We start from the raw sequence: 203,031 nt of genomic DNA on the forward strand, positions 1-203,031 counted from the left end.
ATGTAAACAAAGGATTTTCTTTGGAGATAATTACTTGGAACTTTTATAGCTTACTTTACTATGTGCCCAGTTTAACTGTATAAAATAAATACTGTGTTGTTTCTGTCAATTGACTTTTTTCTTAAACATATCTACATTAAGCATGGGGTCCAATAATGTTAAAACAATGTCACTTTTATGTCATTTAAAGATCGATCTCTGGTTTATGGTTACAGTTAGAAGCTGTATATTTCCTGAGTTCAAATCCCGATTGCCTCATCAGTGAAATAGGGATAATTAATATAAGCTCATTATTTCTTACCTTTAAACCTCCTGAATTTTAGGAAGAGTACATGCTATATATTGTAGGCCAAAATTAAACAGTGTCTCCACTTAAGACAGAAGATACATGTATCATAAGCTTTCCCTCAAAAACAGGTAACTTAAAGAGGAGGCTACTATAATCCTGGATTCCAGAATGAACACAGGCATTAAAAAAAATTATATAATTTTGGTAAAGAGAATTTTTCCCCCCAGCAAGCAATACCATAGTAATAGCAATGAGGAAGACAAAGTTGTTCTGTTTTTTACCCCAACTGTAATAAACTCAATGAGTTAGATAGGGATTTGTGCTATGAGTGAAGAAATAAAAAACCTGATAAAGGAGACAGAGTGCAGTAGGGTATAAAGGGCAATCTTCTACACAGGGTATCATAGGAGGCCTCTCCAGTAAGGTGACATTTAAATGAGGGAGGGAGAGACCATGCAGATATCCAGGAGAAGAAAGAGATGGAAAGTCACCAGAGGTTTTAGGCAGAGTAATGGCCTGATTTGACTGACTTGTGTCGCTGTGGCACTCAGCTGGAGGGGATGTCACATAATGGTGGCATGGACTGTAGAAGCAGCTGGATTTGCTAAAAGGTTAGAATGGGGAAAGGATGAGAAAATGAGTCAAGGAGAATCCCAAGGTTTCTGAATGGTGACCTGGACAAGAGCAGTTAAGAGAATGAGAAGTGGCACTGTATTGTAAAAGGAAGGGGAGAGAAGTAGGCGGTTTTTAACTTAACATGTTTATATGCTAATGGGAATGAGCCGTTAAAATATTAGAGGAGAACACGATCTCAGTCAATTGAAAATATACCATTCAACATTAATTTATGATAAAAACGAGTATACTAGGCAGTATAATAGATTGGGAAATCCTGCCCTATTGCAAAGGAGATACTTAATGGTGAAGTACTAGAAGCATAACCTTGAAAGTCAAGACGGTGGCTATCCTTAGCATTGGGCTGAAAGAGGGACCATTGATTACTTGCCAAGTGAAGCAGTGTGACCAGAGCTGGGCTTTGAAAGGAGTGTCGTGTAGGCACTGCATGGTAGATGGGAGGCTGTTAAAATGCTGAATGTGTCTGAAGCATTTGAGAATATGCACATAAGAATTTCTAAAAGTGCTTAGGTTATAAAACCTTAATGATCACGGTAATTTCTTGAAGAAATTATGAATATAAATACCCTTAAACCCATGATCCTGAGAATTCAGTGTAATCTGTTAGACATATAGTCATTGTGAACATACTGTTGTCCTTGTGTCCATTTAAAAGTTAGCGGGCCCTGGGTGTTGTGGCTCAGTGGACTGAGCACCCGGCCTGTGAACCAAAGGGTCACTGTTTCGATTCCCAGTCAGGGCACATTCCTGGGTTGCGGGCCAGGTCCCCAGTTGGGGGTGTGTGAGAGGCGACCGCACACTGATGTTTCTCTCCCTTTCTTCTCCCTTCTGCTCTTTCTAAAAATAAAATCTTTAAAAAAATAAATTAACAGAAGTCTGTTTTTAGCAAATTGACACACTGCAGTTCATGCTAGAGGGAAAATAAGTAGGATTGAAATGTTGGTTTCTTGAAATGATTTTCCCTGAACTCCCCTGTAGAAGCACTTGGACTGAAGTGATCATAGAGCAACTATGGCTTTTCAATCAAGGCTTGGACTTACTCCTGGTGTAGAGGAGAGGGCAGTCTCCAAACACTTCTCCTTTCTTGCATAAAATGTACTTGGTTTTATTTTCCTATTACCACTTTAACCCAACTGTGTAAAATTAGTAGGTAATGATGACAGGTGTAAGAGATGCTAAAAGAAACCAGAAATGCTATCCATTCCCATTGCAAGATGGGGCTACTAGAAACTAGACTGCTGCTAAGTCAAGTACAGTGACTTAACCTTATGATGAAGTAAAGAATACAATTTTGAAGAGTAGGAGTCCTTTTTTTCTTCTTTTTCTGAGAAGTAATACATGCTCATTGAAAAAGAAATTCAAGCAGCTGTCCTTCAACATACTTCTGGGTAGCTTCCATAATTTTCTGGTTTTAGTCATGACGGCCACAGAATACAAATATCAAATGATATTTATTTGCTAAATGACACAGAGCTAAACCAATTCATTGTTTTTAGTTCCTTTTCAATATTGAATTTTTAAAAAAAATGAAAGTTGGAAACTTAATCTTGTCACTTTTATAAAGCCATATCACTTGTAATAGACTATCCTAGTATGAAATGGAGTCACTGGAATGAACTATCTTTTGTAATTACTTTACAAAGCAGTAATACCAATTTCTCTTAGAGAATTTGATTGTGTACCAATTTTGTTTATTCAATAAGATAAATATTTGAAAGCCATATCAAATTATAGTAATCTTTTCCTACATTAGAAATAATAGCTTTTGGTTAATTTTAAATTTACCAACAGACTTTTAGGAATGGAAATACTATCTAAAAACCTTTTCTTGTTATTATCTACACCTAACCCAAATGACTAAAAGGATACCTATCTCATTTGCTCACTGAGCACATACACTGCAATACATGATTTTATTTTTTAATATTTAAAAAAATTGTTCTATTACATTTCCATGTTTCCTCCATTGCTCTCCCGAGCCCCGCCCACCCCTTCCCCTCTCCCACAGTCAATCCCCACCCTGTTATCTATGTCCATGGATCATTTATACTAGTTTCTTGACTAGATCTTTCCCCTTCTTTCCCATCTTCTCCTCTTCCCTCATCCCCTCTGGTCACTGTCAGTCTGTTCCTTGTTTTTATGCCTTTGGTTCTATTTTGCTCATTTGTTTTGTTAATTAGGTTCCCATATTAGGTAAGATCATATGGTATTTGTCTTTGCTGCCTGGCTTATTTCACTAAGCATAATGCTATGTAGTTCCATCCATGCTGTTGCAAAAGTTTCCTTCTTTTTGCTGCGTTGTATTCCATTGTGTGTATGTACTAGTTTTTGATCCACTCATCCACTGATGGGCACTCAGGCTGTTTCTAGCATTTGGCTATTATAAATAGCACTACTATGAACATAAGTGTGCATAGGTTCTTTTGGTGTTTGTGGACTCTTCGGGTATAATCCCAGCAATGGAATCACTGAATCAAAAGTTCCATCTTTAGTTTTATGAGGAAATTCTATACTGTTTTCCTCAGTGGCTACACCAGTCTGCATCTCCACCCACATTGCACTAGGGTTCCTTTTTCTCCACACCCTTGCTCACACTTGTTTATTGATGGCCATTCTGACTGGTGTTAGGTGGTATCTCATTGTGGTTTTAATTTGCATCTCTGATGGCTAGTGATGTTGAGCATTCTTTCATATGCCTATGGGCCTTCTGTACGTCCTCCTTGGAGAAGTGTCTGTCCAGGTCCTTTGCCCATTTTTTAATTGGATTATCTGTCTTCCTGGTGTTGAGTCGAGTAAGTTCTTTATTAATATTTTGGAGATCAAACCCTTGTCCAAGGCATCATTGGCAAATATATTTTCCCATACAGTTGGTTCCCTTTTCATTTTGCTGTTTTCTTCAGCTGAGCAGAAACTTTTTAGTTTGATGTAGTCCTGTTACAGAGTGGGGGTCCCCCAAAATCCCGAGCCTATGGGTTGGGGGTTGGGGAGAAGGGAACAGCTTTTAAGGTGCCTTTGCTTAACTATTGCTGGTAGCTAGTGTCTTAGTTATGCAAAAGAATTTGGTTCTTCCAAGGCCCCAGGGAGATGGGAGGGGTTTTGACCAAAGAATAGTAAGAGCATACAGAGCCTGCACAAGGTTCTATGAATGGTCAGAACCAGTTACCATGCCCACTGCATCACAGGACACAGTCAGGGATTTCAAAATAGGCGGCAGGAATTTTGGCTAGGACAGGGGATGAACACCATGCTGCTTTGAAAGGGAAAGGAACGCCATGTGTCTTTGAAAGGGCAAAGAACCATGCGTGATCCAGTGCAACATGGTATGTGTTTTCCTGGACTGTTATATGGAGGCGGATGACATCATACCCCAGATCCTGAAGGAAACAGCTGACAAATAAGGGATGGGGAGCTTCTGGGAATGTTTTTGGCTTCTAGCCTTTTGGGAAGCAAGGTAAGTGCTGGCTCCCGCGGGAGAACAGGGCTCTGAGCTGAAGTGCTCCCTGCTCTCTCCAGATTGGAATATTGTAAATAAAGACCTGTTATCAACACTAGTTGGGTTTTACACCAAGGCACCATGTGAAAGAACCCTTTTTCTTCCTGTAACAGTCCCATTTGTTTATTCTTTCCTTTATTTCCCTTGCCATAGGAAATATATTGGTGAAAATACTGTGTGGGATACCTAAAATTTTACTGCCTGTTTTTCTCTAGGACTTTTATGGTGTTACAGCTTACATTTAAGTCTTTTATCCATCCTGCGTTTATTCTGGTATATGGTGTTAAGTTGGTCTATTTTCATCTTTTTGCATGTTCCTGTCCAGTTCTTCCAATACTATCTGTTGAAGAGGCTATTTTTACTCCATTTTATGCTCCTTCCCCCTTTGTTTTTTGTTTTTTCTTTCCAATTTTTTTCCCCTTTGCTCCCCTCCGCCCAGCACCCTCCCTCCCCCAGCAATCCACCCCCCAAGTCCATGCCCATGGGTCGTACATACAAGCTCTCCCACTTCACCCTTTCATATACTCTTCTTTAAAAAAAAAAAAATTATTTAACAATAAAAAATAACAATACCTCCCTCTCAGACTTAAGACCCTATATAATCTTATAAAGGACAATGGGTGAAGGTCTCGAGCTCCTCTAGCTGCTTCAAGCTGGACATGGTCGTCATCTTACCTACCCTTGGGTCCAGAAATCCCTAATAAGGGTGTGGAGGGGAGGGTGGCCTTCCCACATGGGGAAGGATTGTGCAGACTCCAGGTCAGTTGGCTGTCCCTGGACAAAGGCATGCTTGGTTTAACAGGCTGGCATCCTTGCTGTATTCTGGGGGCAACAGATTTGGCAACAGGGTTAAAAGACATCATTCAATCCATAACCACTAGATGACAAAAGGCAGGCATTAATTTTTCAATGTCCCACATTAGGGAAAAGAAGGGCTTCTTTGGAGGAAGGTGTGCCAGGAACATCTCACCTGTCCAAAACCCTTTTGCCCATTATATTTAGTTTGGACTGAGGGAAATACTTTAGGTTTCCCCCGTCTCAGACCTCTGGGCTCTTTCTGTCCAAGCCATTAGGATAGAAAAGAGAAACCAGTTTTAAAGTGAAGCCCACAGACCACCCCATACTTCACCAACCCAGACACTTAGTTCAGCCAATCCATTGAGTCTCAGGAGGCAGCAATGCAGACTAATTAAGTGAGGCCTATACATACAGACAATCACTCAGGTAATGAGATCATAGGCTCATGCCCTTTGAAAACAAAAAACACATGTTAATTTCTGTAACATAACCCAAAAACAAGTCTCTAAATCTGTATGACTGCCTTATTGGAAAGACACCCAGTTGCAAGGCATTTGACATTCTTCTTGCCTGTAAGATGATACCACAGACAGTTTAACTTTCAAATGAAAACCAACTTTGAATGAAAAGAAACTTTAAAGACAGTTAGCTGCACTACTTTACAGTCTACCACTGAGCATTGTGATTTTCCTTGAATCACAATTTTTCTCCCTAAGATTACCCTCCTTGTCTTAAAGGGACTGCATTAAGTCCATTTTTAATTTATCCTGTTCATTTGCATAAACACAACAAGAGCAGAAAATGATCACTTATGATCTTTAGTTCTGCTTTGCTCCTTCCCTCTTTGTTAAATATTAATTGTCCATAGAGTCCTGGGCTTATTTCTGGTCTCTACTCTGTTTCATTGATCTATGTGTCTATTCTTTATGCCAGTACCAGACTATTTTGATTACAGTGGCCTTGCAATATAGTTTGATACCAGGTATTGTGATTCTTCCTGCTTTGTTCTTCTTTCTCAATATTGCTGAGGCTATTCGGGGTCATTTTTGTTCCACATAAATTTTTGAAATATTTGTTCTATATCTGTGAAATATGTCATTGGTATTTTAATAGGGACTGTGTTGAATCTATCAATTGCTTTGGGTAGTATGGACATTTTAATGATGTTAATTCTTCCAGTCCATGAACATGGTATATGCTTCCTTTTATTTGTATCTTCCTTAATTTCTTTCTTCAGTGTTCTCTAGTTTTCCAATTACAGGTCTTTTACTGCCTTGGTTAATTTTATCCTAAGTACTTTATTTTTCTTGTTGCTATAGTAAATGGGATTTCTTTTCTCTAGCTTCTCCGATATTTCATTGTTGGTTATATGACTATAGACAATTAGTCCTTAGTAACCTAACCAAGCATTAATAGTAATTGATTTGATAGATTATTGATCATTAGCAAATCTATTGCATAATTCTGAATTAAATCTTGATACAATTTTTAACCTATTTTAAAAGAGTAATAACTGATACTTGAAATATTATCTGTTCCCATGATTGTGGGAGAAGGGAGAAGGCGGGGGCTGTGATAACCCCTCACTTAACACCATCATACTCACAGTTGTAACAAACCTCATGGCTCCATGATGTCAGTGGAGGAGTGAAGTTGAATCCCTATCTGGAAAATATGAAAAGCTCTAATAATCATGATTTGGGTTTCAAAATCATAGAGCTGCGGATTTGTATTATTCTTGTTTCTGAAGACCTATCAAAGATATCAAAAATTTGTAGCAGTTTGTTCAGGCTACTGTAACCTTGAAGTACATTGTCAAAGGGGCGGAATTTACTCCTTATCATCAGAAATCTTTCATAATGGCTCGTACACATTGGATGTAAAAAATAAAAGGGACAAATTGCCCATGAATGATCAGCCTTCAATTCAGCTATCACGTATCACAAATCTGAGATTGCCTTGGAGAAGTGACCACTTAGCCAAGACTATCAGTAGGTGGTGTCCTGACAACCTTACCAATCCTCTTAGAGGTTACCAGAGACCTTTTCCCAAGGGTCTGCAATTACTGGAATATCAATGCTAATAAAACTGGATACTTAGTTTCTGAGGACTCTGCTTTTGTCAAAACCCTCTGGGTTAGAGGCTCTTCTCTCACAAACAACTCCGGAACTTGGGGCCAAGAGGAAGTGCATATCCTAGTACCTTGCTTTCTCTCCAGGTCATTGTGTTTCCACTTTCATTCAAAATGCCTTCTCTTTGAAGCTGCTGACCACCTAGCAATATCACTAACTCACTGTGCTCACTACCTTCACGTTACCCCAATCTATTCACTCTGGACCTGAGTCCTGATTTAAAATGGATAACCTATACACTAAGACCCTAGCATCACAGTTCTTTAGCTTTAACTCCAGTGCTCTCTTCTTTTTTTTTTTTTTCAGATTTAATGTGTTTTATTGATTAAATTATTACATTTGTGCCAATTTCCCTTCCCTCTGCTCCCCTCCACCCGGTGGCCCCCCTCCCTCCAGTTGTCCCCCCCTTTTAGATTATGTCCATTAGTTGTGCATACAGTTCCTCCCAACCTCTCTCCGTCTATTCCATTCCCTCCTACCTTGATCCCCAATTCCTATATCATCTCCCTCCCTTTCCCCATTCCCCCTCCCTGTTGACCTCCCCCCAATATGCTTCCCGTACCCACAGTTCCTCTTCCCCTCTCGTTGCCTATTTAGTTTGCCTTTGTTTCATCTCCCTAGCTTCTGTTTTTTTTTAAACCAGTCCCTTTAACATCTCATATAACAGTGGTTTGGATCTAATGAACTCTTTCAGTTTTATTTTGTCCTGGAAACACTTTCTCTGTCCTTCTATTCTGAATGACAATTTCGCTGGATAGAGTATTCGTGGTTGTAGGTTTTGGATTTTCATTACTTTGAATATTTCTTGCCAGTCTCTTCTTGCCTGTAGGGTTTCCCTTGAGAAGTCAGCTGATAGTCTAATTGGGACCCCTTTGTACATAATTCTTTTCTTCTCTCTTGCTGCTTTTAAGATTCTCTCTTTATCTTTAATTTTTGACATTTTGATTATAATGTGTCTTGGAGTGGTTCTCCCTGGGTCCAGTTTCTTGGGAACTCTCCTTGCTTCCTGGACCTGCAGGTCTATTCCCTTTCCCAAGTCTGGGAAGTTCTCCTTTATTATATTTTCACTCAATTTTTCAAGTTCTAGTTCATCTTCCTCATTCTCTGGCAAACCAATGATTCTTATGTTGGGCCTTTTATAACTGTCCCAGAGGTTTCTGATCCTTTCGTTGTTGCTTCCCATTACCTCTCGCTGCATTGGTTGACTGCTTGTTCCTTCTCCATATTCCAGTTTGTTGAAATGAACTCTGGATTTTATTTCCTTTCCTTCTGTCTCGTATACTGTTTTGTTCCTTTCGTTATGAAAGTTTTTCGCTTCTTTCATATCTTTTTCCTGCTCTTTTGTGAATTCTGTAAGCCACCTGATAACAATGGCCCAGAACTGAGCCTCTGACAGGTTTGTTATCTGTTCATCTGTCAGGTTCTCTATCTGCTGCCTGGTGAGTTGTGTTACCGGTATTTCTAAAGTTGCCTGCCTCATTTTGACAGATGCTTTTTGTTTTCTTGGGCTGGCTGTCGGGGGCAGTGCCTGTGTACGCGTCACAAATTAGCGACCGGCGCCTGCTTGTCCGCGACCTATTTCGCAGCCCTGTGGTGCTTTCTTTGGGGGCGGGGGTCCAAGATGGATTCACACAGTTATTCAGCTAGGAGACCGGGATCGTCCTCCCGCCCCCCTGGGCCTCACTGTTCAAGGCGATGCGGCGGCCGCTCTCCCCAGCTCCGGAGTCGCGCACCGCCAGGGGCTTGGCCACCGGGACTCCTCGCCGGGGTCGCGCACCGCCAGGGGCTTGCGTAGCCGCTCTCCCCAGCTCCGGAGTCGCGCACCGCCAGGGGCTTGGCCACCGGGACTCCTCGCCGGGGTCGCGCACCGCCAGGGGCTTGCGTAGCCGTTCTCCCCAGCTCCGGAGTCGCGCACCGCCAGGGGCTTGGCCAACAGGACTCCTCGCCGCCGCTCCGGGTGCCACCGCAAACAGCACTGCCCACTTTAACTCTTACCTGCCCAAATGGCACCGCTGGTTTATAACTTCATATGTTGGACTTCCGTGTAGTTTTATTTTCTGGAATTTCTAGTTATCCTTTGTTTTGAAGTAGTTGTATTTCTCTATAGTTGTAGAGGGAGACCTAGCGTGTCCGTCTAAGCCTCCATCTTGGCCGGAAGTCAGTGCTCTCTTCCTTTCATGCTGCTTCACCTACTGATGGTCTTGCCCATGGCCCAGGAATCACAAGCTTTACTTTTGAAAATGGAACATGGAATTTCACTTTGACTCTACACCCTATAGCTCTCTATTCCTTGACCTGTTCCTAAAAGTGCTATGCTACTGTCATAATGCTGATGCCTGGGTCTGCCTCATACGTTAGTCCCTCTTCACTACTGGCCATATTGACTTGAACATGGACTTTGTTCCATGATCTTGAACAACTCACTTGTCTAATCACACACAAGTTACCTAGAAGAAGGATCATTAGATTTGTCTTGAGAGAGCCTGCCTAGATTCTACACGGCAGCTGCCAGTCTGCTCCTTGAATATTAGGCTATTACCCATCACTTAGCCACACCCTCACACATACTCTTTAATTTTTTGGCAATCTTCCTACATAAGTTCTTGCCACTTTTCTACTCTACCAACACCTGCTGTTTCAATTATCCTAGGGAAAGAACCAGGACAAAAAATAAAACCTATTACCTAAGTGGGTTGATAATTACAATGGTGTCAACTGTCTAAACTCTAGGTAAACAATCTCACATCCATCCCTGATGTGATTTTCGCTCATTATACTGGTTATCTGTCTTCACACAAATACTTTTTTTTTTTTTTCCCGGGTTTCATTTTGGGCTTTCTTCTCTCTGGGCCATGGAGGATGGGCATCAAGTTTGTGAAACCCTGGAAATGGAATATAAAATGTGGTGTGTGTGCCTGTGCCTGTGAATGACAATGTGCTAGGGAAGGGAAAAAGCCAGCAAGCCAAGAAGATGGAGGACTAGGGTCCTAAAGGATCATGTTTAAGAAAACACAGAATTCAGGTTTCTTTTATGTCAATGGAAGGGATAAAGGGGAGGGGCCAGAGGTGACTGATGACCACAGACATTGGGATGCCAGCAGGGGTTCTGAGCAAGATTGTGAAATTTTGTTCTTAGTCTGTTGACTCTAGTTGATGTGAGTCCTATTACAAGGTTCCTGCAAATCTTTGATAAATAATCATTATTTTTTAACATACTTTCCTTATCTCCTTCAGAGAGGCACTTTCTGGTAAAGGACTGTTTCTGTAAAACTCAAGCCACAAGCAGAATGATTAGCATGTCTGTATGCAAGACTAAACAGGAGCTATCAATCTGAAGACCATGGGAAAAAAGCATGCTTGAACAAGATGAGGTCAGAGGCAGAGCAGTTCTCTCTGCAGTTTGCCTTTGTCAGAGAGAATCCATAAATGTCTTTCATGCGATTCCTGGAATCTGTGACAGAAAAAAAAGTTTTCTTGTGAGTGACTGACACAGATGAGACTGTACAGTTGACTTCCACTCATTAAGCAGCAATTCAATGGTGCAGGAGGAGGAATATTACAACTTAGGGGAAAGACATAAGCCTGAGCAGCTCCTCAGTTTGGACCACACATTATCCTTTTCCAGGGAAGGAAATGGAAGCAAAGCCGACAGGACAGGAATTTTATAAGTGGAACTCAGTTGCTATAATCAGAACATGCTTTCTCTGACCATGTTTGGAACTCAAAAGAACGGGCTTTTCAATAATAATTCTTTACTAGTTATGAAAGCCAACAGTTGCTTTGTATAGAGACTTGCCTTAAAAATTGTACATTTGGAACATTTTAGTCAATCTACAACAGGTTTGGAAAACCTATGGTGGTGGGGCAAATATAGAGCTTCCTTTTCTTTATCTGTTCCCTCTGACCTTCAAACTGCAGATTTAAAAAAAAATCCTCACCCTAGGATATGTTTACTGATTTTAGAGAGGGAGAGAGAGAAAACATTAATTGGTTTCCTCCCTTATGCGCTCCGATGTGGATTGTACCTGCAACCTTTTGCTTACAGGACAATGCTCCTCCAATCAACTGTGCCACCCGACCAGGGCATTTGCAGATTTTTTTTCGAAGTGGGACTATGTCCCTACTTGATTAAAGATTGAGTGGAATTCTAAAAAGGTTAAGAACCAATGAATGATATGACAGACCAGAATTCACAGCCTGGTAATGCTACTTACTAGCATTATATAAAATGCTTGGTACAATATATGGCATATTAAGGACTCAATTAGATAAGCATTATTTTAACATAACGATACGCCAAATCTAATAGCTACCTTTGTGAACTCATTCATTCCCATCTAAAAGTGAAAGACAAACCTCTAACTCTTTTACAGCCTGAAACCTGCTTCTAAAGCTCCACCCAGATACTGGTTATTAAATTTCAATTTTCTACCAGTAACTCAATTTCATTGTGTTTTTTCCTTCTGTCACCATATCATATATTTCACTTAAAGCTCATCAACCAGACTGGCTAAGCTAGAAATCTGTACATTACCTTTGAGACTCACTCTTCCCTTTAATGTTCAACATGATTAGACCTTAAGGCCTATTGGTTCTACCCTTAAATGATCTCTGCAATCAGTCTCCTCTCTATCACCATGGTCACCACCTTAGTTTGGAAACTTAACAACTCTTACCCGGATTATTGCAACAGATTTATAACTTACTTTTGTCCCAAGTGTTCTCACTTGTCAATTCTGTCCTCCACAGTTATTGAAGGGTCCTATGTGATGGGGATTTTTTAAAAATATTAAATTATAAGTATTTGATTCTCGCCTTCCCCTTGAAATCTTTTTCTCTGGCTGATGGGTCTCACCCTCCCCTTTAAGGGATACTCTGCTAGTGCCAGTTTTGGTCCCTGGGTTGTGAAAAATAATAACAGATACCAAAAATCACAGACTTACAAGGTGAAAGACTAATTAAACTCCCATTAGTAACAAGAGCAAGAGTTTATCAGAAAGAGGTAACTGCAAGAATAGAAAGTAAGGATAGAAGTGGGAGGACCTTAGGCTTGGTTTAGGGGGAGTTTTTTGATTAGGACTTGAGAGACAAGGGTAAAGACAAATTTAAGACCAATGATAATCAAAATGAAAGAATGGGAGACTGAAGTGCTTCTTTGATGTTTCAATTTTGGCAGCTTCACCACACAGAGCCTGTACAATGAGGCTCTGATAGTTACATTTGGTTAAACTGTATGTTCCCAAGATGAAGGCCCCATGACATTTAAGGTTCTTCACTACCTGGTGCCCACTTCTCCAACCCTATCAGCCCCTCCCAGCAAGCTTCACTCAGAATTATTCTCTATTTTGCACTTCTGGGTTTGCTTCCTCTGCCTAGAGTGACCTCACCTACATTTCCACTGTGAATTCCCAATATACCAAAAGACCCAAAACTACAAACCCCCTTCCTTGAATTGGGATAGTTGCTTGCTTTCCATGGTCAGGTCACCTGTAAGGAAGGGAATAAAAGAAAAAAAGGGTAAGAGATTGAGTAGTTGAATCTTTTCCCAGGAAGTTTAAGGGGGGCACTCAAGGTGAAAGAAGCTATCCACAGGGAGCTTCTTCAGAATGGGTCTGAATAGTTGATTGGTCTAAGAGGGAATGGGAAGTCCATGGGGTAGTGAGCTTAAAGCCAGTCTGACTCCTTCCTGTAAGGGATAGACATTTTTTCTAATATATATATTTTTATTTTAAGCAACAAAAATAATTTGTAATTCATTAGAATGATTTATTTGCAAATGATAAAACTGGCCAGATTTCTAGAAATAACAGATTATGTTCTTCTCTGAAAAATTCTAAAATGCATTTGTATTGTCAATAAAAAATGTAAAAACAAAGAAAAGACTAGACCAACACTGGATGAAACTCACCTCTAAACCAAAACTGACCATGTGTCATCAAATTTACATGTAAACAAGTAGAATGTGTTTCTCAATCTATCAACTCCCCCGTGTTGACAAACCTGCAGGGCAAGAAGTAGTAGTGGTTCACTGTTTAGTTATTAATTTACCCAAGGCAAATATCTGTGCCCAAGAATGGAAACATCCTAGGCCCTTAGAAATACCTGGCTTGTAGAGGAGGGGAACTAAAGGAAGGTGCTTCACAAGGGCGTCTGATGACAAAAATGAGAGTCAGATTAGATCGAAAGGGACAATATCACAACGAGGCAGAAACATGTAAAATAGTTCATGTAGTCAATCTTATTTATTGAGAAGTCCTAATTTTATTGCCCGTTTAGTAACATGTTTGTTCCAAAGACTAATTTCTCATAAAGCAAAGCACAACTTTTTCTTATAAATAGTATAAATTATTTTATTTACAGAAACTTGTTACAAAACAAATAGACTATATATTTCTTCTCTTTTAAATATCCAAAGTAATTTTCTATCCCTTGACATTTGTTCATGTTTTATACAGCAGCCAACACAAAGTCCAGCTGAGATGCTCTTGATTATGTGTTCAAATTATCAAACTATTCACACACTTTAACACAGGAGATAGCTTTTATAACCAAGCTCAAAACAAACAAACAGCAAAATGCTTTCAAGCCCCTACATTCACACTGATAGTATGTAGTGCTCATTTAATGATCTGAAAATGTAAAATGTTTTGCACAAAATGTAAAAATGATTATTTTCTTTTAAACAACGAAACTTTAACAATCATTTTCCAAAGTTCAACATTTCCCCCCAAGACAGAATGCGAGATATTAAGAAATTCCTTGGCAACAGAACTCTTGCAGGAAGACAGCTGCCTTTGTAAATTACATTTTTCAAATTATACATTTTTTTCAATGTTCTCAGAGGTACTTTGTATTATATTTTTGGAATACAAAATTTTTAAATATTCTATTTTAAACTTAATATTTTATGCGTGAATAACAAAATGGACATGTCATGTAAGTTGCTGGCTGACAAAAAGATTTGTGACCCTTGGTACCACTGGGCGATCCATCAGTAGTTGAATTACTATGAACCAAAAAGCCTTAATTTTAAAATACCTTATAAAAGTACTAGCATTGGTGGTTTTCAACTCCTTCCCTAAATTTTTAGAAACAGTATTTATGTGGAAAAAGCAAACTCAAAAGTTTAACCGAACATTCAAGTCTTTTTAAAGAGAGTCTGTCTATGCTTAAAACTAGGTTCAGGCACTTTCAGTTTTTTCCCATTAGTTTTAAACCACATCACATACCAACACACACATGCTCAGAGGATACACATACAAACACAGGCACGCACACATACACTCTCTCATGTAAAACAAAGGAAAAGCAGTGTGTCACTTAGTTACATGTTGTCTACTGGGAAACCAGGCAACTAGGGAGAAGCAATGCCCACTTCATCTGTATGAATCCACTCCCAAGACACTGAAGGGACAAAAAAGACTTTCACAGAACAGAGGCATCCTTTAAACTCTAAAGGAGGCAGGTTCTAGAACTATTGGCTTGGCAGTGAACCACTTCAAATTATAAAAAGTTATTTACTTTTATTAATTAATAAATAAATACTAGATGATCTCAATTGTACCAAAACAGGATATCAGAAAAAAAGACCTGTGCAAAAATACATATTTAAATATGTACAATTCATTTTTAACAAAATATGTCTTCTGAGATAGGGATACTTCCATATTTATAATAGAACAAGAAATTCCAAAATAAAGGTACAAAAGTAGGTTTTGTTTAATTCTTTGTTCATCATTGCAGCACTTTTTTTTTTAAGGTTAAGAAAACTGCAGGAGTTGTCATGAAATTCTATTGGAAAGACTATAAAAATTATCTTGGTTTTAAATTGATACCAAAGTCTGTCTAGAAACAACTCAACCACTGCAAATTTGGTTTTTGCAAGTTAATTTAATTCAAAAATAAAAATAAAAATAACTTGTATTCCCATATTTTAAGTGGTCTTAATTGTTCATAATAAAAAGTAGTTGTAGGAGAAAATAAGACATTTGAACAACAGTCTAAAATTTAATAGCACTGTTTAGAATATGTCTGTTTGTGGCAGGCAGAATCCAAAATGGCTAATTTCCTAATCCCGATACTCTTTGTACTACCGGGAGACATAATAAAATCCAATTAAAATCTCAGTCTAAGAAATTAAATGATCAACACCACTAATCTAGATATAGCTACATTATTCTAAACCAACTTGCTGTTGTGGATCCTATTCACATCTTTCAGAACGGCATGATCTGTCTATAAATTCCATCGCTAAAAGCAACTTTATTTATAACCATCAAGTCCCCTTAGCTCTGAAAATACATTCTACCCATACCCCATTGCACTTGTCACCAAGGAATCTACTAAGTACGTTCTGATTCCCTCTTACCTCCTTTTAGTCCTTCACTGGGATGAAACAACCAGACTGATTTAACTACACCAAACTGGCCCACCCAGGCTCTCCCTTACTGAGCACTCCTAGAGTATCATTTTAAAAACATTAACTGATTGTTGCATAATAAATGAACAAGATATTGTTCTCACCTTTAAAAAAATCAATATTTTACATCAATTTATAGCTAACGTATCTGTATAAAGTTTTTATTTTTTTACATAATAAGATTAATTCTGTAGCAATTCACATTATTAGGCTGTGTAACCAAGTACTTATTCATTCTACCTGTTGCTGACTTGAAATTCCCTGAAACTGAAGTAACCCAAGAATTGCAGGGAAGAAAGGATGCACTGACAGGCCCTGCCTAGGCCCTGCCCAGGGCAGTGACCAGAGCCCTGGGAAATTTACTGTGTTCAGCAACTCTGTGTGTTCTTCTATGCATATGAGCCTGGTTTTTGTTTCAGGAGCTGTGGTTGGTGGTATCACCTATTAAAAGCTCCAATTTATCCCCCAAACTCCTTCTCAAGCAATGATGTTTTAACATATTAAGCTCTTTCTTTTGGGGTGGATTACTAGAAAAAATATCCTGGAGGGTCTCCAAAACTCTCTCAGAAAGTGTGTGTTGGAAAAATACTAGACATGCATCCATCATCTCTGCACGGGTACCTGTACAAATTTGCTACCCTCCCTCCCTGGGTGCCTGCTCACTACCCCAGTGGCAACCAAATAAAACATCTGTAATGGCAGGAGGGTGAGTGCACACACATGAGAGAGTGCTCAAAGCGGAAATTTACCCTTAGTCTAGGACAGTACTCAGAGGAGAGGTGGAGAGTAGTACAGAGAGTGTCTGGGAAACATTTAAGTACATTAATGACTTTGTGAATGACAGGTTCTGCTGCATCTTGATAATGTCACTTTACAAAGGCAATTTTTTGAAAATAGGAGACTGGGCAGGACAACCAACCCAATCTGTCATACTGTTTAACATGAAGATTTAAAGGATAGAAAAATTCCACCTCTTTGGAAATCTTGGAAAAAAATTTCCCCATATAGTGATTTTATCTGCCCCCTCTAAATTTTGGCTTTTCATTATCAAAACTAGTTTGCATTTTCTTCTTTTTTGTATCACACAGAATTGCTTTTGTACCGAAAAGTAAGCCTTTAAAATGGTGTATACTTGCTCTCTGGGCATCAGTAGCTTTAAACCAGTCTGTAAGTTAGAAACTGCTGACAGCTTCTTATCCTCAATTACTTGCAAAATGCTGGGCAAAACGCAAGCTATTCTGTCTTGTTGTCTTGTGCTAACACCCATATTCCATTTCTGGAACATTGCTATAAAAACCTAATGACAGATCCCCTTTTCAAGAGGGCGGCTCAGGGTAGAGCCCAGTCTCCCCTCTGGAAAGTGTCTCCAGTTAAGTTGCCTCCCTCCTAGAGTGACCTGCAGAAGACAGTGTAAAAAAAACTGGGGCAGGGAGAGGAGGAAGGGAGAAAATTCTACAGTAATGTTCTTGCCAAAACACTCTTTCACCCAGCCAATCTACTTGGAGAATGGCTCCGTGATATACTGCAAGTTAAAAAACAAAACAAAAATGTCTCACAGATTGGTAACAAGCAGTCCAGACCACTTTAACACTGATAGAAGCAATTCGGTGGCTGAACTTGATCCAGTGTCCTTTATGAATACTCACTGCTACAGACATAGCTTCAGGAAAATCCTTGTTAAAACAGCAGCCCGGCAGATTTCTATCCTTGAGGCCCACAGGAGGTTGGGAAAACAGACTCAAAGGCATCTTGGAGTCCAGAGTGCTGAGTGGAGGTGTAACTTGTTGTCAAAAGTGTCCAGATTATTCCTCCCCGTGCTATTTTCATTTGTCAGGGACGTGTCTTTGGCTTTCAAAAAAGAGGGGGTGGGGAAACAATGAAAAGTAAGTGAGCAGTTGTATACTGCGCTATCCTGATGCTAGACAAGAACATTCCAAGGCCACAGGTCTCTAAAGTCCCTGACTGGGTGATGCCAGGAGCATTCGGCTCAAGAATTTGGCCTTAGCTTTCAAAAGCCTTCACTGTTTTGGGCACAATCATTCTGCAAGACTGAGCTTTAGAAAACTGTCTAGAAGAGATGCAGGCTGGGTTTCTAGCTTAGAGAAAAAGTTCCATGTTTGCCTTTTGGTTTTATTTACTGACTTTTTTTTTTCCTTGAAGGTACTCCAGGTTGTCAATTGAAACTGAACAAGGTCAATGGGTTAGCCAACACAGGTGTGAAAACTCACACACAAAGCAGTGACCATGCTGGAGGAGAGGGAACTCTGGCCATGAATAGATGGGGGTGGGGTGTGTGTGTGTACCCAGCCTCATCTCCTAGGCTCCCCAGCATGTCCCACTGCATTCATCCCCTTATTTAGGGGTTTTCAACCACGTCAGTTATCCCTATTTTAAAGTTGGCTCCATGAGGAACAGCGAGTTGAGGTCACTACTTTTTAAGAGCATCATTCTTTAAAGCATTTTGGAGTCATGGATCCCTTTGAGATTTGGATAAAAGCTATGGGATCCCACTTGCAATAAACGACAGACATAAAACATACAATACTTTTTGGGGGTTGCACATATCCTCTGATTTCTAGCTATGGGTCCCCCTAGGATCTGTGCAGCATAAGTATTCCACTCCACAGTGGAAATCATTCTCAAATACAAACTTGTTAAAACTAATTTTAAAGAATGGAAACTTAGGCTGTTTGTCCTAGTGGGACATAGAACCCCCCCCCCCCCATGATGGTGGAAATCAGAGGTGGCAAACTGTGAGCTCACAAGCCAAACCTAGCCTGTATGGGCTATAATATTAGCTTAAAAAAACACAACAACAACAAAAATATACATAGCTTTAAAAAGTGGCCAAATTCCTCAAACAAGTCTGGATCTGCAGTTTTCTCCTTGAAAATGGTAACAAGTCTGTGGGAGCAGCAGATGGGGCTTCCACTCACTAGTTTTCCACAGGAACTGTTATTCTCTGATGTGCCTGCCCTCTCCTTTCTGCTACTTGTGGGCCATGAGGTCTGCAGCTACATCTACATGAAGGTAGACTGTACTCAATAATGCAAAGGAGGCATCACTACACAGTGGAACAGCCCTCCTGTGGGGTTCATGTAGAATCAGGAAAGTATACTCAGAAAGGAGTTGTAAGGGATAGATAGTCCATTTCCTGTGGTGTCTGCACTGCATTTTAATGCGTATCATACACTACATATAATCAGTAACTACAAACCAAGAAATAAAAGCACATTTTCACCTGTCCAGGAACCCCCTGCTCAAAGAGCCAAACAATATACAAAGAGCCCATATGCATTTGAGACTCAAATAAAAGAATTTAAGCAGCCACTATTTAAATTCATGGATAATTATTTCCCCCAACCTTTGGCACTGGGTATTAATTCACTCAGATATTGGAGGGAAATTATATCACAATAAGAAACTCCTTGGTATTTTCTGAAAAAGTCCTAACCTCGCATTTGAGTTAGGTTCTGAAGTTGAGGAAGGACAAAAACAAACAAATAAAAAGAGCCTCACATTTTAAATCAGGGCTCAGGGGTGATGCTGCTGAAATTCCTGTTCGTAAGGAAGGTGAGGAGATATCCTGATGAATGAAATAACAAGAGAGATGAGCTGGAAGTTAGAGCAAAGAGAGCTGGAAGAAATGACTAAAGGAGAGAAGGTCAGGAGAAAACAGTAACAGGTGGAGGAGTGGGGGAAAGACAAGACAGCATAAGTGAGAAAGACATGGTTAATTAAGAATCTGACACCCACTTGGCGACTTCTGTACAAATGCACTGCAGATTTCTTTTTAATCTATTGACCTGGGAGATTTTAGTCTACTGCTATGCCCATATTTAAGCTGTTTTTCCTGCCTCTCTGGAAAACAGGGACGGAAAGTATACACAGAGAGTTAACCAGAAAATATAAAATTCTCTGATTGAAAAATATTAAAAGTTCTTTATTAAAATTTAGATCATCCCTTTCTAGATCAGTTGGATTTTAGCCCAGCTTTCTTCTTGCTCTCCAGGAAGCAGCCTGCCTCCTTCCTGAACAGAATCACAGACACACACTGTCTCCCCAGGACTACATATGCTGGCTGTGGGGAGGTATTCTGCTGTCATGTCGGATGGTTTCCATAGCCGTCTGCTAAAATGCACTGCTGTGGCTTCCTGACCCAGGGGCATCCTCCAGGTCATGGTACATTTTGGCAAAGAAGAGACTGTTTTACCTTCTGGTGGCCACAAACTCTTCCTTTTCTTAAAAGATACCAAAGAGCTAGACACTTGTTTATAGGCAAACCACCCAACCCAAACACAGATATCCAAGCTGGTGTAAGATGTCAAGGGAGAGGAGATGGCATCCCATAGGGCTTACAGTCATTTCCTACCTGATGAAGGAAGGAACTGTTCATCAGTCCTTGTGCCCCTGGGCTGGCACCCGTGTGTTTCACATGGACGTTGTTCATGGTTGGCAATTTGGCAACCTTTGTGGGTTTGCTGCTGCTGTTGTTGATGCCACTTGAACCGGGCGAGCACTTTCTTTTCTTTCCTATAAGTTTGTCTAGAGGAGTGTGTGAGTGTGAGTAACTGCCATGGGAGTTGACGGGCAGTTCGCTGGACTGGTGGATGAACGGGCCAAGGGAAAGTGTAGAGTCACCGCTGTTCACCATCACACTCATCCTCTTGATGGACTCAGCAGGGCTCCCTCCAGGGGCACCCCTCCCTGACTGCTCATGCCGGACACTTACTGAGTTCGCTTTATTTGCCATGCAGTTGAGGCCAATGCCATGGGAAGATGTTAGCGTGGAGGGGTAAGGAGGCCCAGAGTGAGTTACACAGTTTTTCCTAAAAGATTCCATGGAATGAGAAGAAGAGGAGGAAGAGGAGGAGGAGGAGGAGGAGGAAGAAGAGTGAACTAAGAGTGGAGAATTGGTTTTGCGTTTCTTTCCTGAGGTGCCGCTGGTACTGCTACTGGTGTTGTGACAGTTAGTGCTATTACCAGAAGACTCCTTGGGCCTTAAAGACTTGCTGGATTTCAACTTCTGAGGTTTCCTGGACATAGGGGAGGAGGGCACTGAGGAGAGGCCAGAGGGTGTGGAAGGGGATGAGGATGAGGACACTTGTCTGGATTGCATACTGCACATGGGATCCATCACCCCAGATGCGGCAGGCTGTGCATTTAGTGTGGTTCCATGAGCTGGTACCGATTTGCTGTTTGGGGAGGTGCAGGTGGATGAGAACAAGACTGGGGATGTAGACACAGTGGCTGCTGCCAGGCAGCTGACCCCACATTGTGACGTCGGCACTGAGTTTGTCCGGTGAGGAACACGTGTGGAGATGGGGGAAGTGATACTGGGCACTGGTGGGATTTTCCTGCAGAGAGGAGAGGGCAGTGAGTCACATTCAGCACAGCAAGTCATGGACACTTTCACATACCCACCCCTCCCTCTGGTGCTGAGACACACACCGCTATCAGAGGGATCACTGAAATGCAGAGCCAATTCGGTCACTCCTCTCCTGAATGCTCTCTACTGCTTCTCTGGGCTCTCAGAATAATGGTCTGTCAAGCCCCATGAGTCTTCCAGCTGCTACCACCCAGCTTTATCCCACCAGTTGCCCTGCTTCCAGATGTTGATTGTTCTGAGAACAGACCACAACATAAGACCCCATATATCTCCTGCCCAGAACACTGTTACCCCAACTTCTGCTTACCCTTTAGTTTTAGTCTATCATCACTTTCTTAGGAAATCCGTCTTCACCATCCACAGACTCACACTACCCTGTCCCCAGACTCTGCAGGACTCAGAGTGGTTTTACTATATGACTGTTGATCACTGTCTAACTTCTTTGCAGACAGAGCAATCACAGCTTACTCAACACAGTAACAGAAGAACCCAGCACAGCACTGGGAACACCAAAGGCATTTGAACGTTGAGAGAATTCGTGAGTGAGGAAGAAGGGCACAGCTAATTAATAACAATTGTGGGCTCCTCACTATCAACCTGAATGACTGGACAAGGGGATAAAGCCCTAAATCTCAGGGGACTTCCAGTCATAGTGTTAAAACAGTATATTCTGTTAATGATGTTTGGGCAAGGTATTTATTTTGGGATGGGAGCCATTTAAATAGTCAAAAAGGGAGGCCCCCTTTCATTTTTGCTCTGATTTTAAAATGTGACAGCACCAAAATTCCAAAAAACCCTATGGCAAAGTTAACTCAGAGGTGGCCAAACTGAAAGTGGCCTGAATGGAAGGGCACCACCGAGACTGCTGTGCTCCTGACTTCACAGGGCAGCCCTGGCCGAACCAATCACACACCAGCCAGGGCTCCAGTTCCTCATCTTTTCGGTGAGAAAGCTGGCCCAGACCACTGCCAAAGTGCTTTCCACATGCTTTTAAAGAAGAACTATAGTAACTAACAAAAGGAATTAATTACTAAAAGTGTTTGCAGCAGCTTTAAAACTCCCATTCAAGAGTGTGGCTCTGGCCCTAAATCACTGTTTCTCAACCTTGGCTGTGTCAGACACCAGAGTCCCTAGGGGTGGGACCCAGACATCAGTAATTTCTAAATATCTCCAGGAGATTCCTGTGTGAGTGAGGATTGAGAAGCTGGCTCCTATCGATCCCTGTACTCTCAGGGAGGACAGCCACTGACACCACCTGAGAGCTTAGGAGGAATGACGAGTCCCTAGGCCCCACTCCAGACCTACTGCATCAGGATCTGAGTCTCAACAAGACTCCAGCTCAGTTGTGGGCACTGGCACCTTTAGGAAGCCCTGTTCTCAATGAAGTACTGGAGCTCCTGCTCATGGGGTGCAGTGGCTTCTCATATCCACCAGGTGGCTGAGAAAGCGAGAGCCTAAAGACCAGGTTACCGGACCAAGTCCTGTGGAACAAAAAAAGCCTGGGGGGTTTGGGGGGAGGGAGTGATGTGGATCTCTCCGGACTATATTACAAGTTTCTCTTTAAAAAACTCTTTTTAAGTCATTCATTACATTTGGTATAAAGAATAAACAGAAAGAATATGTCATCATATTGGCTGTGTTTGCATAAATGAACTCTGTGAAGAAACAGAAGCAACTAGTAAAAACGTTTCTGTCTGTGGCAGGTGGGAGGAAAACTGGAAGATGCGGAAGGAGAGAGAAAGAATGAACTCCAAGTCATGATCCTGCTTCTTCACAATTTTGCAACACAAAGAGGAAAACCTCTTCATACAAGCCACTAGGAACTAAAACCTCCACCTAAACTGCTGGTCATAAACCATTTATCAATATAACGAGGATAAAACATTCTGAGGACCCCTCTAAACTCATAGGAGTACAAGAACCCATCATTTAGTGAGCCCCATAAGCTCTCCAAGCCCCACTGGGTAGTGTGAAGAAATAAGCTGAGTTTTCAGGTATCTTAGGGTTTTCTGATATGGAGAGACCCCCATAATCCATATAAACCACTGCCCTAAGTCTGTCTCTGGACAACGACAACAGTCCTTCATAAAGAAGGAAGAGGAGTCTCTTATCTCATAAGAGCCAGGAAGAAATATGAAAGAGAAAAGCAAGAGTAACATTGCTCTGGCCCTGGTTTTTCAAGTGAACAAATACAGCGTGCCAACATCCAAACCATAAGGGTGCCAGAAGGAGAAGAGGAAGAGCAAGAAATTGAAAACGTATGTGAGAAAATGAAGGAAAACTCCCCAAATTTGGTGAAGGAAATAGACATACAAGTCTAGGAAGCACAGAGAGTCCCAAACAAGCTAGACTCAAGGAGGACCACACCAAGACATCATCAAAATGCCAAAGGTTAAAGATAAAGAGAGAATCTTAAAAGCAGCAAGAGAAAAGCAGAGTTACCTACAAAGGGGTGCCTATAAGACTATCAGCTGATTTCTCAAAAAAAACTTTGCAGGAAAGAAGGGACTGGCAAGAAGTATTCAAGGTGATGAAAAGCAAGGACCTACAACCAAGATTATTCTATCCAGCTAAGCTGTCATTTAGAATGAAAGGGCAGGTAAAGTGCTTCCCAGACAAGGTAAAGCTAAAGGAGTTCATCATCACCAAGCCATTATTATAAGAAATGTTAAAGGGATTTATTTAAGAAAAAGAGGATCAACATTACGAACATTAAAATGACAACAAACTCACAACTATCAACAACTGAATCTAAAAAATAAAAACAAAAACAAACTAAGCAAACAACCAGAACAGGAACAGAATCATAGGTGTGGGGATCATTTGCATGGTTATCAGCTGGGAGGGGGGAGGGGGAAAACTAGGGAAATGGTGCAGGGACTAAGAAGCTTATTTGGTTGGTACAAAATAGACAAGGGGAAGTTAATAATAATATAAAGAAAGGGTGAAGCCAAAGAACTTATATGCACGACCCATGAACATGAACTAAGGGGGGTGGGGTTGCTGGAGGGAAGGGGGGGTACTGGGCAGAGGGGAGCAAAGGGAAAACCATCGGTACTACTGTAATAACATAATCAATAAAATATACTTAAAAAAAAAAGAAAAAGCCACATGATTGTGTTACCCTAAACTGTACATCAGAGCATGTGACTGCTCTATCTAAAAACCCTCAAGAGTCACTAGCACCCTCTCAGTCCAGGGTAGTGTCACGTGGTCCTTGCTGGCCTCTTGGATCTGGTCTTATACCACACTCACTTTTGTGCTCTTTCTCAAATAAACCACATTCTATTATGACTCAAGACTTTTCACACATGGTTCTCTCTGCCTAGACCCACTCTTCCCCACCATCCTCTGGCTGCTCTTTCTCATCCATCTACCTCCGTTCAAGATTCAGGAATCCCTCTGCAGGGAGGCTTTTCCTGATTTCCTCTGGCCTGCTGTCTTCCATGTCAGCTCTCTGAAACCAAACTGCCTTTGGGTCCAAATCCTGGCCCTACACTAACTTGCTGTGTGATTTGTTCTCAGTTTCATTATCTGTAAAATGGAGGTAATCAAGGTCACCTGACAAAGTGATTTGTGAAAATGAAATATATTTAATAAGTTGCCTAGCATACAGTAAACTTTCAGCAAGTGTTAGTAATTATCAGTGTTTCCATTATCTACCTTATGATAAGCTATCAGCTTTCTCTAGTTTCTGTTTATTTGTTTTTGTTTCTCCAACAACTAGAATGTGAGCCCATACCTGCTCCTGGAACCCCAACACCCAGAACAAGACATATTTGCTAAAAGAGTGAACGAATGTATGATGAGGGGCCTTTTTCTCAGGGCTAGTCAAAAGCAATAGTTTCATTTAGCTAAACATATCTTCATTAAATTAGTCCCATAAGAAACAAAGAGGATGCAGCACTAAGTCATCAGTCCCCCTCCCAACTCAGAGATGGTGAGACAAGCACTCACTTCCACAGCTGCGCGTTCAGATGCTTCTCCACCATGAGGTTGAGGGCGCAGCGAAGCCTGTTCCACCTGGAGTCAAACACATAATAGCCTCTTCCAATCAGCCGGCTCCCGAATGTGCAAAACTGAAAGAGAGAGCACAAGCGCCCACGCTTGCTAACTAGGACAGCAGCACATCCAGCAAGGGTCCTCTCTCCTTCAGGCATGGAGCTACCATGAAAGACAGCTTACTCTGAGTGCCACAGGTGGTGAAGCATGAGAGTGACAATGCCTGGCCCTGAGTTTCATGGAGAGAAAAGGGAAAAGCATGAGAGGTCCCCAGACACAGTGCATGCCGCCTCTGGGACACCCTGTGCTGAGCTGCTCTCATACTTTGACCGCATCCCACGTGTATGGCCATGCCAAGGCCCCTGGCGCACCCCCCCCTGCAGTGTCTCGTCCCTGCTGCATGGGAAAGATTGACGCAGGGTGGGTGTGGAACTTACAGATGCTGGCTGAGGATGATGACCTGAATAATGACAGTCCAGTTTTTCAACAGACTCTTCTTTGTCATCGCCTTCTCCCTCCTCACTGGATAACCGAGAAGCTGGCTCAGTGGCAGGCAGGGGAGGGTGTGGAGATTCATGGACTGGAGGAGGGTCAATGGGGGCACTCCCACCTTGCTGAGCAGGGCAGCCTGGAGGCCTTGGTGAGCAGAAAGTGCAGCACTCATCAGATCACATGTCTGGGAATCAGCCGCCTTAACTTAGATACAACGTATCCAAAACCACCTAGGGATCTGGGGCCATCACTAGCATTGGGCAAACCTAAGCTAGGTGGCCCAGGAGTTAAGGATCCTTTCCCCTGAACTGCAGGATGTCAAATGCAGCTGTCTGCCAGGTGTGGCCCAAGTGAATTATAACTAACTCTCCTTTCTAGAGCCATCTGGGGGCTCAGGTCCTCCTCCTAGCGTCCCCAAAGGAGGGAATATATACATGGAATGTGAGAGAATCCTTTCTTTGATTCCTCTTCAAATTAAGCCTACTTTTGGCTTACTAAGGCAATTAATGAGATAACTGACAAAATGCTTTACAATAACCTAAGAAGGACAGGAGGTGTAGCATTACTACTTTATGTGAAAAAGTGATACAAGACAGCATGTATTTTTTCTCCATATACAAAGGCCTAGTGGTTCTAGAATTAAGCTTATTTTTTTATAGATGGAAAAAATTCAATGAGAAGATGACCAAAGAAAGGACTTGCTAAGAGATTATGGTGGAACCTGACCACACTCTCGGGAGCCTCTTCAACTGCTCTTCCACTGTGTTGCTCAGTAACCAGAGGGTTCGTGTCGGGATAGGCTCAAGCTCAAACTTGGGTTTCCATGAGGGAGGCACTTCCACCCCTCATGCGACAATTTCAAGGATCAGACATGTGAGTGTGAAATGTGAGGTGATGGCAACAAGGGTTGGCACATTTCTAAGCAGAAGCCCTTGCTGCCCACAGCCAACACTAGAGGTCTCAGTCTCTATGCTTTCTCTTTTCCTTCCCTCCGGAATTGGGTACAAAGTCCTTTACATCGATATGGTTAAGTACACAAGCACAGACATACATATATGCAGCCTACCAGCACTGTCTCTGAGGCACGTGTATGGAAAGTTTGCAATAAAACACTCTGATCCATGGCTTAGTGCATGGCTAATATGCCTAATACATGTCTAGGCCAAAGTCCCACATGAATGAATGAAAAAAATATGTTGATACATGGATGCTGAAAAAACTCAGGCTGAATGTCTGTCCCCAGCAAGGGATGCCCACTGCTGCACTTTGCAAGAAGCAAGACAAATGAATGGGAAATTGCTGCCAAAGCCGTGGGAAACGTTCCAGTCACTAACCTGCAGGCAGGACCCAAGAGTCAGTGCTGCTCAGTGGGCTTAAGAGACACTGAACACTGAGCAGGAGTGGGGCAGATAATTCTAGCTTTATTCTGCTGCTTGCATTGGGCCAAGAAAAGCCCAATAACGAACTCAACAATTTTTTTTCCTTAAGAGTAAAACCCAATTTAAAAAGATCTCATCTTCTCACAGTGAGCCTGATGTATATTCCTCGACATCATGATTACACTGTGGTTTTAGTGTCTCCAATCTGTTCCCTGAATGGGGAAAAAAAGTTGGAAAACTCAGCTTACCTTGGAAGACTGGGGGTATGAGGTTTAGGTTTACTAGCTACGAAAGGCTTTGATTCAGAAGGAATCACTCCATGAGAGTTTGGGTGTGGCTCCTGTGAAGTTCTTGGAGGGGCAGGATGCGGGTCCCTGAGAGGCTGTGTTGGTTGCTGGGAGTCCAGATGGCGAATCGATTCCTTTTCCCTGGTTTTGTTTTTGTGCTCGGCTAATAATACATCAAATCGTTTTCTTCTACCCTGGACAGCCCTCCGCTGGGTTAAGGAATGTGTCTGAAGACCGAAAAAATATAGAAACTGAGGTATCTCAGTAATAATTTTTTTGTGTCATATAACCAAAAACACCACTCGCAACAAAAAAGCAGTCTTTACAATTAGCATAGTCAAAGGCTGTTCAGCATTTGATAAACTAAAAAACATGTGTATGATCTTTTTTCTTCAGCTAGAAGAGAGGAATGTATTCCAGGTTCCACACGTATAAGAGTTTGGTGATATTATTTCTGCCAGAAGAGAGAAGAAATGCTCGCTGTGCTACTGGGATGTCATCGAGTAACAAACTGTAGAAACATGCAGGTGCAACAGGGACAATTTCCTTTATTGGGCTCTTACTAACTCCATTAGAAAAGTCCTCTTTGTGCCATACAGAGTTTTAGATGTTAAAGGGAAGAAACAATTATTCTACAAAATATGTATCAGAAAGTCTTCTTTCAGTGACTCTCAGAGTATAAAACTAAACACAACTGTTTCTACTGCAATGAAAATGCCATTTAAAGAGAGAAAGTGACTCAAAGCAGTCTGGAAAAGGGGACTGCTAAGGCCCTGAGTAAAATCTTATAAGGCTAACAGGAGAAGAGATATAAAGCAGAGTGAACCCTGCATATAAGTGAATTCATCCACCTATTTCCTTCTCTCTTTTATGTTAAAACTACTGCAAATGATACTTCATGTGCATTCATGGCTCTACGCCTTACACAAATGTACTGTTCTACAGGTTTATGTGTTTGCCAAAATTCAAGGGGTTTGAGAGAAATTAGGTCTCTATTGTCTTTGAAATTCAGTAATATAACCTACCTCCTCCTTAGACACAATGCAAACTATGTATTTCCAGAATCTAACCTGGCAAAGATAGATACATATGCTTAGCTTCTTCTTAAATTCTGACTTAATTTTCTTTAATAGGTAGTATATCTACAAGACAGTAACCAAAATGAAGACAAGGAACTGTTTTGTTCAGTGTTAAGATAGCACCTGGCATTCAATAAATGCTTTAAACAAAAAGTATATAAAAATAATGGCCCTCCAACATGTGCCAAATGAACAAATGAATACATAACATCACTGGTACACCTGTCTGTCTCTCCAGCCAGTTGAAGAAGCCTCTCATCATCTTTGAATGTTCCCTTGTGCTTAGCACAGAAAAGCCAGGTGAAAAATGTAGGCAGAGATGATCATCCTGGTTTAAAGAATAAACAGGATTTCCACTGAGTGCTAAAGAAACTTTCAAACACACATCTGATGCCCCCAACACTTGTCAGAACTCTGGGGCTGCCTAAGGCTTACAGGATAAAGACTATGTAACTAGGCTTCTGAGCCACGCTCCCACGCCCTCTGATCTTTCAGTATCAAATGCCTTCTCCTTTTGCCTCCCCGTCTTTTAGACCCTAAGGTCTGCCCATCACAAAGCCGTTAACACAGGTTGTTTCTCCAGTCTTTCCCACTGCTCTTTCCCCAGATAAATCATGTGGATTTCAGCCCCATGTTCCTGTGGCAAAAGAGGCTTCCCAGGCCCAGTCTCCCCACTGAAGGCTGTTATAACACAGTCCTCCTTCCATTTTTCACTCATCATTGGTAACTTGACACTTATTTGAGTGATCAGAAGATTAATCTCCATCTCTCTCATTAGACCACAAGCCCCACACAGGTTAAGGAACATGCCCTGGTTTTGTTAAACCCTGGTTTCTTGAAATCTATTTGCCTGGAAGGCACAGGACCCTGGGCAGATGAGAAAGAAAGTAGGGGAGATTGAGAGTGGCAGCCAGACAACAGGGAACGAGCAATAGGAGTCGAAGCAGCAGATCCCCTGACAGCAAAGAGAATGGACAATGTTCTAAGTCCAATACAGGAGAGACCTGGGCAGTAAGGTAGGGGACATTCAGCGACATACTCGAGCATGTTTAGCCTACCACAGCTGAATAGATTCAGGCCACAGGTCCAGAAAAGGGTGAAGCACCAACACAGCACAGGAAGAAAAGAAGGGTATTCTATGAAAGGGCTGGCCTGCCAAGATATTGCATTTTCTGTCAGTTCTATGCTGAACTCATGACATGCCAGGGCTGAAGATATCTATTAATCAATGACAGGATCAACATGCCACAGACAGCACTGATATCTTTAACACACGGAGAGCACACATGATTTAGAAAGGAAGATGAGAAAAAAATGGAGGATCCACATCATGTCAGTTCACCCACCAATAAAGGTTCAGGAAGAAGGCTGGTCAAACCCCTTGCAGATTCTGAGCTGATAAAGCTTTTAGTTCACCAGCATGCCTCACAAAGGATTAAAAAAGAGCATGTTGGATAAAGAAAGCATCCTTCATTGACCAAAGGTGTCATAACACTGAGAAATCTGTGTTACTGAGAGTCAGGTAGGCAAGAAGAAAGCAGAGAGCATGGCAAACTGTGATGATGACGTGGAGCAGAGCTGAGGCATGCCTTCACAAGTTCCTAGGGGGCAGCTAACATGCATAAAATCCTACAGAGCTCAAAGGGCTGTCTTCAAAGTACAACTACGCACCACTGTGCGTGTCCAATCAATATATAAAACAAAAGCAATTTGTTCTGAGCTAGGCATTTTTAACCTAGAGATTCAGGGGTGGACCTGCAGTGGGAATGTCCAACAAATCCTTAAATAGAATGCAAAATCCTGAAATCAAAAGTTCAGTTTGGGATATGTAAACTTCGGAGACATCTCAATGGAGGTGTCAAAAAGTCAGGTTTAAAAAAGAAAGCAAAATTCAGCATATACATGTGTTTATATACCTTTTTCCCTCAGGGATGATGATTTGTGATTTTTTAACAATCAGATATATTTAAAGGTGTTCATGACCAATCCCTTTCCCCAAAGGATCAGAACCATTGTTGTAACCACTTAGAAATAACATTTCCCATTTCTGGGAAATCATAATATTCCTCACTGTTTAGGGGTGGATCAGGGCCTGAAGTCCTTTACTCAAACACAATCTTTGGTTAAAATTCAAAATAATACCCCAACAATTTTATTAACTTTTAGAAGACAGGACTAATTTTTATAATCTTTAACCCGTCCTCCAAACAAGGGATTTTAAATTAAATACAGTAGTCCCTCTCTATATCGTGGTTCACTTATCGTGGCCTCACTGTATTGTGGGATTTTAAAAAATATTATATTTAATTATTTATTGCAGATTTTTCGCTATATTGTGGGATTTTGCGGTACTGTATATTTATGTTGCTAAAGTTACGTAGGTTTAAGAGTGTAGAATATGTTAAGAACATAAGTAGTATTTAAGGTGTGGAAAAGGTTAATAAGGGAGTGGGAAAGGTTAATAAGGGACTGGGAATAGTTTATAAGTGTACGGAAAGGGTTTATAAAGTCTTAAAATATATATAAATACTAAAATAAATGTAAGGTTCCTACTTCGTGGATTTTCACCTATCGTGGGGGTGGGGGGGTGTCTAGAATGTAATACCCGCAATAAGTGAGGAAGTATTGTACTTCAACACAGTGATTCTTAATATGTCTTGAATTTTTTGGAAGGGTAGTTGGGGACACTCCCCAGAGAAATGCAAATGAACACACATGTTCATTTATGTACCACATGCACTGATGCGTGGAAGCCACCCCTACATCAACAACCCTTATTTTATAATAAATGTACTATCTTCTCATTAGCAGAATGTTATTTAAAAAATAAACCTCAGGACAGAAAGAAGGATCATTACATTTTCTTAGCTTACATATAAATTAGATTGTATGGTACCTAATATTTTTTAAAATCTTTTTTTTTAAATAATGTATTTATTTGTTTATTTATTTTCAGAGAGAGGGGAAAGGAGAAAGAAAGGGAGGGAAACATCACTGTGTGGTTGCCTCTTACTCGCGACCCCCAACTGGGGACCTGACGTGCAACCTAATAATGTGCCCTGACTGGGAATCGAACCAGCAACACTTGGTTCACAGGCCGATGCTCAATCCACTGAGCCACAGCAGCCAGGGCTTAAAATCTTTTAAAAATTATTTTTTTTTAGAGAGTGGGGAAGGGAGGCAGAAAGAAAGGGAGAGAAACATCAATATGAGAGAGAAACATCGATTGGTTGTCTTCTGAAAATGCCCCAACCGGGGATAGAGCACAGAGCTCAAAACCCAGGCATGTGAGCTGGCCTGGAATCGAACTAGTGACCATTTGGTTTTCAGGACAACACCCAACCAACTGAGCCATGCTGGCCAACGCACCTAATATTAAAAACAAAACAAAATAAACAAAAAAAAGTAGAAAAATAAGGCAATCTAAAAGTCACAAATTATTAAAGTGGCTCTTTAAAATTTAAGAACCATAGATTGTGAAAACATTTTAAGACTGTTTATATATATTCAAAGGAAATTTCTGAACTTACTCTAAGTCAGTATAATTTGAATATTAAAGGGTAGCCTCTCATATTAATTTCTCTGAAGAAATGTTAAAAATCTTTGAAAACAACAGATTGATTAGGAAAGAACACTGTTCCCCTGGATACAACACTGCTCACTGGAAACAAAACCTTTCTGAAGACTGCAGTTTTTAACAACAGACTTCACATTTTCTGAACCAGAGGCTTTCTCATCAAAACCAAGTTATTCCTTCATTTATAAAATTCAGAACACTCCACAGATTAGATCCCCTCTGGGTTATAGACTTGGGAGCAATGCCATCTACCCCAGGTCCCTGAGCTTGCCAGAGTATTAAGTTCTGTCCAGGAGGCCACCTACCTTGCATGTCAAAGATCGTGTGCAGGGCTTCTTGGTGTCGAGATCGATAACCCCACAGTGTATGTCAGGATCAAATTCTCTTTCTGTCAAAAGCACACAGGCATTACGATGGGCTCACCAAACACTCCCTTTTCTTATTTTGTCAATAAGAGAAGAGGAGAAATCTTAAAACAAATTATAACTTGAATAAAATCTACCATTAATAAATATAAAATACACAATGTGACTACTGCAAAGAGGCAATGACATCACCAAGAGAGTGGGAATTACTGCCACTAGGTGACAGGAAAGTGACTGTTAGTCAGCATTGCTGCTACTCCACTCAGAAATACACCACTTGAAAACTATTTTTACATTACCCATGCTCCCATGTACTTTAAAACCAACAATGAAGATGTCAAGCATACTACTTAAGGGATTTCCTCCGAGAGCTGGAGTTGACTATTTTAAAAAGAAGACTTAATAACGCAGTACATTCGCTTTCCTAAGAATGGCCAGTTAAGAAGACACAGAGAAGCATTAAGAGAAAATGTGAAGTTACCTGATAATCTCTTATTTAAAAATTTTCTGTTATTAGAATTATCTTCAGACTTCTTTTCCAGAGTGGGTGGTGTGGGAAGCCCTTTGCCATTCAGAATCTGTCCAGGTGAAGGCAAGGTTGGCTTTGGTATTGAGGGGCAGTTAAGGCCAGGCTTGACTGAGGAACTCACAGTAGCAGGACAGATTGGCCCCATAGCAGATTTCAGTAGTGTGCCATCCATCTTCGGATGAATCTTTTCCACTTTCACAGAGGGCGTCATGCTGTGGTAGGGGAAGTGAGAACACCAGTACCTAAGTACCCAGAGGCCCCAGTGAGCCATAGGGAGGGGGGAGAGCCTGCATCTCCCATGCACTTGCACATAGTGAGGCCCCCAAACGCACCTTATGAAAATTTGTTAGGACTACCCGGAAAACTCAGGAAGCTACATACTTATTCAGTCCATAAGCCCTTCTGGTGAGGGAAAAAGCTCCAGTAACCACCAAGTTCACCTGCTCTTTCATCATTCCAGAAGAATCTTACACAGGAGCCAATGGTAGATCTAGACCTGATACCTAATGCAATTCCTATAAGAAGCAAAATATGAAAAGATCTAAAAGGAGGAAAGAATATTTGCAGAACCTATAGAGAATGTCTCTGAGAATTGTCATTTTTAAAAAAGGACCCATCAAAACAAAGGAAACCGAGTGAGCAGAGAAAAGAACATGGAATTAAAAGAGTATTTCCAAGAAATGTTACTAAGGACTTTCAAGAACTCAAATAAGCCTAACTATGTATCTCCAAGCAGAGGCTCTCTGCTTGTGTTAATGAGTAAGAACAATATCTAATTAGTAAATGATGTGTCACTGAAGTGATAATTCTGCAGTCCCTGAAAAAGGTTTCTAATAAAGAAGCATGAAAGATCAGTGCCTGGTACACAGCTGGGGAGCACTGAATACCTGTGCACTACCAAGGAAATGATTTCTCTTGGCATCTTACTGACATGATTATTTGGGTGGCAAATGTTGGTATGAAGCTAGCAGTTGGCCTTAGTCTCCCTCTAGAGTCCAGCTTTAAGTAAGAAGATTTGGATTGATGAGGTTTTATAAACTCTGATCAGTAGAGGCAGTGCTCTAACAGCTATTAAGCTGGCAAGTGACATACACTGTGCTGGCATTTTCTTTGGCTTTCAGACAGCTCTAGGAATGAAAGCCAAGCTTGCTGTCCTTGCACTTCTGACAGATGAGCAGAGGCTAGGGGCTTAGCAACCAGGATACACAGCCCCAAACAGCTGTACCTGGGACAGCCTGACAGAGCAGAGACACTAAAAGATGCCAGGGCCGCTCCCGGCTGGCATGTTCCTGAGCAGCAGCAGGTGGGGGATACTGCCCTGAGATTAGCCAGATTCTCAGACCTGAAACTGAGATGGGGCATACTCTGCAAAGGGAGGCAGGCCAGGGAAAAGCTGCCACCATGAAAGCTGAGGGATGCTGAGACAAGGCAAGATATGTTTCTCTGGGAGTGCACGGTGGCTCCCTCGTGGCACAAGGAGCCTGCCAATTGGCAGGTCCACTGTGGAAACTTGCCAAAGCCTCACCTGGCTGGCCACTGTGAACTTCCTCAGTTTTCCCTCATTGCCATAGTCCTGTGATGTGAACTCAGGACTAGGGGAGTAAGCACTGCTTCCCTATTTGGTCTGCAAGCCCCAGGAAATCCTAGAACAGCATCTGAGAATCTCTTCCCCTTTTATTCCTACTATCACCTACAACAACAGCAGAAGCACATTCATTTATTTGTTCTCTCCAGTGGGCCAGACACTATGTCAGGTGCTTGGCTCTAATGTATTAATTCTACTGCTCCCAATAACCTTGTATGATGGTTGTTAATTATGTCCAAGGCCCCACAGCCAGCAGTGACAGAGTTGGAATCTGAACCCAGGATTTTTTTTTTTTAATTTAATTACTTATTTATTTATTTAAAGAAAGGGGAAGGGAGGGAGGAAGAGAGGGAGAGAAACATCACTGCGTGGTTGCCTCTTGAGCGCTCCCAACTGGGGACCTGGCCCGCAACCAAGTCCTGTGCTCTGACTGGGAATCGAACTGGCGACCCTTTGGTTTGCAGTCTGGTGCTCAATCCATTGAGCCACACCAGCCAGGGCTCTGAACCCAGGATTTGAACGAGGGCTACTTAGCTAAAGCTCCTCAACATTACTACACTGCCTCCTCCTTGTCTGGAAAAGGGGGGACAACAATACCTACTTCATAGGGTTAGTGGTAATTAAATGGAAATACACATGTAGAACTAAGTTTCAGGTAGCACACAATCAAGGAGCAATATAAATGTATTATTCATCTTACAATTAATGCTACTATTATACTGGAAAGTTGTCCAAGATATGACAGGGAAACAAAAAGAAACAACATATATTTGAATTTTCCCCAAACTAGGGTCTCTTTCTCAGGATGCTCAGATACTCTCAAGATGACTGGTGTGCTCAGTTCTACTTGCATCAAGTAAGCATTAAGGACCCTCTTTGTCATACTCACATTCTAGCATGAGGGACTCTATTCTGCTGAATGGGATGCATTGGCCTGGTGTTCCCCCTGTGCTGCAGTTTCTCTTTGGGCGATTTCAACAGCTTGGAACTTAATGAGGATGTGCTAAGAACACCTCCACTGTTACAGCGGTTGCTCCCACCAGCACTGCTGCCTTTGCTTTTGGACAGAGAAGGGAAGAAGGAGAATACTGACGTGGGAGGAACAGCCAAAGAAGGCTTGCTGGATGAGCTATGTCTTCTTTCTGGAAAGGAAAACAAAGAAAAAGAAAAAAAGACACTGTGTTTCAGGGAAGTCTCCAGTGGAACCCTGGAAAAGTCCCCTAAAATACAACACATTTAGGTTCAAAGATGCCTCACTAAGTAAACACATATTAAATTCTGCAGCTTTCAGAAATGGCTTATCTAAGCCCCACAGACTTATTTAGGATTCCAGGAACTGATCCTTCTGCTGAGGAAACATCTCAGCATAAAGACCTTTATCATTCATAGATAGCCATTAGGAAATTAAACAGCCACTCTAAACCCCGAGAATACTGGGTTTTGCACATGAACCTCACTGACTCCAACTTGTAGTCAGAAAGAAGAAAATTATTCATTCATCTGCAGAACTATGCTAATTACCACCTTATTGAACTCATTCTTCCTTTCTAGCATAACACCTCTCCAATTTTCAAAAGAGCAAAATGTTAAGAAACAAGTTGTACCTTCGTTTTTTTTTCTGTCACTACCCACTAACATATGATACCAAGTAAGAATGTTTCTAGGGTTATTTTATCATTCTTTAAGAATCTGTGCTGAAATTTTCCAGTGAATCATTTTACTCCCCCCCTCCCCTTTTTAATCATCTCACTCAACTACAGATGGCATAGCTCCTCCTGTCCACACCACAAAGATGCCAAAGGCACAAGACAAAAACACCACAAATAGCTGTGGCTGGTGTTTACACCAGGAAGTAATGCACGCTTAAGTAGAGACCAGACAAGTATAACTGAAAATAAGTCTTTCCCATGGAGAATCGGGTTTTCTCAGAGTAAGGCAATCCATATTAAATAAACCGAGAGCAGCTGAAGAATGTTAGCATTGGAAACAGGTGAATTATTTAGTAATGTTATCTACTTAAGTACCTCATGATGGTAGCTTAGTGCCTGCCTTCAATTAAACTTATAATTTAAAATGACACATTTGCTTAACTCTAAGTTTTAAAATGTACGTGATCCAACATTTACTTTTCACAATATGGAAACTCTGTACTTGAAAAATTAAGTATATTAGAATCAATGACTAGAAGCATCACTTAAATGGTTTATTTCCAAAGGTCTTTTTATGTCAGTCTTGAGCCTCTCTATGCAGCTGTGATGACCTGTTCCCAGAAGGACAATAACTTAATGATGTTTTATGAGGTCCCTAAGAACCCGGTCTATTGCAGGACAAAATTATCATGCTATCTACAGACAAAATTCAAATTCTCCAACTGGACCACACAAAGGGCACAACCAGGTTAGAAAGGCTAAATTGAGAGTGATTTTTAAGTGTCAGTTGCCCCCCCCTTTTCTTGATAAGCAAGTTGTGCATAAGGAAGTTTAATAAAATTATTAAACTTAAAATAACTTGAGATATTTTAAGTTTAATAATTTTCCAAATTTGACATCTGAGATTTTTAAATTTAATTTCTCTCTTGTCCGTCATCCCAAGCACTCTGAATACCCTTCCAGGCATCAGGACTTGCCAGCCAGGACTGTAAAACTGTCTCCATTTTGCTGCCTGCCTCAGATGGTAAAGCTTACCTAAGCCACAACTCAGTCCTCCTCCCCTGTAAGGCATGGCACAGCGCAGACATTCGAGTAACATCTGCATGATCCACACAGCTTTTCTCATGAATAAAAATAATTTTCAAATGGTCCTAGACAGTGGTTCTCAACCTTGGCTACATATTGGCATAACTAAATGAGCTTCAAAAATACTGATGCCTGAGTCCCACTCTCAGAGATTGTGATTGAACTGGTTTGGGGTGTGGACTGGGCATCCAGATGCTTACAAGCTCCCCAGGGCAGCCAAAATTGAGAGCCTGCCTTAGACCAGGCTAATGCCTCAAACACTATTAACCGTGACTAAGTTAACATCTACATAGCACTGAGAACACTGCTTAGCACATGGCACTATATTTCAGGGTTTTTAAAGCTCACTGCTGCTACTGGCCCTCAACTAGTATTTTCAAGCGTCTATCAACTGCAAACTATTTTCATTGTTCTTACCGAAGTCACAGAAAATACTACCTTGTGTTCAACATTTCAATTTAAATGATCAACTCTACTGTTCCCTAATCCTCCTTAGTCTAATATTAACCAGTCTCTCATGGGGGCATTATTGGTATTTTGGATAGGACAATTCTTGTACAGGTAATTCCTGGTCACCCAACCCTTCATCTAGTAGTGCCTGCCTCTCTGCCACAGACAAGCCGTTTTTAGATGACCCAGCATACAGCAGAGTACCTTGCTTGAGAGACAGTTTTCCAAAACTGCAGTATCTATGAAACAACAGGTCTGGTAATCTTGCTATATATGTATTTTTTCTGATATATTAAAATAATTAAATATTAAAATTATGTATTCATCCATGTTTATCCATAAAAATCATCTTGTGTATCCCAATGGCAGTGTACTAACAGGACAATACTATGTCTGTGGTATGAAGAGGTGGAAAATCTCAACTAGAACTTAGATTTTAAAGAAATATATTCCTTTTACTATCCTCTGGGTATCAGAATTCTCAAGCCAAGTGTCTCAAGTAAATGTGATACATTTTCTCTTGATATCAAATGAGGTAAATAAAATTCGTAATCTAATTAAGTCAGTCAGTTCTGCTACAATGCTTGTTTTGAGAATGTAAATTTATTCCAAGCCCCTGATAAACTAAAAAAACAATTTGAACATAACAAAAATTTGCATTTGTTTTTGCAAGGTTTCATCTGCAAGAAAGCACTAGATGAATGCAGAAAACGACACATGGCTGAACTGAACCCCACGGGAAACACAAAATGTTCCCCATACACACAATCCTCCTCAGATCACCACGGATCTGAAGGAGTCATACTCATCCACGCCTGGTACTACAATCTTCCATTTTTTTCAGAGCACCTTCCTCCCACTACAACACGATAGCCCACAGCTGCAATCCTCCCAACACCTACTTCTAGAAGCAAATGTCAGGTCATTTTCAATGTAAACTGTCGTATTTATTCTAGTATTTATGTACTTTTTAGCCATTTAATCTATGTAAAACTGTGCTACCATTTTTTGTTAGGTTCCTATTTCTTTCTGTGTCACTGAAGGTTTTGTTTCTCTTTAATCCTCAAGGGAGGATATGCTTATTGATTTCAGAGAGTAAGGAAGTGGGGAGGGGCTAGGAGGGGGGGGAGAGAGAGTGAGAGAGGGAGAGAGGGAGAGAGGGAGAGAGAGAGAGAGGGAGAGAGGGGGGGGAGAGAGAGAGACAGAGAGAGAGAGAGACAGAGAGAGGGAGAGAGAGAGAGAGAGACAGAGACAGAGAGAGAGGGAGAGAGAGAGAGACAGAGAGAGAGAGACAGAGAGAGAGAGAGGGAGAGGGAGAGGGAGAGGGAGAGAGAGAGAGAGAGAGAGAGAGAGAGAGAGAGAGAGAGAGAGAGAGAGAGAGACATCAATGTGAGTGAGAAACGTGGATTGGTTGGTTGCCCCATACCCACACCCTGTATGTGCCCTGACCAGGTATGGAATCTGCAACCTTTTAGTGTACGGGATGATGCTCTAACCAATTCACCAGACCAAGGTTCACTGAGAAATTTTTCAGTGTTGTGCCCATAACCCAATTTTCTCAATGAGTCTGACATTTGTTTTTAGTGCAGAATTCTGCATAATGCAGTAATTTTTTAGGAATGTGTTATAGCAGAATTCAACAATAAAAGCTATTTAAAAACTGAAAATGGCAATCTATCATGAGAAATTCTTTCATTCACTAAAACCTGAAACAGGCTGTGAGTGAGTGAGCAAGTGTGTGTGTGTGTGTGTGTGTGTGTGTGTGATTCAGGCTGTGAGTGAGCGAGTGTGTGTGTGAGAGATTCAGGCTGTGAGTGAGTGAGCGAGTGTGTGTGTGTGTCTGAGATTCTGGCTGAAAAGTACCAGTTCAAATCCTTGTCATTTTGCTGAAGTGAGGTGTTCCTTTACATCATGGTCTGGTAACTTATTCTCTGGAAAGGGCAGTATTTGGCTTTCCCTTCACAAGAAAGCAAAGAGGAAAAATGAAATTCAATCATAGTTGAGTTGGATTCTTCTCATTGTTTTCACTGTGGACCCTTATTTTTCATAAGATTTTAAACTAGACTTACAGCTTAAAACAGTGCATGTTCCTAGATCAAAAGTGAAATGGGTAAGTTATGAGTAGGGTTAGGGACCTTGTATTTAGCGGACAAACTGGTGGTCAGATGCTAAGCATAACTGCAATGTGGTTTGGTGAGGAGTCCAAGTTGAATTTTCAAAGCACTCCTTTCTCCAGGGTCTGGCACAGGCCCAGAGAAAGCACACTGTTGTCCTTGAATGAGGAGGGCACTTTGAATGACTTCAGCAAGAGGGAGACCAACAGACAAGACAAATACAGATACAGGGAAAGACAGAGAAGAGGCAGAGAAAAACACATACATGAGTGTCTGTCGGGGGTAGGGGAGACTTGGGAGACAAAGAGATGTGACAATAAAGGGAGAGAGAGAAAGAGAGCAAGATATGAGTGCATCAGGCTTCTTTCCCCCTGTGGCTTGAACATGCACAACCCTGAAGGCAAGGGCAGTATACTGGGAAGGGAAGGGGACAGCATGGCTTCCTTTTATTTATTTATTTTTAAATTTTATTTTTTAAAAATATGTTTTATTGGTTATGTTGTTACAGTTGTCCCAATTTCTTTTCCTTTGTTCCCTTCCACCCAGTGACCCCACCCCCCCCTCCAGTTGTCCCCTCCCTTAGTCCATGCCCATTGGTTGTGCACAGAGTTCTTCTCAACATCTTCCTGTCTACTCCACTCCCTCCTACTATGCTTGATTTCGGTACCATCTCCCGCCCTTCCCCCCTTCCCCCACCCCACTGACCTGCCCCCCAAATGTTCCCCATACCTATAATTCTTTTCCCACTCTCATTGCCTACTTAGTCTGCCTTTGTTTCAATTCCCTAGCTTCTGTTGTTGGTTGTTGTGATATGGTTTTCATTTTAACGTTCATAGTTTTGGTCCTTTCTCCTAAACAAGTCCCTTTAACATTTCATATAACAGTGGTTTGTATCTGACGAACTCCTTGAGTTTTACTTTTCCTGGAAGCATTTTCTCTGCCCTTCTATTCTGAATGACAGCTTCGCTGGATAGAGTAATCGTGGTTATAGGTTTTTGCTCTTTTCATTACTTTGAATATTTCTTGCCAGTCCCTTCTTGCCTGCAGAGTTCTTTTGAGGAATCAGCTGAAAGTCTTATTGGGACCCCTTTATACATAGTTCTCTTCTTCTCTCTTGCTGCTTTTAAAATTCTCTATCCTTAATTTTTGACATTTTGATTATAATGTGTCTTGGTGTGGTTTTCCCTGGGTCCAGTTTTTTTGGAACTCTCTGTGCTTCCTGGACCCATAAATCTATTTCCTTCCCCAAGTTACAGAAGTTCTGCTTCATTACATTTTCACATAATTTTTCAATTTCTAGTTCTTCTTCACCTTCTGGCAACCCTATGATTCGGATGTTGGCCCAATTATAACTGTCCCAGAGGTTTCTGAGCCTCTCCTCATTTTCCTCACTTTTCGTTTCCTCTTTCTGCACTGGTTGACTGTTTGTTCCTTCCCTATGTTCCAATCTGTTGATTTGATCCTTGCTTTTCTTTCCCTCACCACTAGTTTTGTATGTATTTTCGTTCATTTCAGCAGGACTAGACTTCATTCCTTCTCCGTCTTGTTTAAGATCTGCTGTTAGATCTGTAAACTTTCTTATAACCAGAGTTCTGAACTGAACCTCAGAAAGATTTCCTATCTGCTGGTCCGATAGATCATATATTTGCTGTGTCTGGTCAGCTGCATCACCAGGATCTCTAACATGATCCCTGCCATCCTGACAGTTTGTGTTTACCTTTGTTTCCTGGGCGTGGCTGTCACATCTCCCACGCTATAGGGGGTGGAGTCCAGTGCACTGGTCACAACCAGGCGACCCTTCTCACTACACTGTGGCGCTTTGTGTGGGGGCAGGGATCCAAGATGGATTCCTGCTGTTCACTCTCTGTTGAGAGACCGGGAGCCTCCTCCTCCATCCTCACATACTCCAGCCCTCACAGTCCAAGGCAATGGGGTTCTGTATTCCTTGGCATTGGAATCGTGAGCTGACAGGTTTGTTCTGCAGCCAGGGGTGTTCCCCAGGCGCCTTTCGCCTCCCCTTAAATACAGGTTGTCTGTGCTTACCGCAGTCCCGCTGCCTTCGCTGCAGCTGCTGCTGCTGCCAGCACAGCTTGACCTCTCTGCCCTGGCTTCACCCCTCCTACCCGTCTGGACAAGTACCACTTCTTTATAACTTCATATATTGGACTTCCATGTAGCTTTATTTTCTGGAACTTCTGGTTATTTCTGGTTTTGCAATAGTTGTATTCCTTCTTAGTTGTAGAGGGAGACAGAGCCTGTCATTCTAGGCCTCCATCCTGGCCTGAAGTCCAGCATAGCTTTCTTTAAGTCTTCCAAAGCAGAAAGCAAGCAAAACTACTGAGCCTGTAAATTTAGGAATCATGCTGAGATTAAAAAACAAACAAACATATATATATATATATATATATATATATATATATATATATATATATATATATATGTAAATATATGTATATTTACACCCAAGTACAAAACAAAAAGGAACTCAAAGCAAATACTTAGATTTTTTTAAGTCAAAAATAAATATTGCTTTGCAAATAATTAAAAATAATTTATAATGCACAAGTGTCAAAGTTGGGCACATACATAAAGAGCAGTCTAAGCAAACTATAACTTCAAATCATTCACGCCTAAAAATAATCTAGAAGGATATATGTCCAACCTTTTTAAAGAGGCAGAGTTGTGATGCAATCCCAGGCAGGCTGACTCTAGAACTTCGGCTAAACCATACTACAATCCACCTGCCCTTCGGTGGCATAATAGCAAGCCTTTATACATGGTCCAAGGCAGAATGGAAGGGTGAAGGTGAGGGTCAGGGCATATATCAGTGAGAAGCCTATCTTCCCAATTGCTCAGCAAAAGCAGGCTATTAGCACAAAAGATTACACAGGCTGAACATACAAGAAGGTCAAGGCCAAACATACAACAAGGTCAAGATGGAATTTTGGTAAATTTGGGGTAAAGATCCTGAATGTGTTTAAGGAAAACCCAGAATTTCACCTTTCCATTTTGAAAGTTCTATCCTAAAGATTAGCTACGGTTATTAGCCACTGTAGGGTGTTTGTTTGTTTTGCACAGGGGGTCTTAAAACATCAAAGATAGTTTGAAGAGTGAATTTTGGTAGAAAGTGCCAGTAGAGCTGTCTTTCTGACTTGCCTAAAAAGACTCACCTTACAAAATTCTGAGATAACTATGTTCTATAAAGAACCACCAACAGGAGCAGCAAATCTCTCTTCTATAGCACTAGTCTGGGCCCCATCAACCAACACAATTACACATGCTTCTCTAGCCCTGACTGCCTTTCCAAGAGAGGATCAGGGCTATTATGCATAGTCTTGATGTGGAATGACTAACTAATCAGCCTGAATATAATACAAAGTAAAATAAAAATACATTTTAGCCCTGGCTGCTGTAGCTCAGTGGATTGAGCATTGGCCTGCAAACCAAGTGTCGCTGGTTCGATTCCCAGTCAGGGCACATGACTAGGTTGCACGCCAGGTCCCAAGTTGTGGGTGTGTGAGAGGCAACTGCACATTGATGTTTCTCTCCCTCTCTTTATCCTTTCCCCTCTCTCTAAAAACAGATAAATAAAAAATAAATAAAAATAAAGTAACCTTGTTAAAAAATAAATTAAAAATAAATACTTTTTTATAGGTCACCTAACAGGGCAAGAACTTTGGAGTCAGAGAGACATGTGAGTTCAAATTCTTATTTTGCCAACTTACTAACTGGGTGACCCTAGGCAATGACCCTATTCCATCCACCTTGGCAGCATCTTCATCTGTCAAGCCTACCTTGCAGGGCTGACTGGGAACTCAATAGGGAGTAAGATAGATGTTCCCTATTAGTTCAGCTGATGCCAGTTAAGAAACTTAAGTGAGAAAGACCTACTGATTATCAGAGCAGGCAGAAATCACCTAAAAACAAACCAAATCCACTTTATCTTCTCCAATGTGGTACAGATTTAGTTTATGTCAGTGCAGGAAGATACTAAGTTCTTCTCAGATAAGAGCTTAGTGGAAGAACTTCTAGAATTCATTTTTTATAAATTCACCCCAACCAAAAAGGATGCTCACTCAAGCTAAAATTATTTTATAATTAAAAGGTGACTCACTTTCTTGACAGAACCGTAGGTGAAATGAAAAAAGTGAAGATCGAGTTTATGAATCTCTAAGAGTAGAAATTTTAGGCAGATTATCAAAGTAATGATTACTAAAGCTCACAAACGTTTTTCTAAATGAAAGTCAGGCTCTTGGATGGGTTCAGTCTGGAAAGGTTAAATAGTGCACACTCTGTAAGGAAAGGTCTAATGAGAAATACAAGGAATGTATGATTTTAAGGGGTCTCTGACAGCCTCATTCCAGTAAGACTCTATGACTGCTCCTATTTAAAGCAAGGCTTTTTAACAGTCAAGCTTACACTGGGCCATAAGATGAAAACACAGGTAAACATGTACAGGTCCTTTGTCCAGGCATAGTAAGTAATAATTACATATACCAAAAAGCTTAGTTTAGAAACCCTGGGTCATTCACTAAGCAACCCCTTCAAAGAATTAGTTATAGAGTGTTTATTTTGATATCTAGGTTAAAAATAACTGCAATGTGCCATTAAAGAGTTCCCAGTTAACCCAAACTAACTGTCATACTTCACTCTCAGGATGCCAAACACAATTCAGAGGTGTCAACTGGCATCATTTGTCTTTCATTTGGATTGTTAGCCCCTAAGACACATCCCAGATCAGGACCTGAGGCAGATTATAAATGAGGACTGAATATATATATTTTTAAATTCCAGAACTTCTTCCTTACAGATCTGCATCAGTGTTTTCCCTAAACTTTGGAGATTCAAAATGGAATTACATTCTGGATCTTTCATTATATCTGCATATTACCTAGACTTTTATTTACTTAATATATTTTTCAAAATTCAGCGGCTGACTAGGCAGACCTAATTTAGCATTTATAAGCAGTACCTGTGAAACAAGGACTTTGGGTTTGACATAGTAACCTATTTTTTCCCCCTGATAACTGTTAAAGAGTACTTAGCATATCATTTAAAATCACACCATGGACTATACATGGACATAAAGCATTTAATAATGTTTCCTCAGTACTTACACTGTCAAGTTTTTCCCTATATATCAGGGGTCCCCAACCCACTACCGTGGCCTGTTAGGAATAGGGCTGCGCAGAAGGAGGTGAGCAGCGGGTGAGTGAGCGAAGTGTCATCTGTAGGTACAGCTGCGCTGCGCTGCCACTCCCTAGCGCTGGCATTACTGCCTGAGCTCCACCTCCTGTCAGATCAGTGGCAGCATTAGCTTCTGCACACAGTAGGTGTGCAAACCCTACTGTGAACTGTGCATGCAAGGGATCTACACTGCATGCTTCTTATGAGGAACTAATGCCTAATGATATGAGTTGGAGCTGCAAATACAGATTATCATTAGCAGAGGTTTGACTGCACAGAGCCCAAAATAAATCAATTGCTTACAGTTGCATATTAAAACCCTATCAGTGAGTGGCAAGTGACAATTAAGCCGCATCTGGTGGTAGGCTATTAAGCCAACCCCATGCCCTCGCCTCTGTCCGTGGAAAAATTGTCTTCCGTGAAAGTGGTCACTGGTGCCAAAAAGGTTGGGGACTGCTGATATATGTGTTCTTACTCTTTTCTAAAAGCACCCTCAGGTCATGATCAGCAAATGTGGTCCTACTCCACTCCTGTTGTTTTCACACTTTTAAAATCCTAAGTCTGCTTTTTCTTCCATTCAATTTCTTTAGGATCCCCTGGTACTCAATTAGTAGTCTCATGCTAAAAAGTAAGTAAATTGGTGGGACTGTCCCTGGAACATTCCAATTTCGAGTTGGGGAATCCAGAGCTGTTCTTTGAAATGCAGCGCCTCAGAGGACAATTAGCCAAAATCAGAGCTGGAGGTAGCCATGGAGTATGCTTAGGTGGGTCACCAATAGCACTGGAAAATAGTGAGGAAGAAAAAGTCTTGACTGCAAAGCACTTGGCATCATTTGCACTACAGAGATTTAACTGAAAAGAATGATTTCAACACTGGCTGCTCTAACAAATTAGCCTCCAACTGTGACGTCTGCCAACTGCACTTCTCCTCCCCCTAATGCAGAGGTGTTTTTAAATTAAAGCATAAAGGAAAAGTGAAGAAGAGAGTCATTTACAGCACTCAGGCCACTTGAAACAACTTTTGGCCAAAGGTCTATTACCAAATTATCAAGCTCTTCAAGTCAGTGCTTTATGATGGAAATAAAGCCCCACTAAAGTACTCCAGGTCTCTGGACATTTCCACATCTCTGGGTAGGGTGCACTGTAGCACCCCATTCACAGGGCCGGCAGCATTAAAGAGAACAGATCACAAAGGGCAGATTACAGGGGGGAAGGAGTCCTGTGGGGGAAGGGATGGGCCTGAATGGATTGTAAATAATGTTGCTAAGAAAGGAGCAGAAATATGGCAACTTCAAATAATCCTCTTGCCAGGAATTCTTCCCATGGGGACTGTTCTTTCTGGACTTTGCTTTCAAGTACGTGAGAAATATGAAAAACTTGTTATCTGGGGGTACCCCTCCCTGGCCATCTTAACTTGTAGCTCTTTACAAACATTTTAAAAATGGCTTTTTAAAAATTCAAATACTTTATTAAAGAAGATGAAATGAGGGGTTCTCAATGGTGTAACAGCTGATCACCTCAGATGCAAGTATAACATCATTTTTTCATAATCATGGTCATAAGACAGCTTGTTTTAGGGAAAACTGAATGGTCTGAGTAAGCAATTCATTTCCTTAAGGGGTACTTCCTACGCTCCTGCAGCCTCTGAACTGAGGGTTATCAGTAGGATCTCAGACACACACAAATGTTTTTAGAGAAAGTACCTTTTGGGAAAAGGCTGCTGCTGCCTTGAGCAAACACAGCCATCTCTAAGTGGTTCTGTGATCCACAGAATCTTCCCACCCCAGGATCTTAACTGTCACCACTTCTGGCTACAGGATACCATGAAATGCTGACTGACACCTCTACTTTCCTAATACTGTAGTTATAACGACCTCTCTGTGCTGTCTTCAGGAAGCACAGTTATACCCAAGTGATCCTGAGAAAGTATAGTTATATTTTGGGTCTGTGTCAGTTTTTTCCAAATGAAAGGTACAAGGGTAGCATCAAAATACAAGAGAATTAAGAAAAACAGTATGTCTCTACCACTGCAATCCAATTTTTACAAAGGTAGGGGGAGAGAAAGTTAAAAGAACCTGGTAAAACTCAAATTAGTGTTATTTTTTAATTTATTTTGTATTTTTTAATGAAAACTTCTGTGAAGGAACCCCCTCATGGAGCACTGTCTTCCCAGGCCCCAAATTTGCAGCAAGTCTAAGGCGCAAAGGAATGACAGCCCCATCTGTGGTCAACTGCTGCGCTGAGGCTGTCAGTCACATCCTTATTCCTATGTCCCACCAGTTTCTATCCTTTTTATTTCACTTTATTCTGGATAGGAGGAGGGGTGGTGGAGAGAAGACTGTGAATATGGGAATGATGACAAAACCCTCAAACTCAGAATAGTCCAAAATGCCTCCTTCATTAAGCATTCTGTTAATAAGGAATGGATGGCTCATTACTTAACAATGTAGTTGTCTTTAATGAGTTTGTAGTACGTGTTTATTTTTTCTGAGGAGAAACAGTATCTGCCCCACCTATAGGCTGTGGCTGTCAACTAATAAAGACCAAAAGCAATATTCAAAAGTGAAACCAGAAATGGCAAAACTAAAACTGCCTGACAAAAGATAAGAGCTTTTAGAAAACTCAATTTTAGGGAATTAACAGCAATTTGATTAAAAGTTTAAGTTCTGTTTAAAGTCCTTCAAAATGGTAGCTAAATTTCAACCTCGATTAAAACCATCCGGTCAAACTCATTATTGCAGAAGGCATGAAATGTGAACCGAGTGAAAAGTAAAGAACTCAACTGTCACCTCACTTCCTGCTTGCAGACTGAGACATGAAATAGTTAAGGTAACTTTGTGAATAACCTTCCAATCCCCCCAAGAACAATCAGCTTAGCTGTACTGTCTACCTTAATAACTGGAGAAAAAAAAAAACATCTTTTCTGGCAGTCAGTCAGTAATTATATTTTTATACACTCAATTTACGTTACTGAATGACTTCCCAGGGTTAGTTTGTATTTTGCAGTTGTTTTTCCTCTCAACAGAGTGTTCTGTTTGAAACTTTGCTGTGGATTTGAAGTATCAAGACAAAACAGCTTTCAAACACATTCTTACAGGAAACAGTGTGAACTGCCTGTCATGAAACCTCACCACAAGTGAGATAAAAAACAAACAGTTAAAGAATATTACAATGTTCCTCCATTTTTAGAGAGCAATGTAACCGGTGCTCTCTCCCTGTTTTGTGATACAGGAACTGGTGGTGCAAACCTCAGCATTTTGTTGGAGTTAATAGCAAACTCAACTCCCATCTGCATTTGAACTTTGGCCAGATCACTCAAATGACATTTCAGAATGGCTCCTGTGGACGGCAGCAGCAGCTAATCCCTTCTGTGGCAATTCCCCACTATGCAGAGCTCACCCTCTCCACCACTTCAGCAACACAGCGCTTTGAGCCTGTGGGCAGGACAAGACAAACGCCAGGAGGGAAGAGGCCTGTACAAACTCTTCCCGCTCACTCGGCTTGGTTCTGTGTAATGTTAGCGAAGACCTAACTCACTGTCTGCAGGCTCATCCAGAACTGGGCCCCGAGCCAAGCCCAGCCTCTGAAAACTGCCTTGGAAAACTTACCCAGTGGAGCTTTCAACCCTGGTGCGGAGGAAGGGCTGTTCTGTAGAAGCTTCTTATTACCTTCCATTCACATAATTTGGTTGTGCTTAATTGCACACTTGCTACTGAAGGCTTCCATCATGATTTGGGTCTGCCCACCAACTTCAAATATGCTCCATGTTTGGTCTTATGTAACATTTGCTACTACTGTAAAAAGCACTTGAATTACAAAGGTCCTGGCAGATCAATAGAAAACAAGGGGTGGAGTCTAATTTCATCTAATACGGTCATACAAAGAAGGCGTCCTGGCTGGTGTAAATTGATCCTTTTATTTGAAAGGCAACTTGCCAAAACGGGGGAAGATGAAATTTATAAATTTAACCTGCTAAAATGTGAATTATTCACACTCTGATTTTCTGAATACCTTTAAACAAACACTGCTAGGACCAGATATATTAAAAAATCCACACGATTCATTCTACATTCTACATTTTAAGCCTCAACAGACCTAGGAGTTATAAAGTTATACATTTTTATAAATATCAGCAAACCTTCCTCCACATTTTATTTCCTTATGATCTACACTTTAAAAAACAGAAGTCTGTCATATCACACCTTTCTTTCTAAATCTAGTCACAAAAATCTGAACCCATTTTCTGTGCATATTTGTAAAATATGTCTAATTTCAGAAGAATATACACCTGATTGTCTAGAGTTTCAATTGTTGAATGACTGACAAAGCTGACTACCTTTTATATTCATAACGCAAAAACGTCTCTAAGTGACTCTTTGTAAACAGTGTCTTCCTGGTTTAGCTGTTTTCCTATGTCAGCCCTAATATACCCCCACCCCCATCAATACTTCTCCCCTTGTCAATTACCAAATCTTACTGTCGAAGAGCCATGGGGGAAAAAAAGCCAACAGATCTGAGTTTTATGATAATAAAGACTGCACACAAAACAGACTCAGATATCTGATAGTTCAGAATGAAAACTTTTAAATGCCAAAAGGGTGTTTGGGGGTGGGGGGTGGGGGGATATTCCTTTACAGAATCCCATTGCCCAATGCAGAATATGTGGCATCAAGTCACAAATTACATATGTGGAAAAGATTCAACCTGGAACGGGTGGTGGGAAAGAGTTGTGAGATATAGGAAATTCCAAATTGAGTATAAAACAAAAGAATAGCAGCCACATTGCTTTATTTTCCCAGAAAGCACTCAGATTCTAATCATTATTGCAATATTAAGATCCAGAGGGTTTTCTAAAACATACTTTTTTTTCAGATTTCTTATAGTCATATTCAAACAAACAAAACTATGGTGGTCCTTAAAAGACAGGAGACAAACACAAAGAAAGAGTCATCAACAGGCCTTAGAAGGACAGGATGAGCAAATCTTTCCAAAGTTAATTAACGAAAATAAGAATTTTAGTTTAATTCACTGAAGGTTTTCTTACGCTAGTAGAAAAACATTCATTGCTGTACTACCTGATTGCACCAGGTCTTAGCACTGTCCACTGCACCCACCCACCTCCCCAGCAGGCAGCTGAGTAGTCTCCTGGACGACATCAAGTGCAGAATAGAAATGAAATGAGAGGACACTTCTCAAACTACGCCTCAGTTCCACACCACCGTTCCCATCAGGCCTGATGCTGGCCTCCTTGATGGCTTCCCAGCACTGATGCTTTGCCTTTCTAATTTCCCCTTTTGTAGATGGTGACAGTGCAGTGGGGAAAGCAATAATCATGAGAACCAGCCAATCCGTGACAGTTCTGGTAATGAAGTCTCTGTAACCCTGACAAAGCCAGGTGTATTTCAGCAAATGGTTTTAAATGCTACAAACACAGGTCTACATTTAATTTCATATATAACCAAGAGAGAAATTTATTTCTAAGACCTACATCAAAAAAATAATGAATGATAGTGTACTCCAAGAAATTATAATTTTGTAAATATACAGAAATACACAAACACTAGGCATAAAGCTCAAATTAATCTTTTAAACACACACATACACCTCTCTCAATGCCCTGAATAAAATATTTAAGCAAATACAGCTCTGTTCTGCTTGAAAAGCAATATTATTATTTTCTTCAACTATTTCCAATATTCTACCCAAAGAAAGTCTCTATTGATATTAAATCAGTAGTGTTTCATATAAAGTGTCTCATATTAAGTGTCTAGTTCTGGGGACATGGTCACATTTCTTATTTCTTATGAAAGAATAAACAGACTATAGACTAAAGAAAGACTATAGACTAAAATATTTAAACAGAGTAACATCCAAGCCTTACAGATCAAAAATTATAGGTAATGAATGGCTGTGGTGTGGCTGGTGTGCACTCATCAGTTTTATTCTGATTGCACAAAGGGAGTCCTGAACTGACACCAATTCTTCTGTGAATTAATCCACTTGCAGCAAATGGCAGACCTGCCCTGCAGCCAGGAGGGCCCCCAGCTCAAGCTCAGGGGCAGCCAGCCCACAGTCTCAGTATTTTCAGCTGTACAGCCTTGGGCAGGAGACTTCTGTTCCTTGGGACCCATGTACTCTACTGAAAGCAATAAGACTGCCTCCCCCTACAGGGCTGTGTGAGGAGTAAGGGAAGTAAACACATGAAAGGCAGTGCTCAGAACATGCTAAATGCTTAGAAACAAGGAAATTGGATGGTGGACATCACCTAAAGAATGGAAGAGTAAGAGAAAGACAATGGTTTTGATCAGAGAAATTAGTGAAGTCCTCAAGAAATCTTGGGATTTCCTAAATCAAATCCCTGACTGCCAGCAGAGATGTCACTTGGTGTTCCACAGGGCAACAAGCAGTTGGGAAATACTGTGTTGCTGTCACTGGCAGTAGCCAATTCTCCAGTTTACAGGAGCACAACACATCTCCACTAACTCCACTTCACTGTCTCAGCAGGCTGGGCAACTTATAATTGGCCTTAATTGGCACTTACAGGAGCTTTAACATTCCTTACCTGCTGCCAAGAAGCACTTGAAAGAGGGAGAAAGTATTTTCAAACTTAGAAATACCAAACAATTCATTCAGCTCTGGGCCTGGAAGCCTGCTATCCAGGATCAGATTAGCTTCACCAAGAAAAGTTGCTATATTATTATCCACTGCTCATTAGGTCCTCACTCTGGGTTAGGAGAGGTGGGACATGAAGTTGAAATGGGCATAATTCACCTTAGGGGCTAACAGGATGGAGCAGCCTTCCTCTGGCTGTTGTCATCTAACCTTTGGGTGGATGGCTCCTTCAGGGTGCAGCCACACTTCACGTATGTGTCCCCTTTCAACTGTTCCAATTGTTCAAAGGCAGGCAAATAAAGTATAACCTCATGGACTGATTTGTATAGGCCAATGGTTCTCAATCTGTGGGTCGCGACCCCTTTGGGGGTCGAACGACCCTTTCACAAGGGTCACCTAAGACCATCAGAAAACAGATATATAATTACATATTGTTTTTGTGATTAATCACTATGCTTTAGTTATGGTTAGGGGTCACCAAAACATGAGGAACTGTATTAAAGGGTCGCAGCATTAGGAAGGTTGAGAACCACTGGCATAGGCCATAATATATAATAATGATAATAATGACCTCAGCCCCGTCATTATTTGATATACAAAGTGAACCCTGTTAAAAGGTGACTAATCACATCAATTGCAAGGAGCACAATGAAATCCAAAATAAAACCAACAATAGTTTTTCACTGGTCCTTCAATTAACCTCACCAAAAATTATCCTTTAGGAAACTATACATATTGCAGAGAGAAATACCAGCCTAACCGAAAGTAAATTCCATACAGAATGACAGAAATTTTCTATTGATGCCAGGAAATGTGCCTGTAGTAGTATAAATAAGTATTTTTAAAAAGTCATCACTCATTTTGAAAGATCTTTTTGCCTCATATCATTACTATTACTCACACTGAGAAGACACATGCTACTCTGGTAGTAAAAAAGCTTGCACTTGTACCCTGGCTGGTGTAGCCCAGTGGCTTGAGCGCCAGAACCGAAAGGTCACTGGTTTGATACCTAGTGAGGGCACATGTCTGGGTTGTGGGCAACCAACTGATGTTTCTCTCCCTCTCTTTCCCCCTCCCTTCCCCTCTCTCTGAAAATAAATTTAAAAAACATTTAAAAAGAAATTTGCACTTGTTAGAGAAATTTACTTCAAAGTCAGATTATAATTAATCACATGTGTGTGCATGTACCCATTTGTAAAATAATGTAAGAGGCTTTAGAAAAAGAAATATAGAAAAACATAATAAAGCACCTAATCCTGGTGGTGATATTCTCATACATGGCTAGTAGAGATATAAATTATTACAGACTTTAGGGAAACAATCAAGTAGCAGCTATTAACAATGCAAATAAACATCCTTTCTGATCTAGGAATCCCTTCTTGAGATTATCCCACTACCAGTGGTTAAGGACACACAGCAGGGTAGTTACTGCTACTTTGTTCAAAAGGGTAAAAACCAGGAGACACAGTTAACCTCCACAGAGAGCCTGGCTGAGGAAGCTCCTGCACAGCCATACTTTAGAACAGTAAGTTAGCATTAAAAAGAGGGGATTAGTGTTATCCTGGGATGTGAATGAGTTTCCATGTGGTATTGCTGAGTAGAAAAGCAGAAGTGAGCATAACAGGATCCATTTTCTGGTAAAACTATGATCGATGGCCCCTGCTAATGAAACATGGGATTATATGTAGCTATATAGTTATAAGCATGAGAAAAAATATAGAAGGATGTCTACTAAGTTATGTATAAGAATGTACCATATTACATAGATGGCTTAGAGTAAAGGGACTACTACTACTACAGTTTGAGAAGGTGGGGAGGCAGAAAGAATCAATGAAGTAAAAAATAAGGAGGCTAAACTGAAAATAGTATGGTTGAAATTATTTCATTTGTGTATCTATGTAAAAATATTTGCTGGGTATATATATTTCATAAATTCATGTGCCAATCAAAAAACCCACAGAGGAATTGATTTAATAAGGCTTTGTTATAAGAAATGCACTGCGGCCCTGGCTGTGTAGTGTCGTCCTGATACGCCAAGGTTGTGGGTTCGATTCCTAGTCAGGGCACATACAAGAAGCAACCAATGACTGCATAAGCAAATGGAACAGCAAATCAATGTCTCTTTCTCTAAAATTAACAAATTAAAAGAAATGCACTGTGAAGGGAGCTGAAAAAAATTTAAAAGTATGAAATGCTGATGTTACATTAAACAAGTTATCCTGCTTAAAACACCCATTTCATTTGTTTGGCTAAACAAACAGTTCAATTGGCACAACTGAGTACAGTAAGAATCACACAGAAAAAGGCCTAATAATCATGCTGGTAAAACCTCTTAACTTTCAAAAGCTCACTACAAATCTAATATTAAGATTTCTAACTTTTAAGAATATCAAACACAAGAAATAATGAAACAAATTTCATTCTAAAGTTTATTTTTCATCCTAGGGAACTACAAATCATGTGTGTGTGGGGGGGTTTACTGTTTGTATTGGGTTAGCCAAAAGTCTGTTTAGTTTTTTCCCATAAAATAAAAGATACGTTTTTCATTTTCACCGATTAACTATTGATTTGGATATTCTGAGTACATCGGCTATCTCCCGCTATTGGCATCTAGAGGGCAGAGGTCAGGGGTGCTGCTAAATATCTCCCAATGCGTAAGACAGCTCACAGCAAAGTATTATTTGGCCAAAATGTCAACAGTATCAAGAAACTTCACAAACCACTTTTGAAATGTTCCATCAGTCATGGCACCTTCTCTCTACACTGTACAAATCTTTTTGTGCATTTCAGCTACATTTTTATCTTTCTTGAACTAATAAAGCATAATACTCTGAAAATGTTGCATTTTTTCTTCCATCTTCAATATTAAAATGGCCACACAAAAATTCACCAATTTTGATAAGTTTTTTAAAAGATGCATGCTGATATGACAGCTGTCACAATACAATCTAACAAATTTGTTCTGAATGAAGCTAAAGACAACTAAGCACTACTAGTGCCATCCTATAGAAAAACAAAATAAACTTTTTGGCCAATCCAATATTTTAATCTATTTTAAAGTAAGACAATTACCGTCCCTGATCTCTCTCTCTCTCTCACAACTTTCAAACACACAAGAGGAACTGGTATACAATTTCCTTGACACTCAATTTGAGAACTACCGTCTTAAAAACAAAATGTATAAGTACAGTATTCCCTCACTTATCGCAGGTATTACGTTCTAGACCCTGCCGTGAGAGGTGAAAATCCACGAAGTAGGAACCTTACATTTATTTTAGTATTTATATATATTTTAAGGCTTTATAAACCCTTCCCACACACTTATAAACCATTCCCAGTCCCTTATTAAACCTTTCCCATTCCCTTATTAACCTTTTCCACACTTTTATAAACAGTAGTTACGTTCTTAAAGATATTCTACACTCTTAAACCTACGTATCTTTAACAATATATGTATACAGTACCACAAAATCCCGTGATATAGCAAAAAATCCACGATATAGTATTTTTTAAAATCCCGCAATACAGTGAGGCCGTGATCAGCGAATCGCAATATAGAGACAGGTTTATACCTAAAACTGGGATTTTTATACACACAATCTGGAATGAGAAAGGAAATAGCTAAATTTAGCAACTGCTCCTGTACCTCTAGAACATGCATAAAAGGAATTATCCCAGCCAGGTAGCAGGTACTGCAGCATAAGGAAGAGATAAAAACTCCCTCTTCTGGTTCTATGTAAGACCACATCTTAACAGGGTTGAAATAGGTGTGTATGTATCTTAACCGGTCAACATACAAATTAGTCTTGTGAAATGACTGTCAGGGAAAACATCTTTTAGCAAATATAACCAAATATGAGTTTATATTATAAAATGTTCCCTTTCAAATCCAAGGTACAGCCATCGTAATGATTTCTATATGTAGCAGGTAAGTCAAAAGCAGCAGTGGTGAATATTAACAATTTCTTTATTGATGGTGCTAAAAACCCACATTTTCACTGCTTCATCCTGGTGACACAAATCCCAAGTTACAGTAGTTCATTAATTCATAGTCATCCTAACCTGGAGAGTATCTATGACTGGCCTCCATGTGGAGAATCAATACGCTGAAGTACTGATAGATATTCCCAAAGGAGAATGGTCTTTAAAACACTGCGTGCAATGATGCAACACTGAAAATTTAAATGCCCATCAACAGAGGACTGGTTAAATTAATTAAAATACATTAATAAACTGGAATATAGACAGTCTTCAAAATGAAGGGAGTTGTAGAGCAATATTCATTAATATGGAAAAAGAAGGTAGATTATGAAGTTTAAAAAGTTTATAACATATCTAATTTTGCATGTGTGAGGGAACAAAAAATATGCAGCCAAATACTGCTATACCCACGTTTAGAAAGCTTCCAAGAGTACATGCCAAACTGTATCCCTGAAAAGAAAGGTACAACTTTATTCATTCTGATTGCCTATTTATCCTCTTGTTATTGGTTAATTTTTTAAAAAGATTTTATTTATTTACTTATTTTGAGAAAGAGGGGAAGGGAGAAAGAAAAAGAGGAAGAGAAACATCAATATGTGGTTGCCTCTTGTGCACCCCCAACTGGGGACCTGGCCCACAACCAACACATGTATCCTGACTGAGAATCGAACCAGCGACCCTTTGGTTTGCGGGCTGGCGCTCAATCCACTGAGCCACACCAGCCAGGGCTGTTGTTGGTTAAATTTTTACAATGTACATTACTATTGTTAATAATAAAATTTTAAAAAATACGTGTTTTTGGTTTTTAAATCAATAAGTTTTTGTTACCCAAATGAGAGCATGAGAAGTCCTAGAAAAGTGTCTACATTCTCTTCTGTTTTCTAGCTTATACTGTTTCCCTACCAAAAAAATAAATAAATAAATAACAACAAAAAAAAAAACCTGAAAAGAATAAATAACCCCACAGTTTGGCATCTCATCATAATTATTTTCTATCCCCTATAATCTTGAGAAAATGTCTATAGACTACATATAATACATCAAGGCTTCAGTAAACCTCACTAAAAAAAAAAAGGAAAAAAAAAAAAAGCAGGCCATACACAAGTTGAAAGAAAAAATCCATGATACACAAGCTAAGTAAATTCATCCACTTGCTTGAGCCCAAACCCCATGAATCATTCCCCATCCTTTCTTTTCCCATATTGTGCACCCCCAGTCCAGTAGCAGTCTCTGGCTTTCTATTTCCCATCAGATTCCTATTCCATCCATACCTCTCAGCCTCTGCTGACACATACAATCTTAATCAAGCTTTCCCTCCTGATCCAGCTGTCTTCCGGACTAGTGCAATACAACCCTCCAACTGGTTTCCCTGTTCCATAGACCAACCTGAATCAGATCAAGATGATTCCCTGCTCAAAGCCCTCCAGTGATTTTTGCCTTGCCTGCATGGTCCAATCCTGATTCCTCTACTGGCTGCAGGCCTCAAAATCCTATGGCCCCAGGCCCTCTTTCTCCAACCTCAACCTGTACCCCTCTCCTCCTTGCACACTGCTTTTCCACCTCCTCATTGGTCTTTCTGCCAAATGCATTTCCACCTCAGGATCTTTGCACTCTTCTCTATGTGGAACACTGGTCCTCCAGATGTTCAAATGGCTGGCTCTTTTTCATCACTGGGCTTAAATATCAACTTCTCAGAGACGCTTTCTTTGACTAGCCTTATCTAAAACGTCCTGCCCCAGACATTCTTTCTCACATTATTCCTAGCATTTATTACTACTTGAAATAATTTTATTTTACTTGATTTTGTCTTTCTCGCTCCACCCTCCCTAAACAGAATATAAATTCCATAAAAGACACTGCTTTTCTAGTTCAGTCGAGTCAATAAATACTTGTTAAACACATGAATAGTATCATTGCCAGTTTATTTTTCAAAAAACCTTTAAGACTCGAACATTGATAAAGGCACAGATTTCAGTATGAGGAAAAATCAATACATTTTATAACTAGAAATGAAAACGTTGCTCTTACAAATGGCAAAAATAACACCATTTAAAGATGTCTGCTTATTATATAAAAGAAAAAAGATAAAATTATATTAGCACTATCTGGCTTATGGCAAAAAAAAACTGAATTCATTGCATTTATTTTACATCATGCTATCCAGTGATAAAAGGCTTAGGTGAAATGGTCGACTGGGAATTTCTTTCGAGAGTTAAACTAATGGCCACCTTGAGATGGTTCACGTTTTGATGTGCCTGCTCTGGTTAGCTCCCTTACCCGGCTCAGCGCTGGACTGCTAGAGAAAGACTTGGCATATGTCTCTGAAGCAAAAAAAACAAGTATTTTTTTTGGCTCTGCAACAAGTTTCAATTTTTATACTGACTTCAGAAATAAATATGCCAACCAATTCTTTAAAGAAGCGACAAAATGTTATGAGGCTAGAACAAACAGAAAAGAAGTTTGGCTTTGGCTAGCTACTATGATTTAGGGTTAAATAAAGTAGAAGAATAGTCTGAAGAGAAATCCAAGGACTGTATTAAATCAAATTATCTACCTACTATCATTACGTCTTTGAATTACTAAATGTTCTCTCTGAGGTAATGGGTTTACAGTGCTGACCCAGCTAATCTAAGCAAAATTAAAATTCTACCTGAGCTAGAACATGTCACTAACGATAGTTTTGTGACAGGGGAAATTCATTACATCTCCTCTGGATTTTCTTTTAACTCTATACATCCTTATTATGTGCAAGAGAAATAGAAATAGTCAGAAAACCTGGCCTTGTATATTTTATCTGTATGAATAAAATTTAATTTAGAAATTTGATCTGTAAACTGGAAATAAAACTATCCATTTATTGAGTCTCTCAGAGCAGAAAACAAGCATTAGTCTGTGGACTTTTAAGTGAATGCCAATCCTAAAATGGTTTACTATCACTGCTGTTTCAAAGTAAAAAAAATACCTAGATTTATAAAAATTTAGTGGCCAAATTTAGTTAGCACACTGGAGAGAAAAAAAAACCAACAATACACTTTTCTTTATCCTCAAAGTTACTTAATAGCCAAATAAAATAACTCATTCAAAATACCTGAAACTGTTACTCCATGTCTAAGATAAAAATGGGAGGGAGTAATTTTTAAACAGCAAAACTTCTGCTTTGTGATGTGCATTAATTATAGGATAGCAGTTACTGGTCACAAATATGTGAAGTGTTAACAATGGCCACAGGCATTTTTGCCAAAACCAGCCCACTGGATCTCACAGAGTAAGATTCATTTTGCTCTTATACTAATCTTAAAAAAGTATGAGTAATTTTTATTTACTCATCCTCTGATAAAAAGGATATTAAAAAAAACAATTTATGCAAGTAAAGAGAGCACTAAGATTGCAGCAGTGTTTCAACAATTTAAGGAAAAGCCACATTTATGACATCCCTCTCTATGAACAAAGGCCTAAGAAAGGGAAAGACGTTTCACACTGAGGCCAGATTCACATGTCACTGTGAGCAAATTGTAGGGGCTCAATACATAAAATCAATTGATAAATGGCAAAGGGTGTTTATGTGTATTCCTTTGGCAGATCAACATGAGATTCAAGAATTCTGCTTTCTAGGTATGGCATTTGCTAGGGCTAGGGCTGGCCTCAGTAGGTACCTCCCTAAATATAACAGGAAACCAAATCCAATAGCTTGAGCTGGTGTTTCCCAAAACATGGAGTAGCTATCACTTCCCAACATTAACTACATTAAATTGCAAGTGAAAACTCACTCCCTTTCCAAATCTCTTTCAATTCTTCTGATAACATCATATTACCATGTGGATAACACTTGCCTATACCCCGCTATCTCCTTTTCAACAAAGGCAGCAAGCCTAGGGCTCAGAGCTAGCACTACCAAGAGCATCAAAGAATTTAATCATGTTTTCATTGTATTTATTTTTACACTTAACATCTAGGGCAAACATTAATTTTCCCATTGATGATTCTAGTAAGGTGTTTTTTCCTTTTGTAAAAGATTTATTTAAATAGAAGTGATTTGACTTAAAGAAAAAAATAGTAAGTGGAATTAAATAAGCAAATTATAAAGACGAAAGCCAATCAATTAAAACTGGAAAAAGGTGGCAGAGGCACATGTGACTATGGAGGCGTTGCTCTGAGACTCAGGACTGCACCAAAAGGTGAATGAGTGGGTCAGCCTAACTAATCTGAGGCAAAATGCCTCAACAGCTGATATTCAAGTTGCATTTCAATTAATTACAGATTCTAAATATGGCACCTGTCTGAGCTGAATTAACATCATTCATTTATTTCACCTAAGTAAAGATCACCCCATGTCTGCATAAGATAGGTTGAGAGAGATTAAGGTGCTTTGAGCAAACTCAAAGATTGGCAGCAGAGCACAGAGCAATCAGAGGTTATCAGAATAACCTAGGAAGCTCTTTCAACCCCAGAGGCATCCATAAGTCATCTGCTAGTCCTACCTATTCAGAGTCATAGTAAATGTATGTAAATAGACTACAAATTTTATGCTATGCAGTATTCAGTTTAGGACCAATGCATTTATTACTAACTGACCAATTGAACTTCTCAACTTAGGAAGCAACTTCCAAAAAAAAAAGTGTTTCTGGCCCTAGGAAATTCACCATCTCAGCCCTCCTCCACACTAAAAGCTTTACAGAAAATTATTGTGACATTTCTAGCACATAATACAAACAGTTAAAAATCAATTTAATAAAATAGCACCTCCTTTTGTGCCATCCTTGCTAGATTAAACAAATCTCTGAATGCCAACCTGTGTCAGTCACTATGCCAGGCACCAGGAATACAATGCAATGGAGGGTCTGCTGTGAGCACAGTGCACCCCGGCAAGCCTGTGGTTCGCAATCAGCCTCCGGAGCAGTTCAAAACGCAGATTCCTGAGTTCCTTGGACAGGCCCAGCCAGCTAGTAAACTTGGAAGGGCCTTAGGAAATGGCTCTCTTAAAAAGCTCCCTTTTGGTTCAGAAGCACAGCAGGTTTGAGAACCATCAATTTAGATTACTGAATTTTTAAATCTGCAATTAGCCAGATGAATGAACCCTGCACTTGGCCATCATCTTTCGTAGGGAACTGCTCCTTGTGGTTTAGGGAATTGTAGCCCTGGCCGAGCACGACCTGCCGCCGGCACCCCAGCTGTGCTTGTCTTTAAGTCTCAACATAAGGCTGCGTGTGGAACATAACAGTAAATCACTCAGAGAGTTTCTGTGGGAATTAAATTTAAAGAATGCTTATTATGCTTTGGAACTTGCTCTGCTTATTTTTTAATATAACATAAGCAATCTCTAGCAAGAAATGTATGAAACCTTGCACCTAATGCCAGTGTGGCGTCAAGATGTTTGATAGATCCTGACACAGACTGGTCACTGTGCCCTCTGTACTGGTACATGTAATCTGTTATTGTCAACTGCAATCCTAACGCCTAAAAGCTACTGATGACTCATGAATTTTGACCTTGTATCTCCTATGTGTATCCTCAATAAAAGGCATGAGGGTCGGAGGTCTGATTGCTGTTCTCCACTAGAGAGGCAGCCACCTTCCTTCCCCCAGACATAAGGAAATGTCCTGGGTAAAGTTTGGTCCGTCGCAGTCACGAAGCCTCTGCTGGACAGACCAGCTTCCAACCGAGCCTAGGGTGTGTGAGGCACCTCCGCCTCAATCTTTCTGCCAAGGACTCTCCTCTCTTCTACAACATTAATACTTCCCTTGACACTAGAGGGACCAAAGTGCCCCATCCAGTGGCTTTATCAATCACATCTCCTGTGTAGCCACTGAAGGCATTTCAGTGTGTGAAATCTCGAATTCACACCTTCTCATCCACACATATGAAGTTACAACAATTTCTTTGTCATTCGACAAGTACCTTATTAGAAGAGATTGTGTGTACTAGTTACAGGTAGAGAAAAAGAATAGAAATATGGTTTTAAGATGCTCCCCCCACCCCTGCTATACAATGATGTTCTAAGAGAGACAGAGTAAGATAAAGAAAATCATCTCTATAAAATGTGCTGTAATAACTGTGTGAATATGAGACAAAGAAGTCCCCTTTTCTGCCTAAGGAAGTCCTGGAAAAGGCTACAATGTTAAGCTGCAGTTTTCACCCCTTCTTTCCCCCTCACTCCCAGTACACTCTGTCCATCAATCCCTAAGGACCACTAAGTCACATCACTCTGGCACTAAAAAACCTGTAACAGGTCCCCACTGGCACATCAAGGCCTGAGATGTGTCTGATGAGCACTGTGGCTCTCTGAGCTAGTCCCAGCCTGCCTTTGCACACAGTTCTTGCACATGGGGGTACATCAGCTCTGGCTAATGAAAACTTGTTCAATACATTCCAGACAGCCTGGAATTTTCTGTGTCTGCACTTGTTCATGTCACATCAGTTGCCAACCAGTGGCCACCGAATATGGCTGTTCTGTGCACAAACCATGTGGCTGTATGTTGCAGCTGTGTCTATCCCCATCAAAATACTTGCAATTTTTAGGGCATTATAGGTGATTTTTCACAATGAACAGGTGTTATAATATCTAAAACTTGAGGGAAAAAATGCACATGGAAAAAATAATTCATTCTACTCTTCAGACTAGGCTACTATGAAGACTCTTAAGAAACCCCTGAGTTACTCAACAAGAACCAATCTGTGCTCTTCCTAAGACCTTGGACTGTTTTATGACTTTAGGCACATACTTTCCTGTATCCACATACAACTGTACCTTTATCTCTCTCTTATACCTATTATGTGTCAGATACCGTATAAGGAGCTTTACCCATGTTGTTTCATTTAATCCTCACAGGGAACTTATAAGGTTGCTATTACCATTCCCACATTGTGAAAAAGGAAGCTGAGGTTGGAAAACTTGCTCAAAGCAAAGAACTAACCTATGGTTCTTGCATGTTTAAATTTAAGTCCAGTCCAGCATCTGGCTTCAAAATCCTAATGCCAAAATACTCGACAATTGACTGTCTTTCCAATACTAGCCTCTGAGTGTCTTAAGCAGGAAGACAATACCTTATTTATCTTTGTACTCTCTCTGTTTACCCTAGGGCCTCATCCAGAAGCAGAAACTCAAAGAACCTTATGATTACATAAAAGATTTATTCCTTGGGAAAAAATGGTGGGATATTATGATATGACTCTTCTTAAAACAACTGCTGTCCTGACAGTAAGCTCTGTAGGTTCTAGCTTTACAATGTTATCTCGAAGCTATGCTGTCTCCCCAGCTCTACTGCCCCACCTAAGCCTTAGTCTATTATCATCTCCTGCTTCTGACTATTCTCCCTGCTTCTACTCTTCTCTCACAATGTATAAGTGAGGTGGGCCTGTGTTACTCTCTTACATAAACCCTTCAATAGCCCACAGGCTTCCTCTTACTCTGGCCTAGAAGGCTGTGCACGATCAGGGTCCCTGCCTATAAGGCCAGACTTCTCTAGTCTCTACTTTCTTTCACTAAGTACCCTCCAGCAATACTGGCCTTCTTCAGGTCTGTGCACCAGCTCTTGCCTCTATATCGAATGCTCTTATTCCAGATAGTCATATGGATGGCTCCTTTCTCATCATTTAGGGCTCAGGTCACCAGGGTCACCTCCTCAGAGGCTTTGCTTAAGCATTATCTAGAGAAGGACTCCACCGGTATTCCCTGTCTCAAGCTTGCATTGTGGTAGTGAGAAAAATGAGGAAACAACTTATGGTTATTTTAAAAATGTTTCTAGTTAGTTTTGCCTATTTCTCCAGCTGGATTTTAAATTCCATGAAGGTAGGAATAATATTACAAGGTGGGTATTCAAATACTTGTGAGTTTTTACTGAACCGAACTGAGCATAAAATTAAGCTTTATAATCAGAATTTTATTTTAAACATGTTAGATGGCATTATGGTAATGCAAAAGAACTGCATTTGGTACTTCCATGACTAAACACCCAGATAATAGGCTTGGAGACTGAAGCCCAGGGATGGCTTGGATTCATGAAACCCCCTGAAGTCACAATGGGTCACTCTAAGTCGTCGGCAGCCGTCCGTCTCGAGAGACGATGGTGTAGCTTCTTAAGAGTCTATCTGCACCGCCGAGAATGGCTGTGCAGTCCGACTCGGGAGTGACACGGTATCTGTCTCCTCCCGTGTTGAATCGACATCTTGTGATGACGCTGAAGCTACAGAGCCTGGGCAGGGTAATATGGAGGGTCTGCTATTGCCCATGCAGCAGACCCCCCCTCTCTTCGCAGCTGAAGGGTCCAAGGGAAAGACGGAGTCGATACAGCTTGGCTTCAGGTGCGCCGCAGGAGTTGCCGGTGTTGACTACAACGTCAAACCGCCTTAGGGACTCCGGCTCCGGATTTTCTGTCGGGGTTTACTCCCTTAGCCTTTCCCCTGAAGAGGTATGCCGCAAGGCAGCGGAGGTTTTTTGGAGTCAGAGTTTTCCTTCTCTAAGTACATGTGCAATTTTGATAGAGAAGGTGTCATAGCTTTAACACACTCATAAATTAGAACATGACATCAAGATAGAGTTAGAATGACTAAACTTGGAAGTTTCAAAATTAAATTTCTTTAAAAAATAAAATAAAAAAAGGCCATATCTCCACATTGTGTGTGTATTTATAATTTTACCTGCCACTAAATTCCCAACCTCAGGATCTACGAGGAAACAAACCTTTTACTAAACTGATGCAATATTTCAAGAGATTTTATAAAATGCATTTCCCCTACTTTCCATAAAAATTGAAAAATGCACATCACTTTCAATAAAATCCAGAAAATACCCAACACCAGATAGGCATTAACCCATTCAGTGAATTAGCCTACTTCCTGACGGGAGGGCGGGCGGGGAACACATTATATCCTACCTGGGCTGTCGCTGGCCTTCAGTTTAATCCTGCTTTACCTTTTACCCTCTGTTAATGACTTTTAAATGATTAAGCACTTACCATAATGTGATTGAAATGCCTGTGGTTTGACAACCTGATTACAATCATTACACACCACCAAGTAGAAATCATCGTGGGCTGGACAGAGACCAAATATTGGCATGTCTGCAACAAAGAAAGAGAGCATCACTCACTCATCTGGTTCTGATCAATATGAAACCACTTGGGGTGGCCATACTTTCTAAAGGAGCTGCCTTAAGATAAAGTGCACCAGGACACATGTTACTCCAGTTTAAAAGTCAGTGATGCTGCATACCATGACTTTTAAAAGAGAAATCAAATCAGGCTTACAAAAACACCGTTATGAAGGATTAAAATAAAATGCACCCAAAATCATCAGTATGAGGTCAAACTGACAAATAAATTAAAATGCAAATAATGAATACATTGTACAATAAAGCAACTTTAGATGAACTCTACCAATGATTATGGGGAAGAATTTGCAACCGTATGAAATGCTTAGCAATTCACAAAGCTGTACCATCTAGTAGGTTTATATGCTTAACTATGCATTCTATTTCAGCCATCTGGTCTCTGAGTTCTATGAACAGTTAAGAAAGGAAGCAGAGGTTTCACTAAAGAGTAAAATTGTTGGTTTCATCAGCATGCAATACAAAGAAAATTACTTTTATACTTTTTTAAATTTTAGGTTGCAACAAACTCTAGTTCTTTTGCTTACATACTTGAATCCTCTAGACAGAACTTCAGTACTAACAGCATTTCATATAACACATTAATCTCCGTTCAGTTACTAGAATAGGGTAAGATACGAATCGGGTTTTTTTTTACAGTAAGAAGTAATTAAGACATGTAAAACTCAATTATCTTCATATACATGAAAAGTGAAAGTAATTAACAACAACCTAGGGAACAGAGCCAGAATCTAAATCTTTTAAATATTTCAAAATTGATGATTTTAAACAAGTATTTTACACTACATGCACTGTTCAGAATATCTGCAATTAATGGTTAGCACACTTCAATTAGGCAACTATTTCAGCAGACCAAGTTTATGGGGGAGGGAGGCGGTCTACAAAGTTGATCATCATCTGCTTTCTTTCAGTTAAGGTTTAGTTTCACACTTTCTCCAGCTTGGGTGATCTTGGTGTTAAAAAAGCAAATGTCCTGAGGAGATGTAACGTGATGATAATCTCTAAAATAAAATTACTGATCTAATATCTACACGTGGCTATAATTCAGATTTTCTTAAACACTTTCTATCACCCTGAATTCCATAGATTGCTAGCTATCAATCTGAAAAAATACCAGGAACCAACATGATTTTGGGATGCAGTGGCAGCATTCAGCCATTTATCTGTGCTACTATCTCATTCTATCCTCACAACTGCCTAGGCAGATACCATTTTAAGCCCATTCTAAAGAGAAGGAAACAGATTCACAGAGAAGTACTTTGTTTATGTCAAGAGCTGGGATTCAATTCTGACTCATTGTAAAAGAGCAGAGGAATATGATTTCTAGAAATTCCTTTCAGATTCCAGTCCCAATAATTTGAAATTCCAGAGCTGACACCTTTGACTGCATAAACTGATTAGATAATGTAACTCTAGTAGACTGCTGTTTCTGTGACTAAGACTAATAATTTAATAAAAAATAAGAGCCAGCCTGGCTGCTGTGGCTCAGTGGATTGAGCGTCAGCCTGTGAACCAAGTGTCGCTGGTTCAATTCCCAGTCAGGGCACATGACTAGGTTGCAAGTCAGGTCCCCAATTGGGGTCACGAGTGAGAGGCAACCGCACAGTGATGTTTCTCTCCCTCTCTTTCTCCTTTCCCCTCTCTCTAAAAACAAACAAACAAACAAACAATTAAAAAAAAAAAAAGAGCAAAACAATGTGCTTTTTTCCTAGAAAGCATGCCCATGCAATAGTCAACATTTTCCATGGCTATAGTTTCTTGACATGACATTTCACTTTAAAAAATAAAAATTTAAAATAGTTTACCTTAAGTTCCATATAACCCTGTGCTAAATGCCTCTGATACAGGACAAATAAGAAGGAAAATGTGACTTACAGAAATGGCACAACTGAAATGTCTATAAATATCAAACCATCACTTACATTAATAATATTAACTTAGTTTTATTAATTAAATAGTAGTTAAAACAGTATTGAATTATGTAGTCTCAGTGTAGATCTAGGCCTCTGTAATGTGCTGATTTGTGTGGTTTTCCACAGCACTCAATATCAAATACATGGTATTTAAAATATATCACTTTGCCAAATATCACCACTCCATTATAAATAAAGCAATTTTTATAAAAATAAAAAACTGCACCAATCCTTTCAAGTCATAGGAATTCAATTGGCCACAATGATGATTATGTAGAAAATTGTTATTTTTTGCTCTGATCCCTTTGATCCTTTTGTTAGATTCAGAAACACTAATAAAACTAAGAGTGTATTCTGTATGGAACCAGAAACCTATACTTCTATAAAAAGTTCAATTTCCTCATAACAGGATAACTTGCAATTGATGACAGTAATAATTATAACCACAATGGCAAAACAGTAAAACAGTGGCAGTTACTGAGAGACTACTTAGCCAGACCCTGTGCTAAGCATTTTTTATGTTTTAGCCTCAAATATAATCCTAATTTTACTGATGGACATGTAAACCTGTCTAATATCATCCAGCAAGAAAGTACAAATAGGATACAAACTCAGGTTTGTACTACCTGTGAGCTCAGTTCTTAATCTCTGACTAGCACACCCCATCTCTCTAAAAAGTCTGTGTGTGCATACGTTCACGCACACACAGCGTCCCTGCGGAAAGAAACATGGTGTACTTATATCTTGCCTATGCTACCTATGAAATTGAGTATAAAAATCTAATGCAAATTTAGTTTTAGCTTTCTAAGTTCTTTACTTTCAGATATCCATATTTGGAAGTAAGCTAGAAGATACAAAATAATTTTAAAAAAATGTCTTCAGAAAAAAAAAAAGAGTTCTATATCTTTTTTCTGCACTAGGACATTCCAGAGGCCTTAGAAACAGAAACAGAGTGTGGACTGTTGTGGCAACAGAGAAAATGAAATAATTTTTGTGAGAGACAGTATACAAGTTTCTGAACATTTTTAAAGTATAAATTCACAATCAGCCCACCTACAAATTAAATATGGACCTTGCACAAATGTAAGAAGGGAAAAGCTTGATTTACTACTGAAAACAAAATAGTTGATAAAAACAAGTTTCTACTAAGTTTAAAAAAAAACTTACAAAATACACTTTAAATATACAACTTAAACCATTATATACTTCAAAATAATAAAAAGTTTTAGAATTGTACTTGACCCCATGGACTCTGAATTAATTTAAAAGAATAGTTTTATTGTCTTAAGCCCTAAATCTTTCTCAGGATTCAGGTCATCCCAATCTTCCAATCAGTGAGTGGCTCAGCATCCACATCTAGGCCATCGTGTACTTTGTAAACTCCAGGCTAGCATAGTAGGGAGAACTGGATTTAAGCACATGGACACATGTGTACAGAACCTCCACAACCACATGCAGAATGAAGGCCTGCTTCCTGAAATTAGACTTTGAATAGGAGCAAATATATTCAGTATTTGGTGCTGCTATGCCTATTTTGAGGATTGTGTCCATCAACAAAATTTGAGTGTTGTAGTAAAGCATCTCACATTTTCAATACCCTGGATTGTCTCCATTCTCCCATGCTCCCAAACTTCTATTGTACATGCCAATGACTCCCACATTTGTCGCTATCCCAGATGGCTCTCCACGCTCTGTCTAGACTCACATATCCAACTGCCTACTAAACATTGCCATCTGTATGTCTCCTATACATCTCAAATGGAACTTTGCTTTCTAACCTGCCTTGTGCCCTAACCTCCAAAAAGCCTTCCCCCTTTGGGTAAATGATACTATTCACCACTCCAACTGCTCAACCTAAAAACCCATATGTCATGTATACTTCTCTTTCCTTCATCACATCTAGGTCACTAGAAGATTTGGTTATCTTTACTCTAAAACTTCAGCTCACTTCTCTCCATTTTCTAGGTTACCGCTGAACAGCCTATCACCAGCAATCTTTCCAATGGACTATGGAAGAAGTTGCCCAGGTAGCCTACAATCCCTTCCTCAAAGGTGCTAGAGTGATTCTTTGAAGCCCTCCAACAAATTATGTCTCTTAAAATTTCTCCAGCAGCTTCCTGCTCCTCTTGGAGTAAAATCCCAGCCCTTCCCACACACCCAATACCCTGCCAGATGTTTGTCTACCTCCCTCTACCTCTCTGTTCCCTTATTCCCTGCTCCCTGCTCCTCTCTCCTTAGCTCACTCACTCTGCATCAGGCACACTGACCTCTCCATTATCTCCATAGACCCAGAAAGCTCTTTTGGAGCCAGGCTCTGCCCTTGCACTCTTCATAAGATGTCTGGTGCATTCTCACACATCAGGTCTCTGACTTCACTGCCATCTCTTCAAAGGGCTGCCCCATTCCCCTCCCTAGTTACTCTGTGTCACAGGTATTTTAAGCAGAGTGGCCAACAGTATGGGCCACACCACACCCTATTATTCTGAATACAATGTGACCTTGGGCAAGTTCTGTAATCTCTTTGAAATGTTTAGTCTCTTCATTTGTCAAATGGTGATTACAGTACCTAATTCACCGGGTACTTCACAGGGCAGAAAGATTGAGAATTAATTCATACAAAGCCATAGAAGCCCCTAGGAACAGCTCACTCAATTTCCTCACCATAGCCTGTGAAATAGGAGTTATGCACCCGCACTGTATTGATTAGGAAACTAAGGCACAGAGACACTGAGATCTCACAAACTAGTAAGTGGCAGAGTCAATATTTGAACCCAGAACTGCTGGGCTCATAAGCATAGGTAATTCCCAACATTCTCCCCAAGACACTGCCAAAATCTGTCTTCTTCATGTCACTCTCACTGCCAGTGCCCTGAGGACAGGGACTGATGGCCTCCACATAAACTCCATACCTAGGACAGATATCTTCACCGGGCCAGAGTGTCTTCTGTACTCAGCATCCTCCACTCTATTGCCAAAGCCACCAACCTACAAAGCAATAATGCCATTTCTCTTCTTGAAGACCTCTGCTGGCTCCAAAGTGGGGTTTGGACCCCTGACCCACCACTCTACAAGCAAGGTCCCTAACACTGTGGCTCCTCCCATCATTACAATCTGAGCCAACCTACTCCAGTTTCAAGATGGTCTCTGCCTGCTCAGAGCCTACCCTTTCCCCCGACAATCCCACCTACTGGCCAAAAGCATTCTATAGTATGAAAAGCTTTTCTTTCTTCTTTCTGTAATTCCCACCATTCAACAAGAACCAGCTCCAAGGCCCTCTCTGCTGTGCCCTTCCTCATACCATTCACAACTGTATTACAGTCCTTCACTCACTGATTCATGATTTATCAATAATGATTTATAAGTGGACAACCCTGCAGCCTTGACAACAGCCTCCTTGCCTTACCTAGCACAAATCCTGACAAGCGAGCTTTTGTTGAGTGTTTATAAAATAATGACTAGAAATAATCTGGAACTCTTCCATAACTTCCAGGTGCTCTTAGGATAAAAACTTGGATTTGTGATCTGGCCCAGGAGGCCCTGAACAGCCTGAACCTGCCTCTCTCCTCACTGGCTCTCTGCACCTGGCCCTTTTGTCCATCGTTTTGTTTCTGGAACAGAACACGCTCTTTCCTATCACAGCACCTACTGCTTACTGCTCCCTCTCCCTGGAACTCACTTCCTCCAGATCTTTGCCTGGCTTGTTGCTTTATTTCACTCTGCCTCAGCCTCAATGCCACCTCCTTGGACACTTGGCTAGGCAGGGTCCAATTACATGCTCTCAGAGCACTGACTTAACCTGTCCATATGGCAACATCCCCCTTTTATAAGTATACATGTAGCTGTGTGAGCCTTAATCTGCTCCCACTAGCCTAAATTCCACATCTGTCTTATTTTCTGTTCTAGTAACAGTGCCTAGCAAAGCCTACCTAGACTGATACAAAGAAGCAGTGTAAAGTATTTTTTGATGGACAATAATAACTGAAGTATTCAATTTAAAGTCCCTGCAGGGCCATCATCAGTGAAGGTTATAATTGTGCCTTTATGTCATTTAATGACATACAGTCAGTCATCCACTAGAATTGGGTATACTATTCAGTGAAACAAAAGTTCAAGAATGAGAATGTTTCCGTGAACACATGATCGCATTCTAGGAGGCAGTATCTGGTAAAATTTCATGTTTCAGGGTCTTATTCTCAAGTATGTACATTGGCCAATTCTCTTTTGCTTAATGTGATCAGTGCAGTAACGAAGGGCAATTCTGGAGTCAGGCTACTTGAATTCAAGTCCCTATCCTTCCTCTTACTACTTATGTGAACATGGTTAAATTACTTAACCTGTATGACCTTCATTATCCTCATCTATAAAATACAGTTAGCAGAATATATATTTCATAGCATTATTGCGAGGATTAAACTAATCCACGAAGAACACTCAGTGAACACTCACTAAACGTTAGCAAGAAACAAAAACATAAAAATATACACACACTAATATGTCTGCTGCAATTAAACTCACAGGAGATTGATACAAGAGGTCTGTCAGGAAAAAGTACAGCCATTGTTAATGTAATGAGAACAGTTTGAGCGACATCGATATAACCTGGCAGGCAAGGAGAGTGGACTAGAATGTGCATGCATGAACAATGACGACTTCACTGAACTAGTCAGTGGGGGTGGTAAATGCTACTGAGTGAGCATGTGTACTATGTGGCTGTTGCATTCAAAATGACTGAGCAAACAGAGGAAGGAATCTGCATTAAGCTTGAACATTCCTCAAAAATCTATTTGGATCATTCAGAAGGCTGCAGCTATAGGCAACTGGTGATTGGGAGCCTCATCACGACAATGCACCTGCTCATGCATCACGTCTCATACAACTTTTTTGGTGAAACATTCAATCACCAAGGTGACTCTGCCCCAGATTTGGCACCCTATGACTTCTGACTTTTCCCAAACTAAAATGACCTTCGAAAGGGAAGAGATTTCATTTCAGACCATTGATGAGATTCAGGAAAATATGACAGGGCAGCTGATGGTGACTGGGAGAACTATGTGAGGTCCCAAGGTGCCTACTTTGAAGGGGACTGAGGTGTCACTGTCCTATGTACAATGTTTCTTGAATCTTGTATCTTCTTCAATAAATGTCTCTATTTTTCATATTACATGGTTGGATATCTTTTGGACACACCCCATTGTACACCAAATAGCATCTATTTTACAATGTGAGTTTAACTCTCAAGGAGTCTGGTTCTCCTATTGTTGATCACATATATACTCCTCCCTGTAAGCAATAAAAGGGAGAGGAGCAGCAGAGGAAGATTGCTAGTGTTCTCCCTACAGACGGTCAGGCCCATGTTTCAGAGTTTAAGCTCTATCCTGCCAGCCAGGGAGAACCCAACATTTTAAGCAAGGAAGCTGTGTGATACAAAAAGTCACTCTGGCATGAGTATGGCTCCACTTAGGTAAAAGGGGGACAGTGATCCCCAAGAGCTAATGCAAAGGTGGGAATGGGACTTAAGTGTGATGAAGATGGGGGAAGTCAGAGTGAAGATAAGCTCTGGAGGACCCTGCAAAGAGCTCAGAAGACTGTGAAAGGGGGATGTGGGGAGGGTAAGTCAGAGTGAGAAAGCCAAAGGTGGGTCTGCAGTTTATTCCTTCTTCACTGTAGCTAATGTGGACACATGGATGGTGGGGGGTACAGATGGAAGAACTTAGTTTGCTAAGTCAACAGAGCCTCCTAGTTCAGGACAAGGCCTCTAGAGCTAGCCTGGTTGTGTTCAAATCCCAGCCCTGCCACATATTAGTCTTCACCTCACTTTCCTCATCTATAAATGGGTAAAGTAAAAGTACTTCCCTCACACATTGCTGGGGAGACTTAATGAATATATGTGAAGTGCTTAGAACAGTAGAAAGTCCTCTCTGGTCCTTCATCGAAACAAGTGGCTGTGCTCCCCTCCACCTAGTCCAATACCCCCAGCCCCCGCACCATGATGTTTTTAAATCATAAATGTCACCTGGTGTGATTAAACCCCTTCTGGGTTCTCCAATGTAGTCAGAATGAAAACCAATACTCAGAAGGCCCTGATGACCTCTGCAACCTCAAGACACAGCTCTCTCTGCATACTTTCCACTCCAGAATTCCAGTCCCTTTGACAATTGTGCCAATTGCTTTCCCGCCTCTGGGCTTCTGCTAATTCTGTTCCTTTTGTACAGAACGCTTTGCCTGGATGGCTCCAAGTCTCAGCTTACTTTCCATCAGAAAGCCTCTTAGGAGAGAGCTAATTTTGGTGCTTTGGACTATGTAGATATTATGCCTTTAGATGTAACTTTAGAAAACGTAAATTTAAAAGAGTAATAAAGGAAATAAGTCTCCACCACCTCCTCTTTGATGGATCCCAATTTGCAATCTCCTTTGTGCTGTATTTGCCTATGAAAAGTGGATAACAACTGTCTTAGGTTTGGTGATTGTAACTTCAGGTCTGTAACTCTTGTTACATTGTGTACATTCAAAAGGAAGAGATAAAATGTATGTGATAATCATTTCCACATAACTAATTTTTATTTCTAGCAGGTAAATGTAGATAGCAGTGCAGGGGTGATCTCCGATTCCTATACCTTGACATGCAAAAGGCTGAAATCTGTAGTGAAGCTGTTGTGTATTTATGAATATTAATGAATAAAAACTGCTTGGATGGTTTAAAAAAAAAAAAAAGACCCTCCCCTGACAACCCAATTTACAGCAGGACCCTCTCTCTTCAGACAATACTGTCTCTCACTCATGAGTTACTTATTATTTGTGTTTTGGCTATCTCCTTCACTGAGATAAAAGCTCCATGAGGGCAGGGGCCATGTCTGCATAATAGTACAGTGCCTGGCACACAGTAAGTTCTCAATAAAAGAATTTGACAAAGGCCTCTGGATCAGACTTCCTGAAGTCAAATCCCAATACCATCACTTAACAGCAGTGTGACCTTGGGCAAGTTCTTTTGTGTCAATATTCTCATTTATAAAATGGGAATGATAATAGTAGCTTCCTTTATAGGAAGTTATAAGAATGAAGTGCATTACTATACATAAAGCTCTTAGAACTATGTTGAGCACAGAACCTGTGTTAGGTCTATCTTTCCTATTATGATTATAATTACGTCTACTTTTACTGTCAGTGGGCCACAATGGCCACTGTTTCTTATTTCTACTGGTCTATAGCCACCACAGCCTAAAACGCTATGTATTAAGTACTTGCTGTGTGTCAGGTATCATGGCAAATACTCTCTCTATATATCATTAATTCATGTATTAAATGTCTACTATGCCTAGACACTATTTGAGGTACAGATATATTATCAGTGAGCAAAAATCGTAACAAAAACCCTGAGAAGCATTAATACATATAACAAAAACAATAAAAGTTTGCAATTACTGAATACTTCCTATGTTCCAGGTAAAGGGCTAAGTATCTCTCAGGGCCACTTTCCCCACTTTGTAGATAAAGCAATTGAGACACAAGATTACCTGCTTTAAATTACAGAGCCAGGATGTCTAGGAGCTGAGATTTGATGGTAGGTTACTTCTTTAAAGAACATGCTCTTCACACCTCACATGAACCTCTCCACTGCTCAGTGCCACTACTTCTCCCAAGAAATCTCTACTCTTCTACCTTACTTAATCAAAGTCAACAAACACATCCTGTTGAACAAGTCTTCTGAATCTACCTCTGGGCTGTCTGCTCTTACTACTACTCAAAGGTTTCCTTAGATACTAGGACTCTCAGCCCCACTGGTGTCTGAAACACTTCAAAGTAACCTGATGAGCCTGTAAGGTTGGTCTGCATGTAACTGGGCTTTATTTCGAATGGTAACTTTCAATTCTGGATAATCAAAGCAATATCAATGATGTTTTTAAAAAGTTTAAAGTTGCTGTTAAATGAGCTATAACATCTCAACTCAGAAAAGGTAAAATAGAATTTTATTTCTACCCTCCACATACTCTTCAACCAAGTTCATATTCTCTGTTCCAATAATTAAAGGGAACTGGGTTGTCCTTTCACTATAAGATGTTAAATGATGAAACAAACCAGGGAAAAAAGGCTTATCAACAACCTGCTAAAATATATGTGTTTGGGGACCCTATGTGAACTAAAGTAGTCAATAAAAATAGGATAAAAAAAAAAAAAAGAAGAAAAATGAGATGTTTCAAGTAAAAAAACAACCAACCTAACACCAATGGACTAAAAAGTAAGAAGAAAACAGTCCTAATATTTATTAATCACTTACTACAAGTGGCCGACCTCATAGTAACTTTCCATAGGTAAAAGTCACAAGTGCTATTATTGTCACTACTTGTACTAAAATTGAGATATATAGCCTGGGATAGAACAGAGGAGGCAAATATCAAAATCTTATGAAACCTGGGTTAGGGAAGGCAGGTAGAGCTACAAAGGTGACCAACATGGCAGTATACGTAACAGGCTGTCTCACGTGTACTCAATATACTGTCAGCAAATTCTGACCTTTCAAGTCAGAAACCAAGTCTGACGCCATGTATCTTAAATCTCGAAGTGCCTGCCAAAATCCTTACTGAGTTTCATCTGCATCACTACAATTCAGCTAAGCTTGGAGCCTATGGTAAAATGTGGACTATAAAACAGTTTACCACTTCACTAGTATGCTAATCTCAAGTAAGATACTTAACTTCTAGACATCCAATATCTGCATTTAAAAAATGGTGAAAACGATGGTACTTATCTCAGTCGGTCGGCAGCCGTCTGTCTCGAGAGACGATGGTGTAGCTTCTTAAGAGTCTATCTGCACCGCCGAGAATGGCTGTGCAGTCCGACTCGGGAGTGACACGGTATCTGTCTCCTCCCCTGTTGAATCGACATCTTGCGATGACGCTGGAGTGTTCTCTCCAGTGAAGCTGAAGCTACAGAGCCTGGGCAGGGTGATATGGAGGGTCTGCTGTTGCCCATGCAGCAGACCCCCCCTCTCTTCGCACCTGAAGGGTCCAAGGGAAAGACGGAGTCAATACAGCTTGGCTTCAGGTGCACCGCAGGAGTTGCCGGTGTTGACTACAACGTCAAACCGCCTTAGGGACTCCGGCTCCGGATTTTCTGTCGGGGTTTACTCCCTTAGCCTTTCCCCTGAAGAGGTATGCCGCAAGGCAGCGGAGGTTTTTTGGAATCAGAGTTTTCCTTCTCTGATGTGCCCTGACTGGAAGATCGAACCAGCGACACTTAGCTCGCAGGCCGACGCTCAATCCACTGAGCCAAACCAGCCAGGGTCACTTATCTCAGTAGATTGTTGAATTCAATGTAAAATGCTTAGCTCTGTCTAAACACAGTATGCAGAATGTACATAAGGGATCAAAAAAGAGTAGTGTCAATTTTATCATTATTTTATTATTGTTATGATTATAATCTCATGACAGTTAAGAATACCATTCCCTTTTTTGTTCAAAAGGCAGTCAATACGGCAACACTACTTCTGTCGGAAAATCCACAGCTCTCACACAACTAAGAACAGCATTAACTGTGGAATGGCACTGCCTACTGACCTATCTTTATGTTTTAAAGACCATATCCTGGGCCATAAAACAAACCTCAAGAAACTTAAAAGAACTGAAACCATACGAAGTATGTTCTCTGACCGCAACAGAATCAAATAAGTCAGAAACAGAAAGATAACAATAAAATTTCCAAACACTTGGAAACTGAACAAGACACTTCAAATAATCCATAACCAAACAATGCAATCATGACATTAACAGGTTAAAAGAAGAAAAATCATACTACCATAATAATTAATGCAGAAAAAGTATTCATGATTAAAAATAAGCAAACACCAGATAACTAGAAATAAACAAGACTCCCTTCAATTGATAAAGAACATTAACAAAAAGCCTACACTAACAACATACTAATGGAGAAAGAATGCATGTTTTCCTCCTAAGATCAGGAATGAGGCAAAAATATCCACTCTCACCACTGCTGTTCAGCATAATACTGATTTTCTAGACAGCGAAATAAGGCAAGAAAAGGAAATAAAAGGCATACAGATTATAAAGAGAGAAGTAAAACTGTTCCTATATTCGGGTGGCCCAATGGTTTATACAGAAAGTTACAAGGAGTCTATAAAAAACCTTCTAGAATTTATCAGTTTAGCAAGATCACAGGGTACAAAATTACCTTAGTCTATTTGGGCTGCTAAAATAAAATACCGCAGTCTGGGTGGCTTAGAAAGCTCTCTGGAGCCTTTTTTATAACGGCACTAATCCCATCTATTAAGGGCTCCACCCTCCTGACCTATCCACTTCCCAAAGGCCTCATCTCCAAAAATCATCACATTCTGGAGTTCATTTCAACCTATGAATCTGGGGGAGGAGGGAGGACACAAATATTCAGTCTATACACGAGGTCAAAAATCAACTGTCTTTTTATCTGAACACATAAAAACCGAAAATAAATGGCTAGCCTTCAGTTGGCACATGTTAAGCATGTTATTTGTTTTATGTTATAGTTGAGTATTATGCAACAGTCATATGGCTATGGTGAATGTAGCAAACTAGAGATCTGCATCTTTTAAAATACAGGATTCCCTCACTTATCGCAAGTATTATGTTCTAGACAACCCCCCACCCCGCGATAGGTAAAAATCTGCGAAGTAGGAACCTTACATTTATTTTAGTATTTATATATATTTTAAGGCTTTATAAACCCTTCCCACACACTTATAAATCGTTCCCAGTCCCTTATTAACCTTTTCCACACTTTTATAAACACTACTTATGTTCTTAAACATATTCTACACTCTTAAACCTACGTAACTTTAACAGCATATGTACATGGTACTGCAAAACCCCGCAATACAGTGAAAAATCTGCGATAATTAAATATAATATTTTAAAAAATCCCGTGATGCAGTGAGGCCGCAATAAGTGAACCACGATATAAAGGGACTACTGTACTTTAAGGGGATGTTATAATATAATTAGCTCATATTTGTAAAGTCTCTAAATATCTTACTGAAAACATGGCCCACAAGATTCAGTACTTTTGATAATGAAAGTAAGAGTCTTGAGTGATTCAGATTCCACAAGTCAGAGAGAAAATTCTCTTTTGCTCTTTTATCTTAATGGTCACAATGAAAAAGGTACACCTAACTCTATGTTCCTCCTCAATATAAAGCCCTGCTGCCTGAAGTATGGTCATGGACTAACAGCCTCTGTATCACTAAGAACCTGGTTAGAATTATTGAATTTCAGGCCCCAAACTGGACCTACGCATATAAGAATCTGCTTTTTAACAAGATTCCAAGATGACTCCTATGTCTGAGAAGTGCAGAAAATAGTACATAATACAATCTAGACTAAAACTTAAATGTTACCAATATTGGAGAAATTATCTATATCATAGTAATCCAGACTTTTCCAAACCTATCCATCTACCAAGTGAATACTGAGTGTATTTGCTCAAGTGTATATTTCTCAAATGTATATTTATTATATTATATATTGTAGAACATAGTAAGTGTATATTGTATAATACATATTGACTGTATGAGTCTATTTTCAGTTCTTTGATGTCCTTGGTTTTAGCGTCAGGGTGCTGGTCTCATAGAATAAGTTGAGAAGTATTCCTCCCTTTTCTGTGCTTTAGAAAAGTTTGTGTGAGATGGGTGCTAATTCTTTATATATTTAGAAAAATTCACCCAGTGAAGCCATCTTGGTGTGGGCTTTTCTTAATGGGAAGTTTAAAAGTTACAAATTCAAATTCTTCTACTAGGTCTAGTCAGATTTTCTAATTTTCTAGTTAGTTTGCTAGTTTGGCAGTGTCTTTCTAGGAATTTGTCCACTTCATCTAGGTTACCCAATGTCTTGGCATACAATTGTGCACAGTATTTCTATTATAACCATTTCTACTGGTATTTCTGTAAGGCTGGTAGTAGTGTCACCTATTTAATTCCTGACTTTTGGTAATACAATATGGTAAAATCCAGCTAAAGGTTTGCCAATTTTATCAAAATCAAAGTACTCCTATCTTGTCAAAGTACTAACTTTTGGTTTCATTGATTTTCTCTATTGTTTTTCTATTCTCTAGTTCATCTATTTCTATTCTAATATTTATTTTTTCGTTCTGCTTGCTTTGTATTTAATCTTCTTTTTTAGTTTCTTAAGGTGGAATGTTAAGTTACTGAATTAAGATCATTCTTACTTTAATATAGTTGTTAACAGCACAAAGTTTTCCTTTAAGTACTGCTTTAGTGTATAAGTTTTAATATGTTATATTTCATTTTCATTAATTTCAAAGTATTCTCTAATTTCTCTTGTGACTCCTTTTTTGACCCAATGCTTATTTAGGAGTGTGCTGTTCAATTTCCACATGCTTGTGAACGTCCCAAATATCCTGTTGTTAATTTCTATTTTTACTCCATTGTGGTTAAAGAATGTACATTTGTACTTGTATAATTTCTGTCCTTTTACATTTATTGAGTACCCTGGCTGGTTTGGCTCAGTGGATTGAGCGTCGGCCTGCGAGCTAAGTGTCGCTGGTTCGATCTTCCAGTCAGGGCACATCAGAGAAGGAAAACTCTGACTCCAAAAAACCTCCGCTGCCTTGAGGCATACCTCTTCAGGGGAAAGGCTAAGGGAGTAAACCCCGACAGAAAATCCGGAGCCGGAGTCCCTAAGGCGGTTTGACGTTGTAGTCAACACCGGCAACTCCTGCGGCGCACCTGAAGCCAAGCTGTATTGACTCCGTCTTTCCCTTGGACCCTTCAGCTGGGAAGAGAGGGGGGGGTCTGCTGCATGGGCAACAGCAGACCCTCCATATCACCCTGCCCAGGCTCTGTAGCTTCAGCTTCACTGGAGAGGACACTCCAGCGACATCGCAAGATGTCGATTCAACACGGGAGGAGACAGATACCGTGTCACTCCCGAGTCGGACTGCACAGCCATTCTCGGCGGTGCAGATAGACTCTTAAGAAGCTACACCATCGTCTCTCGAGACAGACGGCTGCCGACGACGACATTTATTGAGGCTTATTTTATTATGGTCTAACATACAATCCTGGAGAATATTCCATGTTTGCTTCAGAGGAATGTATATTCTGCTGTTGTTGATTAGGTCTAGTTGATTTATGATGTTCAATTAGTCTACATTTTCCTTCATCTTCTGCCTGGCTTTTGTACCTTTTATTGAAGTCTCCTACTACTGTTATTGAATTGTTCACTTCTCCTTTCAGTGTCAGTTTTTTTCTTAATGTATTTCAAAGTTCTGTCATTAGGTTAGATGCATATATCTTTATAATAGTTACTTCTTCTTGTTAAACTCATTAATGATTTTAAAATGTCCTCCTTTGTCTCTAATGACAATTTTTTCAAAAAGTCTATTTTGTCTGATACTTGTATAGCCAGTCTAGCTTTCTTTTGACAATTGTTTGCATAGTATATCTTTTCCATGAACTTTTAACATGCTTCTGACTTTGAGTCTGAAGTATGTCTCTTGTTGATAGCAAACTGTTGGATCATAATCTTTCTTAATTCATTTTAATTTTTGCCTGATTAGTATTTAGTCTACTTACATTTAATATTAATTACTGATACAGACTTATGTCTGCGACTTTCCTCTTTTTCTATTTTTATCTATTACTGTTTCATTTTGTGTTAAACTGATATATTCTAGTATACCTTTTAATTCACTTCTTTTTTAAAGAATATTATTTTCTCCTAAGTTATCTTATAGGTTGTCCTGAGGCTTACAATCAACATATTGACTTCAAACAGTACAGTCTGAAAAAGCCAATTTAATTTCAACAGTATATAAAAGATTTGCTTGGACATGGCTCCAACTCATGCTCCCCCCTGCCCCCGCATATGGGCCATATTTGCTATTTCTTTGCCTACAATTTTTTTTTTTGTTGAAAACTAAACAATACAAATAATATAAAGTACCAACAGTGGAAATCAGATCCACATACCATTTTTGTTTGATTAGTTATTTACTTGGCAATTGTGTAAAGTCTGTGGTTCTTTGTCATGTTTGCTTAAGTCAGGTCTCTGCTTGGTTAGCTAATTACTGCACAGGGATTTTCTTAAATATCATGAGCCAGTAATTCTCCCAGCCTTTGCTGAGGTGCTCTGTGTTTATGTTGAAGTATGCTTCCAATGCTCTAGCAAGCATTTTGAAACTCTTCTTTAGCCTTCACATCCTTCATGCATAGAGCCTCAAGGTCAGCCAGAGGTGAGCGATCAAGGGCTTTTTCAGGTCATTGCTGAGCATGTGCACAGCCCTATATATGCATGTGGTTTTCTAGACTTTCAGGAACATGTTGAAACTCTTTAAAACCTCCACTTAACACCTCATTCTCCAGCGTTTCCTACTTAGTTTTTGGTTAGCCTCTTGTTACCCCCAACTGGCATCACCACCTCAGACAACTTCGATATTCAGTAATTGCCGCTAATTTTTTTTGACAAACACCCGAGGGATAGAGAACAGAATGAGCTACAAGCCAGATCAAATAAAGACAAGTTCTGAGAATAGAGCTTTTTAGGGAGCTACCAGACAATTAAAACAGTGACAGCTCTCTAGGAATAGGGCTTTGAGGAAAGCTCCAAATCCATTCTGTTCCTCTGGTGGCTTCTAGGCTGCTGTTTTTTGTTGTTGTTGTTTGTTTGTTTGCTTGTTTGTTTTTTCCAGCTACCACAGTTGTGAGGCTGTTGGTTTTGAACAGTTACTGTGGAACTGGGAGGGTAGAGGCAGTTGAAATGGGGGAGAATTAAAACAGTACAGAGTTTGCTGTATTTATAGATTCAGCCATTGTTCTTGTATAAATGCTAAACAGATCCTGCAAAGCCTTTCATTTTCAGAATTCTGAAAAAGTTAACTTTGACAATTCATGCCAGTGTCCTCAATGCTTTTATAGAGAAGATTTTTGGAGGTCCTTACTCTGCCATTTGGAAATGCCTACTGGAAGTATTTTAGTGGAGAATAATATCAGATTGATGATGATGATGATTTTCAGCATTGCTCAGACCACAGTATGGAAAGGGGAGGAGATTCATGGTTCAAAAGCAGAAGTCAGAAGGCCATTCAGTTGCTGTTTGCAACAGTACCAGTGAGAGACATGAGGCAGCTTGAACTAGGAGATGGTCATGAGATGGCAGAGATAAAATTCAGTGATATTCAGAAGGAATTGTTGACATAACTTGGTAATGGCCTGGATACAAGGGTGGTGCAGAGAATGATGCCAAGCTTCGCTTCCTGCAGAGCAGTGTAAATGGGTGGTACCAGTCTCTGAGAAGGAATCCTGGAAGAATGCCAGGTTTGAAAATGAGGAACATATACAAGGACATTTGAAATCTAAGTGCCTCTGAGATTTCCAAGAAGATACCAAGAAAGCCATCACCTTGAAGACTCTCCTCTACTTTTAGAGAAATGCTTCATAAATTAAGTCCTAAAATATTATTTCCTCCATATGAAAAAACAACACAAAAAAGAAAAAATAGGCAGGGCTTATACACTGTGTCAATAATTCAAAATCACCCAGAAATTTAAAATATGATTCCTAGAATAATGAAAACCATGCATAAATGTCTGAAACTACTCACTGCTTACACTCAAGTGAATTAAAGCTTTTCCCAAAGGCAGCTTTATTTAAAGAGGATTTACAATAAAAATGATAAATCTTTCCTATGTCTACAAAGATTCTGTTTCACTTACACACATATGTCAACTTAATGTTCTCACTGAGGCCTGTGAAAACAACTCAAATCAATCAGATTTGTTCATGCCTCCACTTATTCCATAAATACTCAAGTGCCTCCTGGTTGACAGCACTTGGTCAAACCTAGGAAACAACTGCGAATAATAGGCCAGAGAAGGTCCCTGAAGTATGAATTGTATTTCTGGTCTTAATACTGACTTCTCTGCATTCATCCTTTTTTAGTTCTGTAATCATTTCTGTTCAGCTCTGCTTCATACACAAAGCTCATATATACAGCTGCTTTTTCTGGTTGGGTTTGGGGAAGGATAGATTTGTAAGGTAACACTAATGGCGGGAAGAGGACTGTTGACTGCTAGTTAATTAATTCTACTCCTAATCTCTTTTAAAGTTACAAAGCCCTTTTCTATTTAAACAGATTAGGTACAGTTTATTACCACTGGGAAACATTAAAGTATTTCAAGTTTGTTTTGACTGCTGGCTCATTTCTATTTCAATAACTGGAAGACCTAATGGGCAACACTTTCACAAGAAAGTTTCATGCATTCTCTTATCTCAGTTTTACTTCTTCAGACTTTGCAGTTTCACTCCTTGTCCTTCCAGGGGAAACAGGTCAATATACCTGCACAAGGTACTCAAAGTTCACTTACCACAACCATAATATGCAAACAGATGTGGATGGCAGACAGCACCCTGTGTAACATAGTTCAGAGTGATGCCTCAAGTTAAACACCCATTTCTCCCTAGGTGTTTATTTTTTGAATGCTTGTAAAGTAAAACGTCAGGCAAATGTTTAAAATATAATTTAATAACAACAGCCACCTTATGAAACATTTATAGAGATCTTACTGGACCAATGCTAAGTACTTTACATGCTTTACATTATGTCATCCTTACAGCAACCCTGTGGTATAGGTACTATTATTAGTATAAGTTTACAAATGAGGAAATGAAGGGTAGAAAAATTAAGTAACTAGCCCAAGATGACAGGTGACAGAGCTGGCAAGAGGTGGGGCTGGGGTTAAAGGTTGACTCTAGCTGACTCCAGATCCTAGTCCCTAACCAGCATGCAATGACATGTCACTGGTCAGAGCTTCATTCCTTTCTCTAACGAGTACTTACTAAGGGTCCTAGTAGTCACCTCTGGGGTAGAATAAACAAGAAATAGCAAAGATTCCTCATAGAATTGAAACAGCTTCTTACATTATGAAAATTATTCACTTTAAGACTTGTCTGGGCAGAACTATTCACATACTTTTAAAAATATATATTATACTACTTAAAATTCCACACTGGCCTAATAATTTCCAGTTACCCTAAATTATGGTTTATAAAGTTTTATATTGGAAATTATTTTAGCGGGTGAGGTAGGATCTATATGCTCCATTGAGGTACAAAGTATTCAACTATATTTTTAAAAGACTAACATGACAATCCATACTATCTCCCTCCCCATTCAACATACCAGGAATCACTTAAGACAATAGGGAAAAAGAACGTTATGTGCTAATAAAAGAAAACTAACAGAAACTATATCTTTCCCCCAACTAAGCCTTTGGTATATTTTAGTTAACATCTTTCTGCCTGCCCTTGTTACAGAAAAGTAGACGATACACTGCCTTATTTACATCTGTATTTATCAATAATGACATGGCCATATCTCTGCAAGCAGTTGGTTAATTAATTTGTATCCCTATCTTCTGGCAGCCTGCCTATGCAACCAAACAGCAAAAATAATTACGCTACATTTAAGTGGGAACATTTCCACTCTTCTTGAGATTTCTTATCCTGGGGCCTGTTGCCTTTCTTTAAATAGGTTTACGTTGTAAGAACACTTGCAGATCAGATTATGGTCATTAGAAGATGATAGTTTCCATTCTTTATTGTAGCATGAATATTCAATCAGGAAGCTAAGGGGCAGACAGGAAAAGTGACCAACCAGTCAAAGGCACAAAGAGCTGAGCAGAATAATGAAGAAAAAGCCAGCTCTATTCCAGCATAGATCTTCATCTCTTTTATTATATTAGATCTGAGGTTAATCTAGCAACAAATATTTACCTAAAACCTATCACAGGCAGTCTCTTACCTTCCTACAAAAAAAAAACAAACAAAAAAACCAAAAAACATATATGAGAAAGTCAAATAGGAGATTAGTGGGAACCTGTACTCTGCATCACAAATCACAAAACTTCTAATTAGACATCACCTTTGAAACTCAGTCTCCAGGGGTATATTTTTAGCACTTCAAAGGTAAACACAATAGTCTCTTGATTGGTTTAAGTCCACCTAATATACAACTGATGTCATAGCTTTTTGCAAGCCTGATGATTTTCATCTGTCTAGATTCTGACAGCGGAATTCTAGTTTAAAAGAGGATTTGGTTGCTTAGTTTCTAAAGTCAGTTGAAATCATTGACAGTTTCTCACACACTACAAGAAGCCCAACCAGTGAGTCCTACACACCCAGTTGTGTAAATGATGTTAGAACGGATGGCGGTTTCTACCAGATGAAATAGGAGGCTTGTGTTTAAGACCCTTACTGTAGGGAAAAAAACCCATGGACTTAAAACACCAGAATCATAGGACAATGAGATGCTTTTACACTGAGATACTTTAGGGAACTCAGACCAAATAAAGAAAAAGCAATCAATATTCCATAATTACTTGTGTGCTTTCTATGTTCAAACTATTCTTTCAGGATAGACATAGCAGTGAGCAACATTCTGTCCTCATGGAACTTAAATGTTAAGATGATTCACACCTCCAACTACAAGCATATGTAAGGGCAATATTATATATTAAATAACTGGTGAAATTATCCACACTATTTTTTTCTCTTTTGTGCCACCATACAGTATAATTTGCTTAAGTTAACAAACACTTATGATGCAACCCTCCTTTAAAAGTTTTAGACATATGTTTCTTGGGACCAGTGTCAGAAAACTAGTTTGTACTGTATACTCATCTTTACGGTGAGAAAAATTCAGTAAAACAGTCAAATAACAACTGGAGCACTGCAAGAAGAGCAAAACAGGGAATACTGAAGGAAAACAAAACAAAAAACCAACACTGTTGGTACTGACATTATGTGAGACTGTACTGTTTTTCATCCTGAGCTGTATGAAGGTCCAAAACAAGGCAAAAGGCGGTTGAAGAGCATCATAATAGATCATTTGGAAAGTGCAGGCTGTTCAAATGTTTGAGATGGTACATTTGAGGCACCAAGCTTCTGATCCATTTGCAAAGCCCGAACAGAGGAATACTACAGTCCTTAATTTCAAAGCTGCCATCAAGCGTGTGTCAATATCAGCCTCTGAGGAAGAATAAAATAATGTACCCTTCAACTTTACAATCCATTCTGATTTAAGAAGTACTAAAACAAGAGAAAAATAGGCATCTTGGAATCAAACATAGTAATAACTGCTCTGGCACATCACAGCAGAGGTGCTGCTGTACAACATCAGTGACTTTGCATGGAGCAGGGGTGCTCCTCTTGGTAAACACCCTAAAGAATTTAGTTACTGCAGTGCACTAAGAACCTCCATGAGGGAAGGAGCTAGCACTCTTTCAACAGGATTAACACCAGCAACACCTACATTCAAATATTTATTGAGCACCTCCTATAAACACACTGAAGAACATTCCTATATGCCAAGCAATGAGTGAGGGGCTTTACCTACATTGAAGGGGTGGTTCTTAACTGGGGGCAATTTTGTGCCACACCCGCTACATTCACAATGTTAAGAGATGGCTTTGGTTGTAACAACTGGAGGGAGCAGTACTAATTAGCATCCAGTGAGAGAGGCCAGAGATCTTGCTCAACACCCTACAATGAACAGGAGATTCCCCCACAGTAAGGAGTTATCTGGCCCTAAATGTCAGTAACACAGGTTGAAAAGCCCTGCCTTAATTAAAAAGCACCCTCAAAATGGCTCTACGGGGGAAACATTATTCTAATACATGCCCATTTGTGAGAAAACTGAGGATAGGAGGTGTTAAATAACTTGCCCAAGGTCAGCAGGGAGGTGATGGAGCAGGGGTTATAACCCAGGTAACTTGATGTTGCTCTGCTCCTGTAAAATTTGGGTGTGATTCCACGGACTCAGACAGGAAGTACTTAAAAAGCGAGTCACCACCACATACTACCCTTCACTTCAACCCTCTTCTCTCAGTTCCCAGCCCAAAGGATTCCCTTTCTGCCTCTCACACAGGCCATCTCTTTCACAGCACCACCCATCCCATCTTGATCTCTGGAGAGAGGTGTAAAGTAGGATGACTGTCTGATTTCTGATTTCTCTATCCATTGTTAAAAGAGGGGTGTCCATAAGCATGAACAAAAAACATCCCCTGCCCCCAAGAACCCAGAGAACCAGGCAATTCTTTCTGAGAATTCTCTTCCCAGAAGTGGCGAAACTTAGGCGCACAGTATGCCAAAGAGGCTGGACTCAATTATTGCCTCCAAGTAGGCAGGAATGAAGAGGCTGTGAGAGGTGGGAGAAGCTGTCAGCTGGCAGGCAGCTATGACAGGACAGGACACAAGGTGTGGTTTTCAGACTTCCCCAGAACCTAGAAAAATTAGTTTTTGGCCTCTCAGTACCAATGTAATGTTGGCCACTAGCTGCAATGGCAATTGATAACTCTGAAAGTAAGAACAGACATCAGTAGCTTTTCAAGTGCAAAATTAGTGAATGAATCAACCACCCAACTTCCAATTACCTTAAAAAAAAAACAAAACTGCGGGTTTTATCTTAAAAAAACAAAAAAACAAAACAAAACAAAACAAAAAAACCAACCAGCCACTCCCTCCTATAAGTACCTGTGAGGAATCAAGTTTATTATCTCTTCATCAGGAACCATTACTCCTCCCCAGAAAGGGTAGCTAACAAGCTACATTGCACAGGTTTATTTCAATATCCAATAAAGAATATAATTTTATCAAGAGGGAGGTCAAGAGAGATTACCACAGCCATAGGGAAATTATATTTTGTCCTTTTTGTAAAAGAAAAGCAGCTAAGACTACAGTCACTTTTTTCCAGGGAAGTAGAAAACAGCTTTTGCCTTCGTTTAAGACTGTGAAGAGTAAGGTTTGCAGAGTAGTTAAGAAAAGTCAACCATAAAGTGGCAAAAAATTGTACCCCAGATTTTGTGTAAGATTAAAGAATGAATATCCTAGGTATTTTGTGATTCCCAGATGAAGAATATCATTGTAACCAGGAAGCCCATTAACCAATTCTTCCTTTAATAATAGTACTTTGAGGGTCAGCATGCATTTTCAAATCACAGGACTTTAAGTTTCTACAGAACAAAAGATTGCAATTTCAATAGTCCCAAACTTAGGGAGAAAAGCTGGATCCTGCCAGTTCCTTAAGGAGAAAGAGACTCCAAGAGAAAGGAACCGTGCCCCAAGCAATCAACATACTTTGTCACCTAAATGAACCTCCAACACTGGAAAAGCCTTTCTAGAGGTCACTTGGGCATTACCTACTTAAATACACCTTCCATTTGTCTGGTTATTTACAAAACAAGCAAGCAGACAAAATTTTCATTAGTGGTAAGAAGCCTGTAAAAGTACTTTAACTGAAGCACTCTTGGTAAAAGCAGAAAGTGCTAACAGCCTAAGCATGCACCCACAGAGGCCAAGTTTAAACACCCATAGTAATATTCGTAATACAAAATACTATGCACTAGTTTAAGGAAACAGGCTGAGCTATACATAATGACATGTGAGGATCTTATGGCTGAACACAAAAAGCAGACATAAAGCTAGACTAGAGGCCCAAGAAAGCTACCTGGAAGAACTAACGTTTAAGTTTGTACTTAAGAGATGAGGGTTAATTTTCTGTTGAGGAAGGAAGTTAGGGGGAAAAAGGGAACAGGGAAGAAGGGTGCCTGGAGAAAGGGGGGTCATAGTCCCTGCATGGGAAAAGCACATAACCTGAAGGGAAGACCTAAGGAGTTGTGGTGGCCTTGAGCAAACAGAACCCTGTCAGTCAGTCACATTAAGTAGTTTTAGCTTTACCCTAAGGGCAATGGAAACCAGTGAAGTCAGTTAAGCAGAGCAAGTCATTTAAGCAATAATAAATACTTTGGGGCGTGAGTATCAAAAAATCAACCAGTCTCTCCCTCATGTGTCCTTGATTTAAGAATAGCTTCAGTCACAAAACTTCAGGTAAAATTGAACTTTTTATCTGAAAGGATGCAGGTCTGCAAAGTATCACTATGACAAAAATGGTTGTCATATCAGGCTGGACCACTTATGACCTTAACCTGTAATGCTTTATGTTAGCAATAAGAATTATAGAAAATATTGCTCTGAAAGCATTAATTAAACAAAACAAAAAATTTAGAAATCAAATAGAAAATTTTTAAAAATTATCTTCAATATGGGAAGTTCAACAAAAAACCTGCTTTAACTACAAATAAAAGGAGTGCTGAACACTACTATATTGCTGAAAAGTATATTCTCTCCCCTTAGAAAACTATACTTACTCAAATAAGATAATGTTTTGCATGTATCTATTAAGGGGTTAAAGGACCTCAAATAAACCCAGTTTGAGAACCCCTGATTTCAAAGCCTATGCATTAATTCTTCATGTGTCTACTTCCACTCCTGTACTTAAGGCTTTTCTGTCCTTTGACACAGGTTTATCAGTCACAATTTATATCACCCATTTCAAGATATGAGATGGAGGGCATTAGAAGCAGGATTTGATGTGAACTCTTCCTGAAAGAGTTAAGAGTAGGAACAGTATAAAGAGGGCATGAGTGTCGAAAGGAGACCACCTAAACCAGAAGTACAGCCAAGAGCATTGAAAACAAAGCCAAAAAAAAAAAAACAGAGATGGCAATCATGTACCTTTTTTCTGAAGAGCAGGCAAAAGGGCCTTGAGGAAAAGGGAACACTGGGTCAGTCCCTTCCATCCTCACAGGCCAGGGATTTGGCTTGTTTTCTGCAGCAAGACAAAGTCTGAGAGCGCCCTCTCTGGTCTTCAGGGGCTCTTCCTTCCTGACATGCAGTCAAGGCCAGACACTCTGTATGCACAGATTCCACACAGCTATTCCTCACAAAACCTTCATCAGGGTTAGGTTACAATTTTGAGCAATTAAGCTTCATGCTTTCCCCTCTACTTTTTTGGGGGGGTGGGGGAGATGCTTACAAATAATAGTAAGATCATCAGTAGAAACAAGAAGTTAGAACTTTCAATGTACATGTCATTGACATGTATATTCTCTCTTCAACAGCCAATCTCTTTTAGACCTCTCTGTGCTGAACTTTAATTCCTTAACAGTTCTCCAAAACAGCCCTGCTCTACTCTCCCATGCCCCATAGGATACTCAATAGTCCTATTTAACAAAATCAATGTACAAGCAGACTCTCATTAGGTCTCCATAGAAGCAGCCACCTATCCAGTGTCTTAAAACTTGGTGCAAAAATCCTTAGCAATAGGGGTATGTTAGAACCCACACCAAACTGTAAACTGTGGGATTTGAAAAAGATCAGATGGCTTTTCTTCCACTCACTTGGCAGTGCCCAGATACAGACAAAGATTATGGACAAGGCCTTCCAGGGAAATCTGTGGAGAGGCTGCATACAAAGGGATCTTATTACAAGATTATTTTAATCAGGCAAATAGGACCTTGAGTGACGATGCCAAACCAACTACTTGTTAAGACATATTCCCTACTCCATAATTACCTTTTCATAAAACTGACAGCACTTAAAATTTCCTTGGGATTTGGAAATAAAAATAAAAACTTGTTATCTTGTAAAATAGAAGGAAAAGCTGTCTCTGAACAGGGACTGCTAAATTTCACCAAAATCAAGCATTAAAATCTAACCTCGAAGTAATCGGCACTGTTTCATAGAGCATTAAAATATACATTAAGATCTATTTTTCCTGTTAAAAAGGAACAAATTATGTCCAATTTAGTCATAACCATTTTAAAACCCTAGATTCCTGCCAAAGGCTATTGAACTGGTAATTTCCATTTCTTTTGGATGGATGGAGAGCTTCTCAATCATCTCTCTAATACTTGTCAGTTGCTTCACTAACAGGCAGTGTGAACCTACTGTGTGCAGAGCAAACACAAGATACTGGGAGGGGCTTTTGAGGCCAGGAAGAGCAGGCTGGCCTGGCCTTCAAGTAAACTCCCATTTGCCACAGTCCCATCACATGGGACCACAGTAATGGAACACAATCAAAGCAAAGAAAAATATCTAATGGCAAGTTTTGTTGTTGTAACCTATTTCCGTTTTGGGAAGCACCACCAACGAGACAAGCAAAGATGGGAAAAAAAGAATGAAAAGTCAGATCAATCAATTTAACTACTTAATATCAACCAAAACATGGTTTGGTGAGAAAGACTCCTAGTTAATCTTGGCTTACAAGAATCTCTGACCATTATTATAAAAGGCTGCCTTAGCTATGTTTTAGCTGTGTTTATCTTCTCAGCTGAAGACACTGTCCTGAAAGGTTAACTAACATACATGTCACTTCTCTGTTATGTTTAAGAAATTTCTAAATTATCTTTATCTGTTTCAGCTAACAACCTATTAGGACTTTTTGAGGGTTAAGCACTTCTCCATCATGCAGTCCACAAATCATGTTCACTATGGATTTTAAAAGCATCCTTGCATGGCCTTATACACATATACACATACACACTCACATCTCCCCAGCCCCAGGATTTTAAGTCCAAAGTTCTGAGACAATAACCCCTCTCTCCCGCCAGAATTTCACTGCTATTGCTATGCATTCCCTAAAACAACCACCAAGCAATTTCCTTGAGTTTAAACTGCCCTCCACCATGTGCACGAATACATCACTGGTTTATCAATATAGTAAAGCCTATTCCAAGTGTCCCCTCATAAATGGTAGCTCAACAAACATAAATTAGCTGCTGCTAATTGAACAAATTAAGGAACCATCTGGCTTTGGGATCAGCCAGACCAGAAATTCTGGCTTTGCCACTTATAAACGGTGTGATTTGATACAAGTTAACTTGCTTTGGCTTTAGCTTTTTCATCTTTAAAATGGGGATACTACAAGTACATGCTTCACAGTATTATAAGTAAGGATTAAGTGAGGCAACCCACGTAATGCTCTCAGTGCAGTGCCTGACACATAGGAAGTACTCAAATAATGAGCGCTATTATTCACTACCAGGTACTGGCTATGATGCTTAATTGTTCAAGTTCTCAAATACTCTTTAAAAGCATTTTCCACTCAAATAAAATGGGTATGCAAACCATATAGCTATCAGGATTAACAGGTTTTCATAATTCTTAAATGCCATCTATCAAAATCCTATATTTAAGAAGCTGTTTTATTCCAGAATTACTAGTGAGGAAAAAGAAAGATCTTTGTAAAATTTCTACAAAGATTTACCTGGCACCTGATGAATATTCATACTTACCAACTTTATTAATCTATCAGGATTGCTTGGTCTTTACAGTATAAAAAATTCGTTGTTTTATTTGTTACCCTGGCATAACTACCTCTTCAGTGAGAAGACTGTAATTCATGGATAGATTATAACCTCACACAACACAGATTATTTTCAGCAAGTCACCAGCTTTTAAGAAAACATCTACTAAACACAAGATCTTTTAAAGAAACAGCCATTGCAGCTGACAGTCAACAATGAAAAGCTCACCAGACATGGGGCCAAGTAAGAGGAATAGAAAGTGATGCACACAAAATCTACAGTAAACTCTGAATCCATCTCCAATACAGTAGTTCACCAAAGCAGGCAGAAAAGGGGCTAGAAATAGAAATAAAGGGAAGGAAAAAAAATAAATTTCCTATTCAGAGACCAAATATAGTACCAAGTTTATCCTGGGAAAGAAAACCTCAGTGACATAACAGATGGATTTAGGCACATTGTCTTTTATTTGTATGTAACCAGTTAATCCAAAACCAAAACCACTTATTTCTTCAGAGCATATTGTTACTCAACCCCAAAGAGGGTGCTAGAACACTGGAAACAAGGATAAACAATGTTCTATCAAACTTTATATCCAACAAGGAAAAGAAATTATATTGCAGTGAACACTACCACCCACCCCCCAACAAAAAGCTGAAGAATATCATTAGTGGATAGTCTATATTATTTTCCCATTCCAAGTCAATTTTGCAAATTTAGGCAAGAGATATGTAAAAACTTGTCCTAATTCCTCTTGCCCAGCATTAACACCCCGAATCTAATAGCAATGTCACCTTCTAGCAAGTGATAGCTTCTTTATATTGACACAAAGTATCAATAAACAATTTTTGACAGGAGCTATAAAATGAAAGGTGATACCTATCCTAAGGAAGGAATGGGGCATAAGGCGAAGCAGCAGCCCTACAAGAGTTCAGAGGTGAGAAAGAGCCCTATGTGTGAGAGAAACTGGAAGAAGGCCAGGGTGCCTGAGGGGCACTCAGCATAGAGGAAAATGGACAGTGATGAGGTTGGGCAACCTGAGGGAGGTCAGACTGAGCACAGCCTGTGGACCACTGTTAAGGAATTGGGATCTTCAATGGACTACAAGGCCCCATGCAATCTGCCTCCCCAACATACTTCCAAATCCTTAGCACCTGACTTCTACCACTACCCTCCCCTAATACTTCTCCAGCCACCTTGGGTCCCCTGCTGTTCTTAGGACACTCCTAAATCCTCTCCCACCAGAGCTTTTGGATTCGCTGCCCCTTCTGCATAAAGGCTCCTTGAGGATATCCACCTGACTCATGCCTTCACATCCTACAAGTCTTGGTTTAGAAAACTCCTCACCCAAACAGGAGTGACAGCTCTACTTAAGACACAGAGGTAAACATACACAGGAGACTTCCAGCCAAGATGGAGACCTAGACTGACACACTCTGTCTCCCTCCACAACTAAGAAAGAATACAACTACTGCAAAACCAGAAATAACCAGAAGTTCCAAGAAATAAATGGAAGTCCAACATATGAAGTTAAAAAGAAGTGGTGCTCATCTGGATAGGTAGGAGGGGCAAAGCCGGGGTGGAGAGGTCAGGCTGTGCTGGTGGCAGCAGCAGCAGTGGGACAGCAGTAAGCACAGACACCCGTATTTAAGGGGAGGTGAGAAGTGCCTGGGGAGCACCCCAGGCTGCATACCCGACCCGTCAACTTGAGATTCCAATGCTGGGGAAGGCAGACCCCCACTGCCTTGGACTGTGAGGCCCAGAGGGGGTGGAGGTGGAGGAGGAAGCTCCCGGTCTCTCAGCAGAAAGTGAAGAACAGGAATCCATCTCGGATCCCCGCCCCCACACAAGACGCCACAGTGTAGTGAGAAGGGTTGCCTGGTTGTGACAAGTGCACAGGGCTTCGCCCCCTATAGAGTAGGAGGTGTGACAGCCCCACCCAGGAAGCAAAGGTAAACACAAACTTTCAGGATGGCACAGATCATGATAGAGATCCCAGTGATGTAGCTGACCAGACAGCAAATTTCTAATCTAATGAAGCAGTAGATAGGAAATCTTTCTGAGGACAGTTCAGATCTTTGCTTATAAAAATGCTTACAGACCTAACAGCAGATCTTAAACAAGACGGGGAAGGAATGAAGTCTAGTCCTGCTGAAATAAACAAAAACACATACGAAACTGGTGATGAGGGAAAGAAAACCAGGGGTCAAACCAACAAATTGGAACATAGGGAAGGAACAAATAGTCAACCAGTGCAGAAAGAGGAAACGAAAAGTGAGGAAAATGAGAGGCTCAGAAACCTCTGGGACAGCTATAAGCGGGCCAACATCCGAATCATAGGGTTGCCAGAAGGTGAAGAAGAACTAGAAATTGAAAAATTATGTGAAAAATAATGAAGCAGAACTTCTCTAACCTGGAGAAGAAATAGACTTACAGGTCCAGGAAGCACAGAGAGTTCCAAAAAAACTAGACCCAAGGAGGACCACACCAAGACACATTATGATCAAAATGTCAAATATTAAGGATAAAGAGAGAATCTTAAAAGCAGCAAGAGAGAAGAAAATTATGTACAAAGTGGTCCCAATAAGACTTTCGGCTGATTCCTCAAAAGAAACTCTGTAGGCAAGAAGGGACTGGCAAGAAATATTCAAAGTAATGAAAAGCAAAAACCTACAACCATGATTACTCTATCCAGCAAAGCTGTCATTCAGAATAGAAGGGCAGAGAAAGTGCTTCCAGGACAAAGTAAAACTGAAGGAGTTCATCAGATCCAAGCCACTGTCATATGAAATGTTAAAGGGATTTGTTTAGGAGAAGGAGGATCAAAACTATGAACATTAAAATGAAAACTGTATCACAACAACCAACAACAGAAGGGATGGAATCAAAACAATGGCAAACTAAGTAGGCAATGAGAGTGGTAAAAGAATTATAGGTATGGGGAACATTATGGGGGGAAGGTCAGCAGGGAGGGGAAAGGGGGAAAGGGAGGGAGATGGTGCAGGAATTAAGAAACAAAGTAGGAGGGAGTGGAGTAGACAGGAAGATGTTGAGAATAACTATGTGCACAACCATGGGCATGGACTAACAGGGTGGGGACAACTGGAGTGGTGGGGGTCACTGGGTGGAGGGGAACAAAGGGAAAAGAAATTAGGACAACTGTAACAGCATAATCAATAAAGCATATTAAAAGAAAAAAAGGAAACTCCTCACCCTATTTGAAATTGTATTTTACCCTTTATCTTTCTCCAAAACACCCATCACCACCTAACATACATATATTTCCCCTTTCTTTTCAAATTATTACCTGTCTTCCCTACTAAAATAGAAGCTCTATGAGAGCAATTTGAGAATGTTCGATGTTTTTCTGAAAATCAGAACAATACCTGGCACTAAGTAGGCACTCAATAAATACATGCTGAAAAGTGAACGCAGAACAAGATGGCGGAAGAGTAAGTGGAAGCTACACTTCCCAGAACTAGTCTGGATTTACAACTTAATTTTGGAGAAATCATCTGGAATAACCAACCGAACACTAGCTGGAGAGAACTCTTATAACCACGGAGAGACAGAAAAGGCCATTACATCACAACGTGACCGGTAGGGAGTGCGGAGACGCGGAAGCGCTGGCTGGGCTCACACGGGTGGCAGCTGAAGGGACTGAGAAACAGCTCAGCAGCCGGGGTTCCCCCTGAGAAGGGCAGGGTCTAAACCCCCAGCTGAGCTTCCCAGCCTACAGCAACAGAGTGGAAAATAAAATAGTATCCAGCTGTGAAAAGTGAAAAGCCACAGGGTTTCTTGCTAGCTGGAGAGAAACAGCGGGAGGAAAAGAGCTCTTAAGCAGATCACATACAAAAATATTATGGCCCCCACCTACCCTGGGCTCGAGCGGAGGGAAGGAAGAGAGGACTAGAGACGCTTGGGGAGAGTTTGGTGTGGTGGCTTTGAGGGTAGAAGCTGACTGGGTCCCAGTGCTGACTCATCCCCAGCACTGCAGGCCGACCACCCCCCCCCCCTCCCCTCCAAGTGGCGTCAGCCTGAGGGGAAGCAAAAGCCCTGCCTACAGGAATTAAGCTGCCACAGCCTCAGTCCTTCAGCCTGACAGCTAATCACAGATTGAATAGATCAACAACTAAAGAAGCCAGACAAAGGCAGTAGATCCCTGGAAGTCTCCAACAGGCTGCCTAGGCCCAGACTGGTACAGGATCTCACAAAAACTCCCAGAGAGTGCAATAAAATGTAAAAAGACTGAACAAGACTGAAGAGGCTCTAAGACAGCTGCAGGACAACATGAAATGTAATAATATCCGTATCATAGGAATTCCAGAAGGAGAAGAAGAGCCAAGGATAGAAAACCTCTGAAAAACTAATGACAGAAAACTTCCCTAACATGATGAAAGAGTCACACAAGTCCAGGAAGCACAAACGGTCCCAAGAAGATGAACCCCAACAGGCCCACTTCAAGACACATCATAATTAAAATAGCAACATTCAAAGACAAAGAGAGAATCCTAAAAGCAGCAAGAGAGAAACAACTAATAACATACAAGGGAGCTCCAATAAGGCTATCATCAGATTTCTCAGCAGAAACACTACAAGCCAGAGGGAATGGCAAAAAATATTCCAAGCAATAAAAAACAAAGGCCTGCAACCAAGAATACTCTACCCAGCAAGGCTCTCATTCAAAATGGAAGTTGAAATAAGGAGTTTCCAAGACAAAAGAAGGCTAAAAGAATACATCTCCACTAAACCAGCACTGCAAGAGATGCTAAAGGGTCTGCTTTAAGAAGATGAAGAAACAGAGAGAGACAGAGAGGAACACAAGTACAAAGGGGAAAAATGACAATGAATAAGTACTGAAAGAAAGAAGGAACTTCTACCATTTGCAACAACATGGATGAAACTAGAGAGAATTATGGTTAGCAAAATAAGCCAGGCAACTAAAGAAAAATACCTTATGCTATCACCTATTACAGGAAACTAATGAATAACGCAAACAAATGAGCAAAATTGAACCAGAGGTATGTAAACAAGGAGTAGACTAACAGTAACAAGGGGGGAGGCGGCAGGGAGAGAAGAGGGTAAGAAGGGGAAGGGTCTAGTCAAAAAACATGTATAAATGACCCATGGACATGGACAACTGGGTGGGGACTGAATGTGGGAGAAGGGAGGCAGGGTGCATGGAAGCAAGAGGGGGAAAAAAGTGGGACAACTGTAATGGAAAAAAAAATTTTAGTGGGGTAAAAAATGAAAATATAAAGAATGAAAATACAAGTTCAGTGAATATTAGAAGGACAAGGGTTTTCCTTCACACTGTATATTTTTCTCCCTATCTGATCCTTCCAGAGTTTGGCATTCTAAAGAAGTAAGTAATGACATAAGTTTCTTTGCATAAAACTAGTAAGACCAGTTGTTAATAGAGGTTTTTTTCGACTAAGACTTTGACTGGAATGTAATGCCTAAAGGAGACATGCTTGGGCTCCGGTTGTTACCAAAAAGCACTGAGGAACTGGGACTGACTTTCATAGGTAATAAAAGCCCATGAGATAAAAGGCCTGGTACCTTGGTTGGATGTGCGGTCCATGGCAATCTTTCCAGGGAAGGAATGAAGGTTGTTTTCCTGAAAGATGGCTAGAAAGGACCTTAAGGCACATTGGAAAACCAGAAGGACTTGGAAAAGACAGGTGTTTACAGGCAAGGCTGAATGCCAGGTATGTGGTTCTGCTTCTGTGCCCTGAAGGGCAGACTAAAGGTCACCCTAAATGTTCCTTGCGTAAGTTGCAGCAAAACAGAACTAAAGATCATAAGTGATCATTTTCTGTTCTTGTTGTGTTTATGTAAATGAACAGGATAAATTAAAAATGGACTTAATGCAGTCCCTTTAATGACAAGGAGGGTAATCTTAGGGAGAAAAATCGCAATTCAAGGAAAATCTCAATACTCAGTGGTAGACTATAAAGTAGTGCAGCTAACTGTCTTTAAAGTTTCTTTTCATTTAAAATTTGTTTTCATTTGAAAGTTAAACTATGTCTGTGGAATTCTCAAAGATGTTTAATTTACAGGCAAGAAGAATGTCAAATATCTTGCAACTGGATGTCTTTCCGATAAGACAGGCCTACAGATTTAGAGACTTGTATGTGGGTTATGTTACATAAATTAACATGTGTTTTCTGTTTTCAAAGGGCATAAGCCTATGATCTCATTACCTGAGTGATTGTCTGTACTATAGGCCTCACTTAATCCTGTCTGCATCTCTGCCTCCTGAGACTCAATGTTTTGGCTGAACTAAGTGGCTGGGTTGGTGAAGTATGGGGTGGTCTGTGGGCTTGGACAGAAAGAGCCTAGAGGTCTGAGAGGGGGGAAACCTAAAGTATTTCCCTCAGCCCAAACTAAATATAATGGGCAAAAGGGTTTTGGACAGGTGAGATGTACCTGGCACACATTCCTCCAAAGAAGCCCCTTTTCCCTAATGTGGGACATTGAAAAATTAATACCTGTCTTTTGTCATCTAGTGGTTATGGACTGAATGATGTCTTTTAACCCTGTTGCCAAATCTGTTGCCTCCAGAATACAACAAGGATGCCAGCCTGTTAAATCAAGCATGCCACTGTCCGGAGACAGCCAACCGACCTGGAGTCTGCACAATCCTTCCCCATGTGGGAAGGCCACCCTCCCCTCCACACCCCCACTCTTATTTGGGATTTCTGGACCCAAGGGTAGGTAGGACGATGACCATGTCCAGCTTGAAGCAGCTAGAAGAGCTTGAGACCTTCGCCCATTGTCCTTTATAAGATTATAAAGGGTCTTAAGCCTGAGAGGGAGGGACTGTTCTTTTTTATTGTTAAATTAATCAATTAATTATTTTTAAAAAGAATAATAATAATATATGAAAGGGTGAGGCAGGAGAGCTTGTATGTACAACCCATGAGCATGGACTTGGGGGGTGTATTGTTGGGGGAGGGGGGTGTTGGGCGGAGGGGAGCAAAGGGGAAACAATTGGAACTATTTTAACAATATAATCAATAAATTATACTTAAAGAAAAAAAGGTGAACACAAACAAACAGAGCCATTAAGGCTCTTATCAAGAAGAAACAATCCTCACTTCCTCAGTTTATCAAAGACCCTTGAGGATTCCATATCAAGTAGGCAGGCTACATGCCTCACTGGCCTCCAACTTCTACTTTGACCAGGGCCAATTCAAGTTTTACACTGTTACCATAGTGATCTACTAAAGCCCATCTTCAGGACAAAGCACAAACTTCTTTCTGGTATGACCTGCTTCCTGCTTCATTCAGCACTGCCTTCCACTACTCACCCCTGAGGTCTACTGCCAAGTTTCAGACTCCCCAGAGATGTCCCCACCTTGGAAGTTGTTCCCATACCACAATGGCTGACTCACTCACCCATCAAGGCTTAACAAAAGCTCCAAATTTTCCCTTTAACTCCTCCATAGGCTTCCTTACCTGCCCTCTGCTTCCCCTTCCCATGCTCTGACAGCACTCTATTTCAAGTTGTTGAGATTCCCAATTTTCTGGGCTCACACTACTACCTACCAGCCAAGGCCTCACAGGTGTTACTAGGAAATTTGGATTTTCTTCTAATTGCACTAGGAAGCCTCTAAAGGATATAGGACAGCCTGTTTATTGGGATATCCTCTGTCTGTTTAGAGAAAAAGACAGTCAAAATTCTTTCTCCTGCCCTTTCTCAACTGATAACCTCCTAACTTCTCTTATTTCACAGAAATGACAGAAGAGAACTACCTACCTTATCTTCCCACAATTTCCTGTCTCTACCTGCAACTGATCTGCATGTTTTGCCTCTCATTACAACAGAAGGAAGTCTCTGATTCTATCCAAAACTGACACATTCACTTCGGCTCTGAGTCCCATCCCCTGTTCCTAAATCAAGGTATTATCCTTGTGATTATCCATTTTTTCAAAGGTGCTCAGTTTTTCCTCACTACTGGATCATTTCCAAAGCAGACAAACATGCCCTGATACTATCCAAAATAAATAAAATTAAGCAAAACAAAACAAAATAAACCTTCCCTTTATTCCCTTTATTCATGCCCACATCCTATTGCCTCATTTCTCCATTCTTTCAAAGCCAAACCATTTAAAGACCTTCCTACACTTATCTTCTCCACTTGCTCAGCACCAGTTCTTACAGCCTTCTCTAATTGACTATCTAACTCCCTGACTCTTCTGATTGAGACCATTAATGACCTCTACACTGCCAAAGATCAAGTCCCTGACCTGGCTTTACTTATCAGCAGCATCTGACATAGGTAATCACTTCTTACTTAAAAAAGTTTTTTCTGTCAAATTCTACACCACCACGTTCACCTGGTTTCCCTTCCCACCTCACTGGAGATTCCTCACCCCTCCAACTGATTTCCTCCTTACTACAACTTCCTCAATGAGGGCTCAGCCCTTGGCCCTCTTCTGTTCTTTACTGACACTTGTACCTTAGAAAAACTCACCCCACCGCACCCCACCCCACAGCTTTCCAGGCCCTCTGTACAGTGATGATGCAGACTCACCCAGGCTGTTCCACCAGCTCCAGACTGTATATTCTATTGCCCATTCCACAGCTGCACATGAATGCCAAGTATACCAAACACAGTGTGGCCAAAACAGAGCTCCTGACCCTGAGTTACCACATTCCCTGCCATTCCTCAGCTCATTAATTGATACCAACTAAGCTCTTCGCCTCAGATCCCAATCCTTAAGCTTTCTCCCTCATCCACATCCAATTCTTCATTAAATCATGTCAACTCCACCTCCAAAACATATCCTTAACAGGACAATCTCTCTGCATTGGCACTGCCATCACCTCTCACCTAGTCTTTGGGTACCCCCAATCCATTTACCATACAACAGGTAGCAGCCTTCACACATGGCAAATTAGATCAAGCTATTCCCCTGCTGAAGCAACCTTCCCCTTCCTCCAGGCTCCCATTACACTTAGGATAGAGCCAAATTCCTGACCTTTGATCACAAAGATCTTGATCTGACCTTCATGAGCCTCACTTCTCACCATTCTTCTCCGTTCCCATCTCAGAGGCCATGTATTTGCTTTTTCCTTCTGCTTGGAACACTTTTTCTCCTCCTTCCACATGATCCAGTGGCCACTTTCCTCTCATTATTCAGATCTCAGCTCAAACATTTAGTTATCAAAAAAGCCTTCCTGAGTTAGCTAGAATCCTGCCTCCCCATCCCCAACTCATTAGCCTACTTCATTGAATTTACTCAAAGTACTTGAAAATGTTTTTATATTTACTGTGTCTCACTTCACTAGAGGGCAGGGGCTCTTTCCAACTTGTATCACTTTATCCCCAACACCCATCAGAGAACCTGGCACTTAGTGAGTGACTCCATAAATATTTGCTAACCAACTGCCTGACTTGGGGGTTAGGGCTGTGCCTTCTTACCTTGTTTGCAGTTGCGCCCTCAGACTCTAGCCTGGCAAGTGGCACAGAGAAGTTACCTGTCAAATGTTTGTGGGATAAAATCTAAACAAATGAAGGTGACACAGCCAGAGAATTCTTAAGGCAGGAATCACACTGGGCAAAGTATCTTGAGGCTTGCTCCGGATCTTGTTAAGAAGTGAAATGACCAGGCTGGCAAGTCTGAGTCCTGCCTGTCAATAGTGCTCAAAGTATTTACATGGGTGTCCTTGATTAAGTATGCAATGCCCTACGTCTGAATTCTGCAACCGAAGATTTAAAATTGGCCCAGAGTAAGAATGATGGCTTTCATCTTTGTTACTTCCACTAATAGTAAAATCTTTATGAGTATGTATTAACTTCAATAATAATAATGTTTTTTTCCCATTAAAACATATCTGTCTACATAGTTTCCAAAGAGAACAAGGTAACTTCAATGACGAACTGCTTCAAGTTAAAATGGAAATTTCCAAGAATTGAAAAGAAAATTTTCTAAATTCCCTCATCAGGCAGGGACTGCCTGTGAAAACTCCCTATGACTACCATGACATACATAAAATCATATAAGTAGCCTCAATTATCTCTGATTCATTTCCTAGCTTAGTGAGAATGCCTTTATTCTGTTAGCTATAATTTACATTTCTTGCCCAGAAAAAGAGGTCTGTAAAACATTACAAGAAGCTATCTAAAGAAACACAAACTATAGGCTGCAAGAGGAGGAGAAGCACAACTCTACAAGCAGGGAAGGTAAATAACCACATTGGGTTTCTCTCTGCACGTCCAAAGAGATGACAAAAGAGGAAATAAGAAATGTTGATTCCCACTTCTCATTTTTACTAGAGTCCAAGAAAGCTTGAAACTGGGGTTCATTTGCTACTCTCTATTATCCTGAGCATGCTACAGTTTCCTCTCACTGTCTACATATTGTCTGCTAAAAGAAAACTGAAATTTCGCTTCCTGCTATTCCCCTGAGCATCCTGGCTGACCACTTGATTAGAGGCATGCTCATGACACTGTATCCTCATTACTGATAAAAATAATAAAATAAGTGCCCTGGCCAGTGTGGCTCAGTTGGTTGGGGTATTACCCCGTAACCAAAAGGTTGCAGGTTTGGTCCCAGATCTGGGTGTGTATAGGAGGCAACCAATCGATGCTTCTCTTTCCTCCTCTCTAAAAAGCAATGGAAAAATGTCCTTGAGTGAAGATAAAAATAAATAAATAAAATAAATAATAAAATGAGCAACTAACATATATTGAATAGTTACTCTGTAAGACACTGTACAAAGTGCTGAACCTGCGTTATACCATTTAATCCTCCCAAAGACTATGAGGTACCACCACTATCCCCATTTTACAAGTAACTTAACTGAGGCTTAGCAAAGCTATGGAATTTTCTTAAGTTATTCACCTATTAGAGATGAGATTTACACCAAGTCTGTTTAACTCTGGAACTGGAGTTCTAGTACTGCTTCTCTCTTAAAGTTGTCTTTTGCAAACTCACCACATGGAATCGCTTTTTTGCACAACACCCTCTAATAGCACACAGAAATGGAGTTACATGGAAGGTGCTTTGGGAAGCTTATTTAAAGCAGTGATTCTCAAACCTACTGATCTGCAGAAAGTCTACAAAGAGAAAGAGAGAAAAAGAGAAAGACAATGGAATGAGTCTTTCAGAAACCTAAACTTTCTTCAAATTTAAATGACTATCTTTTATTCCAAAACAATGGCCCTCATACTTTCATGGTGGTAAGAATCATATATGTGTCCAATTATATTAAATGTTAGCAATCTTATTTGGTCCTCAGTTTGTTGCAGAACTTTATGGCTTAAATTATAAAACCTGAAGGACCATTCCTTAAAAGCATTCTTCTTCTTTTTTTTTCCTACTGCAATGTTTGGAGTTCAGAATTGTGGAAAACATTTGTATAATCTAGGAGGGGAATATTTTCCGTTTTAAGATTGTGAATCTAACTGATAATAAACTATTACTTTTCCCTTGCCATAAACTTAACATATAAGAGAAAAAGTATTTCATATTAGCAGGATCTTTATTACAGAGAAACAAGAACATTTAATCTAGTTTTGTTATGAGTGCCTGAAATGCAAAATCCATTCTTCTCTTTGTCATTTATAATAATCCCTGTTGTCCAAGATGAATGTAAATGCAATTCTCTATCTTTCTCTCAAAAGTACAGTAACTCCAACTGTTAATGCTAAGTCTACTAACAGGTTTCCTTTTCTTCTTAGAGGTTCAATCAAAAAATACTTTAATAATCAAAGGGAAGATTTATTAGACATGCTGCCATAAACTTTGAATATCAATGTGATTAAAAGCAATCCTGTACTAAAATGCCATTCAAATAGTGAAATTTCAATTCTTTTTTTTTAAAGGATTTTTTTTTAATGGCACAAATCCCAGGTGATTGTTTGCTATCTGCTGCAACCTTAGCTTTCATTTAATCTTTTTTTTAGGCCAATTACTTCTCATGCAAACGGCATTCTTCCCCGCCCCCTCAAAGAAAAGACTTTCTAAAAGAACTACTAGATACAACATATCGACTGTTGTAAGGGGACAGACAGCAAGGAAAAAGCTCTGGTATTTTTACTTAAAAACTTTTTCTTGGGGGGGGGGTAAAGGTCAGTATTTCCAGCCAAGGATAAGGCAAACAAAGGTCACAGCAACCTGCTCTCAAGCTCATGAGAAGCAAGTACACATTCTGGGATGGGTCAGCACAGCAGAGAATTAAGCATGTGGACTGTGGAGTTAAGCAGATCTGGGTTAAAGGGCCTCTTACATGCTTTGTGATCTTAGTGAGGTACTTCACTTTTCTGAGCCTCAGTTTCCTCCTCTGTAAAATGGGGATAATGGTAACATTTAGAGCAAAGGACTGCTGTGAAGATTACATAAGGTCAAACCTGTGCTGGCACAGAAAAGTTCTCACCAAATTTGAGCTGTCCACACACACACACACACACACACACACACACACACACACACATGATCATTGTGAGAGGTGAACACAAGGAAGCAGGGTATCTTTATAAGAAATGAGACCACATAAGATGTAGGTCATGCTCAATGATGCATCAATTCCTTTCACTTTCCTCGTGAGATCAGAGTTTACAAGAATCAATCAAAACTAAATGGAGTATAGTTGGGAGCCCCATCTTACTACAGGTGACATGCATGGTTTCCATTAACTGTGAAGCCTTGAGGGTTGAGGAATTTAGCATCGATTGTGCCAGGTACTGCACTTTTCAGTAAGTACAAAATGGTACGATGTGGAATCTAAAGACACTGTATGCCCACTTCATCAATCAAAATACGGATTTGTTTCCTGGTGAATCCTCCTTATAATTCCCAAACCTCCAACAGGGCTTCAGCTTCTCTCATCCAGCAAAAAGGCAGAAATGCTGAAGAATTTGCCTCAGGTAACCCTTTGAATAGCTCATAAGAGTTTTACATTCTTTCACTAGAATATTTACCTACCATTCAGGGGCTTAATAGAAGCTAAGCAGCCCAAGGCTCTCAGAAGCTGGGACAGTAACAGCTCCATTGATGCACTTATTTCATTGCCCTGAAACAGGTTTATGCTCTACAAAAGTCGGAGTGAATGACAAAAGCAAACAGGATAGGTACCTTCTTACACAAGACTGCTTCTCTCTCCATATAGTTCTAATAGTATATTTTACTATTTTGAAGATTTACCCTCTCAAAATAAAAGTTCAAAGAGTACTAGAATCACATTTTGTAGAATGAGTTTCCCTTTGTTAACCAAGGAACCCATCAGAACAAATATAGCAAACTTCTACAGAGCCAGACAGTCCATTTTGGACTCGGTGGGCTCTCCAGTCTCTGTCGCACCTATTCAACTCTACTATTCATTCTATGGAGAGAACAGCCAAGACAATAAGCAAATGAATAGATGTGGCTATGTTCCAATGAAACCTTCCTTATGGACATTGACATCTGAATTTCATATTTTTCACGTCATAATTGTCTTTGACTTTTTTATTTAAAACATTCAGCAATGTAAAAACCGTTCTTAGCTAGTCTGCAGGCAGGATTTGATCCACAGGCTGTAGTTTACATTAAAATAGCTAAGATGCCACAATCAGGAGAAAGACTTCCTGCTATAGGGGTGTCTCTCCTGGTCTCTAGGGAGTTACCTAAAGGAACTGTCAGCAGGGATGCTGACCCCTGTCACTGCAGCCCTAAAGCTCATAGAGGTGAGCACCAAGGGTGGGCAATCTGCAACAGAATCACCTGAGTACTCCTTAAATGTGTATTAATGTGACTCTGATGCAGCAAACTAGGATTTCGCAGATTTCTGTTCTCTGGCTTAGATTCAAACTCCACTTGAGATGTAGGCAGACTGTAAATATTGTCACCTGCTGAACCCTTACACACCCACAGGGACATCAGAAACAGAAGCCTGGCTTGTTCCAAAGAAGGTGCAGAGCACTTTAAGGCTCAGTTTTGTTGGAGACTAGCTGAAGTCCATGGAAGCATAAAAAAGAAAACCAAGAAAAATGGTATGATGTCTGGGACATGCTTCAAATTAATTCAGTGTGGGGAGCTGGGTAGAGATAAAACAAGACTGGGCCATGACTCAGTTGTTCAAGCTGTACAATGGATACAAGGAGCCTGGGTCATTAAAATATTTTCTCTACTTTTATATATTTCAAATTGTCCACACATAAGAAAAAAAAAATGGAGTGGGGGGCACATAAGAGAAATGCTAGAGAAAAATAAAAAAGCTCTTAACCTCAGGGAGAGGGTTTTATACCTATTATGTAGTTACTTTAACAGTACTTCACACAAACACCTATTTGTTTTCAGTTAACGATGAACTTTTTTCTTTAACCTAGGAAAGAAAAAGGTGGTATTGTTATGTTGACTCAGTTTGCCTTGATTGAGGCTACCTAACTCCCTAGTCTCTCTCTCTTTAAACCTACCTGCCTGTTGCTGAGAACCAGCCTCTTTTCCATCTTGCCCTAGGCTCAATTGTGTCCTTGTTATGACGAAAAACCACCTGTCATCAAGTGTGGACATCATCCTGGGTTGCAATCTTATGGCCTTGGTTAAATACCAGAGATAAGAGAGGTGATGTCCTGTCCTGTCTGCACTCTTTCTGGAAAGTTGTAAATGGAGTGCTAAACTCAGGACAGAGAGAGGAACAAGCAGGAAGCGCTGAAAGACAGCGTCTGGCCTCCCTTGGGGCCAAAAAGCACACTTCTCCACTGAATATGTACATTTTTTTTTTTAAGCATCACAACACAATGGAATATTGGTCACTTGAACCCTAGGGCATCTTTGAGTGACTCAGTTCAATTTTCCTGATAGCCCAATTAATTCATTTTGGGGGCAAATATTTACTGAGAACAGCGTGCAGGAGCTAAATACAGTGTAGGGCAAAAGTAGATTTATAGTTGTTAGTACACTGAAGTTTATTTTTGCATTATTTGTATTATTTTCCATGCAAACAACTGTAAACCTACTTTTGCTCCACCTTGTATATGTCAATCAGTCATACCCCTGTCCTCTGGGAGCTTACGCTCTAATGAAAGGCAATCATGCTTTCACATGGTGATAGGTAGAACGTCTGGAGAAAGTAAAAGGACAGACTACTTTGATATTGTACAACAGGCTTACGAGAAGTTAGAAATGGCATCCTGAAGAAAATGTTATTTCCAATTACACTACTGACTCCCACAAGGAAACCATATAATTTGTTTCAATTGCCATGAAATTAAGGCATTTAATATTTTCATTTTTAAAGGCTCCCTATATGTTTAGGCACTAATATGGAAACCTTAATCTCATACCAATCAATTTCATCGCAACATAATTTTGCAAACTCTTAAATTTTAAAAACCACCTGGAAAGAAAGGTAATTCATCTTCTGAGTTTAGTCATTTGAAAGAAGTCAAATGTATTATCAATTTTTTCCACCAAAATTAACTGTGCAATCAACTCACGTTACAAATTACATAAGAAAACAAACAAGGCAATAAAAGCATGAGGATGCAGATTAAAAACAGGCTGACCTCTGAAAGATAAGTGAAATTTTATTCTAACATTTGCCTACCTGTGCTAATAGGAAGAGGGAATGATATATACCAGCTAAACCACAAATAATCTCACTTCCATGTAAATCAATAATTCCAACCTCTCCCACAGCATTAACCATTTGGCAGTCTTGCCATGTGGACACTGGCCAAAATTTGGCAGTCTTGCCATGTGGACACTGGCCAAAATAAGGGGCAAGAGGAAAAAGGGAAAGAAGAAGAAGAAGAAAAAAAAAAAAGAGATCCTAGGTTAGCAGATTTGAATTTAGGGGGTATAGAATGTGAAGCATCCTTAAGAATCCAAGAGAAGCTGTGGACACTTTCCCTAGAAAGTGGACATACATACTATTTTGCATAAAATTTCAGGGGAACTATGACTTTCTGAAGCCCAATCAAGTCCCAAGTTAAAAATCCCTGACCCTGGATAGATAGTAAATGAGAAAATCAGGTCTCTGATTATCAGCAGCTGAAAGGGTTGAAAGAGCTATGTAGTCATTTTCAATACATTACCTAATTTAATTTCAACCCCTACAACAACCTTGGGAAGTAGGTATTACCATCTTCTTTTACAAAGAGGGAAAGCTAGAGTCTGAGAGGTGAAATAACTAATTCAAGGTTAAATATCCTCCTTTCACACCCAAGTTTCTAACCCTTAAGCCCTCAATCTTGAACTACAGGAGAATTCAAGAAGTTTAGCTCATATTCCTAGACATCCTCCAAGAAGGAGATGCTGACTTTTAGTACTTCATTCACGTGATAAAGTTTTCTACATATTTCTTTTCAATTTAACCTTATTGACAGGAGGAATTTAGTATGGATGTAATTACAAAACACTTTTTCTTGGTAGGAAATAATTGTAACCAAAAACAAAGGATAACTGTCTAATAATTTTTGATAATTTTAAAATATATTTTCTTCTTAAGCAGCCTGGCACAAGCTCTTTCTTACAAAAACAAAGGCCCACTGCATGACTGCTGAACTTCTCATGATTAGATTTTTAAAACTGTCCCAGAAAACTCAGTCACAAGTGAATCAAGAACTGACTGAATTAAAAACTTCAGTCTCCACTCCGAACGGGCAGGCAGAGTTTCAGATGAGCTGGCCACTTCAGCATCCCTTAAATGCGTAGAGCAGTTTTTTAAAATGACACCCCTAACAATCACTAATAATTTGATAGGTCAGAAGCACAGACAACCAAATTTATTACCATTTTGTGAATCAAGAAGGTAATTAAGAGGTCTTAGATCTTCATGGTAAAATGTTAATGAATATGACCCAGCAGAAAATAACAAATACAACAGAAACCGGGTCCAGGCCACTAAATTAATTGGGTCTCAGTCTAGACCAGTTGCTAGTGAAACACTAATACACTTACTCATCCTCTGTAGGGAAATTGCCAATAATTAGTACATTGTTTTCACACATTTAGAAACCTTTTATGGGAAATGTATCCACACCCAGAGAATGAAAACTAAGAACAACAGTGGGTCACGTCCTCTAAAGCTCTACCCCAACTGCTTCCTATGAGAGTTGGCACCTAGTGATTTTAATTTTTTAAGCCCAGGCAAGCTGCCAATTCAACACTAAAACCGGACTAACAACTGACTTTTCATATTGCAACATCACCATCAAGTCCTGTGCTTTCCTTCTTTTTCCTTTGCTTGCAAATAAATATGCTCATTTTCAAAATCAACTAATTTGCTAATCTGTTCCAACTGGAAGCTCTCAAAAAGCTGCCAATGGAATTACTTTTCTTTCTAGTGCCAAAAGGCCAACAAGTGACCAATTCAAAAAACCAAATCAGTGAATGTGAAGACAGTAACAAAGGGCCAACTCTGGACTTTTAATATTTTCCATTTGCCAAAGCTCAACCTATTTTTGGACCCTGGACAATATGCCAAAATATATGGCTGCACATGAGAAATAAAATTGCATAGAGGAATATAAACTCAATATTTTGTATACTAAATTTCACTCAATGCCTTGTCCATAGTACCACTGAAAAAGATAACTTGAGCTGAACCTTAAGTCTACTGGCCTCCAGAAGTCTTTTCAGACCAGTGTGCCCAGGCTGACCACAGGCATTAATTAGACAGCAAGGGTGACTATTGAAGGAAAAAGAAAATCTGAAGGGAAGTCTGACAGTTTAGATAGCTGACCTGACTTTCATTGGGAGGCACATCTTTATCTATGAATATTTCCCTAGAGTATCCTTATACCAAACAGTTTTATTAAAAACTGACCAATAATCAGACTCTAATTTCACCTTTAGGGCGCTATAGGCTTATTTCACCATATGGCCACCCCCCCACCCCCCATCTTGGCAGCTCACAAAAAAAAATCCGACCAACCGCTCCTCAGGCGTGATGATCCTGTTGAACCTTTGTAACTTAAATTCCATAAATATAAGGCTGCAGAAGTAAAGCGTCATCTTTTCTAAAGTTCGAAATTCATTTTGACTTCCAGTAGAAAATTTTAGGTGGCAAGGATTCCTTCCCAGAGCCCTTTAAAGCATTTGCGGAAATGCTTTCAGACGCGGAGAATTCCTTCCTCCACTGGTGTTTCTCCATAAGGGCTCAGACCTGAACTCACTGCAGGTGGCCAGCACTCATCACTGAGCACACTGCACAGGGCCAGGCCTTCACTGGAGGTTGCTCCTCATCACAAGAAGCCCCCAGAAACCAGATTTTCCAAATGCTCCATCCGTCCTCCCGCTTCTTCCTCCTCCAGCAGCATCCTCGCGTGGCAGGGAGGAGTGGGTAAGGTGGGCCAGAGTTCCCTGCCCAGGTGAAGCCGGCAAGGAAACTTCCCTGGAGCTTGCACAAACTCCTTCAGTGGGCTGGACTCACCTTCGCGACAGAGCCCCATGACTTCGCGGTTTTTCCCAAACTCCTTTAAACTTTCGTCCAATTCCGTCCCTAGGAGATACACACACACAGGAGGAGAGGAGAGGCAGGTCAGTGGCCAGGAGCGTGACGCAGGTTCAAGCACGCACTGAGTAGGTGCGGATACCTCTGCTTAACCCAACGAAGTGATAGCATCTTGGACCCCCGAGGGGGCTGGTCACAGGATGGGGGAGGGGAGGAGACGGTCCAGAGGACTGGGAAACCCGGGGCGTAGGGAAAAGGAGGGCATGGACACTCACCATCCTTCCCAGGAAGTTTGGAAGCCTCGACCCACAGATTCCACGGCTGTCCCAGCATCGCTTCGGGACTGGGCAACGGCCTGCGTTCTCCGACGGTCGCCATTGCTGCGGCGGCCGAGGAGGAGGCGGCGCTGGGGCCGCCGTCCTCCGGCCGCGGACGCCGCGGCGGCGGCGGCTGCTGCCGCTGGGTCTGCGGAGGCGGCGGCGGCGGCTGCTGCTGCTGCGGCTGCTGCTGCTGCTGCTGCCGGGCGGCCACGGCCGCTGCTCCACCCGCCGCCGCAGCCGACACTCGGCGCGGCTCCCCCCTGACGTCATCCACGGCCCGTTCCGACATTCTTTCCGCTCCTACAATGTAACAAAAAAAAGGGGGAAAAGAGTCACGCGGGGGGCCGCTTTTAAGGAGGCGCCCGGGAGTTCCGGCGGCGTGCACGGCCGTGGGCCGGGTGAGGATGTTCTGACAGCGCCCCTAGACTGCTCAGCCCGCCTCCTCCCCGGCCACCCCCAGCCCTGGGAGCAAAGTCCGAGGCGCGGGCTCGCTTTCGCTTTCGACTCCCGCGGCCCCTCGGGGGAGGGAACGAGACGCCGGCGGCCTCTGCCGCGAGCCATGGCACGGAGGCCGGAGCCCGCCCCACGCCCCACCATCGCTGCCCTTGGCGGGGAGGCCCGAAACGCACCCCCGGCCCTCGGCTGCCCACCCTGAGGCCGCTCGCATCCCCGGCCCGGGCCCGGCGGCCCCGCTCCTTCCTTTCGTCCGCGAGTCCGTCCAAGCGGCGGTACCCGGCCGGCTCCCTTAAGCGGAGGCGCCTCCCGCCGCCTCCTCCCCCTTGCCGGTCCCTCCCTCTCAGCTTGCTCGCCGAAGTTTGCACGTCAAGCCCTCGGAGTGGAGCCAGGGCGAAGTCGGAAACACAGCCACCTATGGAGGAGCCGGCGTCGACTCAGGGGCAGTCGAGCCTTCCAGCCCGGGGCCGCAGGGACTGGTGCTGGAAGCACTAAACTCGGCTCTCACGGGTGGCCGCACAGCTGTCAAAAAAAAAAAGGCATGAATGGGAAGCCGCCGCAGAGCGGAGGCCTGGAATGCAGGAGACCACTGGCAGGCAAGGAAACAGCAGCCCAGGTGACGTTCCAGGTGCGTCTGCCAGAGGTCCACCACTGGAGGTCACAGCGTGCACCTGGGTTGCAATCTTATGCTGGGGGGCTTGAACTTCTCCTCCAGCAAGGAGGAGACCATGAAATCAGTGTAGGATAAATTGTAAGAGAGAGACAGAGGCGAATCCGTTGAGATATTTTGGAGACACTATCTCAAATTCCCCTATTTCCCCTTCTATTTTTCCTGGAAGTGATTTATTCACCCCCAAAATAAAATTTTTTAAAAATTGTTTGCCATTTTAAAATCTGATTTTTAATTCGAGTTATTAGTCTCTCCTTCTTTGCTTAATTAGGGCTGGAACCCAGGGCTTAGGGCAATGTACAGCATTCGTAGAAAACGTGTTTAGAAGATCCTGTTTTCTTTCACATTTACTTCACTAAATTAAGCACTAACCTACAACATTTAGAACCCCTCCCAACCACACACGCAGAGCCCTTTTGCTTCAGTGTTAAGTAAAGATGGTAAAAGGCTACTTAATGAACTAGAGTATGTGAAGATGTGAAAATCTGAAGCCTGTTACAAACAAGGATTTTGATCATGTTTCATACAGCAGTAATATTAGCACTCCTGTGACACGTGTGTCTTGGCTGCTTGCTCACAGGTACTTTCTCTAGGTAGGAAGGAAGCAGGTATATTATTATTTTTTAATCTAGGATATCTGGTGTGATAGAGGTGGCCGACTTCTCTGCTAAAGAAACAGTCCCACTTGTTTAAATAAGAGTAAAAATTAGTAAGGAAATGTTATTGCACCTAAATTCAACACAGGACTCTTATGGAAAGGGTTTATTTTAAATTTTAGGTTCAAAATTTAAAGCTTTAGGAAAAAATTATGAATTTTTTTATTTTAAAAAGATTTAGAAATAAATGTGTAAATTTATCCTGGATTGCATGCAAACATAAGTTTCAAAAAGTTAAACTATGGATGCTTCCTGTCCTTATCCAATAGTAATAAAAATGACCAAAGATAGTAGAAACAACTGAAGTTATTAAAAATCATTTCTAAAGCTTTAACCTAATAAGAGCACCAATGAGAAACATGCATGGGTAAAACATAATTTCCCTTGGTAACAATAGAGTTCCTAACTCTTAACACAGGACCTCAATGTTAGATGGCACCACTGCAGACTTTAAATTTTACACTTTTGCCAAATACTTAAAAACTGTGTAATTACATAAAAACATCCAAGTTCTCTGTTTTCCTAGATTAAAGTACACAGTTTATGGATTGCTTTGAATTTTGTAATTCCACACAAGATAATTGAAAATAGGAAATTTAATGGCATTTGGAGTTGCCATGAAAAAGAAAAGCTTAAGACCACCCAACTGTATAAATACCAAGGGAGCTTGTCTACCAAGTACAGCCCTTCAGAACCCTGAGAGAACAGGGTGAGAAGGAAAATAAGGGAAAGGCTGGCAAACATGAAGTACAGTCCCACTTCAAGACACTATTTTGTACTTTTTAAGCACAAAAATACTTCAAGATTCACTAATATGACTTATAGCCAATGGAGGTCAACATGGCAATTTGTATAATACTTCAACTCTGTCCTTATTCCTGCTTGCTACCTTTTTTTTTTTCCTTTTGAAATTTTTGATTGGTTCAATAAAGAAAACACAATAAGGCTTAAAATGAAATATACTAAGTATCTTGTTAGCATTATGATAGTTATTAAGAGGAATTACTACTAATAGTAGTTATCCACTATTGAGCACCTACTAGCATTGCCATTGGTATCTTACTGCATTGTCTCAATATTCACAATTGTGTAAGGTAGAAGTTGTATTATTTAGAATTTACAGATAAGGAAAATAAGGTGGGACTCTGGAGAAAAGTCCCCAGGAAGTCTTTCTGGGTTCATATACTGTCTCTTCCTGTTGTAAACTGTGTAACCTGAGCAAGTTACCTAACTTATGTCCATCACAGTTTAAAAAGAAGTTAAAGCCAGGCTTAATCTGGGGATTACGTGAAAAGATCCACGAAAAGCACTTGGTATAATATTTAACACAAAATAACACTATAAACAAGTGTCCTATATCAAACCAAGCAATTTAGATTAGTTCTTATATGAGAAATTTATTACCACGTAAAAGAAGATGTGGGGACCAAGAGAATGGCAGGTAATTCCTGACATCTCCCCACCACTCTCTTCAGCTATAGCTAATGCATTTTACCACACTCTCTGCCTAAGTCCTAACCCTTCTAGATCAGGCAGTTTCTAATATCCATAGTTGGTCTGGGTTTCCCAAAGGTTCGAATGAGTCACCAACAAAAGTCAAAACTGCTAGCTGAGAAAGTACAGTGCTCTGATACTCAATTTGGTCAATATTCTTAAAGAGTTCCTACACAAAGGGTACTGTCTATAAACAAAAGTACAACAGAAACTCAAAACACACGGTTTTACCTACCCACAAGGACATCATAAAGAAATGATGACTTCTTACCTAAATACCCCTCCTCTACACTCAAAAATATTTAAAAGTGACCCAATACCATTTATATTCATGTAATGTAATTAGTATAATATAGCAGTGTATCCTGCATATGATCTATCAATCAGTTCTCCTTTTAGTGCATTTCTAATGATGTCATATAGCTCTGAGGATCTTTGGATCTTCAGATAAGTAGTATGTTTTATAAGGTTTGAATAATGAGGACTCAATTTTTATCAAATAGTTCCTGATTTCCTACCACATATCAGGCACTCTGCTAGGCACCAGGGTAAACACAATATAGCAATTTTGCTGAGGATATGAGAAGAAGTAGGGAAAAACATTTAATTCATAAAAATGCTCTTATGGGAAAAGCTGTAGTAACTACCAATTAGATTGCTTGTGGCATGAGAACTAGGCCGTAAGAAGTGAAACTCTGCCAAGTTCTGAGCATTTCTTCCCTTCCAGGGGTGTATTTAAAATATGGTCTTACTTCACCATCCAAATTTAGGGATGTTCCCAGTAGGTGCCAAGGGTAACAAGGTCTCTGTTAACAAGAATGATTCTTTGCACAATTGATTCACTTGTAAAATGCTTTGTTAAAATGCCAAAGGCATCACTAATGGGGGAAAAAAAGTTGATCTTTCTAGTTTTTAAATCCAGTTTAATGTAAAATGGTTGGAACTTTCCAAATATTTTCTAAGACGCAAGATCTCACACAACCAGCTTTTCTATTTAGAAAGAAAACACTAGTCCCAATTCAACATTTTAATAAACTTGAATATCAGCAACTACAGTATATTTATCTGTGCAAATTACAGGGTTGGTAACAGAGATTCTCCATTATCAACCCCAAAGGACTGCCTTCATCTAAGTAACAAGAAACTCAGATCCACTGAATTAGAAAGTGTTGGCTTTGGTTTCTTTATTTCCTCCTAAAATTGGCTAAGCCTGTGTTCCTATCCTCTCTCTCTTCTCAGACCACATCTCTCTCTTTCCTTTTTACTTCTCCAGACAGAGCTGGAGCTCTATTCTGCATATGGAGTGTGGGAGGCAAGGACCCTCCTTAAATGTGGGGTCTGGAGGAAATACTGTACCTTACAGACTGTCGTGAATCAGTATTCCAGTAGGGGGAGAACATTGGAAGGAAACTGAATTCATCAGCTCAGGGGCTGGAATTGCTGACAGTCAAGTACAAAATTAGAAATAATATGAATAGCTGCAAAAATGGAGACTTAAAGATGTGGGTAATTATCTTTTTGAAGACTTAACTGGTCCACATATTCATTCCACACATTGTATCATTTGCCAAGAAGTTCAAAGCTTTAAATTTTTTATTTGTTTTTTTAATCATATGTGTGTAGCTACATACAAATTCTCCTAAAGAAACATTCACCACTGATAAAAACTTTGAAAGAGAAAAACTGAATAATACCCAAATGTTTCTAGGAATTTAATACTGACCTTTTTTTTAATTAACTACTGACAAGCTTGATTTAAGATCTTCATTTAAAGCCTTCAGGTAAAGTGGTTTTTTAAAAAAATTGAGAGAAAGGATTAAGTTATAGAAAAGGAATGGAAAAGTTGGACCAACATTCAGCAATAAAAAGAGAGTGACTGTTTTGAGTTTCAGTGCACTGCCTAAGATAAAATAAAATGCAAATTTAAACACACTGTTAAAAATAATTCCAATGTCACCTTTGAACCAATACAGCTTTCACTGAAGTGACTGTAAATATCACCATCTGATGGGCCCAGTGGTTAAAAGCATGGGTTCTGGAGCCAATTTGCTCAAGTTGAATCCCAATTCTACCACTTACTGGCTGTATAAAACTTTGGGGAAATCACTTAACCTCTCTGTTCCTATTTCCTCATCTATAAAATGAATGAAACAGAGATATCTACTTTATGCTTGTCACATAGTGAGCCCCAATTCTAATCTATCCGTGTTACACAATCAGATCAGACTTGCAGAATGAAGCATGGCTTTAGTTATGTCAGTTCTTTCTCTAACATTTTTAAGGGCTCCCCAGTAACCACTGAATTTAATAAAAACTTCTCTCCTAGGAGTCAGGGAGTGCTCCAGCCCCACCTCCACCACATCTAAGTTTCCCATCTAGCAGGCACTCTATGACCAATTCATAGCTTCAAACATGTTTCCTGCTCCAGATCTCAGCTCTCAAGCCTTTGTTCATACAGGAAACTCCATCTGTAACACTTTCCGTTCCTTGGCTGAAACTCTACTGTTCAATCAAGTCCCCCCATAAATTCCACTTCTTTACAAAAATTTTTCCTGATACCTTGCATTAAGCACATGGGACCTTATCCACACCCCTAAATCACAGGACTTCATGAATTGGGTTAAGTGTACATGCTCTGAAATCAAGGTGGCAAGGAGATAAATGCTTATTTTCCCAGGAATCAATAGTATGCATTCCCAATATAAGGGTGTCATTTTGAACGTAGAACTCACCTCCCCACAAATCATAAGATCTGTGTGTGCCAGGTTGCCAAGCTGGTCCACAAAGTGCATTAAGGCTGAACTCTCGACTAACAGTGCAGGTGTGCTGGCACAAAAGGGAAGGGACCACACTGATCTTTCCTCAGCAAAATTCCAGCTCTAAGTCATAGATCTGGCAAACAACATCACCCAACGTTTCCACATTCTTTATGTGCACTCTGATCCAGTAGCCTATCTGGGTTTGTACTGCTTCTCAAAGGATACACTGTCCCATAAAGGTCTACATCCCCTTTCCACCTCTAAAATAAAACCTTTGTTTTCTTGATGGAGATAATAGAATGCAGATTTACTGTTTTTCACTAACATGTGAATGGATATTGACAGATGAATACAGTTCCTTGTCTTCAATGCCCAACCCAAACACCTATTTTCTCATATAAAAGGGGAGACCGTAACCCAAATCAGTCTCTGCATAGTCCCTAAACTTTTCTTCCCAGAAATACACAATTACTACACTTCCATGACAATTTGGACTTCAAATGGCACCATCTGTGACTCAAGGCAAAGTCTATGACCTTTTATTTTAACCCATTCAATCTATTTTAACCTCTCTTTTGATCACATAAAATCTCCAGGACCCAGAAACCCCAATCCTTTTCTCTACTTTCTTCTCCACATCTTTCTCCCCACCAAACTGCCCTAAGTCAATGATTTTGAACTTTTTTCACCTCATGTAATACATAAACTAATTACTAAAATTTTGTGGCACACCAAAAATACATATTTTTTGCCAATCTTACAAAAAATATAGGTATAATTTTGAGTCATTCACACCAGATGCTATTGTTGTGTTGGCTGCTGTCATTTTTTTTATTTGACAATCTAAGAGAAAAGAGGTCAGTGCCCCTTACTAGTCAGGTATTGCATGTTTTAAAAATTCTTACAGCACACGAGCTGAAAATCACTGCTCTAAGTGAAGGAACTTCAGGAGCAGAAAAGGTGAACTGAAACAATATTGCTACAGGTGAGAAACCTTTGCTACTTTCCTTCATTGCTTGCTCTTCTTCACTTCAGTAAGTGAGTATTTTCACAAAGCATTAGTTTCCAAATGATTTCTGAGGGCAATGGAAACAGAGCAGCAATCACAAGTGGGGGGTAGTAGGTTATAATCCAGTTTATCGGGTATTTCTTTAAAAACATAGCCAAACAGATAAATTGAACTTTATTAAAATTATTAAACTTTTGTGCTTCAAATAACATCTTCAAGAAAGTGAAAAGACAACCCACAGAATCAAGAAAATTTGTACAAATTACATATCTGATTAAAAAACTGCATCTAGAATGTATAAAGAACTTGTAAAACTCAAAAAAAGAAAGGAAGAAAGAAAGAAAAAAGAAAAAAAAGAATAACTATTAATCCAATTTTCAAAGTGGGCAAAAGATCTCAATACATACTTCTCCAAAGAAGATAACACAAATGACCAACAAGCAAATGAAAAGATGCTCAATATCATTTATTAGTAGAGAAATACAAATCAAAAGCACAATGAGATACCACTACACACCCACTATGATCACTCTTAAAAAAACAAACAAACAATAACAGAAAATAAGTGTTAGTAAGGATGTGAAGGAACTGAAATCCTTGTACATGGCTGGTAGGAATGTAAAACGATATGCCCTTGTGGAAAACTGTTCGGCAGTTCCTCAAAAGGTTAAATACAGGATTACAATATGACCCAACAATTCCACTTCTAGGTATATATGCAAAAGAATTGAAAGCGGGAACTCAAAGAGATACTTGTATATCAATATTAATAACATCAATATTCATAACAGCATTATTCACAATAACCAAAAGGTGGAAACAACCCTACTGTCTATTAACTGATGAACAGATAAATAAAATGTGGTATATTTACACACTGGAATATTATTCAGCCACAAAAGTAATGCTACAACATGCATGAACCTCAATAACAAGCCAAGTAAAAGAAGCCATACAAAAGGCCATATATTGTATGATTCCATTTATATGAAATCTCCAGAATAGGCAAATTCATAACAACAGAAAGTAGATGAGTGGCTTCCAGCATCTGGCAAGAGGGAAAGGTGGGGAGTGACTGCTTAATGGAAATGGAGTCTCCTCTGGGGGTTATGAACATATTTTGGACATAGACAAAGGCGATGGTTGAGCAGCATTGTGAATACACTAAAAACTATTAAATGGGCAAATCTGTGGTATTTGAATTATATCTCAATAAAGCTATTATTTCTTTAAGCCAACAGTAAAACTTGAAAGTTCTCACACAAAATTACAGATTGATTTCTTCTGAAAAAATCTCTGTCATCTCACACCATTGTCCACAGGGTCCCTCATGACAACCATCAGTTCCTTTCTTTCTTCCTTCCTTCCTTCCTTCCTTTCTTTCTTCCTTCCTTTCTTCCTTCCTTCCATTCTTCCTTCCTTTCCTCCCTCCCTCCCTCCCTTTCTCAAATGGAAGTATATCATATTATGTAGCAGTCCAAAGGAAGGAAGTAGAAAGAGAGACAAAATTTTGTTTTTTTGTAAAGATTTTTAAAAATTTATTTTTAGAGAGAGGGAAAGGGAGAGAGAAAGAGAGAGAGAAACATCAGTTGGATGTCTCTGAAAACATAGATCTGTTGCTTCTCCCACACCCCCAACTTGGGACCTGGCCTGAAACCAAGGCACGTGCCCTGCCAAGATGTAAAACTGCAACCTTTCCGTTTGCAGGATGATGCCCAACTCACTGAGCCACACCAGTCAAGGCAAGATATAAATTTTTTAAAAAGCAATATGGACAATATATGCATAGTATGTGCCTATTTTTGTGAAAAAGCAATAATGATGATAACAATAAGTCTATACACAGAAAACAGTCTAGATAACTTTGGATTCATGGAGAGCAGAAAGTTAAAGAATGTAATTAAAGGGGCTTTTTATTAATATGTTTATATAATATTTAAATTTTTCTAACTATTGAAATATAATTGACACATAATATTATGTAAATTTAAAGTGTACAATGTGGGACTTCCGGCCAAGATGGAGGCATAGACAGACATACTGCGTCTCCCTCCACAACTAAGAAGGAATACAACTACCTCAAAACTAGAAACAACCATAAGTTCCAGAAAATCAAAGTACATGGAAGTCCAGCAAACGAAGATATACAGAAGAAATACTCATCTAGACAGGTAGGAGGGGCGGACCCGGGGCAGAGAGGACTCGGTGTGATGGTGGCAGCAGCAACAGCAGGCCAGCGGAAAGTGCAGTTACATGTTTTAAAAAGTCAGGAGGGACACCTGGGGAGTGTTCCCAGCTCCTCACCAGACTGCGCAGCTCACTGTCCCAGCACCGGAGAAAAGCAAGCCTCATTGCTTTTGACTGTGCGAACCAGTGGGGGTTGGGACGGAGGCAGAAACTGCTGGTCTCTCAGCAGAGTCCACTTGTTTAAAGGGCCCCCATGGACCTAAACATCCACAGACCCACCCACTCTGGGAAAGACGGCCAAGGCAGCACCTAGAGGGGCGCCAGTCTGGTTCCTGGAAAAGAGGCGAGTGCTGGGCAAGCGGCATTGTTCCTTCTCAGACCCCTCCCACGCATACAGTGCCACAACGTGGTGAAACAGGTTGCCTGTTACTGACGAATTCCTAAGGTTCCGCCTCTTTCAACATAGTAGGAGCGACAACTCTCCCTAGAATACGGAAGCAAACAAACACAGGTGTCTTCTGGCCAAGATGGAGGCCTATACTGACATGCTCTGTCTCCCTCCACAAATAAGAAGGAATACATCTACCGCAAAAGCAGAAATACCCAGAAGTTCCAGAAAATAAATGGAAGTCCAACATATAAAGTTATAAAGAAGTGGTGCTCATCCAGACAGGTAGGAGGGGCAAAACTGGGAAGAGGAGTTCAAGCTGTGCTGTCCACGGCAGCAGCAGCGACAGAGGCAGGACAGCGGTAAGCATAGACACCCGTATTTGGAGAGGGGTGAGAAGCGCCTGGGGAGCACCCCCGGCTGCAGACCAGACCTGTCAGCCTGTGATTCCAAAGCCAGGGAAGGCGGACCTCCATTGCCTTGGACTGTGAGGCCCAGAGGGAGTTGGGGCGGAGGAGGAGGCTCCCAGTCTCTCAGTGGAGAGTGAACAGCAGGAATTCATCTTAGACCCCCACACCCCCACAGAAAACGCCACAACGTGGTGAGACGGGTCACCCAGCTGTGACAAGTGCACAGGACTCCACCCCCTATAGCATAGGAGGTGGGACAGCCCTGCCCAGGAAGCAAAGGTAAACACAAAATGGTCAGGATGGCACAGATCATGATAGAGATCCCAGTGATGCAGCTGACCAGACAGCAAATTTCTAATCTAATGAAGCAGCAGATAGGAAATCTGAGGCTCAGTTCAGAGCTTTGCTTATAAAAATGCTTACAGACCTAACAGCAGATGTTAAACAAGACGGAGAAGGAATGAAGGCTAGTCCTGCTGAAATGAACAAAAACACATAAGAAACTAGTGGTGAGGGCAAGAAAACCAGGGATCAAATCAACAAATCAGAACACAGGGAAGGAACAAACAGTCAACCAGTGCAGAAAGAGGAAACAAAAAGTGAGGAAAATGAGGAGAGGCTCAGAAACTTATCAGACAGCTATAAGTGGGCTAACATCCGAATCATAGGGTTGCCAGAAGGTGAAGAAGAAGAACTAGAAATTGAAAAATTATGTGAAAAAATAATGAAGCAGAACCTCCCTAACTTGGGGAAGGAAATAGGCTTACAGGGCCAGGAAGCACAGAGAGTTCCAAAAAAACTGGACCCAGGGAGAACTACACCAAGATATATTATAATCAAAATGTCAAAAATTAAGGATAAAGATAGAATCTTAAAAGCAGCAAGAGAAGAAGAGAATTATGTACAAAGGGGTCCCAATAAGACCTTCAGCTGATTTCTCAAAAGAAACTCTGCAGGCAAGAAGGGACTGGCAAGAAATATTCAAAGTAATGAAAAGCAAAAACCTACAACCACAATTACTCTATCCAGCGAAGCTGTCATTCAGAATAGAAGGGCAGAGAAAGTGCTTCCGGGGCAAAGTAAAACTGAAGGAGTTCATCAGATCCAAACCACTGTTATGTGAGATGTTAAAGGGACTTGTTTAGGAGAAGGAGGATCAAAACTATGAACATTAAAATGAAAACTATCACAACAACCAACAACAGAAGCTAGGGAATTGAAACAAAGGCAGACTAAGTAGGCAACGAGAGTGGGAAAAGAATTATAGGTATGGGGAGCATTTTGGGGGGAGGTCAGTGGGGAGGGGGAAGTGGAGAAAGGGAGGGAGATGGTACAGGAATTAAGAAGCATAGTGGAGAGAATGGAGTAGATAGAAAGATGTTGAGAAGAACTATATGCACAACCAACGGATATGGACTGAGGGGGAGGACAACTTGAGGGAGGGAGGTCACTGGGTGGAGGGGAACAAAGGGAAAAGAAATTGGGACAACTGTAATAGCATAAACAATAAAGCATATTTAAATAAATAAAGTGTACAATGTGATTTTTTTATATATATAATTATATAATTTTTTTTGTGTGTATATTATTAGTTGATATATCTATCACCTCACATAATCACCTATTTTTTTTAATGACAAACTTTTATAACCAGGAACTATAATGATTTTTTTTAATGTTTTTTATGTATTGATTTTTTTTTTAAAGAGAGAGAATAAGAGAGAGAAACACTGATTTGTTGTTCCATTTATTTATATATCATTGGTTACTTCTTGTACGTGCCCTGACTGGAGTTCGAACCAGCAACCTTAGTGTATTGGGATGATGCTCTAATCAACTTAGCTACCTGGCCAGGTCAATAAGGAAAACAAAAAATATATATATATATATTTTAAAGAAGTTATTCTAATTTTGTTTGAGACTTTTGTGAGATTGTCACAAAATTCCACCAGGTGAGCAGCAATATCAGAGACTGATTAAACCAGGGGCCAATTTACTTCTCTTTGAAACCCAGAGGCTAGGATTCCTAAGGCACCAAACCCCCTTTAGTTTCCTTCTTCCTTATGGAGTATATATACACTGCTATATTTTACGGCTGTCAACAGAGATTCTAAACTCCTTGGTCTAGCAGTCAACAGCTTTCACTATCTGGACAAACACCCTTTTTATGGAATTATCACATGGCAGAATCCCACAGACTTCTTTAGGTTGACTCAAACTGTTTCCTTAAATTAGTTGCTAACATTGAAAAACTCAAGGAAAGTCATTAAAGTCAAGATTTCAATTCTGTTTAAAATCTGGAAGGTATGGCAGCAATATCATCTCTTACCTGGGTTACTGCAATAACCCCAGATTAACTTGTCTCACTGCTTTAACCCTTGCCCCCCCCCCGCCCCAGCCTATCTCAATATAGTACCTACAGTGGTTTCATTATAAAACAAGTCAAATCAAGTCGCTCATTTACTCACAACATTCTGGTGGCCTCCCACTTCTCCCTAAATACAAAGTGTGTCTGAAGAACTCCTGCCTGTTTTATAATTTGTATAGGATCTTCCCAGCCCTGAGTAGCTGGGCCTATGTTGCTTGTGGAAAGAAGAAAACAGGAGCTAGGAAAAGCAGAGCTGGACAGAAACATAAGAGAACATCTTTGGACAACTTCTTAAGAAAAAAATGAATTTGGATTTATTGGGGGTGCGGCTGTCTTATCCCCAAAGCTTTTCTGTAATTTTAAAAAATGGGGTGGGGGGGCAGTGTTTAGCAGTTTTCATTTTGACAAACACCTAGTAATATTGTATTCTCAAATTCATTGTCATTCCACGTTAGTAAGATTATATTCAGAGTTATGCTTAAAATTTGAAAGCTTTAGTCAGATATCTTAAATTTAAAAACTATCATCCTTGGGTAAAACTTGCTCTATTATACTGAGAAGCATCCCATTTTTTCAGCTGTGCTATGTTGTAACAACCAGTTACCTTTTCTTTGGAGGGCAAGCCAAAACTCCTGATCGATTTACCAGTGGATCTTCATCTGCTGTGACTGTGGAAGTGCTTTCTTCTTAATTCTGTTCAGATCTACAAGCAGAGGAAAGGGGCAAAGGGATGAAACGGGTAAAGCTAACTAGAAATCTACAATCTCATTAGTTACCAGATGTTCCAAAATTATATGTGCTTTGAAATGTCAAAGTGTTAAAATTTGAGATACTATCAATTTTACAACAAATGTAATTCAGTTTTTTTTTTACAATGAACTTAATTGGCTATATTTATAATAAATTAAGAACAAATGACTGTTCAACATATACGTGGAGAAGACTCTTGGGACTTAAAAGTCATTGTGCCTAATGTGCCACTAATGAGTTTTCAATTAACTTTAAAAATGGCTATTTAGAAAGCCTGCTCCTATGAAACCTGTCAGAATCACACATTTAAAAACACATACACTTTGAATAAAATTATTATTTGGAGAGCTCACTCTGTCCTTTATCATCTAACAGTTTATAAAAGCAATTCATACTATTGCAATCAGGAAACAAAAACTCAATTAACCATCTTCCTAAAAAGCACAAGGAAATTTTGTTTCGTTATCCACATAGTTTTGTGCATATGCCTACATGTACATTTCAAGTAGAATGTGGCTACTGTTCAAATTATTGTAATTTGGGGAGGATCACTGAGTTAAGGAGTCAAGGAACTGGGAGTCAGAAATTCAATTGGTTTTCAAGTTTGACTTGCAGAAGAAGAGAGAGAACAAATATGGGCAATGATACAGCTATGGAGATGCTGAAGCATAAAGCACAAGGTAGACTGATTTCATATGAAAAATTCACCAGCAATACACTTCTCTTTCTATAATTCCTATAATCACCAAGGTCACATGACAGGATTCTTGCTTTAGTCAATTTTTATTTATTTTCATAACTCTGAGATGCTAAAGTCAAATATTTCTATGGTGTGAGATGCTAATAAAGCATCTTGGAAAGTTCGTGGCTGAAATTCTATGCCATGTTTTGAACACTTACTCATAATTATCTTTATTGGCTTTTAAGTTATTCCTGGATCATATCCTTCCACTCTCCCCTTTTTAGACAGTTTCAGTTTTATTCACCCACAAAATGTTACTCGGTAATGTAATCACTCAGTAATCATTCCTAAAATCTTTATAAGCCAGATGTTTCTCTCCCCCAGATTCGTATTGCCTTCCCAGTCCCCTTTTAAAAATTTTCTCCGATTTCCATTTTAGTGTTTCTTATCTGCCTTATTTACAATAAAACCCACTATTTTACTTAACATGTCTGTCCTGAACCAAAATTTATTTCTTTGCATCCTAAACATTGAATAGCTATGCAACAATCACTCAAAGGAAGCTACAAATTACCGGGATAAAGACGGCCAATAAAGATGTTATATGTTAGAGATAACCATCCACCTCACTGATGGTGATTCCTTTAGAGTACACTTGAGGTGGAGGTGGAACAAAACCGGCATCAGATTAGACTCTGTGCTTGATCTTATTTCACTGGGTCAAACTATTTTTCAGTTTTATATCAGGACATTCCAGCTATATCGCCAAAGCATCCAAGGAAGCCATAAGATTTTAGGTGCGGTGAAATTGCCCACGAGATAGTATGTGCCATTAAAAAAAAAATTCACTATTTTCCAGTCCACATACCTTAAAAACGCTTTAAGGGAAACCCTATTCTTAGAGGAAAATGGTAGTGGCAGTTACTAAAAATAAGCATTTAAAAATAGTAACTTCCCTACTTAGAAGGGTCAGAAATCTTTCTTTCACAGGGGGAAAAAACTATATGTTTATATATATTCTCTCATTTTATCTTCACAATGACACTACTCAAAAGAGCTATTATTATGATCTCCATTCTGCTAGTGAGCAAACAGACTAAGAGAAGTCATAATTTGCTTAAGATTACTCAGCAAATAAACGGTTTGAAATTGGAACTAGGACGGAAGCCTTTGGTGCTCTTTAGTTCCCTTTCCAGTACATCAAACTGCGTAAACAGCAACTTCATTTTTGTTTTTCAAAGAGAAAGAAACTGCAGAACATTGCCTAGGAATAGAAACATAAAATTTGACAGTTTTTATTTATTCACTACCTACTATGTAACCAGTATTCAAGAAATGCAAATTTTTTAAATATCTTTTTTTAATGACAGAGATAGGAGAGAAGAAAACAAGGAGGGGAAAAAAAGGATATAATTTGAATGTTCTCCAAAGTCATGAAAGGGGTATATTTACTTTTTTTTTTTTTTGAAGGGAGGGGAGAGTAAGATTGTAGAAGATATCACTCTTTGAGAGTTACTGTCTAGCTCATGGTGACTCTTTTTCTCAGCACTCTGTAATTCTCAACCCCACGCCAAGTCATTTGTACTATGGGACTCCAAACTGCTCCCATTTTAGCCAAAGCTGGACACATGACCCGAAGTGAGATTCAACTTGTTTCCCTTGGAACTATAAATTGGAATGAAGAGGGTCTATTCTGGTCTAGGTTGCAAGCACCCCCATGTACTCTCAGTCTACAGGAAAGGACCGGTCAGCCAAGAGAGAATAATAAATGTGCTGCTCAAAGTAAATGGGGCCCAAGAGTTAATGCTGACCCACTGGAGAGAACAGAAAAGAGTTTCTGCCTGGCATTCTAGGTCTTCCCTGTCCCAAGACTAGTCCCCAGAGACCCAAGTACTTTCTTCCCTAGACTTTCAAGAATTCCCTGGACCTGTAGGGAAATCGGCCAACTTCTCCTGAGCTTAAATCTTTTCCAATTAACTTCTGATAACTGAAACAATAATAATCTTGCTCAAGACAGTTAAAACTTTTGTATTAAAAAATAAAAGGACAGATATCACTAGAATTTGTTATAAAAGAAGAACCAGTGCTCAAAAGTTTAGAAAAATCCTGTCATTACCTTTAAACAAAGAAAAGCCCATACACTGTTACACGGGCAGTGTTGTATCAACTTTCAGAGAGAAAATGACTTATTTTCATGGAGTAAAACCTCTATGTCCTTTTAAGACTCTGAAAGGCATAATCTGGAATATTCTAGTTACATAACAGATTCTGAAAAACTAAGAAAAAACCTACTTAACCATGATAAAGGGAAGAAAAAAAAACACAGGATGTATCGAGCAGTCTTACTTTCTTTTTAATAAACTTTCTTAAATTCTAGGCAAACCATGGAGCTTTAATGTGAGAATGGCACCCTGGGTGCTTAGGGAGGCATGAAAGGGAAGAGAAATCTAGAGAGGTGGGCCCCACAAGTTTTGACTTAATTCTGTCTTCTACACTAGAGCTGAGGGAAGGCTAACTCCTATCTCTCCATTCTATGTGTAAAAAGACTGAAAACCAAGGCAGGTTCACACAAGCTGGTCTCTTTATTCAATAAAACTGTGTTAAGTGTGTGCTCCTGACAGGTACTGTGCCTGGCAGTGGAATCAGCAGTGTGTTCGGTTGAGCCACCTAACTCTTTGTGCTATGCATTTCTCTCTACTCTGACACTCACTGCAAACAGAAAGTCCAGAGGCCTAAATTAGTTCACATTTTTTGTCTCTTTGGTGATCTTAGAGGAAAAAAACTAAAGAAATTTGTTGCTAATATTTAAACTTTGGGAAGATTCACATAAAATTTCATATACCCAATTTCTCTTGGAATGTCCAAAAATCTGCTTGGGGACAACCAGGTGATGCTGTGTTTCACGCAGCCTCTTGTCATTGGGCATGTACTTTCTAAGGCACCCACCTTTCTGCATCACTTATTTTCTTGCCAGGCCTGTCTCCTATAGGCAGTGAAGCTCGTGACTCTGAGCTTATGTTGTTTTCCTAAGTTTCTTCTTCCAAATGAAAAACCACAGATTAAAAAAGAAAAAGTTTTTCTGTTTATTGATTCTAGAGAGAGGGAGAGAAATACCAATGTGAAAGAGAAACATTGATTGGTTGCTTCTTACACACCCTCAATCTGGGACCTGACCCTGACCGCGAATCAAACTGACAACTTTTCAGTTTGCAGAACGATGCCCAACGAACTGGGCCACACAGGCCATGGCGAAAACCCACAAATTTTAAAAGCAGGTTACATGTCAGCAGTAGGGATATTCTATAGAAATCTGAATTAATAGGGTCCCTAGTTTACTCACATTCATCCTACCCAAGTTCCACTTTGCTTTTCTCCCTTGCAAAGCAAATTTCAGAACGAACCTCTATCTTCCACACAACCTATCTTTTCAATCGTGCTCCTGGGCATCCCTCCCCCACTTCAAAGCTCAGCTGGAGTTTCTGTACCTAATGAACTATAGGTACTGCTCTCAGAGTCAGCCCATTGAACACCAAATGAGAGTTTGAATACAAATGGTAAAGAGGGAGATGAAACCACTTACAAGGAAGAACTACAACACCTCTGGACTAAGTTTCATGGATACATTTTCATCCCTGCAGTTAGTTTTAGCACTTTCCTGACCCTATATGAAACTCCTCACAGTCTTAACATTTTTAAAGGAGCCTCCGTTTTCTGACAGCATCTACATATCTGTACATACCCATCCCTCTCCTCTCCAAAGGATTCCGTATTGCCATCCTGCACTCCCTTCACTGTTTAAGGTCCCACAGCTCTCCTACCTCAAGTCCTCCCTACCAGGCTTCCCTGAGGTTAACTAGGCTCCTTTTCCTTTTAACTCAGGGGTCAGCAAACCATTTCCCCATCAACTGTGACTATAGCACACTATTTCACCATTAGCCAAAGAGAGAACCAAAGATAATAAAATTTCCAGTAGTTCTCCAATTTGTCTCTATGCCAAAATCCTTGGTCAGTCAATTCAGTACATTTTCAGGATGATTTACAAAAGCACATAACAATAAGAGTAGTAGCAGCTGGTATTTACTAAGCACTTAATATGTGCCTGGTATTAACCCATGTATCATCTCATTTAATTCTCCCAGGTCTATGATACAGCAACTTTTACTATACACCTTTAACAGAGAGAAAACTGACGCTTGTGAGATGAGGCCAATAAAGGGCAGAAGTGAAACAGTAGTGTAGGCCTGAGCTTAAAACCATTCCTTCCATTGCCACCCACCACAGCACTCCCTACCCCTATTCTCCACACCTACTATTCCCACCACTGTGAACTCCTTTCTTCCCACCTTGTAAGTAACTCACATCCAGCTTTGAAAACCGAGCTCAGATAAAATCTCTTCTGGTCAACACACCTATCTCCCAAAGTGGACTTCTTAGAGGCAATGTCTACAACTTTTCATTTCATCCTTGTATCCTCAGATCCTGACATTGTAAGTGTTAATATATGCCTGCTGAATAGAATTGGATTAGGTAGAACCACAGGCTTTGACAGCTATGCCCACTCAGGTTAACATGTGCCTGGGGTGGGATATTCTTGTCTTGCTAAGGACTTGCAATTAGGCCTGAGCAATAAGTAGCTGTTCTGGCATTTACTCTCACTTGTCCCAGCCAAATTCCTCTACAGACCTCAATTCTGAGGAAGGGGAATGAGGGGTGAGAGGTAAATTAAAGTGCAATGCTCTTGTCCTCTTAATAGGGGAATCAAGTATGTGGAGTTGACTGAGGGTAAGGGAGCCTGGGGCGGGGGGCGGGGGGTGCGTGGAGAAGAGAAGGCTTCTCCCTCACTATTGTGCCAGGGGAACATTAATCTCCTATTGTCCTGGAGTTACAGAATTCTAAAATTCACATAAATATCCTCAGCTGAGTCATTCTTTGCTAGTCTAACATGGTCCTTTGTAAAAGATGTCAAATAAGTAAATGAACAGCTAGTAAGTATTCAGCTCTGGAGCCATAATTATTAATAAAACTACCAATAATAATAACAACTTAGTTCCTGAGTATTTACTTTGGGCTAGACACTGTATAAAGAACTTTACATGCACTGTCTTGTTTAATCTTCAACATAACTCTATGATGAATATTTTTAAGTGTGGAAATGGAGGGCTATAGTAGTTAAAAGGTAGTCGTCGTCGTCGTCGTCGTCGTCGTCGTCAGCAGCCGTCCGTCTCGAGAGACGATGGTGTAGCTTCTTAAGAGTCTATCTGCACCGCCGAGAATGGCTGTGCAGTCCAACTCGGGAGTGACACGGTATCTGTCTCCTCCCGTGTTGAATCGACATCTTGCGATGTCGCTGGAGTGTCCTCTCCAGTGAAGCTGAAGCTACAGAGCCTGGGCAGGGTGATATGGAGGGTCTGCTGTTGCCCATGCAGCAGACCCCCCCTCTCTTCGCAGCTGAAGGATCCAAGGGAAAGACGGAGTCAATACAGCTTGGCTTCAGGTGCGCCGCAGGAGTTGCCGGTGTTGACTACAACGTCAAACCGCCTTAGGGACTCCGGCTCCGGATTTTCTGTCGGGGTTTACTCCCTTAGCCTTTCCCCTGAAGAGGTATGCCGCAAGGCAGCGGAGGTTTTTTGGAATCTGAGTTTTCCTTCTCTGATGTGCCCTGACTGGAAGATCGAACCAGCGACACTTAGCTCGCAGGCCGACGCTCAATCCACTGAGCCAAACCAGCCAGGGTAAGTTAAAAGGTAGTGGCTAGTGGATTAAGTGTGTAATTTAATTAAAAATGCTTGCAGTATTTTAAAAATATTCTTCTACTCTACCTTTTTAAATAATGCTACTTAAAGGCAGGCTGGGCAACCTATTACAAATTTCACTTCTCTAAAAGATTCAAGAAAAACCCCTCCTCTTCTTTTAAGCCTTTTAAAATAGTACTTGTGATAGCGATTGCCATTGCTTACCTATATCCACATTCTCATCTTTCTGAGCACACAAGTAAACTAAATTTTCTAGTATTCATTGTGGTAAGGCATAGCTATGTGACTGAGTCCTAAAATGTGAAAAGAAAGGCTGGGTGCCACTTCTAGGCTTGGCCCATGAAAACCTCATTGTCTTTATCTTGTCTATCTGCTGGTCAAGTATAGAGGGCCTCCAGCACCTAGAGGTGGACAGAACCACAGAATTTCACCCTTGAATGACTTAGTGAAGCAAGAGGGTCCTTGCCAATCCACATTGAGCTGTGATTTGAGTGAGAAATAAACATATATTGTATTAAGCTACTGAGGTTTTGGGTAGCAAAAGCAGTCCACCTACCCAAATACAGTACTACTGTCCTAATTAAGAATTTTCATTATTGATAGCACAGCTATAATTTATTGAAGGTCTACTAAGTAATAGTCATTATATTAGGTCTTTACATACATATTTTATTTGCTTCTCACTATGAGATAGGTATTACCTGCATTTTGCAGGTGACAAAATCAAGGGTCAGAAATCAATAACTGTTTCCTACTCTGAACATTTATAGCCTTTACAATCTGAAAAATTTATTTGATAATTAATTATGGGTTGTGTTGATAAGTTAAGCAGTTTTACTCTTGTAGTTAGATGATTTTTCTTGTACTTGTAACTTGTTTTCTTCAACTGGATAGAAAGTTGTTAAGAAAAGGGGTAGGTCTTACATATCTAGATTCCATATTATTTACACACTGCCTCATGAACAAATTAATATATTTAAAAATGATTATACATATTATATATTATATATTTTTAAGTTATTATACGTATTATATATATAATATATAATATGTATTGCGTTCTGGGTAACGCACCTCTTAAATAAACCTAACAAAAAAAAAGGTCTGTTAGGAAGAGTTACTTAGTATGTAGTATGCTGTTTATTTCAGATCCATGACTTACTGAGTATCATTAGTGCAATTTTTCAATACTGTAATTAATGTATAAATGTACATAAACAGAACAGTGTCTGACAGACATTCAGTGATCGATAAATGATCACTTCCCTTTTCTTCCATCCCAATAGCTACTTAAAATATAATCATATACTGCTCGAGTAAAACAAAGATGATCAATAGAAATATGTTATGCTCATAAGTACAGGCTGATTTTAATTACAAAGAATATGTTCCTATATGAAAGGAAAACCATCTAAAACGTAGGAGCTAGAGTCAAATGAAGACCAATTGCCAGTCACACAGTTACATGATCCCATTCATAAAAATCTGTCCTGACACAATCTTCAGGAACACGGATTCTGGGCAAGCCTAGAAGCCAGGGCTCACACCCTCACCTTCACTGCTAGTGAGGTGCAAAATAGTGCCGTGGGACTCTGTGCTGTGGGACTCAGTTTCATATGTCTAGCCACATGGGATTCCCGAGAACCCTGATATCATTATTTGTAGCCAAACACTAACATGCCCTCCTACAGTTCCAAGAATATTTTTTATATTTTGTTAGAAAACAACATACTGGCATCTGATGAAGATTTGTTCATTCTGAGGCTGTCTGTTTTCAGTCCTCATCTACCCACAGAACTCCATTTCCTACGTAAGACATTAAAATAATCTGATTAATAGGCTGTAGACACTGGCTTTCATATGGTGACATTTCACACTAACTACATATAACAATTCTGTGACATGATCTTTACATTTACTAATTAATGTACATATTTCAACTGCTGTTCATTTAAGTATCTTCCAAAAAGTTTCTCTTCTTTAAAGAGTTCTTTTATGATTAAATGAAACCCAAATATGGGTCAGTTACTTGATTTGGTATACTTTAATTACACATTTAGACATCTTACCCATACTCAGTAATCAATTGTAATACCTACTTTGTTGACAGGCTTTTCCTGAGGTAATTTTCCCTTTAACTTCATGGTATCAGCCTTCACAGCAGGCAATAAGGTTAATGCTATAATCAGGTATTACACTGGCACATACGACTTTAATGGTTGTTCAAATATAGCAACACAGAGTATAGAACACCCAAGCTAGTAAAATGGAGGTGTGAAAATTAATCAAGCTCTGGGTAAAAATTTCTTTGAAAAATAAATATTCTTTAAAAATGTTAACATAGTCTTTTAAAGAAAAATTCTTTTTAAAATGCGGAGTGAAAAAAGCCAATCTCAAAATATCACGTTTATGTAATATTCCTCAAATTACAAAATTATAGAGTTGGAGAACAGATTAGTAGTTGCCAGGAGTTAGGGACTGTGAAGATAACGGAAATAAATGTGACTACCGGGGGCAGCAAGGGAGAGATTTTTGATGGAATAGTTCTGTATCTTGATTATGGTAGTGGTTACAAGAATCTACACAAGATAAAATAACATAAAATTACATACATATTTTCTGCCAATGTCAATTTCCCAGTTTTGATATTGTACTATATACTTAGGTAAGATAAAATCAATGAGAGAAACTAGAGAGTAAACAGGACCTCTTTTACTATCTTTGCAACTCCCCATGAATCTACAATTATTTCAAAATAAAAAGTTAAAATTAGCTAAATGTATATGATAAACATATTTCACAGAATAACATATTCAATCTATAAGACCAGATAATACCCAAACTTTTGCAAATAAATTTTCTATGACTTTCCATTTTGTATACAGATGAACTACCAATTATCTTGATATAGGCAAGGGGAGAGTGGAAATGGAGTTGAGCGCAGTAGGCGTTACTGTCAGGATGCTTACTGCTCACGACAATGTCAGCCACAGGGACCACACTAGCAGCCAACATCTGAATGTCTTACAAAGGGCAGATAGCGTACAATGTGTAAAAATAAAAAAAGGTATTTAGAGACTTCTTATATCTCAAAATCTTATATCTTAATGTTTTTTAAGCATTAAAAATAGAGAACTATGAAACAGCATTCTTTAAACATAACAAAAATAAAAAACATATTTTGTAATTTCTAAATGCTAATCAAGACTCCACTGAGCATATTATATATAATTCTCAAAATGCATTAATTAAATTTATATGATTACCAAAAAAGAGATTTTTTAAAAATGTACACATGGCAAGAGTTTCTACAATCCAACCATCTCTCTAGCTAAATTAATATAAAATGCTACAATGTGCCAATAACAAATAAGAGACAAAAAGAATTCTAGAAGCTAGGAGATGCAAATTAAACAAAGTCAGTGTAAGTTATTTTCACTAGGGCTTTAGACAGAGTTTTTTTTTTAAATCACCATAACTGCCAATTCCCTATACCTCACAACTAAGCTGCTCAATACTGGTTCATCGTGACTCAGAATTTAAAGAGAGGTTGGCAGTACTCATACATACCTTCCTGCTCACTCCCTTCTGTGGTGATGCAATTTGACCTACATTTCCAGAGTCCATTGAAACTTCTTAGGAGGGGAAGAGAAGAGTTTTCATTTATTCTATCCTCTGATTAACTAGGACAGCAAATGCCACTCAAGGGACTGCTACTGGGCAGAAGCAAAGGGGGTAAAAGTCATGCCAGTAGGAAATTCCATGGAAGAACATTAAGAAATACTGCATTGTCTGATTCTGCAGGCAAACTCCCATGGCTTTACAGGACAGCAGTGAGGAAGAGCTGCCCCACTTCTACACCATAATCTGGCCAGAATACCAAGTGCTGTTTTATTTACTTCAGGCTCCCAGCATGATGAAAATTAAACTTGAACCATAGACTTGTTCTTATCATCATCTTTTTTTAAAAATAACTTTTACTTTTAGAATGGCTTTATGTTTTCAGAGAAGTTGTTAAGATTATTCAGAGTTCCTACATACCCTATATTTGGTTTCCCATCATTAACCTCTTATATCAGTTTGCTACATTTGTCACAGCTAATGAACCAATATTGACACATTATTATTAACTAAAGTCCATACTTCAAGTTTCCTTAGTTTTTGCTTATGTCTTTTTCCTGTTCCAGGATCCTATCCAGGATCCCCACATTATATTTAGCTGTCAGGTCACTTAGCTGTCAGGTCACCTTACTCCTCCTCTAGACTGTGACAGTTTCTCCAGACTATGCCTTTTTGATGACTTTGACAACAATTTTGAGCAAGAGTACTAGTAAGGTATTTTGTAGAAAGTCTCCAATCCTTTGTCTAAAGGTTTTCTCATGATGATAATGGGATTATGGGACTTAGGAAGGAAGACCACAGAGGTAACCATTTTTATCACATCACATCAAGGCCACACTTATCACTGTTCATGTTAACTTAATCATCTGACTGAAGTACTGTTTGGCAGGTTTCTCCATTATAAAGTTATTCTTTTTTCTTCCACTTTCCATACTATACTCTTTGGAAGGAAGTAACTATGTACAGTCTATATTTAAGAAATAGGCAGTTATGTTTCACCTCCTTTCAGGGAATTATCACATAAATCATTTAGAATTCTTCAAAGTGGAAGGTTTATCTATTCTCTTCTATTTGCGTATGTATTCAATCATTTATTTATATCAGTATAGACTCATGGGTATTTGTTTCATATAATTTTATTATAGTTATATTACATATTTTTATATGTTCACATTTATAGTAATATTTATTTTACTACATATATGACATTATGTATTTTACTTATACTGTATATTTTATTTATAATTATCTCCCTAAGTATCTTCATTTTGTGGCACGATAAACCATGAAGATACTTAGTAATCAAATTACCATCTAACTGTCCCCCTTTCAGGTTTGATACGGCCAATAAATGCCTTATCATAATGAAGTTCTTCCAGAAAAAATATTTTTTTTTTCTGTTGTTGGGGAAAGGGAGAAGAAATCTAGAATTAAATGCAGAACGCTTGATGTCCTATAATCAGGTTTCCTGCTTCCTCTCTCCATTACCATTAAATGGTACTTATTTTATGTCAACTCTTAATCACATGAGCTAAAGGAAAAAACAAATATCAGTCAAATCTTGCTTTAAAATACAATAATGGTGCCTTACAGCAGCAGCTACACCTTCCAATTTATGGTATGTATATTTTAATGTACAGTTTTTCTTCATTGAGACTAATCAGCCCAACACAAAGACAGAGCCAGGAGCTTCTTGGGCTGTGGAGGTACCTAATGGGAAGCAAACAGATTTCTGTAGATAACTAAACTGCACAGACTAAGTTAATACCCTGCAACACACACTGGAAATTTCTTAACTTCGGATCCTCAGATTCCAACCTTTAGTCTGTGTAAATAGGCTATGCCAGCGATTTTTAACCAGTGTGCCGCAAGAATTTTTAAAATATGCAATACCTGACTACTTAGGGGCACTGACCTCTTTTCCCTTATATTGGCAAATAAAAATGCAACAGCCAACACAACAATAGCCATCTGGTATGAATAAATCAAAACTATACCAACTTTTTTGTCAGATCATCAAAAAATATATTTTTGGGTGTGCCACATAACTTTTGTAATCAGTTTATGTGTGCCATGAGATGAAAAAGGTTGAAAATTACTGGGCTATGCTAATAAAAATTTGTGACCTCACACTTTTTTTTTTAAATATGAAGTAGGCCAAGCCCAGCATCTAATACTGCTTTTCTTTGTCATCCTTTTATTTTTCACCCAATTTGATTAATATTTGTATTCAATAAAAATTTCCTGAGCCTCTAGTATGCACTAGGCAGTATACTATGCCTCGTGTTTTTAATTAATCTAACATATTAGAAAAAGTTAAGAGGCCTGTTTCCATTTTTCCCTCCTGGCAAAAATGCTGAGGTGGATAGAAGATAAATTAGCCTTTACAATGCTGAGGACACAAAACGGTTTGAAGAAGCACATGGTTTAATGTCTACCTCTATAGTTGTCTGATAATTTCTTAGAAAGAAGGGTCATAACTTCCTTATCTGTAAAATAATATAATCAAACCTACTTCTCAAGAGAGAACACATGGAAAACTTAGTCCAGGCACACACAATGGTTCTATAAGAATTAGCTCATGTTCATATTTTGCATTTCATCATAAATGCACGTAGGAAACACTAGGACCACCACACTAAGGTGGTTCCTTGTGTGTGTGTGTTTTTTTTTCATTTTCAATTTTACTATCTTTGTAAACCCCAAAATTATGATTTTTGAAAATGTCAATTCCTGTGTCACTGTCAACCTTTGATAAATAAACAATGCATAGTGATTCAAGAGGCATGAGCCAGAACAGGCAGGAAATATTAACAACAATACAACTAACATTGCTGGAAAGCTTATTTGGTGCTAAGCACTGTGTGGATGTTGCACAACAAACCTATGAAGTAGATAGTTTAATTATCCTTCATTTCCAAATGAGAAACAGGCCAAAGAGGTGAAGTAACTTCTGCAAGGTTGCCACTCATCTGAGCTAAGCAATCTACCCTTACAAAAAACAAGAACAAACAACAACAGGATTATACCGAACACTTGAATGTAAATATCCATTCCTTACCTCACACAGCTGATTCCTTTCCAAACACTGCTGGGCTGGGTGCTGCAGTAGAATGGAAGAATCAGCTAAAATGCTTCCATTCCTAAAAGGACACAAACTGTGAGAAGGGTTTTGGACATTTCTGCTTCCACAATATTTTCAATACATAAAACCCATCAAGGTCTCCAGGCAGCATTTTACAGAAAGTAGCAAACTCCCTGGCCAAGTTAGCAAGGCTCTCCACTCTCTGGCCCCAGTTCATGCCAGAGGGCATTTGTTTGCTCTGCAGGCTGCTTCCAGACCCAGCAGCTAACTTCATTACTCAGGTTCGAAGTCACTTCATCTAAGTGGAGTTACTTTCACACTCTGAGTTCCTAAAACTGTTTAAGAGATCTCTAGCCTGCTTCTTCATTAATGTCAACATTCTCAGCATGGGCATCTCCCCTGCACATTACAGTCCCCAGGACAATCTACCAAAAGCCTGGAGAAGAACAATCCCTCTCTGGAATTAAACAGACCAGGATTTAAATCCTGTTATCTATTTACAAAATGTGTGACCTCAAGCAAGTCATTCAGCTCTGTGAAGGTGAACTGAGATGACACAAGGAAAGCACAGTGCCTAGCACTAATATTACTAAGTGCCATTATCATTATTATCTCCTTATGCAGATAAGAAATTAAAACTCCAGAGATCCAAGATGGCGGAGGAGTAAGTGGAAGCTACACTAACCTCCTCCCAGGACCAGTCTGGATTTACAACTTAATTTTGGAGAAATCATCTGGAATAACCAACGGAACACTAGCTGGAAAGAAGTCTTATAACCACGGAGAGACAGAAAAGGCCGCTACATCACAACGTGACCGGTAGGGAGTGCGGAGACGCGGAAGGGCTGGCTGGGCTCACACGGGTTGCTGCTGAAGGGACTGAGAAACAGCTCAGCAGCCGGGGATTCCCCCTGAGAAGGGCAGGGTCTAAACCCCCAGCTGGGCTTCCCAGCCTACAGCGACAGAGTGGAAAGTAAAATAGTATCAGCTGTGAAAAGCGAAAAGTCACAGGCTTTCTTGCTAGCCGGAGAGAAACAGCAGGAGAAAAAGAGCTCTTAAGTGGATCACATACGAAAATATTTTGGCCACCACTTACCCTGGGCTCAAGCAGAGGGAAGGCAGAGAGGACTGGAGACACTTGGGGAGAATTTGGCACGGTGGCTTTGAGGGGAGAACTGGAGGAGCAGCTGACTGGGTCCCAGTGCTGACTCATCCCCAGTACTGCGGGTAGACCATTCCCCTCCAAGTGGCGTCAGCCTGAGGGGAAGCAAAAGCCCTGCCTGCAGGAATTAAGCTGCCACACCCACAGTCCTTAAGCCTGACAGCTAATCACAGATTGAATAGATTAACAATCAAAGAAGACAGACAACAACAGTAGATCCCTGGAAGTCTCCAACAGGCTGCCTAGGGCCAGACTGGTACATGATCTGACGCCACCAGAGGCAGATCCAGGAAGTGCAGATCATTCCAAGAAGCACCAACAAACAATAGGAGTCAAAAAAATGGGGAGACAGAGAAACAACCTCCCATCAAAAGGAAAGGTAGAATCCCCAGAAAGAGTGCTAAATGAAATAGAGGGGAGCGAACTATCAGATATGGAATTCAAAACATGGATTATGGAGAAGCTGAATGAGCTCAGCGGAAACTTCAAAGAACTCCAGAAAAACTACAAGGAACTCACAGAAAATTACGTGAGCATGAAAAAGGACATAGAAGCTATCAATAAGAGCCAGGAGGAAATGAAAAATACGATCTCTGAATTGAAGAACACAGTAGAAGGAATTAAAAGCAGGCTAGAGGAAGCAGAAGATCGGATCAGCGAGCTGGAGGACAACCTACACAAAAACTCCCAGACAATGCAACAAAATGAAAAAAGACTGAACAAGACTGAAGAGGTTCTAAGACAGCTGCAGCACAACATGAAACGTAATAATATCCGTATCATAGGAATTCCAGAAGGAGAAGAAGAAGAGCAAGGGATAGAAAACCTCTTTGAAAAACTAATGACAGAAAACTTTCCTAACATGACGAGAGAAAGAGTCACGCAAGTCCAGGAAGCACAGAGGGTCCCAATGAAGATGAACCCCAACAGGCCCACCTCAAGACACATCATAATTAAAATGGCAACATTCAAAGACAAAGAGAGGATCCTAAAAGCAGCAAGAGAAAAACAACTAATAACATACAAGGGTACTCCAATAAGGCTATCATCAGATTTCTCAGCAGAAACACTACAAGCCAGAAGGGAATGGCAAAAAGTATTCCAAGCAATGAAAAACAAAGGCCTACAACCTAGAATACTATACCCAGCAAAGCTCTCATTCAAAATGGAGGGTGAAATAAGGAGCTTCCAAGACAAAAGAAGGCTAAAAGAATACATCTCCACCAAACCAGCAATGCAAGAGATGCTAAAAGGTCTGCTCTAAGAAGATAAAGAAACAGAGAGAGACAGAGAAGAACACGAGTACAAAGGGGAAAAATGACAATGAATAAGTACTTATCGGTAATAACCTTAAATGTAAATGGATTAAACGCTCCAATTAAAAGACATAGGGTAGCTGAATGGATTAGAAAGAATGACCCACATATATGCTGTCTACAAGAGACCCACCTTAGAACAAAAGATCTACACAGACTGAAAGTAAAGGGATGGAAAAATGTATTCCAAGCAAATGGACATGAAAAAAAAGCCGGGGTAGCAATACTTATATCAGACAAAACAGATTTCACAGCAAAGTCCATAAAAAGAGACAAAGAAGGGCATTTCATAATACTTAAGGGAAAAATCCATCAAGAAGATATAACCCTTATAAATATATATGCACCAAACTTAGGAGCACCCAAATATGTAAGGAAACTTTTGAAAGACTCCAAGAAAGATATAGACAACAACACACTCATAGTAGGGGACTTTAACACCCCATTGTCAACAATGGACAGATCTTCGAAGCAAAGAAACACCAAAGATATGGAGGCACTGAACAACACCCTAGATCAAATGGACTTAGTCGATATATATAGAAGTTTTCACCCCAAAGAAGCAAAATATACATACTTCTCAAGTGCACATGGAACATTTTCAAAGATAGACCACATGGTAGGACACAAAACAAGCCTTAACAAATTCAAGAAAATTGAAATTATATCAAGCATCTTCTCAGATCACAATGGCTTAAAATTGGAAATCACCCTCAAGGAAAAAACTCAAAAACATTCAAACTCATGGAGAATGAATAACATGCTATTAAATAATGAATGGGTTAACAATGACATCAAGGAAGAAATCAAAAAGTTTCTGGAAACTAATGATAATGAACACACAACAACCCAAAACCTATGGGATACAGCGAAAGCAGTCCTAAGAGGAAAGTTCATAGCAATACAGGCCTACCTAAAAAAGCTAGAGGAATATCTAATAAAAAATTTAACCCTACAGCTACAAGATCTAGAGGAAGAAAAACAAGCAAAGCCCAGATCAAGTAGAAGGAAGGAAATTATCAAGATCAGAGCAGAATTAAATGACATAGAGTCTAAACTAACAATTCAAAAGATCAACAAAAGTAGGAGCTGGTTCTTTGAAAAAATAAACAAAATTGACAAGCCTTTAAGCAGGCTCATCAAGAAAAAAAGAGAGAGGACCCAAATAAATAAAATCAGAAATGAAAGAGGAGAAATCACAACTGATACCACAGAAATACAAAGGATTATAAGAAATTATTATGAACAACTGTATGGCAAGAAATTTGACAACCTAGAGGAAATGGACAGATTCCTGGAAACCTATAGTCTTCCCAAACTGAATCAAGAAGAAGCAGAAAGTCTGAATAGACCAATAACAGCTAGTGAAATTGAAGCAGTAATAAAAAAACTCCCAGCACACAAAAGCCCTGGACCGGATGGCTTCACAAGTGAATTCTACAAAACATTTAGGAAAGAACTAACTCCTATCCTTCTCAGACTATTCCAAAAGATACAAGAAGAGGGAAGACTGCCAAACTCATTCTATGAAGCCAGTATAACCCTAATTCCAAAACCAGGTCAAGACACAACAAAGAAAGAAAACTACAGGCCAATATCGCTGATGAACATAGATGCTAAAATCCTCAACAAAATATTGGCAAACCGGATCCAGCAACACATTAGAAAGATCATACACCACGATCAAGTAGGATTCATCCCAGGGATGCAAGGATGGTTTAACATTCATAAATCAATAAACGTAATACACCACATAAACAAAATGAAAGACAAAAACCACATGATAATATCAATAGATGCAGAAAAAGCATTTGATAAAGTACAACACCCATTTATGATAAAAACTCTCAGCAAAATGGGAATAGAGGGAGCATACCTCAACATAATAAAGGCCATATATGAGAAACCTGAAGCCAACATCATACTCAATGGGCAAAAACTGAGAGCATTCCCCCTGAGATCAGGAACAAGACAAGGATGTCCGCTCTCCCCACTCCTATTCAACATAGTCTTGGAAGTTCTAGCCACCGCAATCAGACAAGAAAGAGAAATAAAAGGCATCCAAATTGGAAAAGAGGAAGTAAAACTGTCATTATTTGCAGATGACATGATAGTGTACATAGAAAACCCTATAGACTCCACAAAAAAACTACTCGACCTAATAAGTGAATTCGGCAAAATAGCAGGATACAAAGTCAATATTAAGAAATCAAAGGCATTTTTATACACCAACAATAAAAACTCAGAGATAGAAACTGAAAGAAAAATTCAATTTACCATAGCAACAAGAAAAATAAAATACCTAGGAATAAACTTAACCAAGGAGGTAAAAGACCTGTACTCAGAAAACTACATAACATTGAAGAAAGAAATTAAAGAAGATACAAATAAATGGAAGCATATACCATGCTCATGGATGGGAAGAATCAACATCATTAAAATGTCCATACTACCCAAAGCAATTTATAGATTCAATGCAATCCCTATTAAAATACCAGCAACATATTTCACAGACCTAGAACAAATACTTCAAAAATTTATATGGAACCAAAAAAGAGCCCGAATAGCCACAGCAATTTTGAGGAAGAAGAACACAGTAGGAGGAATCACAATACCTGATATCAAACTATACTACAAGGCCACGGTAATCAAAACAGTCTGGTACTGGCATAAAAACAGACATATAGATCAATGGAACAGAATAGAGAGCCCAGAAATAAACCCAGGTTCATATGGTCAACTAATATTTGACAAAGGGGGAAAGAACATCAAATGGAGTGAAAAGAGCCTCTTCAACAAATGGTGTTGGGAGAACTGGACAGGGACTTGCAAAAAAATGAAACTAGACCACCAACTTACACCATACACCAGAATAAACTCAAAATGGATCAAAGACTTAAATGTAAGCCGTGATACCATAAAAGTCCTAGAGGAAAAAATAGGCAGGAAAATTTCAGATATCCCACGTAGCAACATTTTCACTGATATATCTCCTAAGGCAAGGGAAATAAAGGAAAGAATAAACAAATGGGACTACATCAAACTAAAAAGTTTCTGCTCAGCTAAAGAAAATATCAGCAAGATGAAAAGGAAACCAACCATATGGGAAAATATATTCGCCAATGACATCTCAGACAAGGGATTGATCTCCAAAATATATAAAGAACTCATACGACTCAACACCAAGAAGACAGACAACCCAATTAAAAAATGGGCAAAGGACCTGAACAAACACTTCTCCAAAGAAGACATACAGAGGGCCCATAGACATATGAAAATATGCTCAACATCACTAGCCATCAGAGAGATGCAAATAAAAACCACAATGAGATACCACCTCACACCAGTCAGAATGGCCATAATCAACAAATCAACAAACAACTTGTGCTGGAGAGGATGCGGAGAAACGGGAACCCTGGTGCATTGCTGGTGGGAATGCAGACTGGTGCAGCCACTATGGAAAACAGTTTGGAATTTCCTCAAAAAACTAAAAATGGAACTGCCTTTTGAACCAGCAATTCCATTACTGGGATTATATCCGAAAAATCCTGAAACACCAATTCAAAAGAACCTATGCACTCCAATGTTCATAGCAGCACTATTTACAATAGCCAAGTGCTGGAAACAACCTAAATGCCCATCTGTAGATGAGTGGATCAAAAAACTGTGGTACATTTACACAATGGAGTTCTATGTAGCAGAAAGAAAGAAGGAACTTCTACCATTTGCAACAACATGGATGGAACTAGAGAGAATTATGCTTAGCGAAATAAGCCAGGCAACGAAAGAAAAATACGTTATGCTGTCACCTATTACAGGAAACTAATGAACAACACAAACAAATGAGCAAAATTGAACCAGAGGTATGTAAACAAGCAGTAGACTAACAGTAACAAGGGGGGAGGGGGGAGGGAGAAAAGGGGGTAAGAAGGGGAAGTGTAAAATCAAAGAACATGTATAAATGACCCACAGACATGGGCAACTGAGTGGGGACTGAATGTGGGGGAAGGGAGGGGCAGGATACAGGGAAGCAAGAGGGGAAAAAAAAAAAAAAGTGAGACAACTGTAATGGAAAAACAAACAAAAAAATTTTTTTTAGTGGGGGAAAATGAAAATATGAAGAATGGAAATGCCAGTTCAGTGAATATTAGGACAAAGATTTTCCTTCACGTTGTATATTTTTCTCCCTATTTGATCTCTCCAGAGTTTGGCATTCTAAACAAGTAAGTAATGACTTAAGTTTCTTTGCATGGACCTAATAAGACCAGTTGTTAATAGAGGTTCCTTTTTCTGAACAAGCCTTTGACTGGAATGTTAAGCCTAAAGGAGACATGCTTGGGCTCATGTTGTTACCAAAAAGCCCTAAGGAACTGGGAATGACTTTCAAAGGTAATAAAAGCCCGTGAAATAAAAGGCCTGCTGCCATGGTTGGTTGTGCGGTCCACAGCAATCTCTCCAGGGAAGGAACGAAGGTTGTTTTCCTGAAAGATGGCTAGAAGGGACCTTAAGGCACAATGGAAAACCAGAAAGACTTGGAAAGGACAGGTGTGTACAGGCAAGGCTGAATGCCAGGTATGTGGCCCAGCTTCTGTGCACTGAAGAGCAGACTGAGGGCCACCCTAAATGTTCCTTGGGTAAGTTCCAGCAAAACAGAACTAAAGATCATAAGTGATCATTTGCTGCTCTTGTTATGCTTATGCAAATGAACAGGATAAATTAAAAATGGACTTAATGTAGTCCCTTTAAAGACAAGGAGAGTAATCTTAGGGAGAAAAATCAGTATTCAAGGAAAATCACAATGATCAGTGGCAGACTGTAAAGTAGGGCAGCTAACCGTCTTAAAAGTTTCTTCTCATTTAAAAAATGGTTTCACTTGAAAATTAAACCATATCTGTGATATCACCAAAGAGATTCAAGTTGCAGGCAAGTAGAATGTCAAGTGCCTTGCAACTGTATGTCTTCCCAATAAGACAGTCTTACAGATTTAGAGACTTTTTTGTTGGTTATGTTACATAAATTAACATGTGTTTTCTGTTTTCAAAGGGCATAAGCCTATGACCGCATTACCTGAGTGATTGTCTGTACGCATAAGCCTCACTTAATCCTCTCTGCAGCGCTGCCTCCGGAGACTCAACAGTTTGGCTGAACTAAATGGCTGAGTTGGTGAAGAATGGGGTGGTCTGTGGGCTTCACTTTAAAACTGAATTCTCTTTTCTATCCTAATGGCTTGGACAGAAAGGGCCCAGAGGTCTGAGAGGGGGGAAACATAAACTATTTCCCTCAGCCCAAACTAAATAAAATGGGCAAAAGGGTTTTGGACAGGAGAGATGTGCCTAGCACACCTTCCTCCAAAGAAGCCCTTTTTTTTTTTTTTTTTTTTTTTTCTCCTAATGTGGAACATTGAAAAATTAATCCCTGCCTTTTGCCACCTAGTAGTTATGGATTGAATGATGCTTTTTAACCCTTTTTGCCAAATCTGTTGCCCCCAGAACACAACAAGGATGCCAGCCTGCTAAACCAAGCACGCCGTTGTCCGGAGACAGCCAACTGACCTGGAGTCTACATGATCCTTCCCCATGTGGGAAGGCCACCCTCCCCTCCACACCCCCACTCTTATTAGGGATTTCTGGACCCAAGGGTAGGTAGGACGACGACCATGTCCAGCTTGAAGCAGCTAGAGGAGCTTGAGACCTTCGCCCATTGTCCTTTACAAGATTACAAAGGGTCTTAATATCTGAGAGGGAGGGATAGTTATTTTTTACGAACCATGGGTATGGACTTGGGGGGGGATTCTGGGGGAGGGAGATACTGGGTGGAGGGGAGTAAAGGGGAAAAAATTGGAACTACTGTAACAGCATAATCAATAAAATATACTTAAAAAAAAAAAAAAAAAAGAAATTAAAACTCCAAGTGACCAGATACCAAAGATCTCAGAAATGATGAATGAGAGGTAGGGGTCAGGGCTTGAAAGCAGTTCTTTTCCTTCCTTCCTCAATTCTTATTGAGCACCATTAAGCACATGCTTGGTGAAGAAGACATCGCTGTGAAACAGGCAGACACATATCCTATTCTCAGGGTGCTTATATTCTGGTAGGGAAGATGGGCATCAAACCTTTACACAGATAAATTGAAAAGCATTAGAAGGATAAGAGTGGGGTGCCTGAATCCATATGGGTTTTAGAGTAAGTAACAAGATCTCTGGATTTTGTCTGGAAGGTCAGGGAAGGCTTGAAGAGGTGGCATTTAAATTGGGACGAGGAGACAGAACAGGTGTTTGGAGATGAGGGTGGCAGGAGACAGTGAGGCAAAGGGAATCTCAAAAGACTGAGGAATCATGGCAACTCTGAGGAACTAAAAGTCCAGGGGAGACTGGAGATGAAGATGGGAACAGATCAGAGGACCACTGAAGGAAATGGTAAAGATTCTGGATGTCATCCATTCTTAAAGGAATAATAAAGCACCAAAACCTTGGCTGTCCTTGCTGAAACAATCAGTAATAAAAAGGCTCACTCTGACCAGACCTTGCCAAGTGCAGACTTTTGATACTATGTATGAGCCATATGAAAGAGTCTCTGGTAAAGACAGACCAAAGCATGCCTTTTTAATTGCACAGCTGATGCTTCCATTAAAGTGCTCCTCACTGATTATTACAGTTGAGTATACACCTTTCTTTACTACACATAAGTTTCTGAAAAGCAGAGTAAATATTTACCTTTCCATTTCTCAAAACTAAATGCTTAATAAAGCTGTGGACTGAAACAGACCTGCTTTTTTTGTTGTTGGTTTGTTTTTTATCCTCACCTGAGGACATTTTTTTTCATTACTTTTAGAGAAAGAAGAAGGGAGAGAAACATTGATGTATGAAACATCAATTGGTTGCCTCCTGTACACGCCCAGACCAAGGACTGAACTCACAATCCAGGTATGTGCCCTGACCGGGACTCGAACCCACAACCTTTTGATTACAGGATGACGCTCCAACTGAGCCACACAGGCCAGGGCCAGACCTGCTTTTAATAACTAAAAATTCCTTCTTATATTTATATTGGCTGAGTAAGAATCTTCTTGCCCATTCATTCTACCTTAGTTAAAGAGATCTGAAGAGATAATATTCAAGGACATAAAAAAAGTTCTACTTTCCTTTCGAAGCTTAACTTTAACAACAAAAACCAATTGCACCAATGTCTGATTAAAAATATAATTTTTATATTTTAGGATAGATCATTTGTACAGTTCACATTCATAATTTTTTTTAAAAATCTTGGTTTAATTTTAACCAAGAACAAAATGCTCCAACAGAAGGTCTTTCAGTGATTTTCCAATTCTTTTGATAATTTTTCAGATTCTTTCTTTGAATATTTAATTATTCTGATAAGGGTAGGGTAACTGTTCGGACTACTTATATTAAAAGATAGAACTGAGTCATAACCAATAATTCACATGCTCTAAGGTTTATTTTTGGGATTTCAGGAGATAAAGATGATGAGATAAAATGATGAAAGTAGGATTATGAATATGCGACTAGGGTATGATAGTAATTTTCTGTTTGATCCCTCTTTTTTATCCCCAGATGAATTTTCCACCATTCTGACCCAGCCCTGTGCCCCAAAGCCCGACCTCGATGGGTAGCATGACTGGGTTCATGCAGGCAGGCTTCCAAGTGGGTATGGCCAATAGAAGACACTGGAAAGAGATCAAAGAGGGTGGAAAGCCAGTGGGGGTGGAGTGTAGTGCTTCCCATTCCCTCCCTCTCCTGGGGTGCATTCTCTGTAAGTAGCTGAATCCCTCCAGTGGGCTCCTCCTTTGTGGCTCCAGCTCTCTCCCTGGACTCCAGGAATGAATGCTATTTCTTCTCTTTGCTCCTTTGGATCTAATGATAATAGTAGCTTCTTATTGCTGTTAGTTTCTGGATGAAGGAACTCCATGTCACCTTAACTCTGCCCACTCACCTGAAAATAAGTTCTTCATTAATGTCTCCTAAACCTTATGCACTGGACTCTGTTTCCTACCAGACCTAAGAATTCAAATACATAGACTTGTAAAACCAGCAACCTTCCTCCTTTGCTTGTCAGCAGTTATCACAATGGTTATTCATCTTTCAAAGCAATTCCTTCAGACAAAGCACTGCATGTAAGCTTTTACAGTTCTCAGGCAGAAATGACACCTTTTAAACTGGTCAGAGCAGAACACAGGAGGCGCTCCTGAAAGGCTGAAAAGAGGGCCTGACAGGCAGGAGTCTGTTACATGTCAAGAATAAAACGTTTACTTCTACTTGGGTTTCCTCTTGCTGAGGGCTTGAAATCAAAGTCAGCATTGTATTTTCAGCTTAAATACCAATAATTTTTACCACTGCCTGGGGAAGTTGCCCTGTGTGTCACCTGCCTTTGCTACTTCCTCAGACCTGAGGATCTGCTTACCACTAGTCAAGGCACACAGAAAGAGAGCCAACCATCTTATATTACTAGCCACCTGCCCATGATCTTTCCTACTTTCTCTCTTTCATCCCAGGATAAATCTTTCTTCTGCACTACAGTAAAAGATAAGCAGAATGAGAAAATTTTGCTTTGCTTATCCTTGCCTGTCTCTTTAACAGATTAACACCTTTCCTTTCCACAGGAGAGAACTAGCATATGCTCCTACAATAATCTGCTCCAAGCTTCTTCTTCAGATTTTTCTTTTACCAAGGTAACTGAATTTAAGGTTAGATGTTAAAATTGGAAATCACCTGGGAGTCTCTAAACACTCCACCTTGCTTTCACTTGGCACAAGTAACATAGAGGTTACTATTATTTCTGAATATTGGGGCATTCTTTTGAACAAGAGCAGATTTAAAGAATTCTTCCAGGGAGTTGATAAGAACTGATGTGGCTTATGTCAACAAGCTATTCCAACAAGATCTCAAATGTCTCTCTGCAACCAGCAGGCATTCAGAGCGGACAGAGTTGCTAAGATAAGGACAAGCAGATAAATGGCAGTCTGCAGAAAAGATGTTCTAAACTCCAACCATCGCCAGCCAAAGGGAAAGATAGACCTCTTTTTCCATCCTGGTGGGGAAGCCTCTTTCTTCAGCCTGAAGGCAACAACTGAGAGAGGCAGCAGGATTAACAAAACTGAGTTCACATTATAAGAGTATTTCTACCACTATTTTTATAAACAGTGGGTGGATATACATCAAATGTTAAAAGTGGTTAAGTCTCGGAGTAGAAGTATGAATCATTTATTTCCTTCTATATGTTTATGAAATTCTCCAAATTTTTATAAACACCTATGTGTGATTTGTGCAATCAGGGAAAAATTATTAAACAGAAACTCTGTAAGTATTCAGCAATCTGTTTTCTATTAAAATCAAATTTATGTAAATCTTGAAACTCAAAATCCAAATTACATTTCTTATTTCTTGTGTATTTTAAGGTTTTCAATAGTATAATGATTTTATGAGCTTTAAAAAAAACTTAGAATACCGTTCAGAATGTGAAAAACAAGAATGCTAAATGGATTTAACGTACAAATTTTTTTTTCTGGTATACATCATGACCTTAACTGAGACAATTTAAACTTTTCAAGGTCAAAATTCACTATTTTCATGTTCTGAAGTACTCCCAATACACATGAAATGGAATGGAACTGTTTCACTTTGTAAGAACACCATACAGACAATATCATATGAAGTTATATGGCTAAGAGACTATACAGATAAAAACTAGACTGGTGTTTCTTCCACTACAAATGCTAGCCAATAAAAACTTTCCAGTCGACAGTTGATTAATACTTGACACCAGATCTATGGAAAAGAAAGCTAATCGTTGCTAGTAAAAGACATGCTAAGAAACCTGCCTACTACCAGTTCATGACTGCTGTTTAATAAGACAACTGATTTTTCAGTTTATCACTATTTGTACTTCTAAACACAAAACTGAAATACTATCTTTTCTGGGAGCTACGTTTCTCATAATCTATAATAGCTACACATGTGTTATAATTCACTGTCTTGTAGTATTAAAATATATTAACAGGGAATCTTAGAAACCATAAACATCTTTACTAGCTTTAGGAAGCCAGTAAATTTGAACAAGTGATTCCTTTTAAACTGTCCTAATGTAATAGCAAATGGTCTCTTTTCTAACTTTGATTTCCAAGTGATTTATAGTTATAACTATCAGAATGATAATAACAACAGGGTGGAGATGGGAGGGGACAGAGAATGGAGTCTTAAATATCTTCTCTTAGAGCATCTAAGTGGAGCTATGTGCCAGATGACTAAAAATTCCTTTGTGTTCAGAATGTTAAAACTTAAACACAACAATGAATAAAACATAAAGAAATAAAAGTATGTATTTTTCAACATAAAATTTTGCTAGCACTCTTTTCAGATTAAGTTCAGGATTCTAAAAGTTCAAAATGTCTGCAAAAATAAGACCATAAGACAAACTAGAAATGTAAGAGAAAAAAAAAAGTGTTTTGACTAGTGTTAAGTCTTAATAGAACATGGTTAGAAGCTGTAGAGATCAGTACCTGAAACAAATTTAAAAAGACAACTCAAAAACTAGTGTTAAAAGTTGGGAAAGAGTTCTAAAAGCTAGGGAAAAGTGAGGGATCTCTCTATTTACTAAAAGGTCTGGCCAAACAGAACTACCACATCACCACTGGGAGCACATTAATGGTTCAGACTACAATGAAACTTTAAAAGCATGGGAAAGAGCCTAATATACAACACTATTGTTAACAGAAAACTGCCTGGAGACCCTAATTAAACAAAAGCACCAGTGCTCCTCTCAAAATCTCTTGTGGTAGTGAACCTGAACAGCAGAAAACAGAGCAGACCATTTAAAAGAAGAGTCTAGGGGTTGAGAGGACAAGTGACTATATCTCAAGCTGATAATTACACCATGGGGAAATAAAAAAGGCCAGACTGAAGGGCTCCAAGAGGTACTTCAAATCGAGCTAATCGTTGCTAGAAGGGGTGAGGTAAGTCAGCTCCTCACTGTGGATATCTGTGGGGAAATGAAAAGATGCTGGGCCTCCAAAGCAAGAAGAAACAAAAGCAGCTACTAATGACCAAGGTGGCTACTAGATACCTTCCTTACACCCTAGTGTCCTCACAGTAATAGAGGCCAAACACAGGTGTACCCATCTTTGATTCAGCTCAGAACCTTGAGAAACCAGAAAAGGGGCTTCTGCAGTGGGTAAACCACTGTTCTAGAACTGCCCTCAGCAAAGGCATGGATAGAACACCCAGATTCTCTGGCCAACAATCCTATGCATCAGGGGAAATCACTTGCATTTTCTAAATCATATGCTCATCTGAAAAATGGGGAATAATCTGTTCTTCTCTGACTTCAAATGATTAGAGTATAAAATAAAACACGGAATACATGTGAAAATACTCTGAATAAAATCACATTGTATTTGCATATTTTCTCATTTGCAACATGGTTTAACTTACACTATAAAGGATAGATAAAGTCAGTTGAACCTTTAGCCTATGAGCTGTAAGGTCTAGAACATTTAAAGTATTAGCAAGGTTATAATGAAAGCAGCTAGACACTAGCAGAAGATAGAAAAACAAATGCAGGGCAGTTCTGAGAAGTTTAATGCAGGGGCTAATTTATCTCACTAAAGGGGTCACTATGCACTGGGTAAAAATGTTTTTAACAGGGACCCTGTTACCAATAAACAGTTAAATTACAGTCCATATGCTTTTCTTTAAAAATCAGAGAAATGTGTATACTTTAGAAAAAAAAAACACATAAAAAGTGATATTATTGCACTTACAATGGTAAGCACTGATCAGCAGAAATGGAAATGGATGGTATAGAGTCACAAGAGTGCTTTTCAAACTGGGGTTTAAAAACCCTTGGAGGCCTGCAGGTTTGGGAGGGAAAAGGGTGAATCAGAGATCATTGAGGTGTTGCAAATGCTAAATGTGATAGATAATACACAAAGTGACTCTCACACAGCAGCCCACCAGTTTTTGATAGTGGACATCTGTTGGTTTTACCAGCCCTACACCCATTCCCCTTGCTGGGGAATGACAACTCCCCCAGTAGGTACTTTCCAGGGGAGGCAGTAACTAAGCACCTGTCAAAGGCCAGTGTGGGCCTGAGAGACACTCTCAGTAGAGAATGGGGTTAGAAAGTTAGAAAGGTTAGTAAATCCAGTGCCCTGAGGTGGCATTGCTACCTGGATCCCTGAAGCTACTCTGGATCTGATCCATTCTGAGGCTTCCTTCCTCAGCTCTATTGTCATTTCTGGGAGCTACACCACATCCTTCCAGTAACCTCCTTTTTTGCTTAAATTAGCCAGGTTTAGTTTCTACTGCTTACAACATAAGACCTTTAGCTGATCAGCTATTATTTCAAGTCTTGAAAAATCCATTTTCTCTAAGATTTGGGGAGTAAAATTTAATTTGATTGAAAAACTAAACTGTTAATTTGATGGTAAAACATGGGATTTATCATGGAACAGAATACAAAACACATGGAAACATTAATATATTGGATTATTCTACTGAGATTCTCTAAAGATATTTTTCCTTTCACTTCTCACTCTCCCTCCCCTGTGAAAGCTTTTTCAGCTGTAGGTTTAAGAAGCACTGATATAGGGTTACATTTCCCCCAACTTTTAGGATCTGCCCCTAATGAGGTAAAAGATCTAGGGCAAGTTACTTAACCTCCCTCAGGCTCACTCACCACACCTTCAAAGTGGGAATAATAATAATGCCTACCTCATACAACTATTATCCCAAGAGATAAAACAGGGAAGCACTTAGCACTGCTCCTCTTAGGAGTTTATCAGTCAAGGCAAACAAAACATTTAGTTAATATAACAAAAGTAAGGGGCATATTGTTTGCAAAGATGGCCTCAACAATGACCTCCACCCCAACCCCACCCAATTTCCTGTAGGCAAGACCTGTGGGACACAGCATCTCCCAGCAAGAAGTGGTATAGTCCTGGCCAGTGTGGTTCAGTAGATTGAGCACCGGCCTGTGAATCATAGGGTTGCTGGTTAGATTCCCGGTCCGGGCACATGCCTGGGTTGCAGGCTGGATTCTGGTCTGGAGCATGAGAGAGGCAGCCTATCAATGTTTCTCTCCCTCTCTTTCCCCCGTCCTTCTTGTCTCTCTAAAAATAAGTAAATAAAATCTTTAAAACAAAAAAGTAGCATCTATGAGTATTTCCAAACCCTTGAATCTGTGCTGGTCTTGTGGCTTGCCATGACAAAAAGAATGTGGCAGAATGACACTGTGTGACTTTCTTTAAAAAATATATTTTATTTATTTTATTTTTAGAGAGGGAAAGTAGGGAGAGAGGGTGAAGCATTGATGTGGGAGAGAAACATGAATCAGTTGTCTCGCAAAACCCCCCACTGGGTACCTGGCCTGCAACCCAGGCATCTGTTGTGACTGGGATTCGAACTGACAACCCCTTGGTCCGCAGGCCGGTATCAATTCACTGAGCCACACAAGCCAGGGTGACACTGTGTGACTTCTTGTTCAGGTCTCAAGAGGCCTTTCAGCTGTCACCCTCTTGTAATAAGGTACCCCCAGGTGAGAAAATCTATTCCAGCTGCTGGAAGATGAGATCAAGTAGAACTCAGAAGAGCTGTTCCAGCTAGAGATCCCCTAGATCAACCAGCTCCAACTGGAGTTTTCAAATGATAACAGCCACATCAGAGACCTCAGGACAGGCAAGACCAGCTAAGAAACTGCCTTGATCTAATCGTGAGCAGATAAATGGTCACTGTTTTAAGCCACAAAGTTTTGTTGTGGATTGTTGCTACTCAGCAATAAATAACTGACTGACATGCTTCATAAACTGTCAAATTTCTACATTTTAAAAAATTCCATGCATTTCCCAAAATTTCCTATGAACAAACTCAAAGCTCAGTCTTGCCAAATAACTATGTCATAGTCAAATGTGGTTACACTTTTCAATCTTCATGACCAGGTCAATGTTTCTGATTCCATAAAAACACTGAAATGTATCTCATTCAGACCTTGGGGGTGTAAGGCAGGAAGTTGAACATGATCTTAAAGCCAAAGTAACTTATATAAAACATTTTCTAAATTCATCATAGCTATGCCACAAGAATGCAGGTGCAATCATAGTCAAATTGAAATGGAAGGTAACTGGATAAGAGAAGAAAAAACAAAATCGCTATGATTCATTCAAAAACTAGGAATCAAAAAGATTCTCCTTTAACAGTTTTTGTGTCTGCATTTTCTTCCATGTACTTTAAAGATGATCAAAACCCTCTTTTAAAAATTCACCAAATACTGTCAAAAGGAAATGCTTACTTAGGTTACCACCCAGTTGACAAATATTTATGTAGCACCAACTGTATGCCAGTGAGTTCTTAGCACCTGAACTTTTTTTTAAAGTATATTTTATTGATTATGTTGTTACAGTAGTCCCAATTTCTTTTCCCTTTGCTCCCCTCTATCCAGTACCCCCCCTTCCCTCCAGCAATCACAACCCCCTTAGTTCATGTCCATGGGTCATGCATATAAGTTCTTTGGCTTCACCCTTTCCTATATTATTCTTAACTTATCGCTGTCTATTTTGCACCAACCAATTATGCTTAGTCCCTGCACCATTTCCCCATTTTCCTCCCTTCCCCTCCCTGCTGATTCCCATACCTATGATTCTGTTCCTGTTCTGGTTGTTGGCTTAGTTTGTTTTTAAATTTTAGATTCAGTTGTTGATAGTTGTGAGTTTGTTGTCATTTTAATGTTCATAGTGCTGATCTTCTTTTTCTTAAATAAGTCCCTTTGCATTTCTCATAATAATGGTTTGGTGATGATGAACTCCTTTAGCTTTACCTTGTCTGGGAAGCACTTTATCTGCCCTTCCATTCTAAATGATAGCTTTGCTGGATAGAGTAGTCTTGGTTGTAGGTCCATGCTTTTCATCACATTGAATATTTGTTGCTAGTTCCTTCTTTCCTGCCAAGTTTCTTTTGAGAAATTACCTGATAGCCTTATAGGCACCCCTTTGTAGGTAACTCTCTGTTTTTCACTTGCTGCTTTTAAGATTCTCTCTTTATCTTTAACCTTTGGCTTTTTAATGATGATGTGTCTTGGCATGGTCCTCTTTGGGTCTAGCTTCTTTGGGACTCTCTGGGCTTCCTGGACTTGTATGTCTATTTCCTTCACCAAATTCAGGAAGTTTTCCTTGATTATTTTTTTCACATAAGCGTTCGATTTCTTGCTCTTCCTTGCCTCCTTCTGGCATCCCTGTGATTCAGATATTGGCACGTTTAAAGTTGTCCCAGAGGTTTCTGAGCATCTCCTCATTTTTTTTCAATTCTTGTTTCCTCATTTTATACTGGTTTACTGTTTTTTTCTTCCTTATATTCCAAATCATTGATTTGAACCCCGGTTTTCTTCCCTTCATCATTGGTTTTGTGTGGATTTTCCTTCTTTTCATTTAGCATAGCCTTCATTTCTTCCTTTCTGCATTTGCCATACTCAAGCACATCTGTTATGTCTGTGAGCATCTTTATCACCAGTGTTTTGAACTCTACATCTGTTAGGTTGGCTATCTCCTTATCGCTTAGTTCTCCCACGGGAACCTTGATCCGTTCCCTCTTTTGGGCCATACTTCTCTGTGTCCTCATCTTGACAAGCTCCTGTGTTTGTTTGCCTCTGTGTATTAGGTAGAACACCTGTTATGTTTTAAGGGGGGGTGCTTTAGGTAATTATCAGTACAGCGTGACCAGTTTCACCACACTGTGGCGCTGTGTGAGGGGGAGGCGTCTGAGAGGGAACAATATTGCTTGCTCAGCACTTGCCCTTTTCCAGGTACTTCTCGCACTTCCTTATGGGACTGGCGTCTCTCTAGCTGTTGCCCTGGCTGTTGTTCCCAGAGTGGGTGGGTCTGCGGACGTTCTAGGGTCATGGCGGCATTTTAAACAACCAGACTCTGCTCAGAGACTAGCAGTTTCTGCCTCTCCCCCAAACCCAGTGGTCTGCACAGTCAGAAGCAATGAGGCTTTATTGTCCCCAGCACTGGAACGGTGAGCTATGTGGTCTGGTCTGGTGCTGGGAGTGCTCCCCAGGTGCCCCTCTTGAGTTTTTTAAGTGTTTGACTGCGCTTTCTGCCGGCCTGCCACTGCCGCTGCTGCTGCCACCGCACCACATCCTCTCTGCCATGGCTCCGCTCTCCTACCTGTCTGGATGAGTATAAATATATCTTTACATATATATCTTCTTTATATCTTTGTTTGTTGGACTTCCATGTAGCTCGATTTTTTGGAACTTCAGGTTGTCTCTAGCTTTGAGGTAGTTGTATTCCCTCTGAGTTGTGGAGGGAGATGCAGCACCTAGGCCTCATTCTTGGCTGGAAGTCCTTTTTTTTTTTTTTTTTTTTTTTTTTTAATAGTACACAGAGATACTAGGGTAAAAGGAGCATGACTGGGTGAACCTACACCACACACCTGTCTTGGTCAAGGTACCTGGTCTGGTTATAGGGTTTTACACTGGTGAATGTGGCAAACAAGGCTCTACCTTAACATGAACCTATGACTAGAATGGAAGAAATATTAGCAGCTAATATTATAATTATCAACACCAATATTATCATTATCATTACTATTATTATTATATATCCTACTGCTTCTAATACTTCTTCCTCCATAGTTACTGCTTAATATCTGGCACTAAGCTAAGCCCTTGCCCCCTTTAATCTTTACAACTTAGTAAGGTATTACCTACATTTTAGAGATGAGACTGGGCAAAGTAACAAAGACAGTAAGTGGGAGAATTTATGCTTTTAAACACTACTCTCTACTGCCTCCATACATAGTAATTCATTATGATTTTATAGGAATTTCAGAGGGGAAAATCCTTCCACAGCAAGAAATGAGGCACAACTTACTATCTGATCAATGTAAATGTGTTTTCAGTTATTTTCTTTTGAAAACTGTTAATTCTGTGTGGAATTTTTTCTTTCCTGTTAGAGGAATTTGAAAAACATTCTTACTAGTAATATAGAAAAGTTTTAAAGGTATGGGAAAGTGTATTTTCATTTCTCATTCAATACAATGCAGACAGTGAAGGGAATTAGTCATCCCAGGGAATGAGGGCTGAATTAGCCACAAATAGGGGATGTTTTTAATTACTATGTTTATTCTTTAATAGCTTTGTTATTTTCCTAATTATAAATGCTAAATAAGAAAAAAATGAGAACAACACTTTTTAAAAGATCACCCACAATCTTATTACCTAAGAGTAACAAGTTCCTATTTTCAGTGTAGTATATCCTTTAAGATACATTATACATATTCAGATATATCACACATTATACATATTTTCAAGTTATCCTCTTTTTTCTAAATATCATTATATACTAATAAATATCAACCTGCATCATCTTTTCAAAGACTGCATATTTAACTGTATTGGCAGGCCCTAATTCACTTAACCCTTTATTAATGGGCACTTAGATTACTTTCCATGTTTTTCTATTATAAAAAAAATTGGGTGGTGAGTAGTCTGGTACATACATCTATGTCACTTTATTTTATGGCCCAAAGTGTCATCCAGGAAACATGTACCAAATTTACCTTTTTAAAAAAGGAAACCCTTAAATGTTAAGTGTAATAATATACTTTACATTTCTAATATCTAGATACAATGGCAACAACTTTTAAAAACTGTAACTTATTCCTAAATAGATAAAATATTGATTCATGCCTCTAATATTTCATTAGGTTTATATTTGGAGGGGGAAAATTATAAAATACTTGACAACTTCTAGTGGTTTTACTTTCAGCATAATGTTGCTTTTTTAAAAGTTAAACCCCCAAAAGAACATACTTACTGCGAAACAAGCAAATTAGTAGCAAATGTCAAGGAATGTATATACCAATCTGTTATAGCAATTACCAGATCACCACCCAAACCTGCATCCCATACAATGGCCAAGAGAGAAAGGTCAATGAAGAGAAAAAAGGTGAAATCAAAAGCAGCAGCCCTCAGAGCTTCAGTGATGGCTGGATGAAATTACACACAGACATATACATCTACATGATCTGTACACACCAATCCTGGAGCTAATCTCTGGGGGTTAGAGCACAAGAGCAATCTTTGTGTGCTTTATTTAACTAAACATCATGCAGAAAGCAGGTGAGGGAGGCTGAATACAGATTTCCTTAACATAAAAGTGTCTAGTTAGCAACCTGAGGGCCTAGTATCAATTACTTCCCCTCCAGGGCAAGGGGAGAATAAAAGGAACTTGAAGCATAGGGCAGCTCCAACAGCACTGATTCCCTACAAAGCCATCACATAGGACAGACAGGTTTCAATCATCAAGTTCTACAGAAAACTGGGCAAGGTGAGAACATTTTAAGCAATAAATAAAATTCACTGGTGATACAGTATAATGTGTGTGCTAAGGGAAAGCCACACAGTATAACAAATAACAACTAACCTACTTGAGTTTCATTCTAATGGGGAGAGGGGCATTGGATTATGCATGAAATACTCGAGGTGGCAAATGGCTGTGTGTGTGTGTGTGTGTGTGTGTGTGTGTGTGTGTTTCTTTGGTGATGCCACAAACCTATAGGACTGATGGGTCTAACATTCTTCTAGGCAAACTACAGCTTACGGGTCAAATCCAGCTGCTTGCCCATACACAACATGAGCCCAGAATGGCTTTTACACTTTTAAATGGTTGAAAAAATAAAATATTTCACAGCATATAAAAATTTCATGAAATTCAAACATTAGTGTCCACAATGTTTACTGGAATATTCCCTTCTGTTTATGGCTGCATTCTAGATACACTAACAGAGCTGAGTAAGTACAACAGAGACCTGGGTGGCTTGCAAAGTTGAAAATATTTACTATCTTGTCCTTTATAGCAAGTTTGCTGACCTCTGTTCCAGGCATAAAATCACATCGTTTTGAATGATTCACAGCTCCAAACTTGTGTATTCTTGTTGGTTTGACCCCTGACATACCCAGAATTTACACATAACCTGCCAGCCTAACAGAGAATTCAACCCAACTGTTAAGTGCACTCGACAGGCCTAATACATCTTATAAAGCAGGGGTACCCGCCCATGGAAACCAGAAAGATGTGAAAGTCTTTTTCTGAGTTGAAAGTAGGACGGTCCCAGAAGGTTTACATAGGAATGAGTATAATTAAAGGTTTTCTCTTTGAAAGAATGTATTAGCTATTGCCTTCCAAAGATGAAAATGAAACCATCCTCCAAATGGCTATCACCTTTGAGCATTTACTAGGAGCCTAGAACTGAGCATAGCCTTTTGTTTTTATTATCTCATTTAATGGTCATCTCTTTCAGACTCAGTGAGGCTGACTGGCTCAAGTAAACACAACCAAAAAGCTAAGGAAATGAAAGTCAACCCCAGGTTGTTGAAACCCAAGAATCTAAAGCTGTGTTCATAGCCACTACCTCACTTAAAAGCAGAAGACATGAATACTCACCAAGAATAGGTGAGAGAAAAAGGGAAAGACCACAGAAATAGTAGAAGCAAGTTATATCTTTATGGCCATAACGTTATAAGGATTTTATTTATATTTCTCTCACTTTTTACTCATTACCCTAATACAATGCAGTTCTTCCACTTTCCCTATTGAGAAAAATTGATACAGGTACCAATTGTTGAAGCTTTTTAAAGATGTCAGAATTAAGCAGTCAAAGTTATAGGTGTAACTTCCACTAATGAAAACCCTGGAGTACCTGTGAGGATCCCATAAAAGATGGGGTGAGCAAACCTCTTTAGAAGTGATGGACTAGAAAGTACATGTGTGGTTTTTTAATTTAGATTTTTCATTTAAATTATAGATGAAGAGCAAAACTTAAATGGAATCTCACCCAAAGAGAGAGCTATATGCTGGTGGGTGGCTATTGTTTCTGCCTAGCATCCATGTCCTCAGCTTTTTCAACTGCAGCACAACTTTTCCCCAAATGTCCACAATATAAGAACAATAAAACCTAAGTCATTTTTGAAAACTTGGTTTTTAAAAAATGCTTCAATTTGTTAATATTTTCACCATACATACTTGAAAATACTGTACACGAGTACCACAGACCATGTTTATACAAGTTCATTCAGATGTTTATTAATGGTTACGCACATCTAGCTTCCTGTGGGACAAATGAGGGGCTCAGAGTGTTACATAAGAAACTTCATGTCAGCCTCTCAACATCTCTACTAAGTAAGTTTTATCCAGATGAGGAACTCGAGATCAGGCAAGTTAAGTAGCTACAATAAATGAAAGAACCCAGATCTGAACTTGCCTGTTTTAACTTCGAATGTGTTTTTTTTTTCCACCATGTCCTGCTGTCTGTCCAAGGCACAAACATTTTCTTAGAGTGATTGCCAACCCCCCGCCCCCACAGTCAAATTTCAGATTTGCTGCAGAGTAATAAGAAAGTGGAGCTGAATGAAATGTTTGCTCCAGGGGCTCGTAGTCAACTGCAAGTCTCTTCTTATAGACCATAAATCTTTCTGTTCTAAGTTTTTAAATATAATTTAAAAACAGCCACAATGCACTCAAGATAGCATACCAAGCCCTTTATAAGTGTGGTTTATCAACCAACAGGCAGCACTTTGCTGTGGGAACAAAATGGAAGTGTCTTTTTGCACCTCTAAGACCACATGACTAAAGAAAACTTTAAAAGGCAAGTATTGAACACAAAGATCTACTTTTCCTCTTATTATTCAAACTCCATTTTATTTAATAAAAACATATATCTCTAACATTTTTAGGCCCCAAACCTCTAACAAAACTATAGGCCTTTCCCCAGAAAAATACACATACACAAAAAGTCTGGGTAACAATAGGGATTTCAGGAATCTCCTGAAGCCTGTTAACCCAGGATAACCCTTGCTCTGAACATATTATAGAAATGCCTACATCATTTCTAAGAATCAGGGTAAAGACCATCGACTTAGTTCTCTCATCATCTTTTATAGTTCCAGAAAGCTAAAATTAAATAAACACCCAAACCTTCTCATCCAGACTCCTGCAGTCTCAAAGAAAACAGGAATCTAATGACTTGAATAAATTATCAAATGTAAGGTCTTATTAAGGCCAAAGTCCAAATCAGTTTGTTATAGTTCAAAATCTGCTACTTCTTTCTGCTCAGAGATTTCCCAAGAAAAGAAAGAAATGTTAGTATTGCCTAGAGTTTGAGTCCTTCTTACTTTCACATTCATGAACATGTTGTTATATTATTGTTTACATGAAAAAGGGACCATTTCTAAAATTTACTAAAAGATGTAACATGAAAAAAAGTCCATTAAAATAATTCTTAAATGTTCAACACATAGATATGTGTCAACGCCACTGGGAGTTAATTTATGTGGCTGATAAAGCAGATTTTTAGAAGTTCATAAATGCTCAAATTTTGATGTGTTTCCTATCACTTGAGTCAAGAATTTTCAGAAGTGTTTATTTTTCAGATATATCTCAAACTGTAAAGTTTTTCCAATCTCTGTAGCACTGTCGAACAAAGTTGTAAATTACAAAAAGGGCAGTGATACTTGTCTGTATACATTAAAGATTATTTTAAATCACTAGATCCTGTTTCAAAATCAGTATCATGATGATAAGACTAGGTAACAAGTAACAAAAAAGAACTTCATCACTTGACAAAATAATAAGCCCTATCAAAGTGCCAGTTGGGCCAGACAGATAATCAATTGATGCTTTCAATTTATAATTTGTAGTACTTAAGATTTACAGTGATTCTTTTGGTTAGAGTATCTTCTCTCTTTCTAAAACCAAGAAAATGAGCCGCAACTTAGGCAGATGGCAGCAAGTGTTGAGGCCAGTATTATTTCAAAGCCAGGGGAGGTTTTCCGCCCTTGGGGAGAGAAAGTTATACCTCAGAATCTTCCTCAAAGTAATGTTTTTTTTCCCTGCCTTTGTGCCAAAAGTCAAAGATGCTAATTCTTCAAAGTACTGTTGAAGAGCATTATTGAAATTTCGGCCTCATATATATGAATAAAATTTTACATATACTGGTTTCTAGCTAGAGGTTAAATTAAACAGACTTCACTGTCATACCTTTTCATTGACAACTCTTCCCTTCCCTTTGAAAGAACTGAAAGAAACAGGAAGAATGAACCCAACTTCAGAAAGGAAACTGGAACAACCAGATCTATCCTACGTAATTGCTTCATCCCGGAAATGAAGAGGCAGGATACTTGGGGGAAAATTGGAAAATAACTCCACGCTCAACAAAATACCAAACCTCAGTTGCAAACTCAGACACGGTGCGTGTGGCTAACTGAATCTATCCCACTGGAGAAAAAAACCAGTTGTATCAGCGCTTGCTTCCCCTCAACCTCTTATTACCTAAAGGTTGCCCTTTGCAAGAAACTCATCGAAACGGAATCAAAGTGACTTTTGGGAAGAGATGCCAATATAATCCGAAGTGTGTTCCGGAAATGTGTAACTCCACACACACGGCAACGTTTCTCTTTAAGCACCTCCCTCCCCCTTCACTTTCAACTTCCCCTTAAGACGGGAACCATCACATAGGCATTTTTTGAAAAATCACAGAGAAAAAGAAATAAAAGCATCCCATCCCTGATCAGCGATGGGACCCCGGCGCCAGGTCAGGACTGCGGGCACGACGTTCTTGGTCGTGCTGCGAGATCCCCTCGGAGGACGCCAAGTTTCTCCTTCCCCCTTTCCCAGCACCGCTGGCACCCCGGAGAGAAGGGGCGGCTGCTGGTGGTCTACTCTGCCCAGGCATGCGTGGGCGCTAACTTTGCGGGACCCTCGCGCTGCGCCCCTTGTTTCACGTCTCCCAGGCTCAGCCGAGTCCAGACACCCTCGCCTCACTCCCCACCCCTGAGGCGGCGAGCACACCCCCAGCAGTGACAACACGGATGGGGCAGTCAGGAACACGGTCCCCTTTCTCCAAGGCGCGGGGCCCAAATCCCAAGCGGTTCGCAGCCCCCGCCACACAGGCGTGCCCAGAGCTCACCTGGCTGCTGGCGTCGGCCTCCGGGGCGGCCTCTGGGCGTGGGCCGGGTGTGGGTGGTGGGGGTTGGGGGGGTGGGGGGTGGCGGCGGGGACCAAGCTGCAGCTGGGGCTGCTGCCTGCCTGACCAGGCTCCCACACGTGCCGACCGCAGCCGCCCCAGGGGACTGCGGGGAGCGTGAAGAGCGCAGGTCCCGCGGCGGCGCAGCGCGGCTCAGGCGTCGGAGCGGACGGCCTCGGGCGCCGCCGCCTCCGCCTCCATGGCTGTTTACCCGGCTGCATTGTGGGAGTTTGACCTCCGCCGCCGCCGCTGCCGCCAACCGCCGCCTCAGCCTGCGCCGCCGCCGCCGCCGCCGCCGCCGCCGCCGCAGCGCACGCCATGGGAGCCGTGACTGATGGTGAGGCTGCTCCCGCTACCTTGGCTGGGTCCTGGTAGCAGAGGCCTGCATGGCCGTTTCCTGGAGCCCGTGGCGTCCCCAGGCATAACCCTGGGGCCCCGCGGACTCCCGGGCTGCTCCTGGGAGGCCACGCTGGGCCCTGGGGAAGCTGTGTCGGGTGCTGGGGACGCACGTGGGCGGGTGGTGCCTGGAAAGGGTTCCGACTGTCGGGGACGAGCTAAGGGAGCGCTTGGTGTGGTGGTGGGCTACGAGGAGCCTCAAAGGGGAGGAGGTGGAGAAGGCCGAGGAGGCCCTGTATCCCGGGTCCGCAGGGGTCCACATGGTGTGTGGACAGCCATGGGAAGCAGTGGGAATCCGGCGATGGGGCGGGGTTGGGGCCAGCCGGGAAGGAGAAAAGGTCCAGGACTGGTGTACCGGTGGTGTCACCGGTAACACCTGGAGGAGCCCTAAGGACAGAATGGGAAGGGCCCCTCACCATGGGGTGCATCTCAGGGGGACCCGGAACTGGCCCTGGGTTGGGATTGGGGCACAGGCAGATTACGGTCGGTTGAGGCCCCGGGCGCAGGAGAAAATATTGGGCCCCTTAAAAAAAAAGAGAGAGGGAAAATAAAAATACATGTTAACCATATTTTATGCAGCGTAATAATGAAACCAAACTTGGTGTCATTAGAAAAAAGTGTAAAGCTGGGGTTTTGCGAGGCCCCTTTGAAGTCGGGGAACAAGGCACGTGCGGGGTGCTCCTGCCATTAAATCCGCCTCTGAGTTGGGGTTGGAGAGAGGGCGCCGGGACAGTACTGTAGAGGAGTCGATGTGGACCGCTTCTGAAGGACAGTCGGTGAGTGTGCGTGGGAGACTGGTGAGGTAAGGAGCCAGTGCAGGGATGGAGCCACCTAGGATAGATGAGGACAATTAGAGAATTGAGTGTGTGGACGGCTTGGGGAGGGCGCTTCATCTGTCGGAATGGGGGAGGGGCAGAGGCAGAGGCTGGGTTTGTGGAAAGCTGCGAGGGCAGTTGAGGACGATGTCCTAGGTGAGGAGGGGCCGCGAGGGTGGTCTGTGGACTGAGAGCAGAAATAAAATAGCTTGAGGCCTTGAGGAAGGTGGACTGGCATGATGGGCAGCGGAGGGAGAACCCAAGAAGCTATCCAGTTAGGGAGGAAGTCCTTTGATCTCTGGGAAGGGGAAATATAGGGACGCCAGGTTTATTTGAAGAGAGAGGAACTAGTAGTCATAGATACCTGTGGAGAGGACACTTCTGAAGAGTTGGGTGTAGACAGGTTTCCACAGTAAGGAGCTGCACAATGGGAAGAAGGGTAATAGGCCCAAATTTATGGGTGTGATAAGGAGTAGATTGGGGGGGGGAGCGGTTCTTAAAGTACCAGGAACTACATGGGAAAATTTAACTTTTCTTCATTCCAGTTTCATTGATTCAGTAGATATTCATCCCACCTGGGCTTGACTTTAGGCTTACAACCCAGAACCAACAGGCAGGACCTTTTGCTCCTCTGAGGTTACAGTCTGGTGGGAAAGACACGCTGGATAATTAGTTTCAAGCATAGCCAATGTTACCAAGGTTGGGAACTGTAGAGGCATGTAACAAAGATTACTTGAATCATTCTTGGAGATCAGAAAGCCTCCCTGAAAAAGTTACCCTTAATTCCATCATAAAGGATGAATAAATATAGTTGGATGGAGTTCCAGGTAGGGCATGACTTGTACAAGGCCCCAAAGTGTGGGAAAAACTGAAACATGACAAATATTGGCTAGAATTTTAAAAGTTATGAGCCAGAGATTTCTGAGGGCAATGGGAAATCGTTAAATGTTTTTAACATTGGTCTGTTGTAATCAGATTTGCACTAAAAAAGAGGGCTACTATAGTCTGCTGTGCGAAAAATGATGAAAGTGAGGAGTTCCCTCCCCTACTTCTAACATTTATAATAGTATTTATTGTGAGTCAAACAGTGTTCTAATTATTGTCCCCACTTTACAGATGAAACTAGGGCACCAAGATGTTAAGTAACTTGCCCAAGGTTGCACAGATAGTAAGTCTAGAACCTGGGCTCAAAACTATGCTGTCTAGCTCCAGAGTTCTTGCCCTTTACCATTATTCTTCCTGTCTCTCAGCTACTACTGCTGTGGTCCTTATAAGAGTTAATGGGAGCTCCAGCAAAGTGGGAATGCAGAGAAGTGGAGATGTGGGAGAGAAATTTATGAGTGAGTATGTCAGGGTTTCAATGACTGAGTGGATGTGAGGGGAAGGATGAGGATTATCCCAGGTGTTGGAGTGACTGTATACTTGTTCATGCTCCTGTACTTCTCTATTTATTGAGGTAGAGAACTTCAAAGGAGAGAGGTTTTATCAGATAGGAGATAAGAAGGAAAGATGGGTACTGCTAAAGTTAGGGACTGCAGTCAGATGCCCCCCACATCCTGAGAGGCCACAGGAACTAACATATGCAAGCTGTCTGACCTTGAGCAGGTTAGTGAACCTCTTTGAGCCTCAGTTTCATTCTTTGTATGGGGATAATAATAAAATCTACCTCATAGGGTTGTTCTGAGGATTAAATGCAATAGAAGTTGTAAAGTGCTTTTTGATACATAATAATGTTCAGTAAATATTAAATGTAAGAGCTGGTTTACTCATCTCTCCTCCACTTTCCTTGGATGAGAACTGTGCCTTCTTCCTCTTCTTAATCTGTATACACTTTTCCTTTTCTGTAGACAGACCTACCTCATCCATTTCCCTTTTCTCTTTCCTAGAACCAGTTAACCTTTCACCTGTAACCACATTATTTCATATATATTGCTACTGTAGCCCTTAACACTTAACTTGGCTTTTTCTAGAAGATATTTACAGCAGCTCGCTATATGATTAAACGCAAAATAAATGGATGAGAAAGCAGGGCAAAAAGAACATGAAGACTAGAAAAAATAAGAGGAAGTTAGAACTGGGGGTGATCCTCAAAATGCTAGGGTACACTTATTAGGAAAGCTGCAGTGGTTCCAAGAGGCAGGAGCTGGCCTATTCTGTGATGTAGTGTTTACGAGAGAAGGTAACATTAGATAACCAGAACAAGCTTTTTTTTAAATGCTGGAGGAAAATTTATCTTTGGTGTGCTTATAAAGAAAAGCCAGTGTCATATCATTAACTCCTTTGCAATACCGAGGATCATTGGGCTGTAAATTAGCACATTACTTACTAGGTCAAACAAGGCTAAATCACAAGTCAGAAAGCATTCTAAACCCAATAGACTATGTGGTTTAGGTGAATAGCTTTGCTGGTCTGCCTTAATTTAAAACAAGGTTTATTTATTTATTTATATTTTGCTTGTTTGCTTTAAGAATATCTAGATCATAGAGGAAAGGGCAAACTATAACTTCTTTAGGCAATTCTCTATAAATATGCTTTTCTTCAACTGAGATTTTGGTAAAAATTAAGCAGAAGTAAAAGACATGTGATAGGCCAACAAATATCTATTGCATACCTCCTAGGCACAGTGCCAGGTACTGGGTACAGCAGTAAACTACAGGAGAAGGCCTGACTCCTACTTGGGGAAAAGAAGCAATTTTGTGTGATCAGTCAGTAAATAAGATAATTTCTGAAAAAGAACATAATGTCTGAAGTTAATTGAGTTTTGAGAATGAATTAGATAGAATGTATGAGAGAGTAATGAGGAAAGGCTGCCAACAACTAGGTTAAAATAGGGTGATCAGGTATGGCCACTCTCAAAAGTGGCATTTAATGTGAGACCCACAAGGGTCAACTCTGTGAAGACCCCAGAAAAGTATTCCATATAGAGAGGCAACAGCTAGTACAGAGGCCTGAGGTGAAAACAAGCTCTTCTCCCTTCAGGGAGGATAAGGGAGGCCACTGAGGGTGGACCCAGCAGCAGTGTGACACAAAAGGAGTTTGAAAAAAATTAACTGAAGAGCCTTCTGGGCTATGGGAAGGTGATTGGGTTGTCTTCTGCGGTATTTGGAAATGACTGGAGGATTTTAAGCAGATTAGTGATCTGATACATCGTTTTGATCATTCTGGGTTGCTGTGTAAAGAATGGATTGTAGGACAACAAGAATGGAAGCAGGAAGGCCAATGAGGGGTATTCCAAATGAGAGCTGAGGTAGGCTTGAATTGGGGAGATGGCAGTGAAGACTGAGAAGTGGGTGGTTTAGATATCTCAGTCATCTTGAAAAGTTGTTGGAGGAATACCAGTACTTGTCTCCAGAACGCAGATGGGGGATGTTGTCTTCTTATGAATCTGAATCTGAGGTGCCTGACAAGGTGTTGTGTTCTCATGTTATCCTTACATATGGGTCTGCCTAGCTAACTGAATGGCTAACTCTTGGAAGACAAGCTCTTTATTTCCTGCACCAAGCACAAGGAAATATTGATTAATTTGAGAAACTTCCCTGCCTCAGAGGGAAGGAAAGAAACAAGGTATTGTTATCTTTAGATGCTGAACTACCGATATTATCACCAGCACAGTCATTTTAGAGATGGAGAAATGGAGATCTTAGGAAGTCAGTGACTTACTGTCATATAGCCAGTTATTGGCAAAGCTCTTCTCTCCTATTGTACCCCAGCATTTTGGCTAACTGAAAAGCATTTAGATGTCACTTCTAATTTAAACTATGTTCACAGTTTGTATTTTTATTGTTTAAGGGTGCTGAACAGTGTCAGTATCCTGATAGAAATCATTTCAGAACCCTTTTTGCAATAGAGAGAATATTAGGTAGATATATTGATATGCCAGAGCAACAGATGGGAGATGAGAAGGGGGTGGAAGGGAGCTGGATGTGACTGTACATTCCATTTAACAGAGTTTGTCAGTTTTGACAGTGTTTAGTTTTTTGTTTTTTTTTTTAATTAGAATGTGTGATTCATGGCTATATGCTTGTTAAAACTTGAAATACTGGTTTTAAATATGCCTATGAACAATGTGACAAAATAATAGAACTGTACTATGATTTTCTAATCATGTAATTGTTTATATTTTCCTTTGACTACAGAGGAGACACCACTAATCTGTAAAGGAAGATAATACACACTCTGTAGGGTTGTTTCAGGGATGAAGTGTATGTAATACTATATATAAAGCACTTTGAATGACTGTTTATTTTATTGTCCAAACCAGGACACTTTTCAGAGTGATAGGAAACAAACAAATGTGTGGTTATCAAATAGGAGTGTATAAACACTGTATAAGTGTCTGCTGCTGCTGCTGTTATTTCTATTTCAGTTGCTGTTCCAATGTTAATTAGATGTTTGTGGGTACATGGGTTTTTTGTTTTCCTACTAGTGCCAATGAATTTTCCCACTTTGTATCTTAGGCTGTGGCCCCAGCGCAGAGGTTACTACTACTATTCAACTATTAAATATTGTTTCTTTAGCCAAAATAAATGATTTCACAAAGCAAGATTGGAGTCTCAGTCTTGATTTTATTAGCACCATACTCTTAATGTTTAAATAAATCTAGAGAAAAACAAAGGCCGTAAACACAATATTTTTGCTTTTCTAAAATTTAATTTTGGTTTTAGTAATTTACTTTGGCACTAGCAATTTCTTTAGACTGGTCCTAAGTATCTTGTGAGAAATCAGTATTTTCATAAAGGAGTCAAATTATCTAATTTTTTCCACCTTCCACTTCTGAGTCTCTAATAGAGTTGGCTTTAAAAATTGTTTTTAATGATTTTAAGCTTCCTGAAAGGAGGGTCTAGGTGTTATTTTACCATAAGGAATCTAACACAATGGAATAAATGTAATTCAGCTTAAGAACTCTTGAGAGGTGGTGAGCTAATGATAAATCTAACAGGAATTTGCACGCACATTGTTTTTACATGGCCTTAGTTTCTCTTATTGTTAACAGTTCAGGTCAAGCCAGTTTCCTTCTAGTTGTTAATACATCATTGACTTATTAAGGAAATTGATTAGAACTTTTTAATACAGAAAAAAATGAAGGAAAATACCTCAAAATGACCATTAAGTTCACCACCTAGATAACCACTGTTAATGTTTTTTTAAAGTAATACATATGAGAAAATTCAAGAGGAAATATGACAAGTAAGCACCTTCCTGGAATTACCTTCCATTACTAATCCCTCCCCCAAAGGTAATCACTAGAAACTTTTTCGTGTGCCTTCCAGAATGATTTTTAAATGCCCATAGAAGATAAAAAGCACCTTCTGTAGTTCCAGACTCCTGAGTTTGAGTCCCAGCTCTGTTCCTTACTTCCTGTGACATTTAATTTGGGGCAAGTAAAAAAAATTTTTTTTACTTGGATCTGTAAAATAGGATTAATATATACTTATTAGGGCTGTTCTGCAGATTAAATGTGTTTATATGTGAAAAGCACTTAGAACAGTACTTAGCGCATTGCAAGCATTATATATCTGTTAATATGCCAATATGTATATATCCTTTAAAATTTTATATGAGGGAGAAGACCCAAAAAACCTGGAATTATCTTCTAGAGTGGGGGCCCCTTGTAATATAGAATTCCCCCGCTAGGTGAGTGTTCTACGAATCCATCTATATCAGTGTACGAACTGGTGGTGTTATGAGAGGCTGCATTTGGCTTCAGTGAATTTTGTTTGAAGCCTCTTTCAACACGTTTGCCCATTTCATGATGGGTGACTTACTAGCGCACCTGCCCACACCACACTAAGCGTTTAGCAGTTTTTGACCAAAAATGGCATGACCCCCATGCTCACCCTCCCTATGCACCCAGTCTCGAGCAACTTCTTTTTGTTTTCCTGGATAAAAAAAAGTCCTCAAAGGAAAATGCCTTGCCGATGTGCAAGAGGTAAAAGAAGCACTAAGAGTTTTACATCAAAGTAGCCGAATTTAGAAACTTTTGAGTTGTGGGAAAAAATGTCTCGACAGAAATATTGCATCAAATGGAGAGTACTTTGAAGGTGACCGGAGTTTAAATATGTAAGAATACACAATTTTTTATAAATAAATTCCTTTTTATGGATTCCCCCTTGTATAAGTGTTTCCACACTCTTCTGTATTATACTCCTGTAATTAATGATAGAGCTTGGAGCTTTTCCTACCTCATTCCTTTGTATAAATGTGTAATATTCTAACTTACAAAACATTTAGCTATTTTCAGTTATTTTACTCTTATAAATAGTGTCACAGTGGAGCTATTTGCACAGATGTCTTTGCCCACTTGTGGGAATAATTTCTAGAATACAGGTCATACGGTATATATAATTTTAATTTTGATACATATTTACTACATTGCCCTATTAGCCAGCTGTTTTTCCACTGTAATCCTATCTCAGATTGTTATCCCGTCTTGTGGTTTTCAGTTTGGATCCAGAGGGTTTGAAAATGCCAGTGGTGGGTTTGTGTGCCTACAGAATTCCTTGCTAACTTGCCTTTAGAAAGGAAATGCTAATAATTGTTGGTAGGTCCCAAGATTGCTATTTCCTAGGAGCAGGTGAGGTTGCAGTGCTGTGAGGGTGGGGAGTAAAATTTGACACTAGATGGAGGTTACCTAACAATGAACCTCTTGCCATTGGCTGTCAAGCCTTGACCTGTCCCTAAAGATGTATTTTGGAAGTTGGCCCACCGTTATTATTTTCCAAATTATTTTCCTCTTTCCGTTTTGAATATTTATTCTTAGATATTCTTAAAAGTTGTTTCGCAGTGGAGGTTCTAATAGCTACTATGAGGAATAGCAACTATGGGTTTTAAAAGGAATATTAATCTGGGTTTATGAGAGATTGTCTTTCCACACTAAAATGAGAACACAGTTTAAATGGTTGTGTCACCTGACAAGAGGCTTGGAAATGGAGAATTGACCTAGTAATTATAAAAGAAAAATTTCTTCCTACCTCCCTGTTTATGGAAAATGCACATTAAAATCTAACCCCCTGAAAAGACTTCTTGAGGCTTAGCATCTTAAGTAATTTTATATTTCTTCTATGTAGAGGTTGGCAGATAAGATGGGAAGGGGTCTAACATGCATCTCAATTTTGTGAGTGAATATTTGCTTATTAGCATACACGTGTCAAAACTGATTTTAAAGTGATTTTTGAGTAGTACAACCGTTTTGTAAGTATAATTATGGTACAACCTACAATATAACTGAATGCAGTGGGAATTCCCTGTAAACCTAAAGTCAAATGGAAAACCACCATTCGCTAGGCAGATATTAAGTATTTGGGTTTAAAATCTCTTTACAGATGGTCTTGATCCTCATAGTCAGTAAAGAAAGTAATTATGACTACTAATGAATGATGTTGATAACATCAATAAAATAGATTCTAAGCCAGCTGTACTATTTTTATAGGGTGAGCCATGGTCTACCAGAATCATTAACATTAGCATTCATATTGCTTATAAAGGGCTTCAAGCATGATATGGTTTATGAAGTCAATGTATATAGTAAACAAAACATGTTTTAGTTGTGTTCAATCTAGAGCTAATGGATGAGGTATCATTAAAAATAATAATGCACATACCACGTGTGTTAGGAACCATCAGCAGCAGGCCATTCTTGAATTTCACAAGAGCAGAGCCTATTTTCAAACTGGCACCTCATCCCTTTGTTTGATTTTTGTCGTTGTTGGAGTTATGCTTTGCTTTATATCTCGTTTTTCAGTAGTTCTCATCCCCAGAGAATTTTTTCGGCAACTGTCCATGCAGTTTAAGCTAGAACTATTGTGACCTTACAATATGGAGTTGAGACAGAAGCAAATTTGTGAGAGATCATAATTGGGCAAACTGTTGTATGCATAAATGCATAATATCTAAGTATATTGATTTATCTATAAATATTAAACATTTACTCACTTTTTAGCATTTTTAGGATGATACAAGTTGTAGATTAAATTTAACATAAAGATAAGGATACCTTTCTTCCCCCTGATTCTCTACTATGAACAGGCATTATGCTCCTTTATATATATTTTCATAAAATTTCATGGCAGTCTTACAAAGTAGATAGTTTCATTCCCATTTTACAAATCAAGTTAAATATTGGTCACGTACACTGCGCTGATCAGAAGAATGGCCCCAGTTTTGACTTCTGGCCCAGTAGTTTGGCTGTGAAGACATGCTCTGCTCTTAAAACAGGGATAGGACTAAAGCCCCAGAAAGTGGCCTTGAGTGGTTTGACGGAATCCTCAGCTGGGGCTACCAGACAGGTCATACCAGACTCCTTCTTGTGCCTCCCAGTGTTGGCATTGGCCCTGTCTTCTCCTAACCGAGTCTCTTCTCAGCCCTGACCTGCCTTCCAGGACCCGTGATTCTAATCTCTACTTTAATTCATGCTATTTTAGCTCCTAACTGTATATGCTTTGGTAGCCTCCTAACTACCGTTCCTGCCTTTGGCCTTTCTCCAGCCCTCAGCATAATCCTGCAGAAAGTTCTGCCCATGAATCTTTAGAAACTCCTAGTTGCCTAACAGCAAGATCCAGGTCTACTAGTATGGCTTTTACGGGTGCAGACTCTCACAATCTGACCACAAACAGCCTTTATGTGGTTGGGTCCTGATATTTGTCTTCATTGACACATCCTCGCTGATGTTTGAGGGTAGGCATGTGCCTGATCCAGCTGCTGCAGTTTACATCTTTCTCCCTGTCTGGAATGGGGGCCAGGAAAAGGACTTTAGCTTGCTATCTTTTTTAACCGTGTTATGAGGCATAATTGATATATAAACACTTGCACATATTCAATGTGTACAGTGTTGCATTTGGACATATACAAACGCCTATGATACCTTCACTACTTTATAGCTTTCTTTTTCAAATGACAGCTAACAGATTTTGAGTATGCATATGGTTCAAAAGCAAATAATATAAAAAGATATTTCTCATCTTCCAGCCCATTTCCCACCTATTCCCTTTTTTTTTTATTTTTATTTTTTTTTTATTTTGGTTTTTCAATTACAGTTGTCCCCTTTTCCCCTAATTTCTCTCCCCCACCCAACCCACCCCCTCTCCCGCAATCATATCCCTCCCCGTTGTCCATGTCCATGAGTCTTTTATACGGGTTCTTTGACTAATCCCACCTATTCCCTTAATACTGCCTCTCTCTCACTTTTATTAGTTTCTTGTATATCATTTCAGGGTATCTTTGTGACTATAAACACATGTGAATATATATTCTTATTCCCCCTCATTTTTTATATAAAAGAAACATGCCAAACATACAGTTCTTCACCTTGCTGTTTGACAAATTATCTTAAGTGACCGCTCTGTCAGCACGTTGATGTTATTGCTTTTTTATAGCTTCATGCTATTTCATCATATTCCTGTACCAGAATTTATTTAACTAGTCCCCTGTTAATGGACATATGTCATATTTCACATACGCAAGTAAATCTAGCATTATTGGTTCAAAGGTTATATATTACTTGAAATTTTGTTAGATGCCTTTTAGCTTTTTTGCTTGATTTTAAACGTCAAAAGAACAGCTCAAATTCAGCTTTCCCTAAAACCCCTGAGCCAAAGGGATTTCTCCTCCTAATCTCTTCTACTGTGTGTCTGTGTCAGTCACTTAACAATCACAGCCTCTTCTGTGCATGTGTATTCATATGTTTGTTATTTCTTCAACTAGAGTGAAATAACGTGGGCCTTTATTTCACATCCTCAGAACTTGCTGTGGTACCTTAGAGACAGATACATCTGCTCATTGATCAGATATTCATGTCTTTTGTTCAAAAAGAGAAATCTCTGCTGTGGACCTGAAGATAAGACAATTGCCTGTTACTTCTTGTTAGTGTTTTATGTAGACCATGCTCTCTTTGGAGGGCGGATGGTCCCAGGCAGGCACTACAAATCCAATTTTAAAATATTTATTGATCATCAGAAATGTAGACAGAGTGTGTGAGAGGCTAGGGAGGAAAAAGAATGAACAAGACATAGGACTGGTCCTCATGAACCCTTTCCCAAGTTTATTTGGCCTTTACACTGTTTTAAACATTTTTCAAAAACTTTTGTAATTAGGATAATACATGCATATATAAAAGTGCACAGATTTTAAGTATACAGGTGGAATGATAGCAAATCTGTTTGAAACTTTTTTTTGGGGGGTGGTTAGTTACTAAACTTGAATCTCTTGAAAAATAAGTTCTGGTAATAACTTTCCCTTAGGGTAACCACTCCCCAGTTTCTCTATTCCTTGAATGCATTTACATTTGAAATCCCTGGTCCTCAATAACTAGTATGTCTAGGCATCTGGGAGGAAGAAGGGCTGGAGGTGGGAGGCTTGGAAAAGCAAAGGTAAGACAACTGGCAAAGGAATTGAACAGTTATCAGTTGAACACCAGACTGCTTACCCATTGTTATGTTTACTTTTATTGTAACAAAGTTAAAACATTTTTGTGGTTTTAAAAAAAATCAGTCTATTTTCTGCATTTTAATCTCTTCCAGGACTGTTTTGCCTCAGTCTCCTCAAATATCATTGTTGGTGGTTAAAAATGGAAAGCATTCCTTTGTATTTTAAAGTGTAAAATTAAAACACCTGATGAATCTGTATTTTGAGCAGCCTATCAAAGCCATGACTCTGAGAACAAAACCCAATTCTAAAATGTTTATCTGATGTCACAATAAATTTTAAAACAAGCCATCTGCCTTCTAGAGTTTATCACCACTGCACCTGTGCTCAAAAATACGTCTGCCTACACATAGGAACTGTTTAAAGATTTTTGTTGTTGATTCATCAGGCAGGCTCTCCAGGAACTATTCACACTTTAAAATTTTTTATTAAAAATGCATGCACATGTTAAAAACCAAACAAACACAATTTAGGAAATTAAATATTTTCTCATTCTTTGTCATCTCTCTTACCGGAAACAACCAGTATTACCAGTTTCGTGTTTATCCTTCCAAAGATATTCTCTGAATACATAAACACACCTCGTGTGATGTGTACACATATACACAGACACACACCACACTTCCCCTTTTCTACACATGGCAACAAGCTACAAACTTCTGTGCACCTGTTTTGTTTTCATTTTACCTAACATATCTAAAGAGGGTTTTGTTTCGGTTTTTTTTAGCAGTAGCATATACACCCACACTATTCTTTGGCTGCATAATATGTTTTATAATTTAAACAGTTTCTTCCTGGTGAATGTTTAGGTTTGCAATCTTTCCTCTACAAACAACAATCTTAAGGACATCTCTTTACATTTATCTTTCTGCATGGGTGCACATGTATCTATATTATGGATTCCTAGAATGTGCATTTTAAATATTGTTTGTTTTTGCTTATTTGTCCTACAAAGAGTGTACCTGTTTACATTCCATCAGTGTAAATGCAGTTTCTCAGCACCCTTGTGAACATTGTTATTATTGGGCCTTTTGATCTTTACCATTCTGATAGGTGAAAGTGATAATTATAGTGCAGTTTCAAATTCCCTTTCTCTTGTGATCCAGCATGATTTTGTCCATGAAGAACACTAGCTCCTGGCTGCCAGACCACTTCTTACTCATCATAATCATCTATGCTACTTTTCTAATTTCTCTTTTTCTTTGCTCTAGAGCAAAAGTGAGACTGACTTGTTTAAAAAAACAAAAAACAAAAACAAAAAAAACCTCATGGGAAGGAACATTGAAGTATAAGTAAATTACACAGTTTAAAAAACAAATCCATTCCTTTGTCTCTGATCTATCTCTCATCCTTTTTCCTAGTCTGCCACTATATCCTTAAATCCTCTTTTCTCTCTATCCCTTTTACCAGGACCTCACACTAGTAAGAGGGATATGAACACTTCAGTCTTCCTTCTGTCTGAACGGGTTTTTCCCAAAAAAGTTATCCAGCTATTGGCTTATTTCCTTGATGGTACCTGAAAATTAATTCTACTCAACAACCTAGCAAGTAGAATGAAAGTTTTGTGAGGGCATGGCTTTCTACTGCTACAACCCCAGTCCCTAGAGTAGTGCCTGACACAAATGGACAATAACTATTATGTATAGGTAGTAGTAAAACCTACATAATATAGAATTGACCATTTTAACAATGTTTAAGTGTGTAGTCCAGTAGCATTGAGTACATTTACATTTTAATAATTTTCTTTTGGATGAATGAATGAGTAGTGATATTGGTTATTGTTCCTGAAATTAACAAGAGCCAAATGGTCTTTTTAATTCACATCGTTCTTCTTTCCTCCAGATGAAGTCATACGGAAGCGTCTCCTAATTGATGGAGATGGTGCTGGAGATGATCGCAGAATTAATCTGCTAGTGAAAAGTTTCATTAAATGGTGCAATTCTGGGTCCCAGGAAGAGGGGTATTTCTGTTTACTATTGTTTTTATACCAATGTCCTGATATGATTTTAGACCTTATATACAATCCTGTTAATATTGCAGATTTTTACTCACCTTAAATGTCCAATTAAGTCAACTCTTGGATAATCAAGAGTAGATTTTTCTGGCCTTAGTTCTCTCACTAGAGAGGCCTGCTTTATATTTATTAAAATGAGCAGAAGGCATAGTGGTAAGAAGAAATGAAGATTAAATCCAGGCCATCATTTCACCACTTTTAGCTGATAAGAGTTTAAATATCTAAATGAAATGTTCTTTTTTTAGTAAGCTAATAGGTTGCTGCAAAGTTTTACATATATTTAATAATTTTTTTTAAATTAGAAAAATTTTGTCATTTGGATTAGCTTTTCACATAAATGTATGGAGTGAAAAAATTGTAAGAACAGAATTTTGAAGATTTAAAATATCTGGTCGAAATATGTAAAGTATTAAAAGCAAAATTCAAGCGTGTAGCTGTTTGAATTAAGCTTATTGATAGGAACAACAGTTCCATATTTGCATTTGTAAATAAAGCAGTTTATGAATTCAAGTACATTTGGAAAAAGAAAACATAAGGGCCAGATATTCTAAATTATTTTCAATAAAGCAAAGGATTCTCTCAGAACTTAATATAATTAGCAAATCTTTACACTATAAATATTTCAACTTTGGTAATCCTCAAAAATCTTTATTCTTTTTTTCTCTCTCTCTTTTATTAGATACAGCCAGTACCAACGTATGCTGAGTACACTGTCGCAATGTGAATTTTCAATGGGCAAAACTTTGCTTGTATATGATATGAATCTCAGAGAAATGGAAAATTATGAAAAAATTTACAAAGAAATAGGTAAAGTAACCTAAAGTAATTAATATTTATCTGATTTTAATTTTTATAGCCTCAAGGAAATAAGAGCTGCTAACATTTTTATTTGATTATTGGTAAAATAATAATAGTAAGAGTATAGTAAAATTAGTTACAAAAATGTATTTTAATACGATACAGTATTTTAAATTATAACTTTTTTATACGTTAGCATCAATTTTATTAGCAACAGAACTAATATAAAAATACTTTAAAGTTGAAAATGGATGGAGATTATACATGTTGTTATGATTATCTTAAACTTTTTATGTAGAATGTAGCATTGCTGGAGCACATGAAAAAATTGCTGAGTGCAAAAAACAAATTCTTCAAGCAAAACGAATACGAAAAAATCGCCAAGGTACGGGTTTTGTGGGCTTTAGTATGCAAGTACTTTTATTATTAACTAGTATTTTTATGCTGTTTTTAATGTTGTGAGGTAGAATCTTCAGCTAGAATTAACCTGAATTATAAAAAAGAATTAGGAGCCAAATTAATTCTTTAAAATTATATTATTCTTTAAAATAGAGAAGGAAGGCTATGCTGAAAAAACTTTTTTCCCCCTGGATTGAATTGATTATGCACATATTTCTTAAGTGTTCAGGTTTTTGTTTATTTGTTTTCTGTCTTCAGATCCCTTTGCCTAAATAAAATTATAGTTAATCAGCAAAGGCTATTTATACAAGTACACTAGATTTAGGGTTTTGTTTGTTGTTTATTTGTTTGTTTAATTGAGCTACTTAAAAAAAAGAGTTTAAGCCCATTTTGTACAAAAGAGGCATACATTTATAAGCTGCCAAAATAATAAGAGGAATGTTAAATTTTGTTTTGTTTTGATCTCTTTTGTTTTTAAATTAGGGTATGTCATTGCAATCCATAAAAACTATTTCAAAATAATTTGTAATGGCAGGGCATTGTTCATACTATATGTAAATTGAAAGAAAGGTAAAAATATAACGTATAATCAGAATTGTGACATATATGAAAAACTAGAAGAAAGTGGAAAATGTTAATGGTTATTTGAGGGTTGTAGGTTTTTATGGCTTAAATTTTTCCTTTTCCTTTTTTTTTTTTTTTTTACACTGAGCATGTATTATTTTGTAATCTAAAAAAGTTACTAAAAATAGAACTTATCAAATATGCTGATTTCTAAAACAATAAATTTAATTTTTAATGAGCTAATTAAGATGATGTTGAACTCCCTATTTTTAAAAGTTAGTGTTTGATTTCAGTGGCAAATTTACAGCAAGATGTACCAGCTTATTTAATAATTAATATTAATTCTAAATTCTTAAAATGTTTTACATTGTTTTTGTTGACTAATGAAGCTTTTAAATGAATGCTGCCATTTGTCATTCAAGAGAAAGTTAACAGGAGATACATGACTTATCCTGGAAGTCTCAGTGGAGCAGAAACAAGGTTCCTGGATTTTAAATCACTTCTAAGTTTCTGAAATCATTACCTTTAGAATGAGTGAAGTATAATTTGCTGTTATCTAAGATCTGAAATTCATGGTATGATATATTTACCTTGCTGATCTTTTATATGCTGGGCAAATAGTAAATACAATCCTCTTTAGAATCAGTCCATTTGACGATCAGTAATGACTTTCAGATCACTTATGCTTTGGCTGGCCCCTTGTATTCTGCCCATGAATTGGTAAACAAAATACAGAGTAGGAGCTTAAGTCCTTGTTTTTTGGAACATTTGAAGTCATGTTTCATTACAATTATATCTGAATCACGTGAAACTGGCAATACCCTTTCCATCCTGCAATGTTTTCATCTCTTTAGTACTAGGAAAGTGATTAGGAGAGATTTGTGATATTATTCATTTTGTTTTGATATCCAAATTCAAAAAAACCTTAAGATGGTAAATATTTTTATATATTTCAGAATACGATGCTTTGGCAAAAGTGATTCAGCATCATCCAGACAGACATGAGACATTAAAGTAAGTTTAGAGCTTTACTTGAAAGTAACTAATTTTTATATATCGTCGGCGGTGGCAGCCGTCCGTCTCGAGAGACGATGGTGTAGCTTCTTAAGAGTCTATCTGCACTGCCGAGAATGGCTGTGCAGTCCGACTCGGGAGTGACACGGTATCTGTCTCCTCCCGTGTTGAATCGACATCTTGCGATGACGCTGGAGTGTCCTCTCCAGTGAAGCTGAAGCTACAGAACCTGGGCAGGGTGATATGGAGGGTCTGCTGTTGCCCATGCAGCAGACCCCCCCTCTCTTCGCAGCTGAAGGGTCCAAGAGAAAGACGGAGTCAATACAGCTTGGATTCAGGTGCGCCGCAGGAGTTGTCGGTGTTGACTACAACGTCAAACCGCCTTAGGGACTCCAGCTCCGGATTTTCTGTCGGGGTTTACTCCCTTAGCCTTTCCCCTGAAGAGGTATGCCGCAAGGCAGCGGAGGTTTTTTGGAGTCAGAGTTTTCCTTCTCTGATGTGCCCTGACTGGAAGATCGAACCAGCGACACTTAGCTCGCAGGCCGATGCTCAATCCACTGAGCCAAACCAGCCAGGGGCAACATTAGCAAAGTAAAAAGACAACCCACAGAATGGTAGAACATATTAGCCTATACATCTGATACAGTGTTAATCTTTATATATAAATGTATACATATTAGCCTATCCATTTTTATGGGTAAACTTTATATGCTCCAAAAGGATAAGATAGTCAATATGATGTATTCTAATACTGTTGATTAGATTTTATTTTTCCTGCCTTACTGCTATAGTTCTAAAATAAATGCATATAATAGGCATTAATATGAAAATGATAAATAGAATATGGTCTACTCATATAGTATAATACTAAATAGCAGTTTAAAAGAATAAAAGTAGCCCTGAATGGTGTGGGTCAGTGGATTGGGTGTTGCCCTGCAAACCAAAAGGTCACTGGTTCAATTCTGGTCAGGGCGCATGCCTGGGTTTCAGACTAGGTTCCCAGTTAGGGACGTGTGAGAGACAATCAATGTTTCTCTCATGCATCAATATTTCTCCCCTCTTTCTCCATCATTTCCTCTTTCTCCATCATTTCCCCTTTCTCTAAAAATAAATAAATAAATAAAATCTTTTAAAAAATGAAAAGAATAAAGTACTTTTTAAATATAGATCTCAAAAACATAATCAGAGAAAAGAAAAACAAGGCATATATAATATTAAATTATTCTTAAGTTTCTAAAGTACATGTAGAGTTACAATCATTTATAAAAGTTATAGCACCCCAGAATATTATATTGTAACACTGCATGGAATTTAGGGATACAAATATATACATATACATTTTAAAAAGGATTGGAATGATATAGTGATTGCCTAAGTGGGAGGTAAAGGAAAAAAAACAGTTTCAGATAGAGGATTGGAGGTAAGGTTACAAGTGTATTTCAAATTAATCAACAATTAACCTGCAATGTTTTATTTCTTTAAAAAAAAAAAAACTTGAAATAAGTATGGTAAAATGTTGTTAAATTTATCCATTCTTGAGGTTTGATATTTTGTTATCTGTAGCTTTCCTGTACTTTAAAGAATATCTAGAAATTTAATTTTAATGAAAGAAAGTGCCTATTTAGAAGTTAAGAAGAAATTATATTAGCAAAAAGGCTCATCATAGCAAGATGGAGACGTAGGTAAACATGGCTCGCTCCCTTGCACAACCACAGCAAAAATTACAACTAAAATACAAAACAACTATCACCTAGAAACATTAGAAAACCGAACTGTATGGAAGTCTGACAACAAGGAATTAAAGAAGCCACATTCATCCAGATAAGAAGGAGGGGCAGAGATGCTCAGAGTCACGAAGATGTGAAGTGGACGGTCCCACACCCATGTGTGGTAGATAAAAATCAGGAGGGATACCTCGAGGATGAGGGATCTGACCACCTAGCCCAAGGTTCCAGAGCCAGGAATATAAGTCCTCATAACTTCTAGTTATAAAAACCAGTGGAGTTGGGACAGCAGACTCACTCCCTCTGGGCTCCAGCACTGGGGCAGCAGCTGGAAGTGCACCAGTGGCATACAGGGAGAAACCGAAGTGTCTGGTATCAGGGTGAGTGCCAGGGGACAGCATCCTCCCATACAAAACTCTAGAGGCCAGACAAAAGGCATTGCCCACTTTGTGAGCCCTCCCCAATACAGCACCACAGAGCGGCAACACCATAATGAAGATTGCATCAACTTGGTTCAAACAGGTTGCCCAGCACTTGCAATTACCTAAGGCTCTACCGCATCCAGCTTACCTGTGCACTTTTCTACAATAGGCCATGCTACTAAGGCAGGGAGTGAGAGCAGTTCTACTGAATACATAGAAACAAACATAGGGAGGTTGCCAAAATGAGGAGACAAAGAAATATGGCCCAAATGAAGGAACAAAACAAAACTCCAGAAAAAGAACTAAACAAGATGGAGATAAGCAATGTATCAGATGCAGAGTTCAAAACCCTGGCTATTAGGATGCTCAGGGAACTCAGTGAAGGTTACACTATGTGAAATAAAGAAGAATTTACAGGGAACCAACAGTGGAGTGGATGAAGTTGAAAATCAAATCAATGATTTGGAACATAAGGAAGGAAAAAACATTCCATCAGAACAGCAAGAAGGAAAAAGAATCCCCAAAACAAGGATAGGCTAAGGAGCCTCTGGGACAACTTCAAACATACCAACATTTGAATCATAGGGGTACCAGAAGGAGAAGAGAAAGAGCAAGTTGTTGAAAACTTATGTAAAAAAATAATGAAGGAAAACTTCCCTAATTTAGCAAAGGAAATAGACATGCAAGTCCAGGAAACACAGAGTCCCAAACAAGATGAACCCAAAGAGTACTACACCAAGACACATCATAATTAAAATGCCAAAGTTTAAAAATAAAGAGAGAACCCTAAAAGCAGCAAGAGAAAATCAAAGAGTTACCTACAAAGGAAGTTCCCATAAGGCTATCAGCTGATTTCTCAAAAGATACTTTGCTGGCAAGGAGGGATTGACAAGAATATTCAAAGTGATGAAAAGCAAGGACCTAGAGCCTAGATTACTCTCTCCAGCAAGGCTATCATTTAGAATACGAGGCCAGAAAAAGTGCTTCCCAGGCAAGGTAAAGCTAAAGGAGTTCATCATCACCAAGTCATTATTGTATGAAATGTTAAAGGGACTTATTTAAGTAAAAGAAGATCAAAACTATGAACATTAAAATGACAATAAATTCACAACTATCAACAATTGAATCTAAAAAGCAAACTAAGCAAACAAGCAGAACAGAAACAGAATCATAGAACTGGAGATTATTTGGAATGTTATCTGTTGGGAAGGGGGAGACTGCGGAAAAAGATGCAGGGATTAAGAAGTACAAATTGGTAGGTACCAAATAGGGGGGATGTTAAGAACAATGTAGGAAATGGAGTAGCCAAAGAACTTATATGCATGACCCATGGATGTGAATTAAGGTAAGGGGGTGGGGGGAATAGCCGGAGGGAACGGGGGTACCGGCTGGAGGGAACAAAGGGGGAAAAGATGGGACAAATGTAATAGCATAAATAATAAAATATATTTACAAAAATAAATATCTCATCCTAGTAGTGTTATAACTCATCCTTTTTTATTTTTAAAATACTACTTAGTAACTAAAAAGTTAGGTATTGTGAATTCTGTTCCCCTAATTAGCAAAATATAACAGTTTTATTGTTTTTCAGGGCACTAGAGGCTCTGGGCAAAGAATTAGAGCATCTTTCACATATTAAAGAAAGTGTTGAAGACAAGGTATTTGCATATGTATTTTATAGACTTCATGATATGTGTGTTTATAGATAAATATGATTAAAATTAATTTTTTTTTTCTTGTCAACACAGCTGGAATTGAGACGGAAACAGTTTCACGTTCTTCTTAGTACCATCCACGAACTTCAGCAAACACTGGAAAGTAAGCTGAAATAGTTTCATAACAAATGTTTATGAAGATTTTTAATAGATCTAGGAGCATGCCTTTTAAAATATACATTTTTTAAATTTTTGATTTATTTATTGTGTTCTATTACAGTTGTCCCACTTTTTCCTCCCCTCACCCAGCCCACCCCTTCTCCCTCAGTCAATCTCCTAAAATATATATCTTAAAGAAAGAGTACACCTTCAGTATTAGAACATCAGTGTAGCTGAACAATGTTATAAGATATTCATATTGTTCGACTTTCTGAATATATGCAGAAAAGTTTGAATTTGTAGTAATATATGATTTAAACACATTCAGTAGTGTATATTAAGAGAAATTCAAGGTTGATATATTTGGACATTTCTTGGTTTATTATAGTTTATTGCTATAAAGTAACAATTCATGACCCAGGCAGACCATGATAAGTGAGTGAAGTAATTAGTGATAAGCATATTTGCATACTCAGTGAACATTGAGTGCTTTGGGGAGCTGGAGACTTGCTCATTATATTGGAAATTTCTGTGTTATCTGATCTGATTGTTTTCAAGAAAAGCCTAAGACCTAGATTTTGTGTGTCTGTGTGTATGTGTGTGTGTGTGTGTGTGTGTGAGAGAGAGAAATCTATCACATAAATTTTACATTTTGATTCAACTAATACACAAGAACAACCAAAACAGAACTCTTAAAACTAAGCACTTGTGTGCTAATTGCGGCCTTGAGCTGTCATTTTGCCATCTTTGTTTTAAATATGTTGGCTAATAAAGGACGAACATGTTCTCATGTATTTATTAAACATATAATTGAAGCAAATTTGATTAAGGATTTATGTTTCATTCTCAATTGCAGATGATGAAAAACTCTCAGATGTGGACGAGGCTCAGGAAACAAGCCTGGAAGCAGATCCGAAGCCATAGACAGGTGAACGCTCACCATTGCCAAGACTGTTGAAGCAGCAACATGATCTTAGTGTGTTTAGAATTTGCAGTTCTCTTGAGATATTTAAAGTTTTGACAGTGAACTACTCTTCTTTTAAATGTTAATGTACAATTCATATTTCTTCACACACAGGAAAATTACTTCAGCATAGATTTGTTTTATTGAAATACCTTTTTTATTCTTAAACTTAAAAGGTAGGAAGCAACATCCAAAAATGTTTAATAAAACTTTTTAAAGTCAGATAATGTTTGTGCTCATAGTTTTTAACTGTTAATGTTGATTTGCTTATAAAATAAGTTGAAGCTTGTGAGAAGGTGGATGTACATGAGAAAAATGAGTCATCTTCTGTAAATTGTTACCACTTTTGAAAATGGAGTACTCGAATAGGCTTCAGGAGGACTGTGAACATGTGAAGTTGGGTGCAAAATGTTTGTGGTGAATAGTCATTGTGTTCCAGGTTCCGTGATATTAAGCATCGCTGTGTAAGAGGTAATGCAAAATTAATCCATATGCATTACTTTCTAGATCTCTCTCCTTAATACTTGAGCAATGTGGTTGTTAAATATTTTGTTCATATTTTCTCTCTATTGTTTTGTTCTTTGAGAGTCATTTTCAATGGAAAAACATTGATAAAGTTAAGAGTAGTTTGAGATAAATAGCCTATGAAGATGGTCTTGCATAAAGAATTGTATGACCTCTTTAAAAATTAAGCTAAGGCTGAATAACCTATAATTTTCTTAAGTATTGAATTATATTTTTAATACATGTTAGGTTCCATTCTTATTTATTTTACTTCAGAAACATGACACTTTACATGAATCATACCTTAATAATGTTACATTTTTATAATTTTAATAAGAATTCTTTTATTTTTTTAATGAACATTTTAAATGAGCTCAGTTGTAGTTCATATTAAGTTTATAATACCTTTAAATGCTTCCTAATATTTTGTCTGGAAAATCGTGGGAGAAATTTTTTTGCAGAATTGTTATGCCTTAATAAATGTTTCTATTTCTCATTATTAGTAAGAATTATAAAGCAGAAATTGCTTGTATTGACTCAGGATTAAAAACCAATTTTTCCGAAAGCATTTTTTAAGCACTGTTGGGCAGAATATTCTTTAAAATGCCCCTTCCCCCATTGATTAATTTACTAGAGAAATTTACTCAGGATTATGTACCAAAAGGTAAGAATCCCTATGAAGATAACTTATGCAATCAGGAACGAAATCAGAAACAGCAGCAGGTACATGGGAAACACACATTTTTCAATTTATACTTCCTCATGGTTCTCTTGGAAATCCTCTGGAACTGCTTAGAAGATTGAAGAATTTCGTCCCCTAGAAACTCACACTGTTGAAACTCAGCGTGTCTTTGGGCCAGTAACTTCATGGACTTATCAGTCACTGTTTTTATGAGGTCATCCACCTATGATGGGTAGGTACAAAGGAATGAAGCCATGTGTTGGAAAATCTTGTCAAAATCTGAGGGATAGTTTTTCCTGAGCGATGAGTTTAGGAATTGAACATTTTGTAACTCTCAAAGCATTATTCTAATTCAAGTCATAGCAAACAGCTTAAAAACATATTTACCACCTTGTGGTAAAGACAATCTTATTTTTTCTCAAAAGGAGCCTATGTGCATGCCTTTATTTTAATTGAATTCACTGAATATTTATTAGGCACATATCATCGTTCTAGGTCCCCCTAGCAATCCTTCAGCCACTTTTAAAATGCCCACCACTATCATTATTTCTTAATGGTAATCATTAATTTTTGTCCCACATTCATGCTGTTCAGCAGGGCTCTGCATTGAGTTAAACCTGACCTTCTGATGCTTCTGAAACACAGAAGTATTATAAAAACTTTTGTCCATGACCTGCATTTGAAGCTTTCCTATGGTCAAATCTGATTTTTGGAGGATATTTTCTGTGCCATAATGCATCTTTTTAAGTGCTGGAAAGTGTGGGGGTTTTTTTGAGGAATATGGAACCTATCATAAAAATTCAAAAACATCAGATTAGGAAGTGCCAGCATTATTTTTGTGACAGTGCTTAAATAAGAATTCTCACCCTTGGGATAGTCTCTTATAAACTGAACATTTGCCACATAACAGTGTTGAATTGGTGACTGTATTCATATTATTCTCAACATCCCATGTATCTCTTTGCTCAGAGCTCTCTTTAAAGAGATCTATAGGGTGCAGAGAAATGAGATTGTCTGGTTCTGAAAGAATATACAGTGTCAGGGAAAAAGTAGGTCATTCGTAAGTGGAGGAAGAAATTGCCTGTGCAGCTGCTGAGCACAGTGAGTGTGGAGCTGTTGTGGACCAGTGCCCCAGAAAGCTCATTATCACTGGATCCAGTTGTTAATTTGGCCATTTTTTTTTTTTTCTGTAGGTTTCCTTATATTAATGAAAGACATATATCCAAGCTTTTAAAAAGAGTTCTGCGTTCTTTTCACCACATGCCTGATATTTTTCCTCTCATCCCTGGTGTGCTGGTTACAAGTACCTGTTCTAATAGTGTTGTTGTTAGAAATCATTCCTACGTCATGGCTCCTGGTTACTATGCCCTTTTTGGTGTTATTGGGTTCACTCTTCCCCTTCTGCTTAATAAACAGCATTAGGACAATTGTGAGATTTACATAAAGTAGGATATGAGACCACATCTGAGTCCTAGCCTTTGCCTGATGAGGGAGTTTACAAATTAAGTACTTATGACCCTAGGTAATTACTAAGTTATTTCTGAGTTGTTCAGTACCACTAATATAAAGTCAAATGCCTAGAAGGGCCAGGCAGGTTTTGTAAAACAGGACCAGTTGGAGTTGATGTGACTGGAGAGAATGTGCCTCAAGTAAAGGGGATAGCCTCTGCACAGCTCCTGCTGCTGCCATGAGGAACTGAGGGCCTAGAGTTTACATATCTCCCTGTTTTTCAAAAGAAAGCTGAAAATCCAGACTTTTACTTGAAATATTGTAATTTTTAAATGTGGGCAATTAATTTAAATACTTTTTTGAGCGTATTCTGAGAGCTAAACAAAAACCCTTCTATAGCCAGTAAAGAACATTTTATTTAATTTTTTTAAATAAATTTTTATTCTGCTTTTTGTTCAGCAGTTGTTTATTTGGGCCCTTGTAGCCCAACTGGTCCAAAAAGAATGGGTGTGTGTGCACAGGGAGCAGGAGCCTACAGCCCATGGGGACAGGCTGGCTCTAGACAGGGTCTTGTGCCCTGTTGGCTACTGCCTCAGAGTTTTGGGGTGAGGCAAGGACTTGAGGAGCCACTTGGTTTCTGCCCCTGTACAGGCTGGTTTCCACTGCTCCAGGGCCTAGGAAGGAGGAGAGGACCCAGGTTCCTGCTGGGTATAATCAGGGCCCTCGTGAGTTCTGGGTTGGAAGGTCCTGGGGCTTCAGGGTCTCTGTGCCATTGGGGTGCTCCACCCTCTAAAACAAGATAAGCATCTTGTAATGTGGAGTCTGTGGGAACAGATCCACAGCCACTGACTGGCCAGAAGAGGATGCCCTTCACTGATTAGAGTTCTGAAGAGATCTACAAAGTTGCCCATGGACACCCTGTGGTTGCTGGAGACATACTGGAGCCACCTGAGGTTCTAAGCTCTGCGGATGGCCCGGATCACTCTGGGATGCTGGCAGGTACGAGGTGGGTACAGGATGGCAAAAAGATGTTAGGAGGCCGATGTGCTCACCTGGGCATGCACCAGGTCCTCCACCCTCCAGCAGTGGAACTCGGCACTGCTCAACTCACTATGGGTGTTCACCCAGGCAACCAGCACAGCCTCCTGGCACAGCCCCATGACTCTCTCTACCATCCAGGCCAGGGCCAGACTAATGGTGCCAGTGCCTCAGACACATGCAGCACTGTGCTCCTCGTGTTCAGCTGGGTCAGTCCTGCTGACTGTGTAGAGCACCTCAGCAGTCAGGCTGTTCACCTGGAAGGTGTGAGGGAAGATCTGTCTGGAAGATCAACCCTAGCAGGTCATTGTGGATGTACTGGTCCCCAGCCACGTACTCCAAGGGCAGGCCGTGTTGGCTGGGAGTCCTTTGCAGTCCCTCCTTCATGAAGTAGAGACAGGTCACCCTTCTGGCCTTGCCTGGCCCTACTATGAAGCACTGCCCCAAGGAGGCCTTTGGCCCTGCCAGCTCCTCAGGGCTCAGTTTTTGAGGGTGGAAGTGGTCAATTGCCATGGCTTGGCCTGGGCAGCTGGTACACATGGTCAGCTGCTTCCAGTGGTCTGTGTAAGTCTCTGGGTAGTATGCTGAGTACCCAGTAGGCTGGGTGTACTCCTGGAAGGCCTTTACTACCTGCCTGATGGCCTCACTGATGTGCATGGTGTCAAAGGGGGCCACTACAGTTCATGCCTTTGTACTTTCCTGGCCACAGCTAACAGTGTTGTCCTCATTCACCCTGATGCCCATCAGAAACTCTTCAGTGAACAACAGGCTTTGCTGTGCTTGTGCCTCTGGGAGAGTAGCAGGGCAGCAGGGCATGGTTGGTGTTCCCAACTACCTTGGCGAGCTTCTGTTCACATTCCAGCCACTTCTGACCAACCTGCTCTTTGGTAAAATCCAAAGAGGGGTCAGTCACTGCCTCTGCCATGCATCCTCATGCAGCCTCTTCCTGGCCATGGGTTCAGCCTTGGGTCTCACCAGGTATATGCTGAGAGGGTGGTTCTTACAGAGGACACCGTGCAGCACACACAAGGTCTTCTCCCACTCAGCAGTGCTGTGGGATGTCACAAAGGAGCAGAAGGTTGTCCAAAGAGTTTGTTCTTATGGAGTGCAGGCCAAAGTGGCCCAGAAAGTGCCAGACATCACTGAAGCTGGCACGTGAGTCATGTTCTGAAGCTCCAACTTGAAGATCTCCCAAGTGAACAAGTCCCTGATGTAGCTTTAGAGCCCAGGTAAGGTCCTCACTGCAGCCACACCAGTCTCCTCTTCCTCCTCTTTCCCCTCATGGGGGTGCTGGGACTGCCGAGATGCCCAGGGCACTACTTCTGTCCTGGCCACAGCCCTTCATTGTCCCCTGGCATTCATTGTCGAGCTTGTCATTCATTATCCAGTCAGTTGCCTGGATTGAGGGCCTCCACCACCTCACCCTGGGCCTGGTGCACCAGAGGTGTGCAGAGCATGGGTTTGGTGACCCAAGAGGTGGTGGTGTGTGGTTGTGGTGGGGAGACTTGAACCCTTCATGTTCAAGTCCAGGTTTTGGATATGGGGTGCACCACCTGCCAGCCAGGGGTCCGTGTCAGCCGTTAACCTCCCCACTGCTGTCCCCTCAGCTACTGCATGCAGACGAGGTGGCACCTGATTTAATATTTTTTATGAAGAGAATTTTTAATTTTCATATAGCCAAATGTACCTGTAATGGGGAATGAATACACTATATTTATATAAATCTATCCATATTAATCTTAGCAAGTATTAAGCCCAGCTCATTATTCTAGTTTTCCTCTCAAAACTAGAGCTTGGGTGTCCTAAGTTTCTTTTTTAAGTACACTTTGCAGTTCAGCAGTGACAGTTCATATGTGAACCTAAGGAGCAGCCTGACCTCAAGGTCCTGGCTCAGGAATTCAACTGACAAAAACCCAGATGGCCAACTCAGAGATGTTGACCATGAATTCACATGTCCACAGCTCCTTCCCTTACTCCAGCTTTCCTCTCTCACCAGCACTCACATGTCCTCACTCCCCTCGGGAAGTTTCCCCCTCCAAAATTCCCACCAGTTCCCATAGAATCACTGGCTTGACCAGAGATGGCAAGACAGGCTTTAGGATAAGAGTCCACCATCTTCCAGGTTGCTGGTATCTGATAAACTACTTTCCTTTCTCACCAGCACCTATCTCATGTGTTGGGCTTTCATTGCAGCAGGCAGCTGGTCCTTCATTCAGTTGCATGTCCATCTTTTCTTTTATGGTCAGTGATGTATTCTAAGAACTTTCTCTATACTGCAATCATGAAGATATTCTTATTGTCCTTAAAAACTTGTAAGGTTTTACGTTTTCCATAGAGATCTATAACCCAGCAGAAACTCAGCTTTGTATATGGTGTGACATAGGGATCAAATTTCATCTTTTCCCCCAGAGCCACCTATCTCAGCACCATTTAGTCAAATGATTATTCTTATCCCACTACTGTGCAGTGGCATGGTTTAATGTCTATTTCTTTTATTAAACTATAAATCCTACCAAACAGGACCATTTCATAGGATCACCTTTGTAGCCTGAGACCTGGTAATTCCCCGGCACATAACAGGAATACAATAAATATAAACCTTGCATGAAAGAGGCAAGATTCAAAACTAATATTGTACACTCTGGCAGTGATACTTTAGAGTAGTGCTTTTTAATTGAACTTTCTGTGAAAATGAATATGTTCTTTATCTGTGCTGCCACTAGCCACATGTGGTTATTGAGTACTTGAAATGTAGCTAGTGCAATAAAAAAAAATACTGAATTTTTAATTTAATTTAATTTTAATTAACAACTAGTCACATGTAGCTATTGACTACCATATTGGATGGTACAATTTGTACTTAGCATAGTAATTAAAGAGCAAGGACTCTAGAGCCAGCTCTTCCTGGGTTAGAAGCCAGACTGCCACTCATCTGGGCAAATTATTTAACCTCTATGCCATCTCTAAAGTAAGGATAACGTTGCCGTACCTTATAGAACTGTTGTAATAATTATCTGATAAGTTGATTGTTTTTATTGATTTTAGAGAGGGAGGAAGGGAGAGAGAGAGAAACATTGATTAGTTGTCTCCCGTACATGCCCCAACTGGGCATTGACCCTTCAACCTAGGTATGTGCCCTGACTGGGAATTAAACCTGCAGCCTGTTGGTGTATGGGACAATGCTCCAACAGTTTAACCACCCATTCTGGGCCAATAAGTTGATATTTTTAAAGCACTTAGAATAGAGCCTAGAATATAGTCAAGCTTTATGTAAAAGTTTGTTATATTTAAAATAATAATAGTTCAGTCTGAGAAATTTAGGCTCAAATTTACATACCTACAGATAAATACAACCTGGCATTTACAACATCCTAAACATTAACTATATGTTAAGCCTTCAGAGGCCAGTTTGTTTCAGTATTTTACAATACCTTCTGCAGTCCTGAAGGAAGGGATGTCACAGATAACCGTTTGGTGGTTCTCCTGGCCTGGAGAACTGTATTTCCTTGGGCTATCTCCTCTGTCTCTGCTTCTACATCAAGTTGTATAGTTGCTTAGAGGGAAGGAGGTGGGGGAAGAACTTGTAATGATCACAGTGATAAACATATTCTTCCTATTAGAAAGTATTCTGAAAATGACAGCATCTTATGCTGCCTCAGTAGTTTTTTCCTTAAGGTTAAAATTACACATGGATTTGCTTTTCTGTATCTTACACTTTCTCTTGCACACACTTGCCTTTTCTTGGGGTTGTGATCTCAGTGGTCACTTCCTGGTCTTAACAAGGTGGATAGGTGGTCACCTCTCTACCTTGCAGACTTCAGTTTGCCCTCTGTTGCTTTTCCGTTTAACTGTTGTGAAATAGGAAAAAGTAACCTCTAAAGTGTACGAAGAACCCTTGGATATTTGCTGAAGGTTGAAGCAGAGTTTAAATTTACCTGTCATCAATGTGGCTCAAGGCTCAGGCATTGGCATGACATCCTAACAGTTTTTCCCATAATCCAGGAGCCATGTGAACTCTTTAATATTTTTTATATCAACTCACTTCTTAATAAATGTATTTCTAAAGAAAAATTTAAAACGCTACCATAAATCAAAAACCAGTATCATAAATAAGCATTAAAATTAATATGGTAAAAACAAAAGCATCTTACTGGCTGCAGAAGTCACTCCACTTTTTACTTAAAATAGAGGAAAAGGCAAGAAATAAGACTTTTTTTCCTTGATATAGTTAAAGAGATTGATGGGGGCAGTGGGAAAATGTACTTGTAGTTTGCTCCATGTTTCAGCCATTTTCTGTGTGCAGCATCTAAAGATATGTTGTCCTGCTTGAGGTCTGTTGATAAGGACTCTCTGAGAGCCATGGCACCTAATCTTGGTGAATGGGGGCTCTACTCTCAAAGCAGGTGGTCAGAGCGGAGACTCTTCCCTCTCCCCCACTCACCACTGTCCAGCTCCTCTATGCCCACTGCCATGACCAGCCCATGCTAATGTCATCCCTTACCTGAATGAATGTAAGAATCTGTCTATTGCTCTCCCTGCATTTGCTCCTGCCCTCCTCCAATCCAGTCTCCTCTCTGCAGACTGAACTATCTTTTAAAGACACAAATCAGATTATATAAGTCCCCATCTTGCAAGTATTTAATCATTTCTTATCATCCTTAGGGCATATAAAAAAATTATTAACTGGGCTTAAAATACCCTTGTCCCCTCCAATCCTGGCTGGATTACTTTCATTTCTTAATTATGTCTGGTGCTCTCTTAATATAGGGACTAAACATGCTCTCCCTCTCCCTGGGACACGGTCCTCCTTATTCTTTCCTAATTTGACTGAAGGTATCCTTCGGATCTCCACTGAGTTGTCCCTTCCTTGAGAAGACCTTTCTAGAGCCTCCTCCCCTAGAGCAGCATGCATGACATGTTTTCACAGCACCCTGAGTTCTCCTTGGCATCAAATGTAACTGTGCATATCATGTTAGAATGTCCCTCTGTGCTATAACTCCATGGAGGCAGGAACCATGTCTGTTCTATCTTCTCTTTTCCCCCAGTGTGGCTGACATGTAATATGTATTTAGCAAATACTTGTTGAAAACTGTTGTGAGGGTCATCAGGGAAGATCAATGGTGTTTGGGCCATAGCTGAGACAGGACTGTAATACTTGAGCTGCAGCCTGAAGGACAAGCAGATTTTCTGGAGAAATTTTAATGTAGAGGTTTGTTACTCCGACTGAAACAAAAATAAGCCAATGCACACAAATGAGGAAAAGGAATAGGGTCTTCTGTTTCCTGCCAGACTCTCCAACTCCTGCTCCATCAATATAGAAACATGTCCTTTATGTTACTTTCAACAAATAAATAGGTCACTCCATACCAGGTAATTGCTAGATGCTTGGATGCTTGGACAGTAATTGTCCTGTCAAGCAAACTCTTCTGGAAAAAGCAATCAGCGAAATTGAAGCCATCAGTTTTTCATTTATTTTTTTTCTGGAAAAAGTACCCACCAGTTTTTCAGCCTTATCACTGTGTGAAATGTGAAATTAGGTGTGGCATCCCTGCAAATACAGAAGAGCTGTATATGTTCCTTGATGCTGTGCTGTGAAGGATATTAAAAAGCTACAGAGGCTCTTCAGGGCAGTGAAGATATTGTATATGAAGCTGTAATGATGGATACATGACACAACATGATGAATTTTTCAAACCCATAGAACTGTGCAGGGCATAGACTGAACCCGATGAGCTTTTCAAACCCATAGAACTGTGCAGGGCATAGACTAAACCCAAATGTAAACCATGGACTTTTGTTAATGATAATAATGGATCGATATTGGCTCATTAATTGTGAGGGTGGAGTGAGGAGAGGAACTATATGGGAACTAACTGTATTTTCTGCTCAATTTTTCCAGTAAATCTAACAACTGCTCTAAAAATAAGATCTATTAATTTTTAAAAGCTACAGAAAAGAATGCAAATATTAGTAGTATTGTTAGTTATCACTCATAGGACCCCCTAAAATAGCAGTATTACCATGCAAAAAAGACAATGTTTTTCTTCAGATATCGATTCTTCCATAAAGTACATAGGAAGTAGATACAGTAGAATAAAATGTCCTTTATGACTTACCAATCATAAATTTTATTCATAGAATTTTCACCATACTGCTTACTGTTGGAATTAATCATCCCACTTTAGTTGGATTCCCTAATATATGTGTACGTATATGTGCATACACATGTACATATGTCTATGTATGCATTTATCTCTAAATAAAAGGAGCTTTAAACTGATTAAACCACTGATCAATTGGACTGGGAGGTACCTCAAAGGTAATCTAATTCAGAACTTTAAAAAATGTATGTACGTACAAGTTACCTGGGGATCTTTCTAAAATGCAGATGTTGACTTGGTAGACCTGGGTGGTGCCTGGGAGCCTGCATTTCAGACAAGCTCCCAGGTGATGCCCTACATTGGGTAGCAAGAAAATCCATCCTAATTTCATTGCTCTTAACGGCCTCAACCCTTAACCATATCTTGCCTGTGATTACCATTCTGTGACAGCTTTCTCATTCTTGGTGTGGTGAATAACCTTGGTGATGGAAGCTCCTTGACAACTCTAGGAAGAAGGCTCTGCATGGTACCCTCTCCACTGACACTTGTGGGCTTGCATCTGTACTTGTATGATAACATCCTGCTGACAAAAGTCTTCACTTTCTTGATCAAATTTTTTTTCTGACTTTGCTGGCTTTCATGAAATTCCATGTCGCTACTACTAGATGATTCCTCTTTGGTGACCAATACATTTTGTTTTACTAAGTTGGTAGACACAGCTCTGTGACATCTAAACAAAATAAAAATAATTTGTATTAAGAAAATTGAAACATTAAAAACAAATGTTTGAAAGCATTAAAATGCAAGCAGCAAATGTGAACAAGTTATATACTCCTGAGAATCAAGTCACAGAAAACACCAAAGCAACTACTTGGTCTCTTGTCACCAAACTGTAGTAAGTGCATTCTGGCCACTATCTGATTTAATTCTCATAGCAGGCAGGTTATATTATTATCTTAACTTTAATAATGAATAAACTGAGACAGAGAGAGCTAAAATTAACTGACCAAGCACAAATGCAGATTTAAATCCTTGTTTGTGACTGTTAGAATATATTACCTCATACTGACAAATCGGCAATCTTATATCAATGATGGTTTGAGATAGAATCACCAAATCCAGCAAAAACTAAGGCTGCAGTAGTGAGAAATGAAAGACTCTGGTAGGGAAGTCAGTAAAGAATATAGTCTCCCAGTTCCCATAAATGCTGCATTTATAGAGAAAATTCATTTAGAATAATTCTAAACACATAGTTCCAAAATTCTAAACAATCATATACCATCTTCATCATTTGGGCATATTTTAGAAATAAAAATAGATAAAATTTCTCAAAAGTTTTCTAAGTACTAAGCACTCTGCTTTTTTAAACGTGTATTACATAATTTAACCCTCATATGGTCACCTACCTTTTACAAATGAGGACATTAAAACTTAGAAAGATTAAATAACTCATTCCCAGACAATCTGATCCCAAGATTTGTATTGTTATCCTCTGTGCTAGAGTGAATATCACCCATTCCATGAGACCAGGAATTACCTAATATTTTTCCTCAGCTAACATTTTTTTTGTTAGCCTCATTCAAAGCAATAATATACATAAAATCCCAGGGACTTTAAAAAATTAAAGTTTTCATTTTAATTGTAGCTTCACATATAGTTGTAAGAAACAATATGTTAAGTTCTTCATATATAAGGTTGGTGCAAAAATAATGTCTGATTTCAAGGTCTATTTTAAAAATGAAAAAGCCCATGATTATGAAAATATTTTTTCATTAATATAACCTTCTTTGCTTTCTAGAACTTCATTCCATCTGTCAAGTAGCTTACAAATGCCACATTTGTAAAATTCTTTAGGTTTTGAAGCAAAATATGAACCCAACTCATTTTCAACCTCTTCTCTTGATGTCTACCTAAGACCATCAAAATGGTTCTGTAGTCCTTGAAACAAGTGATAATCAGAAGTAGCAAGGTCAGGAATATTTCCCAACCAAGCACTTTCAAGAAATTTTTGGTGAGTCAAGCTGTGTGAGGATGAACATTATTGTGATGGAAGATGACACCCTTTCTGTTGACTAAGGTTCAAAGCTGCTTTCAAACAATGAAGTTGTTCACAGTAAAGATTAGCAGTAATTGTTTGATTGTTGTCTAACACTTCGTAATGGAAAATTCCTTCCATATCCCACCATACACTCAACCTGATCTTCTTTGGATGAAGTCCTCCTCTTGGTTGTTGAACTCTTCTTCCTCCTCAACTGAGCCACGATCAGTGGCATTTAACATTATGATAAAGGATCCACTTCTCAGCCCCTGTAACAAGCCTACCTAAAAATGGTACCTGAAGTTGTCATGAGAGCAATGATTCACAACAAGCAACACGCTGTTGCAGATTCTCTGGAGATAGTTCATGTGGGACCCATTTTCCAACTACCAAAACATTTCCGATCCTTTTCAGTTGGTGTAGCACGGTTGTATGGGCTACATTAAATTGTTCTGAAAGTTTCCTAGAGGTAATGATGGGTTTTTCTGTGACGACAGCTTCCAACACTTTGGAATCAAGCTGTTTTTTGTTTTTTTGTTTTTTTTTGATGACTCTCCTTTGGCTCATTTTTCAAACTTGAAACCCCACTTCGGAAATGGGAAAACCACCTCCTGCAACTTCTTTCAGTCACTGCATCATCTACATAAGCGCTCTGAATAGACTTTGCTGCTGTACTTGCATTGGCACCTTTATGAAACTCATAGAGTAAAACATTTCTAATGTGGTCTTTAGATGGGACAAACATGGGTGCGAATATTGTGAACAATTATGAACAATACTTCGATAATCTGAAAAAAATAAGGTAAAAATTACTCATTGTGACATAAAAACTTATAAGAAGAGGCACAGATTTAATAAATACTATCAAAAACTTGCTTTTTAAAAAGTCGGACATTACTTTTGCACCAGCGCTAATTGCAATAGTCAAGTGCTGGAAATAGCCTAAGCATCCATCAGTAGATAAGTAGATCAAAAAACGCTGGTACATTTACACAATGTAATACTATGCAGCAGAAAGAAAGAAGGAACTTCTACTTTTTGCGACAGCTTGGATGGAACTGGAGATCAAACCCTTGTCTGAGGTATGATTGGCAAATATATTTTCCTATAAGGTCGGTTCCCTTTTCATTTTGATGATGGTTTAGCCATGCAGAAGCTTTTTAACTTGATGTTGTTCCATTTATTTTTTCCTTTATTTCCCTTGCCTTAGGAGATATATTAACAACAATATTGCTGTGTGGGATATCTGAAATTTTACTGCCTATGTTTTCCTCTAGGACTTTTATGGTGTCACGATTTTATTTATGTCTTTCATCCATTTTTGAGTTTATTATGGTGAATGATGTAAGTCGGTGGTCTAGTTTCATTTTTTTTGCATGTAACAGTCCAGTTCCCCCAACACCATTTATTGAAGAGGCTATCCTTACTCCACTGTATGTTCATGCCACGTTTGTCAAATATTAATTGGCCATAAAGACTTGGGTTTTTTTCTGGGCTCTCTATTCTGTTCCATTGATCTATGCGTCTGTTCTTATGCCAATACCAGACTGTTTTGATTACGGTGGCCCTGTAGTATAGTTTGATATCGGGTATTGTGATCCCTCCTACTTTGTTCTTCTTTCTCAATATTGCTGAGGCTATTTAGTGTCATTTTCGGTTCTATATAAATTTTTGAAGTATTTGTTCTAGATCTGTGAAATATACTGTTGGTATTTCAATAGGAATTGCATTGAATCTATAGATTGTTCAACAATAGGAAGACAAAGAACCCAATTTAAAAAATGGGCCAAAGGACCTTAGATATATTTCTCCAAGGAGGATATACAGATGAACCATAGACATATGGAAAGATGCTCAACATGATCAGCTATCAGAGATGAAAATTAAAACCATAATGAGATAGCACCTCACATCTGTCAGAAAGGCCATCATAAACAAATCAATAAACAACAAGTGCTGGTGATGATGCGGAGAACAGGGAACCTTAGTGCACTGTTGGTGGGAATGCAGACTGGTGTGGCCACTGTGGAAAGCAGTATGGACATTCCTCAAAAAAAACTAAAACTGGAACTATCTTTTGAGTCAGCAATTCCACTGCTGGGAATATACCCTAAGAATCCTGTATCACCAATTCAAAAGAACCTATGCACCTCTATGTTCATAGCAGCACTATTTGCAATAGCCAAGTGCTGGAAACAGTTTAAGTGTCCATCAGTAGATAAGTGGATCAAAAAACGCTGGTACATTTGCACAATGGAATACTATGCAGCAGAAAGAAAGAAGGAACTTCTACCTTTTTGTGACAGCATGGATGGAACTGGAGAATAATAGGCTAAGCGAAATAAGCCAGTTGATGAAAGACAAATACCATATGATCTCACCTATAAGAGGAATCAAATGAACAAAATAAATTAATGAACAAAATAGAACCACAGGCATGAAAAAAATGGAACAGACAACAGCCAGAGGGGAGGGGGATAATGGTGGAAAGAAGGGAAAAGAACTAGACAAAGAACATGTATAAATGAACCACGGACACAGAAAACAATGTGGGGATTGTCTGTGGGAGTGGAGGATGGGATGAGTGGAGGAGGGCATAGGGGGAGAAATTGGGACAACTGTAATATAATAACAATAAAAAAGATTTAAAAAAAGAAGTAATATGTTAAGCCTATTTTTTTAAAGAAATTCTTTGTGAACCCTTTACCCATTTTTCCCCTTGGTAACCTCTTGCAAAATTATAACACATTATAATGGCCAAGATATTGAGATTGATACTATGAAGAAACAGATCATGTTTATTACAACCAGAATCCTTTGTGTGTTATTGCCACACCCATTTCCCAATCACCTCACATTTTCTTTAACCCATGGAAACCACTAAGCTTTCCTTCATGTATATAATTTATATCTTTTAGAGAATGTTATATAAATGGAATCATACAGTACATAGCCTTTTGGGATTTACATTTTTCACTCAGAATATTTCTCTGGAGATTTATATACATTGGTGAATGTCAATAATTTGTTCCTTTTTATTGCTGAGTAACACTCCATGATGTGGATGTATCACACTTTGTCTAACCATTCACTCATTGGAAGACATTTGTGTCGTGCTCCATTCAGGGCTATTATAAATAAAGCTGCTATAAACATTTGTGTATAGGTTTTTGTGTGAACATAAATCTTCATTTCTTTGGGTGAAATCACAGGTTTTTATTATGTTACATGTATAATACATGTAATTATATATCTAATGTGGATGTAAATAAATTCATAACCATGAAAACTGTTCTTTATATACTACCTAAAATATCTCATGTACCACCAGCAGCACATGCTCCAGGAAAACACTGTTCAAAATTCTCTGTCATTGTACATGGGAAGTATGTCATTAAGAGCCCAGGTGCTAGTGTTAAGTGACCTTAGTTCAACTCAGCAAAACACTTCCAAGTTGTGTGATCTTGGGCACCTCTAAACAGTCTCTGAATCTAGAATGTATGTCCCACTCCCATAACCCCCACCCCCATTCCTAATCTGTTTATAACATTTAACAAAAGTGATTTTTCTTCAGGACCTAGGAATGGAATTGCTGCTGTTTCTGTTATGCAAAGGATACTACCTTTCTTAAGTTTTTCAATTTCTTGGTTAGTAGTGAATTTATTCATTTGTAGTGCTTCAATTCCTATTTCTTCATAATAGTAAAAATCTCTCCAAATTTTATTTTGTTCATGAAAATTTAAAAGTGTAGTCTTCAATGCTTCTGGCCTCATGAAAACACTTCATTTTCAAATGTAATGCTTGAAAAGAGATGCTACATTTTCTAATATCACAGTAAATACTGTTTAATGCAAAATACAAAGAGCCTCACGCAATGGGAAAGCAAGCAAGACCCTATTTCCTACCTTTCCATCCCCTTCTTTTTGAATGAGCCGTTTTTCCTTCTGGGTTGCTCCCCAACTCTTCAGTCCTGGCCAACTCTTCGGTACTGGCTAACTCTTCCATAACCAAACTTAAAGGGCTCTTGCTGATGGAGGTGAGGGCTATCCATTGCTGTCAATGACACCTGTAGTAGTTGTTTGGGATTTCTTCAATTCTTGAGCTCACAAACTTTGAAACAAAATTATCCAGTGACTGAGGCAATTTTAACCTCTGAGCTGTTTGGCATAAAATATGTAGGAGATTTTTGAAATTTATTTTTATTCCCTTCCAGGTGTTATAGACATCATTTGTGGAACTGGCCTTGCTTGCCACTTCGCAGAGGTTCCAATGATGCACTTAGCAGAGCAGTGGGAAATTCCTTTTCACTTTGTGGAATATGAATAATAGCTTCCTGGGAAAGGAAAATGCAGAAAAGCTGACCTGACTATTTAACCACCACCATTTGGATTGTTAATAAAATAATAACACAAAAATTGATTATCATTTTCAGCTGTGTATGCCGAATTTCAAAGAGGAAAGAACCTATAGCAATACCAATGATACCAGTTTTTGTTAGGTCTCTCAACTAGAGCTGAAGATATTTTGTCCCAGCGACATACACGAAAAGACCAATAGTTATCTGGTCTTCTCAAACTACACCCCAAGGACTACTTTATTATACCTTAGAATTTGGCAGTGGTCTCTCAAAGCACATGGCTGAAAAAAGTTAAGCACCTGGTCTACCCCGCCCTTCCAACTAGCAAATTCTGGCTGGATTGAAACTTCCAACCACAAGGTGGCAGCAGACACTAGGATTTATTCTCATCACTGTCACGGGCGCTTCAGTTTTTCACTCCGAAGTAGGGTAACTGGATGCGAAGAAGAAAAAACCTAGAAAATTGTTGGGAGATACAAAAATTATTCTGCTTTCTGTATTTGTACTCATCATGAATCTGGAGCATGCTTCTCAAACTTTCATGTGCACACGAATTACATGGGGTCTTATTAAAGTGTAGATTTCAATGCAGTAGATACAGGGTGGAATCCAATAATTTGCTCATCTAACAAGCTCCCAGGTGCTGCTGATGATGCTGACCCACATGCTACACTTTGAGTAGCAAGCAAGGGCCTTGTATGTTTTAGTACTAGGGGAAGGAACTTAAAAGTGCTCAGGAATGAAATACATAACATTGAGGAGTAAAGGAAGTGGGTTTGGGAGTTATACCTGGGGTTCTTGTTCCAGCTCAGTTGTGTGGCCTTTATCAATTCACTTAACATATCTGCTTGTTTTCTCATCTGTAAAGTAGGGATACTAACAGTGCCCATGAGAGACTGCATGCAGATGATCCTTTGAGAAGCATTGAAATACAGCACACCTGATGTGCTTTAGCCATGTTCTACTTGGTCAGTTTTGCCTCATTTATTGGAAACCCCAGAGCACAATAAATAACAGGTGCATGAATGAATAAATGAATGAATGAGCCTTTCCTTTAATGACAGCCCAATTATTTTCACTCAATTATTGTAATAGTTTTCTTAATTCTGAATGAGGTTAATTCTGTAGTAGAAAAGGAGAGCTGATTTTTATTTGTGCATGTGTATGTTTGCACATGTCTATGAGTGTGCAAGTGTGTGTGTGTGTGTGTGTGTGTGTGAAAGAGGCTGAAACATTTGCTTCTTTGGCCTTTGTGATAAGATGCAAGGATTATTCAAGGAGTCCCAAAGCAGATGATGGGATTTGCAAGAGTGGAACATGGGAGAAGACAGAGAGGAGAGCTAGGATATCAATGGACACTAATTTCAGCCAAATCTGTTTTTAAGCTTTAGCTCTGCCCCTTACAAGGTTTGGGGCCTTGAGCAGGTGAAAAAACTTCTCTGGACCTCCATTTTCTTCTCTGTGAAATAGGAATAGTAAATGCCACCTTCTAGGGGTGTTTTATTCATTGTTACCCAGCAACTATTTGAATGCCTAGAGGATGCTGGTGCTACTCTCGATACCTAGGAAACTACAGTGAACAACACACAGTATCACTGAACTAATATAACTAAATACGCTGTAGGAGAGGCTGAAGTAGTTCTGCCTGATAAGTCATTGGGCCTGAGAGCTGGACCAGGAGAAAGAATCAGTCGTGTGAAAATCTTTCTGTCCCAGGAAGATGAGTTAGCAGCTACCAAAGCCCCAAGGTGAAAGGAGCCTGTTGCCTTAGAGAGTATAAGGCCATCAAGTAATCAAACTAGGGTTTAGCTGCCTGCTGCTATGAAAGCCAGTACTCAAGAGGCAGGTGCTGATGTAAAAGAAAGTAGTTTTTTTGCAGATGCTGATCATGTCTCAAAGCCCATCTTCACCTCTCATTGGTTTTTATAAGAAGGGAGAGGGGAACAGAACAAAGAGATCAAGGAAGGTGGTTGCAAAGTTCTCTATGTGGGTATAAGCACAGCCCATTTCAATAAGGCAAGTGGTGGTCCATTGTGCGTCTTCCTGGCTCCATGGTTGAAGGTCAGCAAATCTCCTGGAACTGGAATGCCTGATGATCAGAGCCTGTATCTTTCGAAGTTAGTTCCTAGGATTCTTATATGAACATGCTGTTTATCTACAAACTCACATATTAGAATCAGCCTTACAGAAACAATGTCAAAAGAATGTCGGGGTAGGTTACAATTTCTCACTGTTACCCTGCAGGCAGGGTAGCTGCAGCAAGAAGCCAATGCAAGTGATGAACTGGAGAGATAGGGAAGAGCAGCTGAATCCTATAGAACAAATGAAAGATCTTGGTCTTGATCTTGTGCAGTGCAGAGTTATTAAGGGTATTTAAAAATTATTTAAAAAATCTTAACTGAGATGAAATATACTTAATTTTAATTTACCATCTTAACCGTTTTTAAATGTACTGCTCAGTGTCATTAATTATTTACATTGTTGTGCCACCATCACCACCATTCATCTGAACTTCTTTCATGTTGCAAAACTGAAACTCTGTACCCACTGAACTAACATGCTATTCTCCACCTGCCTGGCTCCAACCCCCGCCTCGAAACCACCATCCTGCCTTTCTGTCTCAATGAATTTGATAGGGGTCTTTATGGAGCCAGTCAATACATATTTGTTCTATGCAATGGAGATTCAACCCTGAAGAATACAATTAGAATCCCTGCCCAGGAATTCCATTCTAGTGGAGGCGACAGACAGCAAACATGTTAACAAGTGGACAAAGCATTTTAGGCACTGATTTTTAAAAAATGCTGTGAGAAAACTAGAAAAACATGGTAGAAAGCAAGTGAAAGTGGGTGCTTCTGCCAAAGTGATCGAGAATGATTTCTTGGCCCTGGCTGAGTAGCTCAGTTGGTTAGAGCATTGAATCAATATGCCAAGGTTGTGGATTCGATTCCCAGTCAGGGCACATACAAAAATGAACTAATGAATGCATTAATAAATGGAGCAACAAACTGATGTTTTCTCTCTCTCTTTCTCTCCCTCCCTCTCTCTCCCCCAAAAGTCAATAAATAAAAATATTTTTTAAAAGGAATGATCTCTTTAAAGAGCTCATATTTGAAGTGAGACATTCATGTTGAAAAGGAGACAAATGATGGTAAGATCCAGTAGAAGTATTTCAAAGATGAAAAACTATCAGAGCAAAGGGTCTGAGGTGGGTGGGAACTGGGCCATGTGGAGACCAATGTAGTGGAAACATAGGTGACAAGGGAAGATAACATTATGCTTGTGTTTTATTCTGTTTTAATTTTATTTTTATCTTTACCTGAGGACATG

General features: G+C 39.7%; 4 protein-coding genes and 1 pseudogene across 10 annotated transcripts in view; 2 read left to right on the forward strand and 3 right to left on the reverse strand.

Annotated features, from left to right (window-relative positions):
- Positions 1 to 109, forward strand: part of PSMD6 (proteasome 26S subunit, non-ATPase 6) — a 15,979-nt gene extending 15,870 nt beyond the window's left edge. For both annotated transcript variants that reach the window (XM_090283886.1, XM_090283887.1), the window contains exon 8: positions 1 to 109. This exon is cut by the window's left edge and continues 101 nt beyond it. The gene's annotated coding sequence lies outside the window, so the exon portion shown is untranslated.
- Positions 110 to 13,585: 13,476 nt separating this feature from the next.
- Positions 13,586 to 162,189, reverse strand: ATXN7 (ataxin 7). 4 transcript variants are annotated; one of them, XM_090283888.1, is made up of 15 exons: positions 162,133 to 162,189; positions 136,659 to 136,740; positions 123,396 to 123,494; positions 110,353 to 110,697; positions 110,057 to 110,125; positions 64,482 to 64,586; positions 35,341 to 35,593; positions 32,819 to 33,078; positions 32,278 to 32,360; positions 27,278 to 27,543; positions 25,596 to 25,794; positions 25,114 to 25,235; positions 20,140 to 21,124; positions 19,287 to 19,353; positions 13,586 to 17,615 (listed from the first exon to the last, which is right to left on the reverse strand). In XM_090283888.1, the coding sequence occupies exons 4-15, from the start codon at positions 110,684 to 110,686 to the stop codon at positions 17,506 to 17,508; spliced, it is 2,853 nt and encodes a 950-aa protein (XP_090140014.1). In that variant the 5' UTR covers positions 110,687 to 110,697; positions 123,396 to 123,494; positions 136,659 to 136,740; positions 162,133 to 162,189; the 3' UTR covers positions 13,586 to 17,505. The 4 variants fall into 4 exon arrangements, with proteins under 4 accessions (XP_090140014.1, XP_090140015.1, XP_090140016.1 ...); XM_090283889.1 differs by lacking the exon at positions 136,659 to 136,740 and having other exon boundaries at positions 162,133 to 162,181; XM_090283892.1 differs by lacking the exon at positions 19,287 to 19,353 and having other exon boundaries at positions 17,543 to 17,615.
- Positions 162,190 to 162,446: 257 nt separating this feature from the next.
- THOC7 (THO complex subunit 7) lies at positions 162,447 to 184,535 on the forward strand. Of its 3 annotated transcripts, none has more exons than XM_090283895.1 (8): positions 162,447 to 162,526; positions 175,662 to 175,779; positions 176,513 to 176,640; positions 176,930 to 177,016; positions 178,551 to 178,608; positions 182,346 to 182,412; positions 182,503 to 182,572; positions 183,425 to 184,535. In XM_090283895.1, the coding sequence occupies exons 1-8, from the start codon at positions 162,508 to 162,510 to the stop codon at positions 183,490 to 183,492; spliced, it is 615 nt and encodes a 204-aa protein (XP_090140021.1). In that variant the 5' UTR covers positions 162,447 to 162,507; the 3' UTR covers positions 183,493 to 184,535. The 3 variants fall into 3 exon arrangements, with proteins under 3 accessions (XP_090140021.1, XP_090140019.1, XP_090140020.1); XM_090283893.1 differs by lacking the exon at positions 162,447 to 162,526 and adding an exon at positions 164,686 to 164,740; XM_090283894.1 differs by lacking the exon at positions 162,447 to 162,526 and adding an exon at positions 175,273 to 175,331.
- A 208-nt stretch (positions 184,536 to 184,743) lies between these two features.
- Positions 184,744 to 202,222, reverse strand: CUNH3orf49 (chromosome unknown C3orf49 homolog). Its single transcript, XM_090284923.1, has 6 exons — positions 202,179 to 202,222; positions 199,250 to 199,306; positions 193,744 to 194,036; positions 190,637 to 190,758; positions 185,392 to 185,505; positions 184,744 to 184,941 (listed from the first exon to the last, which is right to left on the reverse strand). The coding sequence occupies exons 1-6, from the start codon at positions 202,220 to 202,222 to the stop codon at positions 184,744 to 184,746; spliced, it is 828 nt and encodes a 275-aa protein (XP_090141049.1).
- LOC150004747 (tRNA (uracil-5-)-methyltransferase homolog A pseudogene) lies at positions 186,842 to 188,586 on the reverse strand (annotated as a pseudogene).
- Positions 202,223 to 203,031: the final 809 nt, after the last annotated feature.

This window comes from Furipterus horrens, unplaced genomic scaffold, assembly GCF_987537825.1.
Source record: "Furipterus horrens unplaced genomic scaffold, mFurHor1.1.pri manual_scaffold_7, whole genome shotgun sequence".
In the NCBI taxonomy this organism is placed as follows: Eukaryota; Metazoa; Chordata; class Mammalia; order Chiroptera; family Furipteridae; genus Furipterus; species Furipterus horrens.

Bases quoted from the DNA above. Each gene is read 5' to 3' on its own strand.
- ATXN7 (XM_090283888.1), bottom strand. From the start codon at position 110,686: ATGTCGGAACGGGCCGTGGATGACGTCAGGGGGGAGCCGCGCCGAGTG. The intron at 110,126-110,352 runs GTGAGTGTCCAT...TGTATCTCCTAG, and splicing joins CAAACTTCCTGGGAAGGATG to GGACGGAATTGGACGAAAGT. The intron at 21,125-25,113 runs GTGAGTGCTTGT...TCCTCTCTGCAG, and splicing joins CTGAACGCGCAGCTGTGGAA to GAAAATCCCACCAGTGCCCA.
- THOC7 (XM_090283893.1), top strand. From the start codon at position 164,704: ATGCAGAGAAGTGGAGATGTGGGAGAGAAATTTATGA. The intron at 178,609-182,345 runs GTAAGTTTAGAG...ATTGTTTTTCAG, and splicing joins GACAGACATGAGACATTAAA to GGCACTAGAGGCTCTGGGCA. The intron at 182,573-183,424 runs GTAAGCTGAAAT...TCTCAATTGCAG, and splicing joins ACTTCAGCAAACACTGGAAA to ATGATGAAAAACTCTCAGAT.
- CUNH3orf49 (XM_090284923.1), bottom strand. From the start codon at position 202,222: ATGAAAGAAGTTCAGATGAATGGTGGTGATGGTGGCACAACAAT. The intron at 194,037-199,249 runs GTAGGAAATAGG...TATTTTGTTTAG, and splicing joins AAAAAGAAGGGGATGGAAAG to ATGTCACAGAGCTGTGTCTA. The intron at 190,759-193,743 runs GTAATCACAGGC...CTTCCCTCTAAG, and splicing joins GAGAAAGCTGTCACAGAATG to CAACTATACAACTTGATGTA.